General features: G+C 37.2%; 5 protein-coding genes across 6 annotated transcripts in view; 2 read left to right on the forward strand and 3 right to left on the reverse strand.

Moving 5' to 3' along the window:
• Positions 1-29916: 29916 nt before the first annotated feature.
• LOC125235034 lies at positions 29917-78054 on the reverse strand. The gene is made up of 5 exons (XM_048141498.1): positions 76889-78054; positions 45057-45158; positions 37992-38213; positions 34501-34657; positions 29917-32049 (listed from the first exon to the last, which is right to left on the reverse strand). The coding sequence occupies exons 1-5, from the start codon at positions 77850-77852 to the stop codon at positions 31941-31943; spliced, it is 1554 nt and encodes a 517-aa protein (XP_047997455.1). The 5' UTR covers positions 77853-78054; the 3' UTR covers positions 29917-31940.
• Positions 78055-88370: 10316 nt separating this feature from the next.
• On the reverse strand, positions 88371-116775 carry LOC125235035 (proton-coupled folate transporter-like). The gene is made up of 5 exons (XM_048141499.1): positions 115597-116775; positions 114964-115065; positions 104522-104743; positions 92295-92451; positions 88371-88856 (listed from the first exon to the last, which is right to left on the reverse strand). Exons 1-5 carry the CDS (start codon positions 116519-116521, stop codon positions 88757-88759), a joined length of 1506 nt encoding a protein of 501 aa, XP_047997456.1. The 5' UTR covers positions 116522-116775; the 3' UTR covers positions 88371-88756.
• A 4272-nt stretch (positions 116776-121047) lies between these two features.
• LOC125234852 (proton-coupled folate transporter-like) lies at positions 121048-173644 on the forward strand. The gene is made up of 5 exons (XM_048141270.1): positions 121048-122194; positions 154861-154962; positions 162485-162706; positions 169899-170055; positions 173487-173644. The coding sequence occupies exons 1-5, from the start codon at positions 121225-121227 to the stop codon at positions 173560-173562; spliced, it is 1527 nt and encodes a 508-aa protein (XP_047997227.1). The 5' UTR covers positions 121048-121224; the 3' UTR covers positions 173563-173644.
• A 14696-nt stretch (positions 173645-188340) lies between these two features.
• On the reverse strand, positions 188341-196156 carry LOC125234690. Its single transcript, XM_048141036.1, has 4 exons — positions 196027-196156; positions 195096-195934; positions 194357-194493; positions 188341-188554 (listed from the first exon to the last, which is right to left on the reverse strand). The coding sequence occupies exons 2-4, from the start codon at positions 195887-195889 to the stop codon at positions 188394-188396; spliced, it is 1092 nt and encodes a 363-aa protein (XP_047996993.1). The 5' UTR covers positions 195890-195934; positions 196027-196156; the 3' UTR covers positions 188341-188393.
• Positions 196157-219191: 23035 nt separating this feature from the next.
• LOC125234442 (thrombospondin type-1 domain-containing protein 4-like) overlaps positions 219192-288358 on the forward strand; it is a 206376-nt gene continuing 137209 nt past the window's right edge. For both annotated transcript variants that reach the window (XM_048140686.1, XM_048140685.1), the window contains exons 1-2: positions 219192-219328; positions 241016-241497. In XM_048140686.1, coding sequence (XP_047996643.1) covers positions 241457-241497 — 41 coding nt within the window. In that variant the 5' untranslated portion in view covers positions 219192-219328; positions 241016-241456. The remainder of the gene's footprint in view (positions 219329-241015; positions 241498-288358) is intronic.

Raw genomic sequence — 288358 nt, forward strand, 5'->3', positions numbered from 1 at the left:
AGGGTTTACTAAAATCATTTCTTGATAATATTAATATTTTCGGAAATAATCGCTCCTAAAGGAAAAAAAAGTGTGTGTGATATGGTTCAAAATTATGAAAAAAATCACAAAAGTAGAACTTTATAAAGACTTTCTAGGAAAATTGTTTTGAACTACGGAAAACTACGGAACCCTACACTGAGCGTGGCTCGAGACGCTCTTGGCTGGTTTTTTTTATCTATTTCCTTCTAGAAAGTAAGAGTACTCGTACATGCCATTGAGTCACGTGTTCTTAAATGTCTAAAACTCGCGGCAGGGACTCTAAATGCATCAGTGTGAAATCGTTCACGTGGCTTGTATGACAAAGTAGCTGCCGTAATTCGGACACGGACAATTTATTCTTTCAGCGTATTCTGAAAGGAATTACAGGAGCAATCTTTGATTTAAAAGCTGAGACATATTACATTTATATAACTCCGAATAATCAATTCTAAGGAAATAACTACCTACCTAAGTAAAACATAAAAAAACGAAATCTTAATCGGTTCATCCATTCGAAAGCTCCGAAGACACAAACAGACACACACAGACAGACAAATAGACATACAGACAGACAGACAGACACGTCAAATTTATAACGCCCCGTCGTTTTTGCGCAATTTTTACGCATCGCTCGGCCATACCATTTTTGTGCGTTTTCTGCTATGGAGAATCAAAAAGGTTGAGTGCATACCTACTGTTGGATATTGCTTTTAATATTAAAATTCATGCGGCGTATTTTTAGTTCCCACCCAATATCGGTATCGCGCTAATATAATTAAATTATCTGCCAAAGCGAAGATTTCGAGCTTTGCTCTCATATTTTTCGGGGGGCAAGTTAGTGTTCCAGTCAAGTGCAACGGCCGAAAAGAAGGATACAATACAATACAATAATTAATAATAAGTTGGGTGGTTGGGTAGAACCAAGGATCATTTATACAAGACTAGCTTTTGGCCGCGGCTTTGCTCGCGTTAGAAGGTGACAAAAAATAACCTATGTCACTCTCCATCCCTTCAACTAACTCCACTTAAAAAATCACGACAATTCGGCGCTCCGTTTTGCCGTGAAGGACGGACAAACAAACAGACACACACACTTTCCCATTTATAATATTAGTATGGATTTACATACTTCATACTAAGAATTGTACCTCGATTTTCTAGCGCCACCTATTAAATACTATAATAACTACACTGATGATAGTGATGATACTTAAAAAAATTTTTAAATGTGTTTTGACGTGATATCATGATTTTAAAATAAAGAAATATGTCATTTGTTCCTATAAGAAATAAAAACATGCAAAAATATTTGGGAAAAATATGTTTTTGGCCACTTCCAGGCTGCGAACAGCGCCATCTAGCTTAAAGCCTAAAAGGCCCAAACATTTCAGGGTATACTTTTTTGTATGGGCTTTGTCAGTCCAGTATTAAATCGTTCTTGGGTGGAACAAAGAAAATTCAAATGATTGGCGACACATTAAAACACGCTCGAATCGTATGTAACATGGGCGTTTTTAATCGCTTTTAGGCTCATAATTCATGATTCACGAAGCACTAGTGCCATACCTAATATAATAAAATTACACACGTGTTAACTACAATATGGTACTAGTGCGGTAATGGATGATAATCCGATAAAGTTGAGATTGAAATTAAATCGCTAATAATAATTTTAGAGGTGGAGACTTCTTAGACTGGTCGAGCATATTCGAACCCAAAATCGAAGCGAAAACGAAACGCTGTGAAAGGTAGTCTGGCTCTGTAGCGCCAATACGCATGAGCGATAGAGATAGATATCAACAACCGTTTCGTTTCGTGAGCGTTTGTGCCATTCGGCTACGTACCCTGGTTATCTTAGCGTTGTAGCGCCTCACCAAGGCTTGATGCGCCTTACTCTTAATATTCAGCCGAAATTATATGATTTGCCTTTATCCTTACTTTTCAAATCCCTGGTCTTGTTCTATTAATTATGCCTGTTAAGTTTCCTTTCGGTTGTTAAAATTTCTTTGAAGTTCTAATAAAGGAATCAAAACTTTTAATTAAGGAGTCTACTACAATGAGTCGTAGTAGAATGGAGGGTCCCTTGCAGTGAAATTCGATTAAAAAGAAAGTCTTTAAAAGTTTATGCATTGAGTTTTTAAATTTCGTGATTCGTTAGCAACTTTAACATGCAAAGCATGAAGTTATGTAGCTACAGAAAAGTTTTTTTATGCTTTCGTTTTAGAAAAATATTATCAGAATATCTTAGTAAGTAGGTAACTAATATAGAAAACATATTTTCTTTAACTTCTAATTGCTCATAATTAAGATAGAATACCTATAAACGTCATTACACTTGGATATGCAATTTTTTTGTAAACTAAACAGTACCTATGGACCAGGTTATTTTTCATCAATGGAGTGAAGGGTAATTTTTCAACGAAAACAAAAAAAAATAACAAAACGATTAACAATTTTTTTTATTAACGATAGACAATTCTTTCAGAACAGGTTCTGTTATTTTTAACAACTGTTTTATCAACAGTTTATTTCAATTAAAAATAAAACAAACTCATTAAACAACCAAGAGCCAACATGGCGTACATGGAAATCAGACATATCACAAAACACACAATGTTAAGCCGGTTCCCGTGTTATTTTGGACTAATTGAATTCTGTAGCCCGCAGGCCAAAATACAACTACAAGGTTTTGTGCCCAACGGCAGAAATGCCCGCGTAGCGATATGCCGTTCCCGAATATTTCTCGAGAACAGAGAAATCTATAGGAAATGTTCTCGGAAACTTCCGGAAACCTTATTCGTTTTCGATTTCTCTCATTCTCTTCATTTTGGGAACTAAAACCTATTTGTCGCAAGCTCGACGGTTACTTATGTTATGTTTAATGGCTTAGTATGTAGTATAGACGACTAGGTAGGTACCGAAGAACGTAAATATCTTATAATTTTCATGGCAATATTAAGTAAAATAATGATTGATTTAAGCCCGGCAGTAAAACCTCACAAAATGATGTAAATTAAAGATAAGAAAATATATGAATTTCTATTTATAAAAATAAGGTAGTGTAATAATGTTTGCTAGTCAGATAGAAAGTTCTGGAGTAAGTTGTAATTTCGGGGAGAAACGAGAACATTCTCATAGGCACATCACTATTATGTCCGCATTTCAACGTCTGCGGGTGTCATACGGAGCCGAGTGCGCCTACAAATTTTAAAATAGCAAAGGTTTATCGCGTATTTTGAGGAATATCAAAGTTGAAAGCTTGTAGGTACACTATCTTCCTCCTACCCTTATCCCACATTATGTGGGGTCGGTACTATATGTTACTGTAAAAGCCCGAAGTACGACAAAACCTAGGTTTTACCGGGAAATCCTAGGTTTTACCGATGCCGCTTGGAAAAAGCCCTAAGTGGGAAATATTTCTTGTTTACTTTGGACTTTTACCGACATTGACTTGGTAAAACCTAGGCCTTACCACGGCGGCCTGTAAATGTTGTATCAGGCAGAAGATTTCTTGAAGTTCTATGAACAACTTGGGCCGCAAATTGGAGTACATATATAATATGTTTAATACATGTAATGTAACGGAACTAATGGAACGTTATGTTTTAAACTAATTATAATCAACTCTCTCTCAATTTTAACGGAAATTTAACGAATTTGAATATTGAACGAATGGAGCCGCTATCAATACAAATAATAAACGGAAATTATACATTGTACTCGGATACATTTGGTACATAAAGCGGAGGAAGGCTACAATTCGACCTTATGACGTCCTTTGTTCAAAGTGCTCGTATGTCAGTTTTTGTGCTGGGTTGAAATATTTTAAAGCACACATTTATTATTTTAACTATAAAACTCCCGTGAGACTCATACATATTTAAAAATATTTTAAGCGGGTTACTCACGTATTAAGTTGATATAGCGTTCGACATGTTTCGGTTCAATTTCGAGAACCTTTCTCAAGAGTAGCGACCCCGCCTTTACATGTCGAGAGCGCACGCATACTACTTTTGTCAAAAGCAGGATTGCACACAACACTTATTACGTCACTTGTTAAGGGTGCGTTTACACTGGGGACCGACGTAGTGCTTAGAACTGTTTTCCAACTAGGTGGCACCGACCAACCACTGTCACGATTGAAATTAGGATGACGACTAATTTCTATAGCTTCCCGTATTTTCCGCTGAACGAAGAACTTGAAAGGCGGGGTCGCTACTCTTGAGAAAGGTTCTCGAAATTGAACAGAAACATGTCGAACGCTATATCGACTTAATACGTGAGTAACCCGCTTAAAATATTTTTAAATACATACATTTATTATATTTTACATCTAATGAAAATAATTGGTTATTTTAGTCGTATTAACTCATTTCAACTTTTTTGATTAGTAATCGTGTTACACGATCCTTTCAATAAATTGAAAAATATTCGCATATTTACTATTTAATGTTTTTAAAATTCATTGCAGGTACTCGATCAAATATTTGAATTAAAATTTGCTAGCTGCTAAAATTATATGTGGATCACTAAACTTTAGTCTCGTCTCGTCAAAATATTATCAAGCCGTCTTCTTAAGTACCTAATATTTTTATTATTAAATTAAAACGGGACTTAATCGCGTAAAACTTACGTTTTATATTTAACCCGACGTTTCGGACATGACATTACGTCCGTGGTCACGGGTAGGGTCACCTAATATTTTTGTTAAAACTGTAGACTATTACATTTATTTACTAAAATACTTGCCATCAAAACAAAGTAAACTTTATCTAGTCAAAGTAAAATTTCGTTCCTCTCTCTCCTAATATATCCCGCATGCAATTAATCGGATTTTGTCTGAAAACTAGATTGTGTTTTACAAGTTTGATGTAGTTTTCCTTTTGTTTTGATACGTCTAGCGTACGCGAAAATCATAAAAGTCATAAATCGTGAGTACGCGGTGCGGTCTCCGCGCCGATACCGCACTGTGCTAGTGCGTAAGCTGCAAAAGTGCATGGAGAAATTATGAATGAATTCATTGATAAATTCGCCATGCATCTTTTTATAAGTTATACAGAATGACAAACTGTTAAATGCCAAGTAACTGTGGGTCTAGTGAAAAAGGGTGTAACTCAAATTGACTTGGTGAAAAAGGTCACAAGTCCGAGGTGGGACTTGTGCCCTTTTTCATCGAGTCAATTTGAGTTATTCCCTTTTTCACTAGACACACAGGTATATGTATATTTTATGATGTAAATTGGCGTACTTAAGTACCTACTATTTGTAAGTATTTGCATACTGTTTAAAACAGGAAAAGGTGAAACAATTTTTCTTTTACACAGTGACATGTAATGTATACCTACATTTTTTCTGCAAATGTATTATTTTTTGTTTTGTTTGATTGCCAGAAATGAAATGAAAAATGAAATTATTTATTAAAATGAAATGAAATTGTCGAAGCTCAAAAGAAAACCATCAAAATTAGATTCAAACCTTATGTAGGCGACGGAACTAAGTATGTACAACCTCCATTCTGCGCGCGCGCTGGCAGCCTGGCCGGTATGGATGCCGCTGCCAGCGCGCGTCTTTTGTTTATATACAGATTTTTTCAGTATTATTTCAGTATGTTACGAAATGTCAACAAGTCTCATATGTATAGTTTTGCACATCAAATTGTAATTATTATATGTGAATAGCCTTTTTAGGGTTCCGTAGTCAACTAGGAACCCTTATAGTTTCGCCATGTCTGTCTGTCCGTCCGTCCGTCCGTCCGTCCGTCCGTCCGTCCGTCCGTCCGTCCGTCCGTCCGTCCGTCCGTCCGTCCGTCCGCGGATAATCTCAGTAACCGTTAGCACTAGAAAGCTGAAATTTGGTACCAATATGTATATTAATCACGCCAACAAAGTGCAAAAATAAAAAATGGAAAAAAAATGTTTTATTAGGGTACCCCCCCTACATGTAAAGTGGGGGCTGATATTTTTTTTTCATTCCAACCCCAACAACGTGTGATATATTATTGGATAGGTATTTAAAAATGAATAAGGGTTTACTAAGATCGTTATTTGATAATATTAATATTTTCGGAAATAATCGCTCCTAAAGGAAAAAAAAGTGCGTCCCCCCCCTCTAACTTTTGAACCATAAGTTTAAAAAATATGAAAAAAATCACAAAAGTAGAACTTTATAAAGACTTTCTAGGAAAATTGTTTTGAACTTGATAGGTTCAGTAGTTTTTGAGAAAAATACGGAAAACTACGGAACCCTACACTGAGCGTGGCCCGACACGCTCTTGGCCGGTTTTATTTTTGTATATATCCGTGTAAATAAGTGTGTGTGACGACCGGTCTGGCTCAGTCGGTAGTGACCCTGCCTGCTGAGCCGCGGTCCTGGGTTCGAATCCCAGTAAGGGCATTTAAATTTGTGTGATGAGCACAGATATTTGTTCCTGAGTCATGGATGTTTTCTATGTATATAAGTACCTATGTATTTATCTATTTAAGTATGTATATCGTCGCTTAGCACCCATAGTACAAGCTTTGCTTAGTGTGGGGCTAAGTTGATCTGTGTAAGGTGTCCCCAATATTTATTTATTTATTTAATGTGCCTAACCTGTACCTGTGCAAATAAACTGTATATAGAATACTTTCGTGTATAATTTTCTTCACCCGCGGCCCGAACTGTTACACCTTATCAAACCGTTTGAGCAGAATTGTCTTTAGGAGTCGGATAGAATACCAAATACTAATTTAATTTGCAGTTCGGTCCGGATAAGTCTTGCATAAATCATTGGATTTCAGGAATCAAGATATATGGGTTGTTTTTCCCAAAATACAGTGACTACGGATATTTTCATTCTTCTGCGTTGTTCTGGTTCTGATTGATTTATCACTTGGCTTGAGATACTAATAGTAAGTTAGAAGAAGTTGCTCGATATGTCGATGAAGCTATGAAGCGTATTTTACAATTGATATACTATGAACATTATTTAAGATTGACATACTGTAAACATTATTTAAAAACGTGTATATATAGAGGGTTTCGATCTACGAGTATGCTGCCTTTATAAATAACTATTTAGCAAATAGTGACAAAAACAGATACTTACCAAATAATTATAACAACGCGTGTAAATAAACATAATCCGTGTAAGTACGAAAAATTTAGAGACATAATTAAATTACAGATTACTGATTGTTTCGAAATGGTTTATATTTCTTTTATGGAAAGTAATACCTTAACAGAATGATTTGGATCCATGCAGGTATTGTTGATATTGTTAGTATTTTTATCCGACGCCTTAATTATGTTATTTTTGTAGCAAGCATCTGTATTTCCAAATATATTGTAGATATTGTGTGTATTTGGACACACTGCCTACAATATGAAACAATAGTTAATGTAAAATGAAAAACAAAATCGACATCCTATTAAACAACAACAATAATTTCAAATAAAACAAAATAACAAAACAATAATACTTACTGTAAACCTGAATGATAAATATTATACTCACTTATATACTCATCATCATCATCATCATCATCATTTCAGCGATTAATCGCCCACTGTTGAGCATAGGCCTCCCTTCGTGTACGCCACTTATCCCGGTCCTGGGCTAATCTCATCCAGAAGTGCCCCGCAGTTTGTCGAATGTCGTCCACCCAACGAGCCAACGGATATGACTATTATCGCGTATATTCCTATTATTTGACAATTTCCCCAATGTCAGAGTTATAACAGAAAATGGCGTCACGTCAGAAATAGTGGCCATGATATCAGAGTAAATACATAAGTTGTCAAAGGAAAAAGGTTTCACGCACACACAACAAAGAAAGAACACAAGATATCCTGTAGCCAGTGGATACAATACAATACATAAACAGTTCATCTTTCTATCCACAGGAATGCAACTTGAATGCAACCGGCCTCGACTATTAGGCGTGGTGACTAAAATAGCACATTACGATACAAGTGCGTAAAACTCGTCTCGATTTAAAACACTCCCTTCGGTCGTGTTTTAATTTATCGCCACTCGTTTCGAACTTCCTTTTCGCACGTGTATCGTACGACGTTTTTGTGAGAGAAGTGGTTCATTATATGTCAGGTCGAAACTTCGGAGGGTCATCTGTACTGAAAAACGTATTTTATTTTTTATTTTATTTATTAGGAGAACAAACAGAGTTAAATGTACATACTTTTGTATAAAAACTAAATTATATGGTAAACATGCATTTACCTCCACATCAGTTCTCACCGAGACATACATTGATACATTGAGTTTACGTCTAAAATTATACGCATTAACTAATGTTATATTTAAACAATTATGTTATTGTTTGGCAAGTAACAGAATAGTAAACATTATGTGACATACAGCATAATATAGGTATATAACTATACACATAAAGAAAAGGAAAAAGCTAGGGCTTAGGGAATAACATTAATTACTTAAGTAAAAACTTATCTAACTATAGTTATTTCAGGTAATTTTAAGTAAATGAGAACAAACAAAAAATATCATATAAGTATCGTATAAGTATCGTAGGTAATGTATATAGTCTGTCAGTTACATCATCAAAAAATGTTGGAACAATTTTTTTCTTTTTTCTCGTAAACGAAAAATGGCGACGGTACAAACAGCAACACCCTTAACTAACCATCGGTAGACTTTATGTCTTTGTAATAAGGATTACAAATGTACAGCTAACAGTGTTGCCGATGGTACAGCGCGTTGAAGTTTCGCGTGGCGTCACGCCTAGGTACAGTTTTTACTTAAAGTGGCATCACTAGCGACTTCGGAACTTTGATGCTCTGTATCTTTGTATTTTTTTCATTAATTAGATAAAGCGAAAAATATGTGTCCAGTATTTTTGGACGATGCAACTGACGGACTAAACAATGCTTTTTTATGTAGTCGTCATCCCTATTAGTATGTAGTTAAATCCATTTAGAATGTACCTAACGAAGTTACTTGATCAATTTCCCAGTAAGCTAGAAATAAAATAGGTTCCCGGCAGTAATTCACTTATTGCTGAAAGTCAACGTACTTGCTGTGGAGTTATTTAAACATTAATTTAATTTTCTCAGGGTTCCTAGTACCTAGCCGACGTCACAATCGCACCCTTTTACCACAGTATAATAAAGAGAACTAGCGTACTCTTTATTATACTGCGTCCGCTCCCCGCTGAAAGTGCCGCCCACCCACTCTCGGCTGCTTCACAGTCACCACCTGTCAAAAACGCGACAGAGTCGACCTGTCATATCTCACTCATATAAGCATGGTACGTGTTCAACTGTTCACCTACACGAGGTTAGACTGTGTGCGTACCCAAGTAACAATTTTTGGTCCTATAGTGGTCGAGAGCACCAAATTAAATCACATTAAATGGTCCTATAAATAGTCTATATTGGTACTGTAGAGCCGATTTGGCGCAATTATGCAGCCATTTAGTGATATAATAGGGCTATAGCAGTATCATCCGTGACGTTTAAGGTCTATAATGGTGATGTGATGATGACTATTGTGCTAATTTGTTGACATAGAGGACACAGTAACGCTATTATAGTATCAATTTATGCTATAGTAGCATTTGAGATTCCGTTATACAGGTTTTTTGTTCTGTAATAGCAGTTGCCGTCCCTTTTAATGCGAATGAATGAAATTTCTAAAATAATTTAATGTGTGTAATATTTAACAAAAACTGTTCTAAACGAGGAACTTTATGAATTAAGTGGCGTGTGAACTTGTGAAGTTTAGTGTCAATCAAAATAATTTGGATTTCGTATAATTCCATCATTACTGCAAAAAGGTATGCGATGGAAATTTTACCGTTAAAAGAATATTAGTTTAATGGAGTATTTTAAGTGCGCCCTCGATTTATACCTGTTTTGAATAAAATAAATAAATATAATTTAATACAATAAAATTATTGGCACCATAGTTTCTACTATGGATCCAAGAAGTAAAACATACGCTTTTATAGTTCGACTATGTCACTTATCATACGCATTCACTGCCATAAGCCCGCCATTGTGGATTCAATTAGAGTTGCATGAGACTTTAACTATGATCCAGTTTAACTTATAAGTTCTTTATATAGAAAACAATACTTGTTTTCAATCTTTTACTATAGAAAGATCTTCTAAACAGTTTTTTTTTTATAAAACATATAGTAAACTCAGCTATAACGCTATTGTGTTTTAAAAGAGATATCGAAACCATTATTCCACAGTTCTGTGATATAAAAGAGTAATTGTGACGTATACGGCGATGAGATATAAAAGGCATTAGAAAACGACTATTAACGCTTTTCAAAGCTATATAAACGTATCCTGAAAACTTCATTATACAGCAAAATAGCTCTATAATGGTATTCATATCACTACTACAGTGTTAAATACTGTAGCAGTGTTTTCCAAAGCCACTATATCCCAAAATAGTGGTATAGTTAGGTTTTAATTTCTGTTAAAATACGACTACTAAAAATACTATAAGCGGCTTGTTGGGAACCTTAATAGGTCAAATTGATAGCATAACAGTGATTCCTAACACTATTATACAATAATATTGTTCTTTAGTAGGTTATTTGATCCTGTATAGACCAGGCCTATAGCGGCTCTATAAAAAGGTGATATAAACGTTTACATCACTTCCTAATAACACCTTTTAGCTTTATAACACAACAACCATAGCGGCTTGTCGGGAACCTTAATAGCGTAAATTGATTGCATAACAGTGATTTCTAACACCATTATATAATAATATTGTTCTATAGTAGTCATATTTGATCCTGTTATAGACCAGGCCTATAGCGGCTCTATAAAATGGTGATATAAACGTTTACATCACTTCCTAATAACACCTTTTAGCTGTATAACGCAACAACTATAGCGGCTTGTAGGGAACCTTAATAGCGCAAATTGATTGCATAACAGTGATTTCTAACACCATTATATAATAATATTGTTCTATAGTAGTCATATTTGATCCTGTTATAGACCAGGCCTATAGCGACTCTATAAAATGGTGATATAAACGTTTACATCACTTCCTAATAACACCTTTTAGCTGTATAACGCAACAACTATAGCGGCTTGTCGGGAACCTTAATAGCACAAATTGATTGCATAGCAGTGATTCCTAACACTATTATACAATAATATAGATCTATAGTAGTCATATTTGATCCTGTTATAGACCAGGCCTATAGCGGCTCTATAAAATGGTGATATAAACGTTTACATCACTTCCTAATAACACCTTTTAGCGGTATAAGCTTATAGAGCTAAAAGGTGTTACTGGAGGCTTTTATACGACAAGCGGTCACGCCGAAAACCTTTATACGACATCTATAGTAGCTTTTGGCGTCGAAAACCAAAATTATAGCACTAAAATGTTACTTGGGTAGGAACGCGTATCTTATTAAACATTTAAACATTTATTTCAAATAATTTACACGGCATCACAGCTTAAGCCAATACACCGAATAATTAAACTAATTACAACTATAATTACAGAATATGTATTAAACTAGTAGTGTAAAAAAAATACAAAAGTAATAAATAAAACCTCAGACAATTTACATGCTTATATATTTGATAGCAATTGTCCGAGGTGTGCCTTTACTGCATATTGCCCGTATATGGCAGTTATAGATTCTACTCTACTGTCTGTAGAGTAGAATCTATAACTATAGCGCGCGAGTCCATACTTGAATCGCGCTTGATGTATGGACTCGCGCGCGATTAGTCAGGGACCAAACGACCTCTTTTACAAAAAGTCGTCGACATCTCTTCTAAATACCTAAAACAGGTATGGATGTGTTCCTCGTTATCTCCAGATTACGAATTGACCTGTTTTAGTTTAAGGAGGGGGGGACGGGTTGAGAAAAAGGGGGGAGAAAGATGGCGGCCGACCATCATAGATATTTATTCACATCTCGAGTCCTATGGCACCAATCTGTTCGTGCAAGGTGTCGTTTGAAAGCTTATTAAACCTACTTTAATTGTTTTTAAATAACTATACTCATAAAAGTAACCGTTTACGAAATATTTGAAAATATGTGTTTTTTTATCGCGCATTAATTGCACAAGTACTAGAAAAAATGCGTCTAACTCAATAAACAATAACTTTACCGCAATTGATGTTATTATAAAATTTTCGCGTCTATTCATGCTCTTTCTAAAAATATAAGTTTCATTGGTATATGATAATATATAACCATGTAATTACGAATTTGGTTTAGCAGGAGTCACTCTGCCCGGTCGCAGAAATGGGCGCTGACCGTAGTAAAGTATTCAATATTTTTGAGGTCCTATTTTACGGATCCATATGCGAGAGGTATCGTTTCAAAGCTAATTAAACCTACTATATTTTTTTATAAATAACTATAATCATAAAGGTAGCTGTTTAGAAAATATTTGAAAATATGTGTTTTATAGACCATGAGTCGCACAAGTACCTACTGGTAAAAAATGCTTCTTAATCAATAAACAACAACTTTTCCGGAATTGATGTTAGTATAAGATTTACGCGGAATTTCGTGCGCTTTCTAATAACATAAGTTTTATTGGTGTATGATATTATATAACCAAGTAATTACAAATATGGTTAAGTAGGGGCCACAGCGCCCGGCCACGTATGGATGCTGACCGTCGCCAAATTTTCTATATTTTTCAGATCCTATTTTATTTAACAGGAATCTTTTGAAAGCATATTATGCGTACTATCATTAGTTCTCAATAATTTTAGTTGTAACTGTAGTAGCTAACAAAATATTTGAAAATATGCATTGGAACCGATGTGAGTAAAACATGCTTCTAGCTCAATGAATTATATTTTTTCCGCAATTGATATAATAACAAAATAAACGGCGAAATGTATGACCTTTTCAAATAATAAGTTTTGTCAGTATTGCATAAACAATTAATGTTAATTTATCCATCATACTCACTGCGCACCGTCATATACATGGATGACCATTTTCGTTGCCGTTTTCATAATTTTTAAGATTGTATCTTGGTGCATGACCAATAAACAATAACTTTACCGCAAATAATGTTATGATAAGATTTACAGGACATTTCATATGCTTTCTAAAAATATAAGTTTTATTGATGTATGATATTATACAACCAAGTAATTACGAATTTGGTTTAGCAGGTGTCACTGCACCCCCGTGACGTAAATAGGTGCTAACCGTCGCCTAATTTTATGTATTTCTCAGATCCTATTTTAGCGATCAATTTGTGAGAGGTATCATTTGAAAGCATATTATGCGTACTATCGTTACTTTTTAATAATTTTAGTCGTAATTGTAGAAGTTTACAAAATATTTGACAATATGTGTATTTTTACTGTATATGAAAATGAAAATGAAAATGAAAATGAAATATTTATTTTTCAAGTAGGCATATAACCCCAATGCCCATATGAACCAAGTCAAATAAATGATGCTACCCGAGAAATCTAACCCTACGCACTCATGTAATCGTTTTTAGATTTTTCAGTCCCCCCTCAGTTTTACGGGGGTAATCCACTATGGGACTGGCTGATGAGAAAACGGTCGGGCACTCCTTCTTTTCTAAAACATGTACATTCTTATAATTAATATGCATTAAATAACAACATACAATTTAACATTTTAACAAAAAGTATTCGCCTTCAAAAATAATATGAACAGACTAGGCAAAAAATACTCTATGGAAATCAATTTCAATTGCAAAATTATATTATTGCAAATAATTATACGTGCGCCTCTATCTTCAGAGAAACAGGCATATCACGAATTGTCATAGACTGAAAAAATAATATGATTTCAATATCATTTGGATGTAATTTACCTACACAACATAAAAATATAAATTGATATTTGATGTGCTTTTTATCTCCGAACTGTGTCCTTTAGAAAGTATATAATGATTTTTACTGTATATGAATAGCATTCGCACTGATACGAGTGAAACATGCTTCTAGCTCAATAAATTATATTTTTCCGCAATTGATATAATAACGAAATGAACCGCAAAATGTATGGCCTTTACAAAAAATGAGTTTTGTTAGTTTTGCTTAAACAATTAATGTTAATTTGTCCACCATACCCACTGCGCACGGTCAATCGTCATATAAACGGATGTCCACCGCCGTTGCCTTAATTTTTTCATCATTTTACAGATTTTATTTTACTGATCAATTAAGTATATAAGTAAATTCGATACGTGATAGATTATATTTATTATGAATATACGATTAGTGAAATAAAATCTGAAAAATCATGAAAAAAGGCAACGACGGTGGACATCCATTTATATGATGGTGCGCAGTAGGTGAGCTGAACAAATTCAAATTAATTGTTTATGCAATACAAACCAAACTTATTTTTTGTGTAAGTCATACATTTTCCGTTTATTTTGTTATTATTTCAATTGCGGAAAACTATAATTTATTGAGCTAGAAGCGTGTCTTATCAATGCCAATGCTATTCATGCACAGTAAAATACACATATTACTAATCAAATATTTTGTAAACTTCTACAGTTTCGACTTGAAATATTAGAAATAAAGATAGTACGCATAATATGCTTTCAAATGATACCTCTCACAAATTTATCAGTAAAATAGGATCTGAGTAACGTAGAAAATTTGGCGACGTCAGTCAGCACCCAATATCGTGACAGGGCGCAGTGACACCTGCTAAACCAAATTCGTAATTACTTGGTCATATATTATCATACACCAATAAAACTTATATTTTTAGAAAGCGCATGAAATTTCGCGTAAATTTTATAATAACATTAATTGCGGTAAAGTTATGGTTTATTAAGTTAGAAGCATTTTTTATCTGTATATGTGCAACTCGTGCTCGAAAAAAAAACTCATGTTTTCAAATATTTTGTAAACAGCTACCTTTATAACTATAGTTATTCAAAAATAATTATAGTAGGTTTAATTTGCTTTCAAATGATACCTCTTACATATGGATCCGTAAAATAAGAACTTAAAAATATTGAATACTTTACTACGGTCAGCGCTCATTTTTATGCGACCGGCGGAGTGACCACTACGAAACAAAATTCGTAATTTAATGGTTATATTATCACTTACCAATAAAACTTATATTTTTAGAAAGCTCATGAATAGTCGCGTAAATTTTATAATAACATCAATTGCGGTAACGTTATTGTTTATTGACTTAGAAGCATTTTTTACCAGTACTTGTGCGATTCATGCTCGATAAAAAACACATATTTTCAAATATTATGTAAACAGCTACCTTTAATACTATAGTTATGTGTAAACAATTATAGTAGGTTTAATTATCTTTCAAACGATACCTCTCACATATGGATCCGTAAAATAAGACCTCAAAAATATTGAATACTTTACTACGGTCAGCGCCCGTTTATGCGACCTGGAGGATAACCCCTGCCAAACAAAATTCTTAATTATATGGTTATATATTATCATATACCAATGAAACTTATATTTTTAGAAAGAGCATGAATAGACGCAAAAATTTTATAATAACATCAATTGCGGTAAAGTTATTGTTTATTGAGTTAGACGCATTTTTTACTAGTACTTGTGCAATTCATGCGCGATAAAAAAACACATATTTTCAAATATTTCCTAAACGGTTACTTTTATGAGCATAGTTATTTGAAAACAATTAAAGTAGGTTTAATAAGCTTTCAAATGACACATCGCACGAACAGATTGGTGCCATAGGACTCGAGATGTGAATAAATATCTATGATGGTCGGTCGCCATCTTTCCCCCCCTTTTTCTCGACCCGTCCCCCCTCCTTAAACTAAAACAGGTCAATTCGTAATCTGGAGAGAACGAGGAACATATCCATACCTGTTTTAGGTATTTAGAAGAGATGTCGACGAAAATCGTGAAGGAGACGACTTGTGGCCAAATTGGCTCTAGACTATATACATTTCTCTAGCCATTTTTCATTAAATTTTAAATCTTGTATCAAAATCGGTATTGATCGGATTTTTCTCACTCATTTCTTCGTATTTAAATCCAGAATTCAAATAATTAATCATGAATTAGGATTCCAGGACATTAGTGTGACCCTTCCATTTTACGAAATCCCAAAGGGGATTGGGCAAGGATAAATTGTAGCTAAATCTGCTTAACCCTTGTTTACCGTTTCACGACATTACACAGCGTATAAGAATATACTTACCTCAGTATCTACAATACAAAAAATATACCGGTAGCAGAATACATGCTCTCGCTCGGACACGCTTTTTTTGTCAGCTTGTTTTTAAATTATTTTGTGGGAACAGATCAAAGGGAGAGGTCCGGAAAATCATGGTGCTCCTCCCTTTAGCGACCACTTCTGAGGTCAGTAGCTCAGACTGGAGCCTCATTAAAGAAATATACCTGAAAATGTTTTAAAGGGTAACCTATCGATGTTTCGAAAATTCTTTGTCCGATTATCACTTGTCCGAAAACAAACTTTTGCTAGCAAAGTGGGTTAGGTTAGGATAGAACTGCGACCAAACAGAAACAAACCCTTGCCATAAGAGTGGGTTAGGTTTGGTTAGAACTGCGACCCTCACGAAAACAACATTAGCAAGAAAAGTGGGTTAGGTTAGGTTAGAACTGCGACCATACAGAAACAAACTTGTGCTAGAAAAGTGGGTAAGGTTAGGTTAGAACTGCGACCATGCAGAAACAAACTTATACTAGAAAAGTGGGTTAGGTTAGGTTAGAACTGCGACCCTCACGGAAACAAACATTTGCAAGAAAAGTGGGTTAGGTTAGGTTAGAACTGCGACCATACAGAAACAAACATTATCTAGAAAAGTGAGTTAGGTTAGGTTAGAACTGTTAATTTCGAACTGGTTCAGTCAATTTCGAACTTTGGATATAGCGGCTTAATAATATTTCGAATTATAAAAGTATACGCTATACAAAATAGCTGTCAAATGATACTTAGGAATTTTAATAAGTGTTAATTCGAATTTCTAACTTTTGATATAGCGGTTAAAATAATATTTTGGATTAAAAACTTTACGCCACAAAAAGTAGTTGTCAAATGATACTTAGGAGTTTTAAAATAAGTGTTGATTCGAATCATAAGCGAAACAAAATTACAGCGAAATAAGAATGGGGAAAATAATAATAGGGGAAAAGTACTTTCAGGCAAACAAAACTTAGGCCAATTAATAAAATGGGAAGATTGGGAAGCGTTTTCGGGCTACTAATATTCGACGTCACAATTTTCGACTTTTTGATAGGTAAGCTTCCCCTGAGCCGTTTCGGGATAATTGAATAAAAAAAAAGAAATATGTTTTCTTACATATTACACAGCCAGTGGTGACAGAATTTCACCAACCCTTTTCCTCCTGTGCCTGTCACAAAAATCCACTGTGGCGTATGAGTTCAATAGTGACCAATATAGGTGATTGACTAACCTGTCGCTGCAATACCACCATTTAATTTTCTTTTAACCCCTTAAATATTAAGAGCGCTTCTGAAACCAGACAAGTTTCATGTGCTCTGCCTATCATGAACAAAAATAAAATTGTAAAAGACAAAATATAAATAAAATATTTTTTTTTATCTCAGGAGTCGGACAAAGCCCGACATACGCAGTCCATGGCCGGGCGCCTGCGGCGCCCTCATACTTAGAATCAGGCGAAGCCCGGCGCTCGCGATTCAAGTCCGGGCACCGAAGGCGCCCTCATACTTAAAGTCCGGCGAAGCCCGACGCACGCGGTCGAAGGCAACATTTCACATTGGAAACTAAACTTTGATATCAACTTACTTATCATCATTTGATTGATCGCATGAAGTTTAAACAACTTTAGATAATACTGTTCAAGAAACACGGCAAAAGTTCAGAATGGAAGTCTTCTTACAAGTTGAATTGAAGATAGCAGGGTTAACTCACAAGCTTGATTAATTTAAAGCATGAACTTGTGATCCCTTGACGTTTTGTTTGAAAAGTTCCTATTCCATTAAACTTTATTACGTTCGGCGGTTCTGGCAAGGCTTTGTGAGGAACTTTAATACTGCGAATCAGTAAGAAGAGAAGATTCATTAACTTTTTTATAGAAACTTAGTATAAATTTAATATGATTGACAATATCACAAACCAACCACAGCTATAATACGTTGATTTATCAGATAGGATATGTTGATATTATTTAAGTTGTCAAAACGGACCTCAGGCCACAAGATAGTACTCTTTATTATACTGTGTCCAGGCTTTCACGAGCCGTGGCGAATGCCGGGATAACGTAAGTGCGTTTTCACATTATCCGATCCGATATCGGATGTCGACCGATATCCCATACATTACAGGCGCCATCTTTGATTTTTTCTATTGAAATCCTTCCGACATCCGATATTGGATCGGATAATGTGAAAACGGACTAAGGAGGATGCGCTTGTAGCGCGCTCAAACAATGCGCTTGTAGCGCGCATTTGTTAAGACGCTACGGGAGCGAAAATGCTAAAATTAAAAGGAGTCCCCCTTTCAATTTGGGAATTTCAGTTAAATATACTAGTGTTATTAACTAGATGTTTCGAAAAAAAAAATGTCCATTAAGAACAACTCAGTTAAAAGATATTGCGAAAAAATCTTTAAAATCGAGGTTCCGCTCTCGGTTTCCTCCTTCAAAACTTATTTAAACGGAACAAAATTTAAGAATCTGAATAACAATGAAATAATCTATGTCGGACCGTTTAGATTTATTGGCTAATTGTTACCGATCTTGAGTATCACACCTTTTTTTGAGCCATATTGAAAAAGGCTGTTTTTAGAAATTTTTGTTTGGCTCCAGCGTCTTTTAAAATAAAAATAGCAAAAAAATCAAAACGGTCCGACACAGATAAAAATAATAATAATCTGTGTTGAAAAAATCATTGCTGTATCTTCAAAAACCAGGGAGAAAATAGTCGAGAGCGTTTGTATGGAGAATTGACCTGTATCGTACCGTCTTAACGTAATAACCACTTTTATAAGTTAAAAAAAATCATGACATAATAAATGGTTTACTTGTCAACCGACGGAACTGAAGGTAATAAATATAAATCTCCTGCCCTAGCTACCTATTCATAACCAGGGCTTACCTAAAATTGTTAAAGAGGTAAACCCCTAACAAACGACGCATCCTCTAAGATGAAATTGTTTGTTTCAGTGAATAATGTAATAAAATATTAACCAACAGAAACGGAAGATAAAATTACTCCATTCTCTCTGAATGTCTTCCCCTTAAGTTGTTACGGTACTTTATATTATAAATTATTTTATACCACTTACTTTCTGGGAAAGTTGCTCAAGAAAAGCTTCTTACTTAAATTGCTAAAATCTTGTCATTATTACCTTACTTTATTATTACCGCTTTACGCGTAAAATAACAAAAAAAATCACAAACACTTTTTAAATATTGTGCTTTAATTTATTGGAGAAAGGTAAAATGCGGTGTTACGTAAAATATTTAAATTCTGGGCTTTTAGTGAAAATTGAGAGGCCTTGGACACAGTATAACAAAGAGTACCTACTAGCGTACAGTATGGCCACTCCAGCTTCCCGCTCCCCGCTGAAAGTGCCGCCCACCCGCTCTCGGTTACCTCACAGTTATCACCTGTCAAAAATGCGACCAGTCGACCTGTCATATCTCACTCATACAAGCATGGTACGCGTTCACCTACACGAGCTTGTGCGTTAGGGACGCGCCTCTTTCATATATATCGCAATTGTCCTAGGTCACTTGGGCTTGTTGGCTTTGGGTCACTTGGGGTCTGGGTACGTAGCCGAATGAAACGAAACGCTCACGAAACGCTCACGAAACGAAACGCTCATAGATATCTATTTCTATCGCTCTTGCGTATTGGCGCGACAGAGCCAGATTACCTTTCGCGGCGTTTCGTTTTCGTTTCGCGTCGCAGAAATGCCATTCGGCTACGGCGCCTGAACAGATAGGTAAGAAGGTTTAATGGATGCGACAAATGGACAACGGATTAGAAATACTTACCTTAAACATTTGCTTGTATCGAATCTTCTTGGGTTTAAACTAAATTTGTTTGAGATCGTAAAACAAGAGTATTCAAACTTATCTCATGTCTTACGTTCATATAAAATATTTACCTATGTGAGTTTTCATGACATAACGGATTGTAAATGTATTTAGGTAAGTTGCATACGTAAACTTACTCCGTTCTCCGCGTAAGCATTCATGCGAGTTGCTATTTCATAAATATTGTAATTCAGTTAGGTGTGCTTGATTGATATTTTAATTACCTATGTAAGGTGCAATCCGCACTGGCTTCACAAGCGTTACAAAAAACGTAAAATAGTATTCACATCAAAAGTCCTTAAAACTCAGCATTAAGCAGCCTAATCTTATTTTGACATTATAACTATTCGCATCACAATATGCAAACTGACACGACTTACTATGAGTAATAAAGTAGGTACCTAAATTGTGTACATCATCAAGATTGCGGTAAGTGCGGCATTTTGCGCCCAAACGCCTAAATCTGTAAGTTTCGCATAACAAGGGATTTAAAGGATTTCTGGGGCTTACCAGGGAATGTTTTGTTCATTTTGTCTACTAACACTTAGGATTTTTGCGGGAAAAATATCCAATAAGTTTATCTATTAGTATCTAGGTACCTATTCGTTTTAAATTGATTACTTACTGATGTATTATTTGTGTGATATAGGATAAATTGTGGCGTAGGCGAGAGGCTGGCGACCTGTAACTGCATGGTCACGATTTGGATTTCTTTCAACCCCTTTTTGCCAAAAGTGCCAGTGAAACTTAGTAGTTCATGTGCTTTGCCTACCCTTTTATGGGATACAAGCGTTATTATATATCTGTATGTATGTATATTTATTTCGCCAGTTGGGGCAGCGTCTGCGGGAGAAAAACGGCGACCCCAGGTCTGGGGATTATTTAGTACAGCAAATTTCTCTTGCTATACAGAGGGGCAACGCCAGCAGTGTATTAGGCACATTTCCTAGAATACCTATCGACTCCGTTTAATTGAATATAAATATAGTTAACTTATTTTAAAGTATTAAGTTTTTTTTACCAAAAACCTGTAATTTTATTATACTTTTATTTTTAGTAATTTAAGTTTCTTATATAATTATGTTTTGATTCTTGTTAATATTTTTAGATTACTAATTAAATTGTTAGTATGTATTTATTTCTAATAATAAAGAAATTACTTTGTTTATTTACTATTTTTGTGATATTTATTTTCATTAGTTAAATCGTTCACATACACGGTGAACTAGTAATGTTTGAGGTCATAATGAACAACTTTTAATATTGGACCAACTACGCTGAAACCGATTTCAGTATCGGTCCCATAATAAACGTTATTCATTATGACCTTTAAATTCATTAATTTCACTATGCCGTAGTCATACAAATTCTGGTCAGTCTTTAAATCGAAATAATAATTGCTTCCAAGTATCTAACTAAACAAAACTAGCCAGGGAATGCTGCCAGCATCTTTAGCACAATGCCGCGCGGGCCCTATTTAGATATATTTTAGTTTAGATTCGTTTTTAATTTAATTTTAAGTTGTTTTATTATTTTTGAAAGTTAGCTTGTAATTTATTTGTCATTTAAGTTTTATTACCTTAATAAAGTTTACTAGAGAAAACTGAGGATGGTAGGTTTTTTTCTACTTATTGACAATAACCTGAAACTTTAACTATTCCCTCAAGAAGTACTAGGAAGACCAATTCTAATATTAAGTATATTTGAATTTTCTGTTTCCCGTAAAATCAAATCATGATGTCTACTGTAACATTTAACAAAAGCCGAGCATGTAGACTGAAAATAGTGTGAAATCCCGTTATTAAACCACTTACATTGTTTTATATAAATGCAGGAGGCAAAATTTACACTGAAAATGATAAGATCTAACTTAGTACCGTAAAATCAGGTAACCATAGTCCATACTTTAAGCACCTGTTACTTTGTATATACATTATAACGCATTTATAAATAATTTATAAAGTGTCTAGGTACACACTATATAATTATTTACCGTTCGTAAGCATATCGCAGCTAGCTCTATCTATCGCTCTTCTGCATTCTGTAATGGCGTGAGCGTGACAGAACCAGGTGCCGTAGCCGAATGGAACGAAAACGAAACGCCGCGAAAGGTAGTCGGGCTTTGTCGCGCCAATACGCAAGAGCGACAGACATAAATATCTACGAGCGTTTCGTTTCGTGAGCGTTCGAATGAAGACGCACCACCGTTCGTGAGCGTTTGTGCCATTCGGTTACGCACACAGAACCAGAATGCGTCAACGATAGTCACTATGTAGGCTAGTACCTATCTCTAAATGGAGATACTCTTTGGCCCTTCACGACGTAATTTATTTATTTAATTAAAAAGTAACACAGCATTCTAGTTTACACTAAGGCCCTGTGAAACTACAAAATACAAAACAAGACACAAACGATAAATAATACAAATTAAACATTAGATTAGGGCGACGTTGTAACAGCGTGGCTCCGCACAGTGGATCGAAATGAATAAAAAATGGACACACACAAATAATTAATTGAAATACGGTTGTACTCACGTTATTATATCGCTATTGCTGCGACATGTTGCATTGCGGAGTCTAGCCGTCGCGTGAACTCCTATACGCCTGAAGAGGGGCCTCCGAATTGGCCCGAAACATGTCGCAGCAATAGCGATATAATAACGTGAGTACAACCGTATTTCAATTAATTATTTGAATATGTCTCACGGAAGTTTAACGTGTATAGGTATCTTATTGTAAGAAAACCGTAACCGATCCCGCTTTCAAACCTTTACAATGTCATTGTCCTACTTTAGAACAGTAGAAAATAGTAAAAACCTTATCTGAGTAGGTGCCCGTTTTTTTTGTAGTCCAATCAAAAGTCAGTAAATACAACATTTTTCTTAGTGCTTTATTTTTTTATTTATATTAAAAAAACGGTGTATTCATGACAATTTAGTATAAAAACAAAATATATATGACATTTTATTAAGGATAAATACAATTTTTTACAAGAAAATTGCATTGAAATAGAAACAATTATTGCGGTGTTTTTATTGATAGTAAACAAATAGCTAAAATATACTTGAAATCAACAATAACGATATAATTAAATAAAAAAAAATGCATTTTAAAAATCTTTATTATTCACCACCTTCTTCTGTATTTCAAAACATGGAGATTAGTAAGCACATTCACAATATACTCATAATCATAAATAATGATGTGTCGTTGAAATATCAACGTTCAAATCGTTTCACTAATTTATAACTTAGATATTCTAACATTTCACCCTGTCACCCTAAACCTGTCACTGCAATGTCACAGTTTCGTTTTCTTTCAACCCCTTATTTGCCAAGAGTGGCACTGAAGCTTTAGTAGTTTCATGTGTTCTGCCTACCCCTTTATGGGATACAGGCGTGATTGTATGTATGATTGTATGTATGTATTCTAACATTTACAATAATATGTAACTAAGTAATGGGTACATTAGCAACCTCGCTATAATGCAAGTTAAGCATTTATACTAATTGCTCAGATCATATTCATTATCGTTAGTTACTTATCTACCATAAAGGGTTAATCCCAGAGTAAGTGTTTAAGTGGGGATATACCCAGTGTCCACAAGCTATTGATTCACGGGGCTGACATAATTGAACATTTTGGTATGCTGCCCATCGGAAAGATGTCAGAAGAAGCATCAGAAGCACGAAATAAAGATTTTCGCAATGTGAGGGAGCATCATTCTAGAAAATGTAGCCGAACAAAAACAAACGAAGACATATTGCACAATTTTTTGGTGTCATCTGATCCAAGATTGTATTTTTTGAGGCCACCGCTAAGTAAAGCGACTAAAAAGACCCTCTCTTCTAAAGCTTTGAAATTATTAATAATAGAAAACATAAGCACTGATGACACTGAAAATATAGAAATGTTTGAAAGTGTAGAAGAAGGTGGTGAATAAAATAGATCTATACAATGTATTTTTTTTATAACTTATATTGTTATTGTTGATTTCAAGTAAATTTTAACTTTTTGTTACTATCATAGTTACTAAAAACATCGCAATAAATGTTTCGATTTCAATGTAATTTTTAACCATTTCCTTGTAAAAACTTGTATTTATCTGTATTAAAAATGTCATATATATTTTATTTTTATACTAAATTGTCATGAATATACCGTTTTTTTTATGAATATAAAAAAATAAAGCACTAAGAAAAATGTTGTATTTACTGACTTTTGATTGGACTACAAAAAAATTACGGGCGCCTACTCAGATAAGGTTTTTACTATTTTCTACTGTTCTAAAGTAGGACAATGACACTGTAAAGGTTTGAAAGCGAGATCGGTTACGGTTTTCTTACAATAAGATACCTATTTTTCAGTTTCATACAAAAAACACATTTTATTTTTTTCTGCTTAAAATAAGCCTCATTTTGAAAAATTTTATATAACATTTTATATTTCTCATATCATTTTAAACCGAAGAGCATTTTTTAAAATAGGATTTTTGGAAAAAAATGCGAATGTCCATTTTTTATTCATTTCGATCCACTGTGCTCCGGTGCGCCGTCTGACTCTAATCATAAATTAAATATAACAAGATCATACCATCCTATACATTAAAATGCGACCGCCTAAGACCGCGCTTACACTCCACCACACATAGATGGCGCCACAAAAAAAATGTCTTGTAGCTTTCGATTATACTTGTAGATGGCGTTAAGTGTCACTTTTGACATAGATTTACGGCTCGGAATTGACACTTAATGCCAATCTACAAATAATCGGTGGCAAAAAGGCATTTTTTTGTGGCGCCATCTATGTGTGGTGGAGTGTAAGCGCGTTCGTAGGCGGTCGCATTTTAATGTATGGGATGGTATGATCTTGTTATATTTAATTTATGCTCTAATATATTATGATATTTCACATTCTTCTCTCTGACTACTTATAACCCTAGGCAATTTACTGCTCTTTATCCTTATTGTGTGGAAGCTCAATTTTGCTATTTTTGTTAAAGAATACCCGGCTTGCGTACGGTTTATTTTTACCCGGTTATGACGCTAGCGGGCGAATTTTATTTCTAAAATAAGAGCAACGTTTTTAATTACGGATGAACGTCCACTGAGGTTGTCCGGGGTTTTTATAAAGTAAATAATAACAGTATCTTATGCAATTGGCGTTTAAGTGCGGTCAAAAAAAGACGAGTGGCGTGAGTACGAGCGTGAGACGCCACGAGTATACGTACTTTTTTTACGACCATGCACTTACTTTTTAATAGTTTTCTAGAAAAACTTTCGTGAAATTCGCAGTGGTTCCTGTATTTTGACTTGTCGGCCTCCCCTCTGTTCCTACACTTTTTAGTTAATTAAATATACAAGTGTTATTAACTAGATTTATCAAAAAAAAAATTGTCCATTAAGAACAACTCAGAAACTTAATCAATCGGAACGAAACTTGAGAATCTGAATAACAATGAAATTAATCTATGTCGGACCATTTAGCTTTTTTGGTTAATTGTTACCAATCTTAAGTATCACACCTTTTTTTGCGCCACAATGAAAAAGGCCGTTTTTGGAAATTTTTGATTGGCTCTAGAGTCTTTAAAAAGCAGAATATCAAAAAAATCAAAACGGTCCAACACAGATAAAAATAATAACAATCTGTGTTGAAAAAATAATTGCTCTATCTTCAAAAACCAGGGAGGAAATAGTCGAGAGCGTTTGTATGGAAAATTGACCCCTACCGTATCGTCTTAAAGGCTTCCTAACAATACTTTAAGAGCTATATCGTATGTGGGGGTGCGCGGGACGCCGGCCGGGAGCTGGCATCTTTTTTGTAGGATTTTAAAGATCTATGCACGATACTGTAAATGACGAATAACACTGCGGGAGTAGAAAAATAAATATTAGGTGATTGATACCTTACACGGATCAACCTAGCCCAATACGATTATTGGAGCTAGGTTTCATTCGATTTTTCTAGTGTGTTTTTATGTCTACAGTTTAGCTTGTCCCTAATTCTAAAACATATCTATCTCGTAATACATATTTATGATATTTACGACACATGTTGAAAAAAAAAATGTTAAAAAATAAATAATATTCAAACATAGATTCTTTCAACATTTAAGCAAAGAGTGACAATTGTAATTGTAAATGTAGTATTTTTGAATCAATTTTTATTAGGTAAACATAATAATATTGATTATTTTAAATAATAAGTCGTTCTTCATATATCGCTCCTTGAAAAACATAGTGACACTATCCAAAAACAATAGGTTTTTAGTTAACAACGCCATCTAGGTCGCGCGTTCATAACGAACGCAATGCAAAGACACCTATCAATTTAGCTTGCTTAGAGGCGACAGGGGGCGCTAATGTCACTATGGCGAATAGTGGGAATAGACGCGTGGGGGACGGGAACAATGTCATGTTTGCATTAATGACCTGGACGCCGATCAAAATGTAGTGAACTCTAAGACGAAAGTTGTCATTTTGTGTTTAGTGACGGTGTTCCACGAGATTGAATGGTAAGTATGACAATTTTCTTATGGAACATTGTATCAATCCTTAAAGTGTCACTTTGAACTTGTAATAACTATTCAATATTGAGTTTCATTTTAAAGTAACAGTGTCATTTTTGCTATAATGACACTAGTACTTTAACAATTATAAACGTTTTGAGATAGGTATAGTGACACTGTGCACGTAATGACGGTTTGGCTTTAAACTATTAGGCTTAATCCAGGTTAAAAATAAAGTTGTACTGTACTTTTACTTAAAATGACGTTATAGTCTTAACTCGCTAAAAAGAATTTGCATGAATGAATCGTCATTATCTGTTTAGTGTCATTGTAGATTGTATAAATTACCATAATTACGCTTGCAAAGAAATGGAATACTGCTGTTATGAGTTTAAAGCCACTTTAACTGGTAATGGTAGCTTTAAACGCGTTGACTGATTATTGTCACTTTAAGTTTTATGTCATGCTTTGCGGTAATTAAAATTACAAAACAGTTAATGATTAATTACCTTCTAGACATATTACGTTTAATACCATTGTTCTATTTAAGTTTAGCACATAAACCTACACAATTTTGATAAAATCCTATGAAAAAGACATTTTACTCTATTTTTTGTAAAATACCTACAAACAGCGCTAATAAAAATGAAGGTTATTTTTTGTATATAATCATTTTTTACGAAGTAATTGCTATTTTTGTGATCTACAAGACACAATTATTAATTTAAGATACAATATAAAAACTATGATTGCTAGTGGATAAATTTCTTGTGCATTAATATAATTAAATTATTAGCCATAAATAAGTATATTTGTTTGTTACAGTAAAAAATGGCTCAACGATATTCAAGGCTCAAAAATTCAAAGCAATCATCAATAGTATAAACACACCAGCATCTACAGATCACCTATTTGCTACATCGCCACGAGCATGCACATTTCAAGCGGCCGACTAAACTTCGCATAAGTTTAGGGTATACCACGTCGTCAAAAAAAAATCGCACCTCGCGCAAAATCGTTTCAAGCAAAAATATCTCTAATCTTATTGACTGTAATCTATCAATATTTGTATCATTTCAAAGTACAATTAAAGCCCTTTAAGAGAAAATGTGTATAACTTTCTTAAAAACAATAATCGCCAATCTGCCGTGGTTTAAAAAAAAGGTATTGATGCGATTTTAATGGGACTCTAAGTGTGCTACCCCAGACGGTTTTAAAAGGAGCTGTAAAGGTGTCATGTGGATCTTTTGCACTCCAAAGGTCACCGAGGACGAACGCCTGCAGAAAAAAAAGCCTTGAAGGCAATAGGGGTAAAACACCAGAAAAAGCAGCTCAAGTGGTGGTACTGCTCCTAAACGGACTACGGCAGTAGCAAGTTGCTGAACGCCTAAGCATAATCCGTTTCCGGGTGCGACGAGTCTTGTTGGGGTTTCTGGAGACCAGTAGCTACATCAGGAGGCCTGGATCTGAGAGAAGACGCTGCACCACCGCTAGAGACGACCGGTACATTGTATCGGCCTCTTTGCGGAACCGCTTTCTTATCGCTCCTGAGCTGATACTGCTTAGAACAGCTCGAAGAACTGTAGTGAGTGTCTCTATGATCAGAAGAAGATTGATGGAGAAGAAAATGTTACCCCGAAGAGCTGACAGGGGCTACCAATTGAAGCCAGAGCCAATACCCCAATCGAATTGCCATAAGGCTTAAGGATTGGACGTTTTTTTTTTTAAATTTTAAATGGGCTTACTCTTGATCACAGACTAGCCAAAGGCAAAGACGTGGCCTACGATGGAGTGAGCTCGCCCAGAAGATGCCTGTTCACTCTTGATTTGAAGGTTGCCGGGTTATATGAGCTCGGAAATATAGCCGCCGGCAAGGAATTCCACTCCTTGGCAGTGCGCATAAGAAAAGAAGAAGCAAAGCGCTTCGTGCGGATTCGTGGAATATCCACCAAGTAAGGATGGAGACCGGCCGTGCGTCTAAGAGTCCGATGGTAGAATGGGGACGGTGGAATAAGCTCGTTGCAGCAATAGAGGAAAGTTCTGTTCCCCAACGAGACGAAGGAGATCATTTATACCAACTATAGACGCAAAAGGGTGTACAGGAGTCAAGGAGAGCAGTTAATTTACACCAGTCTTCACCGAAGAAACAGTCAGTTACGTGCATGTTCTGGGGCAGCATTTCCATCGACGGCAAAACGGATCTCGTCTGTGTTTTCCGCACTGGCTGTGGTCGGTTTGAGGGGTCCTTAACTGCAGGCAGTTACATTATGGAGATCTTAGAAGAACGTATGGTCTCGTACGCTGAGTTTTTTGGACCTGATTTCCAATTCATGCACGTCTACGCCCGTTGCCATACTGCCTTGATAGTGCGGGACTCCCTGCATAAGGTCGGAATGCACCGTAATGGAGTGGCAGCAACGAGCCCCGACCTGAACCCCATCGAACATCTCTGGGATGAGTTAAAACGGCTTGTTTGGTCACGGGATCCTGCTCCAGCCACCCTCAACGAGCTGGAAGCCGTAGTTATTGAGGAAAGGGAAAATATTCCTCAAAAACTGATCGTAACACTGATCAGCCCCACTAGCACAACTTGTCTTGTCGCGCGCGAGTCCATACTTGAAGTCTTGATTGATGTATGGACTCGCGCGCACAAGGCAAGTTGTGCTAAAAGGTCTGGTCCATAACTGATCGCATGGAAGCTACACGATGGGCCAGAGGGACGAACACTGGGTTTTAAGGTTAGTTTTAAGTCATTTTTTTTTAATTTTAACCTGAATGCACTTTGGTTACTTTTTCCTGACAATTTTAATTTTTTGTATAAAATGTCATGAATTTTATAGATACTAATATTTTTTTAGTTATATTTTATTGTTTCAGAGGGCAAGCCAGGAGTGTTTACACTAGTTTTTAAGGGCAGTAATGCTAAATAGATACAGGGTTTGAGACCGAATGTCATTTAATTCAATAAATTTTAATGTATATACATAAAAGGTGGTTTGATTGCTAATTATTCATTGAAATAAAAGGTAAACTTCATAAAAAATGGCTATAGTGTCATTTTTCCACAAAGTAAAACGAAGATATAAAATTGTCATCTGTCCCTAAACAAAAATAAATGGAAAAGTGTCACTACCATTTTGTTTAAACTTAATTATCTTAGAAACAAAATAAAAAAAATACAATTTACTATTATATCTATCAGGTTTAGTCACAAAACTAACAAGAACTGCCAAAAAAATTACAAGTTTGTTGTAAAAATGGCAATTTTTGACAATTCAATAATTTCAAAACTTTAAACCATTGTACCCAAAAAAGACGTTTTTCATTTAATGACACTGTGTTTTTCAAGGAGCGATATTATATTCTTTAATTTCACAGCATTACAGTCTTATTTATTATAAATTAAAAGTACTTACATTACTATCATACTAATCATTCCATAGTGGTAACTCTCAACAACACTTATCTGTATGTTGTAAAAACACTTACAATTTGCTTATTTTCATTAGAATCATCGTTTCTTCCTCTTGAAATCGATAAAATGTTGTTTTTATTCGACGAATGAAATTGATGTTATTTTATTAAGTACCTCTAGACCGAGAGATACAGATTTTTGGAACATGTCTTCAATTCATCATGGAGTCACCGAGTACTGGAGCCTCTACCTCTGACATTTTATATACCTATATATTATGGATAACCAAAATTATACAGGGTGTCCACTAAATAACCGACACTATATGTCTTTTGTTATCATCAACAATATTAAACAGGTTGAGCGGCGTTGGGTTGGATCATATGAAATAAATTGCCAATAAAAGTTCGACTTTCCAAAACCCGCATTTTATTGCAATTTAATGGTTCGAAAGTTGTGTGTTAATGGACACCATTTTGTATTAAATATGAACATTTATCAGCGCCTGCAGAGAAAATGTTATTCTAATGAAATTCTAAACATTCTTTGCTCAGCCAATAATGTCAGTCAGTCTACTAAATAAAAATCTTTAAGCTAGATCGTATCATTCACGATAATGCGCAAATGTTTACAAATTTAACTTTTACAGTAAACGGCGATAAAGAATGAACATTGGTCTTTGGAAAGAGACAATTAACGTCACATTAACCTAGAAAGAGACTACGCTAATTCATTATCACCGGGTAAGACGCTACAGGAGCGAAAATGCTAAAATGGAAAGGAGCCCCCCTTTCAATTTGGGAATTTCATTGAATATAGTGTATTATTAACGTATTAACTAGATTTATCTAAAAAACAATTGCCCATTCAGAACAACTCAGTTCCGCTCTCGACTGTTTTCTCCTTCAAAACTTAATCAATCGTAACGAAATTTGAGAATCTGAATAACAATGAAATTATCTGTGTCGAACCGTTTAGTTTTTTTGGCTAATTGTTACCAATTTTGAATACCACACCTTTTTTTGCGCCATAATCAATAAGGCCGTTTTTTAAAATTTTCGACGGGCTCTAACGGCGGGACGGGACGGGCTTTAAAAGAAGAATATCAAAAAAATCAAAACGGTTCGACACAGATAAAAATAATAATAATCTGTTTTGAAAAAATCATTGCTCTATCTTCAAAAACCAGGGAGAAAATAGTCAAGAGCAAGAGTGTGTTTGTATGGAGAATTGACCCCTCCTGTATCGTCTTAATGGCATGACAATATGAACTATGGCACGCGTACGTCAACCAATTGGAACCCAAGGCCACTGCAACTATGTCATAGTGACGTTATACATCAGATTGTAAGAAATCTCTTACTGCTTGTAATTTTGACATGGTTGTAGAGTGGCCTAGGGTAATTGGTTGACTATACTTGTGAATGACACGATTTATGGACAGTCGCCATCAAATGTGTCGGAGCTGCCAAGGCTCTCTCACAAATATGGTACGTAACCGAATGCACAAACGCTTACGATAATACTATCTCTTTTGTAGCTATCTCTATCGCTCTTGGATTGCTTATAACTTATAAAACCTTCTTTGAAACTTAGGTATGTAAAATATTAAAGGTCTTTGCCCACTAGACCGTACAATACCACGACCGTGCTAAGAGCGTATCCGTCCAAGAAATATTCTTTGTATGAAAACGTATAAGACCTTGCCCATTAGCCCGTTTCGTCACCGACCGTCCCGTCGCGTGCCATGCACGGCCCGGCAACTATTGTCGGCGAGAATATTTTTGACGGTGCGGAGTGTGCGGACACGCGCCGTGCATGGCACGCGACGGCGACGGAACGGGCTAGTTGGCCAGGTCTCATACCTTTTCATACAAAGAATATGTTTTTGTCTGATACACTCCTAGTACGGTCATGGTATGGTACGGCGTAGTGGGCAAAGACCTTAAATATGATTTATAGATAGAAATTAAATTCTAGAAACTTCAAGAGTAGGGTTGTCCCTTGCAAATTGTTCTTTGATTACTGGGTTGATGACCCTATTCCGCTGTCTCCGCTTTACCAATATGTAGATAATCCTGAAAAAAAAATAGCACAGTTGTTTCAATGTAAATAATTATGTACCTGAGTAATTGCAATACTTTTATTGACGACTGATCTGGCCTAGCGCGTGACCCTGCTTGCTAAGCCGCGGTCCTGGGTTCGAATCCCGGTAAGGGCATTTATTTGTGCGATGAACACACATATTTGTTCCTGAGTCATGGATGTTTTTTATGTATATAAGTATGCATTTATCTATATAATTAAGTATATCTAGGTGACGCACCCATAGTATAAGCTTTGCTTAGTTTGGGGCTAGGTTGATCTGTGTAAGGTGTCCCCCAATTATTATTTATATTATTATTTAAAAATAAAATTAGTTTCTACACTAACAATAGTTCAGTGATTAACATGAAGTCATTTCAACTAATCGAAACCCCCTTGAGTAACAGGCGTCCATTGGTTACGGTGACCGCTTTCCATCAGGCAGACCATGTGATTTTTTGTCACCGACGTGGTATAACAATCAATAAATATTTATTTAAACTTTATTGCACAAATAAAACAAAAATGTACAAATGGCTGACTTAATGCCTAATAGCAAATGTTTTAGATTATTAACCAGAGTACCATATGTGTCCTCTGATCACATATGCCACGCTTATTCAGTGTACACATTTGTTATTCTAATTAATATTGTCTAAAAACCGGCCAAGAGCGTGTCGGGCCACGCTCAGTGTAGGGTTCCGTAGTTTTCCGTATTTCTCTCAAAAACTACTGAACCTATCAAGTTCAAAACAATTTTCCTAGAAAGTCTTTATAAAGTTCTACTTTTGTGATTTTTTTCATATTTTTTAAACATATGGTTCAAAAGTTAGAGGGGGGGGACACACTTTTTTTTCCTTTAGGAGCGATTATTTCCGAAAATATTAATATTATCAAAAAACGATTTCAGTAAACCCTTATTTATTTTTAAATACCTATCCAGCAATATATCACATGTTGGGGTTGGAATGAAAAAAAAAATCAGTCCCCACTTTACATGTAGGGGGGGTACCCTAACTAAACAGTTTTTTTCCACTTTTTATTTCATAACTTTGTCGGCGTGATTGATATACATATTGGTACCAAATTTCAGCTTTCTAGTGCTAACGGTTACTGAGATTATCCACGGACGGACGGACGGACGGACGGACAGACAGACATGGCGAAACTATAAGTGTTCCTAGTTGACTACGGAACCCTAAAAAATGCAAAACATTTCGATTAGGCGAAATTACCTGTCATTCTATTTGTGTCAGTGCCACAAGTGACAAAACCGCGCTACCATGATACCATTGCCATTGCAGATTTGAATTGCATCGTGTTGTCAGTATAATGAATAGACGACTGTGGTCACACATACAGGCTGTAATTTTTACAACCGACAATATTTAAGGACATGATCATATAGCTGATTCTGAACCGAAAACAATAAGTGTCCCTTAATTTTACTCAATTTTCTTCTAGATTTACGTACCTAAGGACACCGTGTGCTTGACATGACAGATAAACAAGCGTCCAAATTGGCAATTAAAATACCGGCCTATAGTGTCGTTAAAATATTGCCCGTATTCAAAATTACACTTTGTATTGATAAATAATCATGCACCATCCTTTGTAACCTAACCTATCCAAACTTAATGTTATAAATGGTAAAGTGTGTGTGTCTGTTTGTTTGTCCGCCTTTCGCGGCAAAACGGAGCGACGAATTGACGTGATTTTATAAGTGGAGGTAGTTTTTGAAGGGATGAAGAGTGACATAGGCTACTTTTTGTCTCTTTCTAACTCCCCGATTACGATTTTACATTTTCGTATTTAATGCGGGCGAAGCCGTGGACAAAAGCTAGCAGGACATAAAACTAGGCAGGATTTTTAAAAACAGGAAAACACTGCGAATTGTGACCATGAATGCAGCGACATTATGAGGCCATGGCCATCAAGAGGGAAAGAAAAAGAAGAAATCGTTGAATGACAGGTAAGGTTGTCGGATGTAGGACAAAATTGTGTCTTAAGTAAGTTAAAGTTATGAGTACAGACCAAGGACGATATGGACTGACAAAGCCCATACAAAACAGTGTACCCCTGAAATGTATGGGCCTTTTAGGAATAAAACAAGATGGCGCTGGTTCGAAGCTTGCAAATGGCAAAAATCATATTTTATTGTCCCCCAAATATTTTTGCGTGCTTTTATTTTTTATAAAAACAAATGACATGTTTGTCTATTTTAATATCACGATATCACATAAATACACATTTTGAAAAACATAAATTTGTAGGTATCACCAGTGTAATTATGATAGTATTTAATAGGTGGCGCTAAAAAAATTGAGGTCCGGTTCTTAGTATGAAGATGGTCAATCCTATATAAATCATCCTTGGTGTAGACCATTTTTTATGGCTAGTCCTAGTGCCTAGTGGTGTGGGACTAAACAAACGATGGTACTTACACAAATAGTCCAAGAGCCACGACTGTTAGCGACGCATCAAAAAGGTAAAATGCTCCAGGAAAAGTGTCCATAGAATTGACGTAGATGAGACTGGAGGTAGGCATGTATATGGATGGCGCGATGGCTTCCGTCACTCCTATGAGCGAGCTGAGTTTTGCTGTGAAAAAAAAAAAACAAATTACACACATATAATTCTGTGAAAAAAAAAGTATTTTATACAATCGTGATATAATAGAAAGATTTTCAGTTGAGTACCATGTTTAGGCCACAAAGCTTGCTGAGTGGCCTAACAGTACGGTATGTTTCATTTAGTTTTCATTTTCATTAATAGCGTCGCGTCATTCACCCTTGTATCAACATCGAATTTCCTGACAACCAAGTGTTTGTCTGTCTCTGATTGGCCGATAAATCAAAACATAAAAAAATGTGTTTCAGATGCAGAATAATTTTCCAGGTATCGCAAATTAGTATAGAACTTGTATGAAGTTCTATTTTTGAGAACTGTAATGAAATATTATAATTGTAAGTGTCAAAGACTATCCAACACTGAAAAGTTAGCACTTATAGTTTAGTCTGTGGTGTCCTAATTGACCAATTAAAGTTGACGAGTAGAGTAAAAATATATATAAAAAATACATACATACATACATACATACATACATACATACATACATACATACATACATACATACATACAATCACGCCTGTATCCCATAAAGGGGTAGGCAGAACACATGAAACTACTAAAGCTTCAGTGCCACTCTTGGCAAATAAGGGGTTGAAAGAAAACGAAACTGTGACATTGCAGTGACAGGTTGCCAGCCTCTCGCCTACGCCACAATTTAACCCATATCCCATAGTCGCCTTCTACGACACCCACGGGAAGAAAGGGGGTGGTGAAATTCTTAATCCGTCACCACACAGGTAAAAAATAAAATAAATAATAAATATTGGGGACACTTTACAGAGATCAACTTAGCCCCAAACTAAGCAAAGCTTGTACTATGGGTGATAAGCGACGATAGACATACTTAAATAGATAAATACATACTTATATACATAGGTAACATCCATGACTCAGGAACAAAATATCTGTGCACATCACACAAATAAATGCCCTTACCGGGATCCAGGACCGCGGCTTAGCAGGTAGGGTCACTACCGACTGAGCCAGGCCGGTCGTCGAATATAAAACTAAACTTACTTTTCAATTAAAACTGTGAAAATAATCACACAAGACAACCCAAATAATAAATAATACTCGTACTTCTTAGGCAATAAAAGACTGGACCGACAATACGCCACTGGATAACAATTAGCCACTAATGAGATTCGGCAAGCGATAACAGTCATTATAAGTGTGTCAATGCCCTTACGTAATCTAGCTATGATGCACTATTATGTCATGTTAGATGAGCACTATCATAGAATAAGTGGTTGCAGGGTGTCCACTGTTCACGAGAGGTTTAAATAAAATAATAAATATTACAGGACATTCTTACACAGATTGACTGAGTCCGATAAGCTCAAGAAGGCTTGTGTTATGTGTACTCAGACGACGATATATATAATAATTATACAAATACTTTACATACATAGAAAACATCCATGACTCAGGGACAAATATCTGTGCTCATTACACAAAGAAATGCCCTTACCGGGATTCGAACCCGGGACCGCGGCGTAGCAGGCAGGGTCACTACCGACAAGACCAGACCGGTCGTCTAAGGTTTGAATGTATATAGAGTGTATAATTTTTAACTGGCAATATTTTCTGGTCATGACAGGCTGCATGGCTATGTAATAAGATAAAAAAAAAACATCAAAACTACGAACATAACGTGATGTTCGAAACGTCAGGCCAAATATAAATGTAAGTGTTTACGCGATTAAGTCCCGTTTAGTTCTAAAATTATGAAAAATTGAGTTTGCCTACACGGGTAAAGGAACCGTCTGTTCATGTTGTTCTGATTAGTTTACATATAGACAACACAATGGTTATTCAGTGAAACGTTCATTAGATTGTGAATAAAAACAACAACAATGTAATCTAGTCACAGATGAAATGTAGTCGGGCCAAAGTGTTGTTTGTAATGTCATAATTAATATCACATTTCTATACAAACTATGATGTTTTCAATGATACTACGTTACATTAAATAGGATGCAGATTATAATAATCTTAGTAAAATTTATAAAAATAACTAGGTACCAATAAGTAAAACATCGGCTCTAACTCCGCACCCTGCGGCCAGGTGCCAAGAAGGCTGGTGGCTGCAGATTTTGATGAAAATCTAGATGGAATTCAATTTTAGAAGCATACATGTATAATTGTTGTAAACGGCAATTAATCAATTTAATCATATGGCTGATTCAAAACCCAAACCAATTAAAATACATAGTTTCTATTTAACAAAAAAAAATCCTACATAAATACCAAGCGCGCGGCGCTGCACATCGTATGAATTCTTTTTTCTTACATAGCCACCCCTTATCTCTAGAAAATATTGCCGGTTATAAAAATGACAACCTCTAAAGACTGTATCGTTAAGTATGAGGACAACTTTGAGTAGCCGTATTTATTTGCTATTATATTTTTTTCTTAAAATAAGACATAGGCTTAATAAGGCACATAATAAGGTTCACATTTTGTCCTAGAAACTCGACGTAAAGCAAGTGGTTTAGACAGTATTGACTTAATCCTCCCGAGTAACAATTACGATTCCGGACAAATGCTACTAGAAAATTCACAAAGTGCGTAAAAAACGATACGATTGCGAAAAAAAATTGTACTGTGTGAACCTCAACGACATATGATCCACAAAGCAGAATATCTGGACATAGTCTAGCCATAGTTATTTTTAAGAAATAAAGTTCAGGATCTGTGTATGGCGGCCATTTAGAGAATGTGGCATGGTGCTTCCTCTAACTCCGACTTTGATGTCGAATTTAACTATCATACACTGTTTATATCGATTTGGTTTAGGCACTGTTCAAACACCGTGAATGTCAATTAGACTTTGGCCTATGGCTAATTTTTTTATCTGTTTCTCTCATCCTGCTTGCATCAAAAATTTACGACAATCCGGAACGTTGCTCAAAATAGCGTTTTTTTTAATTATATAAATTCACCGCATTTATTCTGCAAGTACCCAATTGAAAAACCATGAAGAGGACTCTTAAAGAATATATTTTGGCAGCATATTAACCTTTGTTTGTTGAAATCGTGCAAACAGTCATTGAAATATTCTCAAATTAAGCCAGATAGGGGTTGTCCGAAATTTATTTGCTAGACCTTAATGAAAGTACCATAAAGTCTCTAAAATAAAATAAAAATTAGACTTTCTTATATCAAATAGTGCTTACCAATACCTTCAGATCATACTCTCGAAACATAATAATATAAAATTATGCACATGTCAACATTTAGACGAGGTTTGTTTTGTCCTTATACTTATCGATACAGTCCTTATTGCTGTCTCTTTACTTACCAACTTCTTGACTAGGCACGCTTTTCGTAGCGATGGACCTTAAGGCGGTCAGTCCACAGCCACTGAAGATGTTGAATAGGGGGGCAGAGTAGTACCACTGCCTTGTTGGCGCGAACGCGAACACGAAGCATGCTGCTATCCTGCTCACTCCCGCCAGGCTGCCTATAATGCTGTCCTCTACTTGGAATTTCTTGCTGAGGACTGATATGCAGAAGAAAGTGCCTGAAAAAGAAAGACGGTAGAGATATAGTGTCCACTGTTAACACCTCGCATGCTTGGAGCGTCTACTCAGGACACATGTATGAGCTTCAATTGTTTGACATGTATGCCGCACGCCCGCCCCGAGCGTCGCCTAATATGAGCGAGCATTCAGGTACATATGTTACTAATATCACATCTCGAAGTTGTGTCCAATTGAAGTTTGGCCTGATGGAGTGTCCTTGGTCCCTTGGAGTATGGGACGAATGTTAGTGTGGGATGTTACCGCGTAGACAATAGACAGAGAACTTAATGTCAAGACTCGCCTCTCCGCTATCTGCCGGGAGAGAATTATAGGCTCTTCTTTGGCCATTTGGCCAGACAAGTTCCTGACAGCCTTGAGAATGCGTTGATCGTCGGACCAGTGAAGGGACATCGTAAAAGAGCCGGATTACCCACGCGCTGGTTCAGCACAATCATGGTCATACGCGTTGGGCTCCAGGGATCCTTTAGGAAGGCAAAAGATCGGCACTGAAACGTACAGCGACGTATGGTGGTCACGACCCTCAGTCATGAGGTTTCGACGAAGAAGAAGAAGAAGAATAGACACATTGGCACCGTCTCACCTCCAACGGACCAAGGTAAAAGCGGGCGCAGGGGCAGAAGTGCCAAGATTTTAAAACGTAATACTCTAAATACAAAAGTCTTGGCAAAGATAACCTTTTTGTACCTTTTGGCGTATAAACTCTAGAGTCCACCCCCTAGACCTAGGACCATGACCATGGACCTAGGTCCATGGGACCCCGTCCCAGCGCGAACAAGTTTTTCAATGTCTGGTTGAGGTAACTGGTGACTGAAGAGCTGGCGACTTCCTCGCACAACGTGATACGCATTGCTATACAGCGAGGATATGCCGCCAGTAGTATCCTTGGTACAGTGCCTCAAGGGCCTCTTTTAGACATTAGCTAGCTTTTAAGTTTAGTCTTAGTTTCTTATATAATTATGTAAATAGGTATGTTCATGTAAATAAAGATATGATATCTTATACTATTAAACGAGCAATTCTTGTATATTTATTTATTTATTTATTTATTTATTTATATATACCGACGATCTCGGAAACCGCTCTAACGATTTCGCTGAAATTTGTTTTGTGGGGGTTTTCGGGGGTGAAAACTCGATCTAGCGTAGCCTTAGATCCCGGAAAACGCGAATTTTCGAGTTTTCATGAGTTTTTCTTTCGCATTTGTAAACGTAAAATATGGTCCTTAATTTCGCCGCGCGCGCATCGATTCCGCTTAGCTCAGTCGCACGAGGTCGGTCTAATGTACGCAGATAGATCGTAGGTGTCAGGGTTTCGAATCCCGGCCAGAAATGAGGTTTTTGTTTTTTGTCTTTTTTTTTTGTTTTTGTATTTATAAGAGTTTTTTTTTATCTAAAGACGTGATATATTAAAATAGAACCGAGCGAAGCTCGGTCGCCCAGATATTTATGTTTAAAAAAAATGAAGTTTCGTTTGGAATAAAACATCATAGACTGATATTTAAATAGAGGTCAAATCAATTTGAATGTAATTACCGAATCAATTTTGATATAAATTAATGAAGGTATAACTTGAAAGAAATTATTTGTAACTTACGAATTTTGAAAGTATCATTTAGGATTTATGATATAATATCTGCTGTAGATAAATAGTTAAGTACCTATTAGTTTAACTGCACGCGCTAAAAATCTCTACACCAACACGAAGAAAATTAAATACTTATAATACTAACTGTAAGAAATATTATACTTAATCAAATCAATCAATTTACTAACCATTTATTATTAGAAACCATAATTTAGAGGGCCTTTTATAAGCCAGTTAGAACATCAAGTTAAAAGTATGAAACTCATTTGCAGAAAAGCAACGCGAGAAAATGCAACTTTTTCATACGTTTTTGAAGCATCAAGAGAGTTTTCACCAGCCCCTCTAGCACAACTTGCCTTATTGCGAGCGAGTCCATACTTGAAGTCGCGCTTGATGTAAGGACTCGCGCGCGACAAGGCAAGTTGTGCTAAAGGGTCAGTAAGTGCGCTGAAAAGGTTGATAAGATTTTTCAGAGTCCTAATTTTTATACTATTACTAATAGCTTTTACCCGCGGCTTCGCCCGCGTAATAAAATTATTCATTAAGATTTTCATTTGGATCCTTAGGTTTCTCTGTAGGTATATTTATCTGCGATTATTTCGATTGCACATAATACTTTTGCTTGCAATGATTGTACAAACTTTCAACCTCTTTTTCAACCCCTTCATCCCTTTTTTTCTAAATAAAAAGTAGCCTATGTTCTGTCTCAGGGTCTAAAGATTGTCTGTTCCAAATTTCATCAAAATCGGTTGCGTGGTTTAAGCGGGAAAGCGTAACAGACAGACAAACAGACAGACAGACAGACAGAGTTTACTTTCGCATTTATAATATTAGTATGGATGGTACGGCCCAATTTGGCGAAGGCAATAAAAGTTTAATCAGAGGATCGAGACCGAAAACTTTGAAAATTGCGGTGAGCTGAGATTTACTCTAAAAAGTTTTTTTTAACTTCATTTCTCCGGTGATATCTAGCGTAACGAAATTAAAAGGGCCGGTAAAGTTCAAGAAATTTATAAAGAAGATTATGAAAACTCTAACCCCCTTATTCATAAACGTACTCTAAAGTTATCAAGCCGACAAAGTTCGTTTGTCCCTCTCCGACGTATTAATGTACGTTTATGAATAAGGGGGTAAGCGTCTTCAGTTCTTCGCTATAAAATAGCCCTGCTTACCTATATATACCTACCATATACCTACATAATTATACTTAACATACATATTTTTATTTGGCGTGTGAGGCTTAATATGAGGACATGTCTTTATAGTGAAATTAATACGGTCGAATCTCAAAAGGTTAAATTTTTAAAAGGATATAAATAACATATATAACATATATAACATATATATTTATAATATATATAACCCTTACAAATAAAATGATGGCTGTATTTCAGGCACTATTCTCTTTATTTCTTTCAAATCTTAGGCTAGGCTGTTTATAATATGAATATAAAAGTAAAATACAAAACCACTTACAAAACAATATAAAACACATATAAACACATTATAAAAAACCTAACCTAGGCACTATTTATTAATATGTTGGACATGTAAAATGTTACAATTTGGTGAACATTTTGCACACGATGAAAAAAGTAAAACAATCTTTTGAACTCTGAAAATTAATAAATAAAATAGAAACGGTTAGGTAATTTTTTTGTCAGAAGCTAATGTAGGTAAGTAACTATCCATTTTAGACAGTCTTCTCCATAGGAGACAACACCGTCCTCAAAACGTCGGAGGGTAGTTTAAGGGTGAAGTCACTTCTACCAGCATCGGGCCGCATTTTGAAGATGTTCATAGTGAGCGATTTCTCCTACACAAAATGTGGCTCGATGCTGATAGATGTGACTTCACCCTAAAAAAACGTACGTAGTTATACAATACTAAGCGCCGTTTGCACAACATTCCAAAAGTTTAATAATATTTACGATAATACCATGATAAAGAAATGGCGCCATAACTCAAAGATTGATGAAAAATTGTGTCGTTCTCAATTTCATGTAAAGTACCCATTTTCGTTTACCATAATGATAATGACTCAATTTCATAGTAACTTAAGACGATACAGGAGGGGTCAATTCTCCATACAAACGTTCTCGACTATTTCCTCCCTGGTATTTGAAGATAGAGCACTGATTTTTTTCAACACAGATTATTATTATTTTTATCTGTGTCGAACCGTTTTGATATTTTTTTCATATTCTTATTTTTAAACGTATGAAAAAGTTACATTTTTTCCCCGTGTGGTGACAGGTTAAGAATTTTACCACCCCCTTTCTTCCCGTGGGTGTCGTAGAAGTCGACTGTGGGATACGGGTTAAATTGTGGCGTAGGCGAGAGGCTGGCAACCTGTCACTGCAATGTCATCATTTGGATTTCTTTCAACCCCTTTTTTGCCAAGAGTGGCACTAAAACTTAGTAGTTCATGTTCTCTGCCTACCCCTTTATGGGACAGACGTGACTATATGTTATGTTATGTTGGTCTTATTTTTAAAGACGCTAGAGCCCATCAAAAATTTCCAAAAACGCCCTTTTTAGGGTTCCGTAGCCAAAATGGCAAAAACGGAACCCTTATAGTTTCGTCATGTCCGTCTGTCCGTCTGTCTGTCTGTCCGTCTGTCCGTCTGTCACAGCCGATTTACTCGGAAACTATAAGTACTACAGTGATGAAATTTGATGGGAATATGTGTTGTATGAACCGCTACAAAATTATGACACTAAATAGTAAAAAAAAGAATTGGGGGTGGGGCCCCCCATACATGTAACTGAGGGATGAAAATTTTTTTTTCGATGTACATACCCGTGTGGGGTATCAATGGAAAGGTCTTTTAAAATGATATAAAGTTTTCTAAAAAACATTTTTCTTAAAGTGAACGGTTTTTGAGATATCAGCTCTCAAAGTCGTAAAAAGTATGTCCCCCCCCCCCCCCTCTATTTTTATAACTACGGGGTATAAAATTCTAAAAAAAATAGAGGTGATGCATGCTAATTAACTCTTTCAACGATTTTTGGTTTGATCAAAGTATCTCTTATAGTTTTTGAGATAGGTTGATTTAACTGTAATTTTGGTTAAGTTATTGGTTTATTATATTTGCTGCTACGGAACCCTTTGTGCGCGAGCCCGACTCGCACTTGGCCGGTTTTTTGATTATGGCGCAATAAAAGGTGTGGTATTCAAAATTGGTAACAATTAGCCAAAAAAACGAAACGGTCCGACACAGATAATTTCATTGTTATTCAGATTCTCAAATTTCGTTACGATTTATTAAGTTTTGAAGGAGGAAACAGTTGAGAGCGGAACCTAGATTTTAAACATTTTTTCGCAATATCTTTTAATTGAGTTGTTCTGAATAGACAATTTTTTTTCGATAAATCTAGTTAATAATACTAGTATATTTAACTAAATTCCCAAATTGAAAGCGGGACTAGTTTCCATTTTAGCATTTTAGGTCCTGTAGCGTCTTAATACGAATAGCATATTAAAACTTCATTATGCTTAAGAGACAATGGCAGCTTTTGCTAGAGAATGCCACAAGTAATCTCAAATCGAATGCACTGTTGTTTCATTATTATCAGTTCCCTTGACCTGCCAGTTGCACCAGTCGATAAATAAATCTTATGCGGAATTTCGTAGGTATTTTAAACGCTATTAAGAAGTAATTCACGTAATATTTTTATTAGTTTTGAAATGAAAAGAAAAATAACCTATAGCTCACCTTAAATATAACCTCAAACTCCCTCTACCGTAGATAAAATAAACAAGTAAATAAAAGGATTCGTGGCACAGATTGACTGAGTCCCACGGTAACCTCAAGGCTTGTGTTGCACTGACAATGATATAAATACAAATAAGGTACATCGGGGCAAATCTCGACTGGAAAGCAATTGTAACTAATCAATTTTTTCCATTATTACACTATGATGTTGAGTTCTATATCTATCCACTGAACACGCCTACCATATAAACCGGTGGACACTCTATTTAATAATGCAAACATTGTAAAACATGGAAAAAATTAACCAGTTACTATTGCCCCCCAGTCGAGATTTGCCCCGCTGTACCTTACTTCTAAACACATCCATGTCTGAGGAGCAAAATGTCTGTGATCACTACACAAATAAATGACGCTACCAGGAATTTAACCTAGGACTGCAGCATAGCATGCTATGCGCTAGGCCAGACCAGTCGTCCAACCATATGTTTTTGCCTTTAGAATACACCTTTACGAAGTAATCCATACTAATATTATAAATGGGAAAGTGTGTGTGTCTGTTTGTTTATCCTTCTTTCACGGCAAAACGGAGCGTCGAAGTGACGTTATTTTTTTAAGTGAAGATAGTTGAAGGGATCAGTGACATAGGCTACTTTTTGTCTCTTTCTAACGCGAGCGAAGCCGCGGGCAAAAGCTAGTATACCTATATGTCTATGTTCGAAACCCAATTATTGCGCCGTAGGTTAATTTTATACTTAAGGGCACTACTAAAGTAGGCATTGCTTGACATTTTCGCAGCGCGAGCGTGGCAAGGCCAATGACGATATCAAGGTACATACAATCATATCTTGTGGTCTATAGAATTCTATCTTAACTGATAATATATAAATGCGTTCCACGGGTGCACGTTGTATTATGACGATCGGCAATTAGGCCTAATGTAAATTTATCGAAGGCATCAATCATCAGGCTCAAGCATCCCACATTCATTGGAATATAATGTCAACTTCTACTAAGTAGTTCTTCGGCGTGGCTTGCGTGGGCGATGGTCGAGCGATGATCACGCGGCGGCGATGCGACGCATACGACATCAAACCTTATCGATATGGAAGTATGAGACGCGATGGCGACGGTCGCGCGACGGTCGCGCGACCGTCGCCCACGCAAGACACGGCGTAAGGCCTGAGTGCACATTCATATAATATTATGGTATTAGACGTGCAGCAGGGCGGGGTTTTGCGGCGTGAATGTCAAATAATTGAAGCTCATACAAGTGTCCGTGAGTCGACGCTGTGCATGGCGTGCCCGCCCCGCCAAACGCTCCGTTCCGAGGACGCTGGATGCGTAGCCGAATGGCACAAACGCTCACGAAACGCTCGTAGTTATCTATCTCTATCGCTATGGCGTATTGGCGCGACCGAGCTTACCTTTCGCGGCGTTTCGTTTTCGTTTCGCGTCGTAGAAATGCCATTCGGCTACGGGGCCAGGCCTTACTCATAAAAAAAAAAAAAAATAACTCACCTACTAGTCCCAGGACGATGTTTATGGTACCATAAAGGCTGTATTCCACCTCCGAGAAGTTAAATCTTCGTATCGCGTATAGATATGATACTTGTGAATCACCTGAAAAAGAAAAAGGCTAATTAAATATCTCCAAATATGAGAAGCTTAAAGGGATAATTCAAAGGCGGCACCCGAGCATTACAGTAATATTACCTATTACCGCACTAGTGCTAAAATAAACAAACATGTACCTACTCGTACACAATGATGTCAAAAAAATGTATGGCTTATGTAGGTACCTCCACTGAAAAAAGTTGTAGGATAAGGTAGTTCGCAACTCGAGTCGATTTAAATAGTATTTTATACAATCGTGATATAATACAGAGCTTTTCAGTAGAGTTAGTCGAGTACCATGTTTAGGCCACGAAGCTTGCTGGTGGTTGCCACAGGAAATTCGATGTTGATACAACGGCGAACGACGCTATTAACATTAATTTTAACTTGAATGATGATATTGGTCGTCCACTGATGATGACTGATAAAAAAATATTGTATACAATAGTGATAGACAGATTATAGTGTTAAAATCGACGAGTAGAAAAACACTATTCGTTCCTGTTTCAACTATCGCTACTCGTTTGGAAGTTCCTATTTTTAACCGCCGCCCTTAAATCTTATAGTACGTAGAGGATCCGTACTAAGCTCGATCTTCACCGACGTGTTATACCAGATGAAAATAATATTTTATAAAATAAAATAAGTTTCTTCTCATTTTTTATATTAAAGGAAAAAATGGAAAAATTTACGCTTCCGGCGGGACTTGAACCCGCATCGGGTTCAAGTCCCGCCGGAAGCGTAATTTTTTCCATTTTTTCCTTTAATATAAAAAATGTTTAGAATCGTTAGCAGACGTTTCTGCTTGTTAAAAATAAGTTTCTTCTCATCAAACAATTCCCATCGAAAATGCCCATCAAACAATTATAAGATTTAGAAGAAAAACATGTATACTTAGTATTTATTTTTAACCCTCTTTTAAAAGTCGGATAGAAATATTATATTCGTGCCTAATCGGATAGCACAGAAAAGGAGCGAATGGCGAAATCTGGTGTCGGAGGCCAAGATCCACTTCGGGTATCTGAGCCAGTGAAGTAAGTATGTAAGTACTTACAGCTAAAATTAAATAAATATTATACCTGTGTGGTGACGGGTTAAGAATTTCACCACCCCCTTTCTTCCGGTGGGTGTCGTAGAAGGCGACTATGGGATATGGGTTAAATTGTGGCGTAGGCGAAGAGGCTGGCAACCTGTCACTGCAATGTCACAGTTTCGTTTTCTTTCAACCCCTTATATGCCAAGAGTGGCACTGAAGCTTAAGTAGTTTCATGTGCTCTACCTACCCCTTTATGGGATACAGGCGAGAGCGTATGTATGTATGTAATATTATAGGAAATTTTACACTGGTAACCGATATATTTAATGTACAAACATGTATAAAACCTCTTTATTTACATGAACACATTTACATAATTATATTATTATGGTTGAGGTAACTGGTGACCGAAGAGCTGGCGACTTCCTCGCACAACGTATCAGCATTGCGATACAGCGAGGAAATGTCGCCAGTATCCTTGGTACAATGCCTCAAGGGCCTATTTTAGACATTAGCTAGTTTTTAAGTTTAGTCTTAGTTTCAAACACTTAAATACATAGAAAACATTCATGCCTCAAAAACTTTCTGCTGATGACACAAATAAATGCCCTTACTGCGATCACTAACCACTAGGCCAAACCGGTCGTCAAATCAAAATTATGTTCTCCTTCAATATTTTAAATCAAAACATCCATTATCTGACCACACTCAATAAAACTGGTTATTCAAATTGAGAGTTCATCCGAATACCGCCGCAACATTCAATGTACTTTACTGACCGTACGTATTAGCCAGACGCATAAACTCTTACGATAACATATTTATCGAAGCTATCTCTATCGCTCTTCCGTTTTGGTGTGACAGAGCCAGACTACGTTTCGATCGCCACGTAACGTCAACGATTGTCACTTCGGCTTTGCCGGCAGTATTGGACTTAAATTCCTAGCAGTATACGCGTTTTTTTAAAGACATTAATTTAATCTATGGTATTCCCATCGTGAGATTTAAATATTTTTTATGTTTTGTAAAAGTTTTGTTTAAATTTTGTTCTACAGCTTGGCAAAAAAGAGTAGAAGTTAAATATCGTCACTACTTTGAAAAAATCTCGTATCTGATGCTTCTCCTCAAAGTTAAAACGCAGTAAGTCTATATGTGTCGTAAATAGCCCCAAAATATAGGTAAATAACGATCTCGTAGGTTAGATATAGGATTACATAGATTTAAGATAATAAATAATAAAGAAATATCGATTTATATTTGTTCGTTTTATTTCCCACCAATCCTAAGCACTTCACTATACGACTGAACTTTAACTAGTAGATTCTTACTTACCCTTAAAAAACCCAAGCATAGTTCAGTCGTAAATACATAACTATATACCAAAAACAAATGGCAATTAATATAAAGTAAGTATCTGGCACTGATACTTACAATCTAATTAGAATATTAATATATATACTTATAAGAATGTATAAGAAGATTGTTAATGTTTATCTCATAAGAATTATATTTGAAAAATAAAGAATTGCTGTTACACGATAGACACACATAACACCAATACATACTTGACGAATGGTACACGAGTCTCGCGGCCGGGAAAGCATATATATACCCGCCCCGACGCTCGGAGCGTCACTTGAACACCGACGGCGAGAGAGCGCGCACGCGCTGCTCCCCCATACACACCACCGCAGCAAATTGAAAATAAAAAACTGGAGTTTTTTCTTCGTAACCTGGTAGCCGCCTCCATCTACAGTCAACAATGGTCCATCGAGCCGCGGATATCATCGTGCCAGTATCCAGCAACTAAGAAGAAAGAAACACATACAGTCATCGATATAAACTAGACGAGTAGCGCTAGCCGCGAAAATTTAGTAGGACTGATTTATCAGTTATCGAGAAAAGTAACGTGGGTAACGTAACCTTAACGGTGGCGACCTGGACGACATTCTCCCCCTCCTCAGACGGTCACCTAACGGTGTCAACGACTGTCGTGAGCCTGGGCAGCGGGTCTTCGTGTACGAACGAGAACGTACACCGTGTCACGCAAGTGATACGTACATACTCGGCTGTGTGTGCTGGCACGCAGTGTATCGAACGGTGGATTCTATGCCGTCTAACGGATTGAAACCAGGCTGTTAAGCTGAGGACATTCCCAGTCATCAGTGGGCACCCGTAAGGTACACTGCCACTACCAGAGCAGTTCCGCAAACCTTATCCTATCCTGATCGGATCCCCTACGTTAGTACCCGGTCAGGCCCTAGGGACGATAGGGACCGCGCACGAGTCAACCTATCAGGGGTTGACACGTTGCATAGGGACAGTGAAGTGCTAGGATTGCGTTATTGCCAAGTGTAAACATATACAGTGCCACGTACAAATAATGAGTGTGTAGAGTCACGGGTTGTTATATAAGTGTTATGCGTAGTGGTTAAGTCAATCATAATATAAGTGTTAATTTGTTTTGTTCGTTTTTGATTATTTTTTGTAGTTTCCATTGTATATAGTACTAATTATTTGCACTCATTATATAGGGCGTTACCGTGTGATAGAGATTTGTACGATTCAATCATGAGCGAAAGCGGGAGGGTTTTACGATCGGGTAAGCACACGCCGTTAGTAGGGTCTCGTACAAATACAGCTTCCGAACAGGAAAGCGTAAGCGGTAGCAAACGCGCGAATAGTACTGAAACGACAAATAAGAACGAACAGGCGTCACCCCGTCAAAGCACAATGTTGGACGACACGGTTGTGCCAGTGGAGGCACCGCGGCCTACGGTCATCGACAATAGTTCTCACGAGAGAATAACCGAGGCTAGGTTACTAATACTCCGCAGCGAACAGGCCGTGCGTGACGCAGAATTAGCACAAGCTAGGGCGGCAGCGGCTGCCGCCAGTAGCGCATTAGCTCTAGCCAAAGCAGAGGCGGAGTTTGCCGAAGTCTGTACTCGTAAACAGACACCTGCGACGATGAACAAACCCGCACAGGTGTCGGACGTACCCCCGGTACAATGTTGGGTTAACGAACAGGCAAAAATAGAACAAAAAGATACTATAAGACCGAGAAATACGGCACCGATGCCGTATGTAGGTACAAGTAATAAAATAGCAAGTAATGACATTGAATTGTTAGCGCAACGATTTGAGAACGCGGTAGGTAAAGGTAGGCGCGACCCGGTAGTACAACGGCACGTTGCCGAGTTACCCAAATTCGACGGTTCAATATCGGAATGGATAGCTTTCAAGGCTGAGTTCAACGACACTGAGGCTATGTTCTCAGAAGTAGCAAATGTAGGTAGGATTAGGCGTGCGCTACGCGGCGACGCCAAATACGCAGTTAAAGCCCTACTATATACTACGTCGGATCCTTTCGAAATTATGGACATGCTCGAGTTGCAATTCGGCAACCCCGAGGCCTTAGTACTAGCAGAAATAGAAGAGGTCAAACGGTTACCTAAACTATCCGAAGACAATCACAATATCGTATCGTTCGCCGGCCAAGTCGCTAACGTGGTAGCCACCATCAAATCACTGCATCAAGAACAATATCTCATGGCCCCGGAGTTGGTCAATAGGCTAGTCGATAAAATGAGTGTTCTAATGCGACATGAGTGGAATAAACACCGCGTACAAAACCCTAAGGAATTAGGTTTAGTGTCATTATCAAAATTCCTAACAGAGGCCAGCAAAGCGGCAGGTCTAACTGTTACCCACGCATCGCGTAGATCCGCACAGAAAAAGCATAGCGTAAACGCGGTAGCACAGTCGCGACACCGTTCACGCTCACGGTCGACGAGTAGGGAATCGTATAGCGAAACGGAATATTCCTACAAACGTTCAAGTAAACCTTTCATTGCACAGGTCAGTAAAAAACCAGTAGAGAAAAAATCCGTGAAAAATAATAAACCTAAAACACATACGAACGCCCCGCGAGTTAGAGAAAGTAATTCAAATAAATGTACGGTATGCAGCGGCGAACATTATATAACGAAGTGCGCCGATTTTTTAAAGCTTAATGTTGACGAGCGATGGACGAAAATGAAGGAATTCAAATTATGCTACAGATGTTTAGGGCCGTATCACAGACGCTTTAATAAATGTAAATACGTACCGTGCGGAACGGGCGATTGCGAGGCGGCACATCATAAATTACTACACGGCACTAGAAAAGAGAGCGAAACCCGCAAAGTGCAGTCGTCCATAAGCCACTTACACGATAAAGATACCTATTTAAAGGTTATGCCAGTCGAAGTAAGCGGGCCATTGGGCTCCGTACAAACATACGGGCTTTTGGACGAAGGGGCGGGGCTTACTTTAATAGAGCGCCATATAGCCGACCAAGTTACGCCTAGAACGCGTTCGTGTGAATTATCTCTAAATACAGTAGGAGACAATACTCTGGTAGATAACGAGTCGTGCGAGGTAAACGTGTCTATTCGCGGACTAAAGAGCGAGAACGTAAATAATCTTACGGCATTTACAGTCGAAAAGTTAGCATTACACCCGCAAGGAATAAATAAAGAAGTGTTAAGTAAGTGCGCTCATCTCGAGGAACTACGAGACGAACTCACATACGCTACGGGTATACCTACTGTACTTATAGGCCAGGATAACTGGCATTTAATTGTTACTAGAGAATTGATAGAGGCCGACGAGAACCTGCCCGCCGCATCCTATACCAAGTTGGGCTGGGTCCTTCACGGCGCGGAAGCAAAACCGCGAAAGTTAATAGCAACAATTAATCACGTATCTCGTCGCGACGAACAAGATACGCACGAATTAATAAAACAACATTTTAACATAGAGTCGTTAGGAGTAGAGCCTAAAATAAACAGATCCGATCCTAATAACCGCGCTTTCGAAATCCTAAACGCAACATGTAAAAAAATACAGGGCGAAGATAGGTACGAAGCAGGATTATTATGGAAAACGGACAACGAAACTCTACCTAACAACAAAGACAAAGCAATGAAACGGCTAGTAAGTTTGGAAAAAAAACTAGACAGGGATGACGGGTTTTGGGGAGCTATGACGGGAAACCTCCTAGAGTGCCAGGGTCTTTCTCCTCCTCTCTGATTCGGTTAATCCGGGGGGAAGGGAAGGACCTCTGGACGGTGCGCCCCGGGGGCAACAGTAAATAACCTTCAGTTCATCTGTTCTTTGTTTACTGTTGCTGCCGATGTCCTGTCTGAGGGGGGGTAGGGGGTTCCGCACAGGGAGGACTCCCTAGGGAGAACTCCTGAGTGTTGGCAGGGGGGATAGGGGAAGCCAATCCAAGGTGTGATACGGACCGTGCCGATGGATGCGTGGCTGGTGGCGTGACCAGTCGTGAACGGTGTCCCTACGAAACCGGGACGAATCGTAGGTGTATGTAGTCCTTCACCGGCATGCGGGGCTCTGCCGTTCTTGTGACCAATCTTTCCCTAGCTACTCGTGGGACTTTTATGGATCTTAAAATTACAATTTCAAATGAAAAAGCCGTGTCTTCAGCCTCGGCTCAAACCCAGGCTGACGTTAGTATCGGAGCGAAGGAGGACTCTAGTGTGGACTCCCGTACGCCCGAGGTATGCTCTGAGGTAGTGGAGATGGAAACTGAGGTCGACAGAGACGTAGCCATCGTCTCTGGTACGCCTGAGACCAACTCCTCTACCAAGGAGAAGAAAGGCAAGCGCCTATCGGGAGCCGGTCGCAAAAGATTCCGCAGACTTATGACCGAAGGGATGGCGAGGGACCTAGCCCTCTCGCTGGCCCGGCAGTCTAACGCGGACACCCCTGTGGAGAAGCCGCCCTCAGCAAAAGGCCCTGTAAAAGGGTCCGTTCTGAGGACGAATCTCCGCAGGGGCAGGCGAAAAAGGTCCTGAAAATCACTCCAGGGACATCAGGGGGCCTCGCCCTCCCAGTTTCCGGGAGGTAGCTGGCTCCTCGCGAGTAGGGATCCGTAACTCGGAACCTATGAGCGAGGAACAGATGAAGTCGGTGCACAAATACCTGACCCTCGCCATTATGACCCAATGGTCGAGCGCAAAGGGTGGTGCACCGCAATTTGTGGGCTTCGTTCACAAGACAGGCTGGATCCTGGTCACATGTTGCAACCAGGCGAGCAAGGACTGGCTTATGAACGAGGTGCCAAAGGCGAAGCCGTGGCCGGAGGCGACACTCTCTGTTATCCCAGAGGGAGAGCTGCCCAAACCAGCTACGGCGGTCACCTTTATTCCGGAGTCCGAGGCGTCCTCAATAGAGGATGCCTTGGTGCTGCTCAGAGCCCAGAACTTTGGCCTGAACACGGAGCTCTGGAAGGTGCTAGGGGAGAAGGCTGAGCAGGGTGGCAGGGTCGCCACCTTTGCCCTGGATGAGCCTTCTGCCGAAGCTCTTAAAGCCAATGGCGGTGAGGTGGTGATTGGCTTTAAGAAGGTGCTGTTCCGGATGAAGGGGGGCCAAATGCTCCCCCAAAGAAACGGTCCAGCAAACCCAGCCCCCCGCTGAACCTACTCCAGGCCCCAGTACTGCGGTACCTGGCAGTCGACCGCAAATCCCCCAGGGCTCTCGTGGCCTGGGTGGTGGGCGTTCGGCAGCCAGAGGGACGGGAGGCAGGACGAGAGGCTCGTTACCCGGTCGTGGCAGGCCCCAGAACTCGGTGGCAAGAGGGTCCCTAAGGGGAACTCCGATCCAACGAGGCAGGGGAATGCCCAATCGGGTACGAAATAACAACGCCTAAATGGGGGGCCCGCCGGGGCCCAACACGTGCGCACCTGCGAGGGTCCTGCAAGCAAACATACACCATGCGGCAGCCGCCACGGCCATTGTCGAGAGCCAGCTTGCAGGACACGTCGACCTCGCACTACTACAAGAACCCTGGGTGCGGAACTCAGACATACTAGGACTAAAATCGGTTGGTAAAGTTTTGTACAATACTAATGGAATAAAGCCTAGGGCATGCATTGTTTTTAGCAAGAACATTGACTTTCTACCTGTTCCAGAGTTATGCACAGACGACCTGGTAGCAGCGTATGTAAATCTCAAGGGATGGAGTGGGCGGAGGGTCATACTCTGCTCGGCATACCTCCCTGGTGAAAAGCAAGACCCCTCTGCGGATCTAAATGCAGTGGCGGAATACGCCCGCAGACACAACGCAGAACTGCTGGTGGGATGCGATGCAAATGCTCACCACACCAACTGGGGGAGCACGGACATTAATGATAGAGGTGAGTTATTACACGACTTCCTTCTATGCTATAACTTCCAAATTCTAAACTTAGGGTGTGAACCAACCTTTGTCACTAGGGTCAGGAAGGAGGTTTTGGATCTGACTTTTGCATCCGTAAATCTAGCCAGGTACATTCAGAACTGGAGGGTAAGTGATGTGGAATCTCTGTCAGATCACAAACATATATGTTTCAACTTATCTTTTTCTCTTAGCGTACAGACTTGCACCTTCAGAGATCCTCGGCGGACGGACTGGGAGGGCTACAACAACAGCCTGGAGCGAAACCTGGACTCAGTAATGAAGGTAATCAAAACGAAAGAGAGTTTGGAGCTTGCGGTAGAGGTAATCTCAAATGGCATTGTTAGGGCCTTTGAAGATAACTGTGCTCCCAAGTTCAAATCAACCAAACGTCATGTCCCTTGGTGGAATTCCAAGCTGAAGAAACTCAGGGGCAAGACGCGGAAGTCATTCAATAGGGCTAAAAGAACGAACGACTGGGAGACTTATAGGAAAGCCCTAAATGAATACAGCAAAGAGATTAGGAAAGCCAAGAGAGCATCATGGAGGAGGTTCTGTGAGGAAATTGAAAATACACCTCAGGGAGCGAGACTTCATAGGCTACTCTCGAAGGCTAGGACTAGTCAGGTTGGCCTACTGAAAAGGCAGGATGGCTCCTACACTACAAATGAATTGGAGACGTTGGAGCTTTTAGTCGAAACTCACTTCCCAGGAGCAGCTTTGTCAAACAGTTCAAGGGTTAGCGAGAGCCTGCATAGGCCTCGTCCTGAAGACTGGAGGCAGGCTGCCACTGTTATAAGGCCGGGGATAGTGAGGTGGGCTATAAACTCTTTCAAAACATTCAAAACGAGCGGTCTGGACGAAGTAAGCCCTTTATTATTACAACGTGGTGCTGAAGTCTTGATTCCGCATCTGGTAAGAATCTTCAGAGCGAGCTACGCCTGGGGGCACTTACCGGAACAGTGGAACAAGGTTAAGGTATTATTTATACCAAAGGCGGGAAGGAAGGACTACGAAATTGCCAAGTCCTTCAGACCCATAAGCCTTTCCTCGTTCCTTCTAAAAACCTTAGAAAAGGTAGTTGATAAATACATCAGAGATACCTATCTTGTAAGGAAGCCTATCCACGACAGTCAACATGCATACCGGAGGGGAAGATCTACGGAGACGGCCCTTCTGGAGCTGGTGGATAGAGTGGAAAAGGCCTTAGAAGATAAGGAAATAGCTCTGTCGGCCTTTCTCGACATTGAGGGCGCTTTTGATAACACTCCAATTCGGACACTGGTGGAGGGGCTAAGAATCAAAGAAGTGGACTCCACCACGGTCCGCTGGGTGCAAAGCATGCTCTTAAATAGGAAAGTTAGGCTAGACCTGCTGGATACCACACTAGAAGTGGCCACTGTGAGAGGTTGCCCGCAGGGGGGTGTCCTATCCCCACTGCTCTGGACTCTTGCAGTGGACGGACTTCTGCGTAAGTTGGCGGATCTCCAAATCGACACTCAGGGGTACGCAGATGACCTTGTGGTGACGGTGAGGGGAAACTGCCAAAGTACTATATCGTACCTTATGCAGAGGGCTCTCAACACCATAAACGCCTGGTGTGGTGAAAATGAATTGTCCATCAATGCAAACAAGACAATTATAGTTCCATTCACGAACAAACAAAGGCTGGATAAATTAAAACCTTTGGTCATGAATGGTAAAACGATTCCGTTTTCTTCAGAAGTCAAGTATCTGGGGATAACACTGGACCAGAAACTGACCTGGAACCAGCACCTGAACGGAACTCTACTGAAGGCCAAATCGGCCCTGGCAATATGCTGCCGTCTCGCAGGCAACAGATGGGGTCTTAAACCCAAAATTGCCTTATGGTTGTACACTGCTATAGTGAGACCAATAGTGTCCTACGCCTCTGTAGCATGGTACAAGAAGACGTTGCAGAAAGTGGCAGTGGCGAAGCTCAGCAGACTGCAAAGAGCTGCTTGTAGCATCGTCACTGGAGCAATGTCATCCTCTCCAACAGCGGCACTAGAGGCCCTGCTGAACCTGTCGCCACTCCACCTCTATCTGGAACTAGAAGCAAGATCCAGCATACTGAGAATAGTGGCTACAAAGAGAGGAGGGTGGATATCACAAACACTGAGACTATTTACTGAATCAGTGCTTGATATCCCTGTACTGGGGATGCCGACAGACACCATGCACCCCCAGTTCTGCCCACAGAAACTTTACTCTGTGGAAATCCCGGAAAGGGAGGACTGGTCAAACAGTCAAATATTATGGAAAGAAGGAAGCCTAAGGTGGTACACTGACGGCTCCAAATCCGGATCTGAAGTAGGCTGCGGAGTATACGGCGAAACGCCTAGAAGGGCTAAAAGCCTAAATCTAGGACGGTATTGCTCTATATTCCAGGCAGAGGTATACGCCATCTTAGAATGCGCGTCAATCAACCTGCAATGCAACTACGTCAACCATACTATTTACATCCACTCGGATAGCCAGGCGGCACTCTTAGCCCTAACTTCGGACGTCATAACGTCCAAGCTGGTTGAGAACTGCAGGCAACTATTAAACAACCTTGGATCCAAAAACAAGGTTGTCTTAAGATGGGTCCCGGGGCACGCAGGCATCGAAGGCAACGAGAAAGCCGACGAGCTTGCACGTACGGGGGCAAAGGGTAAGCACCATGGCCCAGAGCCTTTCTGCGGTATCCCGAAAAGCCTTACGAAACTAACCCTAAAGACCTACTGTCAATACAAAACTATTCAGCTCTGGAGGAACACGCCAGGCATGAACCATTCCAAGGCTCTCATCAGAGCCTACAGCAAAAAGGCATCCTCAAATGCCTTGGCGCTGTCAAGGAACCAACTTCGCAACCTAGTGAGGGTGCTGACAGGGCATTGCCACCTGAACAAGCACATGCACACTATCGGGAAACGTGCAAACGGGCGGTGCAGATTCTGTCTAGAGTCTGATGAAACGCCCCTGCACATCCTGGCAGAGTGCCCCTCTCTAATGCGCACACGTAACATGATTCTGGGCAGTTACCAATTTCTCCCAGAGGATGTGAGGTTTCTCGATCTCAAAAAGATACTACAAGTCTTTGAATTTGTAGGACTTGATCGAGAGTTGTAGTAGGTGGCGATCACAATAGATCAGAAATGGTCGCAGTGATACATAAGGCGCCCTGAAGCCTTACAAAGCCCCTAACCTAGAAGAAGAAGAGAAGAAGAAGAAGACGGGTTAAAGGCAGAATACTCTCGACAAATACAAAACCTCCTAGACAAAGGGTACGCCGAAAGAATACATAAGCCTAACACGTCTCCCAGGGAATACTACCTTCCACATTTTGCCACTTTCCATCCTCAAAAGGGTAAACCTAGATTAGTATTTGACGGAAAATGCAAAATGGCGGGTAAAAGCTTAAACGAAGCACTATTGGTAGGACCAGATTTACTGCTATCATTGTTCGGTGTGTTGATACGATTTCGCGAAGGCAAAGTGGCCGTCATAGCGGACATAGCCGAAATGTTCTTACAAGTTCGCGTAATAGAGCAGGACAGAGATAGCCTCCGATTTCTATGGAGGGGAGATAGGCGCGAAGGCCCGGCCGATGAATACCGAATGACTTCGCTAATATTCGGCTCCGCCTCTAGCCCTACTATCGCACAGTTCGTAAAAAATAAAAACGCAGAAGAACATAGTGAAAAATACCCACTAGTAAAAGAAACTACGCTAAATATTTTTTACGTAGATGACTTATTAGCCAGTTTTGACGACCCGCATGTCGCACGCACGTTAGTGAACGATATTGTAAAAATACACGCAAAAGCTTCCTTTCATTTACGCGGGTGGGCTTCTAACGTTCCCGAAGTTCTAAAAGACGTAACCGACATCTCTAGCAAAGAGGTATCGGAATTAGGGAAGCACGAATGCGAACGAACGTTAGGCCTATTATGGCATAATAAACAAGATAAACTAGGGTTTAACGTAAACTTTCGCAACACACCTAAAGAAGTACTGGAAAAAGGCGTCATACCTACCAAACGACAGGTGACCTCGGGGGTAATGAGCTTCTTCGACCCCATCGGTCTTATTTCTCCCATTACGGTAACGGGAAAAGTACTCATTCAAAACATATGGCGTACGCGTAAAGACTGGGATGAAAAAATCACCCCCGAAGATCACCAATTATGGTTAGAATTCATAAATAACATGAATAAATTGCGCGAATTAAAAATAGAACGGTACGTTCCCGCGCCGAATCGAAAGGTCGTAACTCATACTTTTTGTTACGCGTCAGAAAAAGTATACGCGGCCGCGGTATACATGGTAGGTACGGACGAAGAAGGGAACAAACAAGCCACTCTAGTAGCCGCGAAGGCAAGGGTTTGTCCTTTGAAACAAGTGTCAATACCTAGGCTCGAACTGCAGTCCGCTACGTTAGCTAGTAGATTAACCGAATCAGTAAAAAGAGAATCTAGTTACGTCATAGAAAAATCATATTACTGGTCAGATAGTTTAACGTGTCTGTCGTGGATAAGGTCGGGACCTCGTACATTCAAAACCTTCGTCGCACATAGATTAGCTGAAATAGAGGAGACTACCTCGCCAGAGGATTGGCGATGGGTGCCTACCTCACTAAACGTAGCCGACGACGCCACACGCGGCATACCTAAAGATTTCGACGCCAACCATAGATGGTTTCGTGGCCCAGATTTTATAACACAAGACAGTAGTTCGTGGCCCGTAGAAAAGCCCTCGGCACAACCGTTTCCACCAACAGGAGAAGAACGCGTACAACAGAAGGTAAATGTCGTTAATAAAAACAAAACTTGCGTCTGCTTGCCCGACATAGATAGATTTCCTACCTATAAACGATTATTACGCGCGTCCGCTTACGTACTATCAGCAGTTGAATCGTTCAAGTCTCTCATACGCGGCATAAAACTTACACTCACTACAATGAATGAAAAACTTAAGATTGCGGAATTGTTATTAATCAAACGAAGTCAGAGAAAATCATTCAGAGAGGAAATCGCCAACATAGAGGCTGGGCGGCCTATATCAAAGGGGTCACCGCTGAAGAAGCTCGCCGTGAACGTCAGCAAACATGGAATTCTACTACTAGATGGGCGCACAGATCGAAACCAGTGCATACCAGTCCTACACGCAAAAGAAGCTCTAACAAAGTTACTCATAGCACACTACCACGCTTTGTTTAACCACGCAAATCATGAAACTGTCATCAATGAGCTACACAAACAATTTCATATAGTAGGACTGCGTAGTGCCATACGGTATATTAGCAACACATGCCAATGGTGTCGCGTATACAGAGGTACTACCCACAAGGTGCCTCTGGGCGATTTACCTGCTGAAAGGCTTACCGCTAATCAACCTGCATTCACAGCTACAGCGTGCGATTACTTCGGACCTATGACAGTTACAGTAGGCAGACGACATGAAAAAAGATGGGGCGCACTGTACACTTGCCTAACCACTAGGGCAGTACATATAGAACTAGTGCCTTCCCTATCTGCATCATCTATGATATTGTCACTCAGACGCATGATGGCTCGTCGAGGTCAACCTACTGTATTATATACTGACAACGCTACCTGCTTCATAGGGGCCGAACGCGAGATAGCTGAAGCATTAGCAGACATAGAAGAAGAAGTGCAGTCGTTCGTAACAAATAAAAACATAATCTGGAAAAAGATACCTCCTGGCAATCCAGAAGCAGGAGGATCTTGGGAACGACTGGTGGGTGCTACCAAAGCTGCTCTTCGCGTTACACTGAAAGAACGGCATCCACCGGAAGAAGTGCTACATACCTTACTTCTAGAAGCCGAACATATCATCAACTCTAGACCACTTGTTCCAGTCCGATTAGATGACCGTCAGACGGCTCTGACGCCCAATCATTTCCTGATAGGAAGGTCAAACGCCATGTCACCATTCGGCGTATTCACCGACATTCATCTCACAGAAAAATCATGGAAAACGGCACAAGCTCTATCAGATATGTTTTGGGATCGATGGACAAAAGAATACCGTCAAACGCTAAGACCAAGACGAAGCCCCAACGATCCCAAGTACGAAAATATAAAAGAAGGAGATATAGTCATCATAGCTGACGGCACTATGCCTCGTAATACCTGGCCACGCGGCAAAGTAGTAAAGACGTTTCCTGGTCCAGATGGGCGAGTACGAGTTACAGAAGTTGAAACCGCTGCAGGAAGAATTCGTCGCCCAGCCTCACGACTTATCGTTATAGGATTTACTCCGTTGTAACTGTGTTAAAAACACGTAGGGGGAATGTCGTAAATAGCCCCAAAATATAGGTAAATAACGATCTCGTAGGTTAGATATAGGATTACATAGATTTAAGATAATAAATAATAAAGAAATATCGATTTATATTTGTTCGTTTTATTTCCCACCAATCCTAAGCACTTCACTATACGACTGAACTTTAACTAGTAGATTCTTACTTACCCTTAAAAAACCCAAGCATAGTTCAGTCGTAAATACATAACTATATACCAAAAACAAATGGCAATTAATATAAAGTAAGTATCTGGCACTGATACTTACAATCTAATTAGAATATTAATATATATACTTATAAGAATGTATAAGAAGATTGTTAATGTTTATCTCATAAGAATTATATTTGAAAAATAAAGAATTGCTGTTACACGATAGACACACATAACACCAATACATACTTGACGAATGGTACACGAGTCTCGCGGCCGGGAAAGCATATATATACCCGCCCTGGCACTCTTCGCCACGTCGATGAACCCTAAGCAAGCGGCCAAGAAGATACAGAGGTCCCTTGACGCCCTACCCGGCTGGCTATCCAGGTGGAGGTTGTCAGTAAACGTGGGAAAGACCCAGGCCCTGCTCACCGGCCACACAAACAAACCCCCGCCGCATCTTCGTCTCAACGGTGAAGAAATTGAATGGGCGCCGAAGATCAAATACCTGGGTGTCAACATTGATCGTCAGCTGACCATGAAGCCTCATGTGGACGAAGTAATCCAGCGAGCCAAAAGCGCTAGATGTATGCTTCGCCCCATATTCAAAAGCAGCCTCCCCCGCCGCACGAAGCTGGGGATACTGAAAACCTACATACGGTCCCGCCTGACGTACGCAGCACCCGCATGGTACGCCTTGGTGGCTGAGACACAAAGAAAGCGACTGCGTGCTCAGGAGAATGCGGCCCTGCGCACCATTATCCAAGCCCCCCGCTACGTGCGAAACACGGACATCATCAGGGGATTAAAATGGCAACACCTGGATGCCTTCGTCAGCAGCCTATCGAAGAAGATGTTTGAGCGCGCGGACATCTCCCGACACCCACACCTGCAAGGGATCGCGCCGCTGCACGCCCGCCCGCCGGACTTCCGATACCGCTGCCGACAGCGCCAACTTCCCAGGAGCTTGGTGCTGTCAGAAAACCCTCCTGCCTGACTGCAGCTAAAAAGCACCGCAACCTTGAAGCCGCAGAAAGGCAGAAAAAACAGGAAAAAAAAAGCAGAAGAAGAAGAACAAAAAAGCCATGACGGTCAATCCCGACCAGGCAAGGCTTAAAGAAGCTTGAGCTCTTTACAAGGGCAACGAAAAGACCCGCCCACTGTCGTGGGCGGCGGAAGATACCGCCAAATATCCTGCATCAAGGATGGGAAGGCCACCGACGTCCTCATCAGAGGAACATCGATGAAGACTCGTTCGTTCGGAGCGTCACTTGAACACCGACGGCGAGAGAGCGCGCACGCGCTGCTCCCCCATACACACCACCGCAGCAAATTGAAAATAAAAAACTGGAGTTTTTTCTTCGTAACCTGGTAGCCGCCTCCATCTACAGTCAACAATATGCATTCCATACACACTTACTAAAATTTTTTTTTCATTCACAGACGAAGATACAAGTTTTTTTCAAAGTAGTGACGATATGTAGTCGTGTTAGTCACGCCGCGTCTTGCGTGAGCGACGAACCCGCGACGACGACGCGATGCGATGCGATGCGACGAAATCAAACCTTCTATCTCTATGGACTTGTCTTAGGTGGGCGACGGAACGCGACGGCGATGCGACGCGACGAACTAGCGATGAACATGCGAATGTTAAGCGACGCGATGCGATCAAACCGCTGTGTTCATATGGGAGCGTCTTGCGTAAGCGACGGCCCGCGACGGCCCGCGACGGCGATGCGACGCGATGCGATGGCGATGGGCGCGCGATCAAGCTATTTGATTTTTAGAAGCAAATTCAATACGTAGAGAGGTCGGACTAGAGAAATAACGATTGATTACTAGTCTCACATTTCATTCTTTATATTTTCTTATAATAAAAATTCAAAATATTCAAATTAACATAAGTTGACCAAAGGAGTAATGTGCCTAAAAAGTAAGGAAATTACAACTTTTGTAACTTGTATTGGCAGCCTTTGATTATGTGCACGGTGATACGAGATTGTCTGCGTAAAATATTAAAATTTAAGTGTGAACTAAAAATATGAAACACTAGTGCGATGACCTTACGATATATGTACTAGCACTTGACTTTGGTGAATAGGATCACAAAATTAACTAGTTATTATAACGGGCTCGTAGCCTAGCGGTTTCGACGTCTGGACGCCGCGCCAGCGGTATGAGTTCGAACCTCGGCTGAGGCATGCTTTTGCAGTTTTATTTTTGTTTCTTTTATTTTCTATTATTTGATTGTTTACTTTTTTCTTTTTGTAAGAATCTTCATTCTTATTTTTATTTTATTTTTAATAACTCCGGCTTTTATACTAACAAGGAAAGGTACCTCTAATTATAGCTCTTGCGTACTTGCGCGACAGAGCTAGACTACATTTCTGTCGGCATATGGTGTCGTCGAAATATAGCACGCACCTATTATTATTGGTATTATTTTTAACCATCGCCTCATCTCTCAAGAAGGACGGTTATCAAGTCGTCTGTATGTTTTTTTTTTTTTTTTTTTTTTTTTTTTTTAATGTTTGTTCCTCGATATCTCCGTCGCTTCTGGACCGATTTTGAAAAATGTTTTTTGATTGAATGTATATGCATACAGATTGGTCCCATTTTTCTCAGAACCCAGTTCTGAAGATGGGATCCTGGAGAAATCGAGGGAACTCCTCGAATCTGAAAGGCATACATATGCTGATTTTTGTGTTTTTAAAGGAATAGCATGCATTTAGGTACGGAAAAGTGACATTTGGTGCAGTGGAACTGCTGATGATGGCCAGAACGGAACTCTTCAAATCTGAACGGCACGCTTATAGTGACTTTGGTATTTTTATAAGAACAGCATGCACTTTCGTCCAGAACAGTGACATTTGGTGCAGTGGAATTGCTGATGATGGTCAGAACCAAACTCCTCAAATCTGAACGGCACGCTTATAGTGACTTTGGTATTTTAATAAGAACAGCATGCACTTTCGTCCAGAACAGTGACATTTGGTGCAGTGGAACTGCTGATGATGGCCAGAACCTAAACTCCTCAAATCTGAACGGCACGCTTATAGTGACTTTGCCATTTTTAGGGTACCGTAGTCAACTAGGAACACTTATAGTTTCGCCATGTCTGTCTGTCCGTCCGTCCGTCCGTCCGCGGATAATCTCAGTAACCGTTAGCACTAGAAAGCTGAAATTTGGTACCAATATGTATCAATCACGCCAACAAAGTGCAAAAATGAAAAATGGAAAAAAATGTTTTATTAGGGTAATACATGTAAAGTGGGGGCTGATATTTTTTTTTATTCCAACCAATGTGATATATTGTTGGATAGGTATTTAAAAATGAATAAGGGTTCACTAAGATCGTTTTTTGATAATATTAATATTTTCGGAAATAATCGCTCCTAAAGGAAAAACAAGTGCGCCCCCCCCCCTCTAACTTTTGAACCATATGTTTAAAAAATATGGAAAAAATCACAAAAGTAGAACTTTATAAAGACTTTCTAGGAAAATTATTTTGATTTTGATAGGTTTAGTAGTTTTTGAGAAAAATACGGAAAACTACGGAACCCTACACTGAGCGTGGCCCGACACGCTCTTGGCCGGTTTTTTATAAGAACAGCATGCGCTTACAGCATATTAATGCAGCATATTAAAATTGTTATTTGTTATACACACTGTTTTTATTGAATTCCGTTAACTTTAAGGGAAGATCAAATGAATTTAATGTCTCTAAGAAACTTAACTCTTACGGTTATCGAGTTATTAAAAAAATAAAGATAATTACTGAACATGTGTGTGACTGCCTTTACCACAGATAATTACTGAACACATGTGTGACCAATTCCGAATGTTTTTTGTTTTGACATGTGCAGTCAATCACTTGACACTAACTTGAATGTTATTCGTAAGGGTCTCTCTAGGGACACTAATAAATTCATTTAGGTACATAGAGGTATACATCAGGGTGGCAAACGGCCTCCGCGCGGTTAGTATGTGTGCTCGCCGCTTACGTACTCGCTCTATCCGCGACACATGCAAGCGGATGTGAATGAACAAGATTTAGTCGCGGCCCCGCGCCCCGCGCCCCTACCTACCTATACAAGTACCTATTCTACGCATCACATTTGCACTGACCTTGAGAGGCCCGAGCCCCCAATCAAAGAATGCGTTGGTTTATTAAAATTTAAAGCCATCGATCTAAACTACCTAGATGCACCATCACGGCTTAGAATGTGTCCGCAGCAAATTGTGCTTGAAAATGTTCTAAGCACAATTGGGCGGTCAGTAGCGCTTCATCCGCCGTGTCGGCAACATGCCTAAGTGCTCCGTAAAAAAGTGCAAAAATAACACCTTATATACGTTGAAAAAGGATGACGTATCGTATTTCCGGTAAGTAATTGTTAATAATTTTATAATGTTATGCATTTGTGGTCAAAATGGCTTCCTAACTTACAAAAAACATTTATTTTCTAGAATAATTAAAGTAAATTCCTAGATTTGGTCTTACGCAGTTTGTCTCTTTCTCTCGCGCTATACTAGTAATGAGCGGACGGCGACAAAAGATGGATGAAGTGGAACATAGTTAAAAATGGAATGATGGAGTCGCTAATTTATATTTTTTGTAAAAGAAGCCTATTTCATATTAATAATGTATGTATTTATTTATTATTATGGACCAATAAGTCTGAAATAAATGATTTCAATTCAATAATATTAATACATATCTTATAAATTACTTTAATTATAAAAAGAAACAACCCGGGAATAGCAAATTCGTTTTTAAGTAATAAAAAAGCTTTTTATTCCAGATTCCCAAAACAAGACGTTGAAAGGGAAAAATGGCGCTAGATTATAGCTGAGGAGCGGAGAGAAGATTTACCCAAACAAAGCTTTGAAAGAAATTATACGTAGAATAATAAATTAATGTCATCGTTCAATTCTTCTTTGTTTTAATAGCTACTTAATTCATATTCTCCAAGTGCACCCTCACACACACCACATACAATCCCTCAACTGTTTACCTTCACATAATCGCTACACATACACTCACTACACGCACACACACACACACACACATATGTTATATATATATACATACCTACACACACACACACACATATATATATATATATTATATATATATATATACCTCCGTTGACTCTATTTAATAATGCAAACATTGCAAAACGTGGAGATATTAATCAGTTCAGTTGCAATTGTCCCCCAGTCCAAATTGTCCCGCCGTACCTTATATATTTTTTTGTTTGAGATAATATCAATAAAAATATCGTACAGTAAAAACTCATTTTTTTCGCTTAAAATACGCAACATCTCGAAAAATGTTATACCAAACGTTTTGTTCCTTAAGAAATTTTCTATCTAATAGGATTTTTTAAAACAGTTTTTCGCAAAAATACCGCAAATTTCCTCATTCTCGCCTTTCATCTCATAGCGCGACTCCCATGATGCCTCTGTCCATCCTCGTTCCCAATGTAAAAATGGCGTTTAGATTGTTGCAGCGCAAACGAAATTAAACTTAAGTTGGTTGCAATAAGACGTAGATTTTTTTAAAATATGCACACCTGCGATCTGCGGTAATAAAATTTTATGGCTTTCGCGATGATCACATTCATTAATGTCATAACCGCCAATTGCTTGCATTTGAAATTGAACTTTAAGTACTAAGAAATAACGTTGTTTTTGTAAAAAAATGAAAGTAGTTTTTACTACATTGCGAAGTTTTCGTTTGTCAACTGGACGCACACATTTGCAACTAAGCGATCGGACACTTTTGAGTGCCGAATTTGTAGGTGATAGTGTATCTAGAGAAGTTTAAAGCACTCGAAAGCAGGCGCGTAGTTAATTAGAAATGTGGGAAAAAAACCGTCGTCGGTGTCGTTTTTCCTTTCGTGTATGATATCTATTTCAATTTATAAATATGGAAATGTATATTATTAAGTAAACAAATACATGTACTTAATATAAAAAATAAAAGGTAATGTAGCTAGGTATTTGACAAAACATTTTCTAGAGTAATATTGTCTTCGGTTACCGCGATAGTTACTCATGAAATAAAATTATGGAAACGGATTAATTAACGTTTCCATAGTTTTATTTCATTGTCTAGAGTAATTTTTACTCATGAAATTGAGAAAAACACCGAAATTAGTTATTTACTGAAACTTGACGTTCACATGTTCATTGTAATATTATGCCTACTTGAAAAATAAATATTTCATTTTCATTTCATTTCAACACATAATTACTATTATCTGTTATGGCCTTATGGCTGCCGGCCAGATGAGCCATTTTTTTTAAAGTTGTTCACCCTTCTTTTTTTGTAACATGGGTGTTTTTTACGCGATTCATACTCAGAATCTCAAGGTCTTTCGATCCTGCCTGATAGGATGTAAAAAAAATGTCTTAAGATATCCATACATTTTTCAAACCTTCCATTCCGTTACTGGCATACAAAATGTATGAAAAAATGGTAACGGAATGGGAAAAAACTTGGGAGACTTTTTTCTCCTATTAGGAGTGAAGGAGCTCGCGATTCTGAGTGGAAACCACATAAAAATTTCCAAATTCAAAAAAAGTCGGGTGGACGTACAACTGTGACAAAAATAAAAATGTCCCAGATAACAGTTCTAATCAACATTCAACAATTAAAATGATTTATTAATAATGAAGAACTAACACGATAAGGTAGACAAGCACGAATTCAAATTTGTGATTTTTGTGTTTATTTCCATCGCGCAGTCGGGGGCGGTGCCGCTCGGCTGCCCGCAGAAAGCCACTTTCGCATCAGAAGTCCGAAACTAGAGAAATATAGAGAGCGCTCGATCGCGAGTAGCTACTTGCGCCGGCGGCGGACGCGTGGCGCACGCACACAGGGCCTCTCTGTGGGTTCCACCCCCGTCAGCGCGACGGCGATAAAGACCTAAAAATCTGAAATTTGAATTCGTGCTTCGGTATCGTATCCTCTTAAGAGTTAATTCGCCTTCTGAATTTGTTATGAAAGTGCGTGCATTAGTGACGAATCGCTTAGTGGACGCCAGGCTTCACATATTGATTTTCGTTTTACCAACAACGCCATTCATTCATAAGTTTCATTAACGATACCATGTGGTTACGGAGTGCACACGAGTTGAATACGGCTAAGTAACCAGTCTAAAATGTGCCGTCCAGACGCGTAAGAAGATCATGGTTCCGGAGAGCGCCCTTACACTGGTTTTTTGAGCGTATGACTAGCCCGCACTCAAGTGGCTATTCTAATTATATCACGTACGTTATGCACAGTCACTCCATCTAGTGACGAGAGGTAATAATACTTAGACGACTCAATAACGTTCAATGCGAGTTTGCTGATGTTGTATTCAATCGTGTAATAAATTTTAGATTCGAATTTTGAAAAATATTGCATTGAATTCGTGTTTTTGTGGATTTGTGTATTAAATTAATGATATTCTTAATGCATGAGACTAAAATAATACCTTTGAGACCTTTAAATTTATTGAATAAATAGGTTATAATGGCTAATCGTGGCACGTAGCGCCATCTATGATTTTGGTTTGACATTAATTATACGATGTTCCGGATGAGACCCCATGACCCAAAGTTCTTAAAAAAAATAAGAAAGTAGAATCTTAGAGAAAGAAATAAGCAGGTAAACAAAATCAAATAATCCATACTGATTAAACTGGAAAGTGTGTGTGTGTCTGTTTGTTTGTCCGTCTTTCAAGAGAAGCCGCGGGCAAAAGCTAGTAGAACATAAAAGAAAAAAGTAAATAAAAATGCAAAAAGATTGCGTGAGCCGAGATTCGAACTCACGACACTCATGGCGCAAACGATTCCACCTAGAAGTCAAAACCGCTAGACCATTTGCACATTGTGAAAGACGGCGAATTTTGTGATTCTAATCACCAAAATGCTAGTGCCGAAGTTTCGTGCGATGGATACGCGATGACCTTGAGCCATCGCCGTCGCATCGCGTCGCGTCGCGTCGCGTCGCCCGTCGCTCACGCAAGACGGAGCGTTAGTCTAGTTTTCTCACACATAATAGGTCTGAAAAGGACGCCACTACAATGTTGCCACTATTTAGGTAATTTAATATACATACAGTCTGTCATAAACAGACAATCGTTTCGCCAAGGAGAATCAAGTGTTTTAGAGAATTATTGACGAATAAAACATTTGAGCCCAAGTTTCGACAATTTGACCCGCATATTACCCAATATTACTTTAATTATGTGTTTAAAATTTAAATTGTCAAAAATGAATATCAGCACTATCTAATCGAGAAAAAACGTGACGCAATCTGAACGACCATTTCTTTTCCATGTTTCTTCTTAAACCTTGTTTGTCTTATACGAAGTTTCGTATAAGTACATTTAAAAGACAAAAGATTTTAAGACAGCATTGTCAACGTATATGTAAAACATATAGATTTTCGTTTTAGTTACAATTGAATAATAAATAAATCTTGTCAACCGAGTGTTACTTTTGTTTCGGTTGACATGTATTGTTTAAGTTCCTTCACATATACAAAATGCTATTGAAATACATAATTTACGTATTTTTCTATAGCATTTTGTATTAATCACGGTTGTTTCATTTGTTAACTGAGTGAACCGGTTGTAAATGTAACTCGGGTAATATTTAAGTAAAAAATGTAATATTAGTATTTTAATTTTTAAGTTTTTAATATATATATATCTAGTTATCTACGCTAGACAAAGGTGCTGTTGCTAATATGCCCTCTTTAAGAGGTAGATCCTAGATTGCGCTTATCACGACCAGAAAAAATACTACGGAAATGAAGTATTATTAACTGGTGTCTAAAAAAATAGAAAAATGAAGTATCAATACATTACAGTAATAAAGTATCAGTACAGTATTCGTGTTATTGAGTTTTGAATTTTTTACTACTGACATTGCATTGATATAAGGAAATAAATCCACTCGTACGATACGATACCGTCAGTAACTATTTATAAGCATAAAAAACTGGAACACTCACGAGATATACTAGTTAACATGCAAGTTGTAAAAAGGACCGGTATGTAATGTCTAGTATTTAAGCAATAAGTTTTGATCCTGATTTTCCTCGTAAGGTTTTGCAGGTAAAACGGGACTAAATGTGACAATTTGGCGGCAAAATCTGCACATTCATGAAATTTCAGTAAAATATTCTACTGTGACAAAAGTCGTTCACGTAGCACTTGGACTCCATTTTAGCAGTGCGTGTGAACTATCCTGAGCTCACCTATCCGAAAACCTTTGTACCTATTAAAGTTGTATGAGCAAATTGTGGCTTTCTATTAAAAAAGGGCAAAAATAGAGATAATATAGAATTGGGTCCCATGCCGAGCGTAACACATTGTGGGACAATGTAATACAGAAGTGCCTCGGACGAGGCATCGCACAAGTTTTTCTCGGTCGAACGACTTGTTCGACCTGGATAATAGTCTAATGCACATTTCTATCGCACATCCGTATTTTATTTGATTTATGTGGAAAGTAAACAGAAATAAACTATATTGGTGCGACTGAGCCAGACTACGTTTCGATGGGCGCCTAGCGTCGAAATAAGCTAGTTTCCTATACTTATAACCTAACCACAAAATTAAAATTTTGAAAAAACCCCCGACTGCGACCTAGTGGACCGATTTTCATAAAACATGGCTAAGAACACTCCCGACTAACTCAGCTTTCAGACAAAAAAAAACTAAATCAAAATCGGTTCATCCGTTCGAGAGCTACGATGCCACAGACAGACACACACACAGACAGACAGACAGACAAACAGACAGACAGACAGACATACACACAGACAGACACGTCAAACTTATAACACCCCTTCGTTTTTGCGTCGGGGGTTAAAAATAAAATACTTTATGCAGTGCACGAAATAAAGCACCACATAATTAGAAGAAAAATATGGACAGTAGTTATGTTTAAACATAATTTCTATTTAATAGTCAGAGAGAAAGATATAAAGGAAATGAATTGACCGTGACGTCACTCCTCAGCATTTCATAGTTACTCCATATTACCAAATCGTTTTGACAGTTCTTAAAGAGAAGCTGATTTGACTAGTAGGAAACTAGCCTATTGACCGTTGCCTCGCGAGCACATTGCCTCGAGACGTGCCTCGCTCTGTATAAACCCATATATTTATTACGAGTATTCTGATGACGCATATACTATGTGGTTGGCATTTAAACGAAAGGAAAATGTCATCTTAAAGTCCCCGGCAACCTTGGCCGACTTTTACCCACAGGTAAAAAATAAGTACCTATTTTAAACTTTTTTTTTTTTATATCAGTATTCGCACAATAGTTATCAAAAGTGTCACATACGATAACGACCCCAGTAACCAAAATGACATTTGTGTAACCAAAACCCCGTAATTCAAATTGTAACGGAACTTAATTAAAAAAAAAATAACTCTGTGACCACGGGTACAACGCCGTCCTTGAAACGTCGGAGATCAGTTTTAAAACTTATTTATGACGCGAATAAGCACCGTTTATTTTAATTATGTGTAAAAATCGTGAATGTTTAAATCAGTGTTCTAAAAACCTCATTTGTAAGGCTGATAGTATCGCTGTACATCCTAATAGCGTTCCTCTAATACGGCCGTAAGTTTTGGAATTATTTCGGGTGAATCCACGTAAAAGTAACGTGAGTCACGACTTAATTGAGTGTTCATTTGAACTACAGCTGCAAATCTATGATCTCTGAGGATCTATGCATATATCGAGAAAGTAACACTTATTTAGAGATAGATTATCACTTAAACTTGCATCGTGAATAAATGCAACATGCCATAAAATCGTGACTCATGTTACTCTTGCCTCGGATTGACCCTTTCGATGATGAGCATATTTTTATGCAGTAGATAGGTCTCTTTAATCGTTGTATAGTTTATATTAAGTAAGAAGTTCTGATGAATACAACATACCTATTTGAAACAAAAAATTAAAAAAAGGCTTTTTTTATACTACGTCGGTGGCAAACAAGCATACGGTCCGCCTGATGGAAAGCGGTCACCGTCACCTATGGACGCCTGCAACTCAAGAAGTGTCACGTGCGCGTTGCCAACCTATTAGAAACATGTACACCCCTTTTTAGGGTTCCGTAGTCAACTAGGAACCCTTATAGTTTCGCCATGTCTGTCTGTCCGGGGTCTCTATTGGTTCCCATAATTTTTGTAGTCCGATTTTTACTATCCATAACGTTTTCCGTCATAATTTTTCTTAGTCATATTATCAATAGTCATAAAATTGAACGTAAGAAATTGTAGTTACGATTTTTGAAAGTCATAATTATTGTGAGTCATAAAATGTATTAGCCATAATAATCAAAGTCCATAGTTATACAAATCCATAATGTTGAAGGAAATAAACTTATTCGGAATAATTGTTCTAAGCACTTTATCACAAGTCATAATGATTAATAACCATGGTGTTTCTTCACTAATAGCATTCAATGGGATCTCTATTGTTTCCCATAAAAAATGTAATGTTTTTTTCGTCTGCTGCTACCCCAGTATTTATTAAATTTTCATGGCACCTATTAAACCAATTGGTCTCGCCAAGGAACCGACGTCGATGACTTCTATACCCGCTCTTAAAGACAAAAGGTAACTAGCAAAAGGACTAACGAACCTACACGAGGCAAAGGGTTACTTTTTGAAACAATTTTGTTCCGCCAATAAGTCGACGGAGCCCCGCTACTCGAGGCTCCTATTTCCGCTCTAAGGAATCATAGGAAACTAACTAACCTAACTAACTAAATAGGGGTAACAATAAAAAAAAAAAAAAAATTCAGTCGAATTGAGAACCTCCTCCTTTTTTGAAGTCGGTTAAAAAGTAATTTTTGTTTGGAAGTCATAAGTAGTATTTTATTTATTATGTCTAAATTTTTTCTGTGCAATTATACGTATGTCTGAAAGATAATATACTTTATGAATTTTAGACATTAAATCTATATGCAGAACAATCATTAGGGCTTTAAACTATATGCCTTATAATATTTCTGAATAATTATTGATATGCTTTAAAAAATTATACACATCAACTTTATGACTTTAAGGTTATGGCATCCAATATTATGGGTTGTTAATGTTAGAACCATTAAGCGTTATTCGTAACAAAAATTATGACTAGTGATGTTTATGACCACAAAATATATGAATAACAACTTATGACTAACGAAATTCTGACCAATAAGTTTATGGGAAAGAAAGAGATCCCGTCTGTCCGTCCGTCCGCGGATAATCTCAGTGACCGTTAGCACTAGAAAGCTGAAATTTGGTACCAATATGTATGTCGCAGGGAAATGACCAAAACAGAGATTTGATCAAATCTCTAAGGAATTTGATCAAATCACGCAGGATGTCAAAATGGCGAATCCATTTCATCATTTCTCTAGAAAATTTCAGTCATTTGACTAAATCCCTGACTCTGTTTAGTGAGATCACAAAATCGGCCAATAGACACGCCACGTTTTGTCATTTCACTAGATTTGTTTAGGGATTTGATAAAATCCCTGAACCACGACAGTGAGTTGACGGAACGAATTCAAAAAGTCAACTAGTTTTAACATTTCCCTAAACAAATTTAGGGAAATGATAAAGTCTCAACTGGTGATTTGATCAAATGTCTGAACTGGTTTCGTGAAATGACAAAGCCAAGAATCTAATAATTAGATTTATTTTATATATTAGACTCTTGCCTGTGTCACTTGATTTGATTGAATCCTTATCTAGATTAGTGAAATGGTAAAATTGAATCCGTTTTTAAGAGTTTTAGTTTTCTATTAATAAGAAAAAAAAATATAAGTCAATAAGCAAAGCTAAAATTGTTTTAAATTATTTTCACATATATTAAAATATTTTGTCTTTTCACTGAACTTGTTTAGCGAAATGATAAAATAAGTTGACTTTATAAGATCGTTTCGTCAAGTTACTGACGTGGTTCAGGGATTTTATCAAATTCCTAAACAAATCTAGTGAAATGAGAAAACGTAGCGTGTCTATTGGTCGATTTTGTGATTTCACTAAACAGAGTCAGGGATTTAGTGAAATGACTGAAATTTTCTAGAGAAATGATGAAATGGTTTCTCCATTTTGACATCCTGCGTGATTTGATCAAATCCCTTAGAGATTTGTTCAAATCTCTGTTTTGGCCATTTCCCTGCGACATGTATATCAATCACGCCGACAAAGTGGTAAAATAAAAAGTGGAAAAAATGTTTTGTTAGGGTACCCCCCCCCCCGCCCCTACATGTAAAGTGCGGACTGATTTTTTTTTTCATTCCAACCCCAACGTGTGATATATTGTTGGATAGGTATTTAAAAATGAATAAGGGTTTACTAAAATAGTTTTTTGATAATATTATATTATTATAGCAAAAAAGAGTGTACAAGTTCTAAGGAGGGTTTGGGTTGCCGACGACTCAAAGGACAGTAGACGGAACAGATTAGTTCCGTAGGTCCTTCCGTCATCAGCACAACGCTCCTTCGTTGAGCTCTGGCAGCCTTACTCACTGGCAGGAACACAATGATTGATTCTTCAAAAACGAATGAGAAAGTTGCAATTTCATCGTGTCAATTGGTGTTTTTTTTTTGTCTTTCACTCGGTGGCAAAATTTGTTTAATCTTCGTGACGTGAAACCAATAAAGATTTTCCAACTTTTCAAGCTACTCGCTACTCTCTTGGTTCAATATTAAAATCATTATCTAGCTCGAGTATCAATATTAGTACGAGCGGCTAAACAACTACTTTGACCCCTTGTAAAACAAATAACTACTGCACATTGTCGTAAAATTTTCAGCAAAACGAAAACAATCCACTTGAGCACGAAAATAGGTAGAAATTATATGAAATTTACTATATAATACAATATCCTAATCTTTTGGAACATAAATAATGATAATAAAAGATAAGTCATTATTGGAATACCTACTTACACATAGAAATACAAACATTTATCCTCTTAAGACTAAAGTGGACGTGCCGCACGAAATAGCCTGTTAGATTATCATCAGCCGTGGCGAACGCCGGGATAACGCAAGGAGGTTTCCTTGCGTTATCCCGGCGTTCGCTACGGCTCATGGCGACTTGGTTAAGTACACAGCAAAAAAGAGTGTACAAGTTCTAAGGAGGGTTTGGGTTTCCGACGACTCAAAGGACAATAGACGGAACAGGTTAGTTTCGTAGGTACTTCCGTCACCAGCACACTGCACCCTCGTTCTGGCAGCCTTACTCACCGGCAGGAACACAACACTATGAGTAGGGTCTAGTGCTATTTGGCTGTGGTCTTCTGTTAGGCGGAGGTACTTCCCCAGTTGGGCTCTGCTTTAGATTCGAGCAAGATGATATCCGCTGTGCTGTGCCCTACACACAAAGCGGAATATCATTAGCTATGCCCTACCTCCTACCAAACAATATTCTGTAGCAGTATCACATTTGAGACACCAATTATATAGCTTAAATTCGTAGCAATAAGATAATAGTAAGATCAGTTGACTACTCATAAGTATGTCCATCGCCGACATAATGTCAGGTATCTCAAGTATCAACAATTACAGATCCTATAACTGCAAGAGCGGTTCAAAGTCAAGAGTTCATCAACATCGATACTGTCCGATGTCTTATTACGTAGGTAGTTAGGTCACTATGTATATAATAGTACTAACGTACAGAAATGAAAAACTAGGAAGCGTCTTACAAAACGGATTAAGTTTGACAGAAGTTCACGGTCGAATCGTGTTGTATTTATAATAGGCTAGTTACTTACTAGTCAAATCAGCTTCTTTTTAAGAACTGTAAAACGATTTGCTAATATGGAATTAAATACTTTAAAATACTGAGGAGTGACGTCACGGTCAATTCATTTACTGTATATCTTTCTCTTTGACTTATAATAGAATTTATATTTAAACGTGCTGTTTTATTTCTGGTGCTTTATTTCATGCACTGCATAAAATATTCTATAAACTAACCTATGGCACTATTTCAAGCAGCTCAGCTCAAGTGGCTCTCTATTCGTTTTCGTCGTAACTCTCACGTGCTGTCCCTTTTGTATTCCATTCTTTTTAACCCAACGACTCCCCGCTATCTTAAGAACCGTTTCAGCTATCTCCGTTCTGCTCGGTCCTCTCAGAATTTGCTTCTTTCCGTTCCGTCGTCCTCGTCTAAATTTTATAACAACTCCTTTACATTTCAAGCTGTGCAGCTTTGGAATTCCCTACCCCTAAATATTAGACGCGCTCAATCTCCTACTTCTTTTAAGATACTTCTCAAGCTTCACTTTTTATCTGATCATTGATCAATGATACCTTGATAGACTTATGTCCCCTATAGCTGGCATGTAATTTGTTATATATTTATGTATTTGTATGTTTATGTATTGTATTTTATTTTTATGTGTGTAGTATATTGTTTTGCGTAGTATAGTTTGTGCTAGATTTCCTCTAAGTCTACATTTAGTACACCTACTTACAAGGTTAAATTTATTATTCTCCACTACCTAGGTTGTCTGGAAGAGATCGCTCTTTAGCGATAAGACCGCCTCTTGTTTTACCTCTTAAGTTGTTGTTTATACTTGCTATGTTGTTTCGTGTATTGAGGTGTGCAATAAAGAGTATTTGTATTTGTATTGTATTGTATTTCATGAAACTATTAGGGGTGGTCAAAATCAATTAATTATCTGTGGTAGCGCACACGAAGGGTCATCAACCTACCTTGTACCTACTAACACTTAGGCCCACTAGCACCAACCACTTAACTTAGGATTAGTGGGCTGTCATCTGTCAAATTCCATATAAAATGGTGGGTTAACCCTCCATTTTCGATGGTGCAAGTGGCCCTTAGTAGTAGTAGTAACTTGTTTGTACAATGAATAACAAAAAACACAGTAATTACAGTAAAGAATAGTACAAAGGCGAACTTATCCCTTTGAGGGATTTCTTCCAGTTAATGTTATTGCTAACAAGTTCTATCTCTATACTGATTTAAAACATTTAGAATCTCTGTTTCATGGTATCATTAGTATATAGGTAAAGAAACTTAGAATACAAATTAACCTAAAACTATAACGAAGTATAAAACTAAAACTAATACATATCTATTTAGATAATTATATAAGAAACTAAGACTAACTTAAAAGCTAGCTAATGTTTTGACAATTTGACCTTTTTAGGGTTCCGTGCCAAAAAGGTACAAAAGGAACCCTTATGGTGCCACTCTGTCTCTCTCTATAAACACTATCTAGTTATTCGGTTGATTAGTAAAACAAATTAAGTTGAAAAATAGGTTTTGCTGTAACCATTCAATGCCAATACGACAATTGTTGTTAAGCAGTCTTTCCCGTGACGGAACAATGGTGTTCCGGAAATTTCGGAGGCGTGCGCAGAGCTAAAGAAATCGCAGTCATAGATACGAGTACCTCTGACGATTTTAAAGTAAATTACAAATTGTAATGGGCACACCGAGCGTAGGTAGTACCCGCCAGGCGACCTTGAAACATTTTTTTAATCATTTTGATTCATAAAATTACTACATCTAAGGATACAACGAGCAAACTAATTAACCTTCAAATTATTGGCAACCATGCGAATTATTAGCATAGGTCAAGACATGACTCAGAACCTAGGTATGCTAAGATTGAGGTGGGTATTAAATGGTACATATTAACTATCGATGAATTTACCGACTTCATAATTAAATATACATCCACAAATATAGATTTTCTAACATTACTGTGACTTTGACAAAGTACCTGTTTTACAGAGAATTTATGGGGTATAAACAAAGAAGACAAGGAGTATTCATTATTTGCATTTAAAATGGACAATCCTAATTACCATGTTTCATCATGCAGATCATGCTTAAGTACGTAGGTAGCAACTTATTCGCGACAAAAATAAACGAGGAAAACTCATTTTTAAAAACCCTTGCATACGCGGATTAATAAATTCACTTACCGTATAATGGGCCGACCATAATGATGTACAGTCCAAGTATGAGAAATATCTCCAAACGTCCTCCAGATGCCCGCGGTTTGAAGGCCACCATCATTGTGTTCACAACAAGCCCAAACACTTCAGTTATTGCCCTCTTAAACTTGTTCTCTTGATCACAACCTTCACCTCGATCATCTTCCGGAGACACAACGTCCTCAAGTTTCAAAACACCGTATAAAAATGAACAAACATGCAACACTAACAGCAACGAAAATATACCGTAATAACCCAGAATTCTTAGTAACACTCCACTTAACACGGTCCCCACTGGCGTCCCTAAGCTGATACAAATCGACACAAGCCCTAGACGGAAAGTCCTGCTCTCCACAGACGTCCTGTCTGCCATAAAACTGTACATGCCCATAAATATAATTATATAACTTCCAGTAAACGCTGCTGGTAGTGCTTCAATAAGCACCGTCGCCGTCAGAGATACTTCATGAAAATAATAAGTTGCCAAAAGCAGCCCGCTGTTAGCAATAATCTCTCCGATCATGGGAAATAATATACAAATCTTCCTTTTCTTGTTCTTATCACTCCACGCTCCAACAAAAAGCACCATCACAGCAGGAATGGCAGTCTGAAGCGGGAACTTCCAAGCGACCACATGAGCCACTAACGTCTCAATATTTTTAATTTGTTCATCCAATCCTGTGACGTTCCGGTCCCTGATTCTGTCACAAATTTCAGTCCCATAATTTAGGTTAACTCTACAAGATTTTTCCAAATGCATATTCTGCACGGCGAACGACGAAAGTGCTGTGCAAAGCATGTAAGTAAATAAGCATGGTTCTACGGTGACTTCTATCCAAAAATTCCTGATGTCCTTGAGTATTCCTTTGGATTTCTCGGCCCATGTTTTTCTTTGGTTTTCCATCAGAACTGTTTTGGAGTTGGTGAGTTCGGCCCAACGCCTGTCGCTCATGTCGGTGATCTTGTGGCATTCGGATTGGCAGTAAAAGCGAGAGTTGTTGTAATATTGGGTTCACACACTACTCGTACTGATAGCGTGCCGCCTCGCGTATGACTACGGCGCGTTAACCCGTGTTCTTTTGAACTGTCGTTTCGTTTTCGAAAAACCTGAGTAAATGTCAGAGCGTTACGAAAGAGCGTCGCGAGCGCCGTTGCATCCCTGACTCCGATAATGCGGTGTCTTACTGCTTATTTATTCATTACGTTGCTCATCGACGATTTTTTTCTTGATAACGCTAGCGTAACTGCAATTATTTAAACGCGCAAAACAATATTGTATAACCAATACATTCGCAATCTTTATTTTATAATTTAATTTAGTTAAATACAATAACAGAAATAAAAACATAAGGTAACAAACATTTATAGATCCCGATGCTATTTCAAATAGGTAAATGGGTAACTTACTGCGGAATTTTAAATTGATATCATATTATACGGAGGCATAATTGATTATGATAAGGTACAGAGGGGCAAATCTTGACTGAGGGGCAAATGTAACTAGTCCATTTTCCCATGTTTTACAATGTTTGCATTATTAAATAGAGTGTCCACCGGTTATATATAGTAGGCGTGTTCAGTGGATACATGCAGACCTCAACATCATATTGTAATAATGGAAGAAACTGATTAGTTACAATTGCCCGCAGTCGAGATTTGCCCCGCTGTACCTAACTGTTTAATTTTAGCTTATTTTGATTTTAGGTATACTGTAATTTTAGCCACACATTTAAATTTTGGAACGGGAGGTGTTGGGAAGACGGTGTGTTTACACAACGACAGTTTCTGTAAATGTAGTTACAGGATAGCATAAAATAAACCAAACAAATTTACGGCCCGCCTCATGGTACCATAATGATTGCTATGTAGCAATACGAGCCGACCGACGCCGGAATCGCCCGATCGGCACAGTGTCCGACCAATGTTGATAACCCTGAGATCACGTGGCACTTTCTATGGAAATTGCTTTATATTGAGCAAGTGTATTTGCTTCATTAAATACATATTAAAATTGTTTAAACTCTTTAGCTAATTGTGGTTGTCAAGTTGTCAACAAATCATTTTAAAACAAACTCATTTCGTTGGAACTTTATAGCCATTAGGTTGTTTAACACGGTCGTACGTAGTATTACGGCCATTAAATAGTTATGTAATTTCTGCTCTTTTGACCGAGTTCTGTAATGTGTGTGGCTTACCATGAGAAAAGGGTAATTTTGCTTTATGTAGGCACAATTTAGTACCATTATACCAGTCTGTTATAAAATGGCTACTCGCTATGCTCACGGTTCAATATTGGAATATTTCGCTTGCTCAGGTATCAATATGGACCCAAGCAGTTAAACAACTTTGTAAAACAAGTAACTATTGTTGCTAACTGTACATACCTATTACCTAATTGTATTTGTGTGTTGGACATTAGAATAATTTTATTATGATAATTCGATACCTCTGGGTTCAATTGGCGTAAAGGACATTTTGGCGAAAATGAGTTATATATACAGTTTTGTTCAGAATTTCAAGCGCTATCGATCTGTGTAGTTAAAATTTCGATATCTCTTAAAAAGTTGCCTTTACGACCAAGATTTTCTACTATGGACTTGGAAAAATAGCTTTTCTGAAGGGGCGTAAATATCAAGTCATTAATTATAAATTATTATTTGTGTCGTAAAGGAAATCTACAAATAAAAATATAGTCGCAAGTCACCTTGTTATATATTGTTGCCCTTTAAGCCCTTACTTTCTAAGGATCACTTTCTATAGTAGTGTGATAAAGTTGGGCGTAAAGGACAAGTTTTTTGTTCTTCGTCCTTTACGACCAGCACTAAAATTATTTTATCCGCAACTGTAATCGATATCTTTGGGTTCAATTGTCGTAAAGGACATGTAATGCAGGTTTCAAGAGAAAGATAAACCCACTTTTTTGTTTTTTTTACCTATATTTGTGACGTGTATAAGAAAAATATGCAGATTACGAGTATCTTTAACCTAGTGTAGCAACCGTAGTGATAAACCAAATTATTTAGAAGATAGATGGTTGTAAAGGACACGTCAAAATGTTATAACGTCCTTTACACCCATGATTTGATAGGGTCGTAAATGACGGTCTTAGATGATTTTTATACAAAGTCGGGGCGTAATTGTAACTGAAATGGTACAAATGTTGTTCTAAGTTTACAATTAAAAACTGGAAAAATGTATCAAAACGTACTTAATATGGCATAGAATAGCTCTACATCAGTTTAATGCAGTGTATTATTTATCTAAGCTATCTTAGCAACAAAAAAGAACAAGACTAATATACAGTTTTGTAATAAAGAAACAATATTTGCTTAAAAACTATCTAATACTTTGGCAACAAATTCAAAGTTATCAGAGATAACATACACTAGAGAAATTTCGTCGGGTACCACGGCGGGCGGGTGGTCTAGTGGTGAAGACGTTAGCCGCGTAAGCTGAAGACCCGGGTTCGATTCCCGGCTCGGCCACCAGTGGGCCTTGTCGGTTTTTCTTTCGTGTATGATATCTATTTAAATTTATAAATTCAAAGTTATTTTTTTAGTATTCACCGCTGTCTGAATAGTCAGTAGGTTACACATTCCGTCTTTACTTCTAGCAGGGAAACGCTTTCGTAGTATTATTATACTGCGGCGAGATGTAGGTAATTAAAAAAAACATTATGGTAATCAGGGTACGTACCCAAATGCACAAACGCTCACGATAATATCTATTTCGTAGCTATATTATCGCTCTTGCGTATTGCACCAGACTGCATTTTTGTCGGCGTCTGTCGTCGACGATTGCCATTCAGCTATGGCGGCAGTAAACTTTAACAGTAGACTATACTAACATTTAGTGCGACTGCGACAATAACAGGTGCGTTTCGCTAGCGAATGAGCGTTAGCGTTTGGTGACTTGACTATGTACCCAGGTACTTAAAGTATTGACTCCTAGGATTGATTGATTTCTAGGATTGAACTCATAATTAAAATTATTATTATTTAACAGGTTTAAGACTAAATAACAATCTTCTGTTTTAAAATTATCAAAAATATGAATCAACATAGTAGGTAGTCTTGACTACAGTTTGTATACGCGTCCTAACTTGCGTTTATAAATAAGTACTTAACTCTTAGTGATTCTTAAAACTTCTTTCTACTTTAGACTTAAAATTACTGTCGTATTAATATAGTCTACTATTCACAGTTGCTGATTAAAGTTTACGTGATTACAATTAGTGTTTTACTTAAACTACGAAAGCGTTTTCCTGCTAGAATTAAATACTGAATGCGTAACTTATTGAGACAGCCGAGCGGCGAGTACTAAAATAATAACTTTCCAAAATATTAGATAGTTTTTAAGCAAATGTTGTTTCTTTATTGCAAAACTGGATATAAAATAGTCTTGTTCTTTGTCTCTGCTAAATATTTAGATAAATATACACTGTAACACTAATGTGGCTATTCTATGCCACATTAACTACGTTTTGATACATTTTTCATGTTTCTCAATTGTAAACTAAGCTAAAAACAGTTGCCATTTGTACCATTCCGGTTACATTTACGCCCCGAATTTGTATAAAAATCATCTAAGACCGTCATTTACGACCCTATCAACTCTAATTGTTCAAAAAAATCGTGGGTGTAAAGGACGTCCATAGCATTTTGACGTGTCCTTTACAACCATCTAACTTCTAAACCGTTTAGTTTATCACTACAGTTGCTACACTAGGTGAAGGATACTAAAAATCTACATATTTTTCTATATACGTCACAAATATAGGTCAAAAAACAAAAAAGATATAAACATTTTTCTAAAAAAAAAGTTGTTTTTTGCTTCTCCTGAAAACCTGCATTTTGTCCTTTACGCCAATTGAACCCAAAGGTATCGATATTTTTATTTTGAAGCACCTACTCTTTTTGATTATGTTTGTTATTTCCGCTACCCAAAGGTTGTCTGGTAGAGATCGCTCTTTAGCGATAAGACCGCCTGTTGTCTGCCTCTATTTATAATCATTTGTTTTGTCTCCACTGTATCTTTTGCTGAGGTGTGCCAATAAAGAGTATTCTATCTATCTATCTATACCTAAGTATTTTTTTAAATACTTATGTGGAAAATAGTATAGAGGTATGTACAGTATTTATAAAAAATACTTATACTCACGTACTCGTAAATAGCAAGCTAAGTAAGTAATTACTGTTTTTTCTTTGATGATAAATTCACAAGTGTTTCTTCAGAAATATTAATATCATTAACCTCAATTCTATATTATGTAAACAAATGTGCCATTTTCAATAAAAATAATACTTATTGTCGGTTGTCAATACAGCTTCAATATAAAATCGTTCTCATAAACAACCGACAACGTGGTACATTTTGTGGCATTAAAAAACCTCATCATTTGGCCACTGTCGTCGAAATAAACACGACCGAATAAACTATTTAATTAAATAAAAGACTCTATTATACTCACACCTCGGACGCTGGCGTTACATATATGAAAGAGGCGCGTTCCTTAGGTGAACACGTACTATGCTTGTATGAGTGGGATATTTCAGATCGACTGTTCGCGTTTTTGACAAGCGGTATCTGTGAGGTAACCGACGGGCGGCACTTTCAGCGGGGAGCGGGAGTGGCCATACTGTATGATAGTACTCTTTATTATACTGTGATAATACAAGTAGTGCCACGGACGATATATACTGGGACTGACGAAGACCACACAAAAAAAGTGTACCTACCCCTGAAATGTATGGGTCTATTTTATATAGGTCTCCTCAGTGAAAAAGCGCACGGGAAACGACCGGTTGGGAGACCAATGCTTCGTTTCAAGGATAGTGCGAAACAAGACATGTTATCCTTCCGGATCGATCCCAACGCTTGAGAAAAGGAGGCTGAAGACCGCGACCACTGGAGGAAAACCATGGGCCACGGAGTCGCTGCTCACGATGAAGCATGGTTCAACCTCCTTCACACTAGGCGAGAACTGAGACACCAACGCGCTGATTTCCCACCTTCGTCACCTGGCAAGATATTCTCCTGTCAGACGTGCGGCCGCGGCTGCCGCTCTCGCATCGGACTTACCAGTCATTTGCGTAAGTGCCGCAATCTTACGGACGCTACTTAATACATCATATAATTGTCATATGTCGACATATGTCAAAGGCCCATGAAGAGCTTAGGGATAAAACTAGATGGCACTGTTTCGCAGTCTATAAGTAGCAAAAATCATATTTTCCCCAAATATTTGTAATATTTTTTATAACAACAAATGGCATGTTTCTTTATTTTAATATCATGATATCACGTCAATACACATTTGAAAAAAAAATGTAGGCATCATCAGTGTAGTTATGATATGATATACAAAGAATTGAGATAACTACGAATCTTAATATGAAGATCGTCAATCCTAATATGTAAATCATTCTTCGTTAGTACTTATTAACGAAAAATATTTTCTATACAGATGGTCGTGTTTTAATTTATCGCCACTCGTTTCGAACTTCCTCTTTTCCGCACTTGTATCGTTAATGCACTATAAAGGGAGTAATAGCTAAAGCTTTAGTTACCTACATTTTCTGAAGAATGTCCAAATGTATATCTCATAGCAATTGACATAATAGTCTTCCTTTCTCCATAACTCTTTAACAAACCATGCGGTGATAAATTTCAAGTACCATTTCATCTAATTACTTCAGTATTTGTAAATTGTGAAGTAAGTATGTTTATCCGAGATAAGCGATTTTTCATCCATTGTGTTTACTGTGATAACCGAGCATTCAACTTATGTTAGAGTAGATGTACGAAGAGTAGTCTATTTTTAATTGTATTGTACTCGTATAAATCCAAACTCAAATTATTCCAACGTCATATTTGGTGTTTGCAATGTAGAAGTCGTCAAATCAGAAACACGGAACTGAAATCCAGAAAACAGATGTAGGATTTGTCGGAGTGAAATGTGGTAGAAGGGAATTTCAGACAGACGAAAAAAGATGGAGGGAACACTTGGAATTATAGAATTAATTCAGATTGGCAGAAATTAACATAACATGGTTGAGTGGAAGAAGTGAGGAGAGCCTTTTGCCCAGCAGTGGGCAACTTAAGTTTTTATTTCAAGAGGATGCACCAAGCGGACGAGCAGGTTAATGAAAAATAGTAATAGCAAAAGTAGCTGTACTAGCAATCTTACGCAACGACAAGAGCTCTAGAACACTATGAGTCTAGTGTTATTTGGCTCTGGTTTTTGTGCGGTAGGAGTATTTCCGAATAAATTTACGTTCTCTAAAACTCAATTCGAAATCGAATGAGTCTTAGGCCTGATTTAGACGGCGTGCGAACTCGCATGCGATTTCAGTCACATTGCGGGCTGTTGAGGTTGGATACTATTTTGCACAGCCATCAAATACCGCAATGTAATAAAACTCGTTTGCGAGTTCTCGTACCGTTTAATTTGACCCTTAGTGTCTATATGCAAATTTGCTCCTGTAAACAAATGGATTTTATTATATTACAGATTTAGACATCATGACAACAACTGTGACGTGCCCAACTACTTACACAAACTGCCATTTACAGCGCCCATACTTAGATCTCTGAACCCTTTTGTCAACCCAGTGATATTTGAGTAGCTTACTGTCATCAGCTCTTTTACTCTGGTGTTGGAGTAACAGCAATTAAGACGCTTAACGGCATTTCTGACAGATAAGAGGCAAATTGACACAAAAATATAACTTGAGAGGAAAACACCTTTTACGACATGGCAGTTGTCATGACAATTTCGATACCATTAGAGCTTTTAATTCGTTATCATTTTTAGGGCCCATTTAGACGGTACGAGAACTCGCATACGAGTTTTAATACATTGCGTTATTTGAGGGCTGTGCAAAATTGTATGTAACTTCAACAGCCGGCAATGTAACTAAAATCGCATGCGAGTTCGCACGCCGTCTAAATCAGGCCTTAGGGTCCTGTAACTTCAAGAACACGTGGAGGTATCGAGGTACAATTGTATCCTATAAGTACTAGGTACCTCAACTCTTCACCCTCTAAAACTGTGAAGTAGGTAAATGATTTCATCCTGACTCATCATCAGAACTCCTGTGATTTTCCAAAATACACGTACCTTGTGGTATCAGCGATCGGGTGAATTCACGTAAAACTAACGTGAGTCACGTCTTCATTGCGTGTTTATTTTAACTACAGCTGCAAATTAAATGATATCTGCATATATCGGGAAAGTAACACTTATTTATATATAGATTATCACTTGAACTTGTGTCGGCGTCGTGAATAAATGGAAAATGCCAGAAAATCGTGACTCGCGTTACTTTTGCCGCGTATTGACCCGATCGCATCTTTCGTCAAAGGTATTATTTTAGCAGCTTGGTCATTTGATCGTTTGATATAAACATATGTGGTGAATTCTAATTGGTGGAGTGCTGTACTTCTCGTTCACTAGAACTCAAGTTATCAGAATAAAATGAACGTTAAAATGTACGTGTGTTATATCAAACTTGGGTGATTGCTGTGAAACTTTATCTAGGCGTTATTTTGAGTTTAGTTAACAATAAGCAAGCTCGCCCTTAGAGTTGATCAAAGGCACCTTCCCTCATCAGAGATAACATACACTAGAGATTTTTCAACGGGTTCCACGATGGGCGGGTGGCCTAGTGGTCAGGACTTTAGGCGCGTAAGGCGTCATCCATATATTACGTCACAGCGTAATGGGGAGATGGGGGTCAATACTAAATGTGACAATCCATGTTAAAGGGATACAAAAAAGCGTTACATAGGGGGGTCCACGAATTATAAATTGTAAATGTGTACGTGTGTCATAATATGCGTACGGCTTCTAAGACACACATTTTACGTTGCCGTCGTCAGGTAAGAATAAAACAACTTTCCAATATATATTACAATTTATTCGTTTTTTACATTACACTACGTGCTCATTGTTATTTTTAAGAGTAGACTACCTATTTAATTTTAATAATAAAACTACCGTGAGACACTGACATATTAAACATGTAAAATCGGGTAAAATTACGTAAAATTGTCGAAGGTCGCTCGGAATGAAAATGCTCCTCGTTACGGAGCGAAACATGTCGAGCGACCTTCAACAATTTTACGTGAGTTACCCGATTGTACATGTTTAATATACCTGTATAATTTATAAAAACTGTAATTTTTAGAATATGACTATAATGATGTAGGTACGAATATCAACTGAAGCATTAGGACGTCGCTATAGGCTACTTGCCTGTAAAAATAAAATATTTTATTCCATACACGAAAGCATCAGATAATTATAAGAAAAACATGTACAGAAATTTTTGTTAAACCCAATTTCTATGTTATGATCAGAGAGAAAGATATAAAGTAAATCAGTTGACCGTGACGTCACTCGGCATAATTCCATATTAGCAAATCGTTCAAATTCGTTTTGACAGTTCTTAAAAAGATGCTGATTTGATTAGAAGGCAAGTAGGCTATTAGCAACGTGCGTGATAGAGTGGCGCTTATTTGTAACAAATACACGTCATCTTACGGGCATATCCAACATTAATGCTAGCGGCGGCCGTTGGAACTGATTTGACACCATACAATTTAACATGGAAAAGCCCACAAAGTGAGGGCAGCACCACTCAACACCAGTCGCGCATATCTGTAAGGTGTCCCCAAATTTTTATATGTGAGTGTTGACGGGAAAATGTCCCACATCGATTGCTATAAAGCCGCTAAAAATAATAGATCTGGTCCTAATGGTAACCGACAAAGTGGGACGTGTTACTAACCATATTATTATTATTTGTATCTCCGTTTAAAACTCTCGGGTCTTTCGAGCCCGGTCATTTATAAGGCGTGCGTGGGGATATAGATCCAACACGTAGAGGCCATTTGGAGAGCTTTGATGTCATGTAGAACGCCTGCTGGAACCCATTCACGGGTACATGAATAGATACCCGTGAACCGGTTTCAGCAGGCATTGAACTATTGTAGAAAATGGAAAGATGCCTGTTCTATGGTTTAGATTTGGATGGAAATAAGACTGGGCTATTGCTAAGAGTTCGGGACACCTACCATAACATTGTAAATACAGTGTTATCGAGGCAGGCGGTGACTCGCCACTCGGTAGATGGGCACCTGATTTGCCATCTTAAAGACGGCCAGGCGCAACACCGGCATGAGTGGCTCAGGGGTGTCGAGAGGTGGTGCTGCGCTTTCTCCGAAGTTACTCGCGGCGTTATGCCCTTTAACACTTCCACCCCTGGAGCGACAGCTCAGACGTTCCTCTCTGGACGGCCAATGAAGGCAAGCCAGAGCTGAGAGTCCTGCGGGTCCCCTTGGGGTTCCACTCCGGCCGGCGAAGACACGCCGGAGACGGAGACCCTGACCGACTCTCGGGAACACTCGGGTCCGTGGGGTCGTCACTCCCCAACAGCTCGCCACAAGCTGCCCTGCGGGCTTATTATTATTATTATTAAGAGCCCGTATTGTCCCACTCTTGGGCAAAGGCCTCCCTCAAATTCCTCCACGCATCCCTATCCCCTGAAGTCTCCCACCAGTCCTCGTCAAAGGCGTCAAGCTCGTCGCGCCATCTCTGGCGAGGTCTACCGTGACGCCTTACAATTTGTGGTACCCAACGTGTAGCTATCTTGGCCCACAGGGCATCCGGCATCCGGCAGACGTGCCCCGCCCAGTCCCATTTAAGCTTGGCAGCAGTTGCAGCTACGTCCGTTATTCCCGTTCTGGAGCGCAGTATTGTATTCCTAATGCGATCGGTTAATTTCACGCTCAAAATACTACGCTCCATGGCCCGCTGACAAACCTTGAGTTTGGATTTTTGAGCTTACTAACCATACTCACAATATATAGGTAGCGAATAGTAAATAATGCCACTATTCGAATTGATATCGGAACATTACCTTAAAGGCCCATTTACACGGTGCGAGAACTATGCGAGTTAGGGCCCATTTAGACGGTACGAGAACTCGCATACGAGTTTTATTACATTGCGATATTTGATGGCTGTGCAAAATTGTATGTACCTAACGTCAACAGCCCGCAATGTAACTAAAATCGCATGCGAGTTCGCACGCCGTCTAAATTAGGCCTTATATTACTTTGCAGTTTTGATTGGTGTTCTACATTGTATCTATTGAACGGTCCGCAATGTAACTAACTATCTTTCTCTCTTTCTTTATGAATGAGTCCTGATACTTGATTTTTCTTCTCTCTCTGTTATTGATCTGTATGTTCCATGTATGGTCTGTTTTGATCTTGTCATAAGTAGTTTTAAGTTTAGTTTTAATTATGGGTGCCCTGAAAATCAGTGCCGTGTCTCTTAGACATGGTCTACGCTGAGCGGCATCCTATTTGGTATACCGGTTCACTCTATTTGTATTGTGTTGTACCTATACTGTTCTTATACCAAATAAATATTTTTTCTTTCTTTCTTTCTTTCTAATTTAAATAGCACGAGTTCGCGCTCCATCTAATTGGGTTCTTAGATACGTAGACGTTTCAATATCACGCTAACTTACCTTATGAGTAAGGAAATCTTTACCGTTTTTGCCAACTGTCTATATATGAGTAGGTACAGTCAACCAATTGGAACCCTAGGCCACTCTACAGCCATGTCAAAATGACAAGCAGTAAGAGATTTCTTATAATCTGATTTATAACGTCACAGTGACATAGTTCTACAGTGGCCTAGAGTTCCAATTGGTTGACTGTACCTATAGATAATTTCATTCAAGATGTCGAGTGCTTTAGTTCATAACGCCATATTCTTTTGACAAATCTGCGCGACATTACAAATGACACAATCCATTTTTTTTTTCAATTTCATAAAAATCAGAAGGCAGTAACATCATTTTCATGGGCGTATCTCTCCTTGCTTTCGGGGTTCTTTACTTTGTCCCGTTCTTCTTTCTTGTATATCACGTACAGAGTTCTGTGGACAAAAATAATAATTATTAGTACCTACATTTATTATATAAAAACCGGCCAAGAGAGTGTCGGGCCACGCTCAGTGTAGGATTCCGTAGTTTCCCGTATTTTTTTTCAAAAACTGTTCAACCTATGAAGTTAAAAATAATTTTTCTAGATTTTTTTTTACTTTAGGAGCGTGTGAGTATTATTTTATGTACCTACTTTATGTTCCGCCACACTATTTTATATAAGTGTACCATGTTTATTCATGTTTATACCCTCCTGTACGATTGACATGTTTAGCTAGGCTGTTAATGTTAATTTAAGGAATAAAGAAATAAATAAATTATTTCCGAAAATGTGAGGTTTATCAAAAAATTATTTTAGTAACGCCGTGGCTTGCGTGGGCGACGGTCGCGCGGTGGTCGCGCGACCATCGCGCGACCGTCGCCCACGCAAGACACGGCGTTATAGTTCGCCATGTCTGTCTGTCCGTCCGTCCGTCCGCGGATAATCTCAGTGACCGTTAGCACTAGAAAGCTGAAATTTGATTTGGTACCAATATGTATATCAATCACACCGACAAAGTGAAAAATAAAAATAGTTATTAAATAAATAGTTGACCACGGAACCCTAAAAATGGCATGAAAATTAAGATAAGAATATATAGAACAAGCTGTTTAATCAGAACTATTTTTTAGGAACAAGAAATAAATAAAAGTCTGCTAACGATACTACATTTTTTATGTACGAGTGCTAAGCTAAGGGATAAAATGGAAAAAATACGCTTCTGCGGGACTTGAACCAGCAGCTTCAAGAATTCGGTAATTGCTCTTAACCAATTTAGTTACGGAGGTCCCACCAGAACCTCACAAATCTAAATTCCGTTCCTTAACTATGAAGTCTATGAACGTCACACCTAAATTATATTCTTCTGAACTGTAGTAGATTCAATACAATTTTTTATGAATCTCGTTAAAAATACTAAGGTTCCAACTGCAGAGAAAGTTCAGACCAATTTAAACTCAGTTCCATTGTAATTCAACTTATAATTAGATTCAACTCGACAAACAACTATTTAAGTACGTTCCAAATTAGAACCTTGTCGTATAGGCTTGTGCCGTTTCGTTCGTTGATCGGAGCGCTCCGATCTCGTTCAATCGCTCCCATGAACTAGTTCGCTCTTTTAGGTCTTTTGCTCATTTAGTTCAGCCAGACCAGCGATCACTGCGGTCGGAAAGATCAGAACGAATGGGACCGAATAGTGTCAAAATTATACGAATAGTCCACAGATAGTAACATTCCGGGCCGAAAGGTTGTAAGTAATAACCGAAGTTTAATATGAAAACTTGACTTTTTTTGTTGCTCTGCTAAGTAGCTTTCGCTCTCGGTCGGCGCAGTCACACATTCGTTCTCGATCCAAACCGCTCGCGCTCGCCGATCCTATACTGAACTAAATGAGCAAAGACCGATTCTCAGACCACGGAAAGATTCAGTTCATTTCGGTCATTGATGGGATTTTATTCCTAACAGTTCATAGTTCGTGAACGACACAAGCCTATTGTCGTAGTAAAAACGTCTAGACTTGGTCATCGGCATTTTATTCGAATTAGACCTCTAACCAAGCGTAAACTAGTTGACACTCCGCTCCGTGGCGAAAGATACGCAACTGGCTCTGTCGAAACGGAAGAGCGAGAGATATAACTACGACACGATACCACACGATACGAAACGTCAAAGATTGCACTGTTGGCTAGAGGCGTAGTGACCATGAACTTTTTGATGAGGTAGTATAATTTATACTATTTATAGTGTAGTTTCCCGATTATAACGTGTTACGTAATCAGAATAAAGATTCCGATGACGATGGCATGCGGTGTAGGCGTTTTTATGATGATTAGACGAATTTGAACAATATTAATAGTTATTTGTTATACAAGGGGGCAAAGTTGTATTTTAATGCCGAGTGTGGAATTGAAAAACGAGTAAGTGAAAGGATTCTATAGTTGAACCACGAGCGAAGCGAGTGGTTCGCGAATAGAATCCTGAACTTGCGAGTTTTTTAACACACGAGAAGTAAAATACATTTGCACCCGAGTGTAACACAAAACCTTTTCCCCTCATTATAGCGAGGAAACTACAACGCAAAAAATGCGTTTATCACTGCTTCCAGTAGTTCCACAGGTGGTAAATCATCTTTATTACTAGATTCACCTACTTTTATCAATTTTAAAGCAGTTATTTTGACTTTATTCAAGGTCAAATTACTTTACCCACTAGTGGATAAAATGCGTTTTTACCCGCTGGTATTAAAGGACAAAACACGCGTTTCCGAGCTAGTGAGGGGAAAATTCTTTTATTGTATCATATTCAATGTTTTTTTTTATTTTATTTTTTTATTCAATGTTTTTAACTTTATTAAACTGTAGATGGCGGATTTTAAATAGTATATGGGTGTGAATGTAAATGTAGGTAACAGTCAACCAATTAGAACCCTAGGCCACTCTACGGCCGTGTCAAAATGGCAATCAGAGATTTCTTACAATCTGATTTATAACGTCACTATGGCATAGTTCTACAGTGGCCTAGGGTTCCAATTGGTTGACTGTACCTACAGTAATTTTATTTATATTTTCACTAGGTACATTCATATAACGCATCGTTTTAATGGAAGTTACTCTTTACTTGACACACTAGAACACACAGATGTCATATATACCATAGATCATGCGCGGATCCAGGGGGGGGGGTCATGGGGGTCATGACCCCCCCCTGGAGCCTAGGTTGGCCATACAAATAGACCACGTGACCCCCCCCTGGGGCCTGGGTCTTTATACCACGTGACCCCCCCCTGGGCACGAAGCTGGATCCGCGCTTGCCATAGATCAAGCAAACGTATCTACTTAGCGTGTCAAATGAACTCAGTGAAATCCACTGAGTTGTCCGTCTTTAATCGCAGCTTGCAGCTTTCGGGCGTCAATTTTTGTAAGTTGAAGTCGATCAAAACATAAAAAATGCCTCGTTACGTGATATTCAATTGCAACAACACAAAAATTATGAACAATCAAGAGCCTGAGACATATTTAAAATTACAGGCAAGAAACAACTTCAGTACAAAATTTGACACGCTCGGCCCCTATACAAATAGATGAACTTGTTTCTTTTAAATAAAGTTCTGTGCTAGAACATAATGTAACACACACACTCGGTTCGGACACAATTTTTATTGTAAGAGGTTTAAAAGTAGGTACAAACGATTCTGATTAAAATGAGCCCAAAAAGTTGCTATTTTGAAGACACCACAGTGTGTCTTACCTTTTCTGAAAGATTTCGTTTAAACAATATTTTCCCTCACTAGCTCAGAAACACGTGTTTTTTCCTTTAATACCAGCGGGTATTGTCTTGAAAGACGGACAAACAAACAGATATACACACTTTTAATATTAGTGCGGATACTTACATGAATATAAAGAACGCTGGGACCGTCATAGCGCCTCCCAGTAAGTAGAAAGCACCTGGCAGCGTTTCTATGGTGGCTTTGTACATCTGGCTGTACATTGGCGTGTAGATTACTGGAGTGATTGCTTCCATCAGACCGATTAGAGAGCACATCTTAGCTGGAAAAGAAAAGGACATAGGTTAGCGAAATATTTGATGAGTAAAGCTTTAAAAAATTAAAACTAAGTAGAGAGGACAGATCGTTTCACAAAAGCTGACACTGTGTAAGGCCAAAAACATATATAACTCCGTATAGACAGATAAAGTCTAAGAAAACGTAACGTACCTCAGTACCATACAGAAAAAGGTACGGTGGCCTAGATGGCATTACACCTTTGGGGTACGCTCAGCTAGATGGCGCTAATATTAATATTTGAAATTTTGACACATATCACGCTAAGAATATTAGTGGGGACGTTTATCGACAAAAAGAGGCCAAACCTTTTTTTTCTTGACCAAAGCATGAAACTTGGCACAGTTGTTCCTTATATCAAAATAAGCCGATTAAGATCGGGAGCCTTCGGGAGCCTCCCCCCTGGGGCTCGGGAGGGGGGGGTCAAAGTACCGCTTCACCCGGCTTGCTTTGAAAAATTCTAACATACCCCGTTTAGTTCATAGGTCATGTTTGGTATCGTTTTCGAGTAAATCAATAACGTAGAATTCATTTTTGGTACTAAAATTATAATTTAATTGTAAATAAAATAAAAAAAAATGAAAAGTTTGAAATTTTCATCTATGATTTACAAATTCAAGTCATCATAAATGTCAAACTGTTTGCTTTTTCTACAAATAAAAAATATGATATGAAAGCCTATTTAATATAGATTATGAATAATATAACTTTTACCCACCTTTACTAACGTTAAGTTTTAGAAAAAACCTTTAAGCCGCGCGGCGTCGGGACGCCGCGAGCGTAATATTAAAATGCCTTTATTTTAAAAAACTCTATTAGAACCCGTTTAGCTATTAGGTCATGTTTAGTATCGTTTTCGAGTAAATAAATAACGTAGAATTTAGTTTTGGTACTAAAATGACCATTTAATGTTAAATGAAATTTAAAAAAAAAATAATTTTCTGTGAGTTGCAAATTCAAGTCACCATAAATGTCAAACGGTTTGCTTTTTCTATAAATATAAAAATATGATATTAAAGCCTATTCACAAAGGATAGTACGCGTTCACCTACGCGAGCTTAGACTATGTGCGGGGAACGCGCCTCTTTCATATATTTGATTGCCAGTGTCAGAGGTGTGTTAATGCATAAATAGAAAAAGATTCATTATTATTGACACCGGTGTCGACAACGGCAACACTCGGGTCGGACCACACGATCTAAAGACCGACTGTACCTGTTATTTATTCATTGTAGTGAATCCTGTAAGAAATTTATATAATAGTATTTTATACAATCGTGATATAATACAAAACTTTTCAGTCGAGTACGATATGTAGTACGGTACGAGAGTGAAAAGCTTAATTATATCACTATTGTATACAATACTTTTTCTACGAGTCATCATCTTCATCATCAATGGACGGAAATATCACCATTCATGCAAGTTAAAATTAATGTCAATAGAGTCGTTCACCGTTGTATCAACATCGAATTACCTAGCAACCAATTGTTTGTAATAACCGTCTCTGATTGGCCGATAACGCGACAGATAAAAAAAATGTGTTTCAGATGCAGGAAAATTTGCCAGATATCGCAAATTAGTATAGAAATTGTATGAAGTTCTATTTTTGAAATTATTATAGTTAACTAAAGTCAATTATAATGAGCTTATTATAATAGAGTCGGAACTGCCATAGAGTATCCAACACTGAAAAGTTAGGACTTATAGTTTAGTCTGTGGTGTCCTAATTGACAGATTACTCATACTCATACTATACATTCCCTACACAGAGACATAGCTGAGTACATATGGAACTGCATAAAGAAGGCTCTACCCTCTTTATGCAGTTGCATCGGTGTTTGCAACCTGATTTACATTTACATCTTGTAACTTCTAAGCATATACTGGCCACTTCAGTGTTGCCTGACTGGGATGGAAGGAAGAAGGAGACGAATGGGTACCACACTACCCATTCGTCTCCTTCTTCCTTCCATCCCCAAAAAGACGGACTTGGCAAATTTTGGTGTGGCACCAACGCCTGACTCCAAACAAGAACGCCCTGAGTCCCATTTCTCAAAACTGAAAGTTACAAGTTACAAGCGGAAGTCTCTTTGCAACTTGTCATATTAGACATTGACAACCAGTTGAAAATTGTAACTTGTAGCTTCGAGAAATGGGCCCCTGGTACACTGTGCGCAGTATATGCTGATGCAAGGCAGCCTCTGAAGGGGGTATGTTCTCCAATTGTCGATCTTTTCTGGTACCTAAATAGGTAGGTACTTCGACCACTCATTCACCGTTACGCAACGACTTGGTCTGAAACAATATGTGCATTATCATTTTAGAGTCTACAACTATCAAATTACAACTTTTTAGTGGATCACGTAACCTTCAGTATTACCCACTTACGTTACATATCATACAAAATTATTACAAACTTTAGTAGAATCTGATTTGCCTCTGATATTGCTCCATCTTGCAATAGTTTGACACCTTGGGTGGCCTGGCTAAGCTTCAAAGCCAAAAGAAAACGTTTCTAGATTAGACATAGTATGGGATAGGTACGATAAAGGCAGCTTGAAACGATCAACAAGGGAGAAACATGGCCACCCAAGGCTTCAAACTATTACGAGATGGAGCAATATCATAGATAGGCTAATCAGATTCTACTAAAGTTTGTAATTATTTTGTTTGATAGGTAAGTGTGTAATAGTGAAGGTGATCCACCAAAATGTTGTAATTTGATAGTTGCAGAATCTGTTTAAATAAAATGGCAATGCACATATTGTTTCAGATCAAGGGTCCTTACGCAGCAGTGAATGAGTGCCGGAAGAACCTCTTTACTAGAAAAGATCGACACTTGGAGAACATACCTCCTTCCGAGGCTGCCTTACTTCTTCATATACTGCCATTTGTCTAAGACTGGGGCTAAAGACATGCCAACCACACCCTTGCTGCCGACGCATTAGGACACCACGGACTCCACTGCCAGTCTAGTGCTGGCCGAATTTTGTGACACGCTGCACTTAACTATTTACTCCGCAAGGCTCTCGGCACAGCGAACATACCGACAACCCTCGAACCTGTCGGCTTGTCAGCAGCAGACGGAAAGCGGCGTGATGGTTGCTCGCTTTTGCCTTGGTTTCTGGGACGACCCTTGGCGCGTGACCTGTGTGGATACCTTGGCTCCGTCCAACGTCTAACGTTCGGCCCAGAAACCAGGGACTGCTGCTGCAAAACGCCCAGTTTAAACGCGCAAATATGCATTTTTGAAAAACAACTACATATTTGCGGCAATTGCATTTGAAACATTTGGACCATAGTCATCAGACACCAAGCAGTTCGTGAAGGAAGTTTCCACCAAACTTGTCTGGGTGTTTGGTGACATACGCATATGCTTTTACATCATATTTTTTATTTAAAGAAAAAGCAAACAGTTGACATTTTTGTTGACTTGAATTTGCAAATCATAGATGAATATTTTTTTTTTATTTATTTACTATTAAATTATAATTGTAGTACCAAAAATAAATTCTTTGTTATTAATTTACTCGAAAACTATATCAAACATGACCTAATAGCTAAACCGGGTCTAATAGAGTTTTTAAAATAGAGGTATTTTAAAATTACGCTCGCGGCGTCCCGACGCCGCGCGTCTTAAAGTAATTTTTTTATGGAACTTAACGTTTGTGAAGGTGGATAAAAGTAATATTTTTTATAATCTATATTAAATAGGCTTTCGTATCATATTTTTTATTTATAGAAAAAGCAAACAGTTTGTCATTTATGATGACTTGAATTTGTAAATCATGGATGAAAATTTCAAATTTTTTAATTTTTTTTAATTTTACTTACCATTAAATTATAATTTTAGTACCAAAAATGAATTCTACGTTATTGATTTACTCGAAAACGATATCAAACATGACCTAATAGCTAAACAGGGTCTAATAGAGTTTCTAAAATAAAGGCATTTTAAAATTACGCTCGCGGCGTTCCGACGCCGCGCGTCTTAAAGTAATTTTTTTGTGGAACTTATCGTTAGTAGAGGTGGATAAAAGTTATATTTTTATAATCTATATTAAATAGGCTATCATGTCATATTTTTTATTTATAGAAAAAGCAAACAGTTTGTCATTTATGATGACCTGAATTTGTAAATCATGGATGAAAATTTCAATTTTTTTTATTTTTTTTTATTTTATTTACCATTAAATTATAATTTTAGTACTAAAAACGAATTCTACGTTATTGATTTACTAGAAAACGATACCAAACATGACCTATTAACTAAACGGGGTAAGTTAGAATTTTTCAAACCAAGCCGGGTGAAGCGGTACTTTGACCCCCCCTCCCGGGCCCCAGGGGGGAGGCTCCCGAAGGCTCCCGATCTTAATCGGCTTATTTTGATATAAGGAACAACTGTGCCAAGTTTCATGCTTTGGTCAAAAAATTTAAGGTTTTGCAATAAACTCCCCAGCTATATGGGCCAAATTGTCAAAATTGAGTTTCAAAAGTTTTAAGCCTGTGTCAAGAGATGGCAGTCTATGCACTGTGATTACACATTTTACTTTGACAGTAACTCTCTATAATATTCGATCCTCTTTGGTAAGGCTCAGGCCAGGGGTGGCTAGCCGAATGGCACAATCGCTCACGAAACGCTCACGAAACGAAGCGCTAGTAGATATCTATCTCTATCGCGCTTGCGTATTGGCGCGACAGAGCCAGCGGCGTATCGCTTTCGTTTGGCGTCGGAGAAATGCCATTCGGCTACGGGGCCTGGCCCCTAAAATGTGCGTGCACTTAGGCCTTACATGAGTGAGAACTGAATTGATTACAGTCGTAACTTTCAAGTGCTAAGATTTTATTGGTTAATTTGTCACATACGAGTATATGCATATTTTCATTACCTAACTCATTCATACCATTCGTACCAGCTCTGATAAATTGTCCTGTACTTTTAAAAATACACAATTTTAACAGAAAAGGCAGAATGTTTACAGCAGTTTAAACACCAAAAACAATCGAAAGACTAAGAAGAGAATAAAAATAATAGAGATCCACAACAGCTTAATCAAATGACTTGCCAATTTGCATGCAATTTTAGTTAGGTACTTTGCGGGCTGTTGAGTTTTCGTACATTACGTACAGATTACGTACAATTCAGCACACCAACCAATTACCGCAATGCAATAAAACTCGCACGCGAGTTCTCGCACCGTGTAAATGTACCCTCATAAACAAATAATAGACTTAGGACGGGAGTTGGTCGATCAAAGGATAACCTCCAGAAATATGGGGGGGGGTCCTCGAAATACACATGTGACAGTGTCCCCAGAGTTCTGTTCTTTTGTTTGACCCCCAGACTGACATATTCTCACAGGGGGAACCGAAGCTTCTAGCCACTGCTATTCGGAATTTGGAGTCGATCTCCACTCCTACAACTATAACGTCATAGCGTCATTGTTATTATGTACTAATTATGTAGGTGTTTCGTACCTGGTCCAACAAATTTCCCTGGCTGTACAGCGAGGTAACGCGGCCAGTGTCATGGGAACATTTGGGCCAGCTACGATCCGGGGTGGCACCATAGGGTAGTTTATAGTGTTTAAGTTTGACAAAGCCTGTTGCGGATTATTTCATTTGTATGTGTAGATGACAAAGCCTGTAGCTGATTTTTTTATGTCCACTTGACGAAGCCTGCGCTGCTGATCACGAACTATTTTTGTTGGTATGGTTTTTGGGTTTGGTTATGACTTTGACTTTTTAACACGCTTTTATTAGGTCGTCGTGTATGTAACTATGTATGTAATGGAATCTAAGGAAGCTAATTTAACCATCTTCCAGGAGTCGTAGCGTAATGAAAATTGGCAGCTATATGTAGTTCCGATGACAATACAATAATATGGTACTGTTGAGCTGATCTGATGATGGAGTCGGAAGATATGAACTGGAACTACATGATGGAACATCGTATCACAGCCGTTTTTGGGTTTCTTAGAAAAGTCTTGTAATGAACTTTGACTACAATTAGGTTTCAAGGTTTGATGATGAAGCCGAAAGATATGAACTGGAACTACATGATGGAACATCGTATCATAGCTGTTTTTGGGCTTCTTAGAAAAGTCTTGTAATGAACTTTGACTACGATTAGGTTTCAAGGTCTGATGATGGAGTCGGAAGATATGAACTGGAACTACATGACGGAACATCGTATCATAGCTGTTTTTGGGCTTCTTAGGAAAGTCTTGTAATGAACTTTGACTACAATTAGGTTTCAAGGTCTGATGATGGAGCCGGAAGATATGAGCTGGAACTACATGATGGAACATCGTATCATAGCTGTTTTTGGGCTTCTTAGAAAAGTCTTGTAATGAACTTTGACTACGATTAGGTTTCAAGGTCTGATGATGGAGCCGGAAGATATGAACTGGAACTACATGATGGAACATCGTATCATAGCTGTTTTTGGGCTTCTTAGAAAAGTCTTGTAATGAACTTTGACTACGATTAGGTTTCAAGGTCTGATGATGGAGCCGGAAGATATGAACTGGAACTACATGATGGAACATCGTATCATAGCTGTTTTTGGGCTTCTTAGAAAAGTCTTGTAATGAACTATGACTACGATTAGGTTTCAAGGCCTGATGATGGTGCCGGAAGATAAGAACAGAAAAAGGGGGGGGGTCGAGGGGGAAGCATAAAAGAAAGATCAACGTTGTATTTAAAATAAGTTGGGTTAAGGTTTTCTTGTGATCCTTAAGAGTAAAGAAAAGGGGGCTCGGGGGGCGAAGCCCCCCGCATGAAAGAAAGATCAACGTAGTATTCAGAATAAGTTGGGTTAGCGTTTTTTTGTGACCTTAAAGAGCAAACAAAGGGGGGCTCGGGGGGCGAAGCCCCCCGCATGAAAGAAAGATCAACGTAGTATTCAGAATAAGTTGGGTTAGCGTTTTTTTGTGACCTTAAAGAGCAAACAAAGGGGGGCTCGGGGGCGAAGCCCCCGCATGAAAGAAAGATCAACGTAGTATTCAGAATAAGTTGGGTTAGCGTTTTTTTATGACCTTAAAGAGCAAACAAAGGGGGGCTCCCCCCCCGCATGAAAGAAAGATCAACGTAGTATTTAAGATAAGTCGAGTTAGCGTTTTCTTGTGACCTTTAAGAGCAAACAAAGGGGGGCTCGGGGGGCGAAGCCCCCCGCATAAAAGAAAGATTAACGTAGTATTTAAAATAAGTTGGGTTAGCGTTTTCTTGTGACCTTTCAGAGCAAACAAAGGGGCGCTCGGGGGGCGAAGCCCCCCGCATGAAAGAAAGATCAACGTAGTATTTAAGATAAGTTGGGTTAGCGTTTTCTTGTGACCTTTAAGAGCAAACAAAGGGGGGCTCGGGGGGCGAAGCCCCCCGCATGAAATAAAGATCAACGTAGTGTTTAGAATAAGTTGGGTTAGCGTTTTCTTGTGACCTTTAAGAGCAAACAAAGGGGGGCTCGGGGGGCGAAGCCCCCCGCATGAAAGAAAGATCAACGTAGTATTTAAGATAAGTTGGTATAGCGTTTTCTTGTGACCTTTCAGAGCAAACAAAGGGGGGCTCGGGGCGCGAAGCCCCCCGCATAAAAGAAAGATCAACGTTGTAATCAAAATAAGTTGGGTTAGCGTTTTCTTGTGACCTTTCAGAGCAAATAAAGGGGGGATCGGGGGGCGAAGCCCCCCGCATAAAAGAAAGATCAACGTTGTATTTAAAATAAGTTGGGTTAAGGTTTTCTTGTGATCCTTAAGAGTAAAGAAAAGGGGGGCTCGGGGGCGAAGCCCCCCGCATGAAAAAAAGATCAACGTAGTATTTAAGATAAGTTGGGTTAGCGTTTTCTTGTGACCTTTAAGAGCAAACAAAGGGGGGCTCGGGGGCGAAGCCCCCCGCATAAAATAAAGATTAACGTAGTATTTAAAATAAGTTGGGTTAGCGTTTTCTTGTGACCTTTCAGAGCAAACAAAGGGGGGCTCGGGGGGCGAAGCCCCCGCATGAAAGAAAGATCAACGTAGTATTTAAGATAAGTTGGGTTAGCGTTTTCTTGTGACCTTTAAGAGCAAACAAAGGGGGGCTCGGGGGGCGAAGCCCCCGCATAAAAGAAAGATTAACGTAGTATTTAAAATAAGTTGGGTTAGCGTTTTCTTGTGACCTTTCAGAGCAAACAAAGGGGGGCTCGGGGGCGAAGCCCCCCGCATAAAAGAAAGATCAACGTTGTATTTAAAATAAGTTGGGTTAAGGTTTTCTTGTGATCCTTAAGAGTAAAGAAAGGGGGCTCGGGGGCGAAGCCCCCGCATGAAAGAAAGATCAACGTAGTATTTAGAATAAGTTGGGTTAGCGTTTTCTTGTGACCTTTAAGAGCAAACAAAGGGGAGCTCGGGGGGCGAAGCTCCCCGCATAAAAGAAAGATCAACGTTGTATTTAAAATAAGTTGGGTTAGCGTTTTGTTGTGACCTTTAAGAGCAAACAAAGGGGGGCTCGGGGGGCGAAGCTCCCCGCATAAAAGAAAGATCAACGTTGTATTTAAAATAAGTTGGGTTAGCGTTTTGTTGTGACCTTTAAGAGCAAACAAAGGGGGGCTCGGGGGGCGAAGCCCCCGCATGAAAGAAAGATCAACGTTGTATTTAAAATAAGTTGGTTTAGGGTTTTCTTGTGACCCTTAAGAGTAACGAAAAGGGGGTCTCGGGGGGCGAAGCCCCCGCATAAAAGAAAGATCAACGTAGTATTTAAAATAAGTTGGGTTAGGGTTTTCTTGTGACCCTTAAGAGTAACGAAAAGGGGGCTCGGGGGCGAAGCCCCCGCATAAAAGAAAGATCAACGTAGTATTTAAAATAAGTTGGGTTAACGTTTTCTTGTGACCTTTAAGAGCAAACAAAGGGGGGCTCGGGGGGCGAAGCTCCCCGCATGAAAGAAAGATCAACGTAGTATTTAAGATAAGTTGGGTTACCGTTTTCTTGTGACCTTTAAGATCAAACAAAGGGGGGCTCGGGGGGCGAAGCCCCCGCATAAAAGAAAGATAAACGTTGTATTTAAAATAAGTTGGGTTAGGGTTTTCTTGTTACCCCTTAAGAGTAACGAAAAGGGGGGCTCGGGGGCGAAGCCCCCGCACAAAAGAAAGATTAACGTAGTATTTAAAATAAGTTGGGTTAGGGTTTTCTTGTTACCCTTAATAGTAACGAAAAGGGGGCTCGGGGGCGAAGCCCCCCGCATAAAAGAAAGATTAACGTAGTATTTAAAATAAGTTGGGTTAGCGTTTTCTTGTGACCTTTAAGAGCAAACAAAGGGGGGCTCGGGGGGCGAAGCCCCCGCATAAAAGAAAGATCAACGTTGTATTTAAAATAAGTTGGGTAATGGTTTTCCTGTGACCCTTAAGAGCAAATAAAGGGGGGCTCGGCAAAAAAGAAATACTTAAATTTTGTTTGAATTAGTTGAAATGTGACAATATTTTCTAATCGAGTCAAACAAAATCCCACTAGCTGAGAGCTTCAAAACAATGTATGGCGAAAGTATGTCTCTCTAATGTCTTCAAAAAGTCCGCGATGGCACATGTCTATATTGTCTATCTTTTACGGATAGGTAACTTACTAGGTATAAACATTTTTATAATAATACCGTAATAAGAAGGTAGCCGCTAGTTATTATTAAGTAGCAATTAGCAATAAGTGTGTACTTGTACTTAACGTGTGTTAAGCCACAAATGGCATGTAAAATCCGCCTACTTGAAATAAATTTATGTATAAATGTTAAAAGTATTTCATTATTAATGACTAAAAAGTATAAAATAAATTAATAGTTTAAAAAACACTATAAAACACGCTTTTATAAATGCACGTAAAAGCCAAAAATAAATTATGGATCGTTCAAGTTGTCTCTATTTGTGAGCTGAAGTTTAAAAACTATGTGCTTTTAATTATAATATTTGATTGTAAAAGCGTGGGGCGCTGGAACAGGAAAGACTTTCTTGTAAACAAATACTAATCCGAACTTCCTGGCGAATGAAGTTGCATAAGAACATAACGTTTACATATGCCGCCTAAGGGTCACCAAAGAGAACTTAGAGAACCAAAGATATCTCGTCCACGAACAATAACTCTGCATCCTGTCACTGTAGACACTTTCCCCTTTTGTACTTTGATTACCGGAAAAAAGCGGCGTTCTAAGTGTCGGTGACTGTCGACTCTCCTGGCTACTAGCGCATATTTTGTCTGAGTTCGACAAACTGGTACCTACTTTGAACACTGACTTTTAATTGATTTGACTGTTTAATGTAGAACCTACTAGTCATGCTGCAACTCCAGTTAGCGCGTCAATCTGTGTAACCTCCTTCCCGTAACATAGCATAATCTGATTTATCAGCAAGTTATACAAAAAGTCTTTCCTGTTCCAGCGCCCCACGCTTTTACAATCAAATATTATAATTAAAAGCACATAGTTTTTAAACTTCAGCTCACAAATAGAGACAACTTGAACGATCCATAATTTATTTTTGGCTTTTACGTGCATTTATAAAAGCGTGTTTTATAGTGTTTTTTAAACTATTAATTTATTTTTATTGTATTTTTTTTTAACCCTGAATAAATGACCTTGGATTATGTAGGTAGGCTAATTAGTTAGTAAATAGTATAATAAGTTGTTAAATTTAAACTAAAACAGTGTATATGTAATATTGTGTAGTCCTGTCTAGTTCGTTAATTTTATTCAATGTACCTATAGAGTTGTGATTTAATGTAATGTAAACCTATAACTTACATGTTTGGTTTACCTGTTAGTGTAAGTTGGTTGATAATAAATGAAATGAAATGAAATGAAATGAAATGAAATGAAACGAAATGAAATGAAATGAAATGAAATGAAATGAAATGAAATGAAATGAAATGAACCCCTCGAGGGCTTGAAGAGACCAAGCATTGGTATCCCTTTACAAACGAAAGTTCTTAAAATATTTTGCAAAGTGTATTCACGTGTCACGCACCAGTTGACATAACTTATAAGATAACAAAAGTTGCGCCATCTTAAACTCCAACTCATCAGAACTTGCCTAAGCTTGTTCTAAACTCAGGCAAGCTCAAGGAAACTCATATAACAAATACCACAAAGCAAACGTGAACTTTAAAACGTTCTTGCGTAAGTTATTAAAACTTGGTATTATGATTTTGATGTGTAAGTAATTTGCTTTCTCCTTAAAATAATAAGAACTTATATGTGACATTATCTGGGTAAAGGCATTATATTGTCGATGGCGCTTACAGTGTTATGAGCGACGTTCGTGTACAAATACGACGCCGTGGGACGTAAGCGCCATCGACAATAAGGTCTCTTTACCCAGATAACGTCACATATTTCTCATTTTCGGTAGCTACCATACGATACTTAATTTTATATTAGGGTGCATTTGGTTAATTTCGAAAGCCCTCTAATTTTGAAAGTCACATAAAAATCACCATTATTTCCATCATATCAAGATTCCTCTTTCGAAATTACCTCAGCATTCCTGTGCTTCAAAATTACTCCAATGCACCCTACACCTATTATGCACCCTTATTTAACTGAGAACATTAGTGAAAAACCATTTTAGAGAATCATTTCAATGAATAAAAGTACTATGACAGTATTGAGCAAATAACTCTCTCTCTCTCTAGCAATGACAGAATTTCAAGAACTTTTAGATAACTTAGTGTTAGGTTGCCTACTAAGGGATTCAATTTTGTCATCTCCTTGGAAGATTATTCGGGCTTACTATAAATTAGGTATATTCTTAAATATATTAAAACGTGTCAATAATAATTGAGTTAACGATGTCCAGTTTTATATCTCTAATATTTATGCTGAAATATATAGACATATTTAGTACACGAAAGAAAAAATAACCAAGTCCACCAGCCGGGGATCGAACCCGGATCTCCAGCTTACGTGGCTAACATCTTAACCACTACACCATCCGACCGCCGTGGTATCCGTCAAAAATTTCTTATGTTATCTGAAAGGCTTGACAAAAAAAAGTTATTCCCTGTCTGATTTCATCAAGACATTATCAAAATAAACGGTAACAGACTTACCAACTTCTTCAGGCGCGACAACCTTAGTCCCAAGCGACCTGATCGCAGTCACCCCCGTACCGCCAAAGAAGTCAAAGAAAGGCCCAGAGTAAAACCAAGGTCTTGTGGGGGCGAGTGCGTACACGATGCTCGATATGACCTTGCATGTCGTCGCTATGACGCCCAGAATGGCGTCATGCATCTTCATAAACTTGCTGAAGAGCGTCACTGCTACCGCGGTGCCTGAAATTAAAAATGTGGGTATGTTAGAAACTATTAATGGACAATTCTCGAGAAAAGTGATTGATTGGTTAACCTATATTATGAATAAATCAGCTTTTACTCTTTCATAATGATTGCATCGCTAAAATGCATAGTTTCCGAGATATACCTACCTACATATATACATACATATAATCACGCCTATATGCCATAAAGGGGTAGGCAGAGCACATGAACTACTGTTTCAGTGCCACTTTTGGCAACAACGGGTTGAAAGAAATCCAAATTGTGACATTGCAGTGACAGGTTGCCAGCCTCTCGCCTACGCCACAATTTAAGCCATATCCCACAATCGACTTCAACGACTTTAATCCCCCTTAGTGCCACCCATAGCCCTGGGGACTTTCAGTACATTGTTTAAGGCGCTTTCACCTACAACTATTCCAAAATTCAATGAGACACTAATTCACCTACATAACTATTTTATTTCGTTTGGTAAACCATGTTATGGATTTGAACCTTCAACGTTAAAGGATGGATTTCACTCACTCTTGCAGATTTTTTAACCGCCTTCCAAATCTCAAAGGAAGGGGTTATCAAGTCGTTTGTATGTTTTTTTTTTATGTTTGTTCCTTGATATCTCCGTCGTTCCTAGACCGATTTTGAAAAATTTTTTTTTGATTGAATGTATATGCATACAGATTGGTCCCATTTTTCTCAGAACCCAGTTCTGATGATGGGATCCTGGAGAAATCGAGGGAACTCCTCAAATCTGAAAGGCATACATATGGTGATTTTTGTATTTTTAAAGGAACAGCATGCATTTACGTACGGAACAGTGACATTTGGTGCAGTGGAACTCCTGATGATGGTCAGAAGGGAACTCCTCAAATCTGAACGGCACACTTATAGTGACTTTGGTATTTTTATAAGAACAGCATGCACTTACGTCCAGAACAGTGATATTTGGTGCAGTAGAATTGCTGATGATGGTCAGAACGGAACTCCTCAAATCTGAACGGCACACTTATAGTGACTTTGGTATTTTTATAAGAACAGCATGCACTTACGTCCAGAACAGTGACATTTGGTGCAGTGGAACTGCTGATGAAGAGTGAGCCGCCCCTGGTTAGAGTTCCGTTCTGATAATCATTCTCATCTGTAAGTACTTCAGAATCATTCAGATTTCAAAATTGGTTCAGAAATGACGGAGATATCGAATAACAAACATTAAAAAATATACAGACGAATTGATAACATAATCCAACATATGAAAGTATTTATCACCAGAACCCCAAAGGAAAAGGCGGTTTTTTTTTCTTAAAACTTATTTAATACTAAGTCAGTAGCAAACAAGCGTACAGTCCATCGGTAAGGAGTCACCATATGCCGCGGATGTTACATGCGCGTCTTTGCACCGACATTGAGCTCTAGCAACCTTACTCACTGGCAGCAACTCAACAATATGAGTACTAGGTATCTAGTGTTATCGGTCTAGTTCATTACGTAACAATTGCTATAGTTAAGCAGTTGGTCAGTTAAGTAGTTGGTCAGTCCACAAATAATAAATAGGTATCAGAAGCGTTTGTACAGAAACCATGGAAGTTAGCTACTCAATCAGCGGAAATTCTGACGAAGCAATTCAGCTTTGTGCCCGAGCGGGGCTTGAGATAAGTCCGGCAGTTAGCTGGCAGAACACGGTAACTATAGTCTGACCAGTACTTTAACTAGTCCGCCGGCGTATGCTTCCAATGAGGAGGCACACTGGCATTTTATCCCGCCAGGCTGCGCCTGTGCAAGTGTCCAGACATGTCACGGTCATTCATATGTGTGAGAGAGAAAACAAATATCATTTTCTCGCTCTCACTTATCATCATCCTCCTTGCGTTATCCCGGCATTTGCCACGGCTCATAGGAGCCTGGGGTCCGCTTTGACGTGTGAAATTCTTTATCTGTGCAATGGACTAATAGGGTGGCGCCACCTGTCATAACCTTTTAGTGTGCCTCCTCATTGTATCACTAAAGGCCACGTCTTGCACCAACGAAAATGGAGGGTTAACCAACCACTTTATATGGAATTTGACAGTTGACAGCCCACTAACCCTAAGTTAAAAGTGGTTGGTGCAAATGGGCCTTATCCACATGAATAAGAAATCTGTCACTATCACATTGACATACTTGGCAAAGCGCGACGGATACTTTATCTACATAGGTAAGTGATAAAATTGGAAGCATAATACGCGGGCACAACGCCCAAATAACTAATAACATTTCGAATCTAGTTTGTGGCGACTTTCATTTGACTCTAGATCCTTTTTTTCCTAGATTTCCGACGTTTTTTAGACTTTATTTAACTTTCACGAAATTGTAGTGATGGGGCCAATTCTGTAAATAATTTGTTATACTGTAGGTCTTGGATAGATACGACCTTGACCGTAAGATAGAGTGATCATCAATATGGACTTATCTGAGGGTATGCAAGAAGGTTTCTTAATTTTTTTGTGTACTTTTATAGGGAAAGCAGATCCGATTATAGCTAAATCAACATACCTACTACTTAAAAAGTTGTGACTTATTTAGTTTTGTTGAGTTGAATTGATATATTAAAAGATTCATTAACAAGTTTAGTCTTGTTTAAAGAATTTTTAAGATTTTTGTAAAATAAAACATAATCAGTAGGTAACTTATTTCGGACGTTTTTATGAAGTTAATGTACTGAATAAATAATTTTAGTTTTCTTGCAGCTCGCTGGCATGAAGCCACGAGCTCTCGACCGCACGGCATATATAATAGCTCCACTTTACAAGGGTCATTTGGACCCTGAACTTAGTGCTCTGTACATAAATCTGGTGTCATTTTGTTTACTTATGAAGTTATTTGCTCAATACTGTCATAGTACTTTTATTCATTATACTGAGTATGTATGTATTCGTACTAGGGTTGTAAATAGAAAAAAAACCAAATGTTTTTTTTTCAGAATTATGAAAAAAAATATGAAAAAAAACCGAGCACCCTGGTTTTTTTTTTCTAAATATGGTTTTTTTTCAGATGAACAAATAATACGACAATAACGGTTTTTCGTGAGTTGTAACGTGTTTCAATAACAATAACGTACATTTTAATTCAATTAATATTCAGTATACAAACGTTTATTGGGTAATCCCCGATGCAGCGTGTAGCGTGGAGAGGCGGTGGTGTTGCCAACAGTAAATAGTGATAACTACCAACTACAGATTTCGTAGGTAAATGTTACTTTTATAAGACCAGAAATTAAAGTTATTTGATTAAATTCGTTTAATAGTTAACATTAAGTCTAAAAAACCGTATAAAAGTATTAACTACTTTGCAAATATTGAGATTTCGTACTTTAGAAAAAAAACATACTCCAGAAAAAAAACTGTTTTTTTTCATGTTTTTTTTTCAAGCCAGAAAAAAAACCGTTTTTTGCAACCCTAATTCGTACAATACCAAGTCAAGGATTGAAAAAGAATTTTATATGTGTCAAATATAATGGAAGTTGAAAATTAAAAAGCTTTCGGGGAAACTAGCGTCAGTTTAAATCTTGACTCCAAGACCTATTTTTGTGGACATGTTTATATCCAAACACGTACTCATATTTTTTCAGCACTTATGTTTTTTTTATATTATAAATGGTCTTATTTATGGCCACAGACTAGCTCAGGCAAGCAGAACAAAAAGCCTACGATGGAGCGAGCTGGGGGCCGATTTTTGAGTCTCATGGCGTTCGAATTCAGAAAATTGACACTGAAAATAATAGGCAATTCACCGTTTTCAACCGATATTTTAGTGACAGTGAGACTCAAAAATCGGCCCCCTGGATTTGAAAGTTGCTGGGTATGAGCTATACAAGTATAAGCTGAGAAATGTGTACTTACGGAGTATTATTTTGATATTCACCATATTCGTTGAAGTAAAATAATAGGTAAGTAAAATACATATTGTTGGCGATCTAACCTTTTTGTAACCTTCAAAGTCAAGAAGAAAACAATATACTTACTTAATTTTTTGTTTGTCAGTGTCAAATGTACTATCATTCTAAATATATGTCTTTATTTTACAAGATGCTAATTTTATTACAATAATCAATAATAAGCAAGTTCACGCACCGCAAATCTACTACTGGCGTGAACACATATCGATACCTCTGGGTTCAATTGGCGTAAAGGACATTTTGGCGAAAATGAGTTATATATACAGTTTTGTTCAGAATTTCAAGCACTATCGATCTGTGTAGTTAAAATTTCGATATCTCTTAAAAAGTTGCCTTTACGACCAAGATTTTCTACTATGGACTTGCAAAAATAGCTTTTCTGAAGGGGCGTAAATATCAAGTCATTAATTATAAATTATTATTTGTGTCGTAAAGGAAATCTACAAATAAAAATATAGTCGTAAGTCACCTTGATATATATTGTTGTCCTTTAAGCCCTTACTTTCTAAGGATCACTTTCTGTAGTAGTGTGATAAAGTTGGGCGTAAAGGACAAGTTTTTTGTTCTTCGTCCTTTACGACCAGCACTAAAAATATTTTATCCGCAACTGTAATCGATATCTTTGGGTTCAATTGTCGTAAAGGACATATAATGCAGGTTTCCAAAACAAAGATAAACCACTTTTTTTTGTTTTTTTGACCTATATTTGTGACGTGTATAAAAAAATATGCAGATTACGAGTATCTTTAACCTAGTGTAGCAACCGTAGTGATAAACTAAACGATTTAAAAGATAGATGGTTGTAAAGGACACGTCAAAATGTTATAACGTCCTTTACACCCATGATTTGATAGGGTCGTAAATGACGGTCTTAGATGATTTTTATACAAAGTCGGGGCGTGATTGTAACCGAAATGGTACAAATGTTGTTCTAAGTTTACAATTAAAAACTGGAAAAATGTATCAAAACGTACTTAATATGGCACAGAATAGCTACATTAGTTTAATGCAGTGTATTATTTATCTAAGCTATCTTAGCAACAAAAAAGAACAAGACTAATAGTTTATATCCAGTTTTGTAATAACGTCGGCAACGCATAAGTGGCTCCCATGATGTTGCTTATGTCCATGGGCGGCGATGACTGCTTACCATCAGGCGGCTCGTTTGCTCGTTTGCTGCCTATTTCATAAAAAAAAAGAAACAATAATATATTTGCTTCAAAACTATCTAATACTTTGGCAACAAATTCAAAGTTATTTTTTTAGTATTCGCTGCTGTCTGAATAGTCAGTACGCAGTTACGCATTCAGTCTTTAATTCTAGCAGGGAAACGCTTTCGTAGTATTATTATACTGCGGCGAGATGTAGGTAATTAAAAAAAACATTATAATATGGTAATCAGGGTGAAGGAAAACATCGTGAGGAAACCGGACTAATTCCAATAAGGCCTAGTTACCCGTCGGGTTGGAAGGTCAGATGGCAGTCGCTTTCGTAAAAACTAGTGCCTACGCCAAATCTTGGGATTAGTTGTCAAAGCGGACCCCAGGCTCCCATGAGCCGTGGCAAATGCCAGGATAACGCAAGGAGGATGATGATGATGATGAATATGGTAATCAGGGTACGTACCCAAATGCACAAACGCTCACGATAATATCTATTTCGTAGCTAAGTATATATCTTTATCGCTCAGATCGCTCTTGCGTATTGCACCAGACTGCATTTTTGTCGGCGTCTGGTTCGATGATTGCCATTTAGCTTACGCCGGCAGTAAACTTTAACAGTAGACTATACTAACATTTAGTGCGACAATAACAGGTGCGTTTCGCTAGCGAATGAGCGTTAGCGTTTGGTGACTTGGCTATGTACCCAGGTACTTAAAGCATTGACTATAATATTTCTAGGATTGAACTCATAATTAAGATTATTCTTATTTAACAGGTTTAAGACTAAATAACAATCTTCTGTTTTAAAATTATTAAAAATATGAATCAACATAGTAGGTAGTCTTGACTACAGTTTGTATACGCGTCCTAACTTGCGTTTATAAATAAGTACTTAACTCTTAGTTATTCTTAGAACTTCTTTCTACTTTAGACTTAAAATTACTGTCATATTAATATAGTCTACTATTCACAGTTGCTAATTAAAGATTTACGTGATTACCATTAGTGTTTTTATATTTACTTAAACTACGAAAGCGTTTCCCTGCTAGAATTAAATACTGAATGCGTAACTTATTGAGACAGCGGCGAGTACTAAAATAATAACTTTCCAAAATATGAGATAGTTTTTAAGCAAATGTTGTTTCTTTATTGCATAACTGGATATAAAATAGTCTTGTTCTTTGTCTTTGCTAAAAATTTAGATAAATATACACTGTAACACTAATGTGGCTATTTTATGCCATATTAACTACGTTTTGATACATTTTTCAAGTTTCTCAATTGTAAACTAAGCTAAAAACAGTTGCCATTTGTACCATTCCGGTTACATTTACGCCCCGAATTTGTATAAAAATCATCTAAGACCGTCATTTACGACCCTATCGACTCTAATTGTTCAAAAAAATCGTGGGTGTAAAGGACGTCCATAGCATTTTGACGTGTCCTTTACAACCATCTAACTTCTAAACCGTTTAGTTTATCACTACGGTTGCTACACTAGGTGAAGAATACTAAAAATCTACATATTTTTCTATATACGTCACAAATATAGGTCAAAAAACAAAAAAGATATAAACATTTTTCTAAAAAAAAAGTTGTTTTTTGCTTCTCCTGAAAACCTGCATTTTGTCCTTTACGCCAATTGAACCCAAAGGTATCGATATCAAGCTCTCCAGCGCATGAGAGGAGGCCAGTATCCAGCTAGGACGTATTTAGACTGAATTTTAATCCTAAATATATGCAATTTGAATGCATTATTCTAATATTGTCGCACTGAATTTGCTCTGAACTTAATGCCACTGAATATGCAAATTATTTCACAGAATAGAAAGGCAGATTTAGAATATAAATGTGGCCAACTGGTCAGCCACGTCGTCTAATACGGTGCACAAATGGATCTAATAAAGCCTGTAAGAACCTGCAATCTTAGAGCAATCAGTACAAAAGATTAGACTAGAATTTAATTTATCTGACTCAGTCTTCGGTCTCCGTACAAGGTACCTAGCAATCGTCACAACACAATGCTTCGTAAGCGCATCACATCGTAGCTACCACTCCCTGCTGCACTGACTGCTGTAATGCTTGGGTTGTATCATGTTACATTACACCGAAATGTGACATGTCAGTCGCCACCTTAATACCTCTGCCACATTATGCCCCTCGCGCTGCTCCTCGTACTGCCGCGATGTTGCCCTGTCCGGCCACACACTGCCCTACTCGCGCGATTATCGCACTAGGTTGATGCCGGCCATTTGACTTGCGCCAAAAAACCGACAAAATAGGGAGCGGTGGGCATGACGAAGAGCATGACGAGTAGCGCGGCCACACTATGTCTCTGCCTACTTCCCTCGCTACTTCCGACGTCGCTCATCGAGTGTGTGGCAGATATAACGCTCTCGTAATGGCGCTTCGCGTCAGAGCCAGACTGCTCTGCGATCGCCACATAGCGTCAACGGTTGCCACTTCGGCTAGACCAGCTGGACTGTTATTTCCGTCACTTGGCATTCAAATCTCAAACAAACCAGTTGAATTGTGAGCTCAAGAATAAAAAAGATTATATGTAAGGATAGATCAAATAATGCTGGTGGAATTGGAACAAAATACTTGTAAGAAAACCGTATAGCGTTTGGTCTTAGTTGCATTAATTAACCCGCGGTTTTGCATAATTCTAAGCTTTTCTTCAATCTTTCACGACTAATTGTATTTTAATGAAGTCACCCCTGATGTTAGGGTTTTACATTTAACAAATCGGCCAAGCTTAAGTAAGAGTTTTCAAACTAGGCTAACTACAGTGATGACAGGGGCGGCTCACTCTGCGATTCTATCGCCGCGCTACAAGTACGAGTACATGCTGGCGGCCGTGACTTCGTGGCCCAATCAGGGGTGGTGCGCGTTCTCGCGGAACGCAAGTTCGCACTTTCTATTGTTACTTTACGTCGCGAGTCTTTTAAGGTTCATATGCGATGTCCGCGTGTGGAATAGCTAATGATACTTAATGTAATAGACATCATGAATAAAATAGGACAATCTTACACAGACCTACTATGTACTAATTAATTAAGGGCCTACACACAATTAGACGTTACGACGACGTCCCGTGGCACGTTGCGGCGTCGTGTAACGTTGCGACGTCGTGATGTGCAAATCTACGGCATGTAACGTAAAACATCACGTCACGGCGTCGTGCCGTGGCACGTTGCCGCAACGTGCGACGTCACGATGTCATGAATAAACGTTTTATTTATTTATTTATTTATTTTTTTATGACGTTAATACTAACGTTATAATCTTGCGTCGGCGCCATTTGATGTTCAACAGGTAAAGGAAAATGATGCATGAAATTGATTTGAGTGATTTCGCATGGAATTGATGTTGAATTTATAAAACTTTTTGTTGTTTCTTTTTAGGGCACTACCTATACTTCCTCTTAAAGTGATTTCCATCATTCATGATAGAAAGAAATGGAAGGACGTTGCTGGATGAAGAAAAGTCTGGTGCGGTATCGGTCCATGGCTCTTGATCAACTGCGGCCTATTTTTCAAATTTCGATGGCAACGTATAGACGGCCTGCGATACGACATCGTGACGTCGCACGTTGCGGCAACGTGCCACGGCACGACGCCGTGACGTGATGTTTTACGTTACACGCCGTAGATTTGCACGTCGCGACGTCGCAACGTACACGACGACGCAACGTACCACGGCACGTCGTCGTAATGTCTAATTGTGTGTAGGCCCTTAGACCTACGGAAAAATTCAATAAGGCTTGTGATGTTGGGGCATAAACAAAAATATATAAATAGTGTATATTTACCTAGAAAGGACCCAAGACTTGAATATAATAGTGTAACATTTTATCTGAGTATTTCGTGAACATTAAAGCAGTGCAGTGGACCTTCTGTACTTTTACTATTATATATTCTGTGGTGATGGTCTATAATTATAATAAAAGGGTTGCCACAAGATGAGTGAGAAGCTCCCAAGCCCAAATTATCTGCAGAATTAATTGAATGTGTATGTAGAGATTAGAGTAGCCACAGGCTAAAGATTGCTCAATCCCAGATCACATTGGAATCAGGTTTGAGAAGAACATTATTTATATTTTTTTCTATTCGCTTGGTGTCTCGTACTTCATGGAAGTGCCAAAAAACCTCTACGTGTCGCCTTCGATACCGGTCCGGAATACTATTTAGCAGTGATGGAAAAGACAAGGTACATCTAACGAATTGACTTGTTAATACACTGCGGGTCGGTCGGTTGATTGCACCGAACCGTCTGTCACTGTTAAATAGTTTATAAGTACCTATGGGAAATTTCGTACTTAATTCATTCTTGTTTGGTGTTAATCAGTCTGTTATAGGTGATTGACGCAACTGGCCTTTCATTTTTTTTATAAGAATAATTATAGGAAGCAAAAAAAGGGTCGCCGGATTTTATCAACGCTGATGAACGATATTGAGCACCCAAAAACAGAAGAAGTTTAGGTGCGTTGTTCAAATTTGAGTAGGTACGCTCTTTTCTTGACTCAAAGTGACTCAAGGCCATTCTGTCATCAGTATAAAAAGTTAGGATTTGTGAGGAATTTTAATCAATATCTTCATAATAACGTAATTATATCTGACGTAACGTTGCGGTTTGTTTATATGTCATTATTTTTAACTTTGTGTCAGTGGTTATAAGATGAAAGATTCAATATTTTGATGCGAGTAAAATTACGTGCGGTCTCAATTTTTTGTAAAGATCACTCAGATATATGACAAGGATGTACATATTATTTTAAGCCCACAAAAAACTACCGTAGTGATGTTAAAGTTAAAATGAATCCTATAGTATGAAACCTAATATACATAACAGTCTTAATATAAGTTTAAGCATGAATAGTTTGTATTAATATGCATTTTTACAGATTCTGAATTGCATTAAATCGGAGAATAGGTCTCCAAGGGCCAGTTGCATTAACCACATTTGACAGACACATCATCGTCACGCAGCAGAGGTCTATGGAACTTCCCATACTTAAATTTAACGAATGTTTTAACGGTGACAGACGGTTTGCCGCAACCGGCCCTAAGTCCTAAAATTTTAGGGATTCGATAACGGGTTACGAAGTAATTTAAAATACTTACCACATAAACCAATAAGTATAGAGAAGGTGAAGAACAGACTTATTTCGACGTCATCCATACTGTATTTGAACAACAGGTACTGGTACAACATCGCTCCTTCACCTGAAATTACAAACAATAGACTTTCAAATACAAGTAATATATAATTAAAAAAAAATGGAACGAAAAGTTGCACATTCTGCACGACTATTGATTTGATCAATTTGTATAAATGAAATAAATGGATATGAAATGGATGAAGAATAACCAAAATATTTTCATGACATGTTTACTTAGGAACGTTTGTTGTTTACATTCCTCTTTAATTCACAGATTTTTCGTATTTATCTTTTTCAAAACCTTACTTGACATTATATTATTTTCAATAAAAATATCGGTAGCTATGTTTTCTAAAAGTTTTATAATCACGAAACTACCGACTAAAAAAAAACAAAGTAGCGGATTCCTTGAATACTATTGACAAAATCTTAGGTACTAGTGTATTTTTGTCTTGCAGTACAAGACTATAAAATATGTTACAAATGGTCCATATGGACCCGCAGTCCACCATATTTGCATACTCGTAAGGTATAAACATTGGATAATCTAAATGATAATTATGGCAAGGCATCTAAAAACATATAAAATACTCACCAAAGACAGGTCCAATAATAACAACATGAGCTAAAAGAACAAGAAGAATCTTCGTTCGGTTCGGACCATCTTTGAACACAATATAAAGCGTGTCCCATGCATTCTTCGGGTGAAAGAAATTTATCAACTTCTGATACCAAGTGCCTTCAGTTTTCTTAGGATTTACGTCATGAATTCTGAAAAAAGTGTACAATAGCCCAAACGCGTACAAAGTCGTTGTTAGTCCAAAGATGCCGTAATAACCAATTGCGTCCAACAACACTCCGCTAATAGAGATTGCCGCTGGTGCTCCCAGGGTCACTATAACAGCCGCGATTCCAATTCTAAAGGTACGTGACTCCACAGACGTGACATCGGCAAGGTAACTGTAGGAACCCATTAGAGCAATAGAAAATCCGCCAGATAATGCTGTCGGCAGCGCTTCTATCAGCGCCGTGACAAAAAGCGGCCACTCTTCGAAGTAATGCGTCGTCAAAACTAAACCAAATGCTGACACCAGCTCTCCGAATATCGGTATTAACATCAGTGCTTTTCTGATCCCGGTGCTGTCACTCCACGCTCCGACAAACAATATCACAATCGCAGGGATAGCACTAGTCAAAGGTACTTGCCATGTTGTCATATCAGCGACCATGGACTGGATTTGGATGGTTATATTGCCATCCCATTCGTCACATTTTTCCTTAGTATGTCCAAGATCGACGCGGCACGCTTTCTCCAAGTTCAGTCTCTGAACAGCTATGCTGGATATGGAGTTGGGTAAAATGTAGCAGAGCAAGAATGGTTCTATGGTGAGGAAGGCGATTGCTGCTCGTATTTTACCCAGCAACGATTTGGGTTGGTTGTTGGGTTCACTGTTCCCATTTCTTTTAGGTTCACTTCCATTGATGTCCGTTGGGCGTAATTCTAGTTCACTGTTCTTCATGTTTTAACATTGAATAACTTTATCACAAATCAATTTTAGTTGGCTAAGGTCTGTTTGTTTGTAAACACGGATCACTACTGAGAGCGGTCAAGAGGCGAAGAGGATCTAGCAAACTCGTTTTCGTCCATAATTACAGTAACACATCAAAAGTTCTAAAGAATCCTTGAGCGGCCACTTTTAATTTATGCCAAAGTTTTTTTATTGTATGGGTTATGTTAATGCTATTTTTATCAAATGCCACATGCCAGAGCAAATAAATCGTTGGTATTATATAAAAAAAAACTAAATTGAATTAATTTGTTTACCATTGAATGAAACGTAAAATGATTAACGTACTTATTGCAGTCCACTAAATTCACACTGCCACACTTTGAAATAACTTTTGAATCCTTGGCAAAATTCACTTCACTATTAGCACCAACAAATATAGGTATTATACCTATTTATTTTCTTGAACACGACACGAGTATAGTTTCCATAGTAACTTTCAGTTTGCAACAACTTTATATTGTATCACCGAAAATATTATTTTATGACAATTAAAACTTCTACATTACCGACCTATACACAACTGGAAACCAGTATCTAGAGTACATTTTTTAACTTATTTCTTCGTTAAAACTTGTTATGTCGGTCCCGCGAGTTGAGCATAGTCGTGTCTTTTTTTATCTTGGCGCCCGGAGACAGATTCAAATTAAAAATAATGATCTCAATTCGATGTTTAATATCACACAAGTCCCGCATTTTTATTGACAAGTAAGCAAGACACACTGAGACTGATATCAAGTTTAATAATACTATGGAAATCGGAATTTGCCTACTATCATTTACGCGCACTCTCCGCTTTCTACACATTGCAATGTATGTACTGTGTAGATAAATGACATGCCATGATGCCACACAGTAAATACTTATGTGAATAGTGTGTATTGTAATCAGAAGCTATTTTAAATTTTTCTGCTATAAACTTAAGCTAAATTTTTGCACGGAAGTTGCAATATTATTAAAATACATTACAAAATACCCAATTTAGAAGAATCTCGATGTAAGAGACAAAAAGCATCTCGAGAGTATATAAATAAACTTATGTCAATAGCTTGCTTTTCATTCATTATTTATAGTTTGTGTATGTGCGTTATGGTACTACGAGTATTAGAAGAACTCAGGAAACCATGAATCTGAATCGTTGCTGCTAAACAATATTGCTATTCTAATCTATTTAAATACCTACTTAACTATCTAAACAAGCCTAAACATATTATTGAACTGTAAGAGGTGTTATTATCAATGACCTTTTTTATGTTTTTTTTTTTTTAACTCTGAAAATGTAAAGCAAATGTAGTAATACATTTGGGTGTCCATTGGTTCCCATAAAGTTTTTAGACATAATGTACCTATCGTTTGTCCACATTTTCGTTGGTCATAATTTGGTTTACCTCAGAAACGCGTAATTTTTCAAGATTGCCATAAAACAAACCTAACCTAAGCTATCTATGGATGACCTTAATGAAAACCCTGAAAAGTTAAACGTTTAAAATTTTTAACTAATGATAATCTGGACTGCAGAAGACCGTGCGGAGTGGAGAGCTTTGGTGCGAAAAATAACGACCTCATGTGGTCGCGACCCTCAGCCATGGGGAACCGAGGAGGAAGAAGGATCTGGAAGTTATGACTTTTGATCAATATGTCAAACAAAGGCATCCGAATTAATTTTAATTTAAGTAATTAGATAATAACATCTGCTTTCGAGCGTAGCTCCTAAAAGTAATACGTTAGCAATTTATCGCGAAGTTCTTCTTCATTCTCGTAATTGTAGGCGTATTTTTCACCTTCTTTGAGTTTTTTTTTTTTTTGAGAAATATGATTACATGATTTTATTGCAGCTTATACTGTATGTTTCATTTAATACTTATGTCTATGTTATTCTCAGAACGAAAAACTATAAAGGAATGTAAATCTAATTTATTATTATGTCGATATGAATCTTAAAGTAAAACATAATAATTAATTAGTTATACAGCGTGTATTTTGAATATTACCGCAAACTTAAATCAGACGAAGGTTTTAGTGCTAAGAACCCATACAACAAGTAATTATATGCTTGATCCTAACTACCAGAGCATAATTAATTAAAAAAAAACTGAGTAGTAATGTATTGCGTGCACCTATAAAAAGTTATCACTGTTGACAATTCTTACAGATGTAGTGCAAAAAGATTTGTCTACGTATTGTTATGGAAACGTATGAACGTGTCATGCTATTTCAGTCAGTCTCAGTACAACATGTACTGATGACTGCACTAGCATGACAAATACGAACGTTTCCGGAAAAATATAAAGGAAACCTTTTTCGCGCTACATATGTACGTCAAATTAGCTACAAGTACGTCGTATTGAACAAAAATAAAGCAGCAATACATTGAATGTTCTTTTTTTTTTCAAGAAAAAAAAAATGTATATTTTAATTAAGTAAACCATATGAAAATATGTTCCATAATATGGCTTTTACTAATAACCCTTTAAAAAATATGCTGTCATATCAAAATTACATACTGTATAAAATAAACCAATCGAAATTATTCCTACTGTTATACATATTTAAGTACACATACATTCATGTCAACAGTTCATAAAAAATCAGGTCAATCGCCGCTACAAGCTCTTGCTTATTAAATGTGCCAATAATCATTTATTTACATGAACAAATTACTATCATGTGCCAATTACTATCAATATTTCGTCAACAACACAGGTACATTATGTAAGACGTATGAAGTAAATAGGATAGGCATACTTTTGGTGTCAACATTGCATTGATATAATTATATATAAACAGGGTTGCTTAAACCCTTGTTTTGTCGAAATGTTTAATTTATGGATAATTTTTCCACAAATAGATTCAGGGCTTCCAGGAAAGGAATAGTTAGGTACTTCACGATCTAAGTGCGGAAAAAAAGGAAGTTCGAAACGAGGGAGTGTTTTAAATCGACACGAGTTACGAATTTCCTTTTCGCACGTGTATCGTACGACGTTTTTCAGTACAGATGGCCCTCCGAAGTTTTGGCCTGACAAGAAATGAAACACTTCTCGCACTAGTGCGTAAAAAAAGCACCATCTGTACTGAAAACCAACTTTTCAGTACTCATGGCGCTACATTAACGCACTAGTGCGGGAAGTGGTTTCCTATGTGCCTATTTCGAAACTTCAAATGGCCATATGTACTGCAAAACGTCGTGCGATACACGTGCGGGGATATTTTTTAGTAAGAGTACGGAACTGCAGACCGGGGTGAAATAAATTTAGAAATATATTAACTAGTAGTAGGTACTATCAGTACTTGAATTCTAAGCAATAAAAAGCTGCAAAAGTGCACGGAGAAATTATGAATGAATTCGTTGATAAATTCGCCATGAACTTTTGCAGCTGATAGTACGTACGAGTAGGTATATGTAGGGAAATAAGTTCCTGTGTTTGCTTGTTTCCTTAATGATGAATTTTAAAGTGCTCCAAGCTCTTTATATTTTTGGATACAAATAGTCTTAAATAATAAACATAAAATCGGACTTTTTGACCTACATTGTGTAAAGCGCAAGCATTATTTATTTTTATGTTATTCATAACATAAGATATACCCATTAATGAAAAAAAAGTCGATTATTGATTCATTGACCTTTTAATAGTAGTAGCTTCCGGTTAGAATACTATATTTATATGAACCTAATTTGAGATTTTTTTTTTTAAGTGAGTTTTGTTGTGCATGATCTTTACTACCATATGATATAAGTAATACTAGTATTACCAACAGCCGTCTATTTTTTTTTGGTGACAGAGAAATAGTCAATAATTATAAAGAAAATAATAATAATTGGATAATTTTAGAAACGATTTAAACATGTTTAATAATCTTTTATACAATATCAATAACAACATTGAAAGTACTTAAAAACAGTATTATTTTTCTAATTCATGTCCTAGTTACGTGTTAAGGCAAGCCTTGGAATCATAATTACCTTTTATATCATAGCAATATTCAAAGACCGAATATAATATGACCGCTAATGGATCTCATACCAGTTACGCAATTTATGTCTTGACCGACTTATGGGAAAAAATTGGGACGCATGTTGTACGTGACACATTATCACTGTGATTGTCAACATTGATACTGCCTTTTCATTGATAAGGGTCAAAAGGCCGTGTCGGTTTCAGCTGTGCTTCAGCCGTGTAGCAGTTTCACAGGCATTTTATTTAATGAATGAAATTTATAACTCAAACGTTTCAAGTCTCAGTGAAAATGCCTCTAGCAAAACCAATTCTTATTAACTTTGTTATAGTCATTCTCATAATAAGCCTGAACTGATTTGTTACACACAGTAACACGGAATCTTGAAGCGAACAATTGAGATTAGCGATATGGTCAAGTTTTAATTCAAGTTTGATTACCTATACGAGCGTTAGAGCAGCCGGCCACGTGATAACATGATAAAGTAAAAATGAGTACCAGCAGCCAGCTGATAGCCAGTAGCCGTGGTGGAGCCGAGCGCAGCGCCCGCGCACACAGTCGTCGCACGCGCCGCCGACCGCCCGCGACCGTCTTATGTTTCCAAAACAAACAAAACGTGCCCTTTGTTATAAAAAAATTGAAAATCGACAAATACGAATGCTAAAAACAAATGAACCTTAAAGTGAAATCCTGTTGTCAAAATGACGTTGCGGGTCGAAGTGCCCGGGGATAAACCAGTCCATCTAGAACCCTGCAAGTGCAAACCTTATCCAGAAATTAAACCCGAAAAAAAATTTAGCAGAAGTGTAAAGGAGTTTTTAAAGAAATCATGGGCATTCAGATCAAAAGTAACAGTGGAACCTTTTGTTATATGCTACGTTTTGCCAAGCGTGCTCGCCGGGCTCGCAGTGCAGAATTTATGCTTAGAGAAATCATGCCTCGTGAACCTTGGGTACGACGAGAAAACATGCAGGCATATAATGCAGGGAAGGACCTTAAATTACACAGAGCAAGAGAAGAAAGTGCAAAAGATGGTAGCTGAGATGACAGCGTGGAGCTTTCCGTTGCAGACCGCTCTTCCAGGGATCTTGACACTGTTCCTTGGGGCGTGGAGCGATCGCACTGGGAATCGGAAAGCTTTTATGGTCCTGCCTATAGTAGGGAAGTTGGTATCGATTATCGGTATAATATTGAGCACCGTTTTCTTTCTCCAAGTAGGGTTGAATGAGACGGCTCTCCTGGAGGGTTTGCCGCCGGCGCTCGCCGGTGGCCGGGTAGCCATGACCATGGCCGTGTATAGTTACATGACGGACATCACGAGTGAGTCTGAACGGACTTTCCGGCTCGGCATCATCACCGCGATACTGACTCTCAGCAGGCCAATCGGGCTGGCTCTCAGCGGGATCATGACAAAGCGTTTCGGTTACTACGGAGTGTTTATGGTCGCGTGTGTGTTTTATTTAATCGGGTTTGTTTACATTGTCCTAAGACTGAAGGAGAAGCCTAAAAAGGAGGTGGAGAGTGATAAACAGGAGACTATTTTATCTGTGTTCTCTGCGAAAGACTTCGTAGCGACAGTTAATGTGGCGTTCATGCGACGTGAAGGGACGCGGCGGCTGCAGATAATTCTAATCATGTTTGCATACATGTTCATCGTTGGACCCGTCTTAGGTAAATATTTGACCAACGTTTATCATTATATTGTCAGTAATTTATTAGAATTATTCGGTTGGCTTCATGCAAATGACATCGGTAGCATGTGCGAGGCATTGGCATTATTTATTTTTACGAGCAAATGTAATTTTATTTCTTCTATACAGTCGACGTTATTAATTTGCTTTTATGTAGGACTACAATATCTTGTAAAAAAATAATCAATAACTTTGGTTTATTTAGAGAATTTGAACGGCAATAACCTTTCTTCTTGCGTTATCCCGGCATTCGCCACGGATTTGAAAATAATTTACTAAAATAAAACTTTAATAGACGCTACAGGAGGGGTCAATTCTCCACACAAACGCTCTCAACTATTTCCTCCCTGGTTTTTGAAGATAGAGCAATGATTTTTTTCAACACAGGTTATTTTTATCTGTGTCGGACGGTTTTGATTTTTTTGATATTTTTATTTTTAAAGACGCTAGAGCCCATCAAAATTTTCCAAAAACGGTTTTATTTATTATGGCGCAAAAAAGGTGTGATATTCAACATTGGTAACAATTAGCCAAGAAAGCTAAACGGTCTGACATAGATTCTTTCATTGTTATTCAGATTCTCAAATTTCGTTACGATTGATTAAGATTTGAAGGAGGAAATAGTCGAGAGCGGAACCTCTATTTTAAAGATTTTTTCGCAATATCTTTTAACTGAGTTGTTCTGAATAGATATTTTTTTCGATAAATCTAGTTAATAACACTACTAGTGTTTAACTAAAATTCTTAAATTGAAAGGGACCTCCTTTCTATTTTAGCATTTTCGCTCCTCTTCTTCTTCTTCTCTTCGTCTTAATATACAAAAATCCATTAAGTGAATTAATACCAAATAAACGCTCTAAAGAATATGAGTAACCTTGAATTGTAAAACTAAACTATATACCGTAACAGCATTTGATCACAATGCATATAACTTATTGTAACACACTTTCAATGGAATAGGCGCAGTGCAACGATTGCATAAAATATTAAACACTAAAACAGTCTGATAACAATTTGTAATTGAAAACTTTCCGTAGATAAAATTAAGTAATTTACTTACAGGTACTTACTATTATTTATAAACATCGAGCAATTCTGATAATAACAATTATCGGCGGTTACAATTTTTATTTAAGTACTTCTACTTACTACTTACCTTTTGATATTTGTGATTTCAAAAGAGATTTTTTGTGCACCCATCTTAACGCACCTCCAACACTTCTGGTGTTTCGGGTGTCCATGGGCGGCAGTGACCGCTTACCATCAGGCGACATGTCTGCTCGTTTGCCTCCTATCCCATAAAAGAAATTGCAAATTTTAAACAGAGTTAATATTGAAGTGAACAAAAAAACGTATCTCAACTCAACAAATTATGTATATTTAGATCTTTTTAGGGCTTTTCCCCCTCCCTAGCTCGGAAACACGTGTTTTGTCCTTCAATACCAGCGGGTAAAAACGCATTTTATCCACTAGTGGATAAAGTAATTTGACCTTGAATATAGATAGATAGATAGAATACTCTTTATTGGCACACCTCAGCAAGAGATACAGAAAAAAGATACAGCGGAGACAAAACAAATGATTATAAATAGAGGCAGACAACAGGCAATATAGTTATTTTTTCTGCTTTAAAATTGATAAAAGTGAAAGAATCTAGTGATGACGATGATTTACCACCTGTGGAACTACTGGAAGCAGTGATAAACGCGCTTTTTGTGTTGTACTTTCCTCGCTATAGTGAGGGGAAAAGTTTTGTGTTACACTCGGGTGTTAAAAAACTCGCAAGTTCAGGATTCTATTCTCAAACCACTCGCTTCGCTCGTGGTTCAACTATAGAATCCTTTCACTTGCTCTTTTTTCAATTCCACACTCGGCGTTAAAATACAACTTTGCACCCTTGTATAACAAATAACTATTATTAATAAGGCTTCGACATAAAAATATACCTATGGGTTTATCCTAACTTTTTATATAGGTACGAGAATATACCTACGAGAAACATGATTCATAGCATAGTCGTCCGATAGAAAACGTCACATTAGAAAGAGTGCACTCATGCGTTTATATAATTATTATTTTTTGCTCGCGGCTTCGCTCGCGTTAGAAAGAGACAAAAAGTAGCCTATGTCACTCTCCATTCCTTCAACTATCTCCACTTATAAAATCACGTCAATACGTCGCTCCGTTTTGCCGTGAAAGAAGGACTACAAACAAACAGACACACACACTTTCCGTTTATAATATTAGTATGGATAATTATGTACTGTTTTTATGTAGATACAGAGCCCAAAAAATAAGAAAAATGTGACGCAGACATTTTTAAAATCCAAAAACATATACCTGGCGCCGAAATTTAAAAAAAAAAAAGCAAAAATTGCGTACGAACACGAAAGTTAAAATAAATTACACTTTCAGAAAAGATGTCTTATCAATGATTAATGCTGACCTCTTTTAAAAATCAGCATGTGTATTTTTGTAATATCCTTGTTTTAGGGTTCAGTGCCAAAACTCTTTAAAATAAAAGTACAAAAAATAATACTTTTATTTTGAGAAACATAGATCTTGCATTAAGATGGTATAGCTAGAAAACCTTTGAGGTGAATCATTATTGAAAGAATGAATATCTATGTTAGAAAAAAATTCGGAAGAAACTTGTTATTGTTATGCATCCTTACGAATACCGTTGGTGGTTCAACTTATACATACATACATATAATCACGCCTAGGTATCCCATAAAAGGGTAGGCAGAGCACATGAACTACTCAAGTTTCAGTGCCACAAAGGGGTTGAAAGAAATCCAAATTGTGACATTGCAGGGACAGGTTGCCAGCCTCTCGCCTGCGCCACAATTTAACCCATATCCCACAGTCGACTCCTACGACACCCACGGGAAGAAAGGGGGTGCTGAAATTCCTAACCTGTCACCACACGGGGCAACGCATTATTTTAACTTTTATTGGGGTTTCAACTTATAAAGTTATAAATTATTAAGGCAATGTATAAAATATAAAACTTTAGCGAATCGACTTTGAGTCATTTGGAGTTCCCAGTACTTAAGACAAGTGTTCATCTCACTTGTAGGAATAATTCAAATACAACTTGCAGCCCGATTCAAAACTTTAAAAACGTCAAATATTACGTCCTCATGTCGTAAACAGGGATACGTTAAATAAATAAATAAATAAATATTATAGGACATTCTTACACAGACTGAGGCCCACGGTAAGCTCAAGAAGGCTTGTGTTGTGGGTACTCAGACAACGATATATATAATATATGAATACATAGAAAACATCCATGACTCAGGAACAAATATCTGTGCTCATCACACAAATAAATGCCCTTACCGGGATTCGAACCCGGGACCGCGGCGTCACTACTGACTGCGCCAGACCGGTCGTATGAAAAATGACGTTTCTTCAAACAAAAAGGTCACATTTACACTGACATAATAAAGATTAATCGAATCGAGCTGCCGTTAACTGTAAAGTCGTTGACATATTGAACCAGAATCTGAAATGAAATATATTTTCTGAACTTGAACGTTCTGACACACTTCAAACATTGCAATTCCAAAAAGATCGAAGATTATATTTAAAAAATCGCCAATTTTCCCCATAACTTATTTAATATTTCTTGCACAATAAAAGAAGGTACATGGCGGATTTAATGCTTTAAGTCATTTTCTACCAGATAGATAATCAATGGGCTAGATCAAAAGTTAACTGTTAGCAAAACTATAGAATAATAATTTAACTTGTATTGAATATATTTCTTCAATTATTTTTCATATATTATTATTCTAGAATTGGTCCATTCATTTTTACTCCCAGCCTCGAGATATCTTTAATGTTCACGGCTTCGACAGATCCGTACTTACCAACATCTAAGTAAGTGCCTCTTTGAATTCATAAGTCGACTCGACCGTCCAATACTTCTTACTCGGCAGCGCTTTGAGTTCAAAAAACGATAACACAGACAATAAAGATTCAGTAACTTAACTTTCTTGACCCATACGCGATTTAGTTGTCAAGTAAATATTAAATATAAGTGATAGTAAATTGTTAGATGATTTTGTAGTAACGTCTTTTTTGTGACTGATAAGTTTCATTCACTTATCTTAAGTTCAATAGGCGAGACGACAAAAAAAAACTAATTAGTCCGTCAGTTAGATTATCAAAGAATTTTAGACACGTATTTTTTCTTTTTTCTCGTAAACGAAAAATGACGACGGTACAGTGCGTTGAAGTTTCGAATGACGTCACGCCTAGGTACAATTTTTACTTAGTAAGTGACGTCACAAGCCCCAACTTCGGAACTTTGATGCTCTATATCTTTGTATTTTTTCATTAATTAGAAAAAGCGAAAAATATGTGTATTTTTGGACGATCTAACTGACGGACTAAACAGAATTCCATTTTTTATGTAGTCGTCATCCTTAATAGGGATGACGCACATCAATAGAGAAAACAATGCGGGTTGTTTACACAGCAACTGAAGAGGACATAAAACAGCAGGCGGCCTTATCGCTAAAAAATGGTATTTTTATAAGGGTTAAAATATCTATAATGTCCAATCTGATTTGTTAACCGAAATTATAAATAAAATAAATAAATATATATTATATAGGACATTCTTACATATATTAACTGAGCCCCACGGTAAGCTCAAGAAGGCTTGTATTGTAAGTACTCAGACAACGACATATATAATATACAAATACATAGAAAAACATCCATGACTCAGGAACAAATATCTGTGCTCATCACACATATAAATGCCATTACCGGGATTCGAACCCAGGACCACGGCTTAGCAGGCAGGGTCACTACCGACTGAGCCAGACCGATCGTCAAATTATATTCATTACGCGAATAATTCATTTCCACACTTTTATTTCATGATTGAGGTACTATCGCCCGAAGTCAATAATTATTTTGTTAACTGAACTCAACATAAATATGCGAAATTGGACAACATTTTATTACATTTAAATCGTATTATTTTAAAGTAGGTAAGTAAATCTAGTAGTTCGCCCTGAACATATAATTTCGTATTTGCCTAAAACTATCTACCGTTCATCCTTTTGATCTCCAACTTTATCACACTAGTGACACGTAATTCTATTTTTCATCACAATTACTCGTAAACACTGCTTTCACCAAAAAATAATGTTATAATAAACTAGAAAAAAAAAATTTTTTTTTTTTTAAGAGAGGTCAGTTTTCTTAATTCCTGGTACGATACTATTACTAGACATAACTCTGCATAATGCGTTTTCTGTGGCAATAACTTCGATAAGCAATAAGGGACCGACGTCAGATGCAGATCGGCTCTGGGGCTCTGGGTATCGGCATGCATTGTTCAGTGGTGCAACTTGACAAATAAATAAGCAAACTTCAGCCAAGAGTACCGCCGTCTAAAAATGAAACTTCTAGATTGATTGGTCTATGGCATACTTGCTATAGCCTATTTCCCAGAGGGGTTGGCAGAGGTCACGGATTATTATTTGCTTCGATTCTGACAAACGACTTTCGCTTCATGCAGTTTCATAACGTCCGTTTCGAGCTCGCTTTTTGCAATATTTCCCCGATTTGGTCGAGAAAATTCCGCCTAGGTCTTCCACTTCCATCTGACCTGTCTATTTCTCATTCCACTCATCTTTTTAGGGTTCCGTAGTCAACTAGGAACCCTTATATTTTCGCCATGTCTGTCTATCCGTCCGTCCGTCCGTCCGTCCGTCCGCGGATAATCTCAGTGACCGTTAGCACTAGAAAGCTGAAATTTGGTACCAATACGTACATCAATCACGCCAACAAAGTGGTAAAATAAAAAGTGAAAAAAATGTTTTGTTAGGGTACCCCCCTACATGAAAAGTGGGGACTGATTTTTTTTTTCATTCCAATCCCAACGTGTGATATATTGTTGGATAGGTATTTAAAATTGAATAAGGGTTCACAAAAATCGTTTTTTGATAATATTAATATTTTCGGAAATAATCGCTCCTAAAGGAAAAAAAGTGTGTCCCCCCTCTATATTTAATACAAAGTATTCCTTAAGCTACTTGAGGGTAAATAAAAACATTACACTACCAACTAACCTAACCACAACAAACAGACAGACACGTCAAACTTAACACCCCGTCGTTTTTGCGTCGGGGGTCGAAAAATAAGGTAAAAGACAGAGCGCTCAGTGACAGATCCACTTCATTTTGAAAATGTACAAATTATTTGTATATACGTCTTTTTAAGTATCTTAAAGTTTAAAGTTATATAAAAAATGGATAAAAATATGATTTTAACAATGTAAATCCATAAGTACTAATATTATAAATGCGAAAGTGAGTGAGTCTGTTTGTTTGTCCGTCTTTCACGGCAAAATGGAGCAACGAATTGACTTGATTTTGTAAGTGGATATAGTTGAAGGCATGAAGAGTGACATAGGCTTCTTTTAGTCTGTTTATAACCCCCCACTTCCTTAGCATGGGTGGAAGATTGTTTGAAGTATGCAGCAATTTTCGAATTTCACGCGAGCGAAGCCGCAAGCAAAATATAGCTTAATGTAATTCGTAAATAGACTTTTACAGGCAAAAACGTCAGCAAACGATGCAATTAAATCTGACCCCACAAAGGCATTTTTAAACTTATAAATTTACTCTAAAACAAAAAACTAGCTGCCTATTTATGGATTGCAAATGCAAGCCCGTTCACCGAATCAGAAATAATTATTATATAATTAGATGACTGAATTGTCAACAGAACAATTACGACCACTGTGACTTTAAAACTAAAATAAGAAATAAATTAAATTAAATAAGGTAAGCCAGCTCGAATGCCATCCTGTGCACGCTGGCTGACCGGTGGGACTCACCGTTGCTGAGGCATTGGGTGCAGCTACATGCCCCAATGTGTGTAAATTTATATTAATTTTAATTTTATGTCTCTTTACTAACCCTAGATCTAAGTGTTAATGTATTACTAACAAAATATGGACTTTTGTTCGAAATAAATGCAATTTATTATTATTATTATTATAATTAATGAATCTACGGTTGTACTCTCGTTATTATATCGCTGTTGCTGCGACATGTTTCGGGCTAATGTGGAGGCCCCTCTTCAGGCATATAGGAGTTCACGCGGCGGCTAAACTCCGTGAACCCCTATACGGAGCGGAGTTTAGCCGCCGAAAAATGTGCCACTGAATTTTATTAGAGTAACCTTTGATCTGTTAATAAAAGTGCAAATTGTTTGTGACGGATACGTGACAAGGCATTCGATGGGTTAAATAAAATTAGGTATATCGCTGAAAGCTGTGAAATACGACCTGACTTCTTGTGCAATGGAATTCAATCAGTGTATATTGATGGTACACAGGTTGTAATTTGTGAGACGATATTTTTTTTACTGATGGCTTTACATCTCAAACTGTTTTTTTCTTCAGCTGCTTTAAAAAAATATTTTTTATATCGTTAAATATTTTTTATACAAATTGAATATTGCCAGTACCATACCATAAACGTAATCGATGTATCTTTATCATGCTTAACATAATTATTTTACAATATATTAGATTTTAGAATTAACATGAAAATTTGTTTAAAAGGAAAATTATTAAAATAAAACCTGAACACATGTTCGTTATCTGAAGGGTATACAGTAATGTACCTATATTTTTGCTTGTGTTACATTTAGATCCAACATATTTTTGCTCGTGTTACATTGTGACCCGATATTTTAACTTGTGTTACGTTGAGACTCATTCTGTAGGGTGTTTTCAAAATTTGGGTACCCCCAACTAGCAAGAGTTGTTAACAAAAATTAACTCGCTGTCAGTTTTGTGACGACAATTAAGCATAAAATGTGTTTAAAAATTTACTATTTTCACAATCTGCATGTAGATTATCGCTTAAAGTTTATGTAATTAACACAAATACAGTATTTTTTCTGAAATTTCATGATTAACTTTACTATTGTCACAAAACTGACAGTGAGTTAATTTTTGTTGTATATTTAAAATTCGCGGCGCGTAAGGAACATAAAAAAATGGTTTACAGATAAAATACATATTATCACAGTGACATTAACGTAAGATATTTGCGCATGTTTAAGAAAATGAATGAGTTATCGCAAAATGAGCACATTGACCTGAAAGGAGTTTTGGTACTGCTGATGTTCATAATAAGTACCTAATTGGGTTACTAGTTTAAATATTATTATTCCATTCGACGTAGTATTTTTCCTAATTTTAAACTATGACCTGTTATTTCGGTCAGGGCAATGTTTTTAAAGAACTAGTATTTTTCTGGTTATACAAAAGGCCCATAATCAAATATACAAATAAGTACCTATTTTTTTTAAGAAAATCGTATTCTACAGCGGCTGTTCTTAAATAGGTACTGAGAATTGTTATGTGAAATGACATGGTATCAATAAATAAATTTGCGATTTAATTTTATAATAATGTAATAATATTATAATGTGTAAGGTGTCCCCAATATTTATTTAATCCCGTAGCTCTATTTCAATAGTAGGTATGTACTTTCATACAGGGTGTAAACCTAATACGGGCGAACCTCTTAACGGTGGTGAGTATAGGACATACAAAATGGAATTAGATAACTTTTACTTAAAATTGAAATATTTTTTTTATCCATACAAATTAATTCGGCCCGCAACGTAATGCAAACACACTCGCGTTTAACGCTCGTTGACAGTTGTCATTGATTGTCATCGCAATAACGTTTACAGTACATTGCTGCTGGGAATTTTTTAAAAAATTCATTATGGGGTGAAAATTAAGAGTAACTCAAAAACACCTCTTAATTAATGATAACAATATTGAATTATATGCCTGGTTTCATTTATCGCCCTTATTAGGTTTACGCGCATAATATGCACGTTCATTTTAGATTCTAAAACTCACAAAAATTGAGTTTAATAGTAATAATAGCACTTACATCTTGGCAGGTGCTGCCTCTGCGTGCATCCCATGTTTTGGGCAAGGGCAGCATCCGCTCGGTGTACCATATAAAGCATAAAAAAAAAATGAAAATGAAATATTTATTTTTCAAGTAGGCATATTTCAATGCGCATATGAACGTAAAATAAAGCTACTCCGGTTCTAACCCTACGCCTCAGCCTCGCGAAGATTTCATTCCCCCCTGAGTTGGGAGGGGGGTATCCACTATGACCAGAATTATTTGAATACGCGCCATGTTGCGGAATTCCATTAGAACTATTTTCTTCATACTAAACTGAACTGTCACCACAATACATGAGAATAACAGCGTCCTCTTGACAATAGTCATATATTTTTATATTAAAGGAAAAAATGGAAAAATTTTTACGCTTCCGGCGCTTGCGGCGGTTACAAGACGTAATAGTCTGTCGGTAAATGGCGCTAGACGTCACCCCAAGACGTGTGTACATAAAGGAAAGGCATGGAAAGATTTGCGATGTCCGGCGTGGCTTCCGTAGCTCAATTGGTAGCGCAATTGGCGGGTTCAAGTCCCGCCGGAAGCGTAAAATTTTTTCCAATTTTTCCTTTAATATAAAAATGTTTAGAATCGTTAGCAGACGTTTCTGCTTGTTAAAAATTAAATTTAGTATGGTTAGCACATTGTTACTGGTGAATTCTCAATATAACTTGAGACTCCAGTGCCGTTACAAGACGTAATAGTCTGTCGGTAGATGGCGCTAGACGTCACCCCAAGACGTGTGTACATAAAGGAAAGGCATGGAAAGATTTGCGATGTCCGGCGTGGCTTCCGTAGCTCAATTGGTTAAGAGCATTGTACGGATTGCAAAAAGGATGCGGGTTCAAGTCCCGCCGGAAGCGTAAAATTTTTTCCAATTTTTCCTTTAATATAAAAATGTTTAGAATCGTTAGCAGACGTTTCTGCTTGTTAAAAATTAAATAGTCATATACTTATAATTCTGGTCAGGTTTTACTTACATACATTATGAACGTTATCAAAGGGAAATCTACGGTTTGACTTCAGCTCCTCGCTCGTTCATAATAAGTTCGTAACATAGAGGAATAAGTAAGGAAAGAATTGTAACTCCATACATCAGTAAATTCAAGTTATTTGTAGTGACATCTAGCGTCAATCACGCGTCAAATAGCGTAAATTATCAGTACTACTACTCGACACTGTCAACAGTGTCGAGTCTGCCAAAAATGTAATATTATATTATAACAGTCTACAACTTATATTACAAGCAGAAGGAATTGAAAACAGAGTACTATTAATGCTACTCGTATTGCAATATTAGCTAAAAACTGATGTATGAAGTTAACTCTTTCCTTACTGATTCCTAGCTATGGTTCGTAGTAAGGTCCGGAACTCCATTGTTTTGTGTTAATAAAGACATTCATTTTATTATATTTTTTATGTTATTGAGTAAAGTACTTATGTATAGTATTTCTATAATACAGGGCATTCTCTACTTGTTAGTTATGTTATGCGTCTCATAATATAATTATAGAATTCTAGATGGTTACATAAATACTTATTATTAAATTAATTACTTTTGCATTTCAGAAATTTTCTAACAAGCCTAATATCAAAGTTAGGTCACTGTCAAACAAATTAACTTAATACTTTAATTTTTATTTTTATTTTATTACAAGGAGATAAAACAGAAACATACAAGTGAAGAATATAACATAAAGAAATATACGTAGGCATCTAGTACAAAATAGATTAAGATGTTTCCTTGAACATATCCCACTGAGAACATACGTGGTATTGGTATTTAAACCTAGCAACATGCAAACAGTAAGGTATAACTAAGTATTTCTAACTACTGCAAAACCTAAAGCTAACATGCTAAATGGTGAACTTTTATTTTTATTTTTTTGTGTATAATTTTACAATTTAAGTAAAACTAATACAAGAGGCGTCAAAAATTATTTTCAGTGTTTTATTCTACTTTACTAAACTCTATTTTCTACTTACTAAAAAGTTCGTACTTAATACATACTTTGATGAGCTTAAGTATTTAGGTAAAATAATTTTAAAATTAAATTGAAAGTTTTATTCTGTCTTATCAAATATTACCGAAACTAGATTACGTATAACGTATTCTTCGCCAGGGAAATACCTAATAAAAAAAATCTCCTTTAAAGTTGGTTTTCTCGAAAAATGTACCAAAACTGTGGAAAAACACTTACATATTATAGTATAAAATACCTACGAATATAGCCGATTTATACATGTTGTAATTTTTATACATACATACAATCACGCCTGTACCCCATAAAGGGGACGGCAGAGAACATGAAACTGCTGAAGTTACAGTGCCACTCTTGGCAAATAAGGGGTTGAAAGAAAGCGAAACTGTGACATTGCAGTGACAATTTACCCCATATCCCACAGTCGCCTTCTACGACCCCCACGGGAAGAAAGGGAGTGGTGAAATTCTTAACCCCTCACCACACGGGCATTAATTTTTTTAACAGACAATATATTAGTAGTTAAGTAAGTAATTGAGGCAAAACGTTGAGACCCCGGGAAAAATTTTATGCCAAAATGAAAATTAAATTAATCGTAACTCGCGTCGATTTAAAATACTCCCTCCGGTCGTGTTTTAATTTATCGCCACTCATTTCGAATTTCCTTTTTCCGCACGTTTATCAGTACTATTATTATACCTTGTATAAAGTAGTGCGGCAATTTAAGCAGTCACTTTTGTTTTCGTTATATGTTCTGCTGGCGTGTAAAAATTGTGTGCGAAGAAAATTATTGTTGACGTCAGTGATCTATATAATATAAATAAAATATTCTTGATTATAATGGAGATACCTGTTTGAACTGCATTGTTCTCATTCCTGCATTTTCTTTTATTCCATCTCACAGGTCTGCTACTGTGAAATTATCATTATGCTTAACCAAATAGCAGCAAGATGTCATAAGTTGACCTTGGATCATTTTCACATTTTCCGAACCGGCGTAACCAAATTCACAAACGCTTACGGTAATATCTTTATTGTCTCTATCGTTCTTCCTTATTGGGGCGACAAAGCCAGACTAGCAGGAGCTTTCGGCAGGGGCGGCTCACTCCGCGATTCTATCGCCGCGCTACAAGTACTAACAGCAACACTCTTAGCTAACCATCGCTAGACGATACGCCCTTGTAATAAGGATTACAAATGTACAGCTAACAGTGTTGCCAATTGTACATGCCGGTGGCCGCAAGTTCGCGGCCCATTCAGTGGTGACAACCTTCACGCGGCGCAATAGAATTCAATGTCGGCTGCTCGCGTGCGGTCCGTTTGTTAATAATAAATAAATATTCGGGACACCTTACACAGATCAACTTAGTCCCAAACTAAGCAAAGCTTGTACTATGGGTGCTAGGCGACGATATACATACTTAAATAGAGAAATACATACTTATATACATAGAACACATCCATGACTCAGGAACAAATATCTGTGCTCATCACACAAATAAATGCCCTAACCGGGATTCGAACCCAGGACCGCGGCTTAGCAGACAGGGTCACTACCGACTGAGCCAGACCGGTCGTCAATGTAGGTAGGTGAGAATTTAGAATGGCAACATTTTGTGAATATCAAAGGAGTTAGTCTTCTGTACTTGTACCTACTATTATATATTCTGTGATTTCAGCTAGGCCGGTGGACCGGGTCGGGAATTTATCCGATCATTAGATTTTGGTCTCCTATATTTAATTACTAAACTACGTCGGTGGCAAACAAGCATACGGCCCGCCTGATGTAAAGCGGTCACCGTAACCTATGGACGCCTGCAACTCAAACAGTAATATAGCAAAAAGGAGTATACAAGTTCCAAGGAGGGTTCGGGTTGCCGACGACTCAAAGGACAATAGACGGAACAAGTTAGTTCCGCAAGTCCTCCCGTCATCAGCACACCGCACCCTCGTTGAGTCGTTAATTCGTAAACTATGTATTGTAAAAAGTGCATGATTTGAAAGCTCATTTTGTAGTAATCATAGTATTAAAGAACCGATCTGAAAATTTAATCACGTATTTGCATAATTCTTTAAAATGCTTAAGTGATGAACGCCGCGAAATTACGTAGGTACTTACCGTTTCTCAAATTTTCATTTCATTAGTTAAACTTACCATATATTTTTTGTGTAACTTCGCAGTGTATCTAATAATATTATAGTAATAATCAGAGATCGAACGGATTTGCGACATTCTTAGTGACTTAGGTCATTTTAATGACTTTTAGTATGAGATGACGCACAAAAATCCGATCTCTGGTACACTGAGAGAAATTTGCATTGTGAATTTAACAAGTTCGACTTGTTGCGGTTTATCCGTTTGAATCAGCCAAACGTATGTTTAAAACAATAGGTATGTGTCAGGTTGTTTTTATAAAATCGACTTGTTGATTCAAATATATTGCCGATTCAAATGACAAGTAGCTTGTTGTTTGAACCAAAGAGCACGTAGGCGCTATTTTAACCAAAAAACTTGTTGAACGAACATGAAAACTGGTTGTATTTTCTCTCAGTGTATAATAATACACACATTTTCACACCCTTTTTAGGGTTCCGTAGTCAACTAGGAACCCTTATAGTTTCGCCATGTCTGTCCGTCCGTCCGTCCGTCCGTCCGTCCGTCCGTCCGCGGATAATCTCAGTAACCGTAAGCACTAGAAAGCTGAAATTTGGTACCAATATGTATATCAATCACGCCAACAAAGTGCAAAAATAAAAAATGGAAAAAAATGTTTTATTAGGGTACCCCCCCTACATGTAAAGTGGGGGCTGATATTTTTTTTTCATTCCAACCCCAACATGTGATATATTGTTGGATAGGTATTTAAAAATGAATAAGGGTTTACTAAAATCGTTTTTTGATAATATTAATATTTTCGGAAATAATCGCTCCTAAAGGAAAAAAAAGTGCGTCCCCCCCCCCTCTAACTTTTGAAGCATATATTTAAAAAATATGAAAAAAATCACAAAAGTAGAACTTTATAAAGACTTTCTAGGAAAATTGTTTTGAACTTGATAGGTTCAGTAGTTTTTGAGAAAAATACGAAAAACTACGGAACCCTACACTGAGCGTGGCCCGACACGCTCTTGGCCGGTTTTTTTTGTATTATTTACAGATTTTTTTATTTATTAAATTCAATTTTATAAATATTGTTTTCATATTTCCCTTCAAATTAAAAATATATATAGGTTTTATCAAAATAAGAAAAGTCATGTAGAGTAGGTTTCAAATAGACTTATATTGACCGGGATATAGACCGTGATTACCTTTTTGATTTTTGTCGAGCTCCCGATATTTCGACGCAGTTGCATGCATCATGATCACGGAAAACTGACGAAGGCGGGTGGATGTTAAAGTTGTATAGACAGCGCGCGATCTACCCTCCTTCGCGCGCGTCGGCTGCGTTCACTTTCAGCGTTACCACTGGTCGCGTTCACACTCGATGGTCTGTCCAAACACACTACACTCACAGTGTCACTACGTTTGTTCAATTCTGACTTCACCGGTTTTTTACACAAACAAATCACTGGATTCCATACATTAGATAGTTTGAAGCCATCCTCACGATTGAAATTTTTATATTTGTGAATCTCAATGGCTTCTCTTACCAATCTCGGTATGTAGTGGCGTTCCGTCGAAATTACCTTAGGACTATGCAACTCGATCCAATGATTTGCACCCGACTCAATGAGATGTTGAGCAATAGCAGACTTGCGAGTATCGTTCTTTTTGACTGCAGCAATGTGTTCTTTAATTCTGCAGGCAATAGTGCGCTTGGTCTGCCCTATGTAAGAACTGCCACAACTGCACTCAACTTTGTACACCCCAGGTTTGTCCAGAGGAAAATTGTCCTTAATTGTCTTGTACAGGAGTTGAACCATGTTCAGAGAGTCCTGAGGAGAAATGGTTACCGAGTTAACGTTAATAAACGGGATGCAAAACCCAAGCACCTCACTCATCGCGTAGAGAGACAACCAGCGTTTATGCCGTACGTAAAGGGAGTGACAGATAAGATCTCTAAAATACTAAACAATTACTCTGTAAAAACTATCTTCACCCCACACAGGAAAATTGCACAGTTCTTGCGGTCACCTAAGGACAATTTTCCTCTGGACAAACCTGGGGTGTACAAAGTTGAGTGCAGTTGTGGCAGTTCTTACATAGGGCAGACCAAGCGCACTATTGCCTGCAGAATTAAAGAACACATTGCTGCAGTCAAAAAGAACGATACTCGCAAGTCTGCTATTGCTCAACATCTCATTGAGTCGGGTGCAATTCATTGGATCGAGTTGCATAGTCCTAAGGTAATTTCGACGGAACGCCACTACATACCGAGATTGGTAAGAGAAGCCATTGAGATTCACAAATATAAAAATTTCAATCGTGAGGATGGCTTCAAACTATCTAATGTATGGAATCCAGTGATTTGTTTGTGTAAAAAACCGGTGAAGTCAGAATTGAACAAACGTAGTGACACTGTGAGTGTAGTGTGTTTGGACAGACCATCGAGTGTGAACGCGACCAGTGGTAACGCTGAAAGTGAACGCAGCCGACGCGCGCGAAGGAGGGTAGATCGCGCGCTGTCTATACAACTTTAACATCCACCCGCCTTCGTCAGTTTTCCGTGATCATGATGCATGCAACTGCGTCGAAATATCGGGAGCTCGACAAAAATCAAAAAGGTAATCACGGTCTATATCCCGGTCAATATAAGTCTAATGAAAATAACCGTGAATCATTCAAAACTCTTAGGTTTCAAATACCTTCACAGCCGCGTAAAATGCATATTATTTTTCTATCAATGACGCATTCTCTGTAATGCCTAATTACATACACATATTATTATCCATTCTACACATACTTGTATCATTATTGCTACAAGTATAATAGTTTTGCCGGGAGGGCTTATTTCTGTAATAACCATGAATCAACTATGTAAGTCATAGCGGTTATGCAATATTTGTTTCTGTCTTCCGGCCGGGAAATTTCAAATTTCAGGCCGCTGCGCTAAACGAAGTTACCGCCACCCGCTCCGTCGAACAGAAAAATAGTACACAGGCCTTTGCCAGTAAATAAGAAAATTAAGAAACCCTCCGATCACATGTAATTAAATTTCAGTTTTACATTCATATTCATATCAAACTTTATCCAAGATGGTAGGTATTTGATTAAAAAATAAATTATTTCCCGAACATGAAAAAAAGCATCAAAAGGTTGTTATAAAACCGGCCAAGAGCGTGTCGGGCCACGCTCAGTGTAGGGTTCCGTAGTTTCCCGTATTTTTTTCAAAAACTGTTCAACATATCAAATTCAAAATAATTTTCCTATAAAGTCTTCATAAAGTTCTACTTTTGTGATTTTTTAAATATTTTTTAAAGTTATGATTCAAAAGTTAGAGGGGGGGGGGGGCGCATTTTTTTACTTTTGGACCGATTATTTCCAAAAATATTAACAATATCAAAGAATTACTTTCGTAAACCCATATTAACTTTTTAATACCTATCCTACAATATATAACACGTTAGGGTTGAAATGGAAAAAAATCCTTCTTTACTTTACGTGTATGGGGGGTTAGGTACCCTAATAAAACATTTTTTCCACTTTTTATTTTTGCACTTTGTCGGCGTGATTATTACATATATTATTGGCACCAATTTCAGCTTTCTAGTGATAACGGTCACTGAGATTATCCGCGGACGGACGGACGGACAGACATGTTCCTAGTCGACTACGGAAACCTAAAAATGTAAACAGAAGTCAGTTATAGATAAAATTTCTATTTTATAAATCGTACAGTAAAGTAAAATAATGGACACGTAACTCGACAGTCTCTGCCGTGACGTCGTTATATTGTATTTCATATAAATCCAATACTGAAAAATCGTTTTGACAATTTGAAAAAAGAAGTGATTTCAAAAGTAGTCAAGTACCCAACTCTTGTTGAGATATTGGCTTGACAACAACATTGTAGTTATACCAAAAGTGGACAATATACAAACACAGCTTATAGTCTAGCGTGATATTTACTTGTGTGTGATAACACAGAAGACCTTTGTTTCTATTTGACCTTTTCTGTCCATCTGCCATTATTGTCTCGAATAATCAGGTTTCCTATCATATGGATTACATGTACTCTTTGTAGGTACATAGTGTTTGAGTTACCTATCAGTGGCGTGGCGGCGATACAACTCGATTCCCTACGGGTTCCTTAAAATTCTCCTGTATCTGTAGAAGTCCATACAAAAGAGATCCCGAAAACCCCTATGACTTTACCAATGAAAATTTTCACGCCACGGTACTGTTACCTATTTGGAGGATTTGATACATTTCACGTGAAGTCATTGAAACCACTCAGCAGAAATTCTTGTAACAATTTCGACACAGTTTGAGTAGTGAGAACCGTGATAAATAAAAAAATACCAAATGCAAGTCATGTATACAACAAAATAAATAGATATGAAATTAAAGAAGCTAACATTTTAAATATTTACGATACAAAACTAAAAGTTTCCTTATTATCCTAGGTAAACATGATAAGTAGGTACTTGTACCTACTACTTATCACAAATGTTTACCTAGGATAAAACGGAAAAAAACTATATTCTTAGTATCTGTTATAAATGATATCTACTCGGAAAATAAACTAGCTATAAATCCCTGTGCTTAACAAATGTTTGAAAAGCTTCAATAGAAAGACGAAAGTTAATTAAAGTAAAAATAATAATATAAAACAACAAAAAATCTCGAAACTTTTCCGTAAAACAAGCTTGATTGTATTGATGTACACAATACAATCAAGAGTGTACACTCGCATGACACCGATAGGTATCTTTGTATGGAATTTATCCTGAAGTAGATTTTTTATTGCTCTTTAGTTTACAAAATTGTAGTGTTTATTATACTTTTTATTTATTTTTTTGTTGGTTAGGAATTTTATAACCTTCATTTTTCCCTTGAGTTTCGTAGACATCGACTGTTGGATATGTGTTGGCGATGGGCTAGCAACCTGTCAGTGCCATACACAATTCCGTTTTCTTTTCGCCTGCTTGAGCAGTTTCATGTGCTTGGCCAAATATTTTTTTCAAAGTTGTCCACCCCACTTTTTTTGTAACATAGGTAGGTATTTTTAATTTAATTTAGTTTTACATTATAATTTAATTTTTGTTAATTGTTGTATTTTAATATGGACTCAAGGTCTGAAATAAATGATTTTTTTTTAAGCGATTCACTCAGAATTGCGAGGTCTTTCGATCTTGATAAGAGAAAAAAAATGCTCAAGATTTCCATACATTTTTCAAACATTCCATTCCGTCTAAGAACAAATTAAATTACTTTCATAGAAAATATTTTAACTTGTTATTCCAGCTCGGAGCACTGGAGGCTTTGGTCACTTTTTCTTTGTATATGACATTTATTTAATGTTTAGAACATAATAGTAGTGTTACTACTTAAAATAACAAGTTAAAATATTTTCTATGAAAGTAATTTAATTTGTTCTTAGGGTGTTAATGGCAGCGCCATCTCTCTTCGCTAGCTTGTAATCACCTGAGTTGATTCGGCTAGGAGGTCGAACCATACTGTTCTACCTCAGGGATGGCCAGAGGGCGCCACGAGCCTTCGGAAATGTCATATACTTAGAAATTTCAACCCTTGCTTTCGTGGACCGATAGCCGAGTGGTTCTGGCATTCGCCCGGTAAGCGGAGTACGCTGGTTCGATTCCAGCTCGGAGCACTGGAGGCTTTGGTCACTTTTTCTTTGTATATGACATTTATTTAATGTTTATTCCGTTCCGTTACCGGCATGCAAAATGTATGAAAATGTGGTAGGTAACGGAATGGGAAAAACCTTGGGACACTTTTTTTCTTCTATTATGATTGAAAGAGCTCGCGATTCTGAGTGGAAACCACATAAAACTTTCCAAATAAAACAAAAAGTGGGGTGGACAACTTTAAAAAAAAATGGTCCAAATACAAAACAATTTGTCCAAAATAATAGAAAAAGTGTGATAGTAAGGTCGCTACCTAGTACGTGTTCTATCGTAGAACGAGCAGTTTCCTAATTTCTCACACGTGCCGAACTCTCGCGATAAAAAGAAATGCTTTATCTATTTCACTGGCAGCTGGATTACAGTAGCTTGTCCTTGAATTGTATATGTGTTATAAAAGAGGCAATGGAAAGATTTGGACGTTTTTGTTAGGCATAGCTCAGTTGGCTAAGACTGGTCTGAGGGCCTAACCAACGTCACAGACGCCGCTAATGCTTAGTAAGCATATCGTAGCTAACTTTCCCTATCGCTCTTGTGTAGTGGATTATTTTTTAATTTATAAATGGGCTTACTCTTGGCCACAGACTAGACAAAGGCAAAGACGTGGCCTACGATGGAGTGAGCTCGCCCTGAAGATGCCTGTTCACCCTAGATTTGAAGGTTGCCGGGTTATTTGAGCTCGGAAATAAATCTGTGGGTCTAGTGAAAAAGGGTATAACTCAAATTGACTCGGTGAAAAAGGGCACAAGTCCCACCTCGGACTTCACCCTCTTTTTCACTAGACTCACAGAAATATAACCTTGACAGTGTTCAGATGTATTTGCTATAAAATAATGAGTAGAAAAATTCGGACGGTTTTGGTAGGCTTCCGTAGCTTGGTTGGCTCTGACGGACTGAAAATTCCAACATAGCGAAGGTTCGATTAACTAAAATATAGGTATATTCCTATACATTATGTCCTTATTTTCTTAAATATAACAAGACTGTGTGTGTTTTAAGAAGTCTGCTTTTTCGTTTGACGTTTCTTAAATTTCGGCTCAATTCGTTGGTGAACGCTTACCACCTGGTACCACTACCGAAAACATTATTTCATAACAGCTCTATAGGCATGTAACATGCAATACCTACAACGTTCCCGATAGTTTTAGCAATTGGAAATGGTCATTGCGAGCAGAACCAACATACAAAACTTTGCACTCATTTGTATTCGCTAAACGGAGGACGCTGGTTCGATTCCAGCTCAGGACACTTTGAGGCCTTGGTCACTTTTTAGGGTTCCGTAGTCAACTAGGAACCCTTATAGTTTCGCCATGTCTGTCTGTCCGTCCGTCCGTCCGCGGATAATCTCAGTAACCTTTAGCACTAGAAAGCTGAAATTTGGTACCAATATGTATTTCAATCACGCCGACAAAGTGCAAAAATAAAAAATGGAAAAAAATGTTTTATTAGGGTACCCCCCCTACATGTAAAGTGTGTGTGGGGGCTGATATTTTTTTTCATTCCAACCCCAACGTGTGATATATTGTTGGATAGGTATTTAAAAATGAATAAGGGTTTACTAAGATGGTTTTTTGATAATATTGACGACCGGTCTGGCTCAGTCGGTAGTGACCCTGCCTGCTGAGCCGCGGTCCTGGGTTCGAATCCCGGTAAGGGCATTTATTTGTGTGATGAGCACAGATATTTGTTCCTGAGTCATGGATGTTTTATATGTATATAAGTATGTATTTATCTATTTAAGTATTGTATATCGTCGCTTAGCACCCATAGTACAAGCTTTGCTTAGTTTGGGGCTAAGTTGATCTGTGTAAGGTGTCCCCAATATTTATATTATATTTATTATATTTATTAGTATTTTCGGAAATAATCGCTCCTAAAGGAAAAAAAAGTGCGTCCCCCCCCCTCTAACTTTTGAACCGTATGTTTACAAAATATGAAAAAAATCACAAAAGTAGAACTTTATAAAGACTTTCTAGGAAAATTGTCTTGAACTTGATAGGTTCAGTAGTTTTTGAGAAAAATACGGAAAACTACGGAACCCTACACTGAGCGTGGCCCGACACGCTCTTGGCCGGTTTTCTTTGTATATAACATTTATTTCATGTTTATGAAGTATAATAGTAGCACAGTATAATAAAGAGTACTACCGTACAGTATGGCCACCCCCTCTCGGTTACCTCACAGTTACCGCCTGTCAAAAACGCGAGCAATCGACCTGTCATATCTCACTCATACAAGCATGGTACGCGTTCAACTACACGAGCTTAGAAATGTGTTAGGATTGTGCCTCTTTCATATAATTATTTGGTCGCTAGTGTCCGAGATGTGATAGTTGTATGTGTGACTACTTAAAATATTTTCTATGAAAATAATTTAATTGGTTCTTAGAATTTGTATTCCCTTTATACAACCTGTTTTTATTGATTTCTGTCAACTTTAAGAGTTTTAACTCCATTAGATCAAATACAATTATTTTCTCAAGAAACTGATGTGAAATCTCTTAGTGCGTTTTCACATTATCGATGTAGAAATGATTTCAAAAATCAAAGATGGCGGCTTAAATACAGCATTGTATTTGAACGAAAAGCCAACACTTAAACCCGTTAACGTTTAGATCATACTGAGTAATTTCTGCTATGGGACCAAAGCTTCCATAGAAAATTAAAAAAAAAATCAGCTTCACACGACCAAAATATAAGAAACAGCCAATTTTTTTTTTGGGAGGTTGGGGTTGGTCCCTTAGTAAAAGTCGCTCAGAATGATCTAAAGTTAACGGGTTTTCGTTCAGATACATGCTGTATATGGGCTATCGGTTCTACATCCGATATCGGATCGGATAATGTGAAAACGCACTTAACTGTTACAGAGTTGTTATGATGATGATGATATGTGTTGTCTTATTATATAATAAAACAGTGTTTTAATGCCTCTTATTATGCTCCAGTCACATAAATAACTATACGCTCTTTGTAGATTCAATAACGTATGTTATATGAAAGTATAGTTTAAGACAAATAAAATAAAACTATGGAAACGGATTAAATCGCGTATAATGAATTTAAAATACATCCCGACGTTTCGAACTCTTTACAGCGTTCGTGGTCAACGGGTGACTGAGGAAAAATTAAAATGTGCAAAAGCTACCCACTTACAAGAAATATTAACGAACCATGACCACAAATAATATAGATTTCTAAGGCAGGTTCACACACTATTAATAAAGCCAGTTATACAATATTCAAAAATTTTTACCATTACTCTGTTAAAAAAATAATTAACCAATTAATCTACACAAAATTGACAAAGAAACAAACTGCAAATGTCCAACACCATACAACACAAATGCCTCACAGCCTTCGTCGTGCTTGTTCCATTATCAGATGTACTACTGGATCCCATGCCGGTGGTAGCCGGTGGTGGTGGTGGTGGTTTTATTTCATGAGTAACTATCGCGGTAACCGAAGACAATATTTTAAGACAAATAGTTAAAATTCGCACTTACGTATTGGTCTGATTTGTTGATATGCCCAAAATGCGTATTGCTTTGCAAATACAGTACTGCTCAAACTTAAATAAGGTGTAGTGGGGTAATTTTGAATCACAGAAATTCTCTGTTAATTTCGACAGGGGAATTTTGATGTGATGGAAATAATGGTGATTTTTAAATGACTTTCTAAATTAGACTACTTTCAAAATCACCCCACTACACCGGTATTCAAAATATAATTGAGCAGTGTCTTTTCAAAAGGGCTTATTTCCACTTTGAACTTTTTTTGGGAAATCGAGAAAAAAATAATTCTACGGTATTGATTTTGAAATTAATATTTAATTTGCAAAATTGTAATTATTGTAAGTTGACGTTAATGCTATGATTACATCAAACGTAACATGTGTACCTAAATAAATATTTAATTACCATATGTTTTTGAGAATTAAGCACTTTTGATGCGAACTTTTGGGAATTAAGCCCTTTTGTTGCGGCCTTGTAGCCTAAATGTTATTATTTTAAAATAGTTTTATTTTATTTTTGGATTTTGTATTAAGTTAGTTGATATCAATGTTATTGTACTACATACATTGGTTTATCCACATAAATAATCATTACACATTTTTCAAAATGTGTTCTAAACTTTGATGTTACTCTTTTTTTTAAAGATCAAGGCGAGACTTTTTGAGCTTTAATCTCAAAATAACACGTAATTTTCTATACTAAAAAAAACTGCATTTATAGTTTAAAAAAAATAAAAAATGGAAATAAGCCCTTTTGAAAAGACACTCCTCAATTGTGTCGCTTAACTTCAAAATTGGGTAAATCCATTCTGCTTTAAAGTTGATTATCTTTCAGATATATTTTTTAAATTTCAACCTTAAAGCAGAATGTATTTACCCAGGTTTGAAGTTAAGCGACACAATTATACTACCAATCTCTATCGCTCGTGAATATTTGAGTGACAGACGTGTAGATAAGGGACAGTGAAAGAACTCGCATGGCTCCCGAACGGATGAACCGATTTAGATTTAGTTTTTTTTATTTGAAAGCTGTGTTAGTCAGGAGTGTTCTTAGCCATGTTTCATGAAAATCGGTACACTAGGTCGCGGTCGGGGGTTTTTGCCAAAAAAGTGGTTACATCTTTTCGACCTTATGCGTCTAAAAATAGAAGCGCTGGTAGCCTAGCGGTAAGTGCGTGTGACTTTCGTTCCGGAGGTCGCGGGTTTGAATCCCGGCTCGCACTGAGGTTTTCGGAACTTATGTGCGAAATGTCATTTGATATTTGCCTGTCGCTTTTCGGTTAAGGAAAACATCGTGAGGAAACCGGACTAATTCCAATAAGGTCTAGTTACCCTTCGGGTTGGAAGGTCAGATGGCAGTGATGATGTGTTTAAAAATAGAGTCGACTAGTAAAATTAAAATTTTGAAAAAAAACCCCCGACATAATGGACCGATTTTCATGAAACATGGCTAAGAACACTCCCGACTAACTCAGCTTTCAAACAAAAAAGACTAAATCTAAATCGGTTCATCCGTTCGGAAGCTACGATGCCACTGATAGACAGACAGACAGACAAACAGACAGACAGACACGTCAAACTTATAACACCCGGTCGTTTTTGCGCCGGGGGTTAAAAAGAGGAAAAACCACTTTCTTGGCTGACCGTACAATCACAACAGCTTATTAAGATCAATATAAAATGAAGTTCATAAATTTCAATTAATATTCTACGTTCCAGCAGAATCACTTCTAAATAAGTTTCTTTTTTTTTTTTTATTATAAATGGGCTTACTCTTGACCACAGACTAGCCAAAGACGTGGCCTTTCTAACTATATTTCACCTTAACGCCGTGTCTTGCGTGGGCGACGGTCGCGCGACCGTCGCCGTCGCGTCTCATACTTCCATATCGATAAGGTTTGATTTCGTATGCGTCGCATTGCCATCGCGCGACCATCGCGCGACCGTCGCCCACGCAAGCCACGGCGTTAGCAGCTAAGTATATCTTGACAAAAATAAATTATTTTTTTCCTTTTCTGTTTTAATTATCTCGCGTTGTCATTGAGATGTCATAACTAAGCTAAAATTATCTAAATAGCCGACAACCTTAAAGATTCCTCCGCGACAATTAGTCAATTTGTTTAGTAATAAATGTATAATAGTAAATGGTTAGGAAATTATGATTATCAAATCCTTACAGTTTTTTCTATAACATACAGTTTATATAAAAAACCGGCCAAGTGCGAGTCGGCGTCGCGTCGCCCAAAGAGGGTTCCGTATCCGTACAAACTTTCAATAGTTAAAAATAAGCATGATTCTAATATAATTTTAAAGACTTGACTAGAAGTATAGTTATAGCGCCATCTCACGGTGAATTCGCTAACTAATTTTAGCGACATGTGTAGTACCAAAGACATAATAATATGTAACCCCGTATAGACAGATAAAGTCTAAGAAAAAAACGTACCTCAAAACCATACAGAAAAAGGTTTGACATTTTAACGCATATCAAGCTATAGTCCTATTATGAATTGAACGGAATAAACGTAAACAAACTGCTGTCACTGTCAAAGTAACACATGCAGCTCAAGTCAGGGGTTCTCAAAGTAAGGGCCTACAGAAAAACAAATAACTTTTAACCACAGTTGTTATTAACGATAACTCTATTACACACTTAAAATCGTGAATCGATCGAACACGATGACTGTTATATTATGTTATGATCCCATGCAAGTCAAAATAAAAATCAGTCCAAAATTGACGAAATTCTGTCATATCAGATACTTACAAAACCAATAATTAAATCTATAACCACCTTATTATGCACCATGTACATATTTGAAGACGGTTTTAGTTAGCCATTAAAATTCACTATCATCCAGTCTTAAAAGTTGGTGAAAAATAATGTTTAGTCCCGCTACTTGGCCAGGTACATTTCCACTGTGATACCAGTGCAATAAACAAACTATCCGACAAAAACGGGTTTTTAATTTCAATAAAATATATACCAAAACGTTTTGCGTTGAAATTTATTTTCGTGTAAACAACTCGAATGGTCCAATTTTTTTATAGCACTCGCCACACCTTTGTTTACAATAATTCCGGCTAATTCAAAATAGGAATACTTATGTATAAGAATATAGGCCAAATTGTCAAAACTGAGGTTCAAAAGTTTTAAGCATGTGTCGATAGATGGCAGTCTGTGCACTGTGATTACACCAGGATTACACATTTTACTTTGACAGCTCGTAACTCTCTATAATACTTCATCCTCTTTGATACTACCAAAGAGGATCAAGTATTAGTAGTGTCTATACTTTGACAGCTCGTAACTCTCTATAATACTTGATCCTCTTTGATACTACCAAAGAAGATCAAGTATTATAGAGAGTTACGAGCTGTCAAAGTAAAATGTGTAATCCTGGTGTAATCACAGTGCACAGACTGCCTTTGACAGTGACTTCAGGGATAATTCTTTATGATGTAAACCGGTTTCGACAGTTTTAACTTTATTTGAAATATTTTTTTTTTAAGTACCCAAACTTTTGTATTAATTTGAAGTACGATATACATCCACAAGAGTGATTTAATTGAAAGTTAATATGTATATGAAAAGTTTTTTTTTTATTAAAAAAAGTTTCCATATTACAGACACAATTTTATTTTTCCAATAATATTTAGCATAAAACCAATTTTCCATAAAATTTTCATAATTTTTCGTGGGTACAATTCGGAGATAAGGGGGGTACTTAACGGTATTTTTTTCACATTATCCTTCATAATTATTTTTTTATCCACTACAAAAAAATATAGTTTTGATATGTTCACTTGGAGCTCTTTCTAACAGTACCCCACTTGACCTAGTAACTTGACATTTACATTTTGCCCCCCTTTCATTTTGGCCATTGTCTATAATTTATATTAATTAATTAACCCTTAATTTGGCAGAGACTCTGGTGACATAAATTTTCCGATTTTAATTAATATATTGAATAACAGGTGTTTTTAAAGCGTCCGAAAAATATTTAAAAAAATCTAGATTTATTAGTTTTGGAAAAAAAATATGTACGCCACAGCGGACTCTGCCAAATATTGGGATAAATTAATATGTCCGCTGAGGCGGACACTGCCAAACATACGGTCATTTAAAATAAACAAGTATTTCTTAACATATATTTATTTTAAAAATTAACAAATATAATAATTTTGTATGAAAATCAAACTGACACATATTTATAGTCAAATATCATTATTTTAACTTTTTTCCGACTTTTTGGCCAGGTTGCACACTGTGCACTGTGCAATGCACAGGCCGTGATCACGACAGACTGATGTGACAGTGATGTCCCAGCAAAATGTCGTCGAAGATGTAAACAACACAAAACTACCCGAAATTAATTATATCAATGTTCGGGGCAGACAAAGAAATTATAAATTTTGATCTACCCGGTTTTCTTTAATGTTTATTGCCCCTCGCGCGACATGTAACATTCACAATATCCGCGCACTACGTATACCTAAAAGTGCCAAAATTTTAACTGCTTGGTCCAGCACCACACGCTGTTGGATTAAATAAAAAATCTAAGCATAAAAGCAGGCCACCAAAACAAGAAAATCAAAATAATAAACAAAACAATATAATAATTTGTTACAACACGTGTCACCGCAACATTGGTATAGTCCGCCACGGCGGACAAATCGTATTTAGTATATATTTGGCACTGTCCGGTGCGGCGGACAACTTGCTTAGATGATGATTATGAGTATTAGAAATTGAGAAATAAATTGAAAACATAACCACTTGCAACTAGTATGTAATATATTTTATTATTTATACAACAGAAATACCCTGTTCTTACAAAAACCAAAAGAAAATCGCATAAATATTTTGCTAAAAACAGTTGACTTCTGATGCGGTGCCATCTTGACGAGTAACTGTCAAACGAGTGTTGACAGTGGTCAAATAGTATTTTTATACAAAGCATGTATCATAAAAGAGTCTCTTTCCATATGTTAAATTAAATAAAATTCTACCTAAAAAGCGACATATTTTTTTTTATCACCTGTCCGTCCCACCGGACTTTGCCAAATTTAAGGGTTAAAGAAACAAAAGGTACCTTCAATTTGTAGAGGTTAACAATGTTCATAACTATTCCTCATATCGATAGCATAGGTAAGTATTAAGTAGTTAAAATGTCTAAAATACACTACTATACAGCCTACCTACCAATCATCGGCTGAGGATCTATGGCTAACTTTGACTATTAAGGGCCGGCATAACTCATCAATTAAGCTGCACCTGTGTGTTTTATATTTATGTAAGCAAAATAACGGTAATACATTCTCACAGCAGTTATCGAATTTCCTTGATAGCCTGAGTGAAGCTGTGTTGCGTGGATGTGATGATAAATACTTAATAATAGGAGACTTTAACATGAGCAATATAATATGGACACGTCAGCATTCTATTTTGGTGCCCTCGAACTATAAAACTAATGATGAGTGCTGTTTGATTGATGAATTAAACACCTTAAACTTAAGTCAGTATAATGATATTCTAAACCAATACGGAAAGAGACCTTGTCCTGTCAAATGATGTAGTACATGTTAGTGAGTGTTTGGACCCTTTAGTACCGATTGACCCGTACCATAAAGCAATATTAGTCTAGATTCAGTTCGCACAAATAAGCAGTTTAAAACCCGCTTCTCGTATTAAATATTTTTACAATAAAGGCGATTATCCCTCCATCAACAATGAACTGACCTTGATTAACTGGGAAGAAGAATTCTCGCGACGCTCTTTAGATGAGTCGGTTAACTTCTTTTATTCCATATTTAAAAAACTGCGACTTAAATATATTCCTAGTAAAATAATTCATGACGATAGTTTTCCTAAGTGGTATTCGCCCGCACTAAAAAAAAGCGATCAAAGAGAAAGCTAAATATTTTAAAAAATTTCGTATATATGGCAATATATCAGATCAAATCTCTTTTAATTTTCAACGGGACAGGGTCAAAAAACTTGAACAGTCATGCTTTACTTCCTATGTTCGCAAGCTCGAAAGCAACATCGTTAAAAACCCCAAGTAGTTCTGGTCCTACATTAAGTCACGTTCTAGCTCACATGGTATACCAAATTGTTTAAAGTACGAAGATAGATTAGTTAACACAGCCCAAGATATATGTGAAGCTTTCTCTAACTATTTCTATACAACATTTTCAGCACCTAGTACCGACCAAGTGGTCACATCCGTGGTTAGTCCATATTCACACATATGTAATGTAGAGGTTAATTCGGATGCTATTGTTAAGTTACTATTAAAATTGGATCCGTCCAAATCGGCTGGACCTGATGACATGCCAGCTCAATTTTTGATTAACTGTGCGGATGCTATTGTAAAACCCGTATCTCTCCTGTTTAAGCGCTCGTTCACTGATTGCCACGTCCCCTCGATTTGGAAATCAGCCTATATTACACCCGTTCACAAGAAGGGTTCAAAAACTGAAGTAACTAATTATAGGCCAATTTCTAAACTTTGTATACTTGCTAAAGTACTTTAAAAAGCTAGTTTATTCACAAGTATATGAGGCAATTAAGAATTATTTTAGTCCTTTTCAACATGGTTTTTTGAGATGTAAGTCTACCGTTTCGAATTTGATACTCCTTAATGATTATGTAACTACGGCCATGTCTGAGGGTAGTCAAGTCGATGTAGTGTACACCGACTACAGCAAAGCATTTGATAGGATTGATCATAAATTACTAATTTTTTAATTAAATAATATGGGTATTCATGGGGATCTATTGCGATGGTTCACATCTTATATTGATAATAGGTCGCAAGCTGTTGTCACTAACAACTATATGTCAGGCTGGGTAAGTGTTCCCAGTGGCGTTCCTCAAGGATCGTTGTTGGGCCCTTTGCTTTTTAATATATTTGTTAATGACATCAGTGACTGCTTCCAGTCTGCCAAGTTGCTATGCTTTGCTGACGATATGAAGATTTTTACCAAAGTTAGCTCAGTACATGATTCTACCCTTTTACAAAATGATCTTACACGACTTGTCGCATATTGTCAAATTAATAAACTAGAATCAAATGTTTCCAAATGCTTTGCTTTAACTTTCACTAGACAACGCAATATAATCCCGACTACATATAAGCTTAATAACCATGAGCTTGAAACTCTATCATGTATGAGGGACTTGGGAGTCATCCATGATTCTAAGCTTCTATTTGATAGTCACATAGACAATATAGTAACTAGTGCTACTAAGACATTAGGGTTTATTATGCGTAGTTGCCAACATTTTACTCAAATTAAAACTATGAAAGTCCTTTATTGTACATATGTCAGAAGCAAACTGGAATATGCGTCTTAAATTTGGAACCCTTCTTATAATATATACATTAACAGAATAGAACGTATACAGAAAAAGTTTGTTAAATATCTCTGCTTTAAACTAAACACCGCTTATAATTCATCAAATTATGAAAATATTTGCAAAAAACATCACCTTATTCCATTATATAAACGTCGTCATATTGCTGATATTTCCTATTTACTTAGCATTTCAAATGGCAACATTGATTGTCCCGAAATTGCTCGCTAAGCTTTCCTTCAATACACCATCTAGATCGAAAAGATACTTCCCTCCCTTATCAATCCCACTTACTTCACGTAACTATAGGAAAAATAGCTTTCTATTACGAGCTGGTAAAAGCTTAAATGAATTATCGAGGAAGCGTGATATTGACGTTTTTAATAGCAACATAACTACCATAAGACGGATCTTGACAGACGAGTTACTTAAGTGAGCAAGCCATGAGCGACAACATATTATATAGATTGTTAATGTAGAATACTATATCGGTATAACTTGTTGATGTACTTATATATTAGTTTAGTTCTAAGTTTTGCTTTTCCAAGACATGTAATAATCATTACGTGTTAGTGAGATACACGTACATAGTTAGTAATTTAGTACTAGCCACCATTTGTTTGATAACCTGTTACTACTGGTGGGAACCTATAATTGGCTGTTTGTTACTAGGGTTATATTATCTATCCTGAATTGTAAGCTGTTGGTTCTCCAAATAATAAATTATAAAATAATAATAAAATAATAAAATATACACTATTTTGAGAAATGTTTGCTTTACATCGCCGAACTATATATAGACGATAAGGCCAAAATGGTTGCATTGGCTTACATAACCAGTAAAATAATACATTTTTACAACTTCCAAGGTCGCGACTTACTTAGCTTTATATGTCCAAATAAGAAATCAATTACGTAGATAATTAATTATAAGTACTCAGTTTATACCTAAATAAACATTCGACAAAAAATACAAATAATAGTGTTTTCCCCTCACTAGCTCGGAAACACGTGTTTTGTCCTTTAATACCAGCGGGTAAAAACGCATTTTATCCACTAGTGGGTAAAGTAATTTGACCTTGATTAAAGTCAAATTAATTGCTTTAAAATTGATAAAAATAGGTGAATCAAGTAATAAAGATGATTTACCACCTGTGGAACTACTGGAAGCAGTGACAAACGCATTTTTTTGCGTTGTAGTTTCCTCGCTATAGTGAGGGGAAAAGTTTTGTGTTACACTCTGGTGCAAATGTATTTTACTTCTCGTGTGTTAAAAAACTCGCAAGTTCAGGATTCTATTCTCGAACCACTCGCTTCGCTCGTGGTTCAACTATAGAATCCTTTCACTTGCTCGTTTTTCAATTCCACACTCGGCGTTAAAATACAACTTTGCCCCCTTGTATAACAAATAACTATTAAAGAGACTAACTAAAATAACGTAAATGTTACGAACTTAGTACCCAATCAAATTGCTTTTTGTGTATTTTATACGAAAACATTTCCATCTCAACTGTGCGTTTCTCCAGAACCTTAGTGCCCTGCACAGCTAAACTGTGAATTTAACTATCGCCTGCGGTATTTCCGGACCGATAAGAACTTCAAACCTTCAAGAAGAATAGATCGTACCGTACACCCATCTAATTTTAATTTTGAAAAAACCTCCGACATAGTGGGCCGATTTACATGAAACATAGCTAAGAACACTCCCGACTAACTCAACTTTCAAACAAACAAAAACAAAAATCTAAATCGGTTCATCCGTTCGGGAGCTACGATGCCACAGACAGACACACACGCAGACGGACAGACACGTCAAACTTATAACACCCCGTTGTTTTTGCGTCGTAGGTAAAAAAATTACACATAATTCCAAAAATACTGGCAATTTTTCTTTGAGCGAGGAAGATGCCAACTCTTTTTTCTCCCGTTGGCAACAACCCGCTGTTTGGACAAATATTATTATGTACTGTATATACATTTTTACATTACTATACAAATTTTGAACGTCCAGTTTTAACACCATAGAATCGCGATAGCACAGACAAGAAAAGCTGTAACGGGTGTCGATCCCATAAATATATCTTAGACAGATCCCCAAAACAGATCCCGTTTACAACAGCAGCCGTCCAATATTTAATAGTTATTTGTTATACAAGGGGGCAAAGTTGTATTTTAACGCCGAGTGTGGAATTGAAAAACGAGCAAGTGAAAGGGTTCTATAGTTGAACCACGAGCGAAGCGAGTGGTTCGAGAATAGAATCCTGAACTTGCGAGTTTTTTAACACACGAGAAGTAAAATACATTTGCACCCGAGTGTAACACAAAACTTTTCCCCTCACTATAGCGAGGAAACTACAACGCAAAAAATGCGTTTATCACTGCTTCTAGTAGTTCCACAGGTGGTAAATCATCTTTGTTACTAGATTCACCTACTTTTATCAATTTTAAAGCAGTTAATTTGACTTTATTCAAGGACAAATTACTTTACCCACTAGTGGATAAAATGCGTTTTTACCCGCTGGTATTAAAGGACAAAACACGTGTTTCCGAGCTAGTGAGGGGAAAATAAATAAATATTATAGGATACTTTTACACAGACTGCCTGCGTCCCACGGTACATAGAAAACATCCATGACGCAGGAACAAATCTGTGCTCATCACACAAATAAATGCACTTACCGAGATTCGAACCCAGGACTGCGGCTTAGCAGGCACTACGTGCTACCTTCCTCCAAAACTTTTTTGCACCTATCTCCAAAACTTTCAGCGGTGAATATCATAAAAGTGAAAAAAGCGGAAGAAGTATGTGAGGTCAAAATCGGAGCTAGTAGAAATTCGTGGTCCCTGCTGACCCCTCTGGGAAATTACAAATCATTTATTCAGCAAATAGGCCACAGGGGCACTTTTACACGTCAATGAAATTTTTACACGTCAACAGAATGTACCTCTGTGTAAAAATCTTCTACTCCTGACATTTTTTCTGTAACCTTTATTCTTCTATTTGTTACAGGTGAAGCTCAAATGACCTACTGGTTCACCCGCTATAAGTTCAAGTTCACGGAGGTGGACTACAGCCTGTTCCTCACATATTCCGTCCTTGTTGGGAGCGTGGGTAAGTGATATTGTCATCTCTTTTCTCATACTAGTAAGTACCTATTATTATGAATGAGTAGGTATTTTGTTTTTTTTCTGTCGTTTAATATTTTATATAATTGCGGTGGTCAAAACTGGTCCACTTAAATCTGCAGATCCTTGCATAGATAAAAAAGGTTTAGAGAATAATGCAAACATGTTAACTATTTTGCGATTACCTAGATAGTTTTGAGATGTTTAATATTCAGGGACCTTTAACCCTTAATTTGGCAAAGTCCGGTGGGACGGACAGGTGATAAAAAAAAATATTTCGCTTTTTAGGTAGAATTTTATTTAATTTAACATATGGAAAGAGACTCTTTTATGATACATGCTTTGTATAAAAATACTATTTGACCACTGTCAACACTCGTTTGACAGTTACTCGTCAAGATGGCACCGCATCAGAAGTCAACTGTTTTTAGCAAAATATTTATGCGTTTTTCTTTTGGTTTTTGTAAGAACAGGGTATTTCTGTTGTATAAATAATAAAATATATTACATAATAGTTGCAAGTGGTTATGTTTTCAATTTATTTCTCAATTTCTAATACTCATAATCATCATCTAAACAAGTTGTCCGCCGCACCGGACAGTGCCAAATATATACTAAATACGATTTGTCCGCCGTGGCGGACTATGCCAATGTTGCGGTGACACGTGTTGTAACAAATTATTATATTTTTTTGTTTATTATTTTGATTTTCTTGTTTTGGTGGCCTGCTTTTATGTTTAGATTTTTTATTTAATCCAACAGCGTGTAGTGCTGGACCAAGCAGTTAAAATTTTGGCACTTTTAGGTATACGTAGTGCGCGGATATTGTGAATGTTACATATCGCGCGAGGGGCAATAAACATTAAAGAAAACCGGGTAGATCAAAATTTATAATTTCTTTGTCTGCTCCGAACATTGATATAATTAATTTCGGGTAGTTTTGTGTTGTTTACATCTTCGACGACATTTTGCTGGGACATCACTGTCACATCAGTCTGTCGTGATCACGGCCTGTGCAACCTGGCCAAAAAGTCGGAAAAAAGTTAAAATAATGATATTTGACTATAAATATGTGTCAGTTTGATTTTCATACAAAATTATTATATTTGTTAATTTTTAAAATAAATATATGTTAAGAAATACTTGTTTATTTTAAATGACCGTATGTTTGGCAGTGTCCGCCTCAGCGGACATATTAATTTATCCCAATATTTGGCAGAGTCCGCTGTGGCGGACATATTTTTTTTCCAAAACTAGTAAATCTAGATTTTTTTAAATATTTTTCGGACGCTTTAAAAACACCTGTTATTCAATATATTAAGTAAAATCGGAAAATTTATGTCACCAGAGTCTCTGCCAAATTAAGGGTTAACAAACGAGAATAAACATGTCTAAATTTGCACCAGTCAAAGCAGAAACTTTAAATACAAAGCAGGCAGTGAGCAGGCACCTAAAACTTATTGGCGGTGTCAAAACACTATTTAGTCAAGTCATCAAAATAATCTCTCAATTTGCGAAAATAAAAACAATCGATGGAAAATCGAACCTAAACGAACGAATAATCGAATAATCCTTTATTTTCACTGCACTTACGTCGTTTTACAACCCGTTGAAGCGTCGTGAACGTACACTATTACGTTATATGACATTGACCGATAGTTTGTTTCGGAAACTCGATACGGTCAGTAACTTCAGTTCCTTTTAGAGTTCCGTAGCCGAAGTTAAATAGTTTCACCAACATGTTTTTTTTAATATGTTAATCAAAGCGTAAACTTTATGGAAAATGTGTTTAATTTTTGGTTCTAGCAAGGATGATTTATATGGGATTAACAATCTTCATACTAAGAATTCCAATATAGATCTTCCGTATATTGGCGAGACAGGGTCAGGGCTGTCCACATATTTAGGTATATAGACTGGTCTAACTATATAATGTAAGGGTATATTCGAGCTAGTACACACACAGGTATCGGGAGTGTCGTGCAGCTGTAGGTATATAATTATAAACGTAAAAATTTTTGACTGTTTCCCAATTCCACACAGTCCAATTTTAACAGAAAATTTTTGTTACTCGTCGTGGAAGAGTAAGCAATAAAAATGCAAATAGGAGGCAGATTTTTTTTTTTTTCGTGTTTAGCTGTCGTTTTACTGGTAAAATCTAAACGCATGACCATTTTCGTACTTCTATTGGGTATGCCTATAGATCTATATGTAAGTACCTGGGCATTTTCGCGAGAACAATTACCAAAAAAAAATTTCTAAGGCAGGTAAATTTTGTTTTTCCTACTCAGAATCACTAGCCCTTTCGATCTAGGACAAAAAAATGGTCCCAAAATTTTCTATTATTTCACATAGGTACTTTCCACTTTTTAACCGCCGTACAAAGTGTTTGAAAAATGGTAACGAAGTGGAAAAATTAAATTTGGGACGATTTTTTTTACCTAGTAGGATCGAAAGGGCTCGTGATTCTGAGTAAGAAAAACATTAAATTTACCTACATATTTAGGAAAAAAAGGGGTTTGAATCTTTTTTTGCGAAAATTCCCACCTATAGGTATTATTTCGTTACCTTTTATGTAAATAAGTGTTCAGGCATAATTATGATTACAACCAATTGCTGACTTTGAGACGAATCAGTTTCCTGAACAATATCAAATGAACTACATTTATCGTGATTCTGATTTACACAATTTTACGGTGATTCCGCTCCGTTACATCGTAATTACTGAATTTCTTGCTTAAGTTAAAACCAAGGCCAATTTCTAAATTATTTGTGACTGTTGTGAGAGCGAACGTGCGATCAACGTGGGACCCGGGGAATACGGGCTTCCGAAATTTATGGACAAATAAATATTTAAATCGTTACTTGTAATCTGCTCTATAGTAATTACAGCAGTTGCAGTAGCAGATCAGGGGGGTTACCATGAAGTGCTAAAGCCATTCACTTTAGGTTGAGAGAAAGGGACGAAGCTACAGCAGTTCCATAGCTCCGTCCCTCTCTCTCAACCTAAACTGAACGGCTTTAGCACTTCATGGTAGCCCCTCTGATCTTTCTTGATGTCATGGTGTTCTGACAAAGGTTATATTATATAACAGCCCGGTGTGGGAGCACCATTAATCACTAATCGGACGCTAGACTCCCATAAACTGTGACACCGCGAGAAAGATGTCAACTCAAAAACACTTATAGTAAATAATCAAATACAACATCCGTTAGTATGTTTGCATTACGATAAAATTCTCATTGCTGAAATATTTTCCCTCCGCAGTTCCTCTGATAAAGAACAATAAAATCAGAAGGTTTACTTTATTCATGGAAAGTTAAACAATGCGTATATTATTATACTTCGTTTCAGGACGATTAGATTTGGTGACAGCGTGTGAAGCGCGACCTCAATATAGACGTTCGCGGAATTCCGTGTTTGGTTTTTGTATAAAGTATAGCAAATATAGTGTTGACAAACATACTACTTACTGACGCATCTTTGATAATCATAGCATTGTTGGTAAAGCTCGAAATGAGAGGTTTAATATGAAGTATACACAATAAACCCTTGAAATAGGTAGGTATGTTAATACCGATTTCAGTTAAATTGGCAATATTATGATTTTCATGCGTTCCTCATAGAGTAGAAACGTGTCGAAATACCTATCATTGACAATAATCTACCTTCTTTGGGCCCAATACTTTTCTACTTCTCCCGTTCTATTTATAAATAGGTGGGGTAAACTCGCCTAATTCGGTGACACGCCTAATTCGGTGAAACAACCAAAAATCGTCTTTCGGAATAGTGCTTCAAAGCTTGTATCACCGAATTAGGCGTGTCACCGAATGAGGTGAGTTTACCCTAATCCATACTAATATTATAAATGGGAAAGTGTGTGTGTCTGTTTGTTTGTCCGTCCTTCACGGCAAAACGGAGCGACGAATTGTAGTGATTTTTTAAGTGGAAATAGTTGAAGGGATGGAGAGTGACATAGGCTACTTTTTGTCTCTTTCTAACGCGAGCGAGGCCGCGGTCAAAAGCTAGTATGAAAATAAAATTGGAATGAGTTAAGTATATTTGATTTGATTGAGTAATTCATAACATTATGTTATTCAGTCACATTCCATGATTTTACAAAATTTGCCAAGTAACGAATACAATTGAGAACTTAACAATTTATTTCTCTGACCTCCACTTATGAAACTTTATTGACCCACTTAACTTTCAAGTAAACATGCAGTTGCTTTAAACCATTCAATGACGACAACAAACACTTATCCATCTACCATAAGCACTACTGGGGCATTCCACGACAATGTCGCTTACGACATGCTTTTGCCTTGTATGGCGGTTATTTCAATCAAATCCGTAAAGCTCGAGAAACTACTGCCAATTGGTTAACCAAGTCATGAAAGGTTGACACAACTTCGCTTTCTTAGCGTCTTTAGAAGTATTAGAAGAATTGTATGTCGTAAGCGACATTCTCGTGGAATGCCCCTACTATATTCTGTCAAACAAGTTTGTCAGTAAATAAGAACTAAGAAAACTATAGGTAACCTTTTCTCTATCACCCTAAAGAAAAGGATGCATATAGTTTTCTTTGTTCTTATTTACTGACAGACTTGGTTGACAGAGTATATACCTATACTATGTTTATGTTTGATTGTTTCAAAATCATTCACAGTAGTAAGTATCGTAGTGTGCGTTTGTCAATATGTCTTGCTCTTGACCTTGAAGATCCGATTTCTCACTTCACAGCTGACACGAATGTTTGAACGATTTTCCCTTGGTTACCAATTCTTCAATCGTTTCATTCATTCGTTCTTTAACTAATGCTGAAATACGAGCGTTTGAAATTAGGAATCTATTGTTACTTACTACCTACTCGTTTTAAATTTTATTTAAAGATTATAATGAAATATACGAAATTGAGTGATCAAAGTTCAAACCTAGGTGTCACTTCAACACTTTTTAGGATTCCGTACTTTAAATAGGAAAAATGAAACCCTTTTAGGACTTTGTTTTTTGTCCGTCTGTCTATCTGTCAAGACTTTTTATGTCGGGAACGCGAGGAGCTATCGAGCAAAAATTCTGACCATAGTCATTCCTGGCAAGTAGTCCCAGGATTTGGGGTAAGGACTAGTTTTAGGAATGCAACTGCCATTTGACTTTCCAACCCAAATGCACAGTAACCCTTACTAAATCCGAATTAATCCGGCTTCTTCGCGATGTTTTTCTTCACTGAAAAGCGGCTAGCACTTCATAAGTAAAAATTTCCGGAAAAGATTGGTATGAGCCGGTTTGAACACAACCCGGATTGAAAATCGCATGCTCTTATCGCTAAGCCATCAGCGCTAATATACAATAAAAATTAAAAACATGTGAAAAAGGATATAAACAATGTATTATTGGTGAATAAAATAGGCATTTTTAATTAAAATCCCCGTTGGCATGCATGAGTAATTGAGGTAATGCACGCATGCGAATATTCACCGTCCACGTGACTTATGCCAGTAGGTATTTATTTGTCAATACGTTTCTTGTTATTGATATAAAATTTTATTGCAACTTTTAACATAATTTATGTTAGTGTTGGTAACGAATTGAGTTTATTATATGCATGGGTCAAAAAATATAATATATAATAGGCTAGTTTCCTATACTTAAAATAAAATATTTTATGCAGTGCACTAAATAAAGCACCACATAATTAGAAGAAAAATATGGACAGTAGTTATTTTTAAACATAATTTCTATTTAATGAGTCAAAAAGAAAGATATAAAGTAAATGTTTTGACCGTGACGTCACTTCTCAGTATTTCATAGTAATTCCATATTAGCAAATCGTTTTGACAGTTCTTAAAAAGAAGCTGATTTGACTAGTAGGAAACTAGCCTATATCTTTTAAAAGTTGGACGCTTTTTTAAGATAGTATTGTATTTTGTGTAAGGATTTAACAGTCTGTGTAAAAAGTACTATGGATAAATAAGATACTTATTTATACCTACATAACTAAATATTACCTAGGCACTTATTAATATTATATAAAAAAGTTAAAATAATACCGATACTATTTTTCCCGAAGTTTCAAATACTTATCTCATGATTTCAAAAAACGTACATTCGACTTGACTTAGAAATTAAATAGTCACTAAAGACACTAAACTTCATAAGAAAATGTACCTATCAAAACTTAGTATACAATTGAACAAGTTTACGTCATAAACTGACATTGTTGAGGGGGCTTGTATAAAGAAAGCACGATGGCTTTTCCTCGTTGTATCGCAATGTAGGTACGTTGTGCGAGGAAGCAGTCAACTCTTCAAACAGTAATTTTAGTTCCGTACAAACAAGAAAATAGGTGCGTTACTGCGTCTCCATGTGACTAACATTATCTGATCAGGTATCGATCAACGTCAATTGATCAATCGTCAATGGCTATTGATCAGCGTAACAAGGTGTATTCTTTTTTTCTGAACAAAATGAAAAAAAAAATCTAGTAAATCAGCCAGCATTTTAGATGGACCCTCAGAGTAACTAGGTAGGTACAAGTAGGTAAGATCGACATCAGTTTCTGACAATCAAAGGTCTCACTGGTTTTGGTCGAGGCGAACTGTAGCAAACTATAGTAAACACCAATTCACGTCAAATTGAAAAAGATTTCAAAAGTTAAATAGGAAGAGTTCGCATCACACGCGCGATTGATCGCAACTACAAAGGTAGATCGCGTAGAGAGAGTGTGAAACAGTCTAGTTTGCCCTAAATAAAGTAATTCGTAATCCGTGCATCCAAAATCAACTCTTTTAAAAACAAACTCAATAAATATTTTTGAATGAAGGAAACAAAATTACAAGACATTGATGTTCACGTTCAGCTGCAAGCTGTCCGATCATTAACAAATAAGTAATAAAGCAGGCGCGCTGGATTGCACGCTTAGCTCAAAATTGTGCACAGCGGTGTCACTGACATTGGCCCAAACGCAGTCTAATGTGAGTCATTCTTTACCCCATAATCTAAATTCTACACGCTACTCACTTTCTATAGCTCACGGTATTTTTAACGCTTTTTGCTTATCAACGGATTCTACGAACATGAAATCCACTGATCCTTAATCCGGTTGAAATCGGGATCCCACGAAGATCAATCCCCTATCAGACTCCTCAATGAATGAGGAATTCCTATTGAAATTTCGATGTTTTCAGAATTTCATTGTTTCGTGAACTTTTTATAGTAGTAAATAGTTAAAGAATTCGGTTTCCAGGACTTTGGGTTGAAGAGGGAAGGAAAATGAGCCGATTCAATTTAGTCCGTTATTTTTTTTTTCGTTCGGTTAGCAAAATATTTATTGCAAATAAATTATATGCAAAAATAAGAGTTGTGAAATGTATGGAACCCAATGTTCTCTAGTTTTAATGAATAACTATGTTGTACGAATTGAATCGCATCGCTTAGCGACTTCACTTTTCTGTCTGATTTCCAATTCCACAAACTTGTAAATATTAACAGCTACCGTTGTCCACAGGTTCCTTCCTCACAATATACCTCTTCAGCAAGCGCTGGAAGATAGAGGACAGCCTCATCGGCATAGTCGCATGTCTGAGCAGGATAGCTGCGAGCTTGGTGTACGCGATGGCACCCAGCAGGACCGTGTACTTCCTGGGACCTCTGCTGGATATGTTCAGTTCTGCTGGTGCCACGTCACTGAGGAGTATAGCTACGAAGTTGGTGCATGCGGATGAAGTTGGTAAGCAAAATTGTTCATACATACATACATAGACTCAATGTCTGTGTTCTCAAACGAGAATGGCAGAGCACATGAAACTTGCTAAAGTTTTAGTGAAACTCTTGGCAATTAGGGAATTGAAAGAAAATGCAATAATTTCATTGCTAGTGATTAGATTGGCAGCCGATCGCCCACAACACAATGATACTCGTATTCCACAGTCGACTTCAACAACACCCACGGAAGGAAAGAAGTGATGAAATTCTTAACCAGTCAACGCACGCCTGCAGGAGCCCGCTCCGGGTCGTTCTTGGCGCAGAGGTTGTCCATCGCGGTTCAGCGTAGAAACGCGGCCAGTGTGATGGGCACCTTTGCATCGGGAACGATGCGGGGTGGGTTTTTTAATAGTTTAGGTAGTTTGTTTAGTTAAGGTTTTTTTTATGTATAGGCATATATTTATAAACTATGTATTAAATAGTTAATACTTTATGTCACTTTTTGTAATGTAAATCTGTAATATGTATGAATATAAAACTAATGCTTATTATTTTAATCAATTTTCTGAAACCTTTAATTGCTAGAGTGGCACTGAAACTTGAGAAATGAATGTGCTCTGCCACCTCTGCCAGTCTTTTGGGAATATCTACAGGCGTTAGTTTATGTACATATGTACAAACAAATATTTTGTTGAATTTACTTATTCTGTGATATGACTGATATGATATGAAAGTATTCAAATAAACAAACATACCTAGTTGTAAATTTTAGAGGTAAATAACGCCAAAATGGTAAACTACGCAATACCACGTAAATTACGTATAAATTTATCACAGAACAAACTTTGCAGCATCGCACCTCTAAACGGTACCTACTACAAAACGTTAACATGGTCAACAACTCCTTGCCTTGTCCTAGCTTCTTCATACCTACCTATTTAATAGACTGAAAAAGGTTACGTGAAACATTTATTTAACTATCAAGCAAAGCGAATTAATAAGTATTTATTACAAACGCGCAAAGCAAATAAGATTTGATTAAATATACGAGTACATATCGTGTTAGTTTAAACTAAGTTATATTATATGTATGACATCACATTTGTGTTACTTCCTACATATAGGAATACCTTCATTTAAAGAATCGAAATCTTAATTTACATAATCTTAGGCTACTTGCCTCCTAGTCAAATCAGCTTCTTTTTAAGAATTGTCAAAACGAATTTGAACGACTTGCTAAATCGAATTGGATGACGTCACGGTCAATTCAGTTACTTTATATATTTCTACCTGACCATAAATTAAATATAACAAGATCATACCATCCCATACATTAAAATGCGACCGCCTACGAACGCGCTTACACTCCACCACACATAGATGGCGCCACAAAAAAATGCCTTGTTGCCACCGATTATTTGTAGATTGGCATTAAGTGTCAATTCCGAGCCGTCTACAACACTTAACGCCATCTACAAGTATAATCGAAAGCTACAAGACATTTTTTTTGTGGCGCCATCTATGTGTGGTGGAGTGTAGGCGCGGTCTTAGGCGGTCGCATTTTAATATATGGGATGGTATGATCTTGTTATATTTAATTTATGACCTGACTTAAAAATAGCTTCTGTCCACGTTTTTCTTATAATTATCTGATGATTTAATTCGTGCATGGTATAAAATATTTTATTTTAAGAACAGTCAAGTTCCCTATCATAAAATCTCGAGAATCGGCTGAAAAAATAAACATACATACATTACATACATATAATCACACCTGTATCCCATAAAGGGGTAGGCAGATCACATGAACTCAAGTTTCAGTGGCAGTGGCAAAAAGGGGTTGAAAGAAAACGGAATTGTGACATTGCAGTGACAGGTTCCCATCCTATCGCCTACGCCACAATTTAATAAAAAACTAAATTAAATAAGATTAATACAAATTAAGTGTTAAGAGTTTTGAATGATTCACGGTTATTTTCATTAGACTTATATTGACCGGGATATATCCCGGTCAATATAAGTCAAATTAAGTGTTGTCTCTTCCATCTCTACCGATAACTGCTCAAGGGTTCCGTGCCTATTGCGGGGTTGGAATGAAACTACCCACACCACAATTGAATTCATATCCCAAAGTCGACTGCTACGATACGCACGGGAAGATATGCAGTGGTAAAATTATTATTAGCCCGTCACCAGGTGGAGGTGTTTATTTTTAGGTTACTAATAGGTAATCAAGAATCAAAACTATTAGCCTTGATACTATCTTATCGAAACTGAGAAAAGCAAATGTTTTCCTTGGAAAATAACCCACGGTTAGCCATTGTAATACATGTGTATTGATTTAATTAAATGAGGTACGTCACTCATGATGCTTTTATCTGAGGTATGACGGCGTTTGTAATGTCTGCATGTACAGTCAACCAATTGGAACCCTAGGCCACTGTAGAACTATGTCATAGTGACGTTATAAATCAGATTGTAAGACATCTCTTACCGCTTGTCATTTTGACATGGTTGTAGAGTGGCCTAGAGTTCCAATTGGTTGACTATACACTACATAGAAACATTAGAGCATATACACGGTGTAACATGAGGAAACCGAATAATATTAACAGCGTATTCCTCATCATATTAGAAGAGTAAAATGTCATGTAAACTTTTTGTGGATTTCGCCTATTTTCAGAGTTATAAGCATTTAAAAAAATAACAATTATTATTTCTCAGAACAAAACGCTGTTTTGATGGCGACGATGCCGTTATCGGACGTTGATAGATATCAAAAAGTAACTAGAAAAATATGTACTTACATCCAAAAAAAACTAAAAAAAATAATATTGTCTTCGGTTACCGCGATAGTTACTCATGAAATAAAACTATGGAAACGGATTAAATCGCGTATAATGAATTTAAAATACATCCCGACGTTTCGAACTCTGTAAAGAGTTCGCGAGTTACGCTGTAAAGAGTTCGAAACGTCGGGATGTATTTTAAATTCATTATACGCGATTTAATCCGTTTCCATAGTTTTATTTCATAAAAAAAATAACTTCCTACGCAATTCAAAAGGTAAAATAAAGATAATGTGTTATATGACGTCAAGCAAATTTCGCCGCCGCCATTTTTTGGATGTATTTTTATTTACACATAAAAAGTAAATGTTATTCGTAAAACTGGCACTTAAAATAAAGATTTACATTTTTTTTTTCTAAAACAATATTTTTTGCAATGAGTTATTAATTATTTTTTGACATCTATCAACGAGAATAGTTGTTAGATTATATCCGATAACAGCATCATCGGCATCAAAGTAGCGTTTTGTTCTGAGAAATAATAAGTAATTGTTATTTTTCTAAATGCATATAACTCTGAAAGTAGGCGAAATCCAGAAAAGTTTATATGACATTTTACTCTTCTAATATGATGAGGAAATACGCTGTTAAAATTATTCGGTTTCCTTATGTTACACCGTGTATATGGTATATACGTACACGTATTTTATGTACCGATTTCAAGTTCTTATTTAAATGCTCGTAATTATATTACACCTTACGATGTAATATTACAATTTGTCTTTTATTAGATAATTGCCATCTAAATTGAATGGAATCCTTGAAGAAATAATTTATGGTCACGGTAATGTTAAATGAATGGTAATGAATGAAAGGACAATGTTATTACAACGAATGAAAAGTTATTTTTAAATTCAATGTAATTTACATGTAAGTCACGTAACCAATATCATATTGTAAACAGATTAGGCATGAAAAAGACACTGTTATACAATTAGGATGGTAGAACAATTGCCTTTATTTTTAGTACCTATTTTAGCACATAGTTAATTTTAGTAACGCCGTACCGCGTAACGTAACGTAATACCAATAGTTACCTATTTGTTTTACAAGGGGGCAAAGTTGTTGTTTAACCGCACGTGTCAATATTGATAACCGAGCAACCGAAAGATTCCAATATCGATAGTTCAATAAGTGGAATCTTGAGCGTTGCGAGGGTTCCAAGGCACGAAGGTTAAACAAACTTGCCACCGAGTGAAACACAAAACTTTTCACCACACCAACACAAACAAAATACTGACTACATATAAAACATTCAATAAAATGAAATCCATCAATTGCTTCAATATTTAAATAATCATTAATAGACATAAATTCTACCATTAAATTACTTTGCACTCTTGTGGATAAAATGCAATTTTGCTATCTCTTTTCGAATACCAAAGAGAGCCTTTTCCAGTTGGTGTGGTGAAAACATATTTTTCATATCTATATCTATTCGAAAAGGATGCAATACTTGAATCCCTCATTACGCTCAATATTACTCTTACAATGCTCTACGCGTACAATATAAGTAACAATGCGTACGAGGGCCAAACTGAAAGTTCTTAGAAAATCAAAAACTAAGCAAACTAGCAAGTTATTAGTTTCAATATATCTTTTTAAAATAGTGTTCATTCACATCAATACATCGCTGCATCCGCATTTTGCACTTTGCCACTCGATTTTGGGGGTAGTTTTTGGATCTCTGTCAAATTATGAAGTACATAGTTCTAAAAACTTTCAGTTCTGATGGGGTTGTGCCTTTAAGTAGCGCCTCTGGCATATTTGCCGATGCAAACATAAGTAGATGGTCTTCATGCCATTAATGCAATCATGCGAAAGAATTGAGCAGAATACGGGACAGCCTCAATAGAATCTTGAGCATTGTTTCTGATGAGTCACTGGATTCGTCTTCATGACCCAGTTTCTTATGGTTCCAGGGCCATAGGCTATTTTAAGTTTAAGGTTTTTAGTAATAAGGATTCTAACTCCTATGGATTGTTTTAGAATCCATAGCAAATGAAATGATTCTTAATCTCGATTCCATAAATATATCATCTTGCTCTCTTAGTAATAGGTATACAAGGTGCTCGCGAGGAACCCGCATAACTTGGAAGCACGCGTTTGAGGCCAAAAGAAAAAAATGTTATAAACATTTGAAAAAATTTTACCTAAAAATTTTTTTGGACGTACTTTCACACAAAAAGTAAATTTTATCCATAAAGTTGCCAATTAAAATGAGTTTCTTAATTTCTTTTTCTAAAAACCAATTTTTTTTTTCAAGCTTTTTTGTCACATTTTGACATCTATCAATGACGACTGTGAGACTATGCTCCACAATTGCGCATCAGCGCCTCTAAGAAGACCTTTTGTACTGAGTAACAATACGGAAATGTTTTTTTTTTTAATAGGCAATAACTCTGAAATTAGATGAAATCTAGAAAAGTTTATATAACATTTTAGTCTTAAAATGTGACCAAGAATACGCTGTTAGTTATTTGGGTTCCTCGCGAGCACCTGTATTTAGTATCCATGGCCTTGCATATTTCTCAAAATAGATAACAAAAATGAGATTTTAGTGTTAACTATGCAAGGTTTTAAGGTTAATTGCAGTTACACCGTTTCCGTACATCGAACTACTTACATACAACAATCTCAGTTACTATGCACACTGGTAATAGTAATTGTTACTTTAAAAACAACCGATTTTTTTTTAATTTAAAGATACTCGATTATCAAAATAAATATACGTAATTATGGACGTGTACCTAAACACTGTGTCATATCGATGGTTGGTTAACATAATGCTGTAGGTGTGTGCTGGAAAAACCAAAATAAGAACCAAATTAATAATTCAGAAATATTATCAAAGCCAATCTAATATTCGAATCATTAGGCAGGAAAGTAGGGCATCGGAGTACTATTAATTTATGACATATTCGAGGGTTTACAGGTGAAACCCAAAAAGTTGAGCAAACTGGTTTTTGAAATCCGAAATATGTGCGAGGGTTTATACTGGTGAAACCCGATAAGTTGAGCAAACTGGTTTTTGAAATTCGAACTATGTGCGAGGGTTTAATGGTGAAACACAATAAGTTGAGCAAACTGGTTTCTGAAATTCGATCTATGTGCGAGGGTTTACTGGTGAAACCCGATAAGTTGAGCAAACTGGTTTCTGAAATTCGATCTATGTGCGAGGGTTTACTGGTGGAACTCGATAAGTTGAGCAAACTGGTTTTTGAAATTCGAACTATGTGCGCTATTTCCAGCTATTTCCACAATGTTTTTTTCAAGGACAAATTATCTCGATATGTGTACCTATATATCAAAAGTAAGTTAGTGATGTAAAATTAAAATTCATTGACAGCACAATAAAACTTGCGAGTCATTCTTGATTCAGTTCTATTTTAATTGAATTGAAATTATTAAACATATCGTTCAAGAAGCAACTCAACAAATCTTAACATTCGTTTTTACGATTAATATATTTAAATTTACCACGGTCGGTTCAGCGCCATCTATCGTAACATTTGTTAAACTTTTTTGTATAAAGCTATATTCTAAATTGTTCGCAGGTAAAACAAGCTCTTTAATCAGTATATTATGGAGTTATTCTGTTTTAGCTTTGAGTGGCAGTGTGAGATTAAGAGATTTTTTTTAAATACTGCTGCCGGTCTGGCGCAGTTAGTAGTGACCCTGCCTGCTGCGCCGCGGTCCAGGGTTCGAATCCCGGTAAGGGCATTTATTTGTGTGATGAGCACAGATATTTGTTCCTGAGTCATGGATGTTTTCTATGTATATAAGTATTTATATATTATATATATCGTTGTCTGAGTACCCACAACACAAGCCTTCTTGAGCTTACCGTGGGCCTCAGTCAATCTGTGTAAGAATGTCCTATAATATTTATTTATTATTTATTTATTTACTGCAAAGTATAAGGTACTGTGTAAGGCACTAACCCCCTTTGCCATATCGACATTTATAGACAAATAAATTCGATAGAAATTGTTCAATTCATCGCGGCCCCTTCAGCGCCATCTATCATTTATAATATAATATTAAACTTTGTTCTCAGGTAAAACAAGCTCTCTAATCAGTATATCCGAAACCCTAGTGGTGTAGGGTAAACTCGCCTCATTCGGTGACACGCCTAATTCAGTGATACAAGCTTTGAAGCACTATTCCGAAAGACGATTTTTGGTTGTTTCACCGAATTAGGCGTGTCACCGAATGAGGCGAGTTTACCCTACACTCACATCCTTTGACCCGACCTTTACAACATTAGACAAAAAGATCTACAATAATTACGTTAGCGAGATGTTTCACCGCGATCGGTACAGCGCCATCTAGCGTAACATTTGTTAAACTTTTTTTTGTCCGCAGGTAAAACGAGCTCTCTAATCAGTATATCGGAAGCCCTGGTGCCGGTGGTGTATTCGCCGCTATACAGCAAGGTGTACCTGAGCACACTCACGTCTTTTGCCGGAGCATTCTACCTCATTAGCGCCGCGTTGGCGGTCCCTGCTATACTTATATTAGTGTAAGTATATGTAGTAATACGTTACTGTACTATTTCTTTACAGACCTAGTTTTTGTTCATGACGTGGATAAAAGACCTTTTTTTCCTCATTTATAGCAATAGACAATAAGTGTCTACCTCTACACCCACCCTACCCTATTGGCTACTTTCCTCCTAGTCAAATCAGCATCTTTTTAAGAACTGTCAAAACGATTTTGAACGACTTGCTAATATGGAATTAATATGAAATCGAATTGAGTGACGTCACGGTCAACTGATTTACTTTCTATATTTCTATCTGATTTATAAAATATAAATTCGAGTTAAAATAACTTCTGTCCCTGTTTTTCTTATAATAATATGATGCTTTATTTCGTGCATGGTATAAAATATTTTATTTTAAGTACAGTCTAGTTTCCTATTATATAAATTTTTAGGGTTCCGTAAAAGGACAAACGGAACCCTTATAGGATCACTCGTTCGTCTGTCTATCCGTCTGTCACAGCCAATTTTCCCCAAAACTACTGAACCGATTAACTTGAAATTTGGCACACATATGGGGTAACCTGTGACCTAAAGAACTAACTAACTATTTTGGCTCAGTGATCCAAAGTGAATCTTGGCCTCCGAAACGAAAGATCGCCACCTGTCCCGATCCTGTGACCCAAAGAGGGACATATAATTTAAATTAAGAAAATGTAATTATAGGGGCCTCTTTTGGGTAGTAAAAGTGAAAAAAAAAATTCTTAAATATTGTGACGTAAATTAATTAATTATTTTAATATTTGATGCATTAAATATTAAAATAATTAAGTATAATAATTATGTCAACAATTACCTTTACATATATGAGTCTCACTCGTAATGTCAGTATGACGTTTCTTCAAACAAAATATTTAATTGTGACACTGGCATATCATAATCATATCCGATCAATATCGTAACTAGAGCTAATTTAAGACGTACGGTCTACATAAAAACAATCTAAATCAAATCAAGTCCAATAACTAAAGATATAAAATAGGTAATACAAAATATATCTACGCCAGATGAAATTCATGAAAAGCAACAATTCAATAACTTTTTAATAGATTTTTGAATAATTACCTACCCATTACTTATGAGAAAATGAATCAGTAAGTTTTCTTAAAAGACAGAGCCAACGGTCAATATATAGACAAGGAAAAACCATTAAACCAGTATAAAATGTCTATACATATTTATGATGTAGGATGTTGTAATAACAGTCATATAACTTATATAATATTACTCACTGTACGTTTATCTTACTTGTAATACAGTACATTCGAAAAAATTAGATATTTTCAATATCCTTTCAGCGTGGTCATGGGTTGGCTAAGATCAAAAATTACAATTTCAATAATCCGTGCTAAAAGCATGTGTATCCGGGGTACGCGATACAAATTTAACACGTTCAAAAACTTCTTTGGCTTAAATGATGGCGCAGCCCTACCCAATCCTTCCTCCACTTCATAAATTTCCCTGTTTTGTTGATGCTTTGATACGTATTTGTAATATTTGTAACTATCTTTTTGTAAATAAATATTATCTACATTTTTTTCAATATCCTACCATGTGAAAACTTGGTATTTTGAACACTCAAAATTAGGACTTCAGTATTTATATGATTATCGTTTTATTTTAGTACTAAACATTGAGGTACCTTTTCCAATTTTTTTTCATATGTTATTGTAACGGTAGGTACCTACTGTTATACTAACTTCATAAATAGCCGGTCATATTTTTTTATCATAATCTACAAATCTTAATGAACTTAAGCAACAAACAAAAACCCACACCTTCACGCTCTATAAAAGTTCTATAACAAAAACACATTCGCAACAAATTCGCAATAAATTGCATTGTAGGGCCAACAACCTATAATTAAGGTCATAAGGTACATACACAGTAAGAGAAAATGAGAGTTCAAGGTTGCTAGAAACCGTAGGGCGATCGACCGCAAGGCTACTTTTTGCTAGATGTCAAAATACTCCGTCAGTGGTCAGCTTTATGCAATCGGAGGTATGTCGGATTAGATTATCTGTTAAGAAGTGAATGACCTAGGTTAGAAAGCTAGGTACCGATAGAAAACTACGCCACCGATTTCAAATTCGTTGATTCTATAGAGTGTCTTATGACTTAAATTGCAGTACCTAGGCTAGTTAAGTAAATAAATATAAAAAAATATTATAGGACATTTTTACAAAAATTTACTGAGCCCCACGGTAAGCTCAAGAAGGCTCCAGAAGGGGTACTTTTTGGTAGATGTCAAAATAACCCGCCTTGGCACCATCGGCACCCTAGCTGCAAGTTTATGCATTAGTAAATAAATAAATAAGATTGGGAGGTTATATGTCGCATTGGATTATCTGTTAAGAAGTAGAAGGTTAGAAAAAAATGTTGATTCTAAAGCGTGTTTCGCGCCATATCTAGCCAATAAAGTTGGTAACTACTTGCATATTGATGGTATTTATTAGATTTGTCATTGATTTACTATATTGTGGAAAATACTTTAAGCCCGTTACAGGTCGATATTACTATGTCTAAGATAGAACTGTTTATCGATATTATCTAGTCTGCACGTGTTTAGCCAATAAAGTTGGTAACTATTAGGTAACTACTTGCATGTTGATGGTATTTATTAGATTTTTCATTGATTTACTATATTGTGGAAAATACTTTAAGCCCGTTACAGGACGATATTACTATGTCTAAGATAGAACTGTTTATCGATATTATCCAGTCTGCACGTGTTTAGCCAATAAAGTTGGTAACTAGGTAACTACTTGCATATTGATGGTATTTATTAGATTTTTCATTGATTTACTATATTGTGGAAAATACTTTAAGCCCGTTACAGGTCGATATTACTTTGTCTAAGATAGAACTGTTTATCAATATTATGCAGTCTGCACGTGTCTATAGAACATTGCTGATGTTTCGCAAATATTATCAACTATCGCAATAAATAACGCATCATGTAATGCGGCGCTAATTTTATTGGGGTTATCGTTTGACATTTACAAATTAATCTCGAAGACATACGATGTCTTGACTTTTCACTTTTATCATTTATTTATTTATTTTGAACTTATTTACGAACACATGAATACCTAAGTACGAATGGCTGACTTAATTCATACAAGACATTTTAGGTCAGGCATTCTCTACCAGTCTACCATAGGGCCAAACAGAAAAGGTTCAGATTGGGAGCTGTGAGATTATCAACGAAGATCGAGTTTATAGCGTTTACAGAGACTACTATTTCTAGACACAGGCTTCAAACATTTGAACCTCAGTTTTGACAATTTGTCCCACATTCTTAACTTAATATGTGTTAAAATCTAGCCAAGGATTAACCAAAGGTGTAGCGCCATCTAGGTACCTTTTGTGAAATCTTAAGGGTTATAAAATGAATTTTCCTTTTTCAGAGTACTGTACAGCCTTCGCAAGGATGACAAGAAAGCCGAAGCCAAGCCGAAAGAGCCTGAAGTTACTCGATTTTAAAATATATTTATTGTTAAGTTTTACTAAAGTTACCTATTATTATAAAATAAGAAATCTCAATAAAGTAAGATTTATAGTAAAATTGTTGCTTTATTTTATAACACAGAAAGGTTTAGGATCAAAAACTCACTTTAGTAAAAATGTACTTACATGTAATTTCAGGGTATGAGTGTTATGACGTCTTTCCTGTGAAATCATAAACCAAGTTCGACATATCCTTTATTTAATTTTATTCCACAAAAACCATTATAGTAGATACAGACTTTGAGCGTAAGTACTAAAAATTGCTTAAAACCAGTAAAATAAAAGCATGAAAAGAACTAAAAGGTAAAAGGGCAAATAAAAAATCACAAAATATAATACAATTGATATAATATGCTCTTGTGGATGAAGTCTGTGATGAAGAAATTACTCGTTAGTATGAAGACTTAAGCATCGGAAAGCTGAAAGCATGATGCGTACGCATGATCATTCTTACAAGCGATTTCTTATACACAACATAAATAAATAAATAAATAAATATTGAGGACACCTTACACAGATCAACTTAGCCCCAAACTAAGCATGGCTTGTACTAGGGGTGCTAAGCGACGATATACATACTTATACATATACATAGAAAACATCCATAACTTAGGAACAAATATCTGTCTAAACATGCTGATAGATGTGACTTCGCCCTATTCCTGCACACTGTTGACCCAGTTATGAAAACAAAAATGGGTTGAGACCAAAAAAGGTTGTCAACAAATTTAGAACGCAATCCAACAAATTGAATATCAAAATACGAAATCGCATCATTTCGGTTCGAACACTATCATTCATCAAACCAGCCGTAAAAAAGTCATTGCAACGTTATCTTACAAATCACGTTCTCGTGAACGTATTTCATGATTTTCATTTATATGCCTAGTACGATGTGGAACCAATAGTTATTTGTTGTACAAGGGGGCAAAGTTGTATTTTAACGCCGAGTGTGGAATTGAAAAACGAGCAAGTGAAAGGATTCTATAGTTGAACCACGAGCGAAGCGAGTGGTTCGAGAATAGAATCCTGAACTTGCGAGTTTTTTAACACACGAGAAGTAAAATACATTTGCACCCGAGTGTAACACAAAACTTTTCCTCTTACTATAGCGAGGAAACTACAACGCAAAAAATGCGTTTATCACTGCTTCCAGTAGATCCACAGGTGGTAAATCATCTTTATTACTAGATTCACCTACTTTTATCAATTTTAAAGCAGTTAATTTGACTTTATTCAAGGTCAAATTACTTTACCCACTAGTGGATAAAATGCGTTTTTACCCGCTGGTATTAAAGGACAAAACACGTGTTTCCGAGCTAGTGAGGGGAAAAATATAAAAAGGTCTATAATATCGGGATCGGGAACGATAGGTAAAATACAATCAACATAATCCTGTCGGCAAATTAAATCAGATTATTTTTTAATGAATTCACGGAATTCACGCAAGTAATACCCATTACAACTGTTCTGTATCGTTCCACCCGATCCAGCCAAAATGAAAATCGTTGACGCTAGACGCCGAAATAACTAGCTGGGCCATTTTTAACCGACTTCAAAAAAGGAGGAGGTTCTCAATTCGACTGAATGTTTTTTTTTTCAAAGTTGTCCACTCCACTTTTTTTTTGGATTTGGAAATTTTTATGTGTTTTCCACTCAGAATCGCGAGCTCTTTTAATCCTAATAGGAGAAAAAAAGTGTCCCAAGGTTTTTTTCCCATTCCGTTACCATTTTTTCATACATTTTGTATGGCGGTAACGGAATGGAAGGTTCGAAAAAATGTATGTAAATCTTGGGACAATTTTTTTCTCCTATCAAGATCGAAAGAGCTCTCGATTCTGAGTATGAATCGCGTAAAAATACCCATGTTACAAAAAAAGTGGGGTGGACAACTTTGAAAAAAATGGCCCAGCTACGATAACGATATATAGCGTTTGTGCATTTGGCTACGTACCCTGTTTCCTCAAATAGTACTAGGCCGATCATGTCTACCACACGCATCCGGATGGACAGGTGGACTAGCTTAGCCACCAAGTGGATGCCAGTAGAGGGGAAATGGGGGAAAACCAATCGGCGTTGGCGGCATGACCAGGACAGTTTTCTGAACGACCAGCGGGAATTTCATATCTAAGGAACCTTTGGCTAGTATCAGAAGTGGGACAATCAAATAGGCTAGGATACAAAAGATAATTATAAAGTGGTCATATAATATAACTTTGCTGCGTGTGCATGTACCGGTCAAGGAATTTGAATCCTAGAGCACTCTAGAACCTTGTCTTATTTACACCGTGTTCTATTAGCCAGAGAAGTTACATTGACGTTTACTGTGCAAAGGTTCTACAATTGGCTATCATTGATATTGGTTGCCTGTACAGTCGCGTCAATGATGCAAACTAATAGCACTCATAGCACACACACATGGTGGAACGGTTCCACATATGGTGGAACGGGAGAGCTTCGGAGCGTGGTTTATACGGAACTGCACACGACTGTACTGGATATATTTACTGTATAAAATTATGTTTGGTTTTATTATAGGGACATTTTGTCTAAAAAATTACTTTTTCAAATTCTAAATGTAGATTATCGCTTAAAGTTTATATAATTAGGGATCATCCATAAATTACGTCACACTAAAATCGTGATTTTTGACCCCTCCCCCCCTCCTTGTCACAGCTGGTCACATTTGTTAGACTCCCCCCTCCCTAGTGTGACGTCACATATTTTGCAAATTTACACGTAGAAATTATTGAATGAAAACAGCGGGTAATCAATCTTATTTCCATTTATGTACTTAAATTATTCTTCACTCCACCAACGGGTAAAGGCTCTCTTGATACTTCAAAAATGAATGACAAAGTTTCATTTTATCTACAAGAGTGCAAAGTAATTTCATAGAAATTTTAACTTGATGTCCACAACTAGAATGGAATAATAAACGTGTAGAATAAACGTTTAAATGATGAAAAATATGAATCAAACTACATTGTTTGATGTTCTGCAGTTAATATTTTCCACGTGTTGGTGTGTGAGTGACAAATTTATTTAACCTACGTGCCTTGAAACCCCCGCAACGCTCAAGATTCCACATTCTGAATCGGTCGACAAAACAATTGGTATCTTATATTTATAACCAGATGCAAAGTCGAGAATCATAGGTGATATTCTAGGCCATTTACAACATTTTTAGCTATACATCGCTTAGATAAATTTTAGTTTTTTTTTTCACCTAAGTAATCGCTCCAATATTTTTTTTATGTTATTCAATTTTCAAATTGCTGTAGTTTAATTTTCTTTAGACACAGATATGTCTAATTTATTTTATGGTTTACGATAGACATTTTACAATACGAAATAAAACCAAAACAACTATCTACAGTAACAAGAGTAAGCTTATCGATTCAGTCTGAAATTTTGGAGTTTTCACCGAGAATTTTATATGTTTATGAGGTTTTCATAAAGAAAGTTTATAGTTCGTGTTTTAACCCTTAGGGTCCCCCCACATGTAGCGTCTCGGGAACGTCGTCGCCTCTCCAACGCCCGCGCGGCGACGACGCCGCGCTCCCGCAGCGCCGACGCGACGTTGCGGCGCCTCTCGAACGTCGACGTCGCAGTGGCGTCCGCGCGGCGTCGACGCCGCGCCAACGCCGCGCCAACGCCGCGCCAACGCCGCGCCCGCGCAGCGCCGCCGCGATGCCAGCGGCTACCAACGTCCAGCTAGGGCTTCCAATACCGGGATCCCAGTATCTCGGGATTTTTGGGGTAGATTTCAAAACCGATATTTAATTTTGTAATCGGAATTCCGGTATTTTTAGTAACTAACAAATTATGGCAAATAAACGTAAACTACTAATCAAAAACCTTAAATTTCTGCATCATGAATCATGACGGTCGCTAGACGCGTAAATATTGCTTTTTGCTCTCGTTTCTTCGACACATTCTCTGTTTAGTGTTTTTACAATATTTCTATGAAATGACAGTTTTTCCGATGAAGAGGAAGCAATACGTCAAACGTAGTTGATACAACACAGGCCACAGACCCTCTGTAAACAAGTTGATGCACCTACATTATAGAAATAACTTTTCAAAAAAATTGGTTAAGGCATACGAACTAACGTATAAGCTACTTTTGATTTACTGCCACTGACGTCGAGGAGGCGCGGCGCTAACGCGGCGTCGACGCCGCGCGGACGTCACTGCGACGTCGACGTTCGAGAGGCGCCGTAACGTCGCGTCGGCGCTGCGGAAGCGCGGCGTCGACGCCGCGCGGGCGTTGGAGAGGCGACGACGTTCGCGAGACGCTAGATGTGGGGGGACCCTTAGATTATGATAGATTTTGAAATTGACGAAAGTGACGTCACGAAATTTAGGACCCCTCCCTCCCCCTTGTCACACATTGTCACACTTCGTCGACCCCCTCCCACCCCTTAATGTGACGTAATTTATGGATGATCCCTTATACAAAAACAATGTTTTTATTGAAATTTCATGTTTAATTATCGTCACTAAACTGACAGTGCGTTAATTTTTGTTAACAACTTTCGCTAATTGGGGGGTCCCAAATTCTGAAAATGCCCATAGGTATTAAAATTGAAACGATTTCGTGTAAAACATCGTGAGGAAACCAGACTAATCCCAATGAGGCCTAGTTTATAGGCCTTATTCAATTGGGATTAGCCCGGTCCTTTGACTTGAAAGGTCAGATAGATGGCTGACGCTTTCCTAAAACTACGTCTACGCCAAATCTTGAAGTTAGTTTTCAAAGCGGATCCTAGATACCCATGTGTCGTGGCCAATGCTGGAATAACGCAAGAAAGATTAATGAATATCCTATTTATTTTATTGGAAGTTGTGGTCGTTGTCATATTCATTTTAATATTTGAGGTTAACCTCAACTTCATTTATGAATAGGTAATACTTATACCAAATAGGTATTTGCATGTTAAAGAAAGAATACTTGCAATCACAAATCCAGATATTTGAGTTTGCGTTTTCACATTATCCGATCCGATATCGGATGTCGAACCGATATTCCATACATTACAGGCGCCATCTTGGATTTTTTCCATTGAAATCCTTCCGACATCCGATATCGGATCGGACAATGTGAAAACGGCATAACTATCCCTCTCTCTCTCTCTCTCTGCCGCTCCATATGTAGTATGATAGATTGGCCTTTGCTTAGCTACGAAGGGAAAATCATTGACACGTCGTTGGCTAGGCAACCAGACAGCAGGATATATCGTTAATGAGTATTTATTTTGAATCACGTTTTGAACTATGGCCCATTTAGGCAGCATTTTTATCATCTAACTATAAACATACAGATTAAATAATCAGCAAGTGTGCTATGAATTGATTGAACTATTTAGGATGTGGGTATCTATTTATCTAACAAGCGAGTACATTTTAATATGTAGTATAGTACATACCTACAGTTGCCTACATCTGCATAATTATATCGCTATCGTCTGTGACAAAACGTGTCTTTGTCTTCTGTTGTGTAGTATTTTAAACATGAATGGCAGTCGTTGAAGATAATTTTACCACATCCTAAGGTTTACAAATAAAAAGCCGAAAAAAAGAGGGCAGCACAGTCGTGCACCTATCGGATTAATATATTCGAGAGGTAATTTCCTTTATAGGATTTTTATACAAAATCTATAGGTATACTGTATCTTATCCTCTAAATAGGTAACCTTATTCACCAATAGCACAGAATATATAATAGTACAAGTACAGAAGGCCCACTGCTTTGATGTTCACAAAATGCCGCCTTTTTAAATGCCTACAAAATTCTAACAAAGAAACGAGCCGCACGTGCGCAGCGTCGGACGATAGGGTTGCCTATGGGTTAAAAGGAATTAATACTCAGATAAAATATTATACTAGTATAGTCAAGTTAAGGGTACTCTCTAGGTGTATATATACAATATTTATATATTTTTGTTTAAGTCCCAACATCGCAAGCCTTATTTAACTTTTCCGTGGGACAATCAAATAGTAGATCTGCGTAAGATTGTCCTATTTTATTCATGATGGCTATTTAACTAAGCATTATTAGCCATTCCACACGCGGACATCCCATATGAACCTTAAAAAAGTATTTGCGACGTAAAGTAACAACGGAAAGTACGAACGTGAGTTCCGTGAGAACGCGCGCCACCCCTGATTAGGCCGCGAACTCGCGGCCGCCAGCATGTACTTGTAGCGCGGCGATAGAATCGCGGAGTGAGCCGCCCCTGCCAATAGCGTCAGCCCCAATCAGGGTGTAATAACCAGAGATCGGACGGATTTGCGACATTCTTAGTAACTTACGTCATTTTAATGACTTTTAGTATGAGGTGACGCACAAAAATCCGATCTCTGGTAATAACAAGCTGTTTCCAGATCTTATGAAATTGTTATATGAATACAGCACTCCGTAGAGTAGGCGATAAGGGTCCTTTTTTTCAAAAAAATGTTTTAGAAATCACACAAATCCTACAGGTACCTAACAACCTAACCCTAGACGACCAGTTTCAAAGACAGGGTCATCAAATACATTGTTACGGCTTACTCACAAGGAAGCACACTGTTTTTATACAAGTTCTTACACGGAAGAATAATAAAAATATAAGTAACGACAGTAATTAATAATAGTCGATGACCTGTGATTAACATAAACTTTGATAAGAGGTTTATAGTTCGTTGCCTCCACAATTTGCTCTCCGAGATAAATGAGCAGACAATAACATTTACATACATTATTATTAATAATATTAGATCAAATCACGTTTCTGACGGTTGCTAGCGAGTAATATACTCATTCTATACTTGTGGTTTCATGCGCAGTCATATACCATTTTGAAAATAATTCATAGAGCTATCCAATCCTAGTCATACAATTTCACAAAACGAGTTGAAAAAATCCAACTTGTACGGTCTCGGTGGCTCAGTTGATAGAGCGCTGGAGTATCGACCTACATACATACATATAATCACGCCTGTATCCCATAAAGGGGTAGGCAGAGCACATGAACTACTAAGATTCGGTGCCACTCTTGGCAAAAAAGGGTTGAAAGTAATCCAAATTACGACATTGCAGTGACAGGTTGCCATGCCAGCCTCTCGTCTACGCCACAATTTAACCCATATCCTACAGTCGACTTCTACGACACCCACGGAAGAAAGGGGGTGGTGAAATTCTTAACCCGTCACCACATGGGGAAGTATCGACCTAGAAGGGTTAAATTCTCGTAATACAGGTGTTATAAATTATAACATCGGTTGCAGACGTTTCTGCATAGTAAAATTCAGGTACGATTGACGTATTTCTGAATGTATTACGTATACCTACCCTCACCTGGAAAGCCTGGGATATATATACCCGGCAAGCGGAAACCATGCCGCACTAAGTCGACTTAGCGTGGGTGTGTTCAGCAAGAGCTCAGGGTGTTAGGAATGGGGTAGGAGGAGGTAACCTAAACTGCCCAAGACCGGAGTAAATGGAGAATTAGCCCTACACCCCAGCAGAGGATAACAGGATTTAAAGAAGAAGATACAAATAAAATAATGTTCCTATAACGACACTACGGTAGTGACGGCACGTAACTTTAGCGCTGAGTGCAATGTGGGGGGATAGCTGCGCATGGGGACGCATACCCTTCACCCCCTGTAATCCCCTGAGATACCCGTTTTTGACTTCTGCGCAAGTTATTGCCGATGACCGTTAGCGCTAAAGTTACGTGCCGCTCTGCCGCTACTTGTACCACATCTCTGACACTGGCGATCAAATATATGAAAGAGGCGCGTTCCTAGCACACAGTCTAAGCTCGTGTAGGTGAACGCGTACCATGCTTGTATGAGTGAGATATGACAGGTCGACTGTTCGCGTTTTTGACAGGCGGTAACTTTGAGGTAACCGGGAGGGGGTGGGAGGCGCTTTCAGCGGGGAGCGGGGGTGGCCATACTGTACGATAGTACTCTTTATTATACTGTGCTTGTACTTACATTTACCTACAATAAAATTAAAAATTCTGTAAATTATAGCTCACTTTTACCTAATAACCTCCACCTCCTCTCCCTCGTGTTATAAATATTTTTGCATTTTTTTATTTAGAGAACTTCTTATTTGGTTGCCCTGAAAACCAGCGGCATGACTAACTTAATTAGTCATCGGCATATGCTGAGTGGCAACCATTTTGGTGTATAAACTGTTACTATAGACTAAGATGTAATAGGTTAAGTTTTAATTTATATTTTTTATACACCAAATAAACGTTTCTTTCTTTGTTGAAATGAAATGAAATGAAATATTTATTTTCCAAGTAGGCATATTACAATGCGCTTATGAACGTCAAATAAAACTACGCCGGCTCTAACCCTACGCCTCAGCCTCGAGAAGATTTCAGTCCCCCCTCAGTTGGAGGAACCCGTATCCACTATGGGACCGGCAAGAAACTCGGCGGGCCACTTCTTTTCAAAACATTACATCTTATAATTAACATGCATTAAAAAAACAAGATACAATTTAATAAGCAAAAGTATTCATAAAAAAAAAATATTAACACAAGAAATTATACAAAGTACAAAGCTATTATGATTATTAATAAGAGATGTTAGAGGTCTCTAAGTGTCAAAGTACATCTAAAAAAAATTATACATGAAGAAAAAAAAACGAATAACTAAAATAACTTTAGAGTTGTAAAAGACTCTTGTTGTCTAAGCAAAGGAAAAAAATATATATATATTATATATACTTAATCTACTTTTTTCCTTGGAGATGTATATGGTCTCCAAGAGTCAGAAAGAAAATAAACAAACAAGGACCGAACAGAGTGCCTCAACGTATTCTCATTCAAAATTAATGTTTCTTCTTTCATCAAGTGTAGTGAAATTGGATTTTGTTAACATGCCGCAATTTTTGTCATGCAACTTGTGTGTTCAGTCTCACGATTACTTATTGCGACTAAGTATACAAACTCTATCAGTGCCAATAATAATGAGGGCATTATAACGCTTTATATAAACGTGCCTTACGTTTATCAAAATTATCAACCAAGGAACTTATCAACCAAGGAACTGTGCTAATGTACCAATATCTCTATTTTGCGAAACTATACGGATATATATCTTCATTGGAATGTACAAAAGACTTAGTGATTGTGATTATTAACGCGTTTTTGACAGGCGGTAACTGTGAGGTATCCGAGAGCGGCGGTGGCACTTTCAGCGGGGAGCGGGAGTGTCCATACTGTACGATAGTACTCTTTATTATTTATATTATACTGCGACAATCTATGCGTTCCTTCGCAAACTTTCTGCATCGTACATATAAACTGTAGAATTAAACATTAAACTGTTTCTAATGGGGCGGCAACGCGCATGTGACACTGTTTGAGTTGCAGGCGTCCATAGGTTACGGTGACCGCTTTAGGTACATCAGGCGGGCCGTATGCTTGTTTGTCACCGACGTAGTATTATTAAAAAAATTAATGAAAAGAAACGGGTGAACGGCATTATTGGACCTACATCATACTACTTTGCCCGGTTGAAAGCAATAAGTGTTCTCGAAATATGTTAACGCATACCTACAGACCATTTTTACGCAAGTAATAAAAAATGGAAGTCATTACCTGAACTCTAATTAATGTCAGTCCGTCTGTATGACATTAATAGCTTCGCATTATTGGGTTTAGGCTCATCACAATAAGCTACTTACAATGCGTTGATGCTTCCATTTTTTTGGTGAGTTACTGTGCACATAGACATATATCGATACCTCTGGGTTCAATTGGCGTAAAGGACATTTTGGCGAAAATGAGTTATATATACAGTTTTGTTCAGAATTTCAAGCGCTATCGATCTGTGTAGTTAAAATTTCGATATCTCTTAAAAAGTTGCCTTTACGACCAAGATTTTCTACTATGGACTTGCAAAAATAGCTTTTCTGAAGGGGCGTAAATATCAAGTCATTAATTATAAATTATTATTTGTGTCGTAAAGGAAATCTACAAATAAAAATATAGTCGTAAGTCACCTTGATATATATTATTGCCCTTTAAGCCCTTACTTTTTAAGGATCACTTTCTATAGTAGTGTGGTAAAGTTGGGCGTAAAGGACAAGTTTTTTTGTTCTTCGTCCTTTACGACCAGCACTAAAAATATTTTATCCGCAACTGTAATCGATATCATTGGGTTCAATTGTCGTAAAGGACATATAATGCAGGTTTCCAAGAGAAAGATAAACCCACTTTTTTGTTTTTTTGGCCTATATTTGTGACGTGTATAAGAAAAATATGCAGATTACGAGTATCTTTAACCTAGTGTAACAACCGTAGTGATAAACTAAACGATTTAGAAGATAGATGGTTGTAAAGGACACGTCAAAAGCTATTAACGTCCTTTACACCCATGATTTGATAGGGTCGTAAATGACGGTCTTAGATGATTTTTATACAAAACCGGGGCGTAATTGTAACCGAAATGGTACAAATGTTGTGCTAAGTTTACAATTAAAAACTGGAAAAATGTGTCAAAACGTACTTAATATGGCATAGAATAGACATTATTTTAATGCAGTGTATTATTTATCTAAGCTATCTTAGAAACAAAAAAGAACAAGACTATTTTATATCCAGTTTTGTAATAAAGAAACAATATTTGCTTAAAAACGATCTACTAATACTTTGGCAACAAGCTCAAAGTTATTTTTTTAGTATTCGCCGCTGTTGAATAGTCAGTAGGTTACGCATTCAGCCTTTAATTCTAGCGGGGAAACGCTTTCGTAGTATTATTATACTGCGACGAGATGTAGGTAATTTAAAAAAAACACTATGGTATTCAGGGTACGTACCCACAACGTATGCACAAACGCTCACGATAATATCTATTTCGTAGCTATATTTTTTTCGTAGCTATAGCTATAGCTTTATCGCTCTTGCGTATTGCACCAGACTGCATTTTTGTCGGCGTCTGGCGTCGACGATTGCCATTCAGCTACGCCGCCAGTAAACTTTAACAGTAGACTATACTAACATTTAGTGCGACAATAACAGGTGCGTTTCGCTAGCGAATGAGCGTTAGCGTTTGGTGACTTGGCTATGTACCCACAGGTACTTAAAGCATTGAGTATAATATTTCTAGGATTGAACTCATAATTAAGATTATTCTTACTTAACAGGTTAAAGACTAAATAACAATCTTCTGTTTTAAAATTATCAAAAATATGCATCAACATAGTAGGTAGTCTTGACTACAGTTACTATTATTTATTAGTTGGTCACAGTTTGTATACGCGTCTTAACTTGCGTTTAAATTGGTACTTAACTCTTAGTTATTCTTAGAACTTCTTTCTACTTTATACTTAAAATTACTGTCGTATTAATATAGTCTACTGTTCACAGTTGCTGATTAAAGTTTACGTGATTACCATTAGTGTTTTTATATTTACTTAAACTACGAAAGCGTTTCCCTGCTAGAATTAAATACTGAATGCGTAACTTATTGAGAGTTGAGACAGCGGCGAGTACTAAAATAATAACTTTCCAAAATACTAGATAGTTTTTAAGCAAATGTTGTTTCTTTATTGCAAAACTGGATATAAAATGTGTTCTTTGTCTCTGCTAAATATTTAGATAAATATACACTGTAACACTAATGTGGCTATTCTATGCCATATTAACTACGTTTTGATACATTTTTCAAGTTTCTCAATTGTAAACTAAGCTAAAAACAGTTGCCATTTGTACCATTCCGGTTACATTTACGCCCCGAATTTGTATAAAAATCATCTAAGACCGTCATTTACGACCCTATCAACTCTAATTGTTCAAAAAAATCGTGGGTGTAAAGGACGTCCATAGCATTTTGACGTGTCCTTTACAACCATCTAACTTCTAAACCGTTTAGTTTATCACTACGGTTGCTACACTAGGTGAAGGATACTAAAAATCTACATATTTTTCTATATACGTCACAAATATAGGTCAAAAAACAAAAAAGATATAAACATTTTTCTAAAAAAAAAGTTGTTTTTTGCTTCTCCTGAAAACCTGCATTTTGTCCTTTACGCCAATTGAACCCAAAGGTATCGATATTATGGGTTATCTTTTGTTGTTGTTCTGCTCCGTCAGACAGGAGACGAGTAACATAGATTTTAATAGGTATGGAAACTCCTAATTAATGTCATTTAGCTTTGTGTTTACATTTTCAAGTCAAAATATACAAGAGCTTATTCCATCGGCCCCATTCTACCATCGGACTCTTAGACGCACGGCCGGTTTCCATACTTACTAGGTAGATATTCCGCGAATTCGCACGAAGCGCTTTGCTTCTTATTTTCTTTTGCGCACTGCCAAGGGGTGGAACTCCTTGCCGGCGGCTATATTTTCAAGCTCATATAACCCGCCAACCCTCAAATTAAGGGTGAACAGGCATCTAATGGGGGAACTCACTCCATCCGGAGGGTTAACCCGAGGGTCAACCCACCATTTTAAATGGAATGGAACCCTGGGTTAAGTGGTTGGTGCAAGTGGGCCTTAAAGGGACAATAATATTTGGTCCGTCTAAATAAGAGACTGATGGTCTATATGCTACCAGGAAAAACGATAAATTGTTAAGCTCGTAGGTGAATTATATTTTATCTAGTTCGGTAACAAAGAGTATGTTCATACATGTATATTGACATTGTTAATGTAACCCAGAGAATTGATAGTGAAACGAGTAAATATTTATAGTTCAGTAGAACAAAGGTAGTCTATGACCCAGTGATTAACTTATAAGCGGGTTACTTTGGGTTCACATGAACGCGACAATAAGACACTACGCTACACTTCGATTGTCGATTTACTCATTTTAATATGACATGATTATTTTAGATTTAACTTAGCGTGACAGGCAAGTATAAACATCTGGCTGTTCCTATCGCACTTACAAATAGTGCGATAGGGACGGCCAGATGTTTTATCATTTATCGCGCGTCCATACTTGCCTGTCTGATTTTAAAATGGCATTTTATCGATTATAGCTATAAAAGAAGGTTCTAAATCCAAAAGATACTAATATCTGAAACTAGGGCTTCCGATATACCTATTATATCTACACATAAATATACCTACACAGGCTACATACCTACCTATACAGAGATACATAATAATCAGAGACCGGACGGATATGCGACATTCTTAGTGACTTACGTCATTTTAATGACTTTTAGTATGAGATGACGCACAAAAATCCGATCTCTGAATTAATAATATACCGCCTGCCTCAATACAGTAGTATATACATATCATAACTGACATACTCGTACATATAGTATGTCTAAAAATAATTTTCACCACACCAACAGGTAAAGGCTTACTTTGCTGTTCGAAAACAGATAGCAAAATTGCATTTTATCCACAAGAGCAAAGAATTTCATACAAAATTTAATTTGATGCCTTAAGCTAGCTGATTTAATCTACTTATATAGATAGATAGATAGATTTGAAGAACTTTTGGACCACGTTTTTCGGGGGGGGGGGGGGGGGGGCTTGTGGCTTCACGGCTTGATAAAATCAGAAACGAGTACATTCGTGGCAGTTTTAAGGTAGCCTCTATACCCGAAAAACTTACGGAAAACCGACTCAGGTGGTACGGGCACGTGATGCGAAGAGGCCAAGACTACGTGGCCAAAAAGCTTTAAATCTCCCGGAAAAAACAAGAGGCAGGGGACGCCGTCCGTCAACATGGTGGACCAGCATGGCCCAACTAACTAAATTAAATAATTTACCCGACCCGTCAACCCTCGACAGAATCTCGTGGCGCAAAATAATTGAGAGAGCCGACCCCACCTAAAGTGGGATGGAGCAAGGATGAAGAAGAAGGTTCTTAACTGAAACGTGTACCCTACTGTTATGGGTGATATGACATTGAAATTAGGGCATGTAAACAGGTAAATAATTGTATGGGAATTACCGAGAAACCGGTAAATAACAAGTTATTTTCGTACAAACTATTTACCACTGATTTAACTATTTACCGATTGCATTCCCTAAATAATTGAAATTGAGGCTAATCGTGATTCCACATTAGGTGCAAGGACAGTGAAAGTGTTAGGATATCGATAACTCGCGCGAGCGAAGCCGCGCGGGCACGTCTAAACTACCTATAAATGATGATTTTGAATCATAAATATTGAATAAATCGATGGCTTTGATTTAGTTTGATGTTTTATAGTCAGTATTTTGTTCGTGTTGGTGTGGTGAAAAATTTTATGATTCACTCGTTGGCAAAGTTTGTTTTACCTTCGTGCCTTGAAACCCTCGCAACGCTCAAGATTCCACTTTTTTAACCACTCGCTACGCTCGCGGTTCAATATTGGAATCTTTCGCTTGCTCGGGTATCAATATTGGCACGTGCGGTTAAACAACTACTTTGCCCCCTTGTAAAACAAATAACTATTACGCTGCTAAATATGTGATACTTGATATATTTTATTTATTTATTTATATGAGCCTAGAGTGTCCCTCTTCCCTTTCCACGTATCCCGGTCCTGACCCGTTTCCCACCAGTTCTCATCAAAAGCGTCAAGGTCATCTCGCCAACGCCGTCGAGGCTTTCCGCGACCCCGGGTTCGATTTGGTGGGCCCCAATTGGTTGTCGCTTTAGCCCACAGGTCATCCGGCATACGACAAACGTGCCCTGCCCAGTCCTACTTAAGCTTGGCGGCTATGATATATTATGACTCAATAATACTATGGTTATACGGTACAAATAAAACCATATACCTAGGAACTATACAACTATATTTCTTTCTACTTTACTTACATACTATTAACAGCTTAAAACTTGAGTTTAAAGTCAGGCGGCTTGCCGTCTGTCTTGTCTTTGCCCTGGATCAGCAGTTTGATGTACTTCTCTTGGTGGTTCGAGGGTAGACTGATGCCCAGCGTTTCGCAGTTCCGCATGATTTCGGTGCAGCCTCGCATGTCTCTGTTTCTTACTGGAATTTTAAAAAAATAGGGATTTAAGGTTCCGTTTAGTTTACACACAGGGTGGATCAAAAAAACACTTTTTTGGAATTAGCAAACCTAATAGTTATGAATCAATGAACCTTAGTCTATGAAGCCTTTGTGAAAAATTTCAGCTTTTTTAATCAACATCTTCAGCCCCCGCATTAGGTTTGAAATTTTGAAAATCTCATACAAACCTGAAAATTCAACTTTCAGATTAAAAAAAAAATTCGGCTGTATTATGTTAAGTATATGTTATTGATACATATCAATATAAGAAACTACCAAAAATTGCGAAAATAGCATCAAAAATCGCCAAAGTTCGCCTATACCTTGTACTTTTGGCACTTGAAAAAAGTGTAAACAAACCTGAGCTGTCAAATTTGAGGGTTGTTTATTAGGTAACGTTTGGTTCCTGAATTTTTTTCTCTATTTAAAAATAATTGAGCTCACTACTATTTTCCATTTCATTCCACTAACATGTAATTTCGTTTAATTTGACGAAACGTATACACCTTCACGAATACATACCTATCGTCATTACATTTAATGAATATTATTATTTTCTTCAGGGAATCATCAACCAAAAAGTACCTAATTTTGCAGAGGTTTATAACTCATGGTTGCATTTTAATCTGGGTGTAACTCCGGTTTCACATTATCCGATCCGATATCGGATGTCGGAAGGATTTCGATGGAAAAATCCAAGATGGCGCCTGTAATGTATGGGATATCGGTCCTACATCCGATATCGGATCGGATAATGTGAAAACGCACTAACTCTACTAAAATATAAAGGTAGTATCACCTTACGCGATTTTTAATTTTATCTGTCTGACATTTGCCATTGCTTGTTATCAATCATCATCATCATCTGTTCCGAGTTCGACATTTGTGTTTTCGAGCTTCCGTTTCTCCGTATGAGATGATGATTATTTATGTTTTTTAGGGTTCCGTACCAAAAAGGTACAAAAGGAACCCTTATGGCAACGCTCTGTCCGTCTGTCTGTATGTCTGTCACGTTTCTAAATATCTCGAGAACTACTTACGCTATCGATTTGAAATTTGGAACAGTTATGAACATTTTAAACCTCTACAAGCTGAAACTATTATTTTTAAAAATATATTAATATTAATTATAGAAAATGGCCAAAATGGAAGGGGGGCAAACCGTAAATGTCAAGTTACTAGGTCAAGTGGGGTATCGTTAGAAAGAGCTCAAATTGTACATATCAAAACTATTTTTATAATTTTTTTGTAGTGGAAAATAAAAAGAATTATGAAGGAAAATGTAAAAAATAAAATACCATTCCCCCCCCCCCCTTATCTCCCGAAGTTTACCAACGAAAAATTATGACTTTTTACAAATATTGGTTTTAAGCTAAATTTTACAGGAAAAGGTTTCTGGCCTTAAAAGGTTCACTATCCCTGGATCTGTCAAATTTGACGGCTCCGGTTTGTTTACACTTTTTTCAAGTGCCAAAAGTACAAGGTATAGTTTTAGTACATTTGCCGAAATAGCCGCTAAAATACCGAAAATGTGACAGTGTAACCCTGTACGAAGAGTTAGTTGGCTACTTTAATTATATGGATTGGTCACCCACCCCCGTAGTGATCAATCCAAAACGGTCAGTATGGAGAAGTCTATGAGAAATAGCGACATCTGTTCTTAGGAAACATGGCTTCGGTTTTAAATTTAACAATAATGACCAGGGAGCGTACTTTTCATGCCGATGACATTAATCTGACGTCACGCTCCGTATAGGGTGATCCCAAATAGTTTTATTGTAAATTATTAATCATTAGTCGTCAATCATTTTAATCGTGTACAAATTACTTCAAATACAGTAGTCCATTTACATGTGGCATAAATAATACCTACTTGAAATGTGAAACGTGAATAAAATTATTTGATTTGTTTTTATAAATAAATTTAATTAAATAGTATTGATAACAACACATTACAATAAAGACGTAGAAAAGAGAATTTCTCTCTAACGTAAAGCACACCATCCTTCTTGCATTCATTACCATGAAAAGAAATTCATAACTTAAAATGATTGATGACTAATGATTAATAATTAACAATAAAACAATTTGTGATCACCCTATATGGAGCGTGACGTCAAATTGATGTCATCGGCACGAAAAGTACGCTCCCTGATAATGACATTTAATTTTTTTTCAATCCTTCATACTGGGATTGGAATCTGTTTTACGAATTTTAAAACCTTAATTTATCGAACGTTTTGAACAGAGTGTAAGCATTTTTATGCCTCTTACATTGTCAAGGATCTTTGTCACAATTATATAAAATATAAATTAAGGGCCATTAAATTGGAATGTAAAATTCTCATTAAACTTTATGATCCGATTTAATCATTTGTTCCACTCGCCTCTTCTTAAAATCCGTGTCCTTATTGTTAATTTTAATGGAACAAATTATAAATTAAATAATGCCCATGGAACTTCTTACATTCCAATTACATTCATAGTTTCTTTTTGATTTATTTTCGCATAGAGATAAGCTGAAGATACACTAGGAGCTAAAAGTGAAGAACCTAGACATTGCATTTTTATGCATCTCCTTACATGGGCTTTTTTTTTTTCAAAGTTGTCCCGCCAACCTTTTTTTTTATTTGGATTTTTTTATGTGGTTTCCATGAAAACCTTGGGACATTTTTTTTCTCCTATCACTATTGAAAGACCTCGTGATTCTGAGTATGAACCGCGTAAAAATACCCATGTTACAAAAAAAGTGGTACAACTTTGAAAAAAATGGCCCACATGTCACATGGGCAAATGTTCTGGTGTCCTGAGACATATGGCAACTCTACCGGCGAGACACAGGTGAAACACCTGTCACTCATTGTTACCAGATATGTCGAGCAAAGTCTGGCAACATCGCGCTTGTCACCCAACGTGTAAGGCCTGAAGTCGTCATCCTCCTTGCGTTATCCCGGCATTTGCCACTGCTAATGGGAGCCTGAGGTCCGCTCTGAGAAGTAATTCCAAGATTTGGCGTAGGCACTAGTTTTACAAAAGCGACTGCCATCTGACCTTCCAACCCCAAGGGTAACTAGGCCTTATTGGAATTAGTCCGGTTTCCTCACGACGTTTTCCTTCACCGAAAAGCGACTGGCAAATATCAAATGACATTCCGCACATAAGTCCCGAAAAACTCATTGGTACGAGCCGGGGTTCGAACCCGCGATCTCCGGATCGAAAGTAGCACGCTCTTACCACTAGGCCACCAGCGCTGTAAGGCCTGAAGTGCACGCTCATTGGCTGTGCGGCGCGGCGTGTAAGTAAAACAATTGAACCTCATAGCTCATACAAGTGTCCTGAGTAGGGTTGTAAATAGAAAAAAAACCAAATGTCTTTTTTTTCAGAATTATGAAAAAAAACATGAAAAAAAACCGAGCACCTTGGTTTTTTTTCTAAATATGTTTTCAGATGAACAAATAATACGACAATAACGGTTTTTCGTGAGTTGTAACGTGTTTCAATAACACAAACGTACATTTTAATTCAGTATACAAACGTTTATTGGGGAATCCCCGATGCGGCGTGTAGCGTGGAGAGGCGGTGGTGTTGCCAACAGTAAATAGTGATAACTACAAACTACAGATTTCGTAAATGTTACTTTTATAAGACCAGAAATTAAAGTTATTTGATTAAATTCGTTTAATAGTTAACATTAAGTCTAAAAAACCGTATTAAAGTATTAACTACTTTGCAAATTTTGAGATTTCGTACTTTAGAAAAAAAACATACTCCAGAAAAAAAAACTGTTTTTTTTTCACGGTTTTTTCCATGTTTTTTTTCAAGCCAGAAAAAAAAACGTTTTTTTACAACCCTAGTCCTGAGGTACAGTATAAGGACGACTCAGTAGTCACTCTCCGGCTGCGGCGACGCGAAAGTTACCTACTGCGTTCGAAAGCACGTGGTTGAACAAAATTGCTATAAATGTTACTCGACATCGTCCAAAGTAAGATGTTGTTATTTAATACTATTAACTAATTAGTACAATAATTACCACATTACATTATACTCGTATCAGTCAGAAAACACAAAAAATATCATTATGCATATTATTCTTATCCACGTTTATCCAAATCCGCTTGTATGTGTTGCGTACGTAACGTACGGGGGGGGGGGGGCACCGCTGCATGCCCCGCCGAACGTCCATTCAGGCCTTACAGCCCGACCACGACATTGGTCTAAGGCGGCAGCGGCGACCGGCGGCCATCGATTGGAGCGTGACACAGCGATGGGACTTTTCATTCGCACCTATGGCAGCCGCAATGTCGCCTTAGGCCAATGTCGTGGCCAGGGTACGTAGCCTCAAACGCTCACGAAACGAAACGCTCGTAGATATCTATCTCTATCGCTCTTGCGTATTGGCGCGACAGAGCCAGACTACCTTTCGCGGCGTTTCGCGTCGCAGAAATGCCATTGGCACCAGGCCGTTACGGCTCACGCTATGACGCCATGTCGTGGGGCATTTGTCTCTTTGTGTATCCCTGGCGGAATGTCTTGAGACACGAGGCGACACGCGAAATCGAGTGAAGGCTGATGTTGGTAACCTTCATTTGAACGTGATTATTATACAGCATGACGCGAGTGTCGATATAGTCTGCACAAATGCCAGCAATTTACATACCATTGCCACGTTTGTTCACGCACCAACCAACTATGGGGTGTGTAATGATTGGTATAACTATTTTTGGTATAGTAACATTTGATATAACAACATTTGGTATATATTTAATGGATATAATCACTCATTTAACATAATTAACATTTGGTATAATAACAAAATATCTACTTTTATTTTGTATAATCATTATTTCCTAAACAGTTATTTATAATAACCGTTACATGGTATAACTATCTATTGATATACGACTAGTATAATATAACTAGCAAACAGTATAAAACATTTCGTGAAGTAATTTTATTCTTTTTTGAGGGGATCACAGTTCTAACCTAACCTAACCTACTTTTCTGATAGCAGTACATATGTTTAAGGGTCACAGTTCTAACCTAACCTAACCTATTTTTCTGGTAGCAGCGCGTTGTGTGTAGGGATCACAGTTCTAACCCAATCTACTTTTCTGGTAAATTATGGATCTAATTCACTGTACAATTTTTTTTATTCTAACTGTGCTTTAGAAAGAATTTGTGTTATACAATTTATTTATTATCGGAAATAAGCATTATACTCAAAGTATGTTATAATAAATGTTATTCGAAGAAATGATCATTATAATAAATAAGAATTATACAATTTGTTAGTATATTATTTGTTGTTATATGATTCAATAATTATATCAAATGATCGTTAGAACGACTAAAAATATATCAAAAAAGGTTATATCGATCAATACGCACCCCCAACTATGGAGTAAACGTGGCAATGGTATGTGAATTGCTGGCAATTGTGTTGCCCGTGTAAATATACATATAAATTATGCTGCTATTTCAAGCAAAATCATAATTTTATTGATTATTTCTGGGTTGATAAGTACATGTTACTCAGTGTCAATATTTCCTTGTTGAACAGGCAATGAATGGCGAAGTGTCACTGTCGGGTGACAATTGTCATTATTGTGAAATAGGCCACAGGTTATTGCCATATGGGCAGCAAACAGTTAGTGGACCTCCCTACCTAGCCATTTAAAAAGTTTTTACACGTTCACTGTGGTAGGGGTCTTTAGACCACTTACAAGGTATGGCTAATTATGAGTTAGGTTAATTGCCGCAGCGAAGGTGTTAAGCATACTTACACTTGTAATTGAAGAGAATTTGCAGTACTCTGGCATATTCGTCCATCATGCTATACTTCAGCAAGCTCTGCAGGAGTCTCACCACCGCATCTTCGTTGTATTTGTCCCGGAGGATGCATATTGTGAACGCTGTCGCTCTGGAAATTAAATAAATAAAAATAGGTACAGTAAGTACGTTACGTTACGTTCCTTTTATAGTATTGTATTGTATTGTCCAATAACCTAACCACAAAATAAAAATTTTGAAAAAACCCCCGACCGCGAAATAGTGGACCGATTTTCATGAAACATGGCTAAGAACACTCCCGACTAACTCAGCTTTCAGACAAAAAAAAAACTAAATCGAAATCGGTTCATCCGTTCGGGAGCTACGATGCCACAGACAGACAGACAAACAGACACACACACACACACACACACAGACAGACAGACACCTCAAACTTATAACACCCCATCATTTTTAATCTAATATAGTGAGAAATTAGGTTTTTAGTAGTTAATCTGAGACTCAAAAATGTATTGAGGAGCTGCTTTACCACTTATTTGCATTCTTAAGTTGCCATAATAATATCATCAACTATAAATTATTTGTCTCTTACAGTCATTTTCAAGGTATACAAAAAAGCGTGACATAGGGGGGGGAGAGGTCCAAAAACCTGAAATTTGGTGTGACATAATATGTGGATGATCCCTAATCGCTAAAAATTTTATGATTATAACGGACATGAATGTAACTTACTTGTCCTTGACAATATCCCTTAACCCTTTGGAAGACTTCAGAAGATCATCCGATAACATTTGATCGGAAAACCAAGTGCTCGACCAACTCAAGTGCCAAAAACAAACCAGTGGATAATAATCATCAAACTCTTCACTAAACATTATAACATATTTCTTAAATATTACTAAACTTGCTTCGGATCTGTTAAATATTGAATCTTGAATGAGTTCGTTAAATATGATTCTACACAAGCTTCGTAAGCTCGGATACTTTGTATATGCGTCTTTTAACAGCGCAAGTCCCTTATCGGAATTCCCTTTCATGCATTGAGCTTTAGCCATATAGTGAATGAATTCTCCATTACGTTTATATATAATCGGATCAACTTTCGAAGAATATTGCTGCAAAATGCTAATATACTCCGGTTTCCCGGTCTCACTGAAGATCCTACATAATTTCTTCACAGTTTGCATAGGAATATATTTGCGGTAATACAAGCAATCTTGTACCATCTGCAGGATTTGCTTTTCTTTATTCTTAGTTATAAGTTCATTGATTATTGAATCTAATCTTTCAGTAGTCATTTGAGACACATCATGATTGTCAGTTTCTGTGAAATATCTTATATTTAAATTGTTTAGTGTCAATATGTTTTTCGTCCGACTTCTGTGTTTATGCAACAGTTCAGAAGTGAATATATCAAGAGCGTCAGCTGTAGTAGTATAAGGAGCTACGGAGACACATTTTTGTACTATTCTCTGTACATTTAAGAAGAATCTGATGTGATTGAGAGGATTTCTTGATAGCTGCATTATGAGAATTATTTCCAGCAGCGCGGTGATTAACCTGTTTTTGTCCTGAAAACGTAAACATCTAAAATTAGTTTCTTGTTGATCTTGAAGCGTACACTGAAGGCATAAATAACCTTCGATAAAACTAAATTACGAACCTTTCTTGGACATGGTTCTACTATGCCGAAATACTCATTTTTATAACTATCTAAGCACTAATTATAAATACAATTAAATTGAATAATAAAATTATGACTAGATAAAAAATACAAGCCAGCAACAACCTCAACAGAGCCAGTTGAATGTCAAAATTGACACTGACAGTGACAGTTGTCTATGCTTCTAAGCTTTTCAATCATAGAGTTAATAATAATAATTCTCGTGTGTTTGAGACATATTTTAAAACGCTCAAACAAGCTCAAATATTTGTTTCTATTCGGTAAGAGATGGCGTAAGCAGCGGAAAAAGTTTATCCTACTCGACGATAGATGACGATGCAAAGCATGTTATATTGAAAACGTACTTTTAAAATCTGAAAATTATTTCACAGAACCAAAGCACAGAACGCTCATTCTAAATCGTACTAAAAGTTTCTTTATTTATTATTTACAATAAAATTAACTGAGGAAATGTCACTGTACACTGCAAAAAAGAAAATAATTATTATGTCAAAATGTGATTAAGAAAACAGAGTAATCCGGATTCGGAGTAATAATTTCATTGAAATAATTATTTTAAAATGCTTGAACGGAGTTATTACAAATACTAAGGTACTCGTATATTCGTACAACCTCAAGTATGGAGTACTTCAGCTAGTATGGATTCGCGCGCCAGTAACTTACCGTGCTAGATCAGTCAAGTAATAAATACGTGAAAATTGTTTACCTTTATGAGGTCATGGAGAGAAAAACCAATAGGTAGGTAAGTAAGTAACTTCTAAAATATAATCTCTATATCTACTTGTACCTCTGATACATAATTATTACTTATAGCGTTCAGTAAGATATTGTTTTACAATTTCAGCTACAGCCAGCCGCAGAATAAAAATAGCCCGCTCCCCCTGCACCTTCACAGCATTTTGTATGCTAAGGTTTAAGCTAAGAATATTGCTGATGGACCATCATCAGCAGCACAGGCAGGTCCTGAGCCTGAAGCGTCTGTATGTAACACCATATTCCGTAGGGTGAGTCTGTAATTAAATAGTGCAATACCGTTGTATCCAGGCGAGGCGACCATAGGCTGCGATGAGTACTACCAACAAGCGGGCCATACTTGTTCCTCACCGTCGTAGTATAAGAATATCAACATTCTCGGTAAGCCTTCTTTAACCTGTCCAGCAGTCAACAGGCTATCCTGTCTATCACAAATGCCGCCGGGCGTTAGTAAATGTGGCATGGACTGCATGTTGTAGAGTAATGAACAACCGACACCCTGCTGCGAGCTGTTGTTAGGACTGATACAGCCGACTTGTCAGCAACTAGCCCTTCGGCTCTTACGAAGGGAGTTAGATACTCGTACCATGTATGTAGATCATAGATTGACAGATTGACATGAGAATTGAGTAGGTACCTACTTATTTATCACACGACAACGCAATGCAATGATGTAGGGGCATTGTGCCAGTTTCCGGCCATTCCTTAGTTTTCGTTCACAATGAAGTAGCAATATGATATCTTTAATTATTGAATTTTCATCTAGCGAAATACATTTTTTATGTACTTAGGTTACCAAGATAAATATATAAATAGTTTCTGAGTCAGCAAGCTAGGATTGCCATAAGTCCACATGTTGTGGAGCAAGGTAGGTTTATGTTCAAATGTCTAACTAGACTAAAGCTAGAAACACTATGAAGGTTTCTCCTTATGGAACCGATAAGGTTTATTTAGGTACGCAAATTTAGATCTTTACGTTTGAAGTGGTATTAATTAACCGAGTAGCTATCGCTTCAGAGAAGTGACCCTTCAATATGCAACCGGCATATATCGCTAAGATGAGGAATGACAATAATGATAATGACATTACTATCCTCCTGCTTTTTCTCAAATTAGAATGTGGCAATTAGTCGAATTAAAGGTGATTAACAATTTCTTACTGACTGCAGCTCAGACCGGTGTCTCCCTCAAGCCAAAGACCAGTTAAACTAATTAAAGCACCCAATTTAAAAAGAAATTTCAACTAACCGTGTCTTGCACCGAATTTACACAGGAAAGTTCACCCCGTTCATCACTGAGGTGTCTTTTTAAAGTGGTCGGTTAGGTAATTTCTAGTCTAAAGTCACTATTAAAATGGACCCGCAGGCTTACGGCGAACTAATCGAATGAGTTATGCTTCGTTTCTTCCGCTGCACGCAGTTATCGTCATTAACCACAATTTCCAGCCAGTTATTAATGAAAACATACGCTGTCACCACCCTGTCATTACCAGAAACAAAATGTAAATTGTCCGTTACGAATCCTAATAAAAACTTATCACACAACACATCATAAAAGCTAGGGAACCAGTTTAGCTCGTGGACATCTCACTTTACACTAATTTATTTCGAACGACACAATTACATTCGAATTTAGGAGAGCGATTTATAAATCTCACTGTTGGGACCATTCGTTATAATAAACTTGCGTTTAAAAGTTGAATAGCGTTATAATAGGCAGTCGTGGTAATATTTAAAACGTATTGTGACATTCTGTAATGTATACGACTTTAGTCACAATGCCTATATCGATAGAATCTGAACGGTTGAATAGTATATCGATTATCGATCGTATGGAGCAATGTGTTACCCTTATTGTGCTGTCCTCATCCCTATCACGCGATGCTAAACAGCTAGGCGTGGATTTATAACAATAGCCATTTATACTATGCCTGTCTAGGACATAATACTATCTCACGTTTCAGAATTTATTTCTGTTGATTTATTCGTTTTGACCTATTTATAATTATAGTCGGCGCGCATTTGATCCTTTATTACCTATGAGGATGAATAGAAATAATTTTTGATCGTAGCTTGTGGAGGCTACGGACGCGATAGTATTACGTGGGCAAAGGAATGCTTGTAGTAGCAATAATAGCAATATTAATACAAGGCCATCAATATTTTAACTAGATTATTTATATGTTGCACATGCACATAGCGCGTATGGGGTTTGACGTCCACAAGTATGCGTTAAGCTAAAAAAGGGAATTTATACATCTTGTAAGTGCAAAATGAAAAAGTACAAAAAAATATTTAAGATTAAACACGCCAGAATTAGAACTAGTAAAAATTAAGACAGACAAACTGAAATAGATGCCATACAATTCATTTATTTCTTTCTTAAATACGGACAAACTAAAAATAAATGTACCTATAGTGAAGCGAAATAGGTATCTAGTTGCAAAAAATATTATAGTGTCTGTCAGGGTGTCCGCTAGGCTAGATCAATAATATCATAGGGTCATCTGAGGTTACAAGGTACCTATTCAATTTAAAATGGCAACCTCAAACGCGCCAAACATACGAAATTGACGGTTTTGGGGTCGCAATCGATGTGATCCTGATCTATCGCTAGATCAACATTCAAGTTTCAACATTGATTAATAAAAACATCGAGTAGAGACTATGCAGTTAAATAATATGGGTACTTACTCGTTTATTTTCGATAAAAAATGACAATTAGAAGAATGATAGAAGTCATCGATATTTTTTGCCGAATATAAACTCACACCTACTCGTATATATAATATTTGTATCTTCTTTTGAAATACATGATGGTTCAAATCCTTCGGGTTCCTCATGTTACACGTGTATAATGTCAGAAAATATTTTTAAAGGGTTTTGCCTGACCATCAGTAAAAGAACAAAAAGATTAAATAAAAAATGGTGATAGTTTTTAATTTATACTTATTCCAAAACATGAATTGCTAATGTATTGAGATATATCGACAATTCGACATATTATATTTGCATAGATCTCGTAAATCATAGATAACAATTTGCTCCAGATGCTACCTTTGAATCGCACGAGCGATTTTTAAAGTATGAACAATAGCTTGATGCGAGCATAAATCTTGCTGAATTCGAGTTATTTATGACGAGAATGCAACGAGTACCTAATGGATCTCTATCAACAATGTATTTTTATGGCATTAAGTATTTTGAACCCCCGACGCAAAAACGAAGGGGTTTTATAAGTTTGACGTGTCTGTCTGTCTGTTTGTCTGTCTGTCTGTGTGTATCTGTCTGTGGCATCGTAGATCCTGAACGGATGAACCGATTTAGATTTAGTTTTTTTTTTGTCTGAAAGCTCAGTTAGTCGGGAGTGTTATTTGCCATGTTTCAAGAAAATCGGTCTACTATGTCGCGGTCGGGGGTTTTTCCAAAATTTGAATTTTGTGGTTATATCACAGAATATATAATAGTACAAGTACAGAAGGCCCACTGCTTTGATGTTCACGAAATACCGCCTTTTTAAATGCCTACGAAATTCTAACAAAGAAACGAGCCGCACGTGCGCAGCGTCGGAGGATAGGGTAGCCTATGGTTTAAAACGCATTAATTCTCAGATAAATAGTTATACTATATTTTCAAGTATTGGGTACTTTCTAGGTATATATACAGTATTTATATATTTTTGTTACAGCCTTCAGCATCACAAGCCTTATTGAACTTTTCCGTGGGACTTAGTCAATAAGATCAGTGTAAGATTTTCCTATTTTATTCATGATGTATATTTAACTAAGCATTATTAGCCATTCCACACGTGGACATCGCATATGAACCTTGAAAAAAACTCGCTACGTAATGTAACAATAGAAAGTGCGAACGTGCGTTCCGTGAGAACGCGCGCCACCCCTGATTAGGCCGCGAATTCGCGGCCGCCAGCATGTACTTGTAGCGCGGCGATAAAATCGCGGAGTGAGCCGCCCCTGGTTATATAATAGCTGAGTACCTACCTGTTGGTTCTAATCCATACTAATATTATAAATGGGAAAGTGCAGTGTGTGTCTGTTTGTTTGTCCGTCTTTCACCGCAAAACAGAGTGACAATCGGAGTGATTTTTTAATTGGAGATAGTTGAAGGGATGGAGAGTGACTTAGATTACTTTGTCTCTTTCTGACCCCCCACTTTCCCAAATTAGGCGGCGGAAGTTTGTATGAAGCATTCCGCAATTTTCGAATATAACGCGAGCGCAGCCGCGGGAACACGCTAGTATATTATATGTATTGCCATTTTGACTGTTTGACCCAAAAGTCGGACACATTAAATAAATAAATAAATATTATAGGACATTCTTACACAGGTTGACTGAGGCCCAGGCACAGAGAACCTCCTATAGAGTAGAAATCTTGTATATTTTGTGCGCGATACGAGTCGCCAGTGTTTGGGGTGCGAGGAGCGGGCGGGGAATGTGTTAAGCGCGCTGTGATTGGCCGTTTCAAGGACGGCGGGCAGTCGCGCCAGATGAAAAGGGACAGAAGTATGACTGTCCCTCTACTGACGCGTAAGTGGCCAATGTAAGTTGACCTATGCCGGCTCTGAATAAATTATAAATATGACTTATTTGTGGAATGTAATAATGCCGTCTGTTTTTAAATTTGAGCTTCTTGTTACCTTTCCACACCATTTCACACTACAGGTGGACATCTTTAAGGCATCAAAATACCCTTTTCCAATTTTTTTGTGCGAAAAACACGCGCTGCTTTCGGGTCTGTTACTTGGTCGATACTGATCGGGCACGGCGAGCGCCCGCGCTTATATCAGTGCAAATACTAGGAAGGCTGGCCACTGCGAGTCGTCTTGTAATAGATGTCTATAGGGGTTGGTCTGTGGGCCCAGGGTAAGCTCAAGAAGGCTTGTGTTGTGGGTACTCAGACAACGATATACCTATATAATATATAAATACTTATATACATAGAAAACATCCATGACTCAGGAACAAATATCTGTGCTCATCACACAAATAAATGCCCTTACCGGGATTCGAACCCGGGACCGCGGCGCAGCAGGCAGGCGGGTCACTACCGACTGCGCCAGACCGGTCGTCAAAACCCACATTAGATACCCAAAAGGTGAAACAGGAGGTCCCGGGTTCGAAATGACATTCATTTGTTTAATTTTGTTACAATTAAAATCCTATAAATATATGAAAGAAAAAACTGACTGACTGACATATCAACGCACAGCCGAAACCGCTGGTCCTAGAGATTTCAAATCTGGCACGAAGATTTGTATAAAAGAGAAACTGACTGACTGACTGACATATCAACGCACAGCCGAAACGGCTGGTCCTAGAGATTCAAAATTTGGCACGTAGATTCCTTATAAGGTGTAGAAGAGCACTAAGAAAGGATTTTTCAAAATTCACCTCCTACGGGGGTGAAATGGGGTCCAAAGTTTGTATGGGAAAACAAGATTAGATTAGTACGTGGACGAAGCCGCGGGAAAAAGCTAGTTAAAAATATTTATCATATACCTAACACTTTAAATTCTCTATTTTTACATACCTAGGTACCTAATGTCAGTCCCAGGTTGAACATGAACGGGATCTAAAAACATAATTTTAATTTTTTCTGATCTTCGTAAATCCTTATCTTTAGAATGCATTTTCGACTTAAAAAGATAAGTGTTTATTAAATATGATTGATACACAAGTGACCAATTTCTGACAAGGGAACACAATGAGTTGAAATAATAATTATAATTTTTATAATGGTGAGCAAGTGCTTAAGTACTTAAAACTTGGCCTTTAAAATGGCCGTATGGTCAGCGGCTTGTGGTCGTGTGATTTTTTTATGCTTCTTACCTAATTATACGAGTACATATGTTCTAATAAACACAGGTGCTTAATAAACTCAAGGCAACAGAATCACACTCCAAATGAAATTACCAATTAAACGCACAGAGTGATCAGATCATCGTCGCAAATAGTGCTAAATTATCAATGTCCATTACTTACATTATCACTGATTTGGTTAGCATGTCGCCTAAGAGGCGCATTTCTATTATTATAACCACTTTGCTAGCTTTTGACTAAAGTCACCAGTAGAAGATGAGATTGAATATACACCAAAAATAAATATTTTTTTCTGAAGCTCAGACATTTTCCAGCTGTGTACCTACTTGTAAAAACGTTCACCACATTACTACGGCCGTCTTGCTTCAAGCAATATTAAATTTACTTGGCGAAAAATATGAAATAAGTGTCACAAGATTAAGGAAACTTAGGTAATAAGCCCCTCTTGTTCTATTTATCTAATTGAAGGGGACAGTCCGATATCCTATGAGGTCCTATCCAAGATGACGGTCGTTGAACAAAAAAACGCTAATTACTATTTAAACAGTGAGACCACGTGACTTCTCCTAACATAATGTCAATGGGATGACACGTATGTACTAATTTTTGCCCGCGGCTTCGCTCGCGTTAAATTAGAAAATTGCTGCTGCATACAAACTTCCACCCCCCATTCTAGGGATGTGGGGGGTTAGAAAGAGACAAAAAGTAACCTATGTTAGTCTCTATCCCTTCAACTATCTCCACCTAAAAAATCACGTCAATTCGTCGCTCCGTCTTGCCGTGAAAGACGGTCAAACAGACAGACACACTTTCCCATTCATAATATTAGTATGGATATAATATATGGATAGCATGGATAATATAGTGTTACTTTGCTGTACCTACGTTTATTGTTTTGGCTATATTAGGCCACCAATGTCAAGTATATATTCTATTGACACGAATTCTGGTTCCCTGAAATATATCGCCTGCAGTCGCTAATAATCAGGAACAACACTAGATAGAGCAAAGGCGCCGGTCGCATAAATTGTTTAAGAAAATAGACCGCACAGGCGCACCGTCTAAATTTAGTGGTGGTTAAAATGACGCTAGTTTAACTGGCTCGAATAGTGCTTTAAGTGCTGTAGCCACTTCGTTACGGTTATGAAGTAAACTGTGTACAATGTATGCACATACTGCACTTATGGATGAATGGTATTTGATTAAAGTGTTTTTTTTTTTAATTCTTATTAGCAGAGATAAAAAGAGTAAGGAACATCGGGACAAATGCAATTGATCCATTTTTTCCATGTTTTGCAACGTTTGCATTATTAAGTAGATTAGTTATCGTCACAAAACTGACAGTGAGGTAATTTTTGTTAACAACTTTCGCTAATAGGGGGGGGGGGGGGTCCCAAGTTCTGAAAATGCCCATTGATCCTGAACATCAAAAATCGGTACTTGTTCAAATTATTTGAGCACAATTTCTCTAACCAGATAAAACAACTGATTTTTATCAGTTCATTAAATTATATTTACGAGTGCGATACAAGTTTAATAAATAGGTACCTCCTAGGTACACATTTTTTCTTGACATTTCACTATATGACTATCACCGCGTCCTTGGAATTTTCTTTGTAAGTGAGACTAAGGAAGAATATGCTCTTTCCCGCTCTCACTTACGTGAAAAAAATGTAAGGTAGTGCGTTAGTTACTTCGCTATTTCATTACTTGTCTTTCATTACATTCTTTCAAAGTTATTCTTAAATCAATTAATGCTTTAATAACCATAATTACGGCTAACTCTTAATAGCTTTTCTGAACACACAAATGTCACGTCTCTTCTAGGACCTAAAACCACCCATTATCTTATCTATCTCGATACAGAAGCTTTATGAGGCCGCCAAATGAGACAGGCGATAAGATTATCTTACCAATACAGCAATTAATTTGCTGTTTTGCACAATAATGGACCGATTAATTACTATGTTGCGGTAATAAATATAATTATGACGTTAAGAGCTTTGATTGATAAAGTTGGAATTGTAGACTATTATTTCCTTGGAGGATCATTTTTAGGGTTTCGTAGTCAACTAGGAACCATTATAGTTTCGCCATGTCTGTCCGTCCATCCGTCCGCAAATAATCTCAGTGACTGTCAGATTTGGTACGGAAATAATCGCTCCAACAGTTAAAAAAAATGTCCTCCTCCCACCCCTCCCTCTAACTTTTGAACCTTAAGGTTAAAAAATATGAAAAAAATTACAAAAGTAGAACTTTATAAAGACTCTCTAGGAAAATTATTTTAAACTTAATAGGTTGAACAGTTTGGCGAAGTAGATGGCGCCACAAAAAAAATGTCTTGTAGCTTTCGATTATACTTGTAGATGGCGTTAAGTCTCACTTTTGACATAGATTTACGGCTCGGAATTGACACTTAATGCCAATCTACAAATAATCGGTGGCAACAAGGCATTTTTTGTGGCGCCATCTATGAGTGGTGGAGTGTAAGCGCGTTCGTAGGCGGTCGCATTTTAATGTATGGGATGGTATGATCTTGTTATATTTAATTTATGCTGAAATATATCGCCTGCAGTCGCTAATAATCAGGAACAACACTAGATAGAGCAAAGGCGCCGGTCGCATAAATTGTTTAAGAAAATAGACCGCACAGGCACCGTCTAAATTTAGTGGTGGTTAAAATGACGCTAGTTTAACTGGCTCGAATAGTGCTTTAAGTGCTGTAGCCACTTCGTTACGGTTATGAAGTAAACTGTGTACAATGTATGCACATACTGCACTTATGGATGAATGGTATTTGATTAAAGTGTTTTTTTTTTAATTATTATTAGCAGAGATAAAAAGAGTAAGGAACATCGGGACAAATGCAATTGATCCATTTTTTCCATGTTTTGCAACGTTTGCATTATTAAGTAGATTAGTTATCGTCACAAAACTGACAGTGAGGTAATTTTTGTTAACAACTTTCGCTAATAGGGGGGGTCCCAAGTTCTGAAAATGCCCATTGATCCTGAACATCAAAAATCGGTACTTGTTCAAATTATTTGAGCACAATTTCTCTAACCAGATAAAACAACTGATTTTTATCAGTTCATTAAATTATATTTACGAGTGCGATACAAGTTTAATAAATAGGTACCTCCTAGGTACACATTTTTTCTTGACATTTCACTATATGACTATCACCGCGTCCTTGGAATTTTCTTTGTAAGTGAGACTAAGGAAGAATATGCTCTTTCCCGCTCTCACTTACGTGAAAAAAATGTAAGGTAGTGCGTTAGTTACTTCGCTATTTCATTACTTGTCTTTCATTACATTCTTTCAAAGTTATTCTTAAATCAATTAATGCTTTAATAACCATAATTACGGCTAACTCTTAATAGCTTTTCTGAACACACAAATGTCACGTCTCTTCTAGGACCTAAAACCACCCATTATCTTATCTATCTCGATACAGAAGCTTTATGAGGCCGCCAAATGAGACAGGCGATAAGATTATCTTACCAATACAGCAATTAATTTGCTGTTTTGCACAATAATGGACCGATTAATTACTATGTTGCGGTAATAAATATAATTATGACGTTAAGAGCTTTGATTGATAAAGTTGGAATTGTAGACTATTATTTCCTTGGAGGATCATTTTTAGGGTTTCGTAGTCAACTAGGAACCATTATAGTTTCGCCATGTCTGTCCGTCCATCCGTCCGCAAATAATCTCAGTGACTGTCAGATTTGGTACGGAAATAATCGCTCCAACAGTTAAAAAAAATGTCCTCCTCCCACCCCTCCCTCTAACTTTTGAACCTTAAGGTTAAAAAATATGAAAAAAATTACAAAAGTAGAACTTTATAAAGACTCTCTAGGAAAATTATTTTAAACTTAATAGGTTGAACAGTTTTTAAAAAAATACGGGAAACTACGGAACCCTACACTGAGCGTCCCGACACGCTCTTGGCCGGTTTTTTTCTTTTTTGTCTATCTTTTACTTTTGTACAATACTCAAACTTCATAATTCTGAAAATTAACAAGTTTAAAATAAGATTATTATGATAATATAAAAATATAGGTTGAAACATTATTTTGTGAACTATGAAAATGTTCGAATATCCTGTAGACGAATATTTGAACTACTCTTCTTTTGTTACCATATTCTTTTAATTTTACACATTAAGGTTAGCAAAATATGCACAATAATTTGACAGAGAAACATTATTTCGTTACTGGCACCTTCTGTAGAATATTTAATTATAATTTGACCAGCTAATCCCACTTTTTACAAACATTGGCCTCGAAATTAATAATAAATTTATTGTGGTCAAAATATACATAAAAGACATTGAAAATACCTACATACAAAATAAAACTTAAAGTAATAAATTAAACTTAAAAATGAGACTTAAACTAATAAACTAAAACTAGGTAAGTACCCAAAAATAAATGATAATATTGGTCTTGAAACGAAAAAAAAAACGTTCCGTTTATACTAAATTTCCAGTTTTAAATTTTACATACAAAAAATATTTCAAATAAGATCAAAAATAATCGCTGTTAATTTATTCAAGAACTCTGTATGAAAATCGTACGAAGGCAAGATAAATACACTGAAACGATTCACTAAATAAACAGATCTTATCAAGTTACAGAGCCTCCCGCATTTTCCACCATTACCATCAAGTAGCCAACATTAAACGTAAAACAATTCAGATATGATATATCGATAAACAAGCATATCTATATTCATAGACAATGCACAATGTGCACGACGGCCTGCGGCGGATCGGCACAATAGAATATGCCTTCAATATTGACTTAGATCCCGGACAACGGGACATATGATTTTCTAACTCCCATTAGGGTGTCCCTCATTTTGCAAAATTCAAAAAATTTACAACGCATACCCTATAATATATTAGATTTCCTTCCTTTTGAGCGTTACTCTCTTTTGAATTTGTATAAAAAAAATCCACGTCTTTCCTAAAACGGGAAACCGCGCTGACTTGTGTGTGAAAAAAAAAATACTTTAATATTTACATGGGAAAATCGCTGTAACTGCAACCCGTGCTGGACATTTATTTTGAGGGTTTTTTTTGAGTTCAAATAAACTAATTAGGGGGTATGCATTATTATAAATAAATAAATAAATATTATAGGAAATTCATACACAGATTGACTGAGCCCCACGGTAAGCTCAAGGTGGCTTGTGTTGCAGGTACTGTATAGGTATCTGAATTGTTATTCAACTTATTAAATTCTGAAACAGTTACTAAATAAGGGACACCCTAACTCCCATATTCTATTTTCTGCCTGAATGTCATCGTGAATTTTATTGTTTGCTGTCGACAGGTTGTGTACGCCTCTGAATTTAAATGCTTTGTGTAAGTTAGCTTCAACTGAAAACACACAACTACAACATTATGGTAGGAAGATTCGCTGGCTTATGGCTATTGGAGGGATAGCATAGTGGCTGAGATGGCAGAGCGATAGGTACCTACTAACAATATAATGATCTAGAAGCAAATCACACAGTATTCAGTACAGTATTTAAGAAAATGATGAAAGCTTGGCTGTGTGAGAAATGTTTCTATAGTGTTGGCGAGTTTCTTAACAGATCATTATAGTAACGCAGGTATATTTAATGTATACATGTGATTACTTAGGTTAGCAAAAGATATTTGTACGCCAGTCTGTAGGCACAATGTGGAGAGCTGTAGAAGTTACATAATTATTGTAAATAGTTTTAAGACCATTTTTGTAAATCCACTATTGACAAATAAATCCATTCATTCATTCAATATGTACAGTTACATGCCTACATTCTAAACTTAATAGAAAATTCTAAATATTTACGATACGATTAATGGCTCTTTATTAGGTAAGTCTATAAAAGGGTTTTCTCAGTCACTGGAGCAGTTTTTTTATGTTAAAAATTAACTTAACAAACTCACAGAAGATCTTTTCATACCAATTTCAATTTGTATTTTTTATTTTCCAATTTTTGTAAATGACTGTACAGAAAGTAGATATCAAAATCTAGTCTAACTACCTAACAAACATCGAATCAACACCCTCTTCCTTACACATTTCAGTTTTCAGCATTCGGTCAACTTTTCCGCAGACCAATAAAAAGGCACTTAAGAAACCTCAGCTATGATATTTGGGTCGCTCCGGCCTATAAACAAATAGGGGAGAGCGGGTCAAGTTGGTAAACAGGGGTATGACGTTTGCCGGTAATGGTGTGTTGTGAACGATTTATCGTTATCCCGTGCAGGACAATTAGCTGTCACCGCTTCTCACTTTGCGTTGAAGGGCATTAGGGTGGCATGGAGACGACTTGACAATAATAATTAATGTTTAATATTTTTATATTTTTCTCTCTTAGATTCTTTGCCGCTTGTTATCGTTTCATTAATTTCATCCTAAGAGGGATATTTCTCTCTTTTTTCCTTTATTTGACAAAAAGTGTTGCTGTTAAGTTGTCTTGTTTAAAAATAAGCGCGTTACAAAACACGGAGAAACTAAAAAGCAAAAAATAATAAACCTTTGAATTCAGATTTCTTATCGTATTGCAATAATCTAAACATCCAAATTATAAACAAATCAATTATTTTTGTAGTCGGTACCAGACCTGTTCGTCGCCTTGCTATTGCCTGTTTGCCCCACCCAACCATACACAGGCTGGTACCGACTCCAAAAATAATTGATTTGTTTATAATTTGGATGTTTAGATTATTGCAATACGATAAGAAATCTGAATTCAAAGGTTTATTATTTTTTGCTTTTTAGTTTCTCCGTGTTTTGTAACGCGCTTATTTTTGAAGGCGGTTTTATTTTTTGTTAAAAAGTTAGTTTATTTGTTGATTTTTAGTGGTTCCTAGTGATATTATATGTATCAGTCCGAATATATGTACAGTAGTGAAAGAATTATCCTTTAACTCCTAACCATTGAGGAGTTGACCTTCCATCATCAGCTCAGCCACATAAAATTACTACCGTCAGGCGTAAATACTGGTGTACCTTTGAAAAATACATTAAAAACATTACATGTGCCTATAACATTTGAAGAGTTCCCTCGATTTTTCCAAGATCCCATCATCAGACCCTGACTTGGTGCCAATGGGACCATCTCGGGGTTATACCCGTTCGATCAAAAAAAAAAAATTTTGAAAATCGGTCCACGATTCTCGGAGATATCGAGTAACATACATAAAAAAAAAAAAAAACATTCAGTCGAATTGAGAACCTCCTCCTTTTTTGAAGTCGGTTAAAAATATTACGGATCTAATCATATATTATTAGATCCGTTACTTAAACGTTCTACATAATTATTGACTTAAGAAACTTGAGAATAGAAGAATTCGGGCCAGTTTAGTAAACGTTAATATTGACGTATAGTATCTATACTCTAGTAAAATTTTATAATCCCGAGCTGAGCAGCAAATAATTTACAAAAGTTTCAGTACCAAATTGTCTCTTTTTCATGGCTTACGGCTAAAAACAATAACCACTAGGAACGTTTGGAGGATCTTATAAATTAGTACCTCTCAGTATACAGTGCTTGAATACCGGGTTTAGTTTAAAAATCATCATATCGACGCAATACCTCTTCTGTGCAGTTATATGCACATCGGCGTCACGCTGGCCACGCCTCGTAAAACTTACAACTTTAGGTACCTACCACCACCATTGTCATCATGACTCGAAACATACACAACACACGAACAAAGAACAAAGCGCAAAGAAGACACTAAGAATATTCTCAATGTCACATTTTATGAAGAAGAAAAGTAGAGCATACAAACATACCTTTTCCTATCTGATTATTGATATTATTGAAAAAATGTTGATATAGTGTTGACGAACATATCGACGCCATGCCTCCTCTGTGCAATGATGCACATTGGCGTCGCACCGGCGGCACCTTTCATGTTGTTAGCTCACAACTTCGGTCACCAACACTATTGTCATCATGACTGGAAACATACACGGAACAAGGCGCAAACAAGACACTAAGAATATCCTCAATGTCACATGTTAAGAAGAGGAGGGAGCGAAATCGATCATACAAACGTAGTCCTCATCTTCCTCTTTGGCTGTTAATATAATAGAATTCGAATTATATTTTGATACAATTTTACTTATTTTACTGCAGATTTTAGTTTGGAATACTTAAAAATTTGCATACCCTACTAATTTACGACCCTAATATTTACAAAAATTAACATTGAAAAAAAAAAAGCTTTGTGGCTAAACTAGTATAAAAGCCAACACGTAGAGAACATTTTTTTGACAGTTTAATGAAATATAAGGGGTACACCGAGCGGTTGCTGCCCTTGCTTGTGTCATGGGACGCACGCAGAGGCAGCATCCGCCAGGGCGTAAGGACTATTTGAGAGTTAATGGAATCTAAAATAAACTAGGTTATTGAATGACAGGGATGGACTAAATACTGGACTACATGAAAAAAACTATAGTATAGCTATAATCAAAATTCAGCAAATTTTGTAAAAAAGATTTCCATACATTTTAAATATCCGTGGAGTAAAATAAGAACTACATTTGTGTGGAGAATCGACCGTCCCCATATGTTCTTAAAGGAGGCAGGGTGATGTATTAATTACTGCATGATTACTTTGACTGTTAAAAGAGCATGACTTCTATAGGGATCATGGGCGGATAAGACATTTTATAACTAAAGTTTGTGTCAGAATGTTTGGTTAGTTAACTATGCAATTGAAGAGGACAGGAGTTAAGCAAACGGTTTAATACAAGGTATATCTAGATCTAGGTCTTACACATTTAGGTCATTTTAACTATGTATCCTTCAATTATACGGTTTATACTAGGTAGGTACATATACCTATTTTACTGTAAGCCATACGATAATAGTTATTTGTAAGTGGCAAAGTTGTTGTTTAACCACACGTGCCAATATTGATACCCGAGCAAGCGAAAGATTCCAATATTGAACAGCGAGCGTAGCGAGTGGTTCAAAAAGTGGAATCTTAAGAGTTGCGAGGGTTTCAAGGCACGACGGTTAAACAAACTTTGCCACCGAGTGAAACACAAAATTTTTCACCACACTAACACGAACAAAATACTGGCTATAAAACATGAAACTAAATCAAATCCATCAATTTATTCAATATTTATGATTCTACCAGCCAGTTTAAGACATCAAGTTAAAATTTGTATGAAATTACTTTGCACTGTAGTCGATAAAATGCAATTTTGATATCTGTTTTCGAATAGCAAAGTAAGCCTTTGCCAGTTGGTGTGGTGAAAATAATATAATGAAAGAATTTCCAAATGAGACAAATTGATGTTAGCGTCAACTTTGTTTTCCTAAGAAAACATACCTACAAGTCCTACAACAGTGAATGAAAAACAGTATATTGCACTGGCAATTATAAATAAGCACGTAAAGGTCCAAATTGTAACTTTTAAGTCCAATGATCATTATGTAGCAAGTCGCGTTATTTTGTTTCGTTACTTTGTAAATGAATTTCATCCATATATTTTATAACCCAAGCTTCAAATTAAAAATAATAAAACTGTATAGTTACACGGTAAAAAATATACCCAAATAAAAAAGTAGAAGCACGACACTCAGTCACAACACTCACTAACTGTTCAAATGACGGAAGCAAGACATCGATACTACAGCAAAAGAGTTGTCAAAAAAGTAACTTCCTCAGCCTAGTGTGACGAAGTTGTCACTTCACTACATTTCGTCGAAATAATTGATTGTCACTTGATACGCGAGTGCCCATCTCTGGATAGCCGAAGGTATGCTCTACTATGGGCGCGTATATTTTAACCAAAGAGGATCGAGTATTATAGAGAGTAAAGTTACTGTCGAAGTAAAATTTGTAATCATAGTGCGTAGACTGCCATCTCTTGACACAGGCTTAAAACTTTTGAACCTCAATTTTGACAATTTAGCCCATATTCTTAGCTTGATATGTTTTAAAATGTCAAATATTAATATTAGCGCCATCTAGCTGAGCGTACCCTAAAGGTGTAATGCCATCTAGGCTACCGTACCTTTTTTGTATGGTCCTGAGGTATGTTTTTTTCTTAGACTTTATCTGTCTATACGGAGTTATATAGGTCTTTGATTTTAACTAAATACAGTTTATCAATGTTGCAGTTAATTGGAATTGGTTTGTTGCCTCGCTTAAAAATGACTTAAATATTTTAATAGCAAATATACAAAGAAATAATATAATGTAATATTGTCTTCGGTTATTTGTGTTGTATGGTGTTGGACATTTGCAGTTTGTTTCTTTGTCAATTTTGTGTAGATTAATTGGTTAATTATTTTTTTTAACAGAGTAATGGTAAAATTTTTTGAATATTGTATAACTAGCTTTATTAATAGTGTGTGAACCTGCCTTAGAAATCTATATTATTTGTGGTCATGGTTCGTTAATATTTCTTGTAAGTGGGTAGCTTTTGCACATTTTAATTTTTCCTCAGTCACCCGTTGACCACGAACGCTGTAAAGAGTTCGAAACGTCGGGATGTATTTTAAATTCATTATACGCGATTTAATCCGTTTCCATAGTTTTATTTCATTTTAATATAATGTAGTTATTTAAAAAAAAAATGAATTTTAAATTATTTATTCAATAAAAGTGAAACAGTTTTTACATAAGACTTTCCGCCTAACTGTAGAACAGTTTGTTGGAACAGATTCTTCCATTCAAATAACAATACAAAAATTGCAGCAGCTTATAAATAATACTTAGCTCAGCACACACCTCCAATATGGTCAGTTAAAAAAAAACAATTATACTACATCTTCCTCACACGTTACACAGTTTATATTTTTACACGGTGTATTAGCTCCTAGCCACCTATGTTTTGGGGTGTAACATGTACAATTAAATCTTGTTATAAAATGCTACCACGTAAAGGTAGCGCCACTAGTGGCAAATTTATCGATGTTTACTAATTCAACCGTTTTGAATCTATAGATAAGAACAGCATTGGCCGAAATGTGGCAACATTTGTGCATGTTTATTTAGCTTGATTCTGGAGGCGACTTTAGGTAAGAAGATGTCTTCCGGTTCGAACGCCATCTTAGCGGTATCGTGTCGTGAATATTTTCTCATTGATGTTGTTTAAAGTGTAATATCGATAGCTTATTATGCAGTAAACTAATATTATAGTGAGAAGCTGATGAATAATTAATCTCGAAACGCGTTTAGCCACTCTTTTGTCGTCAACGGCCGCCGGTAGTCCACGTGCTCTTGTAAAATCTAGCTATCAATTTACAAGTGCCGTTACTAAGTTACTCACCGTACACTGTCGTACTTACCGTACCATAATCAGTAACAATTAGCTTATATCACCTTGACACTGGCAAAACACTCCCAATGGACTGAGGCCATTTCATTTTAAAAAACTTATAGGTAAGAAGACTAGATTGTGGTTGCAAGTGGAGCAAGCCACCGAACACGGGCAAGTAACCCAATAACGTGTCCACAACGCTGCAGTTCTCACGTAACCGAACCCCCGGTGTCGTTTGTCACGTCGCCGAAACTGCGCGGGGATTAGCTAAACGGAGGCGATGACAGTTTAAAAAGTAAACAAAAAAATGTTTGGGTGATATTATAGGCATAATGCGATTTTTGTAAATAATTGAGTATCAAAATAATCTTACGACAACAGAGATTCCCCACTTAATTTATAATTACATACGATGGTTTGGGATGGCGGGTTGGTTAACGCCGTGGCTTGCGTGGGCGACGGTCGCGCGATGGTCGCGCGACGGCGATGCGACGCATACGAAATCAAACCTTATCGATATGGAAGTATGAGACACGACGGCGACGGTTGCGCGACGGTCGCGCGACCGTCGCCCACGCAAGACACGGCGTAATACTTCATACAAAAGCTTCAGACTAGTTCTGGTCCTGTCTGGATTTGTAAGGTGCAAGAGCAATGAATAAATTTTTCAAAACAGATTAATGTTATTGCTGTCAATATCTGTCTCATACAATTTAGTTTTTTTTTCTAATATTATTGAGTCTTAAGACGTCCTAAGTCCTTCAATCTTCATCCACAATAATTTTGTTAACTGGTAATTCGTAGGTCCTAAATGAAAACCCTGCTGGCTTACAGGTCTAGTTACCGGCCATAAAATTACAAAAAAAAAGGAAAACCCTGCTAACCCTACACCTTCCAACAAAGTAGTAGCTGGACATTTCAAAACATCCTTAAATTACCGCACTACCTGTGAGCCCACACTACTCCCACTTTAATTGATCCCGGTTTCTGTCCGAACATGTTCAACATTGCAAAATTAGGTTTTCGTGAGGCTTTCTAAGCACATTGCACAGCGTAAATCGAGGCAGATCACGATTTTTTTTAAGCGATTTTTTTTATAGTATATAGCGTAGTAATTATTAATACGTTCGGGTTAGATCTTGCAAAGCAAATGAGGAAGCTGAGCAGATTGACAGTATAACGCCAGTCACTGCTAAATCACATTTTTAGAGATTTTATTCAGAAAACAACGCAAGCTATATCTGTGTTTGGATGTGTGAGAATTGTCTTTGACGTTATTGTAAGCTGCTTTTTTATTGCCGGAAAGGAAAGTACTGTCAGTGATAACATCTTGAAGATCATTAGTACATTACATCAGAGGCCGGGAAAATGAGGATTTCCGGCCAAGTGGGTATATACGGCCGAGCGAGCGTGCGAGCGAGGCCGGATAGGGATACGAGGCCGGGAATCCGTTTTCACGCCGAGGCATGTATAGTGCTTTTCTCAAACATACAATGAAATAAAAAAAAATGCTCTAAAGGACAATATTTTATACAAAAAAAAGTTACTTTGCAGGCCTAGGCCTGAAAAATAATATGAAATCCCTTTACAGTCCTCTCGAGTTGTTGCGCCCAAAAAGCGATACTTCCCAGCCCATTTTAAGGAACGTAAAGACAATATTTCATTGCATGTTTGAGAAAAATTATATTTACGACAAAAAACTTATAAGTAAGGTACACGGGGGCAAATCTCAATTGGGGGACAATTGTAACTAACCCATTATTTCCATTATTACATTCAGTTCTACATGTATCCACTGAACACGCCTACCATGTATAACCGGTGGACACGCTATTTATTAATGCAAACATAGTAAAACATGAAAAAAATGGACCAGTTACACTTGTCCGCCAGTCGAGATTTGCCCCGCTGTACCTTATAAGAGTCTTACCCAATCTTAGTGTCTCTCTGCTACAAGTAGGTCCAAATGCCATGCCTCGTTTCCACCACGAACCCATCGTTTGTATATTTCCACCATTCCGTATAAAACGTGTCAAGTCATTCGACCATTTCCTTTTACGTCTGTCCTGTACGGCTATCATGTACCTCGTACCACTACCTCTTCCTAATTAGTATTTAGGTACTATTCAAAGGGAACTATGTAGCGAGCCTCACGACTTGACAGCTAGTTAGCTGATCGCTACACAGAGAGTCCAAAAGAGAAATGTGTGCGGCCCAGTTTACATGCATATTTACTTAAAGCTTGAAATACTTAAATTGTAAACTGTTTTAAAATTCGCCTGTATGAAAATTATTCAAAAGTGTGTGATACGAGAACTACAGGATTGGGAATGTGAAGCATAGTATGGTCGCGTTTATAAAAAACATCGAAGCTTAGCTCCGAAAAAAAAATGAATTTGCTAGAATAAATTTTGTCTTTGCCTCCTGTTTCCTCCTTTGACATTTTGTTTTAATTTCTTGTGTTTTTTTTTATATATATAATTATGGTTAGTACCTATTTAAATTTATTCCTTATTTATTGTATTATTGTTTTTGTATTTTTGACATGTGTTGTTTATGACATTAAAGGTTTTGAATTGAATTGAATTGAATTGAATTGAATTGCCTTTGGCTAGTCTGTGGCCAAGAGTAATTCCATTTATAACATAGACTAAACTAAATATATATATTTTTTTTTTCCAAATTTTTAAATATTACGACTTGGGGCAATTATTTCGTGAATTGAACAATACTATTTGTCGCGAGAGTATAGTAATGCCATCTATTGTTTTACGAGTCAAACATATAAATTGGACTACGGAGTTCCCATTCTTTGTAGTCTCTTTTCTCTGATTTATAATTTAAAAAAGTATGCTTTGAGGTAAAGAAAGTCATATAAATATGTAGGTACTTACCTACCTTCTTTGTTTGTTTCAAAACCTCATACTGCCTTTTTCTTAGCAGTTGACACGGCGAAAGTTCATTAAGGCAGAGGGCGAGAAATTCTTACGATCTGTTTACAACTTGTCGGGCCATTGTGGCTGGGGCTGGGGTGTGAAATGTGTCGATATCAAAATAGGTCAGAGACAAAAATATTTTAATAACAGCAGTTAGTTTTTATTGATCATGTTATCCATAAATACATGGAGTTGAGGATTGGATGAAGTTCTAAATGATATAAATATGTGAAGATTATGAAGTAAGCTTCACCAGCCCCTTTAGCACAAATTGCCTTGTCGCGCGCGAGTCCATACATCAAGCACGACTTCAAGTATGGACTCGCGCACGACAAGGCAAGTTGTGCTGAGGGGCAGAAATATAACTTGATTACTCTCAGTTTCTTGACAGTTCACTAAATACAGCACGAAAAAATTGTTTTTAGTTATGACTGTAGGAGGATAACGAGCAGACTGGCCAACTGAGGATAAGCTATCACCACACACCAGACTGGTTGCAAGGCGTTGCCGGCCTTTAAGTTCTAATGAAAATCCACAATGCGCTTGATCATTTCCGATCAGCCTTTACAAACCGCGCTTTTAGGAAATACGTATTAACACGACGTCAAATTGTGACGTAAAATCTCGTCATAAATAGCGAATATGTTATGGCAGAATGAGATCTCGCCGCGTCTCGGAAATGACGTGGGACATTGATAGATCGACGGAAGTGAACTTCAATCGCTCCAGACGGCGTATTTTTATACAATTATTATGTGCTATTTATAAGATTTGCCAGACATAGATACTGTAAGCGATCAACAGAGGCCTCCCGATTAGGGAGAGAAAGATATTTGCTACGAAGCGAACAAGTCAATCGTTGCTATCGTTAGCGCTTTAAAGGAACGAATCAACAACTGTCTCTGTCACAAAGCATTTTGCTACTGCAGATGAGCAGCTTGACTGTGGAAAGTAGACTGTCACCCATTGACATAAGCAACAATTAAAAGAAACATTATATTGGTTGCCAACCAATTTGACAACCTTTACGCTTCGTGGAGAGTGGAGGGTATATTATTGATTGTTTTTGCAAAATTTTATCATCTCAATTGCTCTAAAATTTCTTCAAATTGCCTTGTTAGTATGTTATATTAGTTTAGGTCAAAACGTAGAAGCTAAATTTGACTCACTTCCCGGTTTCCGATTGAGCAAAAATGTTCACTATGTAAATCACGTGACAATGTAATATTATGGTATCATGGAGCTGATCTGATGATGGAGCAGGAAGGTGGTCATAGGAAATTTGTTATGAAACGTCGAATCCCCATCAAGTAAAGGGTCTTTAGAAACGTCTTGGAGAGCAGTAGATGACTGTTGAAAGAAAAGTACAGTCGGCTTATGTCAAAAAATATGTTTTTGCAAAAAAAAAACTTAGTTAATACGTACCAAAGAATAATCACAGTAGAATTAGCGCTGAAAATCACCTACAGTGCAGAATGCTGAGCACTATATCGTGGCAATTTCTCCCCTGTCAAATACTCATGGTTTTTTGATTTTGTATTTTTTTTATTGATGTTGTCTGTCTCGCTTTTTTTTCATCTTAGACACTTTATTACTCTTAATGAGAACAACTTGCCTTAATGAGAAGTCAAATGGGGTGAAGATTCTCCCCTCGCGATCTGTATGATTATAAACTGTTTTAAATGGGATCTAACCAATTAATTAACGCGATAAGTCAAGTAATTAAATTAAGATTAGTAAGATACCACTAGATTTAGTATTATAGTAGGTATTTTCAGCTGGGATGAGTTTGGAAAAATGCGAATTACGGTATAGGTGCTATTCTTGATATTATGTTCGCAAAAAAATCAAGAGTGTTCGCAAAAAAAAATGCTATAACTTTATATAGGTATGTATTATTACAAGAAATGCGACCGTAATATTTTAAAAAGGTTAGAAACAAAAATGTTTTTTGTGAAGCATTAACTCGCAACCAAAACCATTTTTTTCCTATTATTCGAAATTCTATATAATATAAATTAAAAAAAAAATTGTGATATGCTAATTAAACTAATTTTTACTTTGAATAAGCAGTGAAGACGAATTTACAAATTAGATTTCGATCGTTATCGCGCTGCAAAGAAATTGACCCATTCTGAAACAGTCACACGCAACTTCACATTTATCAGAGACATAATTTAAAATCTCACATGTATTATAATATAAGTAAATAAAGCTCATATTACAAACTAAACACGCTTTAAAATGTACTTAGAGGTTTTCATTACAGCCGAGGTGTGGTATTCCGTACACTCAGTACAGTGTTCCGTACGACGCGCCTATGCAAGGACGTCTCCGCCTGGCGGGCGCGGGAAACATCGCGAACTTTTAAAAAGTTACGATAGACTTTACAGTGTTCTATGATTTATGACACGTGTGATAGTGAATGATATTTTGTGAACAGATTTTAATGAGGTTTGTCTTTATAAACTTTTTTTTTATTGCGAATCACATAAATGAAGCACGTGAAATTTACTTAAGTGCACATTTTTGTACGCACACTGTTTCAAAACAATTATCTTTAAAGTAGGTATCTTCAGTATCTTGGCATACCAAATTAATAGAAATATATAGGAAAGAAATCGGCAAAAATTCTAAATTTTGGCGCGAAAAGTTTAAATTAAAATAATTTCGCGCATTTTTCTATTGGCAAACAGACACCCTGTTCAAATCGTAGATATCTAATTAAAAATATTATTGACTAGCCGTTGCTCGCGGCTTCGCTCGCGTTAGAAAGAGACAAAAAGTAGCCTATGTCACTTTCCATCCCTTCAACTATTTCCACTTAAAAAATCACGTCACTTTCACATTTATAATATTAAGTATTTTTATACCAATTAAAGTTACTCACAATTACTAATTTAAAGGGCAATTAAACATTTACCTATTTACATATTTTATTACAATCGGTCTTATAATCACACAGAAATATAAACAATTGAAAACTAATCCGTTATTTTGAATAGCTCACTTAGAATCGTGCCCGTCCTTGTATTGAAAACCATTTTAAAACAATTAATTCTCAACCCAGTTTCATTAACCTAGTATAAGTTCAATACAGTAAAAAATACGTGTACTATTACGCTCATTTTAAAGTATTGTTACTTGTTACTAACTGTTGGGAAACACGTATAACTGTAATGTAAGTGATCACATAATTGCATGTTTTTTTTTGATGAAAATTGAATTGTTAATTTATATTTACAAATCTTAAATTTTATAGTATAATAGATATAAATTGATACTTAAAAAAAATGCTTCATTATTACACAAACCCGCAAATAATTGATAACCTGTAACGTATTTTTGTTTATGTATTTTTAAGAAGATTTTATGATTTTTTTAAAATTTTAATTTTAGAATTTTATTTAAAAAAAAATGTCGATAGAACCTAGAGAATTCGTCACTCTGAAAGGATCTTCGACAAAGAGCGATACCAAATTAATTGTGATTATTATTCTGTAATTCACTTAAAACAAACTGTGTTTCTTTTAACAAGTGATTTAAAACAACGCTTTTACGTGGAATTACCCTGTTGACTTGTAAACAATGAAATTTTTATGTAATCAAACCATTAACACGGTAGCCCGGTGAATAACCTTTGATTCTAACAAGGTAATTAAATAAGATTTTGCATAGTGATGGATGAGTCCATTTCTGTCAAACAGGGGATTAGAGTTTTTGTCACTTGTTTTTATTCAATAATGGACCGTCGTTTAAGCCCACGCCTAAATTCTAATGAAGAGAGGCAATTTATTTAATAAATAGGTTATGCCTACTGATTCTTAGTAAGCGATAAAAAGTTTTAAATAGTTAAGCATTGAGGTATATGTACTACGTACTAGAGGCGACGTTGCCAAGCGAAAACACTGCACATGCTGACAAATGCGACGGGGTGGGGGGAGCGGCAATTTACGCATAGAGTAGGTCCACCATCAGATGTGACACATTATTATTATATTCTGCCTAACGGAAATTTTATATTTTAAAATACGGCTAGTCTAGTCAAAATGATTTATTTATTTACAACTTAAACAATACAAATTAATATAATTGTGCTGTACTTATCTTCTTCTTTAAAATACAATGAATGAACATATATATGTGTTGGACAAAGCGTATCCATTGTTCCCTTTTTTCATGACCAGATCAAAGAAAACTGCAAAAAGTGAGCGTGCTAAAAATACAATTTCACTCAAAAAATATTAACAATCAATAAAGAAATAAACTTTTTTATATTATAGTAACATAATTCATGACGTAGTAATTAGTTACCTAATCATTTTCCAAATAGAAATATATATATTTCGCAAATATATTAGAGGTGAAACACATTAGTAGGAACAATGTAAATGGCACATCTGCGCGGTTAGTCTTTGATTGCGTCACCAAAATGGCGGCAGTCCCGCTCCCGCTCGCGTATTTGTAGAATATTCAATCTTAAAATATTATAGACGAGTTTTTTGTTTAATTTACCGATGAAATGTCACACCTTGACTTTTATTTGATTTTTTCGAGTGATTAGAACAATTTTTAAGCACACAAGAAGGCATTATTCACGTGGAAAGTAAATGCATCACGGCACGTGACTGCACTGCAAGGGCCTGGTGACGACTGACAACGTTGCGGTCCATGGACCGCAGTGGGGTGTGTAAAAAATTCTCTTAGCAGCGTCGCCTCTAGTACGTAGTACATATACCTCAATGTAGTTAAGTATGTGAGTTTTCCAAAATAAAACATTAATGAGTATGGTGAATTCACCGCGGTTAAGCTATTTTTCAGCAATGATCTTTAAAACTACATAAACATGATAAAATGTGACCTGTAGGCAAGTATAATAAATTATACCTAAGAATGTATATCATACAATTTAAAACTAAAGTAAACCTTATTTTAACCTAGTGGGTCTACACTGTACCTACAGATGTCTCCCAAGTAGCTGCCAGTACCTAATATGCCCATAAGACTGGCCGCGTTTCCTCGCTGGATGGCGATGCCAATGCGCTGAGCGAGGAACGAGCGGTCACCAGTTGACTTATTTAAAAATATTTCAGCTTCTGAAATGATTTTAAGGCCTCCAGCCCCCATGGACCCAAACTTTCCACAGCAAAGGCTGCAAAAACGTACCCATCGCCAAGAGATAGCAATAATAACATGTAATTCCGTACATAAGTATTAATGTTATAACTAATTATTTTATCTATTGCAGAGATTCGTGGATCCCACAGTCAAACTGTGTAAACATTTTTGGGGGACGTTGTATTTATTTTTATGTTCATGTAAGATGCTCATTCAATAAACAATTAAAAAAAAACAATAGTTTAAAATATGTTTAATTTTTAAAACACCTGATACGATTTGTATAAAAATAATCATAATCAGCAAGGTCTAGGTAGATTTTCTCATTTAAAGCTGAAATGTATATGATTACCAGTATTTATACTTACATGCATTAGAGTATTTTAGAACTAATTATTATGTGATGTACAAAATGACATGACGATCAGTGTAGGTAAAGCCTGACCAGCCGGCGTATCATGCTTCTAATTTTATCGGCTGATTTTATCACTTATCCACGTAGATAAGACATCTGTCACGCTTTGGCAAGTATGTCAGTGTGAGAGTGACAGATCGTCACTACTTTTAAAAAAACTTGTATCTTCGTCTGTCAATGAAAAGAAAATTGTAGTAAGTATGTATGGAATGCATATAGACTTACTGCGTTTTAACTTTGAGGAACAGCGTGAGATACGAGATTTTTTTAAAGTAGTGACGAGATGTCTTATCCACGTGGATAAGTGATAAGATTGGAAGCATAGTACGCTGGCAGAAATATAATGACTACGCGCCATGTTGCGGAATTTCATTACAACTATTTTCTTCATACTACTTAAACTGAACTGTCATCACATACATCAGAATAACAGCACCCTCCTGACAATAGTCATATATTTCTGGTTAGGCTTTAGCATGTAGATACGATGATTTTTTTTAAATCTGATTCATTCTGTAGTTTTGTTGGTAGCTCCTGAAGTTCTGCATAAAATATTATGAAACCTCTTGTGTCTTTGATAATAATTAAAAAAATATTATTATTAGAGCATTTATATAGAGAAGAAACCGTAGGTAAGTCTTATTACAAGGTATGTCCAATGGCTCAGGACACACTGTATATTCTGACATATACCAATGTTAGTTTAATGAGATGAAGTTACCAAATAATTACGTTTTACAGCTCCATGACGCAAACGTTGGACACACATCGCCATAAAACCCTCACTAGTTTCGAAAAGCCCCATCTCCATACCATTCTCACGGTAACATGTGACTTTCTGGCCTAGGTCAGCAAAGTGTCCTGCGCGTCCCGATAAGCTCTATTATCGGATGTTTTTACTAGGGTTGCCCCGAATATTGGTTTTGGCCGAATACTGAATATTCGGCGCGACATTCATACATTTCGAGTTACAATTCCTATGAAAACCTTTTGCCAACAAAGTTTGACAGGATTTTAATTAGGGAATGGGTCAATCAATTCAAAATTAAGATAAAAATATACTTGTTAATACTAAAAAATACTTGTTAATAGTAATACTAAAATAACAATTTTTGTGTAAAAGTTCTTTGAAGTTCGCAACTTATTTTAAGAATACTTTTTGGATAGTAAATTTCGTATTGTTTGCGAACTTTTAGGGTTCACGCTAACAAAACAACTATTCGGCCAAATATTAACTAAATTGCACAACAACTAGGGGGAACAAATCAAATTATTTTATTGAGTATTTTTTGATTTATTCTTTTTTCAAGTAGTCACACTACTATATATAAATTATAAATTGAAAATGGATACCATACACGAAAGAAAAAACGACAAGGCCCACTGGTGGCCGAGTAAATTTCACTACTCGACAAAAGTGAATAAGAATATGTGGCAAAAGTGGCCGAGTACCGAATAGTTTTATTTATATGTATTCGGTATTCGGCCGAATAGTAGGCAATGCTCGGCCGAATAGTTGTCAAATAAAGAATGTTTGGCACAAACTGCCAGCTAGGTCGTATGCCGAATATTACTCCATAAATAATGTTTGGGATAAACGGCCGGATACCGAATAGTCGCCGAATATCGGGACAGCTCTAGATTTAACGGGCCGGAATCGTGTGACTTTTCCATTGGGCGTGCATGTAGGCCGCTGGTGATAGTGCGCTGAAAACTGCACTTTTATTAGCGTGCGTAATTCTGCACGTTACGGTTTGCATGTGTGATAAAAACGCGTGTGCGATATTGCGATAACCAATATACCCCTTTACGTAGACCTTCATAGAAGTTGCTAGGCATACTAAGCTAAGTTGACAGTGATTCATGCAAGTGGCGAAGTAGAATAGAATAGAATAGAAAAACATTTATTGCAGAAACCATATATTATACGTACAGCAACACATACATTTGAAAAAAGAAAAAGATCTTATAAACTCTGTCAAACAAGTCTGTCAGTAAATAAGAACAAAGAAAACTATAGATATCCTTTTCTCTAGCACCCTAAAGAAAAGGATGCATATAATTTTCTTTGTTCTTACTTACTGACAGACTTGTTTTTATTTGACAGAGTATAGATTAAACACTTTACACTATTACTTGTTACTAACATGCAACAAAAAACCGGCCAAGTGCGAGTCGGGCTCGCGCACAAAGGGTTCCGTAGCAGCAAATATAAGCTAATATTTCTCGTAAAAAGTACCTACATTATAAAGATTTTATATCATCGCGGATTTTTAAAGGTGTACAATACTGTAGTATATTTTTTGATCTATCTTATAAGGTTCAGCCATCGTTTTCAGTGTAAGCACAATAACTTAACCAAAATTACAGTTAAATCAACCTATCTCAAAAACTATAAGAGATACTTTGATCAAACCAAAAATCGTTGAAAGAGTTAATTAGCATGCATCACCTCTATTTTTTTTAGAATTTTATACCCCGTAGTTATAAAAATAGAGGGGGGGGGGACATACTTTTTACGACTTTGAGAGCTGATATCTCAAAAACCGTTCACTTTAAGAAAAATGTTTTTTAGAAAACTTTATATCATTTTAAAAGACCTTTCCATTGATACCCCACACGGGTATGTACATCGAAAAAAAATTTTCATCCCTCAGTTACATGTATGGGGGGCCCCACCCCAATTCTTTTTTTTACTATTTAGTGTCATAATTTTGTAGCGGTTCATACAACACATATTCCCATCAAATTTCATCACTGTAGTACTTATAGTTTCCGAGTAAATCGGCTGTGACAGACGGACAGACGGACAGACGGACAGACGGACAGACGGACATGACGAAACTATAAGGGTTCCGTTTTTGCCATTTTGGCTACGGAACCCTAAAAAGGTGTTGCAAGTGTTATTAAATCCGTCAAATTTCTGTTACATTATGACGTATATAGGTACGAGGCTTTACCCGATAAGTTGACAAACTGGTTTTTGAAATTCGAACTATGTGCAATTTCCACAATGTTGTTATTTCAAGGACAAATTATCTCGATTTATCGGGTTTCACCAGTAAACCCTCGCTATATTTTACCCCTCGCACTGACGGGGCTATCAAAACCGCTCTGCATTAATGAGAACTTTGTTCAAAATTCTTTGATATGCAGGTAAACTGAATATATTTCCACAAATCTGTCACTCGCCAACCTTATTAAAGTAATCGTACGGAAGTACGGACGACACTTTGAAATGGTACCCCAAGCACCTTGGCGTTTAAATCGTTCCAAAATAAAACAACAAATTCAAAGGAAATATACATAATTACACGTTGTAATATGAGGGAACCGAAAGATTTTAACTTCGCATTTCAGAGGGCAAAATAAAAATGAAATGACGATGACGTCAAGCGAATTTAGCCCAATTTTTTTGTGATTTTTTATTTAGTTTTTTTGGATGTATTTTCACATAAAAAGTAAATGTTATTCGTAAAACCGGCACTTAAAATAAAAATAAAATTTTTTTTTTTGCAATGAGTTACTATTTATTTTTTGACATCTATCAACGAGGATAGTTAGATTATGTCCGATAACGGCATCATCGCCATCAAAATAGCGTTTTGTTCTGAGAAAATAATAAGTAGGTTACCGTTATTTTTTTAAATGCATATAACTCTGAAAGTAGGCGAAATCCAGAAAAGTTTATATGACATTTTACTCTTTTATTACGATGAGTAATACGCTGTTAAAATTATTCGGGATCTTCATGTTACATCGTGTATAAAAACCCTACTTTTTCTTTCATTTACCAAATTCTATCAAGTACCTTTGTAAACGGCATATAAGTACACTGAACAAAAAACAAACTAGCAGCGTTGATAATATATAGAAAGGCCTATTAGCTGTTAAGATTCCTTCACACGCCGCCGATTTAATTGAAACTCTCTATCTAAATACGGCGTGAGGCTGGCAACTTGGCGGCATCACAACCTAGCCAACGTCACAGTCGCTTACACACTGTAAGCACACACCAACCATTTCTCTTACGCTTAAAGACTGCTGAAGTGTTCGAAAGAGAAGCTGTCACGTATATGAACGTCCCATGTGTGCAAAAGACACAGATTACAAATGAAAAAACGTGACCATTTTTAACCCCCGACGCAAAAACGAAGGGGTGTTATAAGTTTGACGTGTCTGTCTGTGTGTTTGTCTTGAAATTGTTCTAGGTTTGGTCTCACTTTCGATATTTGGGCCATTTTTTTCAAAATTGTCCACGCCACTTTTTTTTTAGATTTGTAAACTTTTATGTGGTTTCCACTCAGAATCGCGAGCTCTTTCAATTCTAAAAGGAGAAAAAAAGTGTCCCAAGATTTTTTCCAATTCCGTTACCATTTTTTCATGCATTTTATATGGCGGTAACGGAATGGAAGGTTCGAAAAAATGTATGGAAATCTTAGGACATTTTTTTTCTCCTATCAGGATCGAAAGACCTCACGATTCTGAGTATTAATCGCGTAAAAAATACCCATGTTACAAAAAAAGTGGGTGGACAACTTTGAAAAAAAAATGGCACATTTCACAGTTCTTCTTTTGTCATCCTACCTTTATGTTCGGAAGCCTATCGTAGCTAACTCTCCTTATTGCTCTTCTCTAGTGGCGCGACAGAGACAGACTGCGTTTCGATCGACACGTAGCGTCAACGATTGCAATTTGGCAGCATCACAGTTTCTCTTGATTAGGTAGCAGGTTTTAGCTATGACCACAGAATATATAATAGTACAAGTACAGAAGGCTTACTGCTTTGATGTTCACGAAATGCCGCCTTTTAAAATGTCTACAAAATTCTAACAAAGAAACGAGCCGCACGTGCGCAGCGTCGGATGATAGGGTTGCCTATGGATTAAAACGAATTTATTCTCAGATAAAATGTTATACTATTTATTCAAGTCTTGACTACTTTCTAGGTATATATACAGTATTTATATATTTTTGTTTAAGCCTTCAGCATCAAAAGCCTTATTGAACATTTACGTGGGACTTAATCAATAAGATATGTGTAAGATTGTCTTATTTTATTCATGATGTCTATTTAACTAAGTATTATTAGCCATTCCACACGTGGACATCGCATATGAACCTTAAAAAAAACTCGCGACGTAAAGTAACAATACAAAGTGCGAACGTGCGTTCCGTGAGAACACGCGCCACCCCTGATTAGGCCGCGAACTCGCGGCCGCTAGCATGTACTTGTAGCGCGGCGATAGAATCGCGGAGTGAGCCGCCCCTGCTATGACAGGACTAAAAGCAGGATGGATACTCCTCGCTTTTACACCGAAACCATCCTGCATTAGTATAACTGTATTTATATGAATTTTGAAAATCTCCTTATACTCAAGTTCTTTTTAGGGTTCCGTAGTCAACTAGGAACCCTTATAGTTTCGCCATGTCCGTCCATCCGTCCGTCCGTCCGCGGATAATCTTAGTGACCGTTAGCACTAGAAAGCTGAAATTTGGTACCAATGTGTATATCAATCAAGCCGACAAAGTGGTGAAATAAAAAGTGAGAAAAAATGTTTTATTAGGGTACCCCCCCTACACGTAAAGTGGGGAGTGATTTTTTTGTCATTCCAGCCCCAACGTTTGATATATTATTGGATGGGTATTTAAAAATGAATAAGGGTTTACTAAAACCGTTTTTTGATAAAATTAATATTTTCGGAAATAATCGCTCCTAAAGGAAAAAAAAGTGTGCCCCCCTCTAACTTTTGAACCATAATTATGTTTAAAAAATATGAAAAAAATCACAAAAGTAGAACTTTATAAAGACTTTCTAGGAAATTTATTTTGAACTTGATAGGTTCAGTAGTTTTTGAGAAAAATATCGGACAAAACTAAGGAACCCTACACTGAACGTGGCCCGACACGCTCTTGGCCGGTTTTTGCTATTGTAAAATTTAAAAATGACTATTATAACTATCACTATCCAAGGAGGAACGATGGAGAATCGGTCGTCCCTGATCATCTTTAAGATTTTTATTTTTAGCCATCACTACCAGATTTTTTTCTATTCTACTTTCTACTACTTTCTACGTGTATACTTATAAAAATTAAGCTTTTTTAGACGTACGTTTTAATTTTGAGACGTACCTACAAAAAAAAAACTGCAATTATTGCATCAGTTATTTGTCTCCTTACAGTATTTCCATTTTTTACATAATATCACCGTCTGAAAACTTTCTCTCACAGTGCATAAATGCATATAATGAAACTGAACAAAGAAACCTAGTTACAAACCTAGGTCACTAAAAATGCATTGACAAAGCACTAACATGTAACTCTGCATAGAATTAACGCTTTCTTCATTTATATTCCTATTTAAATTTGACAAGCTACTTTTTGTATTGTTTCTTCATGTGTGGTCATTTATTTTAAACGGGATTTTTTTACGGAACATTTTAAACTTTAAAATCAATACGGTAAAGTGAGTTGGTGAGTTAGAAATCTTTTTATAAACACTTTACTCGGTTGCTGACAGTAATTGGATAGTAGCCAAGTAGTAACTACAGCAATTAAGAAAAAATCTACCATAACGAAGGCGAAGTCTCAATAAAGGCGCGTGGCTGGTTCAAAGCGGTTTTTGTTATGGATGCATATTTATTATACTTTCTTTTTTGTTGACACTGAACTTCTGGTATTGACTGATTGTTGCTTTTTTGTGTTATTTTCGAAGCATTTTTCTGGTTTCCGATAAATTCGACACGTCGGTCGTTAGGTTCATTAACATTAAGTACCTACCAGAACTTCTGTTACATCGCTTTTTGTTCAAATCGAATTTTTTTTTCCTGTTTACATACAATACTTATTAAATGAATGCATAAGGGCCACTTGCACCAACAAAAATGGAGGGTTAGACCACCAGTTTATACGGAATTTGACAGATGACAGCCCACTAACCCTGAGTTAAGCGGTTGGTGCAAGTGGGCCTAAGTGTAAGAATAACATAGAAGTTAGTGTCAAGTTAAAAAAAAGTATGTGACGGCACATGTCAAAATAAATAACATTAGGAAGTAGTAAAGGTTGTCATACACTTAATGATCCAATACATTTTTTCTTAATTACTCGATAACAGTAAGAGCAGAGACACTAGTTTATTTGAGAAAATTATATTTGACCTAGAGAACCTTCCCTTGGAGTTAACCCTTAATTTGGCAGAGACTCTGGTGACATAAATTTTCCGATTTTACTTAATATATTGAATAACAGGTGTTTTTAAAGCGTCCGAAAAATATTTAAAAAAATCTAGATTTATTAGTTTTGGAAAAAAAATATGTCCGCCACAGCGGACTCTGCCAAATATTGGGATAAATTAATATGTCCGCTGAGGCGGACACTGCCAAACATACGGTCATTTAAAATAAACAAGTATTTCTTAACATATATTTATTTTAAAAATTAACAAATATAATAATTTTGTATGAAAATCAAACTGACACATATTTATAGTCAAATATCATTATTTTAACTTTTTTCCGACTTTTTGGCCAGGTTGCACAGGCCGTGATCACGACAGACTGATGTGACATGTGACAGTGATGTCCCAGCAAAATGTCGTCGAAGATGTAAACAACACAAAACTACCCGAAATTAATTATATCAATGTTCGGGGCAGACAAAGAAATTATAAATTTTGATCTACCCGGTTTTCTTTAATGTTTATTGCCCCTCGCGCGACATGTAACATTCACAATATCCGCGCACTACGTAAATACCTAAAAGTGCCAAAATTTTAACTGCTTGGTCCAGCACCACACGCTGTTGGATTAAATAAAAAATCTAAGCATAAAAGCAGGCCACCAAAACAAGAAAATCAAAATAATAAACAAAACAATATAATAATTTGTTACAACACGTGTCACCGCAACATTGGCATAGTCCGCCACGGCGGATAAATCGTATTTAGTATATATTTGGCACTGTCCGGTGCGGCGGACAACTTGTTTAGATGATGATTATGAGTATTAGAAATTGAGAAATAAATTGAAAACATAACCACTTGCAACTATTATGTAATATATTTTATTATTTATACAACAGAAATACCCTGTTCTTACAAAAACCAAAAGAAAAACGCATAAATATTTTGCTAGAAACAGTTGACTTCTGATGCGGTGCCATCTTGACGAGTAACTGTCAAACGAGTGTTGACAGTGGTCAAATAGTGTTTTTATACAAAGCATGTATCATAAAAGAGTCTCTTTCCATATGTTAAATTAAATAAAATTCTACCTAAAAAGCGAAATATTTTTTTTTATCACCTGTCCGTCCCACCGGACTTTGCCAAATTAAGTGTTAACGGAAATCAATAAAAACAGGTTGTATACGTTACTCGAGTGTTCAGTTGATGAGTAAAGTTATGTCATTTTAGCAGAAAGAAAATGAACAAGTCGTTTTTAAATCACAGCGTAACTCACGCGTAACTCATATCGTATGGCGGCTAGATTCTTGTAAACATAAAAATAAAAATTATCGCGTCAACACACTAGACTTGCATTGCTTATTTCACGCGATCTATTTACACTTGGGTTACCAATGTTACCATGATAACCCAATTATTGCTATCTGTGTAATATTGTCTTTAGCACGCCGCTGCGGTTACGACAGCCGGCCTAGCCGACGTGACAATCGTTGCCGCTTCGTGGCGATTGAAACGCAACTTGCTCTGTCGCGCCCGGCTTAGCCGAAATGACAATTGTCGACGCTAAGACGCTGATCGAATCACAGTGTGGCTCTGTCGCGCTAGGGCCATTTTTTTCAAAGTTGTCCATCCCACTTTTTTTTTAGATTTGGAATTTTTTATGTGTTTTCCACTCAGAATCGCGAGCTCTTTCAATCCTAATAGGAGAAAAAAAGTGTCCCAAGGTTTTTTCCCATTCCGTTACCACTTTTTCATACATTTTGTATGGTGGTAACGGAATGGAAGGTTCGAAAAAGTGTATGGAAATCTTGGGACATTTTTTTTCTCCTATCAGGATCGAAAGAGCTCTCGTTTCTAAGTATGAATCGCGTAAAAAATACTCATGTTACAAAAAAAGTGAGGTGGTCAACTTTGAAAAAAATGGCCCGCTAATACTTAGTATTTAAACTGTGCTAATACGGAAGAGCGATATATAAATATAGCTATTAGTTACGATAACGATATTATAGTAAGCGTTTGTGTATTTGCCTAAGTACCCTTTCTCTTTCGCGCCAATACGAAAGAGCGACTGAGAGAGTTTTGAATGATTCACGGTTAGTTTCTTTAGACTTGTTTTTTGTTGAGCTCCCGAGTTGAAGTTACATACAATGTCAAAGTTGTGTAGAAAATCAAAAAGGTAATCTAAGTGTAGCGATATAGAGAGTTTCGATACATTATGGCGCGTAAGCGATTGTGCCCTTGGCTAGGTACCTGATTGTGAATGAATGTGGACGGATGTACGAATATGGACCTTGAACTATAGTGATTTGTTTGATTTTTGATGACATCGTGGCATATTGTAGCTTATTTGTTTACTCGTACTGACTACAAATTTACCTACATATTTTAGAACGCTGTATTAAATTCGGAACGAAAGGGACTATTGCCCCGGTTTTTTATACAGATGTAGTTCTAATTTTTCTCCCTGGACATTAACATTATTGGAAATAGTTAATTTTCACAATTTCGTCATGTTTTCTAATCGGCGGGTCCCTACTTTGGCGCTACTACATTTTTTATATTAAAAACAGTGCTCCTAAATTATTTAAGTAATATCATTGTATCATAATATTATTGTCATTGAAATTTGGGCCCTCAACCCAAACATGGGTACAGTCAACCAATTCGAACCCTAGGCCACTACAACCATGTCAAAATGACAAGCAGTAAGAGATTACTTACAATCTGATTTATAACGTCACTATGACGTAGTTCTACAGTGGCCTAGGGTTCTAATTGGTTGACTGTACAATCGTTTGACGGTCCGCAGCGAACGATACGCAACTGTCTCCGTCGCACCAATACCGATGAGATACCTACGGAAGAGATAATAATACGGAGTCAAGGAATGCTCTTACGGTAGAAGTCGCTACAAGTTCCATAGACTTAAGTTTATGGCGAAAAATTTTATTGGCTTGGTTAGTCTTAAACCAAGACTAACCAAGCCAACAAAATTTGCCAACTGGGCCCAGTTGGCAGAGCGCGGAGTATTCAGAAGCCGTGACTTCAAGTGTCACCCAAGGCATATTTTCTACTTTTAAATTTATTCTAAGCCTAGTTGCATCGATTGCAGACGTGTCTACACTTTTCTACTCGTCGAAAAGATAAATCAATTAATGTACAGTCAACAACACAGCTGTGAATACAAAGTGGTAAAAATATGTATACAGAACTTTTTTGCCTGTACAGTCAACCAATTGGAAATTTGGAACCCTAGGCCACTCTACGACCATGTCAAAATGACAAGAATCTGATTTATAACGTCACTGTAACATAGTTCTACAGTGGCCTAGGGTTCCAATTAAAGGTGTGTATACATATTTTGCTACTCTGTATTCAAAGCTGTTGTTGACTGCCCTTCTGGGCAGTAAGAACAATAGGTATCAAATATGACACATTTTTCACCTCGCATAATCAATTTCAACGTATCATGAAAATACGATAATGTTATCGATCTGCTACGAGTATAATCGGTCACTGATACTCTGACTCACGGCATATTAATATGAAAATAGATGTAGAAGCGATAGCATTCATATCAATATACGTCCTTTTACGTTACACAGGTTGGTGTGAATCGCACGTACAATACAAGCTAACACGTTGTTTATAATTTATTTGTTTATTTATTATTACAATAAGTTACACAGCATAACAGTAAAACTAAGGTACTGTGATACTAAAAAATAAAAACAATACGTATAGCACATAAATAGTAAAAAACAGATTAAAAACAGACAAAAAAAAAATTCTATTTAGGCGACGACGTAATGTACAGCGTGGCTCCGTTGCGACGTCTGACACGGCGTAGGGTTCGGCAGGTTGCCCCGGAACCGCCGAAACACGACGCCCTTCGGCCAGAAGTCTACGCTCGCGATGGTGTCCTGCAGCGGCCGCGGCACTCGCAACACAAACGAATTGAAGTGCTCGTAGTGGCGGGACTGCAGCTGGAACACCCTCAGCGTGTAGCCAGTCTTCTGGCGAACGTACTCCACCACCTCGTCAGCCCCGGCGGAGTAGTGCAAGCGCGACACGTAGAGCGCCCTACTCGGCCTAATGTTACGTTTGTAACGCGTGCTAAATATATACAATATTCAAATTCATCATTTAAACGTCAATTTTAACAGTCAGCAATCAAGCTAAAATATGTATGAAATTACTTTGTACTCTTGGTGGATAAAAGTAAAAGGCAACTTTCTCATCCGTTTCTGAAGAATCAAAATAGTCTTTATAAGTTGGTGTGGAGAAAAATATAATTAGGTATGTATTACCTACGTACCAGTACTACTACGCATCACTCAAAACGCCTGGTTCAGAACCGATTGTTCATTTTGACATTATTACTACAGTTAGTTGGTATATTTACTCAGTTGGTCGATGTTTAACTTGGCAATAGACAAATAGACCCCATTTCTTTCTGATTCCGGTCATGGCAATTTTTTATTGAGTTAGGAACTTGTTGATTACTTTCAAATTAAACTATGACTATATGTGATGATGATGAAATATTATTAATTAATGGAGTCAGGGCCAACTACAAATAGGTTTCTTTGATACAAAAAGTTATAGTTTTAAGTTCTAATGGTGTTTAGATGTTGGGCTTTTCTCCAATCGCTTTGACTTCGATGGCAACTATTTTTTTCTGAATCTCTTAACACTTTCGAAACCGGGCTCTACGCGGCGCTACGACATTTTCGCTACATACGGGGAAACCCATGTAATCGGCTACGCTTCTACGAGCGGTGTGCCCGACAGTCGGGTTCTTGGTAGCGAAAGTGTTAAGAATCGAATAAATATTTTCTATTTTATATATAAGTCGCTGATTTCTACTAGAGTGCTCGTTCGAGTCTTACAAGTTTCAGGTAATATTTTACTGTTGCCACTGAAATCAAAGTCCCTTAAACGCTTTTTATTCCTTGAGAAAAACTGTTTTTTTTTTTATGAAACCGCAGCTATTTTTAAAACGATTAAAAGACTTGCATCCCGCGCTTAGGTTGCGCACAAAACGTTACATACCTACCAACTGGCCCAATTCGATTCGTGGCGCCCACAAGGTCCGTCTTTACGTAGTTCGTAGATATAATAATAAGTCAACGATTGTCGCCTGCACGGGAAGCATGGTCGCGCGATAGACGATAAAATATTAGGCCGTTCCTATCGCACTTACAAATAGTGCGATAGGGACGGCCTGCTATTTTATCGTCTATCGCGCGACCATGCTTCCCGTGCTGAAGTTGGCAAATAGCACAAACTTAACATTTTGTCATGCAGCCCTTACGCACAAGGTAATGAGTTATTACATATGAACCAATGTGCACTTATGTGCTATCGTGTGCAGGCAATTCTAGACTTCATCAGTTGTGTACCTCGTAATGTGGCACTCAAGCCGTCAATTCTTGCTAAAGTGGCAAGTAATAAGGGTTTTGCACGATGGATATTTGGTTTGCATAAATTATGTCTCAATTATGGTACAACGCGTATTATTAACCAGATCAAATTGTAAATGGTTGTTAGTGTTGTCACCCAGTCTCTCTTTGCTGCCTACACAATTTGATTCAGGGATCAATATCCCATTGCAGAACTTATAAGTCATGGTGATCATATTTAAAATTGTAATACATATCAATGTCATAGTAGTTACGCTGTATGTATGTAGTTGCTTGAATAATAATTTAAAATGTACACCAAGTTTCTAAGCACCATTTAATAAGCACTTATAATCACAATAGATAAGTTCAAAGATGTAAATAGAAAACATATCAACAATCAACATTTAGGTAACTAAAACATGTCGAGCGTACCTAATATAATGCATAGAGACATACAAACAAACAGTCAATAATTCGAGAAAATATGTATAAGTTGCATTCTAATTAAAAGGAAATACTTTACAGACTTAATTAAGAAACACTAAACAGATAACCTTGACCACTCAATAGAAAGCATTACAACGAAAAAAAACAAAAGACAACGACAAAATTCAATTAAATAATCTCCTAATTCAAACTAATTCGATATGTGTAATAAATGATACGTCACAGATACACTCAATAAAAAAACCAAAGATGTATCTATGATTGATATACTGAACGAAGTTAGGGTGTTCAAAAGTATGAGAGAAATTTATTAAGACAAATATTCAAGTGCTTCCGAACACATAAACAATGTGGGAAGATTAAAAACGTGTCAATATACAAATTGAAACGTCAGTTGAGTTGATTTGTTATCGCCCTGAGGTCGAGTTAGTACTGGTTAATGCATGTAAATAAATTGGACCAGATATCTTCCATGGCATCTACTGTATTTGTATCATTGCCAGCAATATCTCTATTATAATTGCTTAATATATTAAAATACTAACAGTTTGTAGTGTTAATAAGTTTATGCATGTTTCGAATTGCAACATTGTTTAGTGGAGCGTTTTTATTTACTGCTTCCTCATACTTTTCTGAAATTAGTTACTGTTTTTATAAGACTTTTCTCATGTTTTTGGCTGCCTATACTCGTAGTTATAGTTTCTTTACTTTTCGCTTTTAATACATAATTTATTAAAAAAGTTTGGGTATCTATTAATTATCAACATGTCATTACATATGTAAGTTCGTTGTGTTCCTTTCCTCATCATCATATCAGTTAAATATTATTTCGTCCCATTTTATTTACGGTTACTAAAAGATAAACTAAATCAAAGAGAAATCGACCATTTTCACTTATTTAATTCAAATTATGTCAAGTTAGTTGGTGGTCCAAATTTCGTTGCCCACTAAAACATCAACTTTATGTTCTTGGTCATACAATGCGTGGGAGTTGGAATGACTGTCATTTTCATTTTCGCCTCTAAAAGGGCCGAAAATGTTAAAATAGATTAAATATGACCATATATCATAAACATAACAGAAAAGCCTTCTTTTAATTCATTTCTGCAATGTATTATCATAATTATTTGTGACTTAAATTGTTTTGTCATGTTAATAAGATTTTTTCATTTCTTGGGATTTATTAATTATTATAATATATGCCGTTGCGTATTCATTATCATAATAATCAGTTCGTGAGAACAGTATATTATCTTTCTTTTGGAAAATATTTGTAATACCTACATTCAAATATAATTTTAATCGAATGGTCTGCAAGTAATTTTCAAAATACAGATAAAAGTAAGTTTGTTCCTTATTTGTACCTAACATTGTTGTGTGTCATAGTAACATAATACTTTTCATATTTTTTATTTCAATCCAGAAATTTTTGGAGGTATTAAAATATTTTCAAATTAAGAGGATTGGAACCGATAGCCAACCTCTGTTAAGCTCAAAAAAGTTTACACCACATTCCATTTAAATTATTTAACCCTTACCGTCTTAAATGGCGTCAATGTGTGCGATTACGAAAGCGGTCTGATCCAGGAATATCCCATCGCCATCAAGTCGTGTCAGCTGTCGGATCGGATCGCCTGCACGCCGTCAGCTGACGCAGACCACCTATCAGACTATAACGTCTTGAAAGGCATGGAATTAGATCTAGGGCTTGCGTCGTTGTAAACCTATTAATATTAAACCTATTTCCTGTGAGATTTTAAAATAACCTTCGGTGTTCGAGTAAAGTTTGACGTAGTTTAAAGAAAAGGATCAAAATTTTCTGCCAAAAGGAAAAAAAATATGACTTTAATGACAATTTTTATAGGATGGATTTTTGCTAAACTACGTCCGATTGTATGTAATTTTCTTAGGGTCACTTGCACCAACGAAAATGGAGGGTTAACCCTCGGGTTAACCCACCATTTTGTATGTAATCTGACAGTTGACAGACCACTAGCCCTGAGTTAAGTGGTTGATGGTGCAAGTGCATGGGCCTTAGCAGGGCCGTAGCTTGTGCAGGTTTAGTTATAGTTTGATATGCACCAAAATCCGGGGACCCTTCTAAACTCTCACGCAGTGTAAAACTAAACAAAATTTTTAAATAAAATTCTAGCCAAGTGACGAAAAAAGTGGCACCCTCATTTATTTTCTACTATTTGCTTCTGAAACAAAGGTTTGCTTTAATTAAAGAATCAGGTCAATTCGGAGTAAACAATGTCTTTTTGTTATTATTCTGTTTCATAATGATCTCAATATAACATATTATGTCAGCAATGTTTCAAATGGATAATTATTGCATTAGGTATTTATGAATCAATTCGTACAATAAAACCTTTAAGTGAACAATAGCACCAATTGTTATTTTTATACAGGCAAATTAATTAATTGCCTTGTTTTTTGCAGTTATGAATCAATCGAGCGTCTATTAGCTACTGTTTTCTCGCATTGTATAATTACGGTTGTTTTTTTGAGTTTGAACTATAATCTGTTTTTTGCTGTTTAGTGTAACTCTTTGAGCGACACGTGTTACGGTAAGTATAGTACATAAATAGTTATTTGTTTTACAAGGGGGCAAAGTAGTTGTTTAACCGCACGTGCCAATATTGATACCTGAGCAAGCGAAAGATTCCAATATTGAACCGCGAGCGTAGCGAGTGGTTCAAAAAGTGGAATCTTGAGCGTTGCGAGGGTATCAAGGCACGAAGGTTAAACAAACTTTGCCACCGAGTGAAACACAAAATTTTTCACCACACCAACACGAACAAAATACTGACTATAAAACATCAAAATAAATGAAATCCATCAATTTATTCAATATTTATGATTCAAAATCATCATTTATAGGTAAAATCTAGCAGCCAGATTAAGACATCGAGTTAAAATTTGTATGAAATTACTTTGCCCCCTTGTGGATAAAATACAATTTTGCTATCTGTTTTCGAATAGCAAAGAAAGCCTTTACCAGTTGGTGTGGTGAAAATATACTTACACTGTCTTCTGCCCGCGGCTACGCTCGCGTTAAATTCTAAAATTGCAAGATTCTCCATACGATTTCCACTTCTCTGAAATAGGGGGTTAGAAAGAGACAAAAAGTAGCCTATGTCACTCCATCCCTTCAACTATACTTACTTAAGGAGCTGACAACACCCAATTGCGTAAAATTGATGTGACTTGCGCAGTTTTTTAAGACAAACTATTAGTCTTAGTAAGGCAAGTAAATTATATGTTATTATTCATTATATTTCAAAGAACATAGCCGTACACGATACACGATTTAATGAAATCGGCTCGATAGAAAAAAATTGCAAAGATTGGTCTCGAGTTCGTCATTAAACGGTTGTATGTCGTTCAATTCGCAAAATCGCATCAATTCGTTGCTCCGTTTTGCCGTGAAAGACGGACAAATAAACAGACACGCACACTTTCCCATTTATAATATTAGTATGGATATGGATAGAGGATACAGAAAATAAATAAAGAAAATTTTAGTATTTAGGTACACAAATACAAGCGATGAAGTTTTTTTTTTTGGAGCCTTAGTCCATGGGACTATGAATGCCATGAAGTTGCTCGTATAATCAAATCCATATGATTTCTGTGTGTTAGAAAGAGATTCTGTTAAATTGAGAATAGGTTATCAATTGAGAAAATCCTTTCCACGTTAAAAGAGCAGTAGGTACCTATTAAAATAATAAAACGGAATGCTGCAGTCACGCTTTGGTTTAATGTTTCCGCTAGACCACGGCAACGAAGACTTCCGGTCGCCAACCGTTTAAACTACCAACGATATGCTGGTTCCCATTAAAATACTATTGGGTTTAAACATTTCTATGCACCGTCGTAATTGTCGTAGTAGCGCTTTATTGATTGGAATACTTATAAAATTATTATGGATGAAAATTAACCTACGACGGTACAACGTCATACAACGATTTGCCCTTTGGCCTTATGAAATTTCCAGTTTTCGACGCACGTAAAGTGCTAATTACTATGTTAAGTATTACTTACTGTATATATGGAAAATAATGAAATCCACAAAAGAATCATTAAGATCTTTTGAAATAATTTAATTCTTATTTCTAAATTTTACATGATCGATCCCTCTTGTTATGGGAGATTGTTATGTCTAAGAATATTTTTTTACTTATTTCTCTAATGCACTCGAAATAATATATTGTTAAAGTTATGGCCACCATTATTATTTGCTATTTTCTAAAAAGTTCCGCTTTTCATTTCCCGCGAACATTAAATCAATCATCATCAGTAAAAGGGCCTAAAATCGTTGGTAGTTTATCGTAACTATCTACAAGATCCGATAAAGATCACCAGCGCGCTGACATAACTGGCCAGTTACATCCATGCACGATTTATAAACTGTTATTTGTTTCGTGTCAGGGTTTGATCGATCATTGGCAGTTCTTGAGCTTTTTTTTATTTTTAGCCGCAGCGCGTTCCTGTATATCCACTATCCAGACAGTCGTTAGTGGAGGCACGTTTATTAAGGACCAGACTTTTGTACTGTATATTTTTGGTTGTAAATTTGTAATTCGTTTGGTTACAGGACATGGGTCAAACCTGTATCCTAAGAAAATATCAAACTGAACTGAAATGTAGATATATAATGTATACTCAATATCAAACTAAATTTCTACATACTGCAACTTTTTTTATTTATTACTGCATATTATTATGTACATACTCGTATGTATATCTAAAAATTAAAAGTATTCAGGCAGAATATTACATAGTCAAAATGTGTACAATGTAGGTAGGAATAATGAAATAATGAAATAACATTTATAACCAAACAGCAGTGTTTATTATACTTATAGCGAAAATTCCTGTTAATACTGCCGTTCGTTTAATTTAAGTATGGTAACCTAGTCAACTAGAACAAATAAATTTATTTTATTGAATATTTTTTGATTTATTCTTTTAAGTAGTCACACTACTTTTCAATATCTATTTAAATTTATAGTAACTAGTGTCAAGAAGAACGGTGAATGATACCCTGCGTCTCCAATCCAGATAGGCCGACTAACTAGGACTACTCAAATGTATCGCAATCAGCCAAACGTCGATTTCCTTATCGCTATCGAACCGTTATCGTCCATCGGTAAATTCCTATGCAAATTTTACTTATCAGGATATCTATGCGCCTAGCAAAAGTTTAAGTAATGAAACATATATTTGACACATTATCACACGAGTGCATGGGTTTGAATTAGACTGGACGGTTTTGAAATTTTTGCTACAGTTGAAGAACTTTTTCTTGTAGCAAAAAACAATATAAACAAGATTCCTTCGTAGGTAAGAGCTGATAACATTAGTATTGTTACAAGAAAATCATTGAAAAACTTTTTTTTTTTTCAAAAAACTTTCTGAATTTTACCCAATGCATATTAGGTAAATGTGTCATTACAATAATCGTCACTACGTCCTTTGTTTACTCCCATAGGAATAATAAAAAAGCACTATCGTTCTCAAATCTACATAAAACCTATGAATAATTCTCCCATTTCCTTTCTTTGCAGATCGTTCCAGAATGAATATTAATCAAAACTGAACCGGGATGACATCGCACGAAAATGAAGACAAGCAGAAACACATTCCCTAATGGGAAACCAAAAACATAAAAAGAAACTTTACGCGAACAAAAAAAAAGAATGACTTGATAGTCTTGATACTTGTAAAGTTTTTCCACGTGATACCAATGTCGTGATCTAAATTCAAATAACACTCAATTCATGTTATCACCTGACCAGATCAGACACTTTTTGTGTGCCGATAGTACTTCATTAAAGGTTTTCATAACAATAGTTTTGCCTATTCAAATATTGACAGTTCGTAAAAAACTTTACTTCAAGTTCGTTCAACTGTAAGTGCTAAATCGGTGTGTGACTCAGTGCTTTTTTGACGTGCCATTGAAATAGTGATACACTGTTATGGTGATACTTTTGTGAACCCGTGCCAACATGGGTTGTCAGGGGGCCCTTCTGTTCTCCGTCTTTGTGATGTAAGTATGCTATTTGACACTATTTTATTTAGTTTAAATTTAGCAAGACGCTAAATCTCTTATATGTGTTTCTAGTTATGATATATGTAGTGTTATTTTTACTTCATTTTCGGTCAATCATTATCACTATAATTTAACCTGAATTAGTAAACGAAATTTTATTTATGTAATCGGTTATCTTATCATTCAGTTAGTATATAAATGGTTTTGTTTATAAATTTAAATAGATATCATACACGAAAGAAAAAAAAATATTTAAATTTATAATTTATATATAGTAGTGTGACTACTTGAAAAATAACAAATCGAAAAAATATTCAATAAAATAATTTGATTTGTTCCCTAGTTGGTTTTGTTTAATTAAAAAAAAAACATTTCCTTTGAGACAGATTCCATTTCACATCGGATCCCATAACTAAATATGTAAATGTGAAATGAGAGCCAAAATCAATACGAATATTAAGAATATGCCTCGTTGGAAACTTCGCCGAGAATTGAGATGTAACTTGGTGAGAGCAAGACCGTGACCTATTTTTTTTTACAAGTAGATGGACAATTATACTCCTATTAGTCTGTATTTATTTCAACGATGTCATAGTAATGCAAGTCATGCGCTCGATAAAATACGAGTACATCGACATTTCCTTAGACATTTAGGTACTGCAAATCCTTAGTCCCCGCTTACTTTACAAATCTAATTCAAGATATACTTACTTAAATATGAATGAAGTCCTAAAATGAGGAATATCGTTTTTGTTTTCTTTTAAACAAAAATATAATATTATGATGGTCGGGTAGGATGGACGAGAAAGATATTACGAATGAATGTGGAAGGAAGTAACGGGAGAGGAAAACCGAAGAAGAGGTGGATGGACTGTGTGAGACATCTCTTCTTCCTCGTTCCCTCAATGCTGAGGATCGCGACCACAAGTAGCGTGTCTCCATTGAACGCGGTCATAAGCCATGTGGACTGCACGATATAGGCTGCCGCCAGTCGACTTCTTCACACAGTTAGACCATCTCTTACGAGCCCCACCCCAAGCGCGTTTACCATGTGTGCGCGTTTAGCGTGTGAGACATGATATGGAACGAAAGCAAGTTAATGATGAGATGACGGGTGATAGAGATGTATGGAAGATGAAAACATGCGACTGGGAAAAGAGTAATAGAAAGATGATGGTGGTCGTGCGCATTTAAGCCCTAAATAGTTTATAATTATAACTGTTATGAATGTAGCCAAGCTTAGGTGCAGGGCCTTTTGGCGCAGGTTCCTTATTTATTCATCAGATTAGTGTTTTAATTTCGCAGTGTTTAACGCAGTTAATCTGAATTGCATAATTGCGTGGTGATATTTATGAATGGCTTGGACCGTGTTGCAGTGGGCGGCCCGGATTGGCTAGTCCGATTCCGTGTCAACACCAAGAAATTATAAATTTATGGAGTCACAGATTTTGTACTACAACGCATTCATAACCCTTGGGTTACGAGATTTACTTATGTAACTTAGGTAAAATGATAAAGTTACCGTCTATCCTTTCTTTTGATTTACATACTTGTAAATATAATTTTTTACTTGACGTAGACTTGACAGTGTACGAGGGTTTAAGACATAATAAAATAAATAAAAATAAAAAATAAAAAAAGACATAATATATGCGTTGCCTTGATTTCTTGCCCATCTTGCCTTACATAATGTTTAAGAAAAGCTTCTATTTCAAGTTCGTATTTTGAGCAATAATGTTTGTTCATTTGACTTTAGTAGAACTAGTTAAAATTTTGTAATTTTGTTGTTTTGGTGGTTTGTGGTTTGGTAATGTCTACGCGTCTCTTGAATTGAATTTCAAATATGTTGCTCTGTAGTTATGTGAATCTTCCAAGACTATTTTTATAAAATAACTTCAAAGTAGGGAAAATATTTAATTATTATTAATCAAAGTATCTAATTATTATTTTGCTCCAAAGCACTTATTTATTTATTACATGTCCTTTCCATGGAATTTCTAACTCTACTCACTTACTCAGTCCCATTCACACTTTCCAACTTTTACGCTCATTACCATGCAGGGTGCCATTGCTCAAACTATTTATTGCCCTGTTTAAATCAATTGTGTAACTAAACGCATAAATAATTGGCCATTTAGATAATCGTTACTTTGCTAAACTAGATAAAGATTGGTGATTACGTTGACAAGGTTGCTTTGCACGGTCAACGGATTGGGTACAAATGTTTTGTCGAAACTATTTGTTACTTGTAGCGGTAAAGTAAGATTATGACTACTAGATGAAATATAAGGAGCTGGCTATATAAATTACTAGCTTTTACTCGCGGCTTCGCTCGCGTCAAATTCGGAAATTGCTCCATACAAATTTTCACCAACTATTTTAGGGAAGCGGGGGGGTTAGAAAGAGACAAAAACTAGCCTATGTCACTCTCCATCTCTTCAACTATCTCCACTTAAAAAATCGCGTCAATTCATCGCCCCTTTTTGGCGTGAAAAACGGACAAACAAACAGACACACACTTTCCCGTGTTTAATATTAGTATGGCTACCAAAAAAACCAATATACAAAAAAAAAACATTATTACCTAAAATGAAATAAATGCATTGAAATCCGCTTCATCAAGATTTAGTGCTTTCGGTTACCGCACCCATCGTATTGTCATCGGTTACCTACCAGCCTACCTAGCCGAATGACACTCGTTGACGCCAAACGCTTATAGAAACGCAGCCTGCTTGGGCCAATACGTAACGGGCGATATCTATACCCTGTTTTTATTGAATTCCGTTAACTGTAAGGGAAGATTCTTGAGTTAAAGTATTTCTCTAACGCCGTGTCTTGCGTGGGCGACGGTCGCGCGATGGTCGCGCGACGGCGATGCGACGCATACGAAATCAAACCTTATCGATATGGAAGTATGAGATGCAACGGCGACAGTCGCGCGACGGTCGCGCGACCGTCGCCCACAAAAGACACGGCGTAAGAAACTAGCAGCTTAACTCTTACGGTTATCGAATTTTTAGAAAAAATTATTTAATTACTGAACACGTGTGTGGCATCCCTTACCACTTCCTAATTTTATTTGTTTTGACATGTGCCGTCAAACACTTGACTATGACTTCAATGTTATGATTAAGGTCCCCTCACACTAATTAATTCACTTATTATCTATGGAAACGAAAAAAAAATTTTTTTTCGAATTTTACAAAAAGCTATATACAGGGTGGTTCCTGATGATGAACCTAACTGCGTGTCCAATTAAACGGAAAACAAAAAAAAACACAGTGTAAAGAGATAGCTTGTCACGATATCGATATTATCGTGAGCATTAGAGCATTTGGCTACGTACCCAGCTGCTCCAACATAAGTACCTACTCGATTCAATTGCGATTCCCAAATAGCACAATGACTTGACAAATGACTTGTTCCAGTTGTCGCTTACGAGAAGTAATTGATTACATTTCCTGTACATTCGGCTCCATTCATGAATAGTTGGGATAGGAGTTGTCTACGGGTTTTGTGAATTGCCAATCAGTGCAATGTATTGCCAAATGGATATACATACACAGAAGCGCTTTTAAATGTTTATACATAGGTACTTATAGGGAGTATTTTGTGTTATATAAGTACTGTAAATATATCACATGTTTCCTGTAACAAGAGGGATATTAAAAAAAAACGGCCAAGAGCGTGTCGGGTCACGGTCAGTGTAGGGTTCCGTAGTTTTCCGTATTTTTCTCAAAAATTACTAAACCTATGTTCATATTGTCGGAAATAATCGCTCCTAAAGTTTAAAAAAATGTGTCCCCTCCCCTCTAACTTTTGAACCATAAGTTTAAAAAATATGAAAAAATCACAAAAGTAGAACTTTATTAAATACTTTCTAAGAAAATTATTTTGAATTTGATAGGTTGAGCAGTTTTTGAAAAAAAAATACGGGAAACTACGGAACCCTACACTGAGCGTGGCCCGACACGCTCTTGGCCGGTTTTTCGTGGTCTTAGGTTGCTAGAATGGCATTTTGTCGAAACACTAGAAGCATCCGGAAAACGAGGAACCCCATCGTGTCTTCATTGCATATAAATTGTTATTCAGAACAAATACCACAAATTACATTTTAGTTTTTATTGTCATACACTATCCTTATAAGGAGCAGTGTCGTGACAATATTCGATATTTATAAACAGTATGCAATGTTCGACAAGATGTTCTGTTCAGCTATCGTGGCGATATGTGTGGTCTAGCATTTGGCTCAAGTTCAAGCGTTTGTTGAGTTATACATAAATATTATTATGATTGTTAGTCGAATAGATTTGTCGGGAGCGAGAAAAAATTATTGCTTATAGAAATGGAATTTCTTACCGGCTTTTAAGTATATTTCCCAGCTTAACCTAGCAGCCTTCAAATCAAGGGTAAACAAGGATCCCATTTTTTAATCTCGGCCATACGATTTCGTAAAATTCGTTCAATAATATCTCCACTACTAGCGATTTAAATTCTACTAACAGAATCGCAAACGAGTGGTCATCACCACTAGTTTTAAAATTACTAGCCGTTCTTTTTCATAAATAGCATTACGTCGTTTTCCACATACTTTCGAACGGCGAATTCGTGCGTTCGAAATTCAAAAATCATCGGTCCCCTGCCACCTTCTGGGCGAGCTCGCTCCATTGTAGGCCACGTCTTCGCCTCTACTTTGCTAGCCCCACCTGTACCGCTTGTAAATAAAAGAAAACGTTATAATTTCATCAAAGTTTGCTTTTTAAAATAACATTTGCACCGGCGAGACTGTCAAATTCGCTACCAACTTAGTGTATAGACTACATTTATGATTTAATCGAATTAGTTAATACATATTTATGTCACCTATAAATGTCATATTCTCGAGCAGTATATATTACATTGATTGGCGCATGCCACTGATAATTACTGATTTCTCAACAATTAAGATATGGAAGATTATCTGCAGATAAATCATTCGACACCAAGATAAAGTAATTAACGACAGCATAGAAAAATGTGTAACAAAAACACACACAACTTGTGTCGCTTGTAATTTCTTTGTTGTAAAGTCTATTTTGGTTCATCTATGTTTTTTCCTTTGGTTTCTTTGCGTTCCGGTTCTGCCGGCCTAGCCGACATGACAATCGTTAGCGCTAGACGTCGATCGAAAAGCAGTCTGGCTTTGTCGCACCAATACGGAAGACCGATACAGATAGGCAGGTACGATAACGATATAATCGTGAGCGTTTGTGCATTTGTCTACGTACTCTGATCGGCACAAAGATACGTTTACAAACTGCTGTGCTCATCGATCAATCGATATCGATAAATTATTTATTGATCCGCGGCTCTATTTAGTGGGTAATTCGCGAGATTATTTGTATTTATGATGCTGTCTGGCATTAAGTCCGCCTTTGTACTATAAGTGTTTTCTTTCTTTGTGTACAATAAAGATTAAATAAATAAATTGACGGCGGATTTGTGCTAATATATTAAGTGTATATTAAACAATTTTATTTTTGGCGTAAATTACTTATAGCTCATATGAGATTTTTTTTTGCCTTAGAAACGCGCAATTAAAATCTTTCGGCTGATATTATGGCTAGAAGTTACAATAAAACCTGTATATTTATAAATATACTCTAAAAAGCTAAGACAGCTTCAAATAAGGCAAATTAATATAACATATTGCATCATATCACAAATGCGCACAGCTTCACTAAAATAAGTGACTATCATTTTCCAGACAATAAAAAAAATCCACATCATTGGCTTATTAACAGCTATCAGCGTCACATCATTTTTTAAAAGAAGCTAAATGATTATCACCACTTTTAAAATCATCCTTAAAACTGTATGAGTAAAGTTAAATTTTAAAGATTAGGTTCAGTATAAATAGTGGACTAAGAGCCCAAAGCCGCCAGACCTTCCTCATTTTCTCAAGGACGAAACTTTGGGACCATGTAAAGTTCGTATCGACGTTTAACGTCTGCATATTACCTAGTTTGGCCCGTCGGCCATTTTTTTGCAATAAGGTTTTTCTAAAACACTAACTTTCCTTAAATTCTCAAGGCTCATCATCATCCTCCTTGCGTTATCCCGGCATTTGCCACGACTCATGGGAGCCTGGGGTCCGCTTTGACAACTAATCCCAAGATTTGGCGTAGGCACTAGTTTTACGAAAGCGACTGCCATCTGACCTTCCAACCCGAAGGGTAACTAGGACTTTTTGGAATTAGTCCGGTTTCCTCACGATGTTTTCCTTCACCGAAAAGCGACTAAGTTCAGAAAAACTCATTGGTACGAGCCGGGTTCGAACGAAAGTCGCACGCTCTTACCGCTAGGCCACCAGCGCTTCTAGGCCACCAGCGCTTCTTTAAATTCTCAAGGCTGATTTTTTATATATATGATAGAAAAGACTGTAAATATTTGATAATCACCATTTCCTAACCATTTTCACCGGCCGTAGCTTGAAAAATTAGGATAAGTTAGAGAGACTTTCAACCGTCTGTTAAAAGTTACGGCAGGCGAAAATGGTAAGGTAATGATGATGATCAAATCCTTACAGTTTCTCCTATTGCATACTTATAAAAATCAGCCTTGAGAATTTAAGAAAAGTTAGTGTTTAAAAAAAAACCTTATAGTAAAAAAATGGTCGATGGGCCGAACTAGGTAATATGAAGACGTTAAACGTCGATACGAACTCTACATGGTTCTAAAGTTTCGTCCTTGAGAAAATGAGGAATGTCTGGCGGCTCTGGGCTCTTAGTCTATAGGTAGTTTAATAATTTGAAAAAGGCTTAACAAGTGTAGACATGTGTAAGCTGTGGATTACAGCATATCGGCTATAGAAAGCAGCGAATGAACGTTAAAAAGACGTTCAGGGAAGCCTTTGTGGGCATTAAACAAGGCTGCCGTTTACGAAATTAACACTATTATCTCGTTTCGAGTCGAGGATGGCTTTATGCGAGAATGAGTCGTTAATTTTTCTGGATTTTCATTTATTTGTTTGCCATAAAGTCGTATTACAGGTACATAAGGTACATAAGATGGTACAGTTTTAGAATATGATGTTTAAATATAATTTTAACCACATTAATGTAGCATTGTTTGACTGGGCTAAATACTTTAGCTAAATACTTGTATTCGAATTACTTTCAGACTTAAAAAACAAAACAGATTCATTTTTGTTTGTGGTAGATACTTTCAGTAGGTTTATCAGTTATGTCAATTCGTATTAATATTTCAGGCAATTTAAATCATGCTAAAGCAGTGATCATTGATCGGGCAATTCCGGCTCAATTCGAATCGCATTGTTACGTAGCAATTATTAAAGTTTGGTACAAGATGACGTGCCTTTAAGACAAACAAGATAATTCCTTAACTCGAAGTTTGACAACTCTTAAAGAGGTACAGTGCATTAGAATTATATTTGGCAGCCCTAAAAAAAGGGACAGTGCCAATGTATTGACAATAGGTTTCGACTGAGCTTCTGTCAAACTATTATTTTTTTATTCTGTGGCTAAAATTTCATCTGTCATGATCTAACACCATTGATGACTGCAAGAAGTATTTTTTAGTTAATTTGTTCTAGCAAATAGCGCCACTTCTAAATTTGATAAACTAAGGGCCAGTTGCATCAACCACATTTGACAGACACATCATCGTCACGCAGCAGACGTCTATGGAACTTCCCATACAATAAAATTTAACGAACGCTTTAACGGTGACAGACGGTTTTATGCAACCGGCCCTTAATAACATATAAATTAAGATCTTTCTAAAACTGGTTCCTTCCCGCACACACCACCCAACCCGAGTTAACTCGCTGTTATCACGGAGTCATTAATCAAACCGTACACTCTCTTAATAATTATAATTAATAATTTTATCACCTATCCACGCGGCGCCGCGGCATAGCTGCTTCATCGACGCGAAATTGTCGAGTGAGACAATTTGATGGTTATTATTATTAGTCTCATCAAACTGATCAGTTTGATTAAGTTTTCCTGTTAATTTAGAGTTGCTTGCCGATAGAAACGCAGTCTGACTCTGTCGCGCCAATATGGAAGAGCGATAGGGATATAAGTAGTTAGGTATGCTACGATAACGGTATTATCGTAAGAGTTTGTGCTTATTATATGACCGATGCAACAAACAAAATCAATACGATGTTATATATGCATCGTTAAAACTTTGTTCTCGGGGATATGAGATGATTTTGGTCTTGAAAATTTATTAAGCGCGTTTTCTAAATATGAATCTACATGATACTGGAAGAGATCCTTTTTAAGGAGTGTATAATGTTATACTACTTCTCGCTTAACTCAAGGTTAGTGGTAATTTTTTTTACAACATCATAATAGAGAAAATTATGTTATCATCATTAGAATAAAATGCAATTAAGTAGGTAACTGATTAAAATGTACAGCAGTATGTATTTAACACAATTTGAAATAAAAAAAAATGATAAGTTCCCATGTTTTCCTCGTCTTCTCATAAAATATTATTGGATTACACCATGTAAGTATTTGTGTCATTCCGTTTACGACTTCCGAATAGTTTTGTAAGGCCGTGTATGGAAAATACTAAAATAGATTGGTTTTATTATCCGATGCGGTCATGTTCCCAATTTTAGCCGCAGTAAGTCATTTTAAAGCTTGTCGAGTTCATCATGAGCTATTTTCGCACTCACATGCAGTAACAACGTAGACGACATTTGAAAATTTATTTGATATTGAGCATACGATATGCTGAAGTTAAACTTTAGTGAGTAATATAAAAACAGATGCTTTTTTTTAAGTTTATTGTCTATTTAGTCGACATAATTCGAGTTACGAGTACCTATAATCGTGTCTTCGTCGTTTTATAGCAACACTAAGCAGTAACTTTTTTATTTTCAATAAACAGAACCTATTATAAATTATGCCATTTTTAACTATTTCATTTTATTCTATTAATCCTATATGTCCCACTGCTGGACAAAGGCTTCCTGTTTTCCGTTAGTCACGACTTTGTGCACGCTTCCACCATATCAAAATATGGTAACAAAATTAAAATAGCAAACCACTTATTTTGAAATGAATATCCTGTAACTAAAACAAATCACCCGTACGTGTCAATTCAGATGATCCTTCCATCCGTAGACAACCGTTACTTTTAAATAAATCATACACAAAATTATTTACTAACCTTTACCATCTACGGCAGAATAAAGAAGATTCGATACGGTATCAATAAAGTCTCATAATTTTGCGTACATTCGATATCGGTACATCAGTGTGCGTAGCCCAATACAGAAACGCTCACGATAATATCTCTTTCGTAACTGTCTATCTCTATCGCTCTTGCGTATTGGCGCTACAGGGCCAGACTACATTTCTGCGGTGTTTCGGTGGCGTTTCCCGTCGCAGAAATGCCATTCGGCTATGGGGCCCTGTGTGCGTAGCCGAATGCCCAAGCGCTTCACGATTCGCTCACGATTCGCTCACGATTCGTTCACGATTCGCTCACGATTCGTTCACGATTCGCTCACGATTTGCTCACGTTTTGTGAAGCGATAGAAGTGATATTTGTGAGAGCTTTGGCAGCCCCAATATATTTGATACTGACTGTACCCTGCTGTGATTCAGAGCATTACTTTGGCATAATTACCCATTCTGGCATTAAATATTACTTAGACCATGCCAATATTAAATGATCGTATGTTCCAGTCTGGTACATAGGGTTATGTTGCTTTTAGTGTTGAGAAAAGATAATTTCTATGTTTTGTTATTGAAATAAAAGTCAATAGGTATTTTCCAAATGCAAACATAGATAGGTTATTCTTAGATAGGTTAAGCTTTTATAGCTGACATATGAAAATGAATTTTTCAGCTGTTTCTACCGGGGATATTAAGTAAGGTAAAGAAAATTGTAAAATACTTAGCTTAGGTACTTAGTTTTAATCGTCATTGACCCCATGCTGTAATCATAATTATCAGACTCAATTTTGTTAAAGCACTCATCGTGAAAGGCAAAACGGTGGCAACCCCAGCATGTCTTATCTCACAGAAACATGGTAAGTATAGTAATACACGAACTGTGTGTGTAGGAACGCGTTTATTTCTTACATTTGATCGCCATTGACCAAGGAGTGACGTGACTCAACTCATACGCATGAATTTAAGGTGTCCGTAAACTAACGGATATTTATTTTAAGCATAGTTACGCTTATTAACCACGTCGTTCAGGAGATGTCGATGATCTACTAAATTACAACATGCCGCTAGAAAAATAAAATTGTATTTAATTATAAGTAATTTGGTTTATAAAGCAGGATTCTTAAATGTACAAAACTTTATTGGCGGGTCACTTTTGGGATCATTTTGATCTTATTTTAAAAATTAATCCCAAAATGACAGAGATTTTCCTACATGGAACAGCTCAACATCCGATCGGGGCTGATTTTATCGGAACAACTCTGTCTAATCTAAATGTCTGCTAACATACAGTACTAGATACTGCTAGCATAACATACAAATGTAACAACTTTTTATTTCTTTTTTTTTTAAAAGTGGAAAATGTCTGCCTTGGGTGAGACTTGAACTCACGGCCTCTGGATCGATACTCCAGCGTTTAAGAAGTTTAACACTCTTACGGTAGATGTCGCTACGGGTCCCATTGACCTTAGTAGTGGAAAATTTCGCTGGCTTGGTTGAAGTCTTGGTGGCTCAGTTGGCAGAGCGCTGGAGTATCGATCCAGAGGCCGTGAGTTCAAGTCTCACCCAAGGCAGACATTTTCCACTTTTAAATTTATTCTAAGCCTAACGGCATCGATTGCAGACGTTTCTGTTAATCAGAAGTTAAAATTTTTATTTCTTAGTCTCACCTCGTTTTCTTCACTCGACTCATGTCATTGGCACCATTCAGGATTGAATGCGTTTAAGTCATCCCACCATCTCATTTTCGGTCTCCTCGCACCAGCTTCAGATTCTAAAAAGACTAATGTATGAAATTAACAGGGGTTTTACAGGACAGTGTCTGTGGAATACTTTCCTTGCTTTCCTAACCTGGGTACAAACGCTCACGAAACTCTCACAGATATCTATCTGTATCGCTCGTGCGTATTGGAGCGACAGAGCCAGATTACCTTTCGCGGCGTTGCGTTTTCGTTTCGCGTCGCAGAAATGGCATTCGGCCACGGCTCCTGGAGGAGGTTCTAAATTCCTCAAAAATGTTCTCCCCACTAACTTAATACTAAATAAGTCATACAGACTGCAGAGATCGCCGACACTGCAGCCGGCGCGTGGCACAATGCATTAGTCGCGCTAGCACTTTCGAAACCGGGCTCTACGCGGCGCTACGACATTTTCGCTACATACGGGGAAACCCATGTAATCGGCTACGCTTCTACGAGCGGTGTGCCCGACAGTCGGGTTCTTGGTAGCGAAAGTGTTAATACGCGGCCAGGAGGTCTGCATGCATTATGCACTAAGCCCACTAAGGGATCTTGGGGACATGTTGGGTCGTTCATTAAAACAAAACTGATAGAAAAGTAATTATGTCATAGAAATTCCTCAAGTCCTTCCTAAGACGTAGCGAAATGGATTAGTCGCATTGCATTAGAGGAGATTAGGGACATCTTGTGTCGTCCAGTATTGGTAGAAAAGTAATGATTTCATAGGAAAAGCAGATGAACAAATTATTTACAGCAAAAGTACCAAGATGGACTTTTAAGTCTGCTTAAAATGACAGAGGCCTGTCAAAAATCAATTCTCTCTCTCTCTCTTCCAAGCTATTAATCCCACATGATGGTGGGGTCAGCTTTCCTTGTCAACCGCTTCCACTTCGCCCTATCCTTGACGTCGTCTTCGGACACTCTGCACTCAGCCATATCTTTTAGCACTACGTCCCTCCATCTTGTCTTCGGTTTTCCTCTGCTGTATGGTCTTGTAGACTAAGCCTTTCAGTTAAATATCAATTATTTGGAAGAAAAGTCGCTTTGGACGTATTCACGTCTAACTTGCATCATAGAAACAATGTTCAAATAAGACAGTTGCAGTTTGGGAAAGTACCTAACTTGCTTGTAGTAAACAACTGAACCAATTTAGATGAGATAATTAGGCCTAAAGATAGAAAATACCATGGAAATCATCTGTAACGCCGTGGCTTGCGTGGGCGACGGTCGCGCGATGGTCGCGCGACGGCGATGCGACGCATACGAAATCAAACCTTATTGATATGGAAGTATAACGTCGTGGCTTGCGTGGGCGACGGTCGCGCGATGGTCGCGCGACGGCGATGCGACGCATACGAAATCAAACCTTATCGATATGGAAGTATGAGACGCGACGGCGACGGTCGCGCGACGGTCGCGCGACCGTCGCCCACGCAAGACACGGCGTGAGACGTGACGGCGACGGTCGCGCGGCGATCGCGCGATCGTCGCCCACGCAAGACACGGCGTAAGTTAAGGTGAAGTTGTAACTTTAGGATTTACTAGGTTATTTACCTACTTAAGAAGTCAATTAAAAGAAGTAATAGGTACTTTTATTAAGTAGGTACTTATTATATGCTGACGAAGCTATGGGCAGAAATTGTATTGGTATAAGACTACTAGCTTTTGCCCGCGGCTTCGCTCGCGTTAGAAAGAGACAAAAAGTAGCCTATGTCACTCTCTATCCTTTCTACTATCTCCACTTAAAAAATCACGTCAATTCGTCGCTCTGTTTTGCCGTGAAAGACGGACAGCAAACTGACACACACACTTTCCCATTTATAATATTAGTATGGATACCACTTTAGCCTCACTCACTTAAAGAGAATCCGTCACGTTATAAAATGCGAAGAGGGAACGAATCTGTCACAAAGAATGTTTGTTCAAGAATTCGGGTTAAACTTGAACTTCATTCTTCTGTTATACCGTATGGCTAGTTATTACGAGGAAGGAATTTTGAGTGACACAACCAACTTATGGGTCCTAAAACTTTTTGTAATTGTTTAAATTCAAATTTCAAGAATTTATTTATGAAATATTTGTAATAAATAATACCTGAATTGAAATTTTTAATCTAAATTGTATATCAACTGATTAATAATCCCACGGGTGTCAAAGACGTAACTAACGTAGCCACTATTGTGACTACCAAGAGCTTTAAATAGGTACTCGATAACGGAAAGTCACGAAAAATATTTGTATTTTTTTTAATATCATGCAGAAACGTCAGTCAAAGGTGTGTATTTTTAAATATTTCCTTTAATTTAAAAATATGTTCATTCTTGTTTATTATAAGTGACAGGGGGCGCTATTCTCTTTCTCTATAAAATGGCAATCATTTTCTGTTCCGATACACTTAGTTTATAAACTCATGGAGTCTCAAGAAACACAGATGTCAGTAACCTCAGCGCGTGTCAAGTTGACATGCCCGCCAACGCGTCTTGATTAATTTGACATATTTATGTTTTTTACGAAGTCGTTACTATTTAATGTAACGATTCGTAAACCGTAGATTCGTAAATTGCAAAAATATAAGAACCACTTTTGGTCAGTTAGAAGTGTAAGAGTGTAGGCAGATATTAGGAAAAAAGGTACTTGAATGTCAGTGAAATTTTTATTTGACGTTGATTCTCAATTTTGACGAAAACAAAAAATTAAAAAAAAATTCAAAAAATTTTTTTTGTATGAAAACGCACCCAAAATCAAATATTGTCTAGGGCCCGTACCAGTTGCAGTCGGCACGTCTATAAAGCCCCTTATAGTTTTTTTTTAATTGGCTAAATACCTGGATGTTATGTCACAATTATCTGTGTTTGGAAATTAAAAAAGAAGACTTTGCCGGCCTTGGCCTGCAAGGTTTGTATGAAATTCCATTATCTATCAATCGTCCTAGCCGCACCTGCAACGTCATACTTCGCTGCCAATTATAAGGCACATAACATCGATATTTCATACCATGTTTGAGAAAATGACTTTTAATAATAAATAAATGTTATTATTCAAATGTTTCCTGATTTATTTTATCATGCTTAAAAATGGAAGTTTCCTGAAACCTTCACTCTATTTCTTATTCATCTCTGTTTAACTTAGTTTAGTTGCATCGCCATGTAAAAACTCAATAAAAGCAATCAAAATTCTAACTTTGTCATTTTGCCTTAGACGTAACAAATTCGGTTTACTCTATCAACCGAATGCCATATGCCATATGATGCGATGAAGTAGGTATTATCTCTATGCTTTCTGGAGTATAAGAATCTCAAAGCTATCTATTGATAGTAACATGATTAAATGAACATACTAACACGATTTGCACTCATAATAAAAGCAATCAAAATTCTAACTTTGTCATTTTGCCTTAGACGTAACAAATTCGGTTTACTCTATCAACCGAATGCCATAATGATGCGATGAAGTAGGTATTATCTCTATGCTTTCTGGAGTATAAGAATCTCAAAGCTATCTATTGATAGTAACATGATGAAATGAACATACTAACACGATTTGCACTCATAATTTTAAAACAAAACGGGACATAATCGCGTCAACACTTACATTTATATTTTAAATATAAATATAAATGTAACGCCGTGACTTGCGTGGGCGACGGTCGCGCGATGGTCGCGCGACGGCGATGCGACGCATACGAAATCAAACCTTATCGGTATGGAAGTAGACGATGCGATGAGCGCGACCGTCGCGCGACCGTCTCCCACGGCGTAGGTAAGTGTGTGTCCCGTAAATATAAGTCCCGTTTTGTTCTAAAATTATCAAAGCTATCTCTTCTGTCCCACCAAAACCACTATCTTTTTGAATTTGAATCTATAGCAACAAACGACACACTATAAATGAATCAAAGAGCAATTTTCACACGCCTCATTGCTACCAGTTTATTTCTCGTCGCACAATGGTCTGAGACACAGATCGATGGGTCTTCCTTATGACTATGCAAATTGATGACATTGAGACTTGAGCGGTACATTTTATCAGCCTACACAACTGGGCTTACCTACTCTTCTAACTCCTCTTGGAAATAGTGAGAGGGTCGTGCCTATATCTATTTATGGAGAAAAAAGAAACTATCACCATACAAAGCAGATTTAATTTCTGCCATCCTGGAATTCTACACAATTGGTACAGTTTCCGAAGTATGTATCACAGCCTAGATAAAGTTAAATTTACTTTTGTAAATCTTGGACACATTCATCCATACTAATATTATAAATGGGAAAGTGTGTGTGTCTGTTTGTTTGTCCGTCTTTCACACCAAAACAGAGTGACGAATTGACGTGATTTTTTAAGCGGAGACAGTTGAAGGGATGGAAAGTGACATAGGCTACTTTTTGTCTCTTTCTAACGCGAGCGAAGCCGCGGCCAGGGTGTCCACTTTCTGGAAAGTCAGGGAAAGTCAGGGAAAAGTCAGGGAAGCTCATAGTGGTCATGGAAAGTCAGGGAAAGTCAGGGAAATTATTTGGAGGTCAGGGAAAAATTTGGCACCAAGAAAAAATTAAAAAGTATTGAAATAATAATATGATTTCTTGGGTTGGCCACATCCATGACAGCAAAGATGGACTTTTTATGACAAGTATAGTAGCCTCCATCCCAGTGATTGCTAATGAGGGATATCTTCATGCTCTAGCTGACCTTAATTTATCCGGCCCAAAATCGTAATTGCGGAAAATCCAGGTTTTTCTATTTACATTGCATGCCCCACCCTCATATTACGGGTCGGGAATAAATTCAGTTATTGTGATTCAGATTAACTGGAAAATTGCACCACAATGTTACCATGTAGTGTAGGTACAACATTCATAAGGTATTATGTGCTTTTGCCAGGGCCACTTGAAAACGATAAAGACAAACTTAAAGGCATGTACTGGAAAAACACCTAAATGGGCATCCCGACACTGACAACAGAGAAAAAATTTCGCGCTCGCTTCGCTCGCGTTTGCTATTTCTGCATGATAGTTAGTATATTTTAGTTACTTACTCAATACTTCGCGCTCACTACGCTCGAAATCTTGTTTTCATTTCAAGCCTGCTTTCCTGTCTCTGCTCTGATAGACTAGGTACAAACAAAATGGTTTGTACATAATAACTACTACCAGTCCCAGGGACGTATAAAAAAGGGGAAAAAATTTCGCGCTCGCTGCGCTCGCGATATTTTTTTCCAGCGTAGTACGTCCAAGGACGCCGAAACTCAAACTTGCTCCACCCTGATGTCCCTGTTAGAGTGCACAGACCGGCACTGGTACAGCCAAAAGTAAATGGCGATAACTACCAACTATAGATTTCGTTAATGTTAGTTTTATAAAACCAGAAATTAAAGTTTAATAACTAACATAAAGGTAAATAACCGTAGGTACAAAAGTATGAACTGCCTCGCAAATTTTAATAGTTCGTACTTTAGAAAACAAACATATTCCAGAAAAAAATTGACTTTGACAGACGGACAGACAGACGCACGAGTGATCCTATAAGGGTTTCGTTTTTCCTTTTTGAGGTACAAAACCCTAAAAAAACTGCTTTTTTTCAAGTTTTTTTTTTCAAGACAAAAAAAACGTTTTTCTGTGACCCTGAGAAAAAATTATAAAAATGTCGTCAAATAATGAAAATTTGGTCAGGGAAATTTTCTTTAATGGTCATGGAAAGTCAGGGAAAAGTCAGGGAATTTTTTTTGGGTTTAGTAGTGGACACCCTGACGTATTTTTAATTCAAAAATGTGAGTATTTTTTTTTTAATTTTGGCCACTGAAAACGCTGTCGGCCGTGTAGTGACGTCATCGAATTCATTTCAAATCAATCACTGACATAATGACCTTTATGCCTCATACTTAAAGTGTCAGAAAGTGTTGTTTTCGCACTGAATGACTTCATTAACAGAAAATTTATAGATGACATGGCTGATGTTGTTTTTGCCTGATTACGTAAAAGTATTTTTTTTAATATTTCTTGCGGTTTATAAGTCTTAATAAAATATAGTAATAATTTGTTTCGGTTAATTAGACAGTAAGTAATAATATAAGACAGACTTTAAAAAAGGGTAAAGTAGCCTATTAAAGAACTAATGATGAAAATGTTAGTGTATTCAGTATTAGAGTTTTTAGATACCTATTTAAATGGATGTGATCCAGTCTGATCCGATTTTCACACCGTATTGAACACCGATCTGCGAATCGCAAGTAATTATATCGGACCCATTGTGTCGGTTGTCGCAACATAGGCTCGTCGCGACGGGTCACCGCCCACCGAACTGGGACACGTGTATTCACACTTTACGAAGCGATCGGCGCGATCCAAATTTGAATTTCAATTCATTCATAAATTTCGTGTGTAGTGTGAATTCCGTGACAACATCGTAGTCATCCCTTTCAAATCAATATGTGTGGGAAAACGGGACGGCACGTTGTTGCCACTTTAATTTCTACTCTTTTTGGTCACTGTAGTTGTGTATGCACGTGGTGCGATGCAGCTATTGGTTTTTAATGCATTTTTTAAATTCTCTGGCCCCGTAGCCGAATGGCATTTCTCCGACGCCAAACGAAAGCGATACGCCGCTGGCTCTGTCGCGCCAATACGCAAGCGCGATAGAGATAGATATCTACTAGCGCTTCGTTTCGTGAGCGTTTCGTGAGCGATTGTGCCATTCGGCTAGCCACCCTGGTGAGCTGGCGGAATGAAATGGTTTATTGGTCGACGTGATACCTTTTCAAATGAAACGACAATGGTGTTTTAAGTCAAGTATAACTTTTATAAGCCTTAGGGTTGTTAAAAGACTTAATGTACTTAGTTTTTTTTATGTACACATTCAAATTTTGTAACCTATGTAGGTAATTAGATTCATTGAGAGTTTAAAATTAAAATCACTAGAACTCTCTGGGTTTTAAAAAGTTAAAAAAATTAAAAAGTAATCATGCTACACTGCTGAAAAATACACAATAAAAAGTCATGTGTCAACCGGATTTTTTGCGTTTTCAGTAAAAAGAAAATGGTTACAAAATTCAGGAAAATGTAAAGACGAATGGATCGAGTTCTTGTTATTAGGTCGTATTACTACTATCAGCACAGTAGTATCCCTGCACTTGCTTGTTATTTCACATTACATATCGGTGCCTAGGTAATAAGTTTCGCCTAGACATTTAATTATAATAACGCTATCTGTTGAGGATGTAATTGAGGGCGAGGCCACGGTGTAAATAGAATTTACAGTTTCTTGACTTAAATGGGAACTACTGATTGAATGGCTGAATTCCTTTTACCACCATTATTCAAGGTTATTTAGTAGAATACAATACAAATACAATACAAATTCACTTTATTGCACAACCTCAGAAATGTATAGGAGCACACTACAATAAATTTTATTACAGAAGTAAACAACAGACAGCCTTATCGATCTCTTAGCGATCTCTTCCAGGCAACCTTTGGGTAGTGGAAAAATTATATTCATAACTTTATTTTTGTAAATAGTTAAAACTTACCAAGAAAAAGCGTGTGCAGGCTGTGATTTACGGATTGATTCTAATTGCATCATGGTCAAATATCATATCATAATATTAAACCTATCTACGTACTTACGGTAGGTATGGATCAAATATGTCGGTCACAAAAATGACGTTGCTTCACACAAAAAATTTATGTTTGAGACTGATGTATTCAGTTTATAACTAATATTTTAATGTAGGTATATTATAGTTGTAACTGATAGGTAGAACTTTCCATTTCAAAGCAATGGAATTTTCAAATGCTTTCAAAGTGGCTCAGTTTCATGGAAATGATGGTGACACGACACGTGTACAGAGAAGTTCGTTTACACTGAAACGAAAATCGGGTCAAAATCAGAACATGATACTGTTTATAAATAACTTTTAGAATCATAATAGTGTGCTGTGTTCAGACAATAACGCATTTTTACTACAATGTAATGGTTAAAATACTGTATCAAATTACTGCAACTTAGTTTAGTGTTAAATTAATTGGTCTAGGAGAATCCGTATTATAAGACAGTAAAAGAGTAAAATAATCATAGTAATCGTAGAATTGCGGAGTAAACTGGTAATTGGATAGTTAACACTTACGCTACTGCAAATAAGTACAGTAAACCAATTGGAACCCTAGGCCACTCTACAACCATGTCAAAATGACAAGCAGTAAGAGATTTACAATCTGTTTTATAAAGTCACTATGACATAGTTCTACCAGTGGCCCTAGGGTTCCAATTGGTTGACTGTACCTAGAAGAATTGCTACAATATAAAATACTTTTCTCAAACATGGTATGAAATACTGATGTTATGTGCCTTATAATTGGCAGCGAAGTATGACGTTGCAGGTGCGGCTAGGACGATTGATAGATAAAGGAATTTCATACAAACCTTGCAGGCCAAGGCCGGCAAAGTCCTCTTTTTTAATTTCCAAACACAGATAATTGTGACATAACATCCAGGTATTTAGCCAATTAAAAAAAAAAAACTATAAGGGGCTTTATAGACGTGCCGACTGCAACTGGTACGGGCCCTAGACAATATTTGATTTTGGGTGCGTTTTCATACAAAAAAAAATTTTTTTCGTTTTTTTTTTTATTTTTTTTTTAACTTTTTGTTTTTTTATAAGCGTATACGGGCTAACAAAGGGGAACGAAAATTCGATTATTTTTGCGCTACGACGCACCGTTTAGGAGATACAGCCATCCAAAGTTACTATTTTCAGTAGACTTTATTTATTTCATACCATGTTTGAGAAAAGCACTATACATACCTCGGCAGGAAATGGGGTTGCGCGGCTCAGGCCTATCCGGCCTCGCTTCGCTCGGCCGTCTATATGTCTTCGGCCGGCAACCCCCTTTGTCCCGGCCTCTGTAGTAATGTACTATTTTTTTGCCGGACAATAATGGACTGTCAGTTTTTCGGTGGTGACACTTTTTGCGATTAACTGACATGCCGATATCGTTCGTCGAACTACTGATAGTCAGCAAGCTCATTTTTGCGATTAACTAAAAGGCTACCAGCCTTTTAGTTAATCGCCTATACAGGGTGTAACAAAAATGGTGGTAATCCGTTTAAGGGCGTATTCAGTATCGTATTCTCATCAGGAAAAAGTAGGATAAAAATTTTTTTTCGCAAAAAAAATTTTTATCTTTGTATGGAGATTCGACCGATTCGCGCGGCCCGGCTCATACAAAAGTGAAATTTTTTTTAACGAAAAAAAAATTTTCTTCTACTTTTTCCTGATAAGAATACGATTACTGAGTACGCCCTTAAACGGATCACCACCATTTTTGTTACACTCTGTAGATTAAAACTGAAATAAATTACACATTTGAAGAAAGAAAAAGTGGCCAAGGCTGGTATAGTTTGGCAAACTGGTACAGTCACTAGCATAAATATGTGATGATTTATATACCTTGTCACATTAACGTCATTTTTGAAATGTCATAGCAAATTGTCAAACGATTTAAGGCGACAGGGTACAGAAGTAATGACTTATTTAGTGACTGTACCTACCTTTTATGCTACCACAAATCCTATCATGGCATTTTCCTAAGTTACTACAATAGCCCTTGTGGTGACGGGTTAAGAATTTCACCACTCCCTTTCTTCCCGTGGGTGTCGTAGAAGGCGACTATGGGATATGGGTTAAATTGTGGCGTAGGCGAGAAGGCTGGCAACCTGTCACTGCAATGTCACAGTTTCGTTTTCTTTCAACCCCTTATTTGCCAAGAGTGGCACTGAAGCTTTAGTGGTTTCATGTGTTCTGCCTACCCCTTTATGGGATACAGGCGTGATTGTATGTATGTATGTATGTATGTATGTATGTACTACAATGGCTAAAATAGAAAGTATTTTTTTCCTTCTGGTTAAGTACTTAGATATATTAACTGCAAGCGAGAATGTGAATTACCCCCACTTTCTAAGTTATCCATAGACCTAACAGCTTACTTAAATACATAATAGGTACAAATAAAACACACACATCAATATTAAACTCGAACACGTGCCGAGTTGCTCTTAAGCATGTAATTAGTCTCGTAATCCTCTTAACGGAGACAAGTCACAAGCTAATAAGACTTGACAGATTATTGTTGACAGCACCATGAACGATGTCAATGTATAAATGTGTAAATTTATGAGTTTTATGACACTTAAGAAACCTTTACTCTATTTACTGAACTCTTTGCGAATATTTGTACAGTTTAAAATTCGTCGCAAAATATATCTTATGGATCTTCTGTAGGTAAATCATGTTTTTTATTAGGGTTCAGTAGTCAACTACGAACCCTTATAGTTTCGCCATGTCTGTCCGTCCGTCCGTCCGTCCGCGGATAATCTCAGTCACCGTTAGCACTAGAAAGCTGAAATTAGGTACCAATTATGTATATCAATCACGCCGAGAAAGTGTTAAAATGAAAAGTGGAAAACATTTTTTTTTGGGTATATATGTCTAACATAACGTTATGGCAATAAAAATATTTTTATTTTTATTTTATTTTTATTTTATATCTGGTATTGCAGCTGGTATATAGTGATTGCTTACAATCAGATGAGCCGTATGCTTGTTTGTCAACGCTATGACAAAAAAAAAGATAAATAATATAAAGGATATCCGGTATAAATACATAATTAAGTAGGTACATTATTTGAGATGTGCGCAATTTTGTACACGAGATATACGAATTAGTAACAATATTCACTTGAGAAATATATTAGGCTAGCAAATTGAAATATAATGAAAGCGGCCGGCAATATTATTATCGTCTTAATTGTAAAATGTCAGTGGCCGGGCCGCGGCCGTAAACACGGGAGTTTACCATTGGCCTCTAGCCATGAGTACTATCGTTGATGTTCCGTAGCGTATCGTAGTTATCTCTCTCTCTATCGCTTTTCTACTTATATGTTAAATTCAAGGTGCGTAGTCAAATGCAAAACGGTTACGATAATATCGTTATCGTAGCTAGCTATCTCTATCGCACTTCCGTATTGGCGCCGGAGCCAGACTGCGTTTCTATCAGCGTCTAGCTTCAACGATTGTCATTTCGGATATATCGGCAACTGCCGACACGGGGCATCGCAGCAGTTCTCGAAAAGTTTGTACAAAAATTAAGGGAAAAGTTAAATTTGTTTTTATTAATTCCTATTTTGTTACCAAGATTTTGTTGCTGAATTGAGATTTTATTAAGTTTTATTTCGTCATTGAGGTTCTCTAGTATCTATATTTTCTTAATTATAACAATTATCGTGTATATATCTTACGAAAGTCGAATTATATTACTAAATGTTGGTAACAAAATAGGATCAATTAAAATTTGCTGACGTGGCATTGTACAAAGTTGACGGGAATTGCTGATCGACGCTTGCACTGTCAGGATCTCTAGCCAAAAGTAAAATCGTTAACGCTCCGTAACTTATCTTATTTATCTCTGTCTATCGCTCTAAAGCATTAATTAGCGTGACAGAGTGAGCCGGCCTAGCCGAAATTACAATCGTTGACGCTAAACACCGATCGAAACGCAGTCTGACTCTGTCGAGCTAATAGGGAAGAGCAAGTTTAGTTGTGTATCGTTCAATTCGTTCATCACGGAGCATCGACGATTGTACTTTTGGCTACAGGCCCAGGCGTTGTTTACGAAAGCCACATTCTGTTTAGTCTCAGTACATCCGAGCGTATCAATCCGGAAATGTTTACTTTGCTGCCCTAGTGCTTTCTTATTACAATTAGATATTTAAGGAAGCAGGTGGCACGCATAATTATCAATGTTATATGCAATGGTAAATTAAAATAATGCTTCTTTCGGAGCTACCATTGCTAGCGAGAATAGATGTATAGTGCTATTGCCACCTAACCTAACCACAAAATTAAAATTTTGAAAAAACCCCCGACCGCGACCTAGTGGACCGATTTTCATGAAACATGGCTAAGAACACTCCCGACTAACACAGCTTTCAAATACAAAAAACTAAATCGAAATCGGTTCATCCGTTCGGGAGCTACGATGCCACAGACAGACACACAGACAGACAGACAGACAAACAGACAGACAGACAGAAAGACAGAAAGACAGACAGACAGACAGACAGACAGACAGACAGACAGACAGACAGACAGACAGACAGACAGGCAGACAGACAGACAGACAGACAAACAGACACGTCAAACTTATAACACCTCGTCGTTTTTGCGTCGGGGGTTAAAAAGGGTTTCCTTCGTATTTTTCCGGAAACGTTCGTATTTGTCACGATAGTTCAGCCAATGTCAGTACATCTTGTACTGAGACTGACTGAAATAGCATGACACGTTCGTACGTTTCCGTAACAATACGAAAGCAAATCTCATCGCACGTACGAGTTTTGATGTATTTCTAGCCCAGAAATACGTACGTACTTTGAAATACGAACTTTGAAATATTCATGATTAGCATGACTTAAACGTGTGGTAGAGTTACTTTTATCAAGACTGTATGGGGACCTAGGCGAACGCATGTCCCATAACTGCTTTAAATAAAATTGTCGACATATCGTCACTAATTTGAAAAAACCGGCCAAGAGCGTGTCGGGCCACGCTCAGTGTAGGGTTCCGTAGTTTTCCGTATTTTTCACAAAAACTACTGAACCACAGATGTCATATATACCATAGATCAAGCAAACGTATCTACTTAGCGTGTCAAATGAACTCAGTGAAATCCACTGAGTTGTCCGTCTTTACTCGCAGCTTGCAGCTTTCGGGCGTCAATTTTTGTAAGTTGAAGTCAACCAAAACATAAAAAATGCCTCGTTACGTGATATTCAATTGCAACAACACAAAAATTATGAACAATCAAGAGCCTGAGACATATTTAAAATTACAGGCAAGAATCAACTTCAGTACAAAATTTGACACGCTCGGCCCCTATACAAATATATGAATTTGTTTCTTCTATCTAAATTAAGTTCTGTGTACTGAACCTATCAAGTTCAAAACAATTTTCCTAGAAAGTCTTTATAAAGTTCTACTTATAAAATAACACCCCGGAAAAGAGAAGGAAAGTTACATACATAACACCCCGTCGTTTTTGCGTCGGGGGTTAAAAATTGTACCGTTAAGTTTTTTTTTCTTCTATTGAATCACCGTCTTCATAGTCGATGGAATCAGGCGTTACTTTGCGGAAATCCATGTTAATCGAAAACTAGAACTTTCCTTTGCTAATCCGCGAATAGATAACGTGCAAGTCAATCAGTGCTAACCTGTTATAATTACTTGCGTATTTTTTAAAATTAATTAATTATTATTATTATTAATTTTTTTTTTTATAATTAATTGCATGTAAAAAATACGCAAGTAATTATAACAGGTTAGCACTGATTGACTTGAACGTTATCTATTCGCGGATTAGCAAAGGAAAGTTCTAGTTTACGTCTTCATAGTGTCGACAACTCGACACTGTCGACGCCAGGCGGGTAAAGTTCACACACGGAACATTGGAGCAAGTTCGACCTGCTTGTCGAGTTGTTTGACGTTCTTTGCGTAATATTTGAGGATAGCGACAAGTGCAGATATGTGGGCGAATAAACTGTTAGACCGACACTTTCCATGTTTGTTGTATACGAAAATATGCCGGATATTTTTGGGAACCAGTTTCATTTTAAACACTGTCACAGATATCTGCAATTGTGCAAACAAACATAGGTAACCATATTTGTTTTAACTGAGATATAGTGAGCGATTGGAATCCATAAGCTACTTTGATCGTTTCAATTAGTTAATATCGTTTCATTTATGCCTACTCGTCACTTTCCCAATTTTATGGTGCTCCCACACTGCATGTTATTGGGTTGGTAAGAAAGTAATGAGCGATCGATTGAATTCCACATAAAATTTTTGAGAGAGTTCTAGAATCTTCTAAGGTCGAAAGTATATAAAGGGCGAGTCGCACAGTTTCTCGTCAGTCATTCACTAGCTGTCGCCGAGCTAATATAAGGAAGAAAATGGACGAATTAAAAGTGCATGTAAGGCATTGCTTACTATATGAATTTCAGTCTGGCCATTCAGCCGCCGAAGCAGTGCGTAATATATGTCAGCGTGTTGCTCCTGAAGTTGTGTCTGAGGCCACGGCGAAACGATGGTTCCAGCGGTTTCGTAGTGGCGACTTTTCATTATCAGATCAACCTAAGTCTGGTCGACCGGTGAAGATTGATGTAGCCAAATTAAAAACCTTAATTGAAGGAGATCCGAGGCTAACGAGTCGTACTCTTGCTACCGAGTTAGGCTGCTCTCATGTCACCATAGAAACACATTTACACGAGTTGGGAAAAAACTACAAACACAGTGTTTGGATACCGCACGAACTTGATAGAGATCAACTAAACCGCCGTGCCGATATCTGCATACAACTTCTGTCTTTTCGCCGCACATTCAACTGGTTGGACCATCTTATCACTGGAGATGAAAAATGGGTCTTATATATAAATCACACACACAAACGTCAGTGGCTAGCTCCAAACGAAAAAGGAATAGAGGCACCAAAAACAGAGCCTCACCCGAAAAAAGTTATGCTGTCCGTTTGGTGGGATATTCATGGTATTATTCACTGGGAACTCCTACCAAGTGGAATGACTGTTACCGCATCAGTATACTGTAATCAGCTTGATAATTTAAACCAAAAAATCTGTCAGAATCGTCCACAGCATGCTAAAGTTTTTTTCTTACACGACAATGCTCGCCCACACATTGCAAAAGTGACTCGGCTAAAGCTTTTGGAGCTAGGTTGGAAAGTGATACCTCATCCACCGTACTCTCCAGACTTGGCACCTACGGATTATGCATTGTTCAGATCGCTAAGCAATGCCTTGAATGAAAAAAAGTTCGATGATCAAGCCCATCTACGACAGTACGTAGCTGAGTTTTTTGAATCTAAACCTAAGAACTTCTTCGCCGATGCTATTCATTCTTTACCAGAACGATGGAGACAAGTAGTAGATAACGAAGGCCGTTATATTTTTGATAAATGATTAAAATAATAAATTAAATAAAAATTACAATATTGGTTATGATTCGCTCATTACTTTCTTTCTTCAATATAAATGTTATACAACACGGCGTGACAGGGATAGCGCGATATAACAGCCCAGTGTAGGAGCACCATTGGACTCAATCTAAATTGCCTATACGAGTAGCTACCTACACAGTGAATTTTTTTTGAGGAAATAATGAACAACTTTTATTATGGGCTGAAATCCCGAAAAAAATTGGTTCATTTCTAAGGAACAGCCAAATTTTTTGAAAACGTTGGCTCAAAAAAAAAACTGTCTTTTTTAGGGTTCCGTAGTCAACTAGGAACCCTTATAGTTTCGCCATATCTGTCTGTCCGTCCGTCTGTCCGTCCGTCCGTCCGTCCGTCCGTCCGTCCGCGGATAATCTCAGTAACCGTTAGCACTAGAAAGCTAAAATTTGGTACCAATATGTATATTAATCACGCCGACAAAGTGCAAAAATAAAAAATGGAAAAAAATGTTTTATTAGGGTACCCCCCCTACATGTAAAGTGGGGGCTGATATTTTTCTTCATTCCAATCCCAACGTGTGATATATTGTTGGATAGGTATTTAAAAATGAATAAGGGTTTACTAAAATTGTTTTTTGATAATATTAATATTTTCGGAAATAATCGCTCCTAAAGGAAAAAAAAGTGCGTCCCCCCCCTCTAACTTTTGAACCATATGTTTAAAAAATATGAAAAAAAATCACAAAAGTAGAACTTTATAAAGACTTTCTAGGAAAATTGTTTTGAACTTGATAAGTTCAGTAGTTTTTGAGAAAAATACGGAAAACTACGGAACCCTACACTGAGCGTGGCCCGACACGCTCTTGGCCGGTTTTACTCGTATGTACCTACATGTGTTAGATTTCTTCCTTTAAAATCAATGACCTTCCACCACAGCCAAGAAAACAAAGGTGTAACACAAATAGATCATTAATAAACGTAGGTGGTAAAATAAACTATTACGTGGTTCATTTACGCGTGGCGGCTGACCGCTGACCTCGCCACGTGGCCAATCATTTCATTTGTATTTCACTTGTTTCTTCTTTTAATTATTCTATATCAAGGACCATTTATAATCGTCCTTGTTCTATATAAAAGTAAACGCTAAGTAACCTAGGCTAGGTTAGCTACGGAGTGGATGCCAAAACGCAAACGCCCGAGGGGTCGGCCCGGAAAGAGATGGCGGGATGACCTGGACTCCTTTCTCAACAACTGGACGGATGCTGCACTTAATCGGGAGGATTGGAAATCTAGCGGAGAGGCCTTTGCCCAGCAGCGGGACACTCTATAGGCTATATACATAAAAAAAAGTAAACGCAAACTAAAGTTTAAGATAGGAACATGAGCGTTGCGAGAGTTTCATGTTCAAGGCAAGAATTTAATAAATCTTTATCTCGAGTGAATTTATCAGTTCATCTCACCAACCTGAGGAAAATATCGGCAGTAAGATATAACAAAATCAACTCCATTAACGCATTAGGTAAAATTGTACACCCAAAATCACCATTTTAAAATCGTTTGCCAGTGTCCCTTGCTCCCGGCAACATGTAAGCGGCAACATTAAAATTTAACAGCCTTTATCTCATTCAAAAGCATAAAATTTCCCATATTTTCTTATTACAAGTAATAGGTTATTAATGAAACATTACACCCGAGTAAAGTAAACCATTACGTGGTTCATTCACGCGCGGTGTGGTGACCTCGGCACAGATGACGCCTAATAGATGTAGCATTCGAATATAAATCAGCCTTAGCATGTAATATAATTATCTGCACAAGTGCGAAAGGGACCGTGCTGCAACCGCAGAACATTAAAAAAATCTGTTCATCTGTTCGGGGGCTACGATGCACCAGACAGAAAACACAGACAGACAGACACGTCAAACTTATAACACCCCGTCGTATTTGCGTCAGGGGTTAACTAGTGAACGAGGCCACGCGATAAGAAAATCTCTTTCTTACGCCGTGTCTTGCGTGGGCGACGGTCGCGCGACCGTCGCGCGTCCGTCGCCGTCGCGTCTCATACTTCCATATCGATAAGATTTGATTTCGTATGCGTCGCATCGCCGTCGCGCGACCATCGCGCGACCGTCGCCCACGCAAGCCACGGCGTTACCAATCGCATCTTTTTTCAAATTAGGGCCTTATCACCCTTGCGATTTATGAGCGAATTGAATGCGAAGCGAACGTGCAGCACCAGCGCAGTTCGCCGCAAGTCGCAAGTGTGATAAGGCCCTTAGCAGAAAAGTCTGCAAGCCAAGTGTGATTTTCCGTTGTTATTATTTCTACCCACATAAATACGGAAGTTTAATTCTCACACAAAAAAAATATGGGTATCTAGAAGACAGCCACATAGAAACGTCAAAAACGTTTCTAAGATTGTAACTTACCGACAAAGCGGTATCTATAGGCGGTGGTAGTCCTCGCCTCAAAACCACGTGGATACATTTGCATTGTAATAACATTCTTGCTACCGTCGTTACGGGTTGTATTGTATGACAATGTAACTGTTCGTTGATTGTACTTTATTGTTTTCATAAGTTTTGTTTCGCTGTGTTTTCAGTCAGGACTCGAGTGCGTTAGTGTTAGGACACACTTTAATAGAAATGTAAAACGTTTTTGGAAAAACTGTAAATGTTATTGTTTATTAAAATGCATCAACATTAGGTATGTGCTTTGACTATTCTGTGGTATATCAATTCGTTATTCCTTCACACTTGTATGTCAATTTTATAATTCTTAGTTAAGATCTTGGATACAAATAGTAGGGATCGGGTGTACGTCCACAGTATAATAAAGAGTACTATCGTACAGTATGACCACTCCCGCTCCCCGCTGAAAGTGCCGCCCACCCCCTCTCGGTTACCTACCTCACAGTTACCGCGTGTCAAAAACGCGAACAGTCGACCTGTCAGATTTCACTCATACAAGCATAGTGCGGGTTCACCTACACGAGCTTAGACTGTGTGCTAGGAACGAGCCTCTTTCATATATTTGATCGCCAGTGTCCGAGGTGTGCTACTGCTAAACCGTTCGAAAACTTCGATCTATGACGGCCGTTAGCTTAGCGTGTGACTAAAAACTTAACTAATACTCGTAGGTACTTGTTCGATGACTCAGTTACTTAGTCTTGATAGCACTAGTATTTTACAATGACTAAGAGAAACCTAGCCTAGCCTTTATTTAAGCGACTAGCTGAAATACATCGAAGTTAACACAGTTCGTGTATGTCGGAAATGTTCTGTAGTTCCCGTACATCTACAAACATCCTTTCAGACAGTGTCAAGTATTTCTTTTATCTTTGACTGATAAATGTGAAACTTATTGCAAATAAACAAAGTCTATATATAATACAGTAACTTTAAAAAATATAAACTTTGAAAGGCTTAATCTCGCAAACTGTTGGGTCTACAGAGGCAATTTTAGTATCATATTGTAGCAAATTTAGTTTACTTTAAAAACGTCCTCAGGAATGTTTTTCAAAAATTAGTCCTTTAGGGTTATAATCGCCAAAATTTGAAAAATGAACGATTTTTTCGATTTTTGACAAAGTTGCGTTCGGCGCTCGAGGTCACAAACTTGGATTATTCATTAGGCCAACATCATAAACAGGTCTGCAAAAAATCAGAACTACCGGATTTGACGCATACTGCAGATGTATAAAGTTACTGGATCAATATGGTCAATGTCGATGTTAATATTTGTAGCCTTCAATGTGGAAAAATTAGACTTGCAGATATTTACTTTTCAATTCAAAATGAATAACATATCGCTATAATATTAATTGCTGTGTAATGAGTAGGTAGGTATCTAATTACATGTACTGGAATTTAATAAATTATTTATATGAACATATTTATATAGTTATATAGGAAACAAAGACTAGCAAGCTAATATCTAAAATAGACCCTTGAGGCATTTTACCAAGGACGCTGGCGACATTTCCTCGCTGTATCGCAATGCTGATAATATATGTTGTACAAGGAAGTCGCCAGCTCTTCGGTCACTAGTTACATAATATACTCATATATAGCATTATATAGTCGCATCCACTACCGCTAAAGTTGACAGAAGAAAATACGGTAAATATGTTATTTTTCATAACTTGGCAAGTTTTGCTACGAAAACTATGAACAATAACACACTTAAGAATCCAGATAAACAAAATGTTTCATTCCACCAATTCCATCAGCAAAACTGTTGAAAAAATACAATCCATCGACTCGCAAGAATTCAGTTTACGTTCAGATTCTCCTCTTATAAGGAAGTCGTTTATATCTTCCTGAATTCTTTTACTTTTATTACATAAACAAAGTTCTCATGTGTCCGTGGCGTCTGGTTATTTGATCTTAATAACTGCGCAAACAGGAGTGGCTTACGAATTGGTTATCTGAAGCTTTTGTTGACGAGTGACGGGTAAGTGTTTTAATGTTATTGCAAGTCAGTGATGTCGATTATTATTATAACATCTCTGCAATAAAAATAAAGCAGTAGCTACCAGCAGCGGCTGATGCATACAAGCCGATTCCCACCAGCTTGCCTAAGATTGATTACTAGTAAAGTACCCAATGTTAAGTTAGGTTTCTTTTTGCTCGTTGTGGAGGAGTGCCGAAACGTGCCTGCGACCTCGTCCTATAGCCCTGAGGCGGCAATCGGGGGGTTTTAGTGGGTAAACCATGGGTCTCATTAGCCTATATATTGTTGTATTTTATCAAGGTTTGCAATAAAGAGTATTTGTATTGTATTGTATAGTATTGTCTATGGATATTTCAATGCTTAAAATCCTTTTGCTATTACAATCCATCGCCCAATCTCATTCATTTTTATCCTCTCACAATTAAGTCAAAGTTAATAAATATGCGCAATAACCCAAATTTTTACATATCACAAAAGCAGTCGTTCACCTCATGATCTATTTTTCAGAGAAGTTATCTAAGTTTATCTATATTATCTGGAGATACGGCTAGATACGACTCGACTATTGTTTGTAGGGCCGTCTTGAATTGAGTAATATTTGCATTAGTTGCATAATTTTTCACAAGTTACTGCACAATTTCTTATCTGGTCTCTAAGATAAGGTAAGATGTTAAGGGGCTGATAACACCCAATTGCGTAAAATTGATGTTACTTGCGCAGTTTTTTAAGACAACCTATTAGTCTTAGTAAGGCAAGTAAATTATATGTTATTATTCATTATATTTCAAAGAACATAGCCGTACTCGATACACGATTGCGAAAAAAATTGCAAAGATTGGTCTCGAGTTCGTCATTAAACGGTTGTGTGTCGTTCAATTATTCACTTAGTTGTCTTTAGTTAATATTATAATAACAAATATATACATATCTAAAACACTAACGAAACATTTTGCACAAATAATGCATCTTTCTATTTTATTTTAATATTTTTCCGCACTTTTCGTACCTAATCCGCCCTCTTTTAGTGACATCGCGCTCTCACTTACTCCCATACGATTAGACAGTGTACGCTAGCGTCAAGGCCATTGGGTGCTGTCAGCGTCTTAAAAGTATTGTACTTACATTGAGTTTTAAATATAAAATGCTAATATTTATTTGCTTCGAGAATCAGGTGTACAGTCAACTAATTGGAACCCTAGGCCACTCTATAACCATGACCATGTCAAAATGACAAGCTGTAAGAGATTTCTTACAATCTGATTCATAACGTCACTAAGGTATGATTTAGTTCTACAGTGGCCTAGGGTTCCAATTGGTTGACTGTACCTACGCTAGCAATTTTGTCATATCAAACTACAGATACACGTGGTTCCATACCTACCTACATAAGTATATACCTTTGTAGATCCTTCGTATTTATTACGTATGTCAATGCAGTAGAAAAGTACACAATCATTTAAAACACGAGGTAACTTGATTTCGATTCCAGTAGTTACTACTCTTATAATATACCTAAAGATGACCTACTGTTTATATTAATGTAGTAACTCACTTTGTAATTATAAAATGGCTAAATGCCTCTCAACTTCCAATTCCATTTTCTATATAATTTTGACTATGTACAATCTACCTCTATATTTAGTTTACTTACCATAAAATACGTAACACTAGCTAAACTATTTAGAGCGATATCCTCTAATAGGCTCGACGTTGGCATTCCTGCTTGAATGAAGCCAGACATTAATTCTGCCAAATCACTTTTTCGTCTCCACTCAGTCGCGATCTACGGTGCTATATTAACGAGGCGTTGCCAACCTTTGGCTCGGAATATTGTCCATACAACGCTGCAACGTATTTGTTTCTTATAAAGAGCAATTCTTGATCTCTAAGTACATATTCGAGAGTCTCGGAAACGTCTTTAAAGATTTCGATGTTTGGGGGTTACTATTTCGATGTACAGGGATTTTCGGAGCCAAAAAAAAAATGATCTACAGGTATCACCTCTGTAAAACCGCTCTTTTTTTTTAGTTTTAGTATGTTTTCCAAGCAAAACTCAGTTTCCCAGATTTGAGGAATTAAGCATGTGATTTCTTGTTGGATCTATAAAGGTATTAAATAAAGTATTATTTCGCATAATAAAACCAAATATTTTAAATAAGGTCCACATATTATTAAATGGGCAGCACCCAAGAGCAATCCGACTTTCTGACAATTCTATAGCACTGAAATGACCGGTGTCATGTTAAAATTCTTGCGGGACGTAAATACCAACAAATATTTTAAACAATAGGAGTTATGAAATAGTTAATAATATTTCTCAAGTGAAAGTAAGATAGTAGGTACCTGTTTCTAGTTTTAACTTATTACATTTAAAGCACTTTTTCACATTTTAATTTTGACTATATGTGTATAATTATGTTAATTATCTTTTCATTAAATAATAACTAATATTGTTGCTCCAAAAGAGAATGCTTTATTAAGTACAAGCAAATTATACTCTAACTTTAATACATGTTGAAATTATAATAACGAAAATGCTCACCTGAAGAGAAACAACATTAAATTAAGCTAATATTTCAGTATCTTTTAAATAATTTACAAATAAAACATTATTCATTGAATAAAGCCTCTGTCATTTGATGTGTCAAAATGCCAAAGTCATGGCCATGTCATAGTCACTCACAAAAGTCATAGGTTGAATAAGTACCAAAAAGTCTTTATTTACATGTATTGTGTAATTATGTATATACCAAAGAAAAGGAACATATTATACGGGAATCCGAACTTTACACAGTGGTAAAACCTTAATCGCAAACAACTGATCAATTTAGTCTTATTTTACAGTGTTTACGACCCCTGGACTAGTTGTAAAACAATGATTAAAACTCGTATATCCTTCAGACAAACGACTTTACAACAGGGACCGGCCCGCTATCCCTTATACGGGGTTTTGTATGGGTATTTCGTTAGGCTTAACTTACCCTACCCTTTTGACGCGATACCCTTTCATTTTGCTTTTAAAGCCCTAACGAAAGCGCTTACCTAAAATAGCCCAATACCCTTTCAAAACCCTTATCATCGGCTCAGCCTAACGCCATAAGGGTAAGCCATATATTGGGTTTTATTTGCTTTCCCTTATAGAGCATATCGTGCGAGTTTAAATCCTGTACCTCGCTCATAAAGCTCACATTACTCCGAACGAAATAACATACGATCGTTACCTACGGCGGCACTGTGTGTGATATTTGCGCGTTTCTGTTTGATGGAAATGGCTGTAGATAAAATAAGGTTCAATTTTCAATACCAAATACTTATAGTTATGATAGGCTCCTGCTTTGCTCAGGTGTAACACAGGCAAACGCTGCTTTTTAGGGTTCCGTAGTCAACTAGGAACCCTTATAGTTTCGCCATGTCTGTCTGTCCGTCCGTCCGTCCGTCCGTCCGTCCGTCCGTCCGTCCGCGGATAATCTCAGTAACCGTTAGCACTAGAAAGCTGAAATTTGGTCCCAATATGTATATCAATCACGCCAACAAAGTGCAAAAATAAAAAATGGAAAAAAATGTTTAATTAGGGTACCCCCCCTACATGTAAAGTGGGGGCTGATAATTTTTTCGTTCCAACCCCAACGTGTGATATATTTTTGGATAGGTATTTAAAAATGAATAAGGGTTTACTAAGATTGTTTTTTGATAATACTAATATTTTCGGAAATAATCGCTCCTAAAGGAAAAAAAAGTGCGTCCCCCCCCTCTAACTTTTGAACCATAAGTTTAAAAAATATGAAAAAAATCACAAAAGTAGAACTTTGTAAAGACTTTCTAGGAAAATTGTTTTGAACTTGATAGGTTCAGTAGTTTTTGAGAAAAATATGGAAAACTTCGGAACCCTACACTGAGCGTGGCCCGACAAGCTCTTGGCCGGTTTTTTTATCGGACTTGTCTTGATGAGTAGTATGAGTACCCGAAGTCTAGCTGATGCTGAACCCTGGCTGCACCTAGGGGAAGTCGGGTTTAGTGTAACACAGGCAAACGCTGTTTTCGTCATCGGACTTGTGTTAGTGAGCAATACCCGAAGTCCAGCTGATGCTGAACCCTGGCTGCACCTAGGGGAACTCGGGTTTAGTGTAACACAGGCAAACGCTGTTTTCGTCATCGGACTTGTCTTGATGAGTACTCGAGTGAGCAGTACCCGAAGTCCAGCTGATGCTGAACCCTGGCTGCATCTAGGGGAACTCGGGTTTAGTGTAACACAGGCAAACGCTGTTTTCGTCATCGGACTTGTCTTGATGAGTACTCGAGTGAGCAGTACCCGAAGTCCAGCTGATGCTGAACCCTGGCTGTACCTAGGGGAACTCGGGTTTAGTGTAACACAGGCAAACGCTGTTTTCGTCATCGGACTTGTCTTGATGAGTACTCGAGTGAGCAGTACCCGAAGTCCAGCTGATGCTGAACCCTGGCAGCATCTAGGGGAACTCGGGTTTAGTGTAACACAGGCAAACGCTGTTTTCGTCATCGGACTTGTCTTGATGAGTACTCGAGTGAGCAGTACCTGAAGTCCAGCTGATGCTGAATCTTGACTGCACCTAGGGGAACTCGGGTTTAGTGAAACACAGGCAAACGCTGTTTTCGTCATCGGAATTGTCTTGATGAGTACTCGAGTGAGCAGTACCCGAAGTCCAGCTGATGCTGAACCCTGGCAGCATCTAGGGGAACTCGGGTTTAGTGTAACACAGGCAAACGCTGTTTTCGTCATCGGACTTGTCTTGATGAGTACTCGAGTGAGCAGTACCTGAAGTCCAGCTGATGCTGAATCTTGACTGCACCTAGGGGAACTCGGGTTTAGTGAAACACAGGCAAACGCTGTTTTCGTCATCGGAATTGTCTTGATGAGTACTCGAGTGAGCAGTACCCGAAGTCCAGCTGATGATGAACCCTGGCTGCACCTTTGGGAACTCGGGTTTAGTGTAACACAGGCAAACGCTGTTTTCGTCATCGGACTTGTCTTGATGAGTACTCGAGTGAGCAGTACCCGAAGTCCAGCTGATGCTGAACCCTGGCTGAACCTAGGGGAACTCGGGTTTAGTCTAACACAGGCAAACGCTGTTTTCGTCATCGGACTTGTCTTGATGGGTACTCGAGGGAGCAGTACCCAAAGTCCAGCTGATGCAGAACCCTGGCTGCACCTAGGGGAACTCGGGTTTAGTGTAACACAGACAAACGCTGTTTTCGTAATCGGACTTGTCTTGATGAGTACTCGAGTGAGCAATACCCAAAGTCCAGCTGATGCTGAACCCTGGCTGCACCTAGGGGAACTCGGGTTTAGTGTAACACAGGCAAACGCTGTTTTCGTCATCGGACTTGTTTTGATGAGTACTCGAGTGAGCAGTACCCGAAATCCAGCTGATGCTGAACCCTGGCTGCACCTAGGGGAACTCGGGTTTAGTGTAACCCAGGCAAACGCTGTTTTCGTCATCGGACTTGTCTTGATGAGTACTCGACCAAGCAGTACCCAAAGTCCAGCTGTTGCTGAACTCTGGCTGCACCTAGGGGAACTCGGGTTTAGTGTTACACAGGCAAACGCTGTTTTCGTCATCGGACTTGTCTTGATGAGTACTCGAGTGAGCAGTACCCGAAGTGTAGCTGATGCTGAACTCTGTTTGCACCTAGGGGAACTCGGGTTTAGTGTAACACAGGCAAACGCTGTTTTCGTCATTGGACTTGTCTTAATGAGTATTTGGATGAGCTGTACCCAAGATAGAGCTGATACTGAAACCTGGCTGTACCTAGGGGAACTCGGGTTTGGTGTAACATAGGCAAACGCTGCTGTTTGCGTCATCGGACTTGTCTTGACGAGGACTTGGGTGCGCAATAGCCAAGACAGCGCTATAGCTGAGCCCTGGCGGTATCTAGGGCAACTCTAGTTTCGGTGCATTATAATATAGAAATATTTCATGCAATGTCAAGTTAGGCATAAAACATAATATTAACTGAACAAAAATCCTACCAGAAGTGAATATTAACATCAAGTAGTTAGAACAAATTTATTAATTTGCCATACATGAAACACTTTATTTATATCTAAAAAGATACGTATGTATATCCATTTGAATATTAAAATGAAGTACAGTCGATTTCACTAATAGTAACACAGGGAATAAAGAGAATACTGGAATTCCAAGCGTCCATAGACTGCGGTAACTACTTACTATCAGACGGGCTGTATGCTTGATTGCCACCAGAAAAGTATTTCTGTTTCAAACGATCTTCATAGAATTCACAACAATCAACAGAAATAGTTTGACAGATTCTATGGTACTACTCAACTCAACCAAGTACCAGTCATAAAGACGAGTCTAAGATATTTCACATGAAACATACTATGAACAGAAAACAGCGTTTATTTATATTGCACCGAACCTGAGTTCCCCTAAATACCACCAGGTCTCAGCTACAGCGCTGGCTTGGGTACTGCGCACCCAAGTCCTCATTAAGGCAGGGCCTATAACGAAAACCGGGTTTGTCTATGTATGTTGTACCAAACCTAAGTTCCCCTAGGTACAGCCAGAGTTCAATATCAGCTTTACCAGTACTCATCAAGACAAGTCCGATGATATAAACAGCGTTTACCTATGTCCCGCGTTCCCCTGAAAAAAGCCAGGGTTCAGCATCAGCTTTACCTTAGTTACTGCTCACTCAAATACTCAGCAATACAAGTCCGATGACGAAAACAGCGTTTACCTATGTTGTACGAAACCCGAGTTCCCATAGGAATAGCCAGGGTTCAGCATCAGCTCTACCTAAATCCGATGACGAAAACAGCGTTTGTCTATGTTGCACGAAACCCGAGTTCCCCTAGGAATAGCCAGGGTTCAGCATCAGCTCTACCTTGGTTACTGCTCACTCAAGTACTCATCAAGACAAATCCGATGACGAAAACAGCGTTTGTCTATGTTGCACGAAACCCGAATTCCCCTAGGAATAGCCAGGGTTCAGCATCAGCTCTACCTTGGTTACTGCTCACTCAAGTACTCATCAAGAAAAGTCCGATGACGAAAACAGCGCTTGCCTATGTTGCACGAAACCCGAGTTCCCCTAGGAATAGCCAGGGTTCAGCATCAGCTCTACCTTGGATACTGCTCACACAAGTACTCATCAAGACAAGTCCGATGACGAAAACAGCGCTTGCCTATGTTACTCCAAACCCGCGTTCCCCTGGGAAAAGCCAGGGTTCAGCATCAGCTCTACCTTGGTTACTGCTCACTCAAGTACTCATCAAGACAAGTCTGATGACGAAAACAGCGTTTGCCTATGTTGCACGAAACCCGAGTTCCCCTAGGAATAGCCAGGGTTCAGCATCAGCTCTACCATGGTTACTGCTCACTCAAGTACTCATCAAAACAAGTCCGATGACGAAAACAGCGCTTGCCTATGTTACACCAAACCCGCGTTCCCCTGGGAAAAGCCAGGGTTCAGCATCAGCTCTACCTTGGTTACTGCTCACTCAAGTACTCATCAAGACAAGTCCGATGACGAAAACAGCCTTTGTGTATGTTGCACGAAACCCGAGTTCCCCTAGGAATAGCCAGGGTTCAGCATCAGCTCTACCTTGGTTACTGCTCACTCAAGTACTCATCAAGACAAGTCCGATGACGAAAACAGCGCTTGCCTATGTTACTCCAAACCCGCGTTCCTCTAGGAATAGCCAGGGTTCAGCATCAGCTCTACCTTGGTTACTGCTCACACAAGTACTCACCAAGACATGTCCGATGAAGAAAACAGCGCTTGCCTATGTTACTCCAAACCCGCGTTCCCCTGGAAAAAGCCAGGGTTCAGCATCAGCTCTACCTTGGTTACTGCTCACTCAAGTACTCATCAATACAAGTCCGATGACGAAAACAGCGTTTGCCTATGTTGCACGAAACCCGAGTTCCCATAGGAATAGCCAGGGTTCAGCATCAGCTCTACCTTGGTTACTGCTCACACAAGTACTCATCAAGACAAGTCCGATGACGAAAACAGCGCTTGCCTATGTTACTCCAAACCCGCGTTCCCCTGGGAAAAGCCAGGGTTCTGCATCAGCTCTACCTTGGTTACTGCTCACTCAAGTACTCATCAAGACAAGTCCGATGACGAAAACAGCGTTTGCCTATGTTGCACGAAACCCGAGTTCCCCTAGGAATAGCCAGGGTTCAGCATCAGCTCTACCATGGTTACTGCTCACTCAAGTACTCATCAAAACAAGTCCGATGACGAAAACAGCGCTTGCCTATGTTACACCAAACCCGCGTTCCCCTGGGAAAATCCAGGGTTCAGCATCAGCTCTACCTTGGTTACTGCTCACTCAAGTACTCATCAAGACAAGTCCGATGACGAAAACAGCGTTTGCGTATGTTGCACGAAACCCGAGTTCCCCTAGGAATAGCCAGGGTTCAGCATCAACTCTACCTTGGTTACTGCTCACTCAAGTACTCAACAGCGCTTGCCTATGTTACTCCAAACCCGCGTTCCTCTAGGAATAGCCAGGGTTCAGCATCAGCTCTACCTTGGTTACTGCTCACACAAGTACTCACCAAGACAAGTCCGATGAAGAAACCAGCGCTTGCCTATGTTACTCCAAACCCGCGTTCCCCTGGAAAAAGCCAGGGTTCAGCATCAGCTCTACCTTGGTTACTGCTCACTCAAGTACTCATCAATATAAGTCCGATGACGAAAACAGCGTTTGCCTATGTTGCACGAAACCCGAGTTCCCATAGGAATAGCCAGGGTTCAGCATCAGCTCTACCTTGGTTACTGCTCACACAAGTACTCATCAAGACAAGTCCGATGACGAAAACAGCGCTTGCCTATGTTACTCCAAACCCGCGTTCCCCTGGGAAAAGCCAGGGTTCAGCATCAGCTCTACCTTGGTTACTGCTCACTCAAGTACTCATCAATACAAGTCCGATGACGAAAACAGCGTTTGCCTATGTTGCACGAAACCCGAGTTCCCCTAGGAATAGCCAGGGTTCAGCATCAGCTCTATCTTGGTTACTGCTCTTTCAAGTACTCATCAAAACAAGTCCGATGACGAAAACAGCGCTTGCCTATGTTAAACCAAACCCGCGTTCCCCTGGGAAAGGCCAGGGTTCAGCATCAGCTCTATCTTAGGAACTGCTCACCCAATTAACTCATCAAGGCGAGTTGGATGACGAAAACGGCGTGTTTTTATGTTGGCAATTAACGTTTTCAATGTGTAATGTTAATGGTTAATTGTATTGATTTTCGGCCAACACTGTATATTTAAATGCATACATACATATTTACATAATTATATTCATACATACATACCTACATACATACATACATACATACCTACATACATTCATCCGGGTTCGAATCCCGGTAAGGGCATTTATTTGGGTGATGAGCACAGATATTTGTTCCTGAGTCATGGATGTTTTCTATGTATATAAGTATTTATATATTATATATATCGTTGTCTGAGTACCCACAACACAAGCCTTCTTGAGCTTACCGTGGGCCTCAGTCAACCTTTTTAACTATAAAACTCCCGTGAGACTCATACATATTTAAAAATATTTTAAGCGGGTTACTCACGTATTAAGTCGATATAGCGTTCGACATGTTTCGGTTCAATTTCGAGAACCTTTCTCAAGAGTAGCGACACCCCGCCTTTACATGTCGAGAGCGCGACGCATACTATGCGTCGCGCTCAATCAGTGTAAAACTGTCCTATAATATTTATTTATTTATATTTATATATTTATTCATACATACCTACATACATTCATACGTACGAACATACATACTGATCTATGGGCGACGATGATCATTTACCAGTCATCAGTCCCTTGTCTCCCAGTTCATTAAAAATAATTTCTAGCCGTGTTCTACTTTTATCCAACGAAAGCATGTTTCGTTGCAAAATTAAAAATGGGGCGCATAGTGCGGAGTGGCAACAGCTCATTTTCCTTTCTGTTCTTACAATAGCTTAGATTCATAATCCTGTCTCTTTCACGCAAGGCTCGACTACGCTTTAACAAAAGGGAAAGCCTTCTAAATAGCGCTTAAAATAAGGGTAACCCTTATTAAAGGATTGCAAGCCGTATAGGATAGCGGTAAGCCAATGCACAGGGCTAGCTTTATTGTTTTGCTGAGTTTTTTGTAAGGGCTAGTCAAATGAATGGGCTTGCAGTTCGAAAGGGAGAGTCTCTCGATTGGGTCGTCCTTACGTTAGGGATTCCCAATGAAAGGCTTGTAGCGCGGAAGGGGTTGTCCGGTCCCTGCTTTACAACTTCTTAACGATACAATTTAATCGCAACTAAACTGACTAGATTGTACCTAAAATGGTTTGTAACTGTCAAGACCGTATATTTTACCTACCGCTTATAATTTACATACAATAAATATTGTGATAATGTCACGTATCTTTGTATTCATAAATTACGATACAAGTGCGGAAAGAGAAAATTCGAAACGAGTCGCGATAAATTAATTGGTACACGACCGAAGGGAGTGTTTTAAATCGACGCGAGTTACGAATTTTCTCTTAGCATGTGTATCGTACGACGTTTCTCAGTAGGTACATACAAGTATATAATACGAGTAGTTTTTATGTATAATACTAGCTTCTGTCCGCGGCTTCGCTTGCTTTAAGTGGGGGGTTAGAAAGACACAAAAATTAGCCTATGTCATTCTCTATCCATTTATATCACTATCTCTACTTAAAAAATCGCGCCAATTCGTCGCTTCGTTTTCCCGTGAAAGACGGACAAACAAACAGACACACACACTTTCCCATTTATAATATTAGTATGGATGGCCTTTTGAAGTTTTGACCTCACAAGAAATGTACTACTTTGTGAAAAAATGCTCTTACCGGGATTCGAACTCGGGACCGCGGCGTAGCAGGCAGGATCACTACGCGCTAGGCCAGACCGGTTGATTATTTATAGAACTACTTATTAAATCAAGTGGCAATACTAAACACATAAGTGAAGAAAGTGAATCTAAATATAACTGATCGATCACACATTTTATACGTGCGGCGCGTTGCTTAGGCAGTCAAATAATACTAGCTTTACTATATATTAGTCAGTCATAGAATCAATACTATTAAAAGGGTATAAGTGCAGTGAATGGCTATAAGCATAAGTCTATTGAATATGCGATAGAAGTGACCATAAAATCACATAAACTCACAAAGTAGTCCTTTGAATGCAAGTCATAGTAAACCATGGATATATATTTAAATTATTAACGATATGGGCAATTTGCTGACTCGTATATTCAATGGTTGAATGCAAAACGTTTTCTATTATCAGTTTGTGGCTATGAAGATGCGACTGGTTGGAGTGCTGGCGCCGTTAGATATGAGTGCAATAGTAATCGATTCATTTAATTATATTGAGCATTAGAAGTGAAGCACGTAGTAAATGTAGAAAGTATTTTCAGTTTGTAATGATAATGAAATTATGAAGGCAGAGATTAATTAGAGATAAAAGTATATTAGTGGAAAGCGATACAGGGATAGATCTAGCTATATCACACGAAATGTTGTAAGTAATTAAACATTAGTTAGTCCTTATTACTCGTAATCCTGTGCATCAATCTTAAATAATCTTATGTTAATCCTAAACGAATAACCCGCGTATTCAGGCACCCCGATCAAAATCTCTTCTAAAACCTAGGTACCTATATCACTTGATCGGACGCGGGTAACTAAATATATCTCAGTACTTATTAGGTTTAAAGTATGTCTTATCCCTCTGATACCATGAGTTTTTATAACTTAAATATGTACTTAGATATCGTGGAACTCACGGAAAAATTATGTAATTATGGGGTTGTATTTTTTTAATAGCCCGTTTACGTGTCCCACAGCTGAGCAAAGGCCTCTCCTCGTTCTCGTGATTTCCACAGCTCGTGTTGTTGTGCTATTACGTAACTTTTTTGTATCGCAATTCGTTTTCTCCATATAATAATCGTCAGGGAGCGTACTTTTCATGCCGATGACATTAATCTGACGTCACGCTCCCAAATAGTTTTATTGTAAATTATTAATCATTAGTCGTCAATCATTTTAATCGTATACAAATTACTTCTAATAGTCCATTTACATGTGGCATAAATAATACCTACTTGAAATGTGAAACGTGAATAAAATTATTTGATTTGTTTTTATAAATAAATTTAATTAAATAGTATTGTCACAACTCTGACACTGGCGATTAAATATATGAAAGAGTCGCGTTTCTAGCACACAGTCTAAGCTCGTGTAGGTGAACGCGTACCATGCTTGTACGAGTGAAATATGACAGGTCGACTGTTCGCGTTTTTGACAGGCGGTAACTGTGAGGTAACCGAGAGGGGGTGGGCGGCACTTTCAGCGGGGAGCGGGAGTGGCCATACTGTACGATAGTACTCTTTATTATACTGTGGTATTGTTAACAACACATTACAATAAATACGTAGAAAAGAGAATTTCTGTCTAACGTAAAGCATACCATCCTTCTTGCATTCATTACCATGCAAAGAAATTCATAACTTAAAATGATTGATGACTAATGATTAATAATTAACAATAAAATAATTTGTGATCATCCTATATGGAGCGTGACGTCAAATTGATGTCATCGGCACGAAAAGTACGCTCCCTGATAATCGTAATTTCTCTCTGTGACGATCTCGATAGAGATTAACGTATTAAAGTCTCATGGTAGCTATACTCGTCCCATTCTGGAGCAGATCTTGTTAATTGCGCTCCTGGTCCGCTCACCGTTACTCACTTAGTGTTGGTGCGACGCACTGTTGCGGTTTGCCGCGCGGTTTATTAGATCGATTTAAAAACGGGCTGGCTAGAGAAGACAATTTGCACAAAGAGGTTACGTCGAAAAAATTGGGTAAAAGAAAAAGCTCGTCAAGTGCTCTTTTTATTCTTCAAAACACATCATAATTTTAAAAGGAATCATACCCTCAGTTCCAAAGTATTTTGACAGAACTTATGAAATTCTTCTTCACGTTAGACCCACTTACCAGACGAGTTAAGACTTACAAGAAGTTATAATTGATCACAGCGTTGCTTTGAATCGGCGAGTATATTTCTGTTAGAAACGACAGCATAGTATTTTGGTCAACCGTCGTTCTTTAAATGATGATGATTATGAAATACAAAATCTGACTTCTTTTTACTTTCATACACGCTCGCATTTTCGACCCAGTGCGTACCATGCTCTCCACATCCACGAGATAGGTAGACGCGATAATCGGGCATCCCTTGCTATTGCTCTAAAATTAGTACCCACTAGGTCAGCCACGCCAATGGAGTTGTAAAATATAGCAAATACGCCACGTAGATTGTTTAATTTAGGCCTTAATAGACCCGTCTGAGTTACGGTTATTGTTAATTTATGGATTCGATTAATTGCTGGTCGATGGAGAAGAAATCTATGTTATCTAGTTTGAAGATCTAGTTTTAGCGCCGCCATTTTTGCGCTAGTAAACGAAACGACATATGAGACAGCGCAAACTGCGAAACATACAGATGTAGTGCGAAAAGATTTCCCTTCATATTTTTATGGAAACTTACGAACGTGTCAGGCTATTTTTTTTTACCTCAATCACACCTGATGGTAAGTGATGATGCGGTCTACGGTGGAGCACGCTTACCTATGAGCTAGCTATTTACAGTATTTACTCTTGCTTTAAAGAGACCAGCTATTTCTGTCAGTCTCATTACAAGACGTACCTACTCTGTCAGCATGATAAATACGAGTACAAACGTTTCCGGAAAAATACGAAGGAAAACTTTGCACTACATTTTTAATGTACATATTCTACTATATAAAAAATAAAACAAAAAAAAAACAAAAGCAAAAGGGAATTTACAAGTTTCTAATGGGGTGTCAACGCGCATGTGACACTGTTTGAGTTGCAGGTATCCATAGGTTACGGTGACCGCTTTACATCAGGCGGGCCGTATGCTTGCTTGTCACCGACGACGTAGTATAGAAAAAAAAAGTAAACTGCAAAAATATGGCAAGAGGCCGTAATTTATCACGCGTGTTTATTACTTATTGCACTTTATTGCGCATTTTAACGATGTTGTTGCAATAATCAAAACCGTGAATGTTAAACATAAAACATAGACGTCTAGACATAGATTAATCTAGACTTCAAAGAATACGAATATGAGTTAATGTTCCTTACGTCAAAGTGGAAATATTTAGCAGCAATTCAAAACTCATGGGTATGCATTTTCATATTGTTTGGAAGAAGTAAGATATCTTTGGGCTGCATTCTAGTTTTTGCCATGTTTTATTCCATCATAATAAAAAGGCTTGCTAACGTTACAGATACACCTAGATATTAATTTAGGTGCTGATTTTCAGTAAAATAATGTTTGCGCCTCTGTTAAAAAATAAATAAAAAAAAGTCTTTGGTAAAATATAATTCTAATCTCCTTGTCGGGTAGTTTCGGCAAGGTTTATTAAAGGTTAGGTCACGGTTAGGTTATTAAAACGAAGTGACACATAAGTCAAAGTCAATAAGAAAGAAAAAACTGATCACATACATATTAAGAAAACTTATTCATTGTAATTCTAAATAAAGAAAATAACTAAAGGGATCCCAATCAAATAAACTAAAACCAAACCACAGTGAAAACACTTGACCAAGGAGAAACCACTGCACCTTATTTGGTAAGTTATTCCGCATCCCCAAATGACATACAAATTGTGTTCCATGAAATTATCGAATTTTCACAAAAAAACAATAACAAACTAAATAGGTAGCGACAGCGAACTAGATCCCACATTTTTCACGACTCTTATTTTTATGAAAAGAGTTTAGTAAATGAGATACATGACATGACAAAAGATGATTATTCCCAATCTATTAATTAAAATAATAAAGATACAACAGCTCGATACACACAATCGCACAAACATATCCTAATAGCAGTAATTAGGCAAAGACAATGGCGAACGGCCGCACTGACCGATTTCCACTGGGTTATTATTCTGCGGGTAGGTGCGGTTGAATTCGCTGTGACACTTTGTGCCGCACCCTGTTGCGTCATGCGTGCAGTCTAGTGATGCACAATGGACTTGGTTAATTTTTAATAACGTACGGTGTAGGTATATTATTTAATTAATAAGTATCAATCTCAGTGCAATGGCAAGTGATCAGTGTTTTTAAGAAGATGGAACAAATTCAAAAACTTTTTAAATTGTTGTCATACCCTTGCTTTTATCACCCCACCTCTTGCGGAAAGCTGATCTTCGCAAATGACGGGATACAGCCAAGCGCCGTAGCGGCCAGGTAGGCAGTGAATCACTGCCAGTGGCCTATCTTTTCTTCTTCGAACGTGCAAAATTTGGAACGAGAATTCATCCTCTTTTATCTTCTCTTGCATTCTTTTTATCGTTTTCCTCTTCAATGCGATTCCTTCTATATTAAAGTATTTATACAGTCTATGTATACAGTCTTTAAAGTCATCCACGCTGAATTGTACCTGTGTTCTGATATAAACATGAAATAAATGTCATAGAGGTATATAAAGAAAAAGTGACTTAAGTCTCTAAGTGCCCGAAGCTGGAAACGAACCAGCGTCCTAATAAGTAATTTAATTTGTTCTTAGACTGTGTTCTGATTTAACTTCAAACCATGATCGAAGATTACTGAACTAGGAATTACGTCTTCAACCAGATTATAGCTTCATAAAGTATCCTCTCTATCGAGGTTCAAGTTTACTAAGAAGAGTAGCCACAGATATAGGAAGGGAGGTTTTGACATGCCGAGCAAATTGTATTGAATAAGCCTCTCGCAAGTTCTTGACTCACACACAATTTGTAGATGGACGCTCCTATTGGGCTATTCCGTAGGAAACTTATAGGTACATAAGCCTCATCATTTGTATGTGTTTCTATGTGTTCATGTGTCATCACGCACACAACAATGGTACGCTCAATGAGCTTAACAACAGCGATATTGTTTCATTCAGCGGCTTGTCTGCTCTCTAGTGTTATATGCTCTGAGCTGTTACCTGTACGATCTTACCTAGTGAACTAAAAGACTCTTCTCGACTAACTGCTGGTCATCCAACAGTGAAATGTTGCTGTAATTACGCTACCTGTCTCGAAACTAGAGTAAACAAAGACGTTGTTCCAAAAGGTTTCATATCTTCCTTATAAAGACTTCTACATTAAACCTTACTTATTAGGACTTAAAGATTTCGTTCGAATAAAGATGATGACCGAGATACGTTTTTCATAAAGGATATCAGATGCCGGAGGGCGTGAGCGCAGGTTTGCGTGCAAATATTACAAATGAGATTCTCGCCTTAGTCTCCTTATACCGCGATTAATTCACTTGATCAGAAATAGTGTCTATTGGCTATTTTATAATAAATAATAAATATCGTGGGGACAGCTTACACAAACCAAACTAGCCCCAAA

Source organism: Leguminivora glycinivorella, chromosome 16 (assembly GCF_023078275.1).
Source record: "Leguminivora glycinivorella isolate SPB_JAAS2020 chromosome 16, LegGlyc_1.1, whole genome shotgun sequence".
In the NCBI taxonomy this organism is placed as follows: Eukaryota; Metazoa; Arthropoda; class Insecta; order Lepidoptera; family Tortricidae; genus Leguminivora; species Leguminivora glycinivorella.

Bases quoted from the DNA above. Each gene is read 5' to 3' on its own strand.
- LOC125234852 (XM_048141270.1), top strand. From the start codon at position 121,225: ATGACGTTGCGGGTCGAAGTGCCCGGGGATAAACCAGTCCATCTAGAA. The intron at 122,195-154,860 runs GTAAATATTTGA...TATTTGTTACAG, and splicing joins CATCGTTGGACCCGTCTTAG to GTGAAGCTCAAATGACCTAC. The intron at 154,963-162,484 runs GTAAGTGATATT...CGTTGTCCACAG, and splicing joins CGTCCTTGTTGGGAGCGTGG to GTTCCTTCCTCACAATATAC.
- LOC125235035 (XM_048141499.1), bottom strand. From the start codon at position 116,521: ATGAAGAACAGTGAACTAGAATTACGCCCAACGGACATCAATGGAAGT. The intron at 115,066-115,596 runs GTGAGTATTTTA...TTGTAATTTCAG, and splicing joins TATTATTGGACCTGTCTTTG to GTGAAGGAGCGATGTTGTAC. The intron at 88,857-92,294 runs GTAAGTATCCGC...TTTTGTCCACAG, and splicing joins CCAGCGTTCTTTATATTCAT to AACTCTGTACGTGATATACA.
- LOC125234690 (XM_048141036.1), bottom strand. From the start codon at position 195,889: ATGCAGCTATCAAGAAATCCTCTCAATCACATCAGATTCTTCTTAAAT. The intron at 194,494-195,095 runs GTAAGTTACATT...TTTAATTTCCAG, and splicing joins AGGGATATTGTCAAGGACAA to AGCGACAGCGTTCACAATAT. The intron at 188,555-194,356 runs GTAAGTATGCTT...TTAAAATTCCAG, and splicing joins AATTCTCTTCAATTACAAGT to TAAGAAACAGAGACATGCGA.
- LOC125235034 (XM_048141498.1), bottom strand. From the start codon at position 77,852: ATGAGCGACAGGCGTTGGGCCGAACTCACCAACTCCAAAACAGTTCTG. The intron at 45,159-76,888 runs GTAAGTGAATTT...TTTCTTTTTCAG, and splicing joins TATGGTCGGCCCATTATACG to GTGATTCACAAGTATCATAT. The intron at 38,214-45,056 runs GTGAGTTATTTT...TTTCTTTTTCAG, and splicing joins CATCGTCCTGGGACTAGTAG to GCACTTTCTTCTGCATATCA.